The 256,001-nt window shown below is 51.7% G+C and overlaps 3 protein-coding genes across 16 annotated transcripts; 2 read left to right on the forward strand and 1 right to left on the reverse strand.

Moving 5' to 3' along the window:
- The first annotated feature begins 50,770 nt into the window (after positions 1–50,770).
- EMID1 (EMI domain containing 1) lies at positions 50,771–155,247 on the forward strand. 4 transcript variants are annotated; one of them, XM_030583146.1, is made up of 16 exons: positions 50,771–50,973; positions 51,169–51,568; positions 75,817–75,930; positions 77,041–77,144; positions 103,798–103,884; positions 110,396–110,457; positions 120,841–120,985; positions 125,473–125,523; positions 127,781–127,888; positions 133,554–133,691; positions 141,209–141,298; positions 142,771–142,823; positions 143,146–143,208; positions 144,849–144,893; positions 148,423–148,507; positions 152,078–155,247. In XM_030583146.1, exons 2-16 carry the CDS (start codon positions 51,450–51,452, stop codon positions 152,212–152,214), a joined length of 1,401 nt encoding a protein of 466 aa, XP_030439006.1. In that variant the 5' UTR covers positions 50,771–50,973; positions 51,169–51,449; the 3' UTR covers positions 152,215–155,247. The 4 variants fall into 4 exon arrangements, with proteins under 4 accessions (XP_030439006.1, XP_030439005.1, XP_030439009.1 ...); XM_030583145.1 differs by lacking the exon at positions 148,423–148,507 and adding an exon at positions 150,189–150,279; XM_030583149.1 differs by lacking the exon at positions 152,078–155,247 and adding an exon at positions 150,189–150,276.
- An 82-nt stretch (positions 155,248–155,329) lies between these two features.
- On the reverse strand, positions 155,330–162,141 carry RHBDD3 (rhomboid domain containing 3). Of its 4 annotated transcripts, none has more exons than XM_030583190.1 (6): positions 161,933–162,139; positions 160,271–160,545; positions 159,441–159,830; positions 157,423–157,593; positions 156,586–156,775; positions 155,330–155,811 (listed from the first exon to the last, which is right to left on the reverse strand). In XM_030583190.1, exons 2-6 carry the CDS (start codon positions 160,422–160,424, stop codon positions 155,604–155,606), a joined length of 1,113 nt encoding a protein of 370 aa, XP_030439050.1. In that variant the 5' UTR covers positions 160,425–160,545; positions 161,933–162,139; the 3' UTR covers positions 155,330–155,603. The 4 variants fall into 4 exon arrangements, 3 of the variants coding, with proteins under 3 accessions (XP_030439050.1, XP_030439051.1, XP_030439052.1); XM_030583191.1 differs by having other exon boundaries at positions 157,423–157,587; positions 161,933–162,137; XR_004003011.1 differs by having other exon boundaries at positions 155,724–155,811; positions 156,586–156,939; positions 161,933–162,140.
- An 8,732-nt stretch (positions 162,142–170,873) lies between these two features.
- On the forward strand, positions 170,874–211,733 carry EWSR1 (EWS RNA binding protein 1). 8 transcript variants are annotated; one of them, XM_030582327.1, is made up of 18 exons: positions 170,874–170,989; positions 178,561–178,597; positions 178,883–178,934; positions 185,353–185,479; positions 185,884–185,901; positions 192,394–192,580; positions 195,076–195,243; positions 196,319–196,530; positions 197,873–198,053; positions 200,908–200,945; positions 201,482–201,514; positions 202,527–202,645; positions 204,196–204,325; positions 204,801–204,923; positions 207,378–207,537; positions 208,455–208,552; positions 209,633–209,885; positions 210,977–211,733. In XM_030582327.1, the coding sequence occupies exons 1-18, from the start codon at positions 170,977–170,979 to the stop codon at positions 211,014–211,016; spliced, it is 1,989 nt and encodes a 662-aa protein (XP_030438187.1). In that variant the 5' UTR covers positions 170,874–170,976; the 3' UTR covers positions 211,017–211,733. The 8 variants fall into 8 exon arrangements, with proteins under 8 accessions (XP_030438187.1, XP_030438190.1, XP_030438189.1 ...); XM_030582330.1 differs by having other exon boundaries at positions 170,875–170,989; positions 200,911–200,945; XM_030582329.1 differs by having other exon boundaries at positions 170,878–170,989; positions 185,356–185,479.
- The last annotated feature ends 44,268 nt before the right edge of the window (positions 211,734–256,001 follow it).

Here is a 256,001-nt window from a genome sequence, read left to right on the forward strand (position 1 = left end):
TTTGTATCTCGATCGTCCAGGAGCCCCACTGTCTAGAAGGCTTCCTGCTTCTGATGTACTTTAAAAACATTTTGTTATTACCTTTGGAGTTTTTGACTAGCCGTTCTTCAAACTCCTCTTTGGCTTTTCTTATTACACTCTTGCACTTAAGTTGGCAGTGTTTATGCTCCTTTCTATTTACCTCACTAGGATTTGACTTCCACTTTTTAAAGGAAGTCTTTTTATCTCTCACTGCTTCTTTTACATGGTTGTTAAGCCACAGTGGCTCTTTTTTAGTTCTTTTACTGTGTTTCTTAATTTGGGATATACATTGAAGTTGGGCCTCTATTATGGTGTCTTTAAAAAGTGCCCATGCAGCTTGCAGGGATTTCACTTTAGTCACTGTACCTTTTAACTTTTGTTTAACTAACCCCCTAATTTTTGTATAGTTCCCCCTTTTGAAATTAAATGCCACAGTGTTGGGCTGTTGAGATGTTCTTCCCACCACAGGGATGCTGAATGCTATTGTATTATGGTCACTATTTCCAAGCGGTCCTGCTATAGTTACCTCTTGGACCAGCTCCTGCGCTCCCCTCAGGATTAAATCTAGAGTTGCCTCTCCCCTTTTGGGTTCCCGTACCAGCTGCTCCATGAAGCAGTCATTTAAAGTATCGAGAAATTTTATCTCTGTATTCGTCCTGAAGTGAAATGTTCCCAGTCAATATGGGGATAATTGAAATCTCCCACTATTATTGGGTTCTTAGTTTTGATAGCCTCTCTAATTTCCCTTAGCATTTCATCATCACTTTACTGTCCTGGTCAGGTGGTCGATAATAGATCCCTAATGTTATATTTTTATTAGAGCATGAAATTTCTATCCATAGAGATTCTATGGAACATGTGGATTCACTTAAGATTTTTACTTCATTTGAATCTACATTTTCTTTCACATATAGTGCCACTCCTCCCCTGCATGACCTGTTCTATCCTTCCGATATATTTTGTACCCCGGAATGATTGTGTCCCGTTGATTGCTCTCAGTCCACCAGGTTTCTGTGATGCCTGTTATATCAGTCTCCTCCTTTATCATGAGGCACTCTAGTTCACCCATCTTATTATTTAGACTTCTAGCATTTGTGTACAAGCACTTTAAAAACTTGTCCGTTTTTTGTCTGCCCTTTTCTGATGTGCCAGATTCTTTTTTATGTGACTGTTTATCATCTGATCTGGCCCTTACATTATCCTCTTCCGTCCCTCTGCTCCTGACTATAACCTGGAGATTCTCTATCATCAGACTCTCCCCTAAGAGAAGTCTGTGTCCGATCCATATGCTCCTCTGCAGCAGTCGGCTTTCCCCCATCTCCTAGTTTAAAAACTGCTCTACAACCTTTCTAATGTTTAGTGCCAGCAGTGTGGTTCCACTTTGGTTTAGGTGGAGCCCATCTCTCCTGTATAGGCGCCCCACATCCCAAAAGTTTCCCCAGTTCCTAATGAACATAAACCCCTCCTCTCTTCACCATCATCTCATCCACGCATCGAGACTCTGAAGCTCTGCCTGCCTACCTGGCCCTGCATGTGGAACTGGGAGCATTTCTGAGAATGCCACCATAGAGGTCCTGGATTTCAGTCTCTTTCCTAGCAGCCTAAATTTGGCTTCCAGGACATCTCTCCTACCCTTCCCTATGTCATTGGTACCTACATGTACCACGACCACTGGCTCCTCCCCAGCACTACACATAAGTCTGTCTAGAAGCCTCGAGACAGGTCAGGGTCTCAATGGCACCCATGAGTGAATCCTGCCAAGTCCTACCTGGGTCGCCCACAGGCTTGGGGCCTTTAGAGCTACAGCCCAGCCCTTTGGCATTTGAGCTGGTAGAGTAACTGATAACATTGGCAGGTTGTTATCCTCTATGGGCACCACCCACTAGAAGAAGATGAGATACACACATTGCTGGGGAGGTTCACCGATATCTGCAAACAGCAGAGGAATGGTGACTCAGGAATCCTGAAGTCAATTCCAGGCTCTGAAAGGGAATGTGCCCTAGTGGTCACAGGCCCTGCTGCTCCTTGCCCCCTTCCAACCCGTCCTAATCCCCCCGTGCCCCCTCCAATTCAGCTGCTCCCTGTCTACCCCCTCTCTCTTCCCCTGGCTCCTGTATTCTCCTGCCCCCTTTTCCTGGTTCTTGGCTCCTTGTCCCTCTGCATTCCAATCAAGCTACTTCCTTCTTGCCCATGCTGCTTGATGCTCAATCTGTGGGGCCCTGGGATGGAATGGCCCCAGGACATGCCCAGTCCGCTCAGCACTAGCAACTCCGAGGGGTTGGAGCATGCTCAGTGCAGATGGAATCTTTGGAGAATTTAGCTGCCAAAGTCTAAATAGCCTCCATTGATCACTTACAAACTGAGATTTTTTCAGAGGTTTATCACTTGGCTAAATTTGAGTAGATTATTACAGGGATGGAAAAAAAGCACATCCCTGACAGCAGGTCAATCTCATGCCCAAATTTCTAGTTTCTACCCCAAAGCATGTGAAATGGCTGTAAGGATGTCCTAACATGGGGAATCAGTGTATTTTCCCTAATGTCATGCTCGTAAATGGCTGGACCATTTTTGCTGAGACTTTCCAGAACAATTCAGCCTGAGGCAGACACCTAGCACAGGGCATTACAGCCAAGCAGTTCAAGTCTGGCAAAGATATAAGCAACTGAAAACAGGGTCTTACAGTGGGGGTAACCTTAACTGTAGGCAGTGATCCGAAACCCACCTACAACACCCCTGCAGGGGCTCCTGGGCATCTTTCTGCTCTGGGGCTGCCTACTGCCCCCTGGATTTAGTTGCTTGTAGTAGCAGCAGTAGCTGAAACCTTGTGCTCAGCTCCACTGTTTGTCTGCGTCTGTTTATTTCCACTGTCACAAACCAATCCATCAGAGAACCTTGCTTTGGAAATCTACCAGGAGACCCAGCAAAGAATCTGGGCAAGTTCTTTCCTGGTGTAACTGCCATGACTTCATTGGAGAGGCAGCTGAAGAGAATTTATCCCTCTGCTCCTACATCATCATCATGATGTGTTTTGTCCTCCAGCTCTATGAATATATTTTGCTTTTGTGATTCTTTGCAATCTGGACTGAGAATAACGAGGAGTCCAGTGGCACATTAAAGACCTACAGATTTATTTGGGCATAAATGTTTGTGGGTAAAAACCCCACTTTTTCTGTAGCATCATCTCCCAGACTGCTGCACTAGGCAACACAGTATGTGGGGAGCTGAGCAGCCCTCAGTGGTGAAAGAACAGGTTAAGGACTATTTAGAAAAGCTGGACGTGCACAAGTCCATGGGTCCAGATCTAATGCATCTGAGGGTGCTGAGGGAGCTGGCTGATGTGACTGCAGAGCCACTGGCCATTACCTTTGAAAATTCGTGGTGACTGGGGGAGGTCCCAGATGATTAGAAAAAGGCAAATATAGTGCCCGTATTTTAAAATGGAAAGAAAGAGAACCCAGGGAACCAGGGGCGGCTCCAGGCACCAGCACACCAAGTGCATGCCTGCGGTAGCAAGCCACGGGTGGCGCTCTGCCAGTCCTTGCAAAGGCGGCAGGCAGGCTGCCTTCGGTGGCATGCCTGCGGAAGGTCCACTGGTTCTGTGACTTTGGTGGACCTCCCACAGGCGTGCCGCTGAATCCATGGGACCGGGAACTTCCCGCAGGCAAGCCGCCAAAGGCTGCCGGCCTGCCGTGCTTGGGGCGGCAAAATACCTAGAGCTGCCCCTGCGGGGAACTACAAACTGGTCAGCCTCACTTCAGTCCTCAGCAAAATCATAGAGCAGGTCCTCAAGGAATCCATTTTGAAGCAGTTGGAGGAGAGGAGGTAATCAGGAACAGTCAACATGGATTCATCAAGGGCAAGTCATGTCTGACCAACCTGATTGCCTTCTATGATGAGATAACTGGCTCTGTGGATATGGGGAAGGTGGTGGATGTGATTTATCTTGACTTTAGCAAAGCTTTTGATACGGTCTCCCACAGGATTCTTGCCAGCAAGTTAAAAAGCATGGATTGGATGAATAAACTATAAGGTGGATAGAAAGCTGGTTAGATCGTCGGCTCAGTGGGAAGTGATCAATGGCTGGATGTCTAGTTGGCAACCGGTATCAAGTGCAGTGCCCCAGGGGTCGGTCCTGGGGCCGGTTTTGTTCAACATCTTTATTAATGATGTGGATGATGGGATGGATTGCACCCTCAGCAAGTTTGTGGATGACACTAAGCTAGGGGGAGAGGTAGATATGCTGGAGGGTAGGGATAGAGTCCAGAGTGACCTAGACAAATTGGAGGATTGGGCCAAAAGAAATTGGATGAGGTTCAACAAGGACAAGTGCAGAGTCCTGCACTTAAGAAGAAAGAATCCCATGCACTGCTACAGGCTGGGGACTGACTGGCTAAACAGCAGTTCTGCAGAAAAGGACCTACGGGTTACAGTGGATGAGAAGCTGCATATGAGTCGACAGTGCCCTTGTTGCCCAGAAGGCCAACGGCATATTTGGCTGTATTAGTAGGAGCATTTCCAGCAGATCAAGGCAAGTGATTATTCCCCTCTATTCAGTGCTGGTGAGGCCACATCTGGAGTACTGCGTCCAGTTTTGGTCCCCCCCCCCACTTCAGCAGGGATGTGGATAAATTGGAAAAAGTCCAGCGGAGGGCAATGAAAATGATCAGGGGACTTGGCCACATGACTTATGAGGAGAGACTGAGGGTACTGGGGTTATTTAGTCTGCAGAAGAGAAGAGTGAGGGGGGATTTGATAGCTGCTTTCAGCTTCCTTAAAGGGGGGTTCCAAAGAGGATGGAGTTCAGCTGTTTTCAGTGGTGGCATCTGACAGAACAAGGAGCAATGGTCTTAAGTTGCAGTGGGGGAGGTTTAGGTTGGATATTTGGAAACACTATTTCATTAGGAAGGTGGTGAAGCACTGGAATGGGATCCCTAGGGAGGTGGTGGAATCTCCTTTAGAGGTTTTTAAGGTCAGGCTTGACAAAGCCCTGGCTGGGATGATTTAGTTGGAGTTGGTCCTGCTTTAAGCAGGGGGTTGGACTAGATGACCTCCTGACATCCCTTCCAACCCTAATATTCTATTATTCTAAGTCTGTTTCTAACAGTAACGTTGCTTTGATCTGGTTACACTGCTCTACAGCCAAAATGCTTCTGAAATAAATGTAGTCCAACTTTACTAATTCTGGGTCACTGAGAATGAAAATGATGCTTAAAATTGTTGATTGGCTCTAGTTTTCAACATATGCTATTGGGTCAGTATATACGACCCTTGACTTGGGAATGGCGGAGGATAAGTGAGTTATAAAGGGAAGGGATCTCAATTTAAACCAGAAATGACTAAAATACATCTTTGACTGGATCTATGAATAAATCTATGACTGGATTTGAACAGTACTTGCTTTTTAGGCAAAACAATGAATGATGCAATCTGAAGCTGGTATTGCATCATACATGATATGAATTGCATCATGTTATTCCTAGAAGTCATGGATGATGCAATCATAACGAAGCTTACATCACTCTGCTGAACAAATTGCCCTATATCAGCTCTAGAAATCATACAGTGTCATGCTCTCTTATTTGTCAGTGTTTGATTTTGTAAAGGGACACATTTCTGTTTAGCCAAAGTGAGCAGAGATGCCTCGTACTTGTGTGAACAGTGCAGATAACTTCTGCTATGTTTGTGGTGAAGTGACTTTTGCATCACAAAAGTGCAGTATAGCCACTATGGTTAAGAAAGCCTATCACCTTTATTTTGGCTGCAAAATTGGAGATCAGGACAAGAGGTGGGCCCCACACATATGCTGCAACACTTATGCAACAAATCTTCGCCAGTGGTTGAACAGGAAAAGGAAATCTATGCCTTTTGCAGTGCCAATGATTTGGAGAGAGCCAACAGATCATACCAGCAATTGTTACATCTGCATGGTGCCTCCAGTTGGGAAAGGTGTGTCAAAGAAGAAAAAGTGGACTGTGTGTTATCCAAACATTCCATCAGCTATATGCCCAGTACCCCATGGAGGAGGACTGCCGGTTCCTGATGCACCAGAATCATTCTCACTTGAGTCAGATGAGGAAGAGGAAGAGGATGAAACTTCTGGTCCTGAACTATCAATGTCACAGGACCCACATTTTCTCCTATCCTCCTCCTCTGAACCACACCTCATAACACACGGTGAACTGAATGACCTTGTCAGGGATTTGGAACTACCCAAGAGTTAGGCAGAGCTGTTGGGCTCCAGACTACAGCAGTGGAATCTCCTGGCAGGCTATCAGGCCAAATGGAGCCCATCAATGCTTGCAGACTATTGCTGGACAGTGACAAGAGATGCTCCATTTAATGAATACAAGAGACAAGCCGAGTAGACACTGAATAGGACTAAACTATGTACATAATAGTTTTTTGCCTTTTGTTTCATAATAAATTTTATTTATATAACCCTTTTGCTGATTTTTAAAGTGTTACATAAGCAGGACAGGTGAAATATTATCATGTAAAGCAACCATAAACACATGAAAAGACCTAGGTTTACAATTTATGATTAAAACTCTACTATCTACACAATATACATAGACATAAAATGTAAAAGCTTAAATATCTTAGAAACAGTAGCCAATCAGTTGTTTTAATTGTCATATTTGAATTCAGCACATCAAAATACATAATAAAGAGCACATTTTATCTCTGAAGCAGACGACTTCTCAAAAATTGTAGACCAGTGTTATCAGTTGTACTGCAAATAACTTGTCTGATTAGTCTGTTCAAATTCACATGAGAGTTTGATTACGTAGCACATTAACGTAATGCTCAGTGGTCTCACTGGGCAGCGGCTTTCCTTTAAAGAAAATGTACCTTCCCTAACTGACATTCCTGCACAGCTCAAAGTGTCCTTAAAATCTGTACATGGCTCCATCAAGCCATTGAATGTATGACAGTTCCCTTTGGGCCTCCCGCGTGGAGCAGTGTGCAGGATTTCACCTCCCCCAATTTCTCTCCACTCCCATTTGCTTGCAGGAGAATTTGGAAGACCCGAGGCCCTGGATTGGGCCAGGATATTGTACTGGCACCACTTTCATGAGGCCGCCTTGTGCTCCAGAATCTAAGCTGTCATTTAAAACTAAAAGGCTGTTTCTATGTGCTGTGGTTGTTGAAGTAGATCCCATTTTCAAGGCTGTGGGTAACCATCTGCGCTGTCCCAAACCCAGACATCTGCACAATCTGCTGGGAGCAGCATCTTTGGAGAGTGGGGCTTATTTTGTGGGCAGAACTTGGGAGAGCACCATGGTCTTTTTTTGACCCCTAGGAAGGAAAGCGAGCCCCTCCCCCAATTCCTTTCCACACAGGCCTTCCCTAGCATTCCATTTATGCCAAAGATTTCATTATTACCTTGTTATTAGGCTGGCTCCTTCCTGGTATGAGCCCTGGCAGCTCACTGCTTGGGACAGTCCCAAGGGTCACAGCCTGTCACCTCCCCTCTGGCCTCTCCCAGAACAGCAAAGCAAGGGTCAGGCTCCCAGCTGTGTGTGTTTTGTGACCTCCCTGGGCAATGGCCAAGACATTCCCTTTTGCTGTTCGGGGTTGGCTCTTCTGCTCCGGGCACTGGTTCAGTCTGGACATGTGCCCCAGAACGTCCAAAGGAACCTCAACATCATGGGGGTGTGCTGAGTGCTTCAGTGAGGTCACAGAGCAAGCTGCTCTCTAGGGACCCCCATACACCACCAAACCCTCCAGGACCTGCAGGCCCCAGACAATCATGGGAGTGTGACCAAGTGGGACTGTCCTTAATGTTCCCTCTGAATACTGTAGGGGGGCCTCAGTTCCTGGCCGACACTCTGTCGCCCAGCAACTAATGACCAGGCCCTTCCCCCCCCTGCAAGGGGGTGCTAAAGGTGTGGGAGAACAAAGAGGTCAGGTGACCTCCTGGTGGGAAAGGAACTGAGCAGAGAAGAGGGGCTGGAGGGGGTTTTCAGTCTGGAGCTGGCTGGGGACGAGGAGTGAGGGCAGACATGGAGGTCTGCCTCACTGCCCCCCAGAATGGACCCGGCTGAGGGGTCCGGTGCTCTGTACCTACAAGCTCTGGTTTAGACCGTGTTCCTGTCATTGAATAAACCTCTGTGTTACTGGCTGGCTGAGAGTCACATCTGACTGCGAAGTGGGGGATGCAGGACCCTCTGGCTTCCCCAGGACCCCACTGGGGCAGGCTCGCTATGGGAAGCACACGGAGGGGCAGAGGATGCTGAATGCTCAAAGAAGAGACCCAGGAGGTGAAGCCATGTGAGCTTCTTGCCCTGAAGACAGTCTGCTCCGAGGGAGAGGAGGCTCCCCAAAGTCCTGACTGGCTTTGTGGGGAGCAGTTCCAGAGCATCGCCTGGGGACTCCATGACAGGGAGCATCTGCCAGCTGTTAGCAAAATGGTGCAGAAAGAGCAGCCCTTGAGAGCTCCCAGCTAAGACTCTCCCAGGAACAGTGCAGGAATGCTGCGGACTCTCTCTCTCTCCAGCCCCAGCTTCTCCCACGAAGAGGTGCTGTAGCCCAGAAGTTTACAGGTTTTTCACTGGGTGGGTCACATCTTTACAGAGAATTGGTGACGGGTGCGTCCCCTCCAGTCCTGCTCACCATGTCTAAACTCCGGTGGCCACCGCAGCAGTTGCTTCCAGGGAAAAGCTACACTGGGAACATCTTTGTATACGTTTTGCTTCCTGTAATGCTTCTGTAGCAGCTGGAAGCAAGGAGGAGAGCCAGCCCCATGTGACTGGCCAACTCTGCGCAGACCACCAGCGAGCACTTGACGGACCACCACTAAGGAGCCGCCCCTGCTGGGAGCAGTTATGTAGCAACAGCTGTGGGGAGAGTTCATGGCTGTTCAGATCCCAAACTCTGCCAGTAGGAATGGCAGGAGGGAATGGTGCAGGACTGGCAGCAAAGGGAGTTCAAAGATGCTCTAGTCTGGGCCCCTCTCAGCAGAGGGTGTGTAAGGAATCACACTGGAGTACTGGCGGAAGGGGAGCTCCCAGCTATTTCAGTCCCAGCCTCTCCCAGCAGGAGGCACTGTAGACATTGAGATAGGAGCGCTGGCGCTGTGGAAGCCTGCAGCTACTGCAGTCCCAGCCTGTGCTATCTCTCCCGTGCTGCTGACGTGCAGCCAGCCCTTTCCCTGGGGGGCAGCAAAATGAACGCAAGGTTGGGAGCGCGGCTGAGTTAGACACTGGTCTGTTGTAGCCAAAGGCACCAATAACCTTTTGTTTTGAAGGGCTGGCAAACCTTCCAGCCTAATGTCCCAGCGATGGCTCAGAACCGCTTTTTCCATGAGCTAGAGTGGAGTTCTCTGGCTGCAGAGAGCTTTTTCCCTCCGTCACTTTTCTCACTCATTAGTACTGTCCACAGATCTTAATTGCTATTGGATATCTGCTCCCCAATGGAAAAGCGATGCTTTCCATGCATCTGCCTGTGCTGCACGCAGGTTTTTTGGCTCAGATCACATTGATTTGAACATATGAGACGGTGAAGACACTCCTGTGATATTTCAAATACAGAATCTGGACACTATATTGGGCCAAACTCTCGTCTGGTGTAATTGGGGGGGATGCACCAATGTTCAGCAGCAGAGAACTTAGCTGTTATTTTTCAGTGGAGGTGTTAAACCAGATGGCTTCGTTGCTTGCAGTCATTAACGACCCCGCCACAATTTTCACAAGCATCACGCTGTTAACACCAGCTTGCTGGCCAAATCTCAGCTTATGCAATTAGATTCTGCCGCCTTTCAAATCCCCTGCCCCTGGAGTTTCACTTAGATATGGATTTTGTTTTCACTCCCTGCTGTAAACAGTTGTGTGGTGCTGCTAAAAGCTGCTAAACAACTGCAATGTTCCACCCCAGAAGTGGCTGCAATTTTAAATAACAAATTGCTCAGCACTGTGACCATCTCAAAGAAAACACCACAGACCATGTCCTCATGGTTAATTGGACTGTAATGCCTAGAGGCCTCAGGTATGATTCGGGCTCCACTGAACTCCAAATTGCAGCTAGCTGCAATAGCTCCTAAGAGGGTCTCCAGTAGCTGGGAATTGCTGGGCGGTAATGGTGCTCTGGTCATGCCCTGTCTCCTCCAGCTATGCCCCCTGCACTGGATGCCAGAGGAATGGTATAGAGCTGGCTATGCTGGTTCTATGCCATGCAGGAAACCCCAGAAATCTGAGCTAGAGCTATACAAAACAGCCTTCCTGGCAGCCAGGATCTGGATGAAAACAGGATTAAAAATGGGTGGATATCCTCGACTTGTCAATAGACTGTCTGTGGAGCACGGGGCTTCCCAATAGACATTGCACCATGGAGATGCCCGTGGGTTGGACTGGTGGAGTGGGGGAATGGAGCATGCCAGTCTGCAGTACCTTCTAGGCAAGCTGCCGGAGAGTTGGCTGAGTGGAAGGGACCCCAGCAGTCCCTGCTAGGTGGCTAGCAGCTTTAGGGGAATGAGGAGGAAGAAATAGAGGCCTGTCATGGGCTGAATTGGGGCCGGGGCCTGTGCCTAGAGGACATATGTCGGCATCCAAAAACCCAAAGCACCATTTAGTTTGACTGAAGCCTGCTCAAGAGTCTTGTTGCTGGAATAGCAGATCAGGCCGGGGGCTGAGCAGGGTGTGGGGAGCCAAGGCCCCAGGCTGCAGATCAGCACTGCAGAGCCCGGCTAGATCTCCAGGGGACACTAATCCTAGCTGCATTACGTTATCAGCACCACTTTTAGCAGGAGAAAAACTTTACTCATCCAGTTTTTAGTGCAAACCACTATATTTGGAACCCTCCTGAGGGCTAGTGGCAGGCAGAGGAAAACTGTGTCCTGCTCACAGGGCAGGATGATGGAGAGCAGCGATTCACTAGCATTGTACTGCGCTGTGCCATGACATCTGCAGCACCAGCTCCAGTGGGGCTGTGGGTGGCAGGACCCAGGACCCAGTCCCCAGGAAGGGGAGAAGAAGGTATTAGCAGAGGCAGCCTTAGGTGCTCAGCTCAGAGGAGTGTGGAACTCTGGTAATAGCATCCTCCACCTCCCTGTGGACTGGTGACGTGCCGCTCTCGAAATAAATATCTTTTCCCATTAAAAATCGATAGGGACAGCTCTCCAGGTGTTGTGCATTGGTGTCTTTCCATTGAAATCAACAGAAGCCGCTTCATGCCTGTAAAAGTTTCTCATCAGTTCTTTATGGCAGGGGTGGGGAACCTTTTTTCTATCAGTGGCCATTGACCCACAGAAAAAATAAATTGTGGGCCACACACAAGTAAAAAGCAACTTAATTTAGGGGGGTTTAAGAGAGAGAAATATAAAACATTCAACAGAGGCTCAGGGCTTCCCCCCACAGCAGGGCAAACCAACGCTTGTGGCTCCAGTCCAGTGGGGAGCGCCAAGATTCAGGGCTTCCTGCCCGTGATGGGGCAAGTCAGCACTTACAGGTCCAGCCCTGTGGGGGGGCCAAGATTTGCCACGGGGCGGATGAAATTAAGCAGTGGACTGGATCCGGCCCACAAGCCGTAGGTTCCCCACCCCTGCTTTACGGGATTGAGTCTGGAAGCCTGTTAGCACCATTGCTGTTTGTTACAAAGGTCAAGATGTGTCAGCTCAGACCATCCAGTCCCCTATCCCAGACAGAGCACCACTGGATCAGCCCCCTGGCCCAACAAGCTCCTTAGCCAGCCTCCTACCACACTGAGTCACAGCATTGGTCTGTTGGACAAGACTGGCCCCCATTGTCCTTAATCCCATTTTGGGCCCTGCCAGGGCACACCCTTGCTCCACCTGGCAGAGTTGCAGGAGAAGCATTAAGCTCCCTGCCCACTACACCCAGTGACCATCCCAGGGATGCCCCCCTAGATGGGCAGCAGGAGGTGACATCTTCTCCCACATATCTGCCAGATTCTCCAGCCTCGGTTCCAGGGCTCAGCATTGCCAAGGTTAAATGAGGGGGATCAGCTGGCCTAGGGGGGCACAGAGGGGAGGGCGGGTCTGGGGAGCATTGCCCCCTGGGGACTGAGGTACAGCAGGGAGGCACAAAGAAGAATTGTAAAGGGGCTGTGACACTGCACCCCATATTCTTCATAGTGATATTACGATATGATTATAGCATCATTATGATGTATTCTAAGCAAGATGGCTCATGTGAGGCGTCATTGGAAAGGTTATGATTTGCTGAATATGATTATCCTATTTGTATGTATCATTTCTGGATCTGAAGTTATGAATATTGACTATGTATCTGTACTTCAAATGTAGTTACAGCAGGTTAACGCCCACTAGACAAGATGCTTTCGGTCTAGATAGCAGATGGGGAATGGTCTATTCAGGGCAATGAGCCATTCCAAAAAAACAATAGGCCTTAGGAGAAGCTTATCCCCCACCTGGAGAGCCCTCCTGAGAACCTTAAGCCCTGTCTATACTGGCAAGTTTCTGCGCACTAAAGCAGCTTTCTGCGCTGTAACTCCTGAGGTTACACGCTGCCAAGGGCTAGTCTCCTCTGGCAATGCTAAAGTGCTGCTGCGTCAATGCTTTAACGTGCCTTGTGGGAGGGAGCTCTTCCAGCGCGCTAGAAAACCCACCTCCACGAGGCGCACAGCTCCCAGCACTGTTTACACTGGCACGTTACAGCGCGAAACTTGCTGTGCTGGCGCGGGGGGTTCACACCACTGACCGAGAAGGTTGCAGCGCTGTAAATTGCCAGTGTAGACAAGCCCTCGGCGCGCAGAAACTGCACAGTTGCAGCACTTTTAAAAAATCACCCCAGCAAAGGCGTACAGCTTTCTGCGCCAGGGCTACAGGCACCCTGGTCAATTACAGTGCTGTGACTGGCCTCCAGGAGGTGTGCCACAATGCCTGTTCTCACCTCTCTGGTCATCGGTTTCAATTCCACTGCCCTGCCCTCAGGTGACCAACCATCATCCCCATCCCTTATTTTCCTTGGGAATTTTGAAAGTCTCCGTCCTGTTTGCTTGGTGACGCGTGCAGTGGTCTCAGTGCATCTTTCCAGGTGACCATTCCTGCTCCACGCACCAGGCGATTCCCCACTTGGAGCAATGCTGAGCTGCTGGACCTCATCCGCATTTGAGGAGAGGAGCTGCCCAGTCCCAGCTGCGCTCTGGCTGTAGGAATTATGATGCATGGCAGAAAGAGGCCATGACCTGGACTCACTGCAGTGCAGGGTCAAAGTGAAGGAGCTGTGGAACACCTACCACAAGGCGCGGGAGACAAACCGCCACTCCGGTGCTGTGCCCACGAGCTGCCGGTTCCACAAATAGCTGGACGTGATACTTGGTGGCAACCCCACCTCCACTGCGAAGACCCCTCTGGATACTTCGTTGGCTCACATGCCAGTCGAGAGTGGACCGAGCCAGGAGGAGGAAATCTTGGACGAGGATGTGGAGGGGGAGAGGGACCCAGAGGCAGAGGATTCATAGGTCAGAGATGCATGCAGCCAGGAGCTCTTTTCTACTCCGGAGGAAGCTAGCCAGTCACAGCAGTCGGATCTTGGCAAAGCGCAAACAGGAGAGGAGGCCCCTGGTAAGTGGATCTGATTTGAGGAATTGCTGAAGCGAGTTGTTGGGGGCAGGAGGGTTGCAGAAAGCAGGCTTGTCTCCCACCACATGCCTAGTCTGAACGGCAGAACAGGGTGCTGATTGACTCCCCCACTTCATGGGAATCTACCTCAGAGATCTCCAGGAAACTCTCCTGGAGATACTGGGCAATCCGCTGCCGCAGGTTCTTCGGCAGAGCTGCTTTGTTTCTTGCCCCATTAATGGTAACTTTCCCGCGCCACTGTGCCATCACGGGGTGGGGTGGGGGACGGGCCATTGCTGCACACAGGTGAGCCGCATAGGGGCCAAGGTAGAAGCTGCAGTCTTGGAGAAGACCCTCCCTTGATTCCCTGCTCACCCTCAGCAGTGAGATCTTCCATAATGATCCGTCCTGTGCAAAGTGTGGGGACAGGAATGATTATCGGGTCCCCCCTACAGTTCTGGCTCTCCCCAAGAGCAACGTGCCCAGTGTACAGCAGGGTCCGGGAAGAGTAATTTACTCTGCCCCTGCGGCTACTCACCATTTTGGGGGGCTTGTGGCTCATGTGTGCTTCCCTGGGGCCAGCCAGTTAGTGACAGGTGTGTGAGCACTGGCTGTGTTTTAAAGCACTGAAACGGTATTGTCTGTGTTGCAAACAATCCTGCTACTGTAAAATGTTGCGTGTAAACTTCACAGAGATGCCCTTGGGAGCCCAGCCTCCCTCTTCGTTATCGGCAGCTGAACGGCTGCGCAGAATTAGAAAGCAGCCAAGAAAAACTAAGGAGGACTTTCTATGTGAGGTTATGATGCTCTCTGCCGCCGAGAAACAGGAATTGAAGGAGTGGCGGGAGAGCGAGAAGAGGGACCAAAAGGAGAACATGGCACACTAGAATGAAGCCATAGAGCAGCTCTTAAAAGTTATGGAGCACCAAGCAGACACGCTCCAGGCAATACTAGCTCTTCAAACCAAGCAGCTCCGTGCCCGGCCTCCTCTGCAGCTGCTGTCACAAAACTCTTTCCGATGCTCCCCCCACACACACCCAACACACTCTTATCAACCTCCTGGCTCCAGTCTATACCTGTAACAGTCCACTCCTCTCTCTTCACAGGTCAGCACTGCAGACTCCCACTACCCACTGCACTCAACACCCATCCCTCTGCAGCTTGGCCCTGCTGAAGTACAGTACTCTCTGCATTGTATTCCAGAGGAGAAGGCTGGATATGATCCCTGGACATACACAAATCTTTATCCATCCTGGGCCCCATCTCCTCCTGTGAATGAAACACCTGGGGATTCCAAGCTATAAGCAAGTGCAGCTTGCCCCTTAAGAATCTGCAGCCTGCTTGTATCATCTCTTAGAGTGAGAATCTGCTCATTCATATCCAATCTATCTAGTATATTAAGCTTAGTTTGTGTTTATTTGCTAGGTAATCTGCTTTGATCTGTTTGCGATCACTTATCATCACTGAAAATCTATCTTCTGTAGTAAATAAACTTGTTTTATTTTAATCTAAACTCGTGAGCTTTGACTGGAGAGCTTGGGGAGAATATTTGCTTGGTTACCGCACGTGTGCATTGCTCTCTTCACATTCAGGGAGAGGCAAACTGAGTATTAAGCCCATATACTAGCCAGACTTCAGCAGGGCAGGACAGTACTGCTCTGGGGTCCCAGGGAAGCTGGTGGTTAGAGAGCCTGTGTGTAACTGCAGCTGGGTGTGTCCCTACCTGTGTGAATGCTGGTGAAAGTGCAGGCTGGGGGGCGTTGCAGCTTGTCACAGCAGTGCAGTGTGAGAGGGAGCCCAGGGTGGTTCAAAAGGTCACTTTTCTCACCTTTGCCCTCGCGAACTGAAGCACAGCATCAGAGAGATCCAATGACTGGCCAGCGACATTTTCAAGCAAGAAAATAACAAGTGATATGAGTCTTTCGTTGGCCATCATCGATCGAAGAAATGTTTTAATGAGCCTCAGCTCCGAACATTCCCCATGTGTCAGCATCTATACAATTGTTCGAGCATTTTCCTGTCTGCCGGCAGCTTACTAAGGTCAATCAGAACCCCCCAGGTCTTTTCGTGGTGCTTCATTTGTCTGAACCTTTCTGCAACGGATGCCTGAGCAGTGTCAATGAGCAAACAAACAACCTCCCTCTTGAATTTTTCTTCTGAGCTTCCCATCACCTCATCTCTGCCTGGTAACCAAACTGTCGCTGCTTCCAGTGAATACGAGTTCCCTTGAAGACAGACTCAACTCCTACCTTTTCCACCATTTCTTTGGCAGCAATGATGGCATCTTCAAATCCATTGTCCCTGTCGGCCACAGCAAAATCAAGGCAGCTTCTCCTCACAGTAGCCGTGGTCATGATGGCCGTTGACTGAGTTTATAGTGCCTGGCTAACAACGTTTACTTGGAACAGGATATCGGGCCAAACCACAACTGACCCCAGGCATTGGAAGTCAGTGATCTGACTTGCCAGGCTTTGCGCCACGTGTCAGATTCTGGCCTCGGCTTTACTTGACTGCGCTGTAAACCTCAGTCACTTGCGTACCTCACCTCTGCCCCCCAAGCCCAGCACCCCAGGCAATCACCTGGGTCCCCTGCTTTAAACCCAGCCCTGCGTGTAACAATCCAGAATAGTACAGAACTGGTCCCAGTGACTGAGCCCAGCAATGAAGAAGCAGTGATGTGTGTCTCTTGTGTCTCAGTGTTGGGGATTCCCGGGTGCCATGTTCTGATATAGCAGAGGGGATATAGACATGTCTCAGTGCTAGAGGTTCCCGGATGCTGTGCTGTGATGTAGCAGAAGGGATGCGGTTGTGTTTCAGTGCTGGGGGTTTCCAGAGGTTGTGCTATGATATAGAAGAGGAGATGCAATCACGTCTCTGTGCAGGGGTTCCCATACGCTGGGATATAACAAAGGGGATGCTGTCCTGTCTCAGTGACAGGGGGTTCTGGGTGCCGTACTGTAATATAGCACAGCAGATGCAGTCGTCTCTCAATACTATGGTGTCTGGGTGCTGAGCTGTCATATAGCACAGGGGATGCAGTCATTCTCAGTGCTCGGGGTTCCCTGTGCCGTGCTGTGATATAGCACCAAGTCTCAGTGCTGGGGGTTTCATAAGAACGGCCATATTGGGTCAGACCAAAGTCCATCTAGCCCAGTATCCTGTCTGCCGACAGTGACCAATGCCAGGTGCCCCAGAGGGAATGATCAGAACAGGTAATTATCAAGTGATCCATCCCCTGTTGCCTATTCCTCGCTTCTGGCAAACAGAGGCTAGGGACACCATCCCTGCCCATCCTGGCTAATAGCCATTGATGGACCTATCCTCCATGAACTTATCTAGTTCTTTTTTGAACCTTCTTATAGTCTTGGCCTTCACAGCATCCTCTGGCAAGGAGTTGCACAGGTTGACTGTGCGTTGTGAGAAAAAATACTTCCTTTTGTTTGTTTAAACCTGCTGCTTGTTAATTTCATTTGGTGACCCCTAGTTCTTGTGTTATGAGAAGGAGTTGTTATTTACTCCTCCTCATAACCTCCTTCCTTATTTACTTTCTCCACACCAGTCATGATTTTATAGACCTCAATCATATCTCCCCTTAGTCATCTCTTTTCCAAGCTGACAAGTCCTAGTCTTACTAATACCTCCTGTCCTGACAAGGGCCTGACCTTCTCTCCCAGGAGATGTTCCTGTAGTGGTGGGTTGGGGGGAATCCGGGCCCGGCCTCTATTCCGGGTTCTGGCCCAGGGACCCTAATAGTAGCAGCTGTTGGCAGCTGATCTTTCACTGCCAGAGTTGCTACATTTCCCTTGGCCACTTCCCCACAGCTCTCCTGCTTCTCCCTTCTTCACCCTTACCTTAGGGCTCCCTTACCGATGGTTTGGGGGTGTCTTCATTAACCAGCCCTTCAGCCGCACTTCCTCTCCTCTGGTTCCCTGGCTCTCCCCTGCCTGATTGGAGTGAGCCCTTTTTATAGTGTCAGCGGGGCCTTAATTAGAGTCAGGTGATGACATTAGCTTAATGGCCTCCCCTGACTCTTTGCAGGTTAATTAGGGTCAGGTGTTCTCATTAGCCTGGGGCAGCCCCTGCTCTGGTCAGTCAGGGAACAGAAAACTGTTAATCCAGTGGCCAGTATATCTGCCTTCTGCTATTATTAACAATAGTAATAATAATTGGAGATATACCTATCTCCTCAAGCTGGAAGGGACCTCAAGGTCATTGAGTCCAGCCCTCTGCTTTCACTAGCAGGATTAAGTACAGATTTTGCCCCAGGTTCCTAAATAGCCCCTTCAAGAATTGAACTCACAACCCTTGCTTTAGCAGGCTAATAAGGCTCAAACCACTGAGCTATCTCCCCCCATTCTGCTGTACCTAACTGGCCTAGGTCTATCACATTATCTATCCCTTTCTTAATGAATCCCAGCATTCTGTTTGCTTTTTTGACTGCCGCTGCACATTGAGTGGATGTTTTCAGGGAACCATCCACAATGACTCCAGGATCTCTTTCTTGAGTGATAACAGCTAATTTAGACTCTGGCCGCAGCAGGTTCCTGGGCAGGTTCCCTGAGCACCTGCATGGTGCTAAATTGGCTGCTGCATGGCCGTGTAGCTTACAGGGAACTTAGGGGCTGGGGGTTCCCAGATGCCATGGTGTGAGTTAGCAGAAGGGATATAGTTGTGTTTCAGTGCTGGGGTTCTAGGTGCTGTGATATGATATAGCAGAGAGGACGCAGTGATTTCTCAGCACTGGATTCACACGTCCTATGAAAGAGCAGAGGGGATTCAGTCATATCTCAGTACTTGAGTTGCTGATTGCTTTGATTTAGCAGAGGGGATGCAGTTGTGTCTCAGTGAAGGGGGTTCCTGTTTTCTGTGATATTGCAGAGGGGACGCAGTCATGTCTCACTGGTGGGATTGATGATTGCTGTGATATAGCATTGAGGATGCAGTCATGTCTCTGTGCTGCAGGTTCCTCTGTGCTGTGATATAGGAGAGGGGATGCAGTTGTGTCTCAGTTATGGGGATTCCCGGGTGCCCATGCTGTGATATAGCACAGTGGCTGCAGTTGTATCTCTGTCTTGGTAATTCTCTGGTGCTGTACGGTGATTTAGCATGTGGGATGCAGATGTATGTCCCTGCTGGGGTTCCAGGGCACTGTGTTGCATTATAACAGAGGGGATCCAGTCATGTCTTGGTGTTGGGAGTGATATAGCAGAGGTACGGCTGAAGGGTGGGTGGATGGGTACAGAACTGGAATAGCGGAGGATGCTGTAAGTCAGGATAGAGGTGCCTTAGCAGAGTTTAGTGGGAGAGGAAGTGATCCACACATGAGCTGGTCTGTTTGCTGATGACATGGCATTGCTGAGCCTTTGCGAGATGAAAGTTTAGATTTTCAGGCAGCTTGCAAATTAAAGACCACTACCGCCTGCCCCAGAGAAGGAGCCCTGCATCCAAGTCACAACAAAGGAGGCTTTGGGATCCTGCTGCCAATGTCTGAGGCTTCCACACAGCACTCCTCATACCACCACACAGCCTTTATTCCTGCTGCTCGTGACAAGCAGCATGATGGGACCTGCCCTGACTGGGCTGCTGGGGCTGCACCTCACCCCATTCCAGCACAAATGGTGTTGGCATTTTGAAAGACAAAAACCATGGGGAATAATGTTGATTAAATCCTTCAAATTTGCAGAATGTCTGAACTCTCCCCTCCCCTGTCCCCTGTGTTTTTAGCTGGCAATCAAGCCAGCTGGCTGGTCACGTTTTTGACATTAAGGGGGAGAACATTTTTGTCCACCAATTTTTTCCTTTTGTTCAACCAACCGAAAATATATTTTGTTTCCTAAAAATAAAATTAAACAGACGAGTGGACAGTGAGAATAAAACTGGTGGGGGGGGAAAGGCTATTTCAGACTGACTCAGTTCTGAAAATCTGAGCCTAATTGTTAGGCTGCCATTCTTGGGCCTCCTCTTGCTACAAGCCCCCACCCCCTGCAGCCTGCTCTCTGGGCTGTGTAGGAGCTTGTTCAGATTCCCATATCTCAGGTTCCCCAAAAGAGGACACTGCCTGGGGTGGGGTGGGGGGGATCTGGAGCGGGGAGACAGAGTGGGAAGGGTGGTACAGTTGGGGTTGCTGGAAGGGGAGGGGGATCTGGGGGGTAAAGTTGGGGTTCTGGAGTGGGAAGAGGAGCTGGAGGGTGTGTGTGAACTGGGAGAGTCATTTGGGGGGTGCTGGAAGGGGTAACTGGGGCAGGGGAACTCCCTGGAAGTGGGGGGTAGTGTCACTCCCTGTCATGGTGGCAGGGCGGCTGGCACAAGCCTAGGCCCCAGTGCAACCCATCACTCAGTGCCTTGGCCTCCCTGCTGGATCCCCTCCCCAGTGCTGGGAGCTGGGGGCAGATGCAGGGGCGGGACCAATTGGGAAGCAGGCCAATCGGGCCTCTTTCTGAATTGCAGCATCTGCTCTGCAAAAATCCAGGACATTTCCTCTTCTTTGAAAAATCCACCTGGACAGAGGACACAGGGTCAAAAAGAGACAATGTCCAGGAAAACCGGGACGACTAGGCTTGTTCGAAGGGTAAAGCAAACCAACGAATCTGTAGCGGGAGGTGTCGGGTTGCCAATTTTGGTTGGACGTATTCCTGGAGATTTCAGCATATGACCTAACCTTTAATTCCTGGAGACTCCAGGGCAATCCTGGAGGGCAACCCAAGGGAGGTGGGGAAGTGTACACAGGGCTTCACTTGTAATGAAAAAGGTGCCAGGGCTCAAGCAATTTTGTACATTCATAACTGATGCAGCAAGCCCAGAGGTGCTGGGGCTCGGAACTGCCGGGCGCTGACACAAATTATGTACCGAGTACAAGGGTGTTCAGTTCACTTTGGGTGAGATTTTCAAATGCACCTAAGTCCATTAGGAGTACACTGGGACTTAGCTTGTTTGAAAAGTCCATCCTTGGTGACTCCCCAGGGCATATTTCTTGGTGACTTGAAGTGTAGGCATCCCCCAGTGTGGAAGAGAAGAGCCAGGAGTAGATTTTCAGATCCTACTGGGAATGACTCCATGCATACCACCCATCCTGCCAAGTCTCCTGTGATGTGAGCCACAAAAATGTGGTGTCCCCTTGCTCTTGGGGCTGAAAATGGCTTACATCAGAAGCAAAGACATGAGGCTCTGGGCTGAGTGATTCCCATGCAAGGAAGGGGTCCCTTTGCATCCCAGGGGCCTTGGCAGGATGGGCGGTATGCATGGAGTCATTCCCAGTAGGATCTGAAAATCTACTCCTGGCTCTTCTCTTCCACATTGGGGGATGCCTACACGGGCATTGGAGGTGCAATCTAGCAGAGAACGGTATGGCACGATCCAATGGCTGGAAGTTGAAGGTAGATAAATTCAGACTGGAAATGCACCGTACATTGTTAACATGTGGGTAATTAGCCGTTGGAGCAACTTGCCGGCAGTCATGGTGGATTCTCCATCACTGGCAAATTTTAAATCAAGGTTGGCTATTTTTAAAAAGGAATCTTTGTGCAGGTCTCTGGCTTATGTTACACAGGAGGTCAGACTGGATGATCTCAGTGGTCCCTTCTGGCCTTGGAATCTCTGATTTCCAACTCAAGTGGACATACCTACGCTAGCTCTGATCCAGTTAGGGTGCTAAAAATAGCAGTGTAACTGCCACGACATGAGTGATGAAAGGGGCTAGCTGCCCCACGCACATACACAGGGTCTCAGAAGGGATTGCACTCAGGGCTGCCAGCCCATTGCACCACACAGACCATCACGGCTACCCTGCTATTCTCAGTGTGCTAACTTGATCAGAGCTAGCATGGGTGTGTTTATGTGAGTCAGAAATTACACTTCCAGCTCCAGTGTAGACATGCCCTTAGACTCATAGACTCATAGACTCTAGGACTGGAAGGGACCTCGAGAGGTCATTGAGTCCAGTCCCCTGCCCTCATGGCAGGACCATATGCTGTCTAGACCATCCCTAATAGACATTTATCTAACCTACTCTTAAATATCTCCAGAGATGGAGATTCCACAACTTCCCTAGGCAATCTATTCCAGTGTTTAACTACCCTGACAGTTAGGAACTTTTTCCTTATGTCCAACTTAAATCTCCCTTGCTGCAGTTTAAGCCCATTGCTTCTTGTTCTATCATTGGAGGCTAAGGTGAACAAGTTTTCTCCCTCCTCCTGATGACACCCTTTTAGATACCTGAAAACTGCTATCATGTCCCCTCTCAGTCTTCTCTTTTCCAAACTAAACAAACCCACAGCACTGGTTGATGCTGATTCTGCAATGAGCTGAGCACCTTCTAGGAGCTGCTGAGCTGAGAGTACTTGGCATCAGATTTCAGCAGCCCCAGCTTCCCCTCTGGGACCCTTAGGCCTTCTGGGCAGCCCCTCTAACTGTGGGGAGCTGAGTATCAGAGGGGTAGCCGTGTTAGTCTGGATCTGTAAAAGCAGCAAAGAATCCTGTGACACCTTATAGACTAACAGACGTTTTGGAGCATGAGCTTTTGTGGGTGAATACCCACTTCCTCAGATGCATGTAGTGGAAATTTCCAGGGGCAGGCATATAGATGCAAGCAAGCTAGAGATAATGAGGTTAGTTCAATCAGGGAGGCTGAGGCCCTGTTCTAGCCCTGATTGAACTAACCTCATTATCTCTAGCTTGCTTGCATATATATGCCTCCCCCTGGAAATTTCCACTACATGCATCTGACGAAGTGGGTATTCACCCACGAAAGCTCATGCTCCAAAATGTCTGTTAGTCTATAAGGTGCCACAGGATTCTTTGCTGTGGGGAGCTGGTCGGTGTGTCCCCAGGCACACTGCCTTCCCCTGCATGGGACATATGCCAGACTGGCTTGGGAGCACGTCAGTTCCCCACTAGTGCCTGTTCTGGAGGACCTGACCTTGTCTCACCAGGCACTGGGTCTGTCTATTAGGACCACCCCCTCCCAGGGCCTCAGTTCCACTCACTGCTAGGTCTGGTGCCTCCTGCTGGTCATTCTGGGGAATAGCTCACCGGCTTGCACACCATCACTTCATTTCTCTTTGTTGGTCTGCGGCCCCTTTCTCACTCCAGGAGCTGCTGCTGCCTCATGGTGACTCAGCACTCTGGCCAGGTCACTGTACACATTTCCCCTTCTGGGGCACCAAAATCTTCCCTCAGCAGCCAGCCCTAGGCAGCCTTCCCCGGCCATCCCTGCCTCATAGTGCCACCACTCACCCAGTGGCTGGCAGCAGAGCACAGGCATCTCCTCTACTACGGATTCTGCTCAGCAGCCAAGGTCTGTACCCTCTAGACCTCACTGCCTTTCCCTGAGCCCCCTCCTACCTTCTAGGCCTCCCCCTTCTGGGTTTGCCAACCCAAATCCTGAGCCCCCTCCTCCTTCTCCCAGGCAGTAACTGCAAACTACCTCCCCACAGGCCCCTTCTACTGCCAATCTCCTGCCTTAACAGCCCCAACCCAGCTGCTTCCTCAACTGGGCTCCCTCACTGGCCAGGGGATTACGTAGCCACCAGTCCCCTCAGCTGCAGCCTGGCCCTGGTGGGTTAATTAGCCTCCTTCTTTGTCTTCATTAACCCTTTCAGAGCAAGTATGGAGTGAACATCCATCACAGGCCACTGAAATCCTACCAAAAAAAGAACAGGAGTACTTGTGGCACCTTAGAGACTAACAAATTTATTTCAGCATGAGCTTTTGTGGGCTACAGCTCACTTCTTCGGATGCATAGAATGGAACACACAGACAGGAGATATTTATACATTCAGAGAACATGAAAAGGTGGAAGTATGCATACCAGCAGGAAGAGTCTAATCAATTGAGATGTGCTATCATCAGCAGGAGAAAAAAAACTTTTGAAGTGATAATTAAGATGACCCATAGAAGGTGTGAGGAGAACTTAAACCTGAAATCCTACCACAAGTTGCCTACCTAGGGTTGGCTGACATCTGTAGTTTCTCTAATACATAGCCTGCCCCTAGAGATGTGGGAGCCCTGAGACTGGCAGGACACTGAGGCCTCCCCAGTTGTTGAGAACATTCATGGAGATACTTCTCAAGGCATTTTTGAACTTGATGTTCTTTTTGTGGAGTGGGGAAGGAGGGAAAACTGCTGGGTTGTTTCTCCCAGGGACAAGTAGTTGGAAAGTGCACACACATGCCCAATCAGAGATTGTTCGCTTGTTTATCTAAATCCCTAAATAGATGCATTTGCATTTCCCGGCATGAAGTCTATAAATGACTCCTGATCTGAAATGGAAATCAGTCTCTGGAGGTTTGAGCCCCCTAGAGCTGATCTCTGACCTCTTCAGAGGCTGCTACTGCTGTGTCCAGAGCTCTCTTCTGCCTACTCATCCTGGAAACCACTGACAATTATTATCATTGTCACCAGTCCTTGTGATTTTATCATAAGTCCCATGAAATTTGGTGTTTTTCTTGAAGCCCCAGCTCCTGGAATCCTGTGATTACATGAGAATCTCAGGTTTCAGAGTAGCAGCCATGTTAGTCTGTTACGCTGAAATAAATTTGTTAGTCTCTAAGGTGCCACAAGTACTCCTGTTCTATTTATGAGAATCTCAGTTCTTTCTCTCTCTCCCTCTCTCTTTCTAACTAAAGGAAATTTCTAACCCTTGTGGTTGCAGAGAAAAGCTTGGAAATGTGACCAGCTCGCAGAGGGTCAGTGAGAAGGGCTCTATGCCATATTTGTGCCCCACTGCTCCCAGTCCCGGATCTGGCCATGAGCCCTAGGGCTGCTCTAAAGTACCCCCAGTTTCAATAGCCCTTCTCAAGGGGCTCTCCAGGCAGCCAGGGACTGCTGGATCTTCCCACTCTTTTACATGCTCTGTTAAAGAGCAGCCTTGCCTGGTGCCAGCATGGAGCCTGCCTAGCTGATTGCAGTAAGGGTTTCCATTGGCAGAGACTGTCAGCCTGTCAGAGACTGTCCAAGAGCAGCAAAGAAAGAACTGAAGTGAAGTTTCCATGAGGGAGTGCAGTGTGTGTGCCTCCCGTGCCAGCCTGTGCGGCGATGAGCACAACCCAGCACATGCCTCCAGCATGGACCTGAGCCTAGAACATCAAAGGGGCAGCGCCACTGAAAGCCAAAGCATAACAGTCACATGGTGCCACACTAGCGTGGCCGACAGGCCCCCACCCCCCTTTTTCCTCACTTGGCACTCCTGCAGCGCAAAGTATCTTCTCACCCCTTATCTGGACTGTTCAGCTGAAGAACCTCGAAGTGCATCATTTCTCAGCTGGCCTGAAGGGGGTGTTGGTGGCTTGCCTGAAGAGCTGCACATGCTTGTGTGGTTTCCGTACTGCTCACTTTCCACTCCTTGCCCAAAGGGACCTGCAGGCTGTTCTTAACCCTTCAAGGCCCTTTAGTGGTTGTGGGTGTCTAACCAGTCGCAGTCACTGTCTGTCCCAGGGAAAGTCTCTGCTCCCAGAGAAGAGTCAAGGCACACCCCTCCTATTCTGGGTTTGAAACTCCTGCCCACAGCTGGGCTGGCTCCACAGCACTGTCATCCAGGAAGCATGTGCTGGGGGCCCTGGAAATGGAGCCTAGGGAAATGGTTCCTTTCTTCCTTACATGGACCTGGAATAGGGCTGTATAAATCAGAGACACCCTTGTTCCAAGCCATGTATGGAAATGCTGCTCTCCCCTCGCTCCTCATTTTCCTGCTCAGTGAGAGGAAGAGGTGAGTGTGCTGGGCAGGTCGCCCCATGCCCCATCCTGCAATGGGACAGCGTGTGGCTCAGATTATGCTCCCTCTTCCTGCCACCACAGCATGCAGCTCAGCTGAACATCCTCTGCTGCTTCCCAGGTCCCAGGCTCTAGTGGGGAGAGGTGGGAAGGGATCTGAACTAGGAGGGCTCAAGGGCGCCAGTTAGGTAGGGTGCCCCCCCCATGTTTCATACAGGAGGTGGGCTCCCAGGCAGAGCTCTTGGCTCAGCATTAGAGTGGAGTGTGAGTTCTGCAGAGAGGTGCTTCTCCCAGCCTGTGTCCCTGGGGCAGGGAGTCGGTGTTTTGTTTACAGACAGACGCAGGGCAATTGAGATAAGAAAAGCCTGGTAATTAAATTAAGGATCTGGAAGTCATTAGATGAACCTATAAAACAGGAATCCCTGGGGGGGAGGGGATTGAAACGATAATGCAGGGGACTCCGAAAAAATGCAGCCAAGCCTTCTGAGCCAAGATTACATTCAGAAGAGAGGAAGATATGAGGGGCATAAGTGAAAAGAAGGGGCCAAAATCCAGGGAAGGGATAGCAATGGTATAGAGAAGTTCCCACGCTACCTCTGTACTTATGTGGTCCCATCACTGTAGTATCAGAGCACCTCACATCACAGCCCCTCGGCGAGGCAGAGTAGTGCTGTTATCCCCATTGTACAGATGGGGCACTGAGGCACACGCAGACTAACAGCCAGATTTTTCAAAGGTATTTAGGCATCTACTGGGATTTTCAAAAGCGCCTCAAAGGTCAGGTGCTTTGCAAACCCCACTAGATGCCTAGCTGCATCTTTGGGTGCCTGAAAACCTTTGAGACTATGTCCCTCAGGCACTGACCTGAGATCATACAGGAAGTCGGGGGGAGGGTGTGAAACCTAGGGCCAGCTGTCTATCCATTGGACCAGCCTTTCTCTCTTAAAAAAGCCCGCCCCGAAAGACAAAAGTTTTGCCGGGGCAGGTGTCAGTATAAACGGCTCCTTGTCAGCAGGACCGCTCTCCTGTGGCCAATGCGAACCCCGCTCATAGGGGTGGAAGTATTTTGTTGAATACTATGCTGACAAACGGTGTTTACACCGCCCGACTTTCAGCGACATGGCTGTGTCAACGCAGCCATGTCGCTAAAAGCTATGTAGTGTAGACAAAGCCTTATTCCCTGTACCCAGAAGAAGTAACTGCTAACCTGGCTCAAGGAGGAGCTGACCTAGCCAGTGTGTTTATTTCTTGATCTAGTTGTTCTATTCAAACTCAGTTAAAGTAAATGAGTCTGACAGGGAATTCGTTGATTAAACTACTGCCCTAATGCAGGCTGTCAATGACAAGCACTTTTTCAAAAGGAGCAATTAGGCTTCAGGTTGCGGCAGGTAGCTTGGCTTTTCATCTCTCTCTATACAGCACACACCAAACTCCCCGCCATGCACAGGAGCATCTATCTGGCAATTCAGCGACACCTGCTTCGTGTTCAGTTCCCTTGGGGAATGTTATTAGTGCTTTAACGGGAAAAGGGAGAGGGTGTCACGGAGGTGTGGGAATGGCAGCAGCAGGGTGAGTGACTATAACGGGGTTCAAAAAAGAACTAGATAAATTCATGGAGGATCAATCTGTCAATGGCTATTAGCCAGGATGGGCAGGGATGGTGTCCCTAGCCTGTGTTTGCCAGAAGCTGGGAATGGGTGACAGGGGATGGATCCCTTGATGATTCCCTGCTCTGTTCATTCCCTCTGGGGCACCTGGCACTGGCCACTGTCAGAAGACAGGACACTGGGCTAGATGGATCTTTGGTCTGACCCAGTCTGTCTGTCCTTATGTTATGTTCTTATGTGAGGAGGCGAGCAGTGAGCCAGCTGCTCGATGTCCCGGTTGTTTCCAGCATAGGTGGGGGAGGAGAAAGGCCAAGATGTGATGCTGTTGCCCTTGCTTTATACCTGTGGCCCACATGCCTGGCAAACCCTAGCCCAGGCATGTCCTACTGTGCTTTGCTGTGTCCCAAGGATCACACAGTCCCCAAGTCACTGCATCAAGCAGTTCCCATTGTGTGGCGCTTACATAGTTGGGTCATACAGTCAACAGGGCAGGGATCCTTTGTATGTCACTAGCAAACACAGCTTATTTCAGTAACAACCATACAGCCCTATATTATAACTTTAACACACTAATAGTATACGTATTTGGACAGAACACCAGGGTTCACTAGATCATGGCCTTTCATATGACACTTTACATGGCATACTCTGTATGAAATACCACCCCCCATATGACTGTGGGGGTTACAAAGTGTCATTCTGAGGTATTGTGTGTCACACCTACATGGGGAACAAATATTTAACAATGGGCTCTTCAGTTTAACAGAGGAAGGTCTAACATGAGCCAATGGCTGGAATTTGAAGCTAGACAAATTCATACTGGAGATAAGGCATACTGTTTTAACAGGCAAGCAATTAACCCTTGGAACAATTTACCAAGGGTCATGGTGGATTCTCCGTCACCAGCAATTTGTAAATGAAGATTGGGTGTTTTTCTAAAAGCTCTGCTCTGGGAGTTATTGTGGGGCTGGTCTCTAGATGATCACAATGGGTCCTTCTGGCCTTGGAATCTGTGATTCTGTGACTCCAGGACACTTGGTAAGCAGAGTGAGAACAGCCTCCAAAGCCCCTTCTGAAGCTGAACAACATTATTACATTATCTTTATAGATGGGAAAGTCAGGCACAGATCAGGGAAGTGATCTGCCCAGGTCGCTGAGAAGGTCAGCGGAAGATGCAGTAATAACTCCCAGTCCCCTGCTGTCACCCTAGACACCTCTCCCTTCTGGATGGCTTTAAAATGTTTGGATGCATGAAAATTCCCATTTGGAAGGACCAAAAATGCCCCATGAGACAGGCTACTAAAGGGTGATTCTAAGGGGTGGGAGAAGGGAAGGTACCAGAAATCTCCCACAAAAGACAGTCCTTGCAAGGTTCTCAGCACAGTTTTGACAGGAGCTTCAGGGAGCGCAGATTATCAGTACTATTAAATGACTGTCCAGTCTTGGTCATGGCCCCATTGTACTGTGCTTGTTCCTGCTCTAAGGTGCTTACAATCTAAGCAGCATCCAAACTCATGGATTCTTATCCAACCCACACTCCTACACCAAAGCTGTAGAACCAGGGATGGGAGAATTCGGAAATCCCCAGCACTACAGGCCTGAGACCAATGGCAGTAGAAGGAAACCTGGTAAATTGCTAAATGCCTGAAAATCTGATAAATGTGCATGGGCAATTTAACTCAGTAGTGGGTTACAAAGCATCAGAGAGCTCACTTCTGCCTCCAGCTTTTAATTGACTTAGAAAAGGATGAGGGTAACTGAAGTGGATTCCTGTGCCCACCTGGAATGGCCTTGGCTGCATCCCCTGGGTGGAGAAGAACTTGGTCTGCATTTCTGTGCTAGCTGGAATGGGCTCTGGGTGCAGTCTCTAGTGCAGCCAGAAGGGGATGGTCATGTATATTGAACCTCACTCCAGACATGGCAGAATCCAGAGCTCCTGATGGCCGGTGTATGTGCTCCTCAGTGTAGACATGGGTAGGTTTAAGCTATTTTGGCAATGGAGAAAGAGCCACAGGAAATTGTGGGCTAGCAAGGCCAAGAGGTTTGTCCTGGGGGCCTGAGAGCCCTGTCCAAGCTGTGATCCCAATCCTGACCCCTCAATGGAGTAAGGCGAGCTTTCCATCTGAACACCGGGAGGAGTCCTTGGGCTTGCAGCAGCAAATTCTCCCCCATCTTTTCTTGCTAAAGCAACGCTGAGCCTTGCTTCAATCTGCAGCTCATAATCTGCTGGACACATTGCTTCCCCTATCTTCCTTCCCATTCCCATCTCTCTCCCAGAGCCATGGAGAGGATTCAAAGAAGTGAGAGAGCAATCACCCAGCATCCTGCCTGCCAGGGAGAGGCAAAGCTCTCTGGGAAGAGAGAGAGTAGTGATGCCCCAGTTCCATATTAAGTGGGATTGCAAGTCCAGTCCCCAGCATTTCCTTTTGATTGTGCTGTAAACAGGCTTAAAATAAAAGCATTTAGCACTGGGAGTAATTGCTCTGTTTGTGGTTTGAGGGGTGCATGTTATTTCCAGCATATTCCTGTAATGTTTCCCCCTGCAGTGCCACCTGGAACTGGGGTACCACTGAGCCCCCTGACCCACCAGCCTGGGCTCCTTCTCACACTGCACTGCTGTGACAAGCTGCAATACCCTCCAGCCTGCACTTTCACCAGCTTACATACAGGTAGAGACACATGCAGACTCTCTGACCAGCCCCTGCATAGGAAGGCTACAGTTAAGGCAACTCCCAGCTCCCCTGGCACGCACACCCTCTGGAGTATAAACCCAAAATCATATCATCTTGTGCTGCACAGGGAACTGTACAGTGTAAGCTGATAAAGTTTGCCTCCTCCCTCAATGTGGAGAGGAATATACAACAGACTTTGCCCCTGAGCTATAATTCCCAGACACCTCACTCCAATTCATTGGTTTAGATAAAACAAAAACAAGTTTATTAACTACAAAGGATAGATTTTAAGTGATTGTAAGTGATAGCCAACAGATCAAAGCAGATTACCTAGTAAATATACAAAAAACACGAACTAAACATAATATACCAGATAGATTGGATATGAATTAGCAGATTCTCACTCTAAGAAATGGTACAAGCAGGCTGCAGATTCTTAAGGGGCAAGCTGCACTTGCTTTACAGCTTGAAATCCCCAGGTTTCTCATTCACAGGCTAGAAATTCCTTTGGCCTGGGTCCAGCACTTCCCCCAGTTCAGTCTTTGTTCCTCAGGTGTTTCCAGGAGTCTTCTTGGATGGGGAGTGAAGAACACCAGATGATGTCATTCCCTCCCTTATTCAGCTTTTACATATGGCAGGAAACCTTTTGTTTCAAAGCTTGGTTCCCAGACCAGTCTGTGGAAAAATACTGACATTCCAAGATGGAATCCAGCATCATGTGATCTGATCACATGTACTTGTAGAGTCATAGAAGCCATTACTATTATCTTTGAAAACTCATGGCAAGTGGAGGAGGTCCCGGACGATTGGAAAAAGGCAAATAAAGTGCCCATTTTTAAAAAGGGGAAGAAGGAGAATCTGGGGAACTATGGACCGATCAGCCTCACCTCAGTCCCTGGAAAAATCATGGTGCAGGTCCTCAAGGAATTATTTTGAAACACTTGGAGGCGAGGAAGGTGATCAGGAACAGTCAGCATGGATTCACCAAGGGCAAGTCATGCCTGACCAACCTGATTGTCTTCTATGATGAGTTAACTGGCTGTGTGGATGAGGGGAAAGCAGTGGACATGATACATCTTGACTTTAGCAAAGCTTTTGATACAGTTTCTCACGATATTCTTGCCAACAAGTTAAAAAAGTATGGACTGGATGAATGGACTATAAGGTGGATAGAAATCTGGCTAGATCATTGGGCTCAACAGGTAGTGATCAAAGGCTCGATGTCTAGTTGGCAGCCGGTATCAAGCGGAGTGCTCCAGGTCCTGGGGCTGGTTTTGTTCAACATCTTTATTAATGATCTGTATGATGGGATGGATTGCACCCTCAGCAAGTTTGCGGATGACACTAAGATAAGGGGAGAGGTAGATACACTGGAGGGAGGGATAGAGTCCAGAGTGATTTAGACAAATTGCAGGATTGGGCCAAAAGAAATCTGATGAGATTCAACAAGGACCAGTGCAGAGTCCTGCACTTAGGATGGAAGAATCCCATGCACTGCTACAGGCTGGGGACCGACTGGTTAAGTGGCAGTTCTGCAGAAAAGGACCTGGAGATTACAGTGGATGAGAAGCTGGTTATGAGTCGACAGTGTGCCCTTGCTGCTAAGAAGGCTAATGGCACCTTGGGCTGCATTAATCGGAGCATTGCCAGCAGACCGAAGGAAGTGATTCTTCCCCTCTATTCAGCACTAGTGAGGCTACATCTGGAGTATTGCATCCAGTTTTGGGCCCCCCATTACAGAAAGGTTATGAACAAATTGGAGAGAGTCCAGCGGAGGGCAACAAAAAGGATTAGTAGGCTGGGGCACATGACTTATGAGGAGAGGTTGAGGAAACTGGGATTACTTAGTCTGAAGAAGAGAAGAGTGAGGAGGGATTTGATAACAGCCTTCAACTACCTGAAGAGGGGTCCAAAGATATGTTCCAAAGGCTGTTCTCAGTGGTACCAGATGACAGAACAAGGAGTAATGGTCTCAAGTTGCAGTGGGAGAGGTCTAGGTTGGATATTAGGAAACACTATTTCACTAGGAGGGTGGTGAAGCACTGGAATGGGTTACCTAGGGAGGTGGTGGAATCTCCTTCCTTAGAGGTTTTTAAGGTCAGGCTTTAGAAAGCCCTGACTGGGATGATTTAGTTGGGGTTGGTCCTGCTTTGAGCAGGGGGTTGGATTAGATACCTCTTGAGGTCTCTTCCAACCCTGATATTCTATGATTACTCACAGGCTGTTTGGAGTGTTCTCAGGAAGGCTCATCACAAGGTGGAAGATAAGCTTCTCCTAAGACCTATTATTTTTTCCTAATGGCCCCTATTCCCGAATAGGCCCTTGTCCACCCACTATCTAGGGTCCTCAAACTTCATTGCACCCCAACCCTCTTCTGACAACAAAAATTACTATACAACCCGAGGAGGGCCATATAGAACCCTGAATCCATCCAAGCCCCACCACCCTGAGCTGGGGGGGGGGGGGGAGAGAGGGAGAAGGAACCAAAGGACTTCAACTCCGGGAAGGGGAGAAGGTAGGGGGCCTGTAACCTGAGCCCTGCCACCCAGGGCTGATGGGCTTTGGCTTCAGCCCCGAGTAATGGGAATCCAGTCCTGAGCCCCAGCAAGTCAAACACCAGCCCTGGTGACCCCATTAAAATGGGGTCCCAACCACTTTGGAATCCCAACCCAGTTTGAGAACTGCTGATCTAGACTGAAAACATTTTGTCTAGTGGGCATGACCAAGGTGTAACTACATTTAAAATACAGATACATAGTCAATATTCAAAACTTCAGATACAAAAATGATATATGCATACAAATAGGATGATCATAATCAGCAAATTGTAACTTTTCCAATGACACCTATATGACTTATTTTGAATAAAATACATCATAATTATGTCATTATCATATCACAATAATATCATTATGAAGAATATGAGGATTACTGCCAGAGAGTTAGTCATGGATTAATGTGGAGGCAGTATGCCTAATGCTCTCTTTAGATTTTGGTTATACAACTCTAAATGTTACCAAACATTGTAGTGTCACCCACAGGAGTTTTTACAAAGTTCTGTGTTTCTTGGGTTGCCTGAAAACATTCTTGTGAGTAGCATTGTTAACATAATGCAGATATCAATATATTTTAGAGTGTAGGTGTCTTAGCATTTAGCCACCAATGCAATGAGGTGGTGTGCCTCAGTTTCCCCTTCCACACAGCAGACTAGGTTTGTTATGTTTTTTCTCCTGTGCCAAGCTCTAAGTCTGTTTACAGGTATTGGCTGAGAAGCAGTATCCTTATAGGACTTCCTTGATACCACTCCTAGCATGTTCAAATTTTTTTTCCAAAAATCCTGCATGTTACACCTTTTCAAAGAATTTACCATCAGCACCAAATTCTTTCTCATAACCAGCAAGTTGTGTATAATGATACTTAACAGTACCAGCAAATTCACAGGGAGGCGCTTCCAAGTATCTCTATCGCACCATGCCTCCTGTTTAAACAGTCTGCTTTGTTTAATATTCATGTGTTTTTAACTCCTCCGTGAACCATAGCATGTATTCAGATACTGCTCTTTCTTCCCCGTTAGTGTTTTTTCCAGTGTCCCCTTCAGTAAAAGTTCTCCGTTTATGTCGGTCTTTGGGGCTTTGGAGTGGAAAGGATGTGCGAGGACCTTGCCTGTTACAGCCCTGTGGAGCTGCATTTGCTCTCCAGGGTTATGCCATGCAAAAAAATCCACCACCATCCCTGCCCTCTTGGGTTTTCCGTGTGATTCGCACTGCCAGCATTGGGACTTTTCCCCACCCCCTTTTCTTAGATGGCTGTGATCCTCCATTAGCTTTTCCTTAGCTGTTTGCTGCTACTTAACCACCTGGGAAATTGCTTTCTTCTCCCATTTCTCAGGTGGGTCATTAGCACTTTCACCCACACTCAAATTTTTAGTAGGATTCCCATCCTGTCTTAAAGAGAAGCTAGTTTCCATAAGTACATCCACACTGAGCACTGTAGATTTGCCCCTCATGCCTTTCTGCACAAGGATGGGTTGCAGAAAGCTGGGGACTGACACACCCAGTACCAGCTTCCCTACCACACAGCCACACCAATGACACCCAGCCCTGATGCTGAGCTCAGTCTCCATGGCCCAGTCCTTCCTTGCTTCTAGGCCAAGACTGCCCATGGAGAGAGAGTGCCCTCTCTATAAGGGGAGCACCTCTCCATTACAAACTGGACAGAGGCCACCCAACTCATGTCCTATAAACAGCCACCAGATGGGAACAATGCTTGGGGCCTGCTCCCCCACTCCCTTGTGGGGCCATTAATGCCTGCGCGTAGGGAAGATCATACTTGGCTATTAAGATCTGTTAGCATTTTCACCCTCTTAGCGCAGGTGTGTAAGACTTCATGAAGGGCAAGGTAATGGGGGATCAGGCCTTGCTTTTTACTGACCTGTTGAATCTCTTGACCTAAAGTGAAAATCCTAGTAGCCTGTGACCCTGCTCATGAGAATCCCAGTCTGATGGAAGGAAGCAATCCCTAAAACAAACCTCCCATAATTTCCAGGAGCCTTTCCACTTGTTTGGGCCTGATTCACCATTGCCAGACACCTTGGGCCTGATTCGCACCTGCACAAATGCTCCTTTACACCACTTTGACTTTAATCACGATGATGATGTCATTTATATACACTTTCTGGCTCCACTGCACAGCCAGGGCCTCAGTGCAATTGAGAATCAAGCCCTGTGGGCTTTTACCCCTGGGCAAAGTGGCTATAGGTGTGAGTGAGTGGGGGTTGCAGTGATTGACACATGCTCTGCCCGGTGTAGATGATGAGGGCCTGAAGCAAAGCCCATTGAGGTCAATAGAAAGTCTCTCACTGATTCAGGCCCCGAGCCAGAAACTCTGGTCAGTGTACTGGGGGCATATGCCAAGGGGCCAATGCCAGCTTGCCTGGAGGTTCCAGGTGCTGGCTGGGATGTTCCAGCTAGGAGCACCAGGCCCCGCTACGAACCACAGCTGATCGCTGGCCCCAGCACACAGGGCTTAAAGCACAACTGGCCGAAAGGGGGTGTGATCCTGGCCAATCAAACCTCTGCAGCTCCAGCAGGGGCACTGAGTGCACATAACAGCCCTGCTGAGGAACCCCTGGGAATGGCTGCTTTCCCCACTGCCCTGCCTCCTGGGGTAGAGCAGCCAATCAGAGTTACCTCAGGCGCCTGCCCCCTCTGCCTCAGCTGCCCCCATGCCTCAGCCTCCTGCCTCCTCTGCCTCAACCCTGCCCCATCCCCTCTGCCTCAGCCTCCTCCCACTGTGCCTCAGCCTCCCACCTCCTCTGCCTCAGCCCCGCCCCAACCCCTCTGCCTCAGCCCCCCACTCTCTCTGCCTCAGCCCTGCCCCATCCCCTCTGCCTCAGCCTCCTCCCACTGTGCCTCAGCCCCTCACTCTCTCTGCCTCAGCCCTGCCCCATCCCCTCTGCCTCAGCCTCCTCCCACTGTGCCTCAGCCCCCCACCTCCTCTGCCTCAACACCCGCTCTGCACCTCAGCCCCCCACTCTGTGCCTCAGCCCCCCCCGCAACTCAGCCTCCACCTGCTCTGCTTCAGCCCCTGCCTCCTCTGCCTCAGCTGCCGCCGAGCCACAGCCTCCCGCCTCCTCTGCCTCAGCCCCCCACTCTGTGCCTCAGCCCCCCCCGCAACTCAGCCCCTGCCTCCTCTGCCTCAGCTGCCGCCGAGCCACAGCCTCCCGCCTCCTCTGCCTCAGCCCCCCACTCTGTGCCTCAGCCCTCCCGCCTCAGTCCCCCTTACACATCCCTGTGCCTCAGCCCCCCATCCCACATCCCCCCCACCTCTCTACCTCAGTCCCTGCCACACACACTGTCACTTCAGCCCCCCTCTACCCACACCCCTGCCTGAGAGCTACTCCCTCTGCCCTCCCAGCTGTTTGCCCAGCCCTAGGTGCCGTGCAGGGCATGTTCCCCGCTGACACTCAGCACAGCCTGTTTTCTGCCCCGAGTCCCCACTGCCCTGCACTGTGTCAGCACCCCTAGTACCCGGTGTCAGACACTGTCACGCCCACAGTGGCCCCACAGGCCCGGGCTCCCTTGGGTCCCTCCCAGAAACAAGGGCTGTGTTTTGTCCCACACAGGTGGGGTGGAATCTACACTGTCCTAGTGAGCTTGTCTCCTTGGAGGGGTCCTGGCGTCCCTTACATCTGCCGTACTCCCTGTGGAGTCACACAGCATCCATGGCTGCGAGCCAAGGACAAAGCTTGAAGACCAGGGCAGGTGAGTCTTGGACAGAAACACCAAGGGCCTCAGAGACAGGAATAAACCAGCACTGTCTAGCCAGCTTGGTTCTTGACACGGGATCTCCCCGTCCTCTCCTTTGAAGATCCCCATCCCTTCCATTACGCCCTGCCTCAGCCCAGGCAGCCCTGGCTGCGAACTTCTTCTGAGCCCAGCACCACTGCACCGAGGGTCCAGGGGCTCCCTCTCCAGAGGCACACGTGGCCTTGGTAGCACTCCCAGCCCCTCCAGAGCCCCATGACCCAGAACATGTCCGCCAGGACACACTTCGCCTCAAGGGGACAGATGCTATTTCCAGGGGAATTGTAGTTTCCATTTTTTGTCTCCCTAGAGGCTGGGCCACATAAGCAATTAATGACTGAGTCTGCCACAGCTCCCAGCCAGCGCAGGTCATGCTTTAGCTCTAGTGGTTATCACTCTTAGGATCAGAGCTGGTGCTAGCAATTGCTTAGGCCCTGAGCAGCTCAAGGGGGTCTCCTATTTGCTTTTCATTATGTGTTGGGGGCGGGGGCAGAAATATTCCTGCTTTAGGGCCTCCAATGGGCTAGCATCGGCACTGTATTAGGACAGATTGTCCTGGGTTCAAGCCAGGGGCGGCTCTAGACATTTCACCACCCCAAGCATGGCGGTATGCCGTGGGGGGTACTTTGCCGGTCGCTGGTCCCGCGGCTCCGGTGGACCTCCCTCAGACATGCCTGCGGAGGGTCCGCTGGTCCCGTGGCTCCGGTGGGCCTCCCGCAGAAGTGCCTGCGAATGCTCCACCGAAGTCGTGGGACCAGCAGACCCTCTGCAGACTGGCCTGCGGGAGGTCCACCAGAGTCACCTGCCGCCCTCCCGGCGACCAGCAGAGCGCCCCCCGTGACATGCCCCCTCAAGCATGTGCTTGGCATGCTGGGGCCTGGAGCTTCCCCTGGTTCAAGCAGGGTTGGAGGTATGAGAGCTTCAAACATCCCTGTGGGACTATACCGCCCAACTGCATGATGCCTCATTCATCTGCACAGCATCTGCATCGTGCTGGGGAGGAGACAACACCATGTGATCAGCCACATTTGCACATCACCGCTATGTTGTCCATGCGTCCGTGGGGGACTCTGAACATCAGCTTGGGAATTACTGTGCAAGGCCTCTGTGGATCTGAGAGAAGGCAGGGTCCCTGACATGAGTAGCTCTCAATCCAGAGGCCCAACATACAAGCCCAGCAAAGGGAGATGGGGGCCTTGTAAAGCTTTGGATTAAGACACTGTGTGCAGCCCTGTGATTTGCTTCCATTATTTACATGGAGAGGGGGACCAGTAGGTAGTGCCTTGCCCCAGACTCCTTGAATAGGCTATAGATACAGTAATTATTGCTCTTGCAGACAATGTGTGTAACAAGCCAAATGCCCCCAAATGAGCTACTGCTCCTGGGGAAGGGAAAAATATTGTAACGTACTGGCTAGTGCATATGGATCACCACTTCCCTCTACTGGATGGGATCAGAACAGCTCCCCTGGAAGTCATAGGCCCTATAGTGCTAACAGAGATTCTCCTTTAGCCCCAGGGGCAGGGCCTGAGCTTTAGGAGCAGTGGGAGCCAAGTTCCACCCCTGGTCTCGCTGTTAGGTTCTTGCTGGCCCTGGTGCACAGCACAGTGACAGCTGCGCCTCCTAAGTGCTCATAGGTTTGGTACAATACCCTACCCAGCTCACTTCATCCCACTAACACTTCCCATTGCAGCATTACCTGGGGCATCCTCCAGGCTCTTCAGTGCTAGCCCTGCCCCCACCATCTCATTGCATTTGCTTCAATCTGTTCACTGAGTTGCTCTCGGCTCAGATTTCCTCCAGATTCTGCATACACGTGGAGTTCATTGGTGCCACGCAGCAGCCTCGGTAGTGTCTGCACCAGGCAGCACCTTTCTCCTCCCTGGCATTTCACCAACCCCTGGAAGCCCATTTTGGATGAGGGAGGGCAACTTCCACAAACTGGGCACACCTGAATCCTTCCCACGACATCAAACAAACCCAGCTCTGCCACCCCTAGCAATCCTAGGCCAGTCTTTGCCTGTCTTCTCTGGTCTTAAGTCCCATGAGTTTTCCCTCTCTGAATACTGTTTGACAGAGAGTTTCTTTCAGACAGCCTCCTTTGTGCATTCCTGACATACATGCCTGAGCTGTATTTCCCAGCTGAGCCCCAAAGTACCAGTGCCACGTGCAGGCTGGCGGGGAGCCCACATCCACCCACTGCCAATGCCTTTGGATTAAGGCTTGGGCAAATAACCTCCACATCCTCCCTTCCAGTCTAAACTCCTTCCGTGAATTCATCATGGAGCAAAATGCCCATGGAATGGGACAAGTCAGCACAGAGCGGTGGCTGCAAGCCAGGGAAAGCCGCTGCCTCTTGGGGCCCCCTCTGTTCATGCTGCCTTTTTAAAAAAGACCAATGATCCAGGGCCCTGTGCATGAGGGGATGGCACAACCCTGCCTTTTGAACTCCTTCCTGCAAATGCTGAGCAACAGGGTGCTCCGTGATTCAGTTCATCCCCAGAAGCTAGCAGCAATGTCCATACACCAGCACCAGGATCTGTGATTCACTGTCCTCATCAGTAACTCCCTTGGCATGGTTGGTGCTGCCAGAGTTCATACAGCACGTATCAGTAACTGCCCTTGAGTCTCTTGTCACCACTACGGTATCTCCAGAGACATCAGCGCAGTTATTCCTGAATTACACCACTGGCAGAGAGGCGAAGCAGAATGGAGAGTCTACAGCTGTGACAGAGCTTTCTATAGCACATCCACATCTGATTCAGTCACAAATCATACTCATGTAATGAGCCCCTCTTCAGGATTTGAACCCCTGACCTTCAAATCCACAACAAAATCCTCTACTACTTGAGTTTGAGTAAATCTATTAGGTGGTCTCAGAAGTAGCTTCTTATCCTGAATGTGCACTGATCACTAGAGGAAGATGTGACCCACCTTCCAAGTGTGTTACATTCCCAATAGCTGATTCCGAGATGGAGCTACTCTAGTGGTAATCCAGGAACTCCCAGGAATATTGTCAGGTTGCAATGGGTTTCAATTGTGTGCAAAGTGTGGTGCAGTAGTGTTGTCATTTCACAACCTCGTTGCCGGTGAGCCCATGATTGTAGCTGCAGGCATGCATAGACCTATATGCATTTGCACCCAGGTGTATCTGTGGAGGCATGCAGTTTTTGATGCATTGTGCTGTAAATGCATGGGAAACTGCATGCGTGTCAGGCTAGCAGCCTACCTGTCTGCACTGCAAGGAGGTCTGACCTCCGCTGAGTGTAGGTGAACCATCTGCTGCACGCTGCCAGGTGTGCAGGTTCAGTGCTGGAGCCAGTGCTGCGTGCCATGGCACAGGCCCCAGCATGTCTGTGTTGAGAAGCAACCTGGATGCATAGCAAGCTGAGTCTCAGAGTCCTGGAATGGACCCAGCCAGGTGTGTACATCCCTTGTCCCCTGACATGCTGCCTTTTCTGCATCTCCAGCAGGGAAAGGAGTGCACAAGGAAAGGTGAAGGCTGGAGAGAAGCCGCTAGGGATGGTGGAGGGGAAAGCTGGGGGTATAGAATCTGCACAGAGCTATCTGCCACTGTGACAAGCTTCCTGCAACTTCGGCCGAGGCTCCCAGGGGGCGCTCTGCTCTCTGTGGTTCCCCTGGCAGGGTTGCTGCCTCCAGGGTTCCCAGTTCTAGGCTCGGTGAGGATAATGCGCATGCTGGGGAACTCTGCACACAAACGCAGCCCAGAGTCTGTGAGTTTCAGGAGACTGGAACCTGGGCAGGCTGATGGCTGTGGGCTGAAATGTGGGATGTGGACACCTCACTGATTTCCAGTGCGATTGTGCTAAGCAAAAAACCAGCAAGTGACCCCGGTGGGTTGGAGTGAAGAAGACAGGGCTGGCTCCAGGCACCAGCGGAGGAAGCACGTGCCTGGGGTGGCACATGCTAAGGGGCGGCATTCCGGCCATTCTTGAGGTGGCACAATCCAGGCAGCCTTTTTTTTTTTTTTGCTTGGGGTGGCAAAAATGGTAGAGCCAGCCCTGGAAGGAGAGGTTCATCCGGCCCCTGCCGGGATCTAGCCTGTGCAGGCAGAGAGACAGACCAGCAAGGGGAGAATACAATCTGTGTGGGGGGCATGTGTCCCAGAGGAGAGCAAATGTCGTTCTTGGGCAGAGACCAGTTGTGAATCCAGCTGGATCTGAACAGTGTGCGAAAGATACTGTCACGTGCTAGCTCTGGCATTTGCTAGTGGCTTCCCTGTCTAGTGGATTAAGCAGGGCAGGGACATTTGAATCCCAGCTGGGTGACTGATTTGCTGTGTGATGTTGTGCAAGGCACTCCCCACTCTGTTCTCATCTATAGCATGGGCGTGATCCCCAGCCTGCAGGGTGCCCTGACAATTAATTGTGATGCACTAGGCAAGCTGCATGCTGCAATGACAGAACTCCCCATTGCCGGGGCTGGGATGGAGGAAGCTACCACATGGGACACCTGGGACCAAGCTGCTGTGAAGAAAGGGCAAGGGGGTGGTCTAGTACCAAGGCCTCGGGGCTTTAGGCAACCCCAGGACCCCTGAACGGAAATGCAGCTCAAGGCACATCTAACTCAGCATGGGACTCCCTGCAGCACAAGGGAACTGCACCCCTCAGCCAGGCATGTGGCAGGAGATGTGGCGCATTGCCCATAGAGTGAAGGTGCTGACAGCCCAGATCCCCCCAGATTTCCCCATGAGACGTCACCATGGGGCCTCTAGCACCCACTGCGACTGGAGCCAGCCCAGGGGAGCATGTATGTGAGAGGGGCGTGAAGCCCACTCTGCCAGAAGAAAGGGTCTGGCTCACGGGCAGCACGTGAACTACCCATTGTGGGAGGCTGGTCCCTGGCCACTCCCCTTTTGCCCAAGGCCCTTCCTCTTCCCCGCATGGTCTGCCCCCTCCCCTGCTGGAGCCCAGAGCACCCCAATCGCGGCCACCCCCGCCCCCAGCCCCAGGCCGCCCCAGCATCTCCAGTGCCCCCAGCCCCAGAGCTCCAGGTGGCACAAGCACTAGCTGCAAACACTCTCCAAGTCCCTGCCACAGGCCGGCCAGCACCAGCCTGGGTCATGGGGGAAGAGTGAGAACTGGAAGCAGACAAGAGGGGGACAGAGGGTGGAGTGTGGGTGGGGCCACGCTGGGCTGTTTGGGGAGGTGCAGCTTCCCCCGGTCTGTGATACCCACCACCCATGGGCTGGTTTCATCCACCCTCCCCAGGTGGGAAGACTCCCCCCTGCCCAATTCCAGCTTGAGGGTCGGGGAACCATCCTTTGATGAGGAACATGATTGCAAGCTGTTTGGAGGAGGGAGTCTCCTTCTGCTCTGTGTCTGTACAATGCCTAATGCAGGGGTCCATGGCTGGAACTCGTAGGCTGTACTGCAATACAGATAATGCATACACTCCAGGCAGTGCTGGAGCCAGGACCAGTGTTTGCTGTGGGACAGCTGGGGGTGTGGCACTGGCAGGGGAAAGGGAGTGGCTGCAGGCCAAGGCATGTCCCAAGGGAGCTGGGGAGCAGGAGTGAGCTGGGAGCTGAGCCCCGGGTGACTCGCTGCTTGGGAAAGGGCTGGACCAGCACAGAGATTCGCTCTGGGGACTGGGAGAAGAAGGATCCCAGTGGCCCCTGGCTTCACAATCACGGTTTTCCTAAGGAGTCTAGAGGTGAACTCCTGCTGTTCTGTGTTCGACCAGAGAGCCTTGCCCTAGAGCACTGCATGGCTGTTGCCTCTGCCCTGGGGGCTCCAGGGAGCAAGATCTGACAGGCTGGGAATGTAACAAGCCACTAACCCCAGGCAGGTAGAGCTGGGACCAGCATGCTGATCTTTCAGCTCTAACTATACAGGGCTTTTCCATGTGGCTAGAGGAGGAGAGCGCCTGCAGCTGACACATACGCACCCCACCGTCTCTCTACCCCTACGCCCCCTCTCCCCCACCACATCTATTTTCTCCACTGGGTGTGGTTGTGCAGACAGTGCAGGTTGTTTTTCAATTCAATTCCATGTGGTTTAATTTGCCTGCTGTCAGGGATGGGGAAGGACCCCCCTTCTTCCCCTAGGGATTGCACACCGCTCACCCTTCCAAGGCCCAGACATAGGAGACAGGCCCTCAGCCAGGAGGCACACACGGAAGCCATTAGCACAGGGAGCTTAGAACAACATGCAATGAGCAGCAAAGAATCCTGTGGCACCTTATAGACTAACAGACGTTTTGGAGCATGAGCTTTCGTGGGTGAATACCCACTTCGTCAGATGCATCTGACGAAGTGGGTATTCACCCACGAAAGCTCATACTCCAAAACGTCTGTTAGTCTATAAGGTGCCACAGGATTTTTTGCTGCTTTTACAGATCCAGACTAACATGGCTACCGCTCTGATACTTAACATGCAATGAGTTTCTCTAGCATAAACAGCGCTGTTTCTTACCCTAGCCTCATGATTCAGTCTCCCTGGGGTGGAAGAACAAACAGGGCGATAAGGAGCAGGGCTGCAAGGGGTGGATTGAAGCTGAGTCTCAATGCAGGACAGGCATCAGGAGGGGAGGGGGAGCCAGGTGTTCTGTGTAGCTGTTAAACTGCAGGCTTGGGCTCCTGCTTCCACTGCTGAGGCACAGAGCGGACAGGGGAAAAGGCATGTCTGAAATAATATTGCATCGTGGCTTTCCAAATTCCTCCATTGGTGTCTCTCTGATCATCTTCTGACTTGGCCTGGGCCTCCTTAGCACATCAGAACCCCTCCTCTCCATCTCCAGTCTAAATGGAGCAGAAAATGACAAGGCTCCTTTGGTTTAGCAACAACAGCAGTCTAGCAGTGCCTACCTGGGGAGCAGATTTCTAACTGCAGAGCAGCCTTTAATCGAATGGGCAGAGATAGAGCAAGATCCAAAGACTGGCAGACAATTTCACAGGGAAGTACGGCTCACGTGTTTATCAGAGAGGGCGATTATTCACTGAAACAGCTGATCCGGGCGGGTTGGTGGATTCTCCATTGCTTGGAATCTATTGATCAATGTTAGATGTCTCCTTCTACAACATATGCTGTAGCCTAGCCAGGAATTATGGGTTGGATGACTGGGGGAAATGTTATGGGCTATGCTACGCAGGAGGTCAGATGAAATTATCAGAATCACAGGAACATAAAATCCAGCCTCTATGGGCCCTTGTTATGCTGCAATCTGTGCACTGGGATCTGGAGAGCAAGTCAGTGTTGTTTATAAGTGGATTAAATGTTGCTGATTTTATCTATAAGAACAGAAGAGCGGCAATACTGGGTCAGACCCTGGTCCATCTAGCCCAGTATCCTGTCTCCCACAGAGGCCTGTACCAGGGGGAGGGCGGGGGGGATATACAGAACATGACAATTGTGGAGGGAGCTACCCCTGTCTTCCACACCTGCAGTCAGAGATGTAGGGTCACTTGACGCATAGGGTTGCATCCCTGACCATCTTGCCCAATAGCCGTTTAAGTGTTGTCATGCATCTCTTTTTAAATAGACTGGCCTAGTACAAGGCTTGGAGTGGCAGACCATGACCTGGATTCCTGGTCTCTCCTGAAGTAAACTCTGGGGGGCAGCAGAGGAACTGGAATTTAATTTTTAATCTAAGCCTGTCTGGAATAGACTCTGATACAACAGCTGTTTTGCCACGGTGGCATAGGTAGCACTGAAACTGAGATGCCTTTGTTTTCCATACTCAGGGCCGGTGCAAGGATATTTTGCGCCCTAGGCGAAACTTCCACCTTGTGCCCTCTGCCCCCACCCCTCCCCCCCAGAGCACAAATGAATACTGCATAATGTGGCATTGTTCATTAGAATTAATACATATTCGGCTTGAAAATTTATTAATTTCATTATTTAGCCTACATAGTTAATGAAAATAATTGAATAATCTGACAGGGTGTGGGGCTGGCTGGCTCTGGGCAGGGCAGGGGATGCGAAGCTGGTTGGAGATGGGGTGTGGGGTTGGCTGGAGACGGGGTGTGGGACTGGCTGCGTGCAGGGCAGGGGGTGTGGGGCTGGCTGCAGGCAGGGCCGGGGCTGCAGCAGGGGCTGGATGGAGACAGGTGATGTGGGGCTGGCTATGGACAGGGCAAGGAGTGCAGCAGGGACTGGCTGCATGCAGGGCAGGGAGTGAGGGGTTGGCTGTGGGCAGGGCAGGGGGTGTGGCGTGGCTGGAGACAGGAGGTATGGGGCTGGCTGTGGGCAGGGCAGGAAGTGTGGGGCTGGCTGCAGGCAGGGTAGGGGGTGCAGCAGGGGCTGGCTGCGGGCAGGGCAGGGGCTGTGGGTCTGGTTGAGGCAGGGAAGGGGGTGCGGGGCTGGCTGCGGGCAAGGGGTGAGGGGCTGGCTGGATACAGGGGTGTGGGGCTGGCTAGAGACAGGGCAGGCGGTGTGAGGCTGGCTGTGGGCAGGGCAAGGGGTATGGGGCTGACTGGAGGCAGGGCAGGGGATGAGGGGTTGGCTGCAGTCAGGACAGGGGGTTCAGCTGCCATGGATGGAGCTGGAGCACAAAGAGGAGCTGCAGAAGGAAGAGCTGTTGGACAGAAGCTTCTGTGAGGAACCAGCTCTGTCCCATGGAGAGGTACCGCTGCGGGATCTGCATTTTAAATAGCAGTGGGGATGCCCCTGCAGCCCCTTGCCCTCTCAGCCTTCTGGGCACTGGATCTCTGCGGCTCACTCCCTAGGGACTCAGCCATGCTCCTCTTGCCCCCAGTCCCTCATTAGGCCTGCGTGCATGGAAAGCATGCAGCATATCTTTGTACTGTGTTAATGACTCCTGAACTGGTGGGGGCTATGCCTAATTGTTGCCACTATCTCTTTCTTTGCTGGGCAATTAGATGACAATTAACTTGGAATAGCCCAGAGGGGTCAGAGTAGAGAAGGAGGGAGGAGAGACCTTTAGGTTTCAGTTCTGTGCAAAGCCAGTTAACTTTTCTTTTCAGCTGCCTATAAACAAACCTAGTAGAGAAAAGAGTTTCTTCCCCACATCCCCTCCCCCAAAAAATTGGTTATGATTTTAATGGATCCAGAAGCAAAATAATTCTGTAATCAAAAAGACAAGTTTCCTGCTTTCCCTTCCACAAAGATCTATTTCCAACCCAGGTAACATTATTATGTATTATCTGTAGTAACTATGTTCTCACGTTTGAATGATACACTGTAGTGGTGTCGGAGTTCTTTGGAAATCCCTCAGCTCTTTTGCGGTGTTGGAAGTGAATGCTAGACCCTCGGTTAATTACTTTTACCTTACTTCACATGCCTATCTTTTGGTCATTAATTTTTGAAGTTAAATTAGATTTCCAAAACCCAGCTTTAAAATGATGTTCATGTCGACAATTGCAATTTAATTGTCTAAACGGGGAAATCGATGCCTTGAAATTATGGGATCTAATTTTAAAATTGTATTAAAAATGTGGCATTATAAAGGGGAAATATTTTAAAAGGTTTATCCAGCATCCCCATTACTGTTACCCAGGATTCTGCTTCAAGCAGTAACACAGGAGGGAGGGGGCAATGGACAGATTAGTGTTCAGTGGTACTTCAAACAAAAAGACATTTACTCTTAAATTATCTCGTTGACGCCTAATTGACGATCTAATACCATGCATCAAGTACATCAAAACTTTGCTGAATAAGCTTGTTAGCATTTCTAAGGGGTCAAGTATCAGAGGGGTAGCCGTGTTAGTCTGGATCTGTAAAAGCAGCAAAGAAACCTGTGGCACCTTATAGACTAACAGACGTTTTGGAGCATGAGCTTTCGTGGGTGAATACCCACTTCTTCAGATGCATGCACGAAAGCTCATGCTCCAAAACGTCTGTTAGTCTATAAGGTGCCACAGGATTCTTTGCTGCTTATTTCTAAGGGGGACACTGAACATTCCAAACAGTGATAAGTGGTGCCTGCGGGCGCTCGTGCAGGCATGACTGCAGCAGCTCAGACTCCCTCTCTGTCCCAGCAGCAACGGCTGCTCTCAGCACCCTAGGCAACCGCCTAGTCTGTCTAAATGGTTGCACCGGCCCTGCACATACTGTACCTTTAAATGGATAAGGACTCTTGCCATCTGCCAAGAAAGCAGCCATGTTGTTTCCAGAATTGCTGCAGGATGCTACTTGGGAGACATGCATGCTGTGCTCACTTGTGGACAGACTATAGTCGGTTCATATACGTCCTGTATTTACTGTAACCGAAGCTAAACATAATTCAGACTAAAGGTGTATGGTTGATCCAGGTGTCTGGAAGGATATGTGTCTCAGGAACTTTTGCCATGATGAGGGAGGTTGGATGACAAAATATATTTCTGTGTGATCTTGGACACTGATCTATAACCCATGGGAGGGAGGGTTATAACTTTGTCAGGAGCTATTATACCACCACAATGGGTAGGAACTGATAGATCATAACACCTCACTCTTATCAGTAGATCTCAGAGCACTTTGGGAGGGGAGGGGGATATCATTATTCCCATTGTACAGGTAGGAAAACTGAGGCACATTACTTGCTCATGGTCACCTAGCAGGCCAATACTGGGAATAGAACCCAGCTCTTCTAGGCCAGTGCTCTGTCCACTAGGCCACACTTGCCTAGATAGATAGAGAAGAACCAAACTGCATTCCAAGAGTGCATAGCAGTCCAGAGCATGTGGGCTTGGATGCCACTACCTGTCTGGTATCGCAGCAGCCATTCCTAGGAACTCTGGGACTGTTCAGCTTAGAAAAAAGATGACTGAGGGGGGATATGATAGAGGTCTATAAAATCGTGGATGGTGTGGAGAACGTGAATAGGGAAGTGTTATTTACCCCTTCAAGTAACACAAGAGCCAAGGGTCACCCGATAAAATGAATAGGCAGCAGATTTAAAACAAACAAAAGGAAGTACTTCTTCACACAGTGCTCCATCAACCTGTGGAACTTGCTGCCAGGAGATGCTGTGAAGGCCAAAAGCGTAACTGGGTTCAGTAAAAAAGTATACAGTTCATGGAAGATAGGTCGATTGCTGACTATAAGCCAAGACGGTCAGGGATGTAATTCCATGTTCTGCGTGTCCCAAGGCCTCTGACTGCCTGATGCTGGGACTGGACAACAGGGGATGGATCATGCGATAATTGACCTATTCTGTTCATTCACTCTGAAGCACCTGGCATTGGCCACTGTCAGAAGACAGGATACTGGGCTAGGTGGACCTTTGGTATGACTCAGTATGGCTGTTCTTATGTTCTTATTTTCACCTGCCAGGAGTAAGGTCCTCAATGAATTTTGAATGCCACTTGAAGTGGATGCTTTTATTGTTGTCATTACACTTTATTTCCGTTGTGGAGCATGACAGAGCTGGGCATGTTGGATCCAGTTATGAACATCATATTGTTCTGTGTGCTGAACATATGTCTCAGTTGGGGTTTCCTGCCTCACAGACAGCTGCCCTAGCCGGGAAGGAGCTCGACACCTCACAGAAGGACTATCCCAAGGAAGCCATCAAGACAGGACTCTAGGGCCATTGCCTTTGTATGACTCTCAATTGTTAGCCCAGCCCATGGACCAATGGGCTTCCAACCATGTTGCCTGCAGTCTGGGGGAGCACAAGATCCCCATCTCCACACGTAAGGACGACTTGCAGGAAAGTGAGAGCAGCCAGGACTCTGCCCAGCCTGGGATGCTGACATACCTCGGACTGGCCGGGAGGTGGGAGATCAGACGTGGATGGGGTGTCTCAGGACTTCTCTTTCCAAAGCTCTGTAACGGGGATGCTTTCAGAGTAAGGTCACTGTGGCCCTTTGCTAAGTATGTGGGCCTTGCTTTCCTGCCACATTGTCCCTGAAGGAGTTCAACTTGCAGCCTGTTGCGCTCCCAGCCCAGGTGGAGCTCTGAAGGGTTGTAACATCTTTGACCATAGATGCTGGAACGAGGGGTGCTGGAGGTGCTGCCACACCCCCCGACCTGGAGTGATTTCCATCATATACAGGGTTTGCAGTTTGGCTCAGTGGTTCTCAGCACTATACAAACTGTTCCAGCCCCCCTGTCTCTGACACTGATTTAAGGATCTAGGGCGGCTAGGCAGCAGCAGGACGGGTGTCAGACAAGAGGACTGAGTCTGGGAGCGTGCTAGGAACAGTGACTAGATTCTGGCCTGCCCCAAAAGGCCTGGAAGCGCATGGGACCCCGACTGGTGACTGTACAGAGTGGTACAGGCCAGGTTGTAACAGGCAGCACCTGGAGGACCCCGTTTGACATAGAACAAAAAGACAGTCCCTGCTCCAGAAAGCTGACAGTCTAAACAACCTGCTGTCCACAGAAAAAGCCCCATAGCTCCCAGGCCTGTGGGAATCCATGTAGAAATGTCAGTCTTTCCCCACGCTCCCTTAGGCTGGCTCCTGATTCTCGAGGAACTGCTGCCCTCTAGGGATACAGCTACACAGCAAAGAAAAACCTGTGGCTGGCCTGTTCCAGCCAGCTTAGGCTGTTTCATTGCTTTGTGGGTGCCTGGGCTCAAGCTGGAGCCGGGCTCTAGGACCCTGCCCACACCTGGAAGTCTACACAGAAATGAACAGCCCTACAGCATGAGCCCATGAGCCCATGTCCGTCTGGCATGGCCAGCTACGGATTTTGCTTTGCTGTGTAGACGTAATCCTAGGAAAAAAGCAGCATAGGTGTAGTTTGACTTTAATATTTATGGGAGGCAGCTCCAGTCAGTCCAACGAGGCCGCGCGTGTGGGGGTGGGGAGCAAGTTCCACACCTGCCTGAGGCTTGTAGTTGGGGGGGGGCAATGGCTCACCACCCATCCCCATCCCTTTCCTCCCAATCTACATCCATAGGGAGGGGAGGATTTTTTGAAAGCTCCTGTGAACCATTTGGAGGAGCTGTGAGCAAGGGAGCAGCTGTGGAGGAGCTTTTGCAGGAATCCCTCTCCCTGGAGGGGCAGGTTCCCACTATAGAGGCCAGGAGCCATGTGCACTGGCTGAGACTGGGGCACAGAGATATTTGATGGAGATTCAAGCATCCCACTCTCCAGGTCTTACCCCCTCGCTTGTTGTTCTTTCTTTGACTCCACTGCTCACAGAATTATAGCAGTTTGAGTTTCCTTTTGCAGCGAGCACAGTGGATTTGCCATGAAAGCACAGAACTCTGGGGCTGAGCAAATATAGAAAGCAAGCAAGGAAGAGTCACTTTCAAACGCAGTTAAGGGTTCACATCTCTCTGACTTAAACCTTGATTCGTTTACCTGGCACATCATGTTTCTTTCAGCCACTCCTCCAGTCTTTGGTGCAATAGAAGTAGATCCACATTGCCTTTGCTAATTGCTGAGGTGAGGATGTTTGTGTGGGAACTAGAGCTATCGCTGACTCCCTCTCAAAATGTTCTCTCCCCCCGCTGCATCTGGCAGGTTAACTCATCGGAAGCCTGCATGGTACAGGCGGATATTAGTTTCCCTGTCATCTTCCTGCCATGGCAGGTGTGCAGTGTTGTGCTGATGATTTTGCAGTAGGAGAATCCAGGAAGAGAGAAAGCAAGACCCTGATTGTGTTAAACCCAGGCCACCACGCTCAGATCCACTTCTGGGGCTCTGGCTACTCTACACCTTAAAACAACATAACGTATGTCACCCAGTGTGTGAATTAGCCGCTCCTCTGAAAGACATTCCTTATGCCAGTTCAAGCGCTGGTGTAGAAAGCGCTATGTGGGTGGGAGAGCTTCTCCCATCGACATAGCTACTGCCGCTCACAGTGACCAGAGGAATTAAGCCGACAGAAGAGCTTTCTCCCGTCGGCTCAGAATGGCTACGCTGGAGAGCTTGCAGTTTGCAGCCACCACTGTAAGCTCTCTAGTGTGGCCATAGCCTGGGTCTGAAGTCCAGTGGTGTTTGCATGGGGTGGGGGTGGGTGTGATTTGGACCATGCTCGAAATGGAGGTGAGGCACAATTTGGATGCAGGTCAGGATCTGGGGATGTGTGGCTCTGGAGCCAGCTCCAGCACTGCAGAGAGTTTAAATCAGGGGAGTTTTGATCCAGGTTCTTCTTTACCTCCAGTAACAGTGAAGGGACCAGCACAGAAAATGGCTGGCTTGAGATCATGTCCTGAAGGATAAAGATCCTTTTGTTTCCAGTGATCTGGCAGCTGAGAATGGGAGCAAATGAAAAGGGGTTCAGCCTGGCCAGAAACACACATCCTCACAGCACCTCCCCTGCTAATGTTCCCTGGACCCAGTTAACACCCCTGCTTGTCCTGCAGTGACAGCCCCAAGGCCCTGACCTTGAGCACACGGCACCTCTCCTTCATGTGACTGGTTTGAAACTGGGAGGCAGGGTCTGTTCTCACCTGAGGAGCTGTTTTTCCTGGGCTGCACATTTCCAGCAACAAAGTGATTCCTGCCTGGGAAAGGAAAGAAAAGAAAGTCCCCAGGCCAAGCAGTCATTTGGTGAAGTCTATTGAAAACAAAAGGCCGGATTCTGCTCGCATGCTGGTACCACCCCATTCATTCCTCCTGATTTACACCAGCCAGATCCAGCCAAAAGGGAGCCAGACCCCAGCTGGTGTAAATTTGGGGACAACCATCAAAGTAAGTGGAGCACTATGGAACTACACAGACTGGGGATTTAGCCCAGATTGTGCCCCCTCCCCCTTCACCTTTCCAAGTTTAGCAGCTGGTTCCTGTTGGGCCTCTCTCCTTTACAGGAGTAAAGCCATTGCAGCCAGCTGTGGAAGAGGAGAATTGGATCCTTTCCGAGCAATCCCAGGAAGTGGTTCTCTGTGGGGGGCTGGATCTGGGAAGCAGAAAGAAGTGAGCTCTGTATATGATCTAAGTGGCTTCCCCCTCCCCTTGCTGCTTAGCGAGGCTGGGAATATGAAATCAGTCCACGTCTTGAACATGAAGGAGAGGGGGTGGGGGGTGGGAAGGAGGAGAGAGCAATGCTCGTCTTTTGAAAAGCCTCTGGGATTGTTTGGGTTCCTTAATCCAGTCGAAAGAAGGGGGCAGGACTTTGAGCTGCCCTTAATCGCTTTTCCCTTTGCCAAACATCCCAGCGGTAAGAGCAACGCTGGGCAGAGTGCGAGAGGAGAAAAAGCTGGCTTGCAATAGCCCCCAGCCCCTCTGCCTGTGCCCTGAGGAAGTGCCAGAGTGCTGGAAGGTGAGAGAAGCTGGCGCTCCCTCTCTGTGGCCCATCTTTTCTCCTGCAAGTTTGCAGCACAGAGAGGCGATCTCTCCTCTGGTGATTTTGCTGTCTCTCTAAGCTTAGCTGGAGCCTCCCCCCAGCTGCTGCAGGAGCTCCAGCCAAGTTAATGCAGAGAGCGACTTCACTCCAGTTATTATTTTTGTTTTGCAGGGCCGTGCAGGAAGGATTGGCAGAGCTGATCTGAGTTCTCTCCCCCCGTCCCTGCAAGCTCAGCCTCCTCCTTCTTGATCCCAGCTAAACCTGGGCTTTATTCTGACCAGGCCTGGCACTGGGCCACTACACTTCTCACAAGTCCCTGTGCCAAGGGGGCTTCTCTTTTTTTCTCAATGAGAGATCCTTGAGCGTCGAGCACGTCGGGGGGATCGGCTGAGTTCCAGAAGGATCAAGGGCTCTGCGTGAGCTCAGAAGCTCTGGCCCCACAGACGGACACGATGAGCACGCAGCAGCTCAGCTGGATGAGATGCCTGCCAGCTGCCCTGTGGCTGTGCTGCCTGCTGCCTGAGGGGAGTTGCACCTGGAGCCTGGCAGGACTCCAGTACGCCAACCGAAGGTAAAGAGCATCTCGGCAAGGGCAAGCTATGCACATGCTGCTGTGGTCTAGTGGGTAGGGCACAGGGCTGGGCATCAGGAGACCCAGCTTCCATTCTTGGCTCTGCTGCTGGGAACCTTGGCCAAGGCTGGGTGGCTTGAATGCCCCCTCTGTAGAACAGCTTCGTCCTCCTTTGTACAACTTCTGGAGCTCTACAGGGGCGATGTTCTTGTCCTCGCCATTCTGCAGCATGCCATCAACCCAGCGGAGGGCCTGGCTCTCGGTGGGCATGTGAAAATGCCCATAGATAGGGATAATGGTGGGAAGAGACCTGATCTGTGAATGTCTGTTGAGAGTAACAGGTGAGTGGCAGTTGGGCGTATAGGGGGCCTTTTGGCCCTGCATGCTGGCTTGGGTTGGCCTGTGGTGGGGCTCAGCTCAGTTAGTACTTCCCAGCTTGTCTCTGCAGAAAGGCTTGGAGGGAACAATCTGCATAAGCTGAATTTCCTTTGGACGAGCCAGCAGGTTTGGGGTTGAGGTACCTTGGCTGAGGAGCCTGGGGCTCACAGCTCACAGCTCCAGGCTGCTGTCTGTGATCTACTTGGTCTGTGGACAGACCAGGTCTGTTAACCAGCAGCCCAGTCAGTGTGGGGAGCGCTTACTGAGGTCTGGGGAACCCTGGAGGAGTTGCTGGTTCTGAGCAGCATCCAGCTTTTGTGATGTTTATGGGAAACGTTTTGCTTTGGAAATATCTCCATCACTGGATCTGTATGGCCTTCCGATGTTGGCTGGATCAGTGACACTGTGTGCAGAAGTGTTCTCTTTTCCCCTTCCTGTCCCAAGCAAACCCAGGAAGCATGGAGCAGTGCAAGCCTTGGTAAACATCCCAAGTTAGAAGTAGCTTTTCCCAGCCCCGCTGAGTAGCTCAAGGCACAGCTTGGGCTGAGGGTGCAGGGCAGCTGTTGGCTTATTCCATGCAGGAATGGTCAGAAAAGCAACACTTGGCTCTGATTCCAAACTTCTGGAGAATAATCCGGGGGGATTCAGAGCTGGGGTTTGGTTCAGGCCCTTCACTAGTCTGATTCAACTGACTGTACAGCAAGAGGGTGGTAGGGAAACCTTACATACACACCCTCCTTAGCCCTAGCAGAGAGCTGGCCCTGGGAACACCCTGGCCCACTGGGTGCTGTGGAAGTCGTGCTGTTGCTGTGGATGAACAATGCTGATGCTGGATTGAAGCAGGACTCAGGGACAAGGGGCCTTTCAAGGTCTCTGCTGGGAACATCTGCAGAGAAAACTGGGTTGGGGTGAAGCAGCTCCAAACTGCCCCAGCCAGCAGATGCTTTCCCAGCCCAGTCAGAGGCCAGGGAGCTGTGGGGAGAGTGACTGAATAAGCCACAGATGCTATCTGCCAATGGCATGTGGGGGAAGGAGACAGCAGTAAAGGAAATGCACTGGATTCCCGCCTTTTGTGGGATCAGGCCAGCAGTGAGTGATGGTCTCTCCCCAGCCATGCCTTACCCAGCCATGGTCCCTGGCTTCCTTTGCTTGCTAGTGCTGGGATCTTGCTCTTCAGCAAGTTTGAACATTGGGCTGCTCTAGCCATGGGGCGTAGCTGTGTGGTGAGCTGTGCCTTAGCCATCCCATAGAGAGATCAGATGGCTAGATCCAGACCATGATGGAGATCCACTTGGGGAGACTCATGATCCCTAGGATCACACCTGCCCCCAATGGCTACTCTTGGGATAGAACAGGGTCTCCAGACAGACCTGTGCAGCTTCCCCTCCTACCCATCCCCTGCCCTGCTCTTTGCTGGCTGCCTTTGCCACATACCAAGGGGAGCGCCTGCTCTTTGGCCTCGCCCACCCTGGGGAAGTTGTCTCCACAGCTTCTGGTCACTGAGCTATTTAGGGCTGAACTGTTTAGCTGTTCCGCAGTGGATGGTTTAGTTTTCAGGTCCCATGGGTTTGCCATGACATGGCCTCCCTGCCACATCCCCGATGGGGTTCATAGCTACAAAAAGGATATGAGCCCTGCCAAATGCTGCCTTGCCCTCCCCTGGGGGACCCACAAACTTAGCTTGCTTGCAGGCTTCCTGTTTAATGGTTAACCCCTGATGCCTAGCCATCTGACCTCATTCTCTGGGATGAGGAACCTGTGTATAGAGGGGGAGGGAGTGCAGTCTAATGAATAGAGCAAGAGATTGGGAGCCAGAACATGTGGGGTCTACTCTCATTTCTGAATGAATCATTTCCTCAGCTTCCCCATTTGTTAAAGAGGTGTAACAAGAGTGACAAGGTAGGTGAGGTAATAACTTATTGTTTATAGAATGTCAGGGTTGGAAGGGACCTCAGGAGCTATCTAGTCTAACCCCTTGGTCAAAGCAGGACCCATCCCCAGACAGATTTTTGCCCTAGATCCCTAAATGGCCCTCTCAAGGATTGAGATCACAACCTTGGGGTTAGCAGGCCAATGCACAAACCACTGAGCTATCCATCCTCTGCCTGTGGGTGGAAGAGACAAGCTTTTGAGCTGCACAGAGCTCGTCTTCGAGTCTGGAGAAAGTAGCCGGAGTATCTGAGCTAAGTACAAGGAGGGACAGATTGTTAAGCATATGGGTTCACACAAGTAAGAGATCATTTAAAATAAAATGAGTAATGAACACCTCTGTGGTGATCAGAGAACCAGAGTTAGCAGGCAGCAAGATGTGCTACACATTGTTATAATGGGCCATAAAGCCAGCATACATCTCTGTTAAGTCCCTGGTTTAGTTATGAATTTAAGTTCCACTTCCCAAGCTTGTCTCTTGAGGGTGTTGTGCAGGTTTCAGGCAGAGGGAGCTGAGATGCTCTGATGAAAGGTACAATATAGGTGTTACTTATCCCCCCAAACCCACCGTCAAAAGCAGTAACTGTGGGAAACCCTGGAAGGCAGAGCTTCATTCCAGCAGTGGGCTAATCCTGGTGACAGGGCTGTGTTATAAGCAGGACAGAAAGTTCTAGGCTTTCCAAGGTGCTCTGAGACGCTCCAGCTGGAATGGCAGTGTGTGCATAATGGCTGGGGGGGGACGGGCAAGGGCAGAGAGGCTGTGTGGGGTGCATGTGTGTAATGTCAGAGGGGTATGTGTGTGTAAGGGTAGTTGGGGGGTGTAAGGGTAGTGGGGGGTGTGAGTGTAAGGGTAGTGGGCGGTGTGTAAGGGCAGGTGTGTGTGTGTGTGTGTAAGGTAGTGGGGGTGTGAGTGTAAGGGCAGACAGGTGTGTGTGTAAGGGAAGAAGGGTAGTGGAGGTGTGTGCAAGGGCAGACAGGTATGTGTTTGTAAGAGCAGAGGGGTGTGTGTGTGTAAGGGTAGTGAGGATGTGTGTGTGTAAGGGCAGCGTGGTATGTGTGTGTAAGGGTAGTCGGGGTGTGTGTGTGTAAGGGCAGATGAGTTGTGTGAAGAAATTTGACTCAGCCGGACTTTCACCCCCTGGGGCCCTTGGATTGCTGGTCAGACACTTTCCTGCATTGTGGGTCGCTCTCAGTGATGCCTGCTCCTCAGACTGCGCTGATTCTCTTGTGTCCCCCGACACTGGCTGTGGGAGCACTGTTATGGCAAGGGACCCTCTGCCTCCTGCTGCAGCAGGCAGGGTTTAGGTGACTTTGCCTCCTCTCCCTTTCCCGCTGTGTGCCCTCCGGTGAGGTACTGGTGCCAGCTGTGCTGCCTGCTCCCCTGGCACAGAGACTGGACCTCCTGTACCTTCTACCGCCCCAGTGTTTTCCTTGCCCCCAGAATCTGTAAATACTTGGAATGGAATTTCCTATCCTACCTCTTCTATTCTCTGTGCTGCCCCCTATTGGTCAGGATAGAAGGTGATTCCCAGCCACCCAACCTGCATTCCCTGTGTGCAGGATAGAGCGTGATCCGCCCTCTGCCCCATTGCCCACTGTCATTCTACCATGGCAGGGCGCCCAGGGAGACATGCACCCTGCCCTGAAGAGCGCTCAGTCTGACTAGTGGAGGAGGCAGATGAAGGGTGGGGGGGAAACAGGTGTATAAAGGGGAAGTGACTTGCCTACGGTCAGCTTTTTTACGTGTCTTTCAGGCCTTTTGTACTGACATCCCTGCTGTTATACCCAGGATGGATTTGGCCCCGTCCCTCTGGAAAATCACCCCTCTTGCTGATCCTTTCCACCCTCCACAAGCCCCCCAGAGCTTGCCAGACAATGAGCTCCCCTCCCGCTCTTTTTTCTTGATGAGTCCCCTATTTAAAAAGTAAGCAGTGCCCCTCCCCCCGGCAAATTCTTTATTCTCCTTGCACGGCAGCTCCTTTTCAAAGGCCTTTCTCCTCGGAGAGCAGACAGGCATCTCACAGGTCACAAGGCAGCAAGATGAATCATCCGGCCCGTAGCTCTGCAGCCAGGGCACCCCACCCTCCTGCGGGTCCCCCGCTCAGGCCTGCTTGGGTTGTTTAATATTGACTCCAGCTGGTTGGGAATTGGAATTGCCGTCCGTGGGAAATTGTGAAATGATTTTTCATTCCGCATTGGAATGAAATTTCCCACAAAACAGATCATCTCTCTCCCACTCCCCCACATTGAATTTGGGATCATTGCAATGCTTCATTTTAATATAAATGTGCCCTTCCAATAATGTTGAATCATATAATTTTGACTTTGATATTACATTCAACTATTCACTGTCATACAGAGGATAAATATGATCTATCGAAATATACAATGGAAATAAAGATTCAAGTATAAAGTCAGTCAAAGTTAATTGAATTGAAATGAGACAATTGAAGAGACTCATTTTTACCTTGTGAAAGTGAAATGAACATTATCCAAAGGAGAAAGTTGAACAATTTGTTTCAAGTTTTTCCTGTCAAAAATTCCTGCAACGTGTTTTGATTTTGACAAAACTGCAGTTTTCAATGGAAAACTCTTCTGATGGGTATTGTCCGGCCAGCTCCAATATCTATAGGGTGAAAGCACTCAGGGGCCCTGTCAGGATCAGGGCCTTGTGCTGGGTGCTCTGCAAATATGCATCAAGGCGTGGACCCTGCCCTGAAGAGCCTCGTGTAGCTCCCAAGATTGGCAGGAGGCATGGGTGCAGGTGGACATGGTACTTGGACCTGGGTAGGCATGAGACAAGGGTGCAGGCAGGCAGGATGTAGAGCAGCCTGGGCCCTGGCTGTAGGTGGGCATGGGCACAGGCAGGCCTGAAGGGGGTGCGGGCTGGCATGCTGTAGTGCTCAGCTCCCAGCAGAGGTGTGTGATGGCAGCAGTGCCAGGGTTTAAGAGTGGTGCGGGGCAGCAGCCTGCTGTGGTTAGAGCCCAGGGGTCATTCAAGCAGCATGCCTGGCTAGAGCATAGCCTAGGTCAGCAACCCGAAGCCTGCCCCACACTGGACGTAGGGTGTCGCAGTTCTTTGTGGGTCAGCCTGTAACTCAGCGAGGGGTTGCTGGCTGGCTGGAATCTGAAGGGCATAGCACTTTGGGTGCTGATCTTTTACAAATCTGAACCCAACTGTGGGTGCTGAGCCCTAGAGAACCTGGCCCCCTGGGAAAACTCCGGCCTCGCTAAACCCCAGAGACAGCCCCAGCACTCAGTGTGCCCCCCACACCGCCTTCCTTCCCCCCATTCCAGCCCCCAGGGCACTGCTGGGGCAGGGATGGGGAGCTCCCAGCTGTTCCAGTGCTTGGATCTCCTGCAGGAGCTGTTGCTGTCAGAGGAGCAACGCTGATGTCAGTGTCAGCCAGCAGGAGTCGCTGTGGGGCTGGTTCCCACACCCTCTCCCAGCACAGCAGCGGTGGCTGTTGGGAAGAACGTGAGAGTGCCAGCTAGTGAGGGTGCTGCCAGGCAGGGGGTCGGGGAGGTCTGCCAGCTGCAGCCGGTTTGTGCAGGAGACATAGTTTGCAATAGATTAACCCCCAGGCAGAGCGCTGAGTGAGACAAACTGCAGCATTCCCCAGTGTGGGCATGGGAGCCAGCATGCCAGTGTCTTTGTTCTGCTCGGCCTCAGGGCATCTTCTCCCTCCCTTTGTGGGGAGCCGTGATAGGGAGGAATCCCAGCCAGGGCCCTGCAGCTGCCCACGAGCTGAGTTCTGACATTCCAGCGCCCAGCTGGGAGCATGCCCTCCCTCACCACAGAGAAGGCCCCTTAAAGCCAGACTCACCCAGGCCTTCCCTTGCACCTGGGGCTTAGCTGGGCAGTAAGGGAGTCACAGCTGCGGGGGCAGGGGCTTGAGCCTACCATGCAGGCCCAGGATCTCCACTGCTGAGAGCCCACTTTCCACCTAGTCAGAGAGGCATCACCTAAAGAGCCTTTGTGGTGGGGAGGGCCCCCGGCCCCACTGCAAGAGGGATGGAGAGTCCAAACTGTGACAGACAACTCTGGCTGGGAATGCGCAAGGAATGTAAGAGCCAGTGAGAGGGAGGGAGCTCATGGCCTTTGCCAGCTAGTGATGCCACAGCCAGGCCAGTCCCAGAGTCAGGGCTGGGCTGAGCGCCTGCCCAGGGCACCCCCAGCACAGTGCACCCTCCCACACCACGGCCCCTCTGCCCCAGCTGGGAGGAGGAAGGGAGCCCAGGGCCGAAGTCTTCATTTAGGAGGGCGGGATTCTTTCCTGGGTGCAGGCTGGTGAGTCTTGCCCACATGCTCAGGATTTAGCTGATCACCATATTTGGGGTCGGGAAGGAATTTTCCTCCAGAGTAGATTGGCAGAGGCCCTGGAGGTGTTTCGCCTTCCTCTGCAGCGTGGGGCATGGGTCACTTGCTGGTGGATTCTCTGCAGCTTGAGGTCTTTAAACCATGATTTTAGGACTTCAATAACTCAGACATAGGTTAGGGGTTTGTTACAGGAGTGGGTGGGTGAGATTCTGTAGCCTGCTTTGTGCAGGAGGTCAGACTAGATGATCATAATGGTCCCTTCTGACCTTTAGTCTATGAGTCTATGAATCCCTTAGAACACATGGCAATGTCTTCCAGAGACTAGCTCCCCAGGATGGACTGGAGCCTGGCCCTCTCCCGTGAGGGGCTTGAGCCCCTTCCCATAAATCCCAGCCACTGATTATCCCTCAGCTTTCCTGTGAGAGTGACAGGAACCACTGCACAAGGTCTACATGCTCTGACCTGCCCCCCCACAGCGCTGAACAAGGGGCTCACCACTCTAACCCCCCTCTCCTCATAACACTGAACAAGGGGCTCAGTGCTCTGACCCACCTCCATAGCCCCCAAACAAGGGGCTGGGTGCTCTGACACCCCCCATTATCCCCTACAAGATGCTGGGTGCTCTGACATACCCCCTGACTCCCTACAAGGGGCTGGGTGCTCTGACACCCCCTATGGCCCCCAAACAAGGGGCTGGGTGCTCTGACACCCCCTATGGCCCCCAAACAAGGGGCTGGGTGCTCTGACACCCCCTATGGCCCCCAAACAAGAGGCTGGGTGCTCTGACACCCCCCATGGCCCTCAAACAAGGGGCTGGGTGCTCTAACACCCCCTATGGCCCCCAAACAAGAGACTGGGTGCTCTGACCCCCCCCCCAGCCCTGAACAAAGGACTGGGTGCTTTGATTTCCGCTGTGGCCCCTGAACAAGGGGCTTGGTGCTCTGACCCCACCCCATGTTCCCAGAGCAAGTGGCTAGATGTTCTGATCCCCCCAGCCCCAGAGCAGAGGGCTGGTGCTCTGATCCCTCTACAGTCTCTCTGCCACTTTAGCTGTCTGCCCGTGGGGGAGGCACTAGCTGGGAATGGCTGAGGGGGCAGATTTGGGCCCATGCAGTGGAGCCGAAGGGCTTGATCTCCCCATGTCCTGTCCCCATCCCTCTGAGCCCACTGGGAGGAGCTGCAAGTGGGGGATGCCCTGGTGCTGCCTTAGGGAAAGGTGGCAGGATTGGGGACATGCAAGCTGGGAGGGGATCGGAGGAGGGGGCAGTGTCATCCCCTGCCTCACATCCCCAGCTTTTCTGCAGGCCCAGGCAGGGCCTGGCTGCTTTCAAAGCTAAACGGGATGCTCTATTGTGAGCATTTGGGGCATGGAGTGGGGAAACCAATGGGTCTGTGTGGCACCAGCCACTTCCACACCACTGCAGGGGGCATGTGGGCTGCAGTGCTGGCCTCTCCCAGCAGGATGCGCTGTTGCAAATGGTGCAGGAGCTTTAGCTCTGGGGCACTCCCAGACTCTTTCAGCAGGAGGTGCAATAAAATTTGCCCCAGTGTAACCCAGTGGTCGCCCTCCGTTTCCAACCCACAACACAGAGGATATGGGTCTTACAGCCCCGGCTTGGAAGCCTGGCTCCTTAGTTCACACTGTAGCAGCTCCTGCTTTGTGGCTTTGGAGGTCCCCGGTGTCGGCCAGCGTAGCAGCTGTTGGGGGAGCTAGCTAGCTACTGCACTCCCAGCTTGTCTCCAGCGTGGGGAGCTCTTGGGAAAGGTGCAGAAGGCCTGTCAGAGGGCAGAGGACAGCTCCGAGGCCAGGAGGCGCTGCAGGGAGTACGTCGATTATACACGGTAGTAGCTGGTTCTGCCCAGCCTGGCTGTGTTTCCCCCTGGAGCAGGTGAGCTCAGGCAGAGGTGAAAGCAAGCCAGTGTGCCGTACCAGGGCAGCCCAGCTGCTCCAGGCGGCAATTTAAAGGGCCTGGGGCTCCCAGGAGCGGCTGAAGCCCCAGGCCCTTTAAACTGCCACGAGGGCCCTGCTGCTGGAGCCCTAGGGTAGTGGCAGTGGGGCTCTGGGGGTTATTTAAAGGGCAGGGGCTCCCACAGCCTCTACCGCCCCAGCCCTTTAAATAGCCGCTGGAGCCCCACTGCTGCTACCCTAGGGCCACGGGGGCTATTTAAAGGGCCGGGGCGGTAGAAGCAGGAGAGTCCTGGGCCCTTTAAATAGCCCCTGGAGCCCTGCTGCCGGAGCTCTAGGGTAGCAGTGGCAGCCGGGGGCTCCGGCTGCGGTTTAAAGGGCCTGGGGTGGTAGCGGTGGCCGAGCCCTGGGCCCTTTAAATAGCCGCCGGAGCCACCGGCTGCCACTGCTACCCAGGGGGGAGGGGAGGGCACTTACCCATACAGGCGGGCCAGGGCTGGCTCTGACCCCCTATCCCTGCCCCTTCCACCCAAGGCACCGCCCCTTCCAGGGGCCAGAGCTGGCCCCAACCCAGCCCCATACCGGTAAGTCCCTAGTTCTACTTTCACCCCTGGGGCAGACGTTCTCTCTGTCTTTCCCCCTTGTTTTCTCAATGGCCTATTGTGGGTGGGCGGGCAGCCAGGGCCAGTACTTGGTCCCCGTGCAATCTGGGCTGGGTGGCTCCGTCTCTGTGTGAGCTCAGCTCTCAGGGTTTTTCCCTTCGTAACATGTGGGTTTGGTCCCTCGCCATCCTGGCTCTGTGCTGCACTTAGCTCATCTTGGGATCCTGGCTCCAGATGGAAGGTGGGTTATTTTTTGTTGCTCTCCTTTGATCTCTCCACTCTGTCTGCCTACAGGCCTGAACAGGACTATTGAATCCTGTTCCCATCCCACCCCACAACACCCACTCCCGCTAATATGGCAGCGGATCCTGTGGGCCTCGTGGGATCCTGGTCCCGCTGCAGGGCCCTACGCTAGTCCCGCCCAGGGCTCTAGTGCTGCCTTTCCAACCTGCCCTGCTCCCTTTGATTTCAGCATGCTAAGAGGAAAGGCCAAGAGAAAGGGCTTGGCCATGCCAAGGCCAGTAGCTAGCAGCCTGCAGAAGAAGCCATCATGCTGGCTGCCCCAGCTTCCGCGGGCAAGAGAGGAGGCGCTGCCTTTGGTGCCATAGTCTCGAGTTTTCACAGCACTTCGGCACCTGGTTCCCAGGTCAGGTGTCTTTGTAATGGTGATACCCTGGGAAAATTCCTCGTGTGCACTGGAGCTCACAGCACTACTTCCCCCTGTGCATTCTGCGCTGCAGGCTAGGAGCTCTCCTCTGTTCCTAGCACAGCCCCTGCCAGCCTCCTGTGCTCCTGTGGCACTTCACCCTGAAAGGGGCTGAGCATCACAATAAGAGGAATACCTAGTTCCTACAGAGTGCTTCACAAAGGAGGTCAGTGTCCTGACCCCCATCTCACAGAGGGGAAACTGAGGCTTGGGAGGGCAATGACTTGCCTATTGTCACACAGCAAAGCAGTAGCAGAGTGAGAATTTTGCCTAGCTTGCCTAGTCTGGTGCTATCCACTAGGCCACACTGCCTCCCCTGCCTCACTGAAGCCAAGAAGAGCCCAACAGCTTCCCAGCATCTCTCAGGAGGTGGCCCCGGTGTGGTCTTGTGAACGGTCGTTGACTACCCCATTGCACCTACCTCCCCAGGGCCTCCAAACTAGTCCTTCCATAGCAATGGCCAGCCACTGGGTACATACGGTCCCCATAAGAGCCAATGGGAGGGGAGCCATAGAAATATAGGACTGGAAAGGACCTCGAGAGGTCATCAAGTCCAGCCCCTGCAGTGAGGCAGGACTATCCCTGAGAGGTGTTCATCCAGCCTGTTGTTAAAATCATCCAGTGATGGGGATTCCACAATCTCCCTTGGGAGCCTGGTCCAGAGCTGAACTCCTTTACTTAGGAAAGTTATTCCTAATATTCAATCTACATCTCCTTTCCTGCAAACTAGTCCGATTCCTTCTTGTCCAACCTCCAGGGGCCTGGCAAACAATTAACTACTGTCCTCTTTATAGCAGGAATTACAAGCAAAGAGAGCAGACTGTGTCACTTAACATAGCCTTAAGTCTACACTACAGAGTTAAGTTGACACAAGTAACACCAACAATTATAAATCGCTATAATTACATCACTTGTGCATGTTCTCACAACGCTTCTTCTGTTGGTAGAGTGCGTCCACACATGGTGCCCTAACATTGGCAGTGAGAGCAGTGCACTGTGGGTAGCTAGCTATCCCAGTGTGTTACTCACCACCTTCTGCAGCTAGGAGTTGTGGGAAGGCAAAGTGGATCGCAGTGCATCACGGATGCAGGCTCAATGTCCTGTGATGCAGATTTTTCTGTCGCATCATTCTATGGTCTTCCGACTACATTTTGCGCCATTTTTCAACAACTTGTTTACTGTGTGCCTGCCCTCTCTGCCTGAAAGGATGGATCCTGCACTGCTGCCTACTGTTGTGGTCACTGTTCTGAGCACATCACGGCTGGTCATGCAGTACATCATCATGAGCACCCAATCTGAACAGGAATCCGAGGGGCCTGCCCTGCTGAGTGCCATGGAAAGAAGCAACACCAGATTACTTTTGGCATTCATGGAGCAGCTGCACATAGTGGACTGTCACTACTGGGCTCAGGAAACAAGCACTGAGTGGTGGGGTCAGATTGTGATGCAGCTCGAGGATGACGAGCAGTGGCTGCAGAACTTTCGGACGTGCAAAGCCACTTCCTAGAACTGTGTGTGGAGCTTGCCTCAGCACTGCAGCACAAGGACACCAGAATGAGAGTAGCCCTCTTGGTGTGTGGTGATCGCTGTGTAGAAGCTGGTAAGTTGTGAATCATTTTGGAGTTGGGAAGTCTACCACGGGGATTGCATTCCCGCAAGTGTGCAGGGCCATTAATTGCATCCTGCTGTGAAAGACTGTGACTCTTGGAAATGTGTATGAAATAGTAGATGGCTTTGCAGCAATGGAATTCCTTTACTGCGGCGGAGCAATAGATGGCACGCATATCCCAATTTTGGCCCCCACCATCTTGTGACGGAGTACATCAGCAGAAAGGGGTACTTCTCTATGGTATTGGAGGCGCTTGTGGATCGCCGGGGTCGTTTCACTGATATCAGCACAGGGTAGTCAGGGAAGGTGCCTGATGTGTGCATCTTCAGGAACACTGGCCTGTACAGAAAGTTACAGGCAGGAACGTTGTTTTCAGATCAGAAGGTTCCAAGGGGAGATGTTGAAACGCCCATTGTGATCCTGGGAGACCTGGCATACCCCTTGCTTCCATTGCTCGTGAAGCTTTACACCGGAAACCTGGACAGCAGCAAGGAGCACGGACTTCAACAATAGGCTTTGTTAGGTGCAGAATGACCGCTGAACGTGCATTTGGCAGATTAAAAATTCGCTGGCGCTGTCTTTATGGCAGGTTAGATCTAAATGAGGAAAACATTCCCATGGTCACAGCAGCCTGCTCTGTGCGGCATAATATTTGTGAGGCTAAGGGTGAAAAGTTTTCCCCACGGTGGAGCACGGAGGCGGATTGCTTGGCTGCTGATTTTGAGCAGTCAGATGCCAGGGCTATTAAAGTGACACAACAGGGAGCTATTCGAGTCAGGAAGACTTTGAGGCACCATTTTGACTATGAGCACCACTAATGTGTCTTTCTATAAAACATTCTGCCATGCTTTGTTGACTTGCCACCTTGCATGAAAATGTTGATGATTGCTTCCTGACTGTGATTTGTAGTCTGCAAATGTGCCAATTGCCACTATGTATTAATTCCATCAGCAATAACTGTATGTAGGAGACAAATAAAGATTAATCAAAAGCACTATCTGAAAGATAATCAATTACCAATAAACAGCACACAGAAAATGCTTTGTTGAAAGGGACATAATACTGAGAAGGGCACTCTCCTGATGGAGGTTCTCATAGCTGTGTGTAAGCCCAGCTCTCATTTAGGAAGCTGTCCGAAGGGGTGGAGTGAATGGGGTACTGCAATGGAGTAGGAAGATGCAAGAAATGTGTAGGAGGAATTTTGGGAGGGCATGGTGAGCAGTTCTGTATGGGCTGCAGGGGCTGGCAAGTATTCATATGTTCTGCCATCAGCGCTATTAGAGATATCAGCATCTCCATTTGCCCTTCCATCACCTTTATCATCTGTTCCTGGCCCACCAAAATTCACTCGTGGCCCTGCTTCCTCTCCTGCTTATCTATTTATAAATTTTCATTAACTGTGTCCCTCCACACTCTGTGTTCTTGTTCTGTGGCATGAGAGGATTAGAGCACCCCAAAACATGTCCTCCTTGGTCAAGTCCTTATCTGGCCAAGGTGCTCTGCCGGTGTGTTGGGGGTTCCCTTGAAGGCCACATCTGCAGAAGCACAACAAACAATAAACAGAAGCATGATTGTTAGTGCACTCAGAGCATCGAATCATAACGGTAAAATACACCTCTTTCTCACTGTCCCTTGACAAGCACACAGCTCAGTGAATGCCCTAAATATGGTGAGTTTGGCCTGCGGGGGCTGCGTTCAAGATGGGGCAAGAGTCTTGGTGGTTTTTTAAGGGGATCACTGCAAGTAACTAGGGACAATATTGTAAATTCTGCCACCATTTTCTACAGGCCAGGCCCTATGCTGTCTGCCTGTGTGCCGCTTTGGTCCCTGCACAAGTGGTTGCTGATTGGCGCAGGAAAGTTTCCTACAATGGGGGAAGGAACAAAGCAAATCTGCCACAGAACCTTTGGCAGAGGATTGGCAAGTATCTCCAGGAAAGTTTCCTAGAGATCTCTCTGGAGGATTCCCATGAAATCTTGGTGCGCATTAACACATTGTTCTGCCATACTACTTAGCTGGAATTAGCCCAAACACTCCAGGGTCGAGAAGAGGTCCTGGCTCACCATGGTACCAGGTGACTGTGTTGCCTGTACCATCTCATCCTCCAACTCCACTTCCTCGTCCACCACTTCATCCTCGTGGTAGAGTCCACTGGCTGCTGTCTCCAGCCCCACCGAAGTATCCAGAAGGCTCATGGTGGTGGAGGTAGGGTCACCTCTGAGGATGGCATCCAGCTCCTTACAGAAGCAGCAGGTCTTTGATGCAGCACCAGAGCAATGGTCTGAGTCCCTCGCCTTTTGGTATGCCTGCCTCAGCTCCTTTATCTTGGCACTGCCCTGATGTGTGTCCCATTCTTAGCCCTTCTCCAATATGCCATGAGAAATCTGACTATAGGTATCAAAATTCCTATGGCTGGAGCAGAGCTGGGACAGCACAGCCTCATCTCCCCACAGACCCAGCAGATCCAACAACTCAGATGTGCTCCAAGCAGGAGAGCGTTTGCTGTGTGGAGCCACTATGGCCAGCTCTGCATCTAGCAAACAAGAAGTGGAATTTCAAAAATTCCTGGGCCTTTAAAGGGCCAGGGGCAGGTGTCTGTGTACTTGGTGCAGGGCAGCGAAGTTCAAACTGCTGACCAGAACAATCAGGATTGGCATTGTGGGACATCTCCTGGAGGCCGTTTATGGCAACATAACCAAGCACAGTGTCTACATTGACACTGCATCGATTTAACTTTGCCGCAGAAAGCTTTATGCCTCTCATTGAGGTGGGTTTTGTCAGCAAAGCAGGAGAGTTTGTTGGTGGGAGGGGCATGGCAGTGTGTACACCTCCACCGTTTTGTCAACAAAAGCTGATGTTTGTGGACAGAACTGTAGTGTAGACAAGGCTTAGGGAGAGGTCACTGCAAAGGGTATGAGAAGCAAAGGGCTGAGGCATTCAGTGGGGTGACGTGGTGCCATGAGTGAGCGTTGCAGGAATCCTGGGGCCACATCCTGATCTCTGTCACTCTGCAGTCACACTGATGTAACTCCATGGACTACAAGAGGGTGACTTCAGCTTTGCCCCACCATCAGTAAGATCAGAATCTGGCCCTCTGAGCTCATTAACTCGGGGTGAGACTGTCCTATCTTGAAAGATCCCTGTCAGAGGGAGGGAGAGGTCTGAAACCAGACACCCAAAGTGCATGTCTTGGCTGCACCATGTGGCTCATGTTACCTGCCTATTCACTGGCAGGGCCGCCCAGAGGATTCTGGGGGCCTGGGGTCTTCGGCGGTGGGGTCCCCCGCTTCGGAGGTAATTCAGTAGCAGGGGATCCTTCTGTTCCAGGACCTGCCGCCAAAGTGCCCCGAAGACCCATGGCAGGGGCCCCCCGCCTCCGAATTACCGCCGAACAATGAGTGAGGACCATTATTTGCAAATGTGATAGCATGTACTGGCTCTGAGTCTTTTTGCTGATTTGTCTTTTTAAGATGCCCGTCTCTTGCAGCAAGTCACCTGCCCATTTGATTTTTGCCACCAGGTCATTCCAGGTGAGGTGTTCTATGTCCACAGCCCCCATGGTCAGTTTTGTCTGAGAATTTAGTCCTGCATAAGTGCTCAGGGTCCCTGATACTGGAAAGTGACAATCCCATTCTCTTCTGTCTGGGGTCATGAATCAGAGAGAGCTGCCAGCATCTTCTTTCTAATTAGGTAAGCTTCAGTGGCCTCTTCTGGTTTCTACTCTTCCTTTATGTATAGTTTCTCAAGGGAAGAATCAGGCAGTAATATTTTAAGAGCATTTATCATCCATTCCCAGGGTCCAGCGACAGTCCACTCCCAGAGCATCTGCATCACAAGGAGAGGCGCATAACTGAGCCAATTGGTTAAGTCCATGCCATCAGCAGAGGGGTACATTTGCCAAATGTGAGCCAGTCACACAACAGCAGTGTCATGGCTCAGTGGCCCCAGTCTCCCAGCAATAGCCTTGGCTTGACTAGGAGACTATCCTACTACGTCCATGGCCAGCTCTGTTGTGCAACTATGTGTTTAACCTCCCTTGTGGAAACAGGGGCAACATTATGCACGTGTGGCCAATCAGGGTTGAATGGGCTTTTGGGGCCAGCATCAGGGGGTATCTCTATTTTCCCAGGGGGCTCCAAATCGCAATCCTCTCTCAACCTTACAGCTGCTGCCACCCCCTTATGGGCGCTAAGTTGGACACGCAATTTACTAATCTCTGCCTTACACTTCTGATGGCCTGCTGCTGCCTTGGCTGCCTGAGTCTCATCTGCCAGGAAGCGAGTTGCTGCTCTTGCGTCTTCTAACAATATCTCTGTGTGTGTTAACTTTTTCCTATACAGTTCTGCATTCCTGCTGGCCTTGTCTCTCTCCACGTGCATATTTCTAAGTACAGTCGCCATTTTAAACTTTTCTGCTCTAAATTCCCACCCATCTGTCTCACATTTGTTTGAACGCTGTTGTAACTGCTTTTTCTCCAGTTCCAGTTCCTGCCTCCCCTTTATCATTTCAGCCATGTCCAGACATGCATAAAATAACGTCCATGCAGCAGCTGCATCCTTTGCACTCCCCCATGGCTTTCAGGTTGTGCAATAGTATTCAAAGCTCAGACTCGCTTCAGTCAGGGGATTCTCACCGTTAAAGCACCTCCTTTCCCAGGGGCACTTCCCCTTCTTCATTACCCGTCTCTCTGACCTGTTGGTTTTCTCCTGTCTCAAGCAAGCAGCCAAGGGTTTTGTTTCAGCCATCTCTAATTCTCTTATCTCACTAATGATCCTTACCAAAAGGCCTTTCACACACTCACAGTACTGCTCTAAAATGTTTACTTTTAAGGTACAACTCTTAACTCCTTATTGCATGGTCCTATAGTTACTGTAAGCACAATTCTTAACTTAAAAGTTATAGGACATTACCAAATATTCTATGAGAGAGGCACCTCATTAAAGGAGCTTAGTCTGAAAAAGTAAGAGACAGTTTGTGCAGGTCTGTGCCTCAGTTTCCCCACTCCTCAGCAACTACTCAACAATTATCACGTGATTATCGTCATATGCTGCTCGCATTCTCCACCAATTTGTTACCAGATTTGACCGTTACTTTGGGGTACACTCATATATTAGGGTTACTCTTGGGGGGGGGGGTAATCTTCTATCAATGTTCTGCTTGTGTCACTTGTGTTCTCATGTGGAACTCTACTTCTCCCTGCTGCAAGTTCCCTCCCACTGGAGCTGTCCTGCAGGACCTAGGTTCCCCCAGGCTGGGTTCCTCCACCCCAGAATCACATGAACACATAAATTAACAGAGCACATCTGAGCCAACCAGATCAATCGGCACTCCCAAGCTGACCCCTTATATATCCCTGGACTCAGTGGGCTGGGTCAAGCAGCACTTCCATGCTGCCACCCTCCTATGCCACAGGTTCAGCACGTCCCTATCCCCATGTTCACATTACAGGTGTTTTGGTAGCAACCCACTTGGTGAACAAACCCCACAGGATTTTTGGGTGCTGCAGGGATCTTTAGCCTAGGTACGAGGAGCGTTGCTGCAGAGCAAATGAGGAAGCCAAGAACACAAAAGAGAGAGCGGGAGGGAGGGAGGGAAGCAACCAAGGTCAGGGCCGGCTCCAGGCCCCAGTGCACCAAGGGTGTGCTTGGGGTGGCATGTCGCAGGGGGCCTCTGCAGGTTGCCGGAAGGGCGGCAGGTGGCTCTGGTGGACCTCCCACAGGCGTCCTTGCGTAGGGTCCGTTGCTCCCACGGCTCTAGTGGAGCATCCACAGGCACTCCTGCGGGAGGTCCACCGGAGCCGCTGGACCGGCGAGCGGCAGAGCGCTCCCTGCGGCGTGCTGCCCTGCTTGGGGCGCGAAATGGCTAGAGCTGGCCCTGGCCAGCATAACCATAAAAGTTATTTATTGCCAGGTAATAACCATAGGGGAGCAAACAACCAGAACAGATACAATATTAAATCTAGCTTAAAGCTGATTACAGAATCAGGTTTAGAAAACCGTCACTGATCTCACAAGTCAGGGTCAGAAGGCTGTACTGAGAGCAGAAAAAAATCAGAGAGCGAGCTGGGTTCTCAGCGCTCTGTGACGCTTGAACTGGTTGGGGGTCCCAAATGGTGGTGGTAGCTGAGGGTCTGGAGTGCTGGAGACAGGCAGATCTCCCAGCATGAACAGTCAGGGGAAGATGAAGTCTCAGTGGAACTGACGCTGTTTGGATCCAGGCATCAGAACACACTTGAGCCTGGGTAGGGGTTTTTGTAGGGAAACAACAATGGTTCAAGGGAGAACCCTAGATTTGTTTATGGGTAAACAAGGGAGATACCAAAGCTGTTTTGTTCAAGCTAGTCCATGGGAGTTGCTCATTCCTGGCTGTGGGTGATGTTCCTTCAAGGGAGCTCACAATGCAATTGGACAGCTTCACTATTTTGGATACCAGTCAAGGATTTATTACTAGAATTGGTCTGATAACTGCTGAGCTGGGGGTGTGCAGGCGGGTTCATTAATGTCTGGGGCAGAGATCCCCCACCATGCACTGCTTCCCTGGTCCCCAAGTTCTGTGCGGTTTTTGCCTTGGAATCTGTTCTCCATTCTGTATGGAGATGCCTTCCTGTCCCATCTTCATAAGAACATAAGAATGGCCCTACTCGATCAGACCAAGGGTCCATCTAGCCCAGTATCCTGTCTTCCAACAGTGCCAGGTGCCCCAGAGGGAATAAACAGAAAAGGTAACCATCAAATGATCCATTCCCTGTCGCTTATTCCCAGCTTCTGGCAAACAAAGGCTAGGGACACCATCCCTGCCCATCCTGGCTAATAGCCATTGATGGACCTAGCCTCCGTGAACTTATCTAGTTCTTTTTGAAACCCTTTTATGGTCTTGGCCTTCACAACATCCTCTGGCAAGGAGTTCCACAGGTTGATGCATTCGATGTGAATGAAGCTAGAGGAGTTGCCTTAATCCTTGTCCAGAGAGGTTTAGGTGTGTCTCCCACTACCTTTCCATTGCTTTTCCAAACCTTTCTTTTGATCGGTTTGCCTGGGGGCCGGGGTCGGGTTCCTTCGTGAGTCAGACAGGCTGGATACTGCCCTCTGGTTCCCCAAGAACACAGAGCTGACAGGTAACAGCATCTAGAGGGTCATCTTGCTGCTTTAGGAATCTGCATGCCTGAGAAGAGCAGTGATCCATCTAATCCAGTGATCATTGTCAGGTGCCTTAAAAAAGGGCTGATCCCAATCAGCACTCAAGGGCAAAAGGTCTCAGAGCCAGTTCCCAAGCTCCTGAGCCTCCCAGTCTACCTAATGTCCCTTAGCTATTTCTTTGCAAACATGTACATTTCTTGCTTACACCGGTTTTCCTGCCAAAGAATGGCCGCTTAACTAGGTGATGGGCCATTTGATTATTCTGCCACTTGGCTGAGATGGTGACTAGCCTTTTATCTCTGAGGAACTGGTTTGTGTCTTGTCACAGGGGCTCTGCATGTCCATTAAGGGGAGGGGCACCCCCCTGCTTGCCCAGTGCAGGGTTAATACACCCTGCCACACAGTTGTGACTCTCAGCTGGGCCAGACAAACAGAGTCAGGGACTCTGGCCCTCTGGACAGAGCAGAGCAAACAAATAGTCCAGCTTTTCGACAAACCTGAGTTTCAGCCCCTAGGGCAGGGTGGAGCAAATGAACAGGCTGTAGCCCCTTGGCCTCTTGGCTGGGGCACACACTGGCAACCAGCAGATTCAGTCCCCTGTTTGGGGGGAACAAACAAACAGTCTATAGCCCCTGAGACTCGTGGCTGGGGCAACCAATCACAAATAGGGCTCTGGCCCCCTGGGGGGGACACAGGGCCGGCACTTCCATTTAGGCGACCTAGGCGGTGGCCCAGGGCGCCAGGATTTGGGAGGGCGGCAGACTGCTCTGGTGGACCTCCCACAGGCGTGCCTGCGGAGGGTCCGCCGGTCCTGTGGCTCCGGTGGAGCATCTGCAGGCACACCTGTGGCAAGTCCACCGGAGCCGCGGGACCGGCGGACCGTCCGCAGGCATGCCTATGGGAGGTCCACCGGAGCCACGAGACCGGCGGACCGGCCCTGCGCCTAAGGTGCCAAAAACCCTGGAGCTGCTCCTGGGGGGACAGAACAAACAAACAGTGGCCAGGGTCTCTGGCATTACTGGGATGGAGGGCGGGGGAACCCGGGCCCACCCTACTCTACCAGGTTCCGACCCAGGGCCCTGTGAAGCTGGTAACTCCCCAGTTCAGGATTCAAGTATCGGCATCCAGTGCATTCTCTGGGTCACTGCCTACCCTTAAGTCCAATGCGGGCCTGTCTTCCACTAGCAGCAGTTTGGTGTCCCTGTCAGTTTGGTGTCAGTGTCTACTGCCGGTGTGCTCTCCACAGTGTAATCCAGGATACCCAGCTGTCTAGGGGTTTGACTGATCTTTGGTAGGAGCCAGCAGCACACATCCATTCTCCCCTCAGCCAGCCCCACATGAGCTGGCCAGCTTCCTTTTATCTGCTCTCTCCATCTGGAGCATAGGTGAGAGGGAGTGGCCTCTTGTGCCCAAAGTGACTGGTTAACCCCCATGTGGTTGCCCGTCACATGCCTGCTTTTCTAAACTTGGAGCATGTCTCAGTAAGGTCATACAGTAGAATCTTATAACTTTACATACAATTTTGCCACACATTTTTTACCAGGACAATAATGTCCAGCAGATTATGAATTTTCAAGTGATGCCTCACAAAGCATATGTGATAAATGACAGAGAGGATAGCTCCCTTTTGTGGACACCCAGCTAGCCAGTTGACTATGGAATCCCTCTTGATGGTTGTTCTCTACTTACTTTACCTGTAAAGCAATGTTTCCCAAACTTGGGACACTGCTTGTTTAGGGAAAGCCCCTGGTGGGCCGGGCTGGTTTGTTTACCTGCCGCGTCTGCAGATTTGGTTCTCTGCTTCAGGCCAATGGGAGCTGCTGGAAGCAGCGGCCAGTATGTCCTTTGGCCCACGTCACTTCCAGCAGCTCCCATTGGCCTGGAGCAGTGAACTGAGGCCAGTGGGAGCCGCTATCAGCTGAACCTGTGGACGAGGCAGGTAAACAAACTGGCCCGCCAGGGGCTTTCCCTAAACAAGCGGCGTCCCAAGTTTGGGAAACACTGCTGTAAAGGGTTAACAAGCCCACAGGTAAAAGGACAGAAGTGGGCACCTGACCAAAAGAGCCAATAGGAAGGCTAGAACTTTTTAAAATTGGGAAAAAACTTTCCCTTTGTGTCTATTGTTGTTTTCTGGAGAGCGGAGACACGGAGCAGCAATGCTGTAAGCAGCTTTAAAACCAGGTATGAAAAAGCATCAACTCATATCTCGAACCTACTTATCTGAAACCCCAGATGTGTAAGTAGAGGAGGAATGTCTAGAAAGATGTGATTAGGTTTATTTCTTGTATTTTGTAAGGCTTGTGGACTAACCCCAGATGCTCTGTGCTAATCCTGGATGCTTTTGTTTTGCTTGTAACCTTTAAGCTGAACCTCAAGAAAGATATCTTGATGCTTAATTTTTGTAATTGTTTCTTTTAAGCTCTAGCAAAAAGCCTAAGTTCCAAATGTATTTGGGTTTAATAAAATTTACCTTTTTCAAGAACAGGATTGGGTTTTTGTGTCCCTAAAAGGTTTGTGCACATGTTGTTTAATTAGCTGGTGGCAACAGCTGATTTCCTTAATTTTTTTCTCAGCTCTTCCCCAGGGGGTGGTGAAAGGGCCTGAGGGTACCCCACAGGAAGGGATTCCCAAGTGCGCCTTCCTGCGTTCTCAAAAGAGGTGTGTGGGGGGGAAGAGGAGGGGTTGCACTTGCGTAGTGGGAGCATCTACTCATCCAAGGTCAGAGAGAAGCTGTAACTTTGGAAGTTTAATACCAGCCTGAAGTCACCAGTATTAATTTTTAGAATCCTTGCACCCTGCCCCCTCTTCTGCACTCAAGGTGGCAGAGTGGGAAATCAGCCTTGATAGCATACTTTGTACCAAATTTATCATAGTCCTGTAGAAAGGGAGAACCTAGGGATACAGACTGTCACACCATGTGCCGTCCAGTCTTATCCAGAGTAAAGCAACTCACATCTGTGCGGTGCGGTTCTCTCTCTCCCAGGGGGAGGACTGTGTGTGCAGAGCCATGCCTTGTTTTGGCAGAGCTGGATTTTGGGTTCAAATGCCCACCCAGCTTGGTGTGTGTGAGAGAGGAGGCCAGTGAGATACTGGCACTAGGCACTTGGAGCAGGAGGCAGGGAAGTCTAGGATGGGCCTTAGCTCCTGCAGAGGTTCGTTCCACAGTCTGGGACTGTTTGCCCACTTGCTGGTGGCCTCAGCAACAAGGCCAAGAACTGAGCATGCCTCAGAACCTGAACTGCCTTATCCCAGGTTCATGCATACGGCAGTGTCAGTGCAGGGGAAGGTGGCAGAGAGGAAGCTAGCCATGCTCTCATACCACTTTAGACTGCAAGCTCTTTGGGGCAGGGACAGTCTCTGGCCTGGCCTATATTTAAAATATAGGTTGACACAGCTACAGCTGAGTGCCTGCCACCCCGAGTGCCATAGCACTGCTGCCCTAAGGCCCAGCATAGACGCAACTAGATTGATGGAACAATGCTTCCATTGACCTCATGGCTGTCACTCAGGGAGGTGGTGTTCCTGCTCCTCTTCTGTCACTATAGAATCATAGAATATCAGGGTTGGAGGAGACCTCAGGAGGTCATCTAGTCCAATCTCCTGCTCAAAGCAGGACCAACCCCAACTAAATCATCCCAGCCAGGGCTTTGTCAAGCCGGGCCTTAAAAACCTCTAACAATGGAGATTCCACCACCTCCCTGGGTAATCCATCCCAGTGCTTCACCACCCTCTTAGCGAAAAGTTTTTCCTAATATCCAACCTAGACCTCCCGCTACTGCAACTTGAGACCATTGCTCCTTGTTCTGTCATCTGCCACCACTGAGAACAGCCAAGCTCAATCCGTCTTCTTTGGAACCTTCCTTCAGGTAGTTGAAGGCAGCTATCAAATCCCCCCTCATTCTTCTCTTCTGCAGACTAAACAAGCCCAGTTCCCTCAGCCTCTCCTCAGAACTCATTTGCCCCAGCCCCCTAATCCTTTTCATTGCCCTCTGCTGGACTCTCTCCAATTTGTCCACATCCTTTCTATAGTGGGGGCCCAAAACTGGCCACAATACTCCAGGTGTGGCCTCACCAGTGCCAAATAGAGGGGAATAATCACTTCCCTCGATCTGCTGGCAACGCTCCTACTAATGCAGCCCAATATGCCGTTGGCCCTCTTGGCAACGAGGGCACACTGTTGACTCATATCAAGCTTCTCGTCCACTGTAATCCCCAGGTCCTTTTCTGCAGAACTGCTGCTTAGCCAGTTGGTCCCCAGCCTGTAGCAGTGCATGGGATTCTTCTGTCCTAAGTGCAGGACTCTGCACTTGTCCTTGTTGAATCTCATCAGATTTCTTTTGGTCCAATCCTTCAATTTGTCTAGATCACTCTGGACCCTATCCTTCCCTCCAGCATATCTATCTCTCCCCTCAGTTTAGTGTCATCTGCAAACTTGCTGAGGGTGCAATCCATCCCATCAACCAGCTCATTAATGAAGATGTTGAACAAAACCAGCCCCAGGATCGACCCCTGGGGTACTCCGCTTGATACTGGCTGCCAACTAGACATTGAGCTATTGATCACTATCCGTTGAGCCCAACGATCTAGCCAGCTTTCTATCCACCTTATAGTCCACTCATCCAATCCAGACTTTTTTAACTTGCTGGCAAGAATATTGTGGGAGACTGTATCAAAAGCTTTGCTAAAGTCGAGATATATCACATCCACCACTTTCTCCATATCCACAGAGCCACTTATCTTATCATAGCTGGCAATCAGGTTACTCAGGCATGACTTGCTCTTGGTGAATCCATGTTGACTGTTCCTGATCACCTTCCTCTCCTCCAAGTGCTTCAAAATGGATTCCTTGTGGACCTGCTCTATGATTTTTCCAGGGACTGAGGTGAGGCTGACTGGTCTGTAGTTTCCTGGATTCTCCTTCCTCCCTTTTGTAAAGATGGGCACTACATTAGCCTTTTTCCAGTCGTCTAGGACCTCCCCTGATTGCCTGTAGGATGTGTCTGCACTGCGGAATTGTGCTGGCACAGGTACAGCCCTGGAGCTCTGCTGTTCTAGTCCCTGTCCTGGAGGCCTGGCCTTTCACCATGTCTTTGTACAGCACCAATCACAACTGGTCTCTGATTTTGGTTGGGGCCTTGAATGGATGAAGGGGCCAGGAGTGGGAAAAGGCTCAGTGCTTTCTGCTTCTGCGTGAAACACTCCCAAGGTGCCAGCATTTAACTGGGAATACCGGCCAGAGGAAACTTGCATGGTTGGTGGTGGGAGCATTTACACACTCAGGCTGGGGAGTAGGGAAGCCTGGACCTGATTCAGAGGCAGAGCAGCACCTTGGAGGGAGAGACACTGGCACGACAGTCAGAATGGGGAGCCCTGGAGAATCAGCCAAGCTCTTGGGGGATGTGGCATTTGCTCCGAGACAGCAGGGCTGATGCATCCAAAGGGGGGCTGGTTTAAGCAGCTGGGCCCAGCCTGGCATCTCTGTGCTTCTCTGTGACTGGCTGGGCCCTGTGGGGGTCCCAATGATCATTGGACACCAGTACATTTTGGCCCAGCAGCCAGCGCTACTAGGGCTGGTGAATGGCATCTGCCCCCGGAGCGGGAGCAGGGGCAGGGGCAGGAGCAGGAGCAGGGTGTGATGCAGCCTATGTTGGTCTCTTTCAGGAACTGGTGCTCGTACATAGTCACAAGGACAGTTTCCTGCCATGTCCAGAATGGCACCTTCCTGCAGAGGGTGTTCCAAGGCTGCCGCTGGCCTGGGGGCTGCAACGGAGGCAGGTGAGAGAGACGCTGCTGCATCTTTAACCTCCCCTTCCACCACCCCCACTCCCTGCCACGTGCTGCTTGTCTGCTGTGCCGCACGTGGGCTGAGCTGGGCATGGAAGGCACATGCTGCAAGGTGGGGAGGCTTTGCTTCCTCGTAGGGCCCCTCACGCTCGAACTGCTGCAGCCCTGTCACAGCACCTGGGCTGCTCCTCCTTCTCCCACCGCAGAGACCCACTCAGTCTCCACTGGCCAGGTAGCCACATGCTGCTGGTTACTATGTTCCCTCAACCTGTGCAGCAATACTATGGACAACATCCCTGCTATCCCCAGCCCCAAGAGGAACAGAGGTTTCCCTTCCTGGAGATCTCACTGATTCTGGACCCCACTAGCTCTGCTCCTCTCCTGGCACATCCTTCCTGTGCCTTTGGCTCAGGCCTCAGCTGATGGGCTAATTAGTCCTTTAGCTCTCCCAGCTGTGATCCTGATGAAGGAATTACATTTTTGCCCCAGCCAGGCCTCTCTGGGGGAGCTAGAGTCATCGGGGTGCTGTGGCTGGTGAGCTGCTCTCTGTCCCAGGCCCCATGTTACTGGGAGGGGAATGAAGAACTAAGCTGTGGGGCCCATCCAGTCCCAGATTCCTCTCACTGCCCCAGTCCAGAGGGACCATCTGCTCCTGGGGCTGCTAGGCCACTCAGCCTCTGTTTCATGAAGACTCGGGCTCCCCTCCACCAGCCTACAGCCAGATGCTCCACCCCTTGTCAAGGGAGTGCTCCATCCATCCTGGATCCTTCCACAGCAGCCCCCACCTGGAATGGCTTCCCCACTCATTCCTGCTCCATGTTGCTCCTGCACCATGGGAGGCTCCGGCCCATCAGCTGATCCCAGCAGGGGCCAGGCAGGAATCCACTCCCTCCCCTTGCAATGCTGAAAGGAGGACAGCAAGGGGCAAACTTCCACCCCCAGAAGCATCACGCCTGGGTGCCTGCTGGAGGTGGGGACAGGTTACCCACCTGGGCTGCTCTGTAGCCACAGGCCCCTTGTGGTGACAAATGTTAGGGATGCTGGAGGGCGCTGAGAACAGATCAAGCTCCTGACGCCCGGGGGGCCCTTTCTGTCTCGCAGCTACAGAGCCATCGTGAGACCAGCGTACAAGGTGGCCTACAAGACGGTCACGGCTCTGGAGTGGAAGTGCTGTCCAGGCCACTCGGGGGTCAGCTGCGAAGAAGGTAGGAAAAGCTGGATGAACAGGGCTCCTGGGGGATGTTCTGAGCTGAGTGAGCCACAGGGCAGCTGCTGGGAGCACTGGGGCACTGCAGGCCGAAGAGCTGGCCTGGATCAGAACAGTCCCCTCCTACCACAGGATTGAAGAGGCCTGGATTTAGATCCCTTCCACTGTGGGGCAGAGGGGAAAGTGAGGCTCAACTCCCTCTCTGTGTGGGGCAGAGGGAGCTCTAGGGGCAGCTCCCTCTCTGTGTGGGGCAGAGCGGGCTCTGGGGGGCAGCTCCCTCTCCATGTGGGGCCGAGGGGGCTCTGGGGGCCGCTCCCTCTCCGTGTGGGGCAGAGGAGGCCCGGGGGGACAGCTCCCTTTCCGTGTGGGGCAGAGGAGGCTCTGGGGGGCAACTCCCTCTCCGTGTGGGGCAGAGGAGGCTCTGGGGTGCAGCTCCCTCTCTGTGTGAGGCAGAGGAGGCTCTGAGAGGCAGCTCCCTCTCTGTGTGGGGCAGAGGAGAATCTGGGGGGCAGCTCCCTCTCCGTGTGGGGCAGAGAGGGCTCTGGGGGTAAATATACAGGGTAGTTTGTGTGGGGCAGATGATACTCTGGAGCATGAGAGTCGGATGGGGTGTGAGTAGTCGGAGGAGGTACAGTGTGAATGCTGCTGACATCAGCATCAGCCCCATGCATCAGCGTCAGACACTGGATGGCAGAGATCAGTCACGGCATCCTCTAGAACGCCCCATGGCACCTTATGCTGCCAACCTAGAGGTCAAGCGATCCAGGGCACCTCCCAGGGAATCTGAGGAGACAGGTACAGAATCAGACCATGTGGGGCAGAGGGATCTCTGCGGGTAGTTGTATGGGGCAGCCCCCCTCAGTGTGGGGCAGGTATGGGGGTTCTCATCATTGGTCATCCCCGAGATGATACTAGGGTGACTGGGCAGCCGGGATGGGAGCAGATTCTTCCCCTGATGTCAGCGATTTCAGTGTGTTGTAGCCCATTAGCCCTGGACTGCCTCTTCTAATTAGTTACTGTAGGGCTGCTTGTAAACAGTGATGCTGTGGAGCGGGGCTGTTGTTATGGTAGGGCCACACATGGCTGCACAGCGTATCTCATTCCTCCTGCACTGCTCATCCATGAAAGTCGCATGAACTGGTGCCCGTTGCTAGAGTCCTGCACGGATACACAAATATATATCCGCATCCGATCCGCGATCCGCAAAAACAATCTGTGGGTGTCTGCAGATATCCTTGGATTTGCAGGGCTCTACACTGGGGCCTGGGCTGAGACTCCAAAGCTTCCCCCCGCCAGAGCCAATCGGGGAGAGCCACGGACAGCTGTGGGGAACCCATGCGGAGTCGAGGACCCTCCACCTGCCCTCAGCTGCCAGGGGCTGCTCTCAGGCCCCCTCCCCCATACCATGGGCAGGTGGAGAGTCTGCCACTGCTCCCCACAGCTCCTTGGCCAGGGGGACACATGTGGTACTGCCCGGGAGCTGCTCGGGCCCCCCGCCCAGGGCAGGTGGAAGGTCTGCCGTGGCTCCCCACAGCTGCCTGCCCGGCTCTTTCTGTGGCTGGGCTGTGGCTCCAACCTGCCCCCCTGGCCGAGGCCAGGTCAGGGAGCTGGGTGGGCAGCTGTGGGGAGCTGTGGCGGACCCTCCACCTGCCCTAGGCGTGGGGCCCAAGCAGCCCCCCACCCGGTTCCCCTGCCCCCCAGGCCTCCCACCCATGACAGGTGGAGGATTGGTGAGAGGTTCTGCACAGCTGCCCACCATCTCTTACCATCAGAAGCCTGCACCAATACAAAATTTGTATCCACATCCACATTGCTAGCCACAGAACTGGGCCACAGATATGTAGCGGATACCCTTGGATTTGCAGGGCTCTACCCGTTGCAGCATCGCTGGGCACTGCCAGGCCTGCCTGCCAGGGAGCTGCTACTTACTCGCATACCAGCATCTCCCAGCAGGAGGTGCTACAGGGGATGGCCCAGAAGCCCTGGCCTCTGCTAGTTGTATAGATGGAAGAGGATGTTTGAATGTTCTCTGTGAAGGCAGTTCCCAGCAGGGCGAGTCTGAGTTTACGATACCAGCTCGTCTGGATTTAAAACTGTCCTGTGAAAGGCAATTCACCCCTCCCCTTGGGAAATCGGTCCAAGGATTAATTGCCCTCATTGTAAAAAAGGGGCATTTTATTTCCCATCTGAATTTGCTTAGCTTCAGCTTCCAGCCCTTGGGTGTGTGAGGCCTTTGTCTGCTAGAGCAAAGGTCAACGTTTTCTTCCCCAGCTAGGTATTTATCAGCTGTCCTCAAGTCACCCCTTAGCCTCTTTGTTAACCCAAATTGACTGAGCTCCGAGTCTCTCACTGGAAAGCAAGTTTCCAATCCTCTATTCATTCTTGTGGCTCTTCTCCAATTTCTCCCCACACCTCGTTAATTGGGGCCACCAGCACTGGACACGGTGTTCCAGCCGTGGTGGCACCAGTGCCAAACACAGGGGGAAAGTCACCTCTCCACTCCTACCCGAGATCCCTGGGCATCAGGGAGCTCCTTTGGGTCTCAGCTCCAGCTGATGCTCAGGGGGAAGGAGGTTGACTCAGAGGCTGTCAGCTTGGTGGGGGCCTCCTGGATCACCCCAGAACCAGCTTGGGGGGAGAGCAGGGCTGCCATGCTCTTCTGAAAGCAGGGGGCTCATTTCTGATGCAGATGGAGCAGAGTGATTTGAACTGTGCCCAGGAATTGCTCCTCCTTGTGCCAAGAAAGGACAGACAAACTTAACTGTGACCCCACCATGCTGAGGCAGGCGGGACTCACAACCATTGTGGAGGGGCCAGAGCAGGGGGCAGGTAAGCCGATCTCCCCCATCCGCAGGGTGGGGGCAGGAGGAGCGGGAGAGGGGAGGCTGAAGGGCTGCTGCAGTGATTTTTTCCCAGCTGCAGTCGAGGAAGGCCCAGGCCTGGCTACCCGCCAGCTCCTCTCCACTCTGCCAAGCTATCAGCCTTGGGGTGCCTCCACCCATCCTGCTGTTGAACCGGTCGGGGGGGTGGGGTTGGGGGAACGACACCTGTGGATGGAAGAGGCAGGCTCAATGTCTTGGAGGTGCTCTAACTGGGGGACCCCCCCCATAATACACACAGCTCCCCTCAGCCCCCATCCCCCAGTTAGCTCCCATTGGCATCTCCCATCCAGCCCCCCATTTCCCCATCCAGCCCCTTCAGTAGACCCCAGTCCCCAGCTGGCCCCCCTTGGGCATCCCCCATCCAATCCACCTCACATTCTCTTTTCTGCATCTCCTGGAGTTGTTCTCAGGTTTTGGTGCAAGTTGACCCAGCCCTGGTCCCCTCGTTGTCTCTGGGCAGGGGCGGCTCCAGACATTTCGCCACCCCAAGCACAGCGGCATGCCGCAGGGGGCGCTCTGCCAGTCGCCGGTCTTGTGGCTCCAGTGGACCTCCCGCGGCTCCACCAAAGCCTGCGGGAGGTCCATCGGAGCCCTGCCTGCTGCCCTTCTGGCGACCGGCAGAGCGCCCCCCGCAGCATGCCGCCCCAAGCATGTGCTTGGTGTGCTGGGGCCTGGAGCCGCCCCTATCTCTGGGGACCAGCAGGCTGCTTTGAAATGTGCTCCAGAGGAAGAGGTGAGTGATGACGGCTGGATGAAGAGGGGGATGAAGGGGCAGCGATATGGGGAGCAGAGGGGCTGGGCGGGTGACCTGAATGGGGCCAAAGCTGAACTAGGCCAGGGAGGGGACACTTGGCTCCTGGAAGACGGCATTCTTGCTGTCCAGGTGGGGGATCAGAAGGCGAGGGATCCGGGCACCCAGCCATGGGTTAGGGGGATTCTCCCTGTGTGTGCCCTTCCCCTGACCCTGCAGACAGCCCTAGCTGGGCCTGCACCCTGCAGCCCACCCCCAGGCCTGCTCGCTCCCCGAGTCCAGAGGTGGCTCTAGGCATTTCGCAGCCCCAAGCACGACAGGCAGGCTGCGTTCGGCAGCTTGCCTGCGGGAGGTCCGCTGGTTCCGCGGCTTTGGCGGACCTCCCGCAGCCATGCTTGCGGGAGGTCCATAAGCCATGGGACCAGCAGACCTCCAGCAGGCAAGCTGCCGAAGGCACCCTGCCTGCCGCCCCCGCGGCACCAGCAGAGCGCCCCCCGTGGCTTGCCGCCCCCAGCACATGCTTGGCGTGCTGGGGCCTGGAGCTGCCCCTGCCCGAGTCCTATTGCATTGACCGCAGCAATGCTGACTCAGGGACTGAGGTTAAGGAAGCTGCTGAGCCCTGCTTGTTTTGCTGCTTCCTGGCCAGCTGCGGCTGGGAACTGGGAGCCTGTGAGTGCTCTGCTTGTCCCTCTGCCTCCAGGCCTTGGCAGGCGGCTTCCAAGAGCTAGAGCAGGAGCTGGTGGGGCCTGCTCCATCGGAGCTATTCTGAGGCTGCTCAGCTGCTGCACAGTGGGGTTGCCAATTTTGGTTGGACATATTCCTGGAGGTTTCATCACATGACATCACCTATAATTAAAGATTCCTCTTTAATTCCTGTAAAAGCAGCAAAGAATCCTGTGGCACCTTATAGACTAACAGACGTTTTGGAGCATGAGCTTTCGTGAGTGAATACCCACTTCGTCGGATGCGTGACTTTAATTCCTGGAGACTCCAGGCCAGTCCTGGAGGTTGGCAACCCCACTGTCCACTGGGCCTGCCACTAATTCACACCCTGCATTTCTCCCCCAGTGTCTCGGTGCTGAGGAGGTGGGATCTCAGCAGAAAAGCCGAGTGATTGAAACTCCATCTCCCCAGCGCTGCTGAGAAGAGCATGTTCCATCTGTCTCCAGGGGGAGTGAGCAGTGGCCTTGCCACACCAGAACAGTTCTCACTGGCTGACAGAGAGACACAGCCACCTAGTAACCTCTGCGAGCCAGGGACCCCTTTGTGAGTACCCGGTCCCCCACAGCACCGGGTGCTAACCCGCTGTGCCCCAGGCGTGCATCATAGGGACAGTTCACACCTCTGGAATTCTGCCAGCGCTGTCTGGGGAATGCAGTGCTCTGGAGGCTCCGGGACCCAGCACTGTCTCTGGGATGCCTCCTTCAGAGCTTTTCTCCCCCTGACTGTGGGTCTGGAGCTGGGCCGGGCTCCATCTTCCTAGTGCCTTAAATCCCCTTTCTTCACGGCTCCTGCTGATGGAAACTATGGTCTTCTCAGTGGCGCCAGTGGAAACCCTTCACACACGAGTCCCAGCAGCAGATTCTTGCCCTGACTGTTCCCAGCAGTCGGACCACGCTGCTGAGGCTGTGCCCAGCTCCGGGCTGTCGAGTTTGTGAAAAGTGGTCTATCGACTCCATGGTACCTGGGTCAGTGCTGTTCATCCTCCCCTGGCTGGAACACCTCAGGCAATGCTGGTAAAGACACCCAGCTCCTAGCTCACGGGACTGGCTATAGAGCAGGGGTGGGCAAATTACGGCCCGTGGGCTGTATCCGACCTGTCAGGGCTTTGGATCCGGCCCACGGGATTGCCACCCCCATGCCGGAAATGGCCAGCACCACATCCCTGCGGCCCCTGGGAGGGGTGAGGATAGAGGGCTCCGTGCGCTGCCCTCGCCAGCAGGCACTGCTCCCTGCAGCTCCCATTGGCCGGGAATGGGGAACTGCGGCCAATGGGAGTGTAGTGAGGTGGTCTGGCTCCCCTCCGCCCCAGAGGAGGAAGAGCCCAGACGGAGGCCAGAGTGGGCAGAGCTAGGGAGCTCTGAGCCCGCCCCCCAAAGGCTCCCGGACCCATCGGGGTGTAGTGAGCCAGCATGGCTCCCTTCCGCCCCGGAGAGGGTCGAGCCCCAGTGAACTCTTGTATACGTGGTACCAGAAGTGGGGATCTGATTCCTTGAGCCCTGTGAGAAGGGGCCGGAGTGGGAGATCCAACCCCAGAGAACCATGGAGATGGAGCAATTGTTTAAGCTGCTGACGGAGAGTCAGGAGTGGCAGCAGGCCACTCAGCTACAGCAGCAGCAGGCGGCCGCCCAGCTCCAACATCAACAACAGCGGGACGCTGCCCAACTCCAGCAGCAGCAGCAGCTTATTCAGCAGCTGGGAGCCCAGCTGCAACAGATGGTGACAGCGTTACCGCACCCCATAGACCCGCAGCCAGGGGACAGGGCTGGGGCACCACACCCTGCTGCCCCAGTGCGACTGACCAAGATGGGCCCCGACGATGACCCCGAGGCATTCTTGGTTACATTCGAATGGGTGGCACTGGTCACTGGGTCAATGGGCCACCCTTTTGGCCCCATACCTAACAGGGACTGCCCAGACAGCCTACCGAGGGTTGGCAATGGAAGAGGCAAGGGATTATACCCGGGTAAAGGCCGCGATCTTGGATACCTTAGATGTCAGCCCAGAGACTTTTCGGCAGCGGTTCCAGAGCCAGACCTACCCCTAGAGCACCCAACCCTGGCTGGTGGCCCAAGCCCTGAAGGAGGTGTGTAGGCGATGGCTACAGCCAGAGATGAGGACAGCAGAGGAGGTTACGGAACAAGTCGTCCTGGAACAGTTTGTGCACACCCTACCGGCCTGAGGACAGGCCTGGGTGCTCTGCCATCAGCCGGCGACATTAGCCGCAGCTGTCTCACTGATGGAGGACTTTCTCGTGGCCGAAACACCTGTGGGGCCCAAACGCTCTAACGCTGAAAAGAAAGGGGACGCCCTGACCGGGCCGCGGAGCCTTGGCTGCGGGCAGGAGGCCCACCCAGGGTCTTGGTTCAGACGTCCGGATCCTTCGCCTCGGCCTGGACCAGCGCCCCCCGTGCCGAGTGTCGCGAGGGTCCACCGGAGTCCCCCCAGAGGTCCGAGAAGAGCCTCCTCCCGGGGCGGTCACCCTGAACTCAGACCCTGTTTCCATTGTGGGAAGTCCGGACACTTGCAGCGAGACAGCATGGAAATGGACTGCAGCTTCGGGCAGGTCTGTGCAGGGGACACCAGGGCTCAGCTACCACAAGCTCCCAAGATCACAGTCCCGGTAATTGTCAGGGACCAGGCCACTCAGGCTTTGATCGACTCTGGCTGCAGTCAGACGCTCATTTGCCAGGCTCTGGGACCCCAGGCAGACCCCTGCCTGGGAACGATTCACCTGCAATGCATCCATGGGGCTGTCCGGCCTTACCCTAGTGCTTGGGTCCCGTTGACAGTAGCTGGCGTCACCCGATGAATCGTTGTCAGCTTAGCCCCTCGACTGGCGTACCTGGTAATCCTGGGGTGGCCTGGCCCGCCTTTGAGGAAGTCCTCTGGTCGACCCCAGCGCTGGAGGGGGAGCGTCATGAGGCTCTACTGGAAGAGGTGTGCAGGACCCTGGGAACTGAACCAGGGACCGAAGAAACCGACAATCCCCTGCTGGAGCCCACGGCTGAACCCCTCCTCCATACTGATTTTTGCCATGACCAGAGAGCTGATCCTACCCTTAGCCAGGCCTATGAACAGTTCGCGGCAGTTGACGGGACAATCATCGACCCCCAGCATGCAACCCAGTGGCCACACTTCGAACTACGCCGGGACCGTCTTTACCGGATCGACCGGGACTCCTGCACAAAGGAACCCCAAACACAGCTGCTGGTACTGCGGTGTCACCGGCGAGCCGTGATGAAGCTGGCACATGACATCCCGGCTGCTGGGCATCTGGGCCATGAGAAGACCCTCGCCCGGATCTTGACGTGGTTCTTCTGGCCTGGTATTCACCAGGAGGTGAGGAACTATTGCAGCTCCTGCCCAGAATGCCAGTTAGCCACTCCCCAGCGAGTGCCCAAGGCACCCCTGGTCCCCCCTATAACAGAGACTCCTTTTGAATGAGTGGCCATGGACCTGGTGGACCTACTCCCAAAAAGCGTTGCCAGGTTCCAGTATGTCCTGGTCATCGTTGACTACGCCACTCGTTTCCCCGAGGCCATCCCATTGTGGAGCACCACCACCCGGACCATCGCCGGGGAACTGGTGAAGGTCTTTGCTCGGGTGGGCCTGCCCTGAGAAATCTTAACCGATCGAGGCACCAATTTCACCTCCAGGTTGTTACATCAGGTCTGCGAGCTCCTGGGGGTAAAACAATTACGCACCTCCATCTACCACCCGCAGACGGACGGGCTGGCGGAACGGTTCAACCGGACCCTCAAGGATACGTTGCTGAAGTTCTCCCCGGAGGAGCTACGTCAGTGGGACCAGTTGCTCCCTCCCCTGCTGCTAGCCATTCGGGAGGTGCCCCAGTCTTCAACCAAGTTTTCCCCATTTGAGTTATTGTATGGGCGCCGTCCACGGGGCCTGTTGGACTTAATGCGGGAAAATTGGGAGCAGTCCCCCTCTCCAACCCAAGGACTCCTGAAGTATGTCCTCCAGCTGCAGGAATACTTTGCTCAGGCTGGGGCCCTGGCCCGTGAAAACTTAAAGACTGCAAAGGACAGGCAGGAACAGACATAACCAGAGGCGCAGGTGCATGACTTTGAACCTAGGGATTGGGTCCTGCTCCTCCTGCCCTCAAGCGAGTCAAAGCTACTGGCCCGTTGGCAGGGACCCTACAAAGTAGCTTGGAAGGTGGGGCCCGTCACTTACGAGATCCACCAACCCGACCGGCATAAGAAGACCCAGTGATACCACGTGAATCTGTTGAAGCCGTGGCAAGACCGGGAGGGCCTGCTGATTAACCCTTACCCGCCAGAGCCTGAACTGGGTCCCTGCACGCCCCAGACAGAGCACCTCGCTGCTCCCCTGCTCGGCGACACCCTGACGGAAGAGCAGCACAAGCAGGCCAAATGTCTCCTGCGGGTTTTTCAGGGAACCTTCACGGCCCTACCTGGATACACGACCCTGGTCTATCACTTCATCCAGACCAAGCTGGGGAAGGTAATCCAGGAAACGACCAGGTCACTGCCGTACCGGATTCGCCAAGAGGTGGAGGAAGAGATGCAGGCCATGCTGGCCTTAGGAGTCATCGAGCCATCTCAGAGTGAGTGGCGTAGCCCAGTGGTCTTGGTACCCAAGCCCGATGGCACCCGCGGTTTTGTATAGACTTCTGGCGGGTGAATGCCATCTCATGGTTCAATGCCTACCCTATGCTCCGCGTGGACGAGCTGCTGGGCCACCTCGGGAAGGCCCAGTTCATCACCACCCTCGACCTCAGTAAAGGGTACTGGCAGATCCCACTCAATGACACCTCTAAGGAAAAGACGGCGTTCGCCACTCCAGGACTCTATCAGTTTACACAAATTCCTTTCAACCTCCATGAGGCCCCAGCGACATTCCAGCGGTTAATGGATCGCCTACTACGGTCCCATCGAGACTATGCGGCGGTTTATCTGGACGATGTCATGGTCTATAGCTGCCATGGGGAAGACCACCTGGAACGGGTAGCAGCGGTCCTGAGGTCCCTGCGACAGGCGGGACTGACGGCCAACCCAAAAAAATGCCGCATCGGATGGCAGGAGACCACGTATCTAGGGTACAGTATCGGGGGAGGATGAGTGAAGCCCCTCATCGGGAAAGTGCAAGCCCTGGCAGCCTGCCCAATGCCTACCACGAAACACCACGTCCAACAGTTCCTGGGGCTTGTCAGGTACTATTGGCAGTTCATCCTCCAGTTTGCTTCCATCGCAGTGCCCTTAACAGGACTGTTGACAAAGAACAGCCCCCGGCAGGTATGGCGGTCCCCAGAATGTGAAGATGCCTTCCAGACACTCCAGACGTGTCTCTGCCAAAAGCCGGTCCTAAATAGTCCGTACTTTCACCGGAGGTTCATCCTCCAGACAGATGCCTCAGAGGTGGGGCTGGGGGCCATCCTGTCCCAAGAAGTTGATGGAGAGGACCACCCAGTTTTATATCTCAGCCGAAAATTATTTCCCCAGGAGAAGAACTACGCCGTGGTTGAGAAAGAAGCACTGGCCATAATGTGGGCCTGTGACGCCCTAGGCTACTACCTTCTTGGGGCCCCGTTCACGTTAGTCACAGACCATGCCCCCCTCCGATGGTTGATGAAAATGAAAAATAATAATGACCGACTATTGCAATGGTATCTGGCCTTACAGCCCTGCGTGTTCACCATCCAGCATAGGGCTGGTAAGGAACATGCGAACATAGACTTCATGTCGCTCCTCGGAGGGATGGAAAAGCCTGGCCTCGACGAATGGGAGCCAAACTTGAGGGCAGGGAGTGTAGTGAGGTGGTGTGGCTCCCCTCTGCCCCAGAGGAGGAAGAGCCCAGCCGGATGCCAGAGTGGGTGGAGCTAGGGAGCTCTGAGCCCGCCCCCCAAAGGGTCAGGCGGTGACCCGGAACTATAAAGGTCGGTCCTCAGAGCTCAGTAGGAGCCCAGCCGCCGGAGAGAGCAGACGTCCCTAGGGGAGTCCGAGACTGGGAAGCTCCTGCGGCCCAAGGCAGCCGCCCAGACTGTCCAGAGCTACCCCGTGCCCGCCGCCCAGAGGAGCTGCCGGAGCTACCCCGTGCCCACCACCCGGAGGAGCTGCTGGAGCTACCCCGTGCCCGCTGCCTGGAGGAGCTGTTGGAGCTACCCTGTGCCTGCTACCCGGAGGAGCTGTGGAGCTACCCCGCGCCCGCTACCCGGAGGAGCTGCTGGAGCTACCCCGCGCCCGCTACCTGGAGGAGCTGTGGAGCTACCCCGTGCCCGACACCTGGAGGAGCTTCCAGAGCTACCCCGTGCCCACCACCCAGAGGAGTTTCCAGAGCTACCCCGTGCCCACCACCCGGAGGAGTTTCCAGAGCTACCCCGTGCCCACCACCCGGAGGAGCTGTGGAGCTACCCCCTGCCCGCCACCCGAAGGAGCTACCGGAGCTGCTGTCCAACCCCTGCTGTGACGAACCCATGCTCCTGGACCCCACAGAGACCAACGCCAGGACCCAGGTAGGGCCCGAGGGGGAATGTGGAAGTGGCCCGGGGGCAGCCGACCCCAGTCTGGCTGCAGCACTGCCAGAGCCTATGTCGACGTGTTGTGGCCAGGATCCCCACTGACTGAGCAGCGGATCGTCGGCCGCTGCTAGGGCCCTGGGCTGGGACGCAGTGGAGTGGGAGGGCCTGCGTCCCCCCTGCCACCCATCTCCGGGGTGTCAGACTACCCCTTCCCCTGGCCTGAGGAGGCTGAAGCCTGTCGTGACTGTTCAGCCCTGCCTGAGGGCCTGAGCTCCCTGACTCAGTGTTTGGTGCCCCACCCTGACCTAGGGCCGAGCTTGTACTGTCATTATAGCTCAGCCCTGCCTGAGGGCCTGAGCCCCCTGACCCAGCATTTGCTGCCCCACCCTGACTTAGGGCCGGGCTTGTACTGTCATTATAGCTCAGCCCTGCCTGAGGGCCTGAGCCTCCTGACTCAGTGGCTGTTGCCCTGCCGGAGCCAGGCCCAGACTAACCACAGTTCAGCCAACTCCTGCAAGGGCTACCGAGGGAGACCCCGGGCCGGACTAATCCCCCGGACCCATCGGGGTGTAGTGAGCCAGCATGGCTCCCCTCCGCCCCGCAGAGGGTCGAGCCCTGGTGAACTCTTGTACACGGAGCTTCGAGGGTAGTGCCAACAGATGAGGGCAGTGCACAGAACCCTCTGCCCCCTCTCTCCGAGGGGCCGCAGGGACGGCCCCTTCCAGGAGCAGCATGGGGCCGCTACCACCCCGGAGCTGCTCCAGGTAAGCGGCTCCAGGCCAGAGCCCACACCCTGAACCCTCCTGCGCCCCCTGCACTCCAATCCCCCTGCCCTGAGCCCCCTCATACACTCCGCACCCTCCTCCACCCCAGCCCCTTGCCATGAGCCCCTTCTTGCACACTGCACCCCCTCCCACACCCCACACTCCCTCCCATACCCCATACCCCTACCCCAGCCCTACATTCATGGCCCTGCATGCAATTTCCCCACCCAGATATGGCGCTTGGGCCAAAAAGTTTGCCCATCCCTGCTCTAGAAGTTAAGGCCAGATTGGACCAGCTAGTATGACATCCTGCATATCACAGACCATTAAACCTCACCCACACCAAGCCCAACAATCAGAATTAGATCTAAGTATCACAGCCCTCAGAAGATGTGCCCCAGGCAGAGAACAGGAGGGACCGAGGTACACCAGTGCTCAAGGCCACTGCAGTGGCAGGGAAAGGATTAAGTGAGATACACCCCAGATGATCCTGGCAAGCGACCAGTAACCACCTGGTGTGCAAGAAGGTGAAAGCCGCCCAGGGTCTCTGCCAGTCTGAGCTGGGGAAAATTCCTTCCCGACCCCAAACCTAGCCATGAGTGTGACTCTGAGCATGTGAGGAGGACTTACCAGCCAAGCACCTGAGAAAGCAAATTCTCTGCTTCACATCGGAGCACTGGCCCACCTGTCCAGTGTCCCATCTCCTGCCATGGCTATCTCTGATGCTTCAGAGGAAGGAGAGAAGAAAACCTTTGGAATACACTGGGAGGGGAAATGTTCCCTTCCTGACCCTTGCAAGTGACCAGAAAAAGGTCTGAAGCATGAGGTTTTAGGGACATAAGACATGAACCAGATGGGACCCTGCAGCACCTCAGCCCCAGGTCTGAGCAACATCAGCCTCCAGGTCCAGCCCATGGAGGACACTCACAATGAAGCAGGTTGTCTGGACACAGGGGCTGGATGTTTGGGTGAGCTCGGCACGGCCGGAAACTCGGCCCCAATTCTGGGTGTTGAGCACTTGAAATGTGGCTCTTGGGCCTTTCGAAAACTCTTTGTTACTTGTTTGCAGGAGCACCTAGGAGCACTAGCCATAGTGCAGGACCCCAGGTGCTAGGCACTGTACAAAGAGCAAACAGGTGGTCCTGGCTCCCAAAAGCTTACAGACTAAGTATTTGCCGCACATGAAACTCTGCAAGGAAAGCCCACTCCTGGCTGCATTAGTACAAGCCAGCTGGCAAGCAGTCCCTTCTTGGAACCAGCTCACTAGCCAAGGGCTCACTGCAGTGCCGTGCACCCAGGGTAAGTGGCTGCTTGCCAAATCTCAAATCAGCAATCCCAGACTGGACATAGGAGTCAGAAGGTCCAGTGGAAACCTAAGGAGGACTGGCTGGGTAATGAACAGAGTTGGTTAGAAAATGAGGAGTAGGGAGGGGTACAGCAGACATTTTCAAACCTTTTTTCCCTATTGGAACATATTTTGGTTGAAAAATGGCTGATCAACAGAGATGATGAAACTGACGTGCTTTGCACAGCACTGTGCACAAAGGAGCAAGGAGGCAGTACCCTCCGGGGTCATCCCCTCATGCTTCATCCACAAGCCTTAGCCAAAGGCTACACAGCAAAGATGCAAACTGGGCACAACTCTGTGAGGAAGGAAAGATAAGGCCTCCTAATCCATGGCAGCCTGCCAGTGAGTCAGAAATGAACTGCAGTAAAACATGGGAGACCTGGTATGAGGTCCCATTACTGTGAAACTCTATCCTGCATGCAGCTATTTGATGTATTGAGCTTGGCAACACTCAGATGACTTGACATGGCAATAGCTGTTGGGATTCAAGGGAAGGAAGAAAGAAAGAAAGAAATGGAAAAGGATTGGAAAAGAGCTGGCTAGAGAAAGAGAGTGATGGAGAAAAGAAAGAGAAGCAGTGCTAGAGTGGTCGGGAGATTTGGAGAGGAGGGTTGGGCCCAGTCCCCCTCTGTCTCGGCAGTGGACTGTCTGTCCCCTCCTGGCCTGCCTTGGAACTAGTTCCGCGGGTGTATTGCGCCTCCCCTCCCAGCGACCTGTGAAGGGTTGACAAAGGGAAGTGATCAGTTCTTCCTGTTTGTTGAATCCTTCCTCCCTGGGTCAGTGCATTGCCCTCCCCAGCTGCTTTCAAAGGCAGTGGGGAGATCTATCCCCGCAGGGGTCTGCCATTCACTCCACCAGCCTCAGCCCATTAGCAGCCAAACAGGTGCCAAAATGTGACATGGGACTGCAGCAGTCTGGGAAGGCAGCGACCCCTGTCGCTCAGGCTTTAGCTAGAGGCTCCGGAAGGACTAGTCAGGGCAGGATTTATTTATTCAACTGGTCTTAATTTGGGCGGGGAGAGAGGGAGCAGGAGGGAGCCTCCTTCCTCACTCCCTCCTCCCAAGGTAGGAGAAATGAGCTCCCCCCACCCCCTGCACATCTCTGACAGGAACCAGATTGTGTTGCAGGCCAGAGCCCTGCTGTGCAGTACACTGCAAGCCACGTGGAAGCCTAGCCATGGATTTCAGGAGGGGCAGGCCTGGCTCCGAAGAGGCATGCGCAGCCTTGCGGCTGGGGCAGCCAAAGGGGCGTGCTCCGCAGGGGCGGCTCTGTGTTTTTTGCCACCCCAAGCACGGCAGTCAGGGAGCCTTCGGCGGCGTTTCTGCGGGAGGTCTGCTAGTAACGCAGATTCAGCGACGGTTCTAAGTGTGATCTGCCGGTCCCGTGCCTTAAGCGTAGCTGCCGCCGAATTGCTGCCGAAGCTGCAGGACTGGTGGACCTCCCACAGAAATGCCACTGAAGGCTCCCTGACTGCCGCCCTCACGACGACAGGCACCCCCCGCCCCGGTGCTCCGAGTGCTCAGACTCCCAGCTTGTCAAATCCCTGCCAGCCAATGAGGGCTGGAGCCACTCTGGAGCCCCAGCCGGGAGCCAAAGGACATCAAGGCCCAGGCCATGGATGTGCAGGGTCAGAGTGGCAGTGGGCACTCTAGTGGCAGCCACAGGTCCCTGTGCCAAGGGGAGCGTGTTTGGGAGGGGTCTGGGCAATGACCAGGTTTGGTCTGGCCAGTGTCCAGTGGCAGCAAAGGCGGAATCTGTGCAATGCCCAATGAGAGGGGAGGTGTGGTCTGTGCAGTGACCAATGAGAGGGGAGGTGTGGTCTGTGCAGTGACCAATGGGAGAGGAGATGGGGGTCTGTGCAGCATCAGTGGGAATGAAGGTGGAGTCTGTGCAGTGGGGTCAGTGCAGTGTAGGCGTGCCAGAACAGCGGAAGGTCCCGCCCCCGAAATACTGCCCCCAACAGAGGCGGCGGAAGATCCTGCCCCCAAAATACCAATGACAACTAGGGTGGCCAAAGATCCGGGCGCCGCGGTTGCCATCCCCCAAATGTTAGCGCTCTAGGCAACCACCTAGGTCGCCTAATGGGTTGTGCTGGCCCTGGTCCAATGGGAGGGGAGGTGGGGTCTGGGCAGTGTCCAATGGGAAGGGAGGTGTCCAGAGAGGCTCTCTCTATTAAGAGGTAGCCCAGGGTATGGAAAAAAATAATTAAAACGGGACAAATGGGGGGGCTGTATCTCAGGAACCTGTCACCCAAGGACCTCAGATTTGCACTGCAAACTCCGCCCTGGCCCATGGCCTGGCATGCCAGTTTTCAAGCCGAGTTGGTGATGCATATGGATTTTAGAGACAATAAAAATTCAGCTGTAAACGGAAACCATGTTGCCAATGTAGCTGTGGCAGGCCATGGCACTAGCTCAGACCTGCTCCACCCTGTGGAGACCTGCAAGGGGCCTGGACAGTTGGGACCACCTAGGGCCAGGGACCTTGGCTCTGCTCCTCTATTGTCTTTTTCCAGCACTGGCTCTGAACAAAACAGCCCCACCCGGCGCTGCCCCTTCCCTTCACTGTCTGAAAATATTTACACTGGGCTTGTGAACTGCTTCTGGGGCTGGAGGTGGATCACCCTGGGGGGCAGCACAGCTGCATGTGTGTCCAACCCTGGGAACCTCAGGGAGGAGAGGAGATGCCTTGACCTGAGGACCCCAGCGTAGGGGGAGGGGAAAGGTGGTTATCAGCACCTCCTTCCAGCTCCCTGCTCACCCGCTCCCCAGCCAGGTGGCTAGTAGTGAACAGGAAGTTGAGTCCTGGGGCACCACCCAACTCTACCTGCTCCTGGATTCAGGGGCTGGGGTTTTTTTAAGCCCTTGGATGCTGGAATTCAGAGCTGTTGTACATGGAGAGCAGTTGGGAGGGAGGGGAGTCTGGAGGCAGCAGACATTTGGGGAGGGGAGCAGGGCACCTCTTAGGGCTCAGAGCGCTTTGTCTCAGCCCCAATGTCCTTTCAAAGGAGTGGGCCGGTGCCTGGAGCTCAGGAGGGGACACAAGCCCCATAGCTGGGGGACAGCAGGCCAGGGCCGGTGTGCTAGTGAGGGATGGCAGACCTTGCTGAGAACCTCACCGGCACCTTCAACTGGCAGCCTGGGACCCAGCAATGGAAGGGGGAGGTTAGAACCTAATTGGCTCAGCCTGCAGCTTCCCTTCCTGCTCAGGCCTCACCCCTCCCCTCCCTGGGCCGGGGCCGAGGGACATACATACTGGCTGAGACCTGGCCCTGGCCCTAATTCCCCAGCCAAGACTGTTGCCACATCAGTGCAGGGCGAAGGGGGATGAGGCCTAGGCTTCCCAGGTGTCTGGTTTTTGACCTGAATGCCCAGTCGAAAACGCCGGTTAAAAGTCCGGTCGGCAGCACGGTGGGGCTGGCAGACTCCCAGCCCCGCTCTGCACAGCTCCCAGGAAGCAGCCAGAATGTCCCTCCCGTGGAGGGGTGGCCCAGAGCGCTGGCTCCATAGCTCCCATTGTCCTGGAACCATGGCCAATGGGAGCTGCAGGGGTAGCGCACAAAGTCCCCTGCCCCTCTGCCTAGGAGACGGACATGCCAGCTGCTTCAGTGAGCAGCCTGAGGTAAGCGCCACCAGCTGGAGCCTGCACCCTGCACTCCAGCTCCCTGCCCCAGCCTAGTGAAAATGAGTGAGTGAGAGTGGGGGATCGTGAGCCATGGAGGGAGGGGGGATGGAGTGAGTGAGGGCGGAGCCTCAGAGAAGGGGCGGTGCATGGGTGTGGCCTCAGGGCAGGGGCAGGGCAAGGTTGGCAACCCTAGGAGGCCTGGCCCCCCTCCCATCCTTGGGGCAGACAGGAGCAGGAGTGAGGAGCACCACCATTAGTTCCAGGGGGAGATTCACGTGCCTCTTTCCTGCTTGGGACTCCAGGGACTCCATAGCACCCCCACAGAGAGGCCAGCTGCAGTCCCTCACCCCCAAGCTTCAGGCAGCACTCAAATACCAGAGAGGAGTGTGGGGTGACAGAGAGATGGGGGTGGGGGAGACAGGTAGAAAGAAGGAGCCTCAGCAGAGTATCCATCAGTTTCCATCTCTCCCACTCTCCCCACTGTCTCTCCCTCCCCCATCTAGGGCACTCATACCAGGGCCCATGCCGGCTTTCCTAACTTGTGTGCCTCTGCCCCTGCCTGTGAGGGAGGGACAGGCAAGCGGCCCTGGAATGGGGCATGCAACTTGGGGGCCAGGCTGGGGTCTGCAGGAAGCTGCCATTCCTTGGTTTGAAAGGAGAGTGTGTGGGTCAGTTTCTACAGACGGGAGGAGGGTGGGGTAGGGGCCCCTGGGAATGACCAGCCTCTCCTTATCTGACTGGGCTCACATCATGCTTGTGCTCTACAGCAGTTTGCAGCCTTGTCCAGATGCAAGAATGCCCCTTCCCCCACTTGGAAATAGCTCTGCTCCCCCCACTGCTTCAGGATCTGAACCCAGAGCCAGTCTCCGTGAAGCAACAGCTTCCACAGGGTGGAGGACAGAGGCAGGAGTTCTCTGCATGGCCTCTGGTAGCCCCACGGTGAGACAGTTGCTGCCGCAGTTCCTGGAACACCAGGGCTCAAGGCAGGCAAAGTGAGATTGCAGAGTAGTTTTCAGCCTGAAACCGCCCATCATTTTGCTGCCAGGGGAGGGATAGTTCAGTGGTTTGAGCATTGGCCTCCTAAACCCTGGGTTGTGAGTTTAATCCTTAAGGGGACCATTTAGGGATCTGGGGCAAAAATCCATCTAGGGATTGGTCCTGCTTTGAGCAGGGGTTTGGGCTATGTGACTTCCTGAGGTCCCTTTCAACCCTGATATTCTGCAATTATTTTTTTAGGGATGCAGCAGCTGCTGACATCTGGGGGACTGGGGACCCCACAATGGTACTGGTTAATATTAATCCTTTAGGTAAGGCGGGGATCTGCAGGGTAGGGGTTAGAGATGGTGGCTCCTGCGTTCTAAGCCAGCTCTGTCACTGAACTGACGTGCCACTTAATAGGCAGCAGGCTTAAAACTAACAAAAGGAAGTATTTTTTCTCACAACGCACTGTCAACCTGTGGAACTCCTTTCCAGAGGATGTTGTGAAGGCCAAGACTATATAACAGGGTTCAAGAAAGAACTAGATAAGTTCATGGAGGATCGGTCCATCAATGGCTATTAGCCAGGATGGGCAGGGATGGTGTCCCTAGCCTCTGTTTGCCAGAAACTGGGAATGGGTGACAGGGGATAGATCACTTGATGATTACCTGCTCTGTTCATTCCCTCTGGGGCACCTGGCATTGGCCACTGTCAGAGGACAGGATACTGGGCTAGATGGACCTTTGGTCTGACCCAGTATGGCCATTCTTATAGACTCATAGACTTTAAGGTCAGAAGGGACCATTATGATCATCTAGTCTGACCTCCTGCGCAATGCAGGCCACAGAATCTCACCCACCCACTCCTGTAACAACCCCCTGGCCTACGTCTGAATTACTGAAGTCCTCAAATTGTGGTTTGAAGACCTCAAGCTGCAGAGAATCCTCCAGCAAGTGACCCAAGCCCCATGCTGCAGAGAAAGGCGAAAAACTTCCAGGGCCTCTGCCAATCTGCCCTGGAGGAAAATTCCTTCCCGACCCCAGATATGGTGATCAGCTAAATCCTGAGCATGTGTGGGCAAGACTCACCAACCAGCACCCAGGAAAGAATTCTCTGTAGTAACTCAGATCCCAACCCATCTAACATCCCATCACAGACCACTGGGCATACTTATCTGCTGATAATCAAAGATCAGTTGCCAAATTAATAGCCAAAATTAGGCTATCCCATCGTACCATCCCCTCCATAAACTTATCAAGCTTAGTCTTGAAGCCAGATATGTCTTTTGCCCCCACTACTCCCCTTGGAAGGCTGTTCCAGAACCTCACTCCTCTAATGGTTAGAAACCTTTGTCTAATTTCAAGTCTAAACTTCCTAGTGTCCAGTTTATACCCATTTGTTCTTGTGTCCACATTGGTACTAAGCTTAAATAATTCCTCTCCCTCCCTGATATTTATCCCTCTGATATATTTATAAAGAGCAATCATATCCCCCCATTACCTTCTTTTGGTAAGGCTAAACAAGCCAAGCTCTTTGAGTCTCCTTTCATAAGACAGGTTTCCATTCCTCGGATCATCCTAGTAGCCCTTCTCTGTACCTGTTCCAGTTTGAATTCATCCTTCTTAAACATGGGAGACCAGAACTGCACACAGTATTCCAGATGAGGTCTCACCAGTAACTTATATAACGGTACTTATGTCTTATGTTCTTATGTATGACCTTGGGTGTGGCCCCGAGGCCAGAAGTTGCCAATCTGATGGTGACCAATACGAAAGAGCTTGGCTCTGATTTTTAGAGGTGCTTAGCACCTGCAGCTCTAGTCAAATCAGGGGGAGCTGCAGGTACTCAGCACTTCTGAAAATAGGCCTCAAGGTGTCTTCGTGTTGGGCATCCAAAAACAGCACTAGTCACAATCTGTGGCCACATTCAAATGTGTTAGCTGTAATTCCTCTGTGCCTCAGTTTCCCCATCTGCAGAGTGGGATCCTGCTGATCCTGAGCTGCCCATTGGAAAGGTGACGTAGTTAATGTCTGCAGGGCCTCGGCAGCCCCTGGCAGAGCAGTGGAAGGTCACAGTATTATTGTTCCTGCTGCCATCAGTTGCATTCCGTATCCCAGCTGTGTAGTTTACTAACCACAGCAGAGCCATCCTCTCACCAGGCCAGGAACTGAGGCAGCAAAGCCGCATGCTGTTCGGGCCCCAGGGCCATTGCCAGCTGACTTCTCCTCGCTGATCCCTCCGTCCTCACCCACCTGGGGAGGCATGTGGAGGAGAAGGAGCCCAGTTCAGCTATCAGGACACCTGGCTTTTGTACCTAGCTCTGTCCCTCATTAGGTCTCAAAGCACCCTACAGAGGAAGTCAGATGGGGAAAATGAGGCACAGAGCGAGGAAGGGTCTTGCCGAGTGACACCCAGTGGGTCCATGGCAGAGCTGGGAATAAAAACCAGGTGGCCTGAGTTCCAGTCCCCAAGACTGAGACACCAAACTCTCCTCCACCTGTGATCAGACTAGGATTTGAACTGAGACCCACAAAGGAGCAATTAGCGCTTTGTACCACCAAGCCCCTGCCCCGGAGCCTCTGTGCCCCTGCCCAACACTCTGTTACCTGCTGTACCCATCAGCCTCCCGAGGGATCCTTCCTTGGCTGGTAGCAACCAAGTTAATTCCCAGCCCTGTGTGTCTGTGCAGGGCTCTGAGCCCAGCCCTGGTCAGCATGTCCGTCTAGGACTTGGAACTCTGGGTGCAGCAAGATGGGAACGGGGGGCTGGTGAGGAGGGAGGGGTGGCAGGGCCTGTGTCTTGTTGCCCTTGGTGATGAGCATGGTGGTGGATTTTGGCTTGTAATGTGAGTGGTTCTTTCCCATTGAGGAAACAGCATGCTGCCTAGAGATGGGGTGCAGGGTATGACCTGCTGGGTAGCAGTGGCACGATCAGTGCTGAGCTTCGGAGAGAATTGCACACAGGAGGGGGTTAAACCACAGGTTACATAGTGCTCAGGCTGCTGTCAGGCCATCCCGCAGCCGGGGGCACTCTCAGTGTCTGAGCCACAGCAGAAAGGCTGTCTGTGTGTGCCTGGACAGATGCCATGGGCTGCTCTGGGAACGTGGGCAAAAGCGATTAGCCAGCTGCAGGGATCAGCACTGGGATACGGGCCTTTCCCCTCCAGACCTTGGGGCTGAGTTGAGTTAATAACATGTGATGGATCTGGGCAAGAACTCAGTTCAGCCTCACTAGACAAGGGCAGTTTTGTCAGCCACAGATGTTCAACAATCACCAGTCTGGGGCCAGCTCCCAAAATTGTGAGAGTGGGTTAAAACTCACGAGACTTTAGGTCTGGGTTCTGCATAGGTGCCTTCTGGTTTGTGAGCCTTTAGGGATCATGTTTTCTGCATAACCAGCAGGGCTAGAATGTTCCCTTTATTTCAGAAAATGAAAGCTGGGATTCTCCCCATGCCAGAAGTCTGGGAGCTGGGGCTTGCAGACATACACCAATATCACAAGCCTTGCACCACAACCCAAAATACCATCACAGCTGGGAACTCACCCCCTTGTTGGCAAGGAGAGAAGCCAAGGGCTGATTGGGGAATGGAGACTCAGCCACACAGGGGGTGCTATCAGGGCGGGGGCAAGGCATGTGGGGCCCTTGCCCAGTTGCTGCCCATGCTGTACCCACTCGGGCGTTAAACAGAGGTTTTCAGTCTAGGCTGTGAAGCTGGTGCCATTTGCATGGGCACTGCAATTGCTTTTTAAAACCTGGTGAGTAGTTTTTAGTTTTGTTTATGTTATTGTAGCGTGGGAGGTTGGGAGGTTTAATGGCCAGAGCAAGGCTCTGAGACCCAGGACTCCTGGGTTCTCCTCATGACTCTGGGTGGGAAATGTGGTATACTAGCAAGAGCAGGGGCTAGAGAGTCAGGGCTCTGGGTTCTGTCTCTGGCTCTGTGAAGTAGTGTTATCTAAGGCCTCTTGGCTTTTGTCCCTAGCACTGTTATTGACTCGCTGCGTCACCTGGGGCATGTCAGAGCCGGTGCCTCGGTTTCCCCATCTCTGCATCGTGGGGGCATTGTCTCTGTCTTGCAGGGACACTGTGAAGTTAAACTCACGGGTGTGGGTGAAGCACCTTTGGAGGGAAGGAGCTGGAGAAGAACAAAGCCTCGGTAGCCAGCGGGGCCTGTCCATCACATTCGCCATGGAGCTCAGAGCTGAAGGGGAGGCAGGACCCCTCTGCTGGGGGCTGTTTCTCACACGTGACTGAGTCCCCAAACCCAGGAAGACCCTCTGCCTAGTGGGGACCTGGCCTGCAAGTTCTGCTGGGTGACACCTGGAGCTGGGATGCACGGGGACCAGGAAGAGGCGGGACCCTTTCACTGTGGGTCCAACCTGACATCCCTCCCTACCCCCGAGTGCTCCCAGAGGATGTGGGTGGCTGAGGAAATCCTTTTTGTCTCTGTGTATATCTCAGTTGGGGTCATTTCCTCCAGCTGGTCCCAGATGGAGCCTGGCTTTGGGATGTGAGCTCAGCTCTGATCTTCGGGAGGGGGAATTCAGCTTTGTTTTTCTCAAGTAACTATACACCCCCCCCCCCGGTGCCTGAGCTACCCTCGCTCCTCCACTGCTCCCTGCCCAGAGCCAGACTGGGCCAGAGCCCATTTGCAGTGACACTAGGGGAAATGTGCAGTGCTCCTTGTGGAGTCAGAGGAGCGATCACTGGAGTCACACCAGATTCACTCGTCTAACTGAATGCCGGGGCTGGCCCCTATATTTCTGCCTTAGAAAAAACATACAAGCTTTATTTAGCCATTTACCTAGATAATGTCCAAAGCCCATGAGCTCCCTGATCCTCTCTCTGGAAATGTCACAGTGTCAGCAGAGCTCGAACGCAGCTGCCCCTGCTCTGGAAACCCTCACTGGAGTTCACCTTGGGTCAGAATTAACGCTGACCAGCCGAGCGCCTGCCAACATGGGGAGCAGTTCTCATTGCAGCCAGTGGAGGGCAGGGCTCGCACACAGCAACCGGTTTGTTAGGATCGGGGCGGCTCTAGGCATTTTGCCGCCCCAAGCACAGCAGGCAGGCTGCCTCCGGCGGTTTGCCTGCGGAGGGTCTGCCGAAGCCGCAGGACCAGCGGACCCTCAGCAGGCAAGCCGCCGAAGGCAGCCTGCCTGCCGCCCTTGCGGCACCAGCAGAGCGCCCCTCGTGGCTTGCCACCCCAAGCCTGCACTTGGCGTGCTGGGGCCTGGAGCCGTCCCTGGTTCGGATACTAGCCTGCAGCAGTGACTCCCCCAGGTGAGTCCCATGCTAACTCACTCTCATGGGCTCTGCCTACCTCAGCAGCACCAGTGCAGGCCCTGAGCTCAAAGCAAATCAAACAGCCGTGCTCGAAAGGTGTTTGCAAAAGTTTGGCCTCTTTCTGCAAATGCAAACTCCCAGCTCCTCCAAATGCACTAAGGGGAGGCAGGACCAGGACATGTGCCTGAGTGTGGGGCGAACTCAGCTGTGCTCCTGTCACGTGGCCTCAGGACTAATCCCACCCACCTGTCTGCACATACTGCTGTAGGGCAGCCCCACGCAATGCAGTGTGGAACACTCCAGGCCTTGCCCCCCAGTGTCTGCTCACTATGCCTTGCATATGTTGCCTACCACACCACACTCCCCCATTCGCCAATGTCACTATACCTCCTCTTTCCCCCGGGCCATCCCCACTGGGTGCTGCACATGTCCCATCCACCATTCCTGCTAAACTGTGGCCTGCCCCCCAGATGCCCTCCTCATTGTTCCACTGCCAACCCTGATGCCCATGTCTTCCTGCCCCTACAGATGTTCTCTGCCCCCTAATGCCCACACCCACAAGTGTCCACTGCACTGTCCCTCCCCTGATTCCCACCGTGTTGTTTCCCCCTCCACTGACTGACACCTCCTGTTGCCTGCTGTGCCCTTCTCCAGTGCCAACTGCAGGGTGCACATTGATCTAGGAGCAGATTTGATCTTAGATCTGGGCATATGTCAGTGTACAATGGAAACAAGGGCCCTACCAGCAGACCTTTTCCTGCTGGTGCCTGGAGCTGTACTTGGAAGGGGCACTTCCTGGCATTCATCAGACATCCTGAAACATGAGGTTTGATCAACCTCAGCTTGCAGAGCGGCCAGAATTATTACAGCAAGGAATCCTGTGGCACCTTATAGACTAACAGATGTTTTGGAGCATGAGCTTTCACAGGTGAATTCGTATTCACCCACGAAAGCTCATGCTCCAAAATGTCTGTTAGTCTATAAGGTGCCACAGGATTCCTTGCTGCTTTTACAGATCCAGACTAACACTGCTACCCCTCTGATACCAGAGTTATTACAACAGCCATAATGTCACTCAGCCCTTTGTCAAATCCAGCAACCGGTTTTGTCTCAAGGGCCTCCTGCAGCAGGGAGTTCCACAGCACATGGTGCAGAGTAGCATATATGGCACTGAGGTGCAAAGCTGAGGCATGTGCGCAATGCAGGGTGCTCATGCACTACTGTTGGGTCAAAGTGAGGCTGTGATGCAAAGAGAGGTAGTGTGACTCGGAGGTGGAATGCATGGAACAGTGCAGTGTAATTTGGAGGCACAGTCCAGAGGTGTAGTGCAGTGCCACGAGCTAGTGCAATGCAGTGGTGTAATGCAGTGCAGAGTTTCACTGAAGAGTTGCAATGTAGCTTTCAAGTGCATTGCAGTGCAGGGATGCAGTGCATGGCTAGGTAGAAAGCAGTGACTAATTGCAGTATAGTACAGAGATGCACTACATGGCGAGTTGCAGAGTAGGTTGTAGGTGCAGTGCAGCGCACAAGTGTAATTCAGTGCAAAGGGGCAGTGTATGGAGGGATGGAAAGCAGTGCAGAATTGCAGCATAGCTCAGAGGGCCATGCACATAGGCTGTCACATATTCACCATTTCTGGTGCTAGGTCAGCCCTGTTGCTGGCCCTAGCTATTGCCCCTCACACCCCCTAGTGTTCGTCTATAACATCTTCTGATTCATTCCAACAGGGATTTTCTAGCTGGGAGCTTGGCCTAACGTTCAGTGCCATCCTTCCAAGAAAGGCAGTTCTGAGAATGGGAATTTATTGCTGTTTCCTTGGGGCTCCAAGGACATTGACCCCGAATAGAGGGATGAAGCAACACTTCTTAGCTCCTCCTCTGCCACTGCAGGAAGTCATCAGCTTACCCCAACCCCCTCCATCTCTCTGCTTGGGAAGAGAACGTGACTGTGACCCCGTGTGCCCGAGATGGGGAGCAGCAGAGAAAGAGGGCCCTGACAAATGTAGTTGGCTCCCATTTTCCAAGTCAGAGGACCCGCGGGTGAGGCCACCCTGGGTGCTCAGTGCCCGATTCTACGCTGGGGTCTGAGTTCAGATGTTGGCTTGGGCCTTATCGAGTGGCCATCAGGACAGAGATGGATTCATCTGCCCCCTCTCCCTGCTGCGGTTCTCCGGCTGTTCCCAACAGCCAGGGTCCACCCCGTCTGAGCTACTGGGAGCTTGGAATTCTGTCCCCACTGCCCAGGGAAAGTGTGTGTTGTCCTTGTTTCCTTCCACACCCCAAAAGGCCTGTGGGTTGAATTTGGGGCACCCCTCCCTTACAGCCCCAGCCCTGTGGGGGCAGGGACTGGGGAACTGAGCTGTGGGCAGGCGGGAGCTCTGCCTGGAGACAGAGGGGAACGTTAGATCAGATTGCTTAGTTGGGGGGAGAGGTCAAAAGGCACCGGCTTTCCCTCCCCCCCCCACCCCTCGATTCACCAGGGTCTCCTTGGCTGGACAGCTGTAAGCAAGGGGCCATACCTGCCTACACACCCCAGCGACGAGGGAAGTTGGGGGCAGGGCTTCCTCATTAGCCGGGGAGCTGGAGCGGAAGAGGCAGCTCCTGGACAGACTGGGAGACCTGAAGGGTAGGGTGACCAGATCACAACACTCAAATATCGGGACACTGATCGCCTCCTCACCCCCCCCCCGCCCACCCGCTGCCACTCGCTAACTCACCGCTTGCCTCTTCGCCCCCCCGCCCACCACTCACAGGGAAAAATTGCAGCCAAGCTCCCCCCTCCTCGCCTCCTTCTCCCCCCAGTGCGCCACAACCCCGCTCCTCCCCCTCCCTCCCAGTGCTTCCCGCCGCCTAACAGCTGTTTGGTGGCACTTAGCGCTTTCTGGGAGGGAGGAGGGAGGAGCGGGGACGCAGCGCGCTCAGGGGAGGAGGTGGAGAAGAGGCAGGGGAGGGCTGGGGACTTGAGGGAAGGGGGCTGAATGGGGGTGGAGCGAGGGTGGTGCAGGGGCGGGAAGAGGCGGAGGTGGGCGAGCACCCACCCTACAGAGGGGAAGTCGGCACCGTAGGTCAAGCAGCACCAGCCTGCAGGGGGCCTGTGGCAAAGCAGACAGCCAGCTCGGGGCTAGCCATTAATTCTGTGTGCCGGCCTGTGGGAGACCCAGGCTGGTCCCCACACTGGCCCAGCAGCATCTCCAATCAACTGTCCAGGCTTGTAGGGTCTGACCCAGACCCAGGGAAACAAAGAGGTTCCCCGAGATGGGCACAGCTCAACATGCTCTCCTCTGGTCCCCCTCTCCCACCCCTCCAGCCGTCTGCTCAGTGTCCCTCTGGCTGTCCATCGCACTGCCTGGCATCTGCACTGGCGTGGGCCCTGCATTCCCATGAACTGGTCTCTGCACCCAGGCTTGCAGCTGGGGCCCTCAGTCCTTTGCAGTGCTGCAGTAGACACGGCTGGCCCTGGCGAAGTGTGTCCGATCCTGGACCTCCACCAGTTTGTCTCCCTCAATGTTATTGAATGTTACTGACTCTCTCAAGAGCCAGCCCCTGGAAGGGCCTTGTACCCCCTGGGAGCAGCAGGAGAGGAATGGGAATAAGCATCTGCCCCACTGAGCTCAGCTCCCTTCACGGGGGCAATACCCGAGCTGAGAGGTCCCGAGAGCCCCCAAGACAGGGACTAGGGGTCAGTTTCCCCTGGACAGCCTCCTTGGGGGTTGGCGTTCCAGCCCGGGGAGCAGCATGGAGACCACAGACCCTATGAGCCAGTCCACTGAGTGACTAATGCCATCTGTTTCCTTTGCAGAGACCATCAGCTATGTTGCCCCACAGGAAGCCGGCCGTCCCAGTGCCCCCCTGCGCAGGCTCCCCCTCCGACCAGCATCCTACTCAGGTGGGTCTGGAGGGAAGATGTCACCTTCCTTTGGCTGGAGATTGTGCTGTGCTAGAAACCCTGCGTCTCTCCTCCCCTCAAACCCGTACTGCCCTTGCCCCTGCTCCGACATGTCTCAGGGGCAGCAAGGGGGCAGAGAGAGTGGCAGTGAGAAAAGAGAACAATAGACAGATAGGGAAAGAGGGAGAGGATGAGGGAAGCCAGGCATTAGCAGGGCCGGATTAACACAGGGGCTTTAGAGACTGCAACCCAGGGCCCGCGGATAAGCGGGGGCTTCGGTGCAGTAGAGCTCAGGCAGGCTGCCTGAATGCCGTGGTCCCACACCGCTCCCGGAATTGGATGGCTGCTGGCACATCTCTGCAGCCCCAGGAGTGGCAAAGGTGGCTCCCAGCACTGTCCCTGGAGCTCCCATTGGCTGGGAACTGGCCAATGGGAGCTGCGGTGGCAGTGCTTGTGGGCACAGGCAGTGCATGGAGACAGGCTGTCCCCCTCCCACCAGGGATGCACAGAGACGTGCCAGCAGCCGGCCGCTTCCTGAAGCGGCGTGGGACCATGGCATGCAGGCAGCCTGCCTAAGCCTTGCTGCGCTGCTGGCTGGGAGCCACCTGTGGTAAGCTCCTCCAGGACGAAACCTGCACTTCAACCCCCCTCCCCTATTAAAGGTGCAGTACGCAGACTATTCAGAGCAAGTCAACACACAGGGGGACAGCTTGCTTGCCCAGCTCTTGCTCCTGGGCTGAGGTTCGACTCAGTGGTGAAATCCTGGTTGCCCTGAAGTCTATAGGAGTTTTACCACCAAGTGCAGTGGGGCCAGGTTATTTCCTGCTGGTTTGCGCCTTTGTCCCTCAGTTCAGGGCATGTTTGGGATCTCAGCAGGGCATAAGGTGTGAGCATCTGGCTTTTCCTGGGGCTGTCTTCAGCAGAGGGATGGGGCTTGTTGTGCCTGCCCCCACCAAGGGGCCAATCGGAATGGTTCTGCACTGTCAGATGCTAACTCCCATTGTGTGGGAACAGCCCTGTGTGTGAGCATGGATGATTTGCTATTGGCTGCATGCCGAGGATGGATACCCAGGCCCCATTGCATCACTCTGGCAGTGTAGAGGAGATGCCAGATGGGTGTTCAAGGCGCCTTTTGCTCTGCCCCAAAGAAGACTCCGGCTCACCATTTCCATATCCCACAGCCGGGCTAGGAGATAGCGCTGCTGCATGTAACCGTTTGGCTCTCTTCCCGCAACCCTCCCCATGCAACAGAACAGGAACCAACCCCACGTGCATTGCCTCCTTCCCAAGCCAGCTGCGAACATGGCCCTTTGGCCAGGGAGTGTCAAGCCAGGCGACTGTATCCCTGCCTTCCGAGCATGTCACGGGCAGGAATTCCATCTATCCGGCACGACCGGGGCTGCTCTGGGGAGGGAGGTGGACATGGGAGTGCAGGAAGGAGAAGTGTCTGTGGACAGGACAGCAGTGCCAAGTATCCTTCCTCCTCATCATTTCTGAGGTTTACATGGTTTTTTAAACTTGGCCTTCTCTTCTCTTCAGACTCCGCTGCCTGGCATGGCTTGCTGAGTCCAGCAGTTGAGGGTTGGGGGCAGAGGTACCTCGCTTCCCATATGTTATCCTTTTGTTCTAGCTTCTGACTGGCATCCACTGGGACTTTCTCCAGCCTTGTGCTTTCTGAGCATACACCCCAGGGGAGTCTCGAGGGCAGGCTGGTGGGGGAATGTCCAGAGTGGGGGGGGACTCAGCTCTCACAAAGGGTACATTCCTCCAGGCATGGGAGCACATGTTCTAGCCACACGGCCCTGCCCCTTGTGCCCAAGGCCCCACCCCTACCTGAATGCTCCTTCCCCCTACAGCCAGAGGACCTCCAGCCAAACCTCTTTCCCTACATTCCCCAGTGCCCCAGGTGACACCCAGGGGAGGCCGGCAGAAGAGAGGGTGCGCCCTCTCCCTGCTTTCTGCTCTGGGTCATACCATGGAAGGATGGCAGGAGACAGCCCTAGGACTGGGCCAGCAGACCGCCCCAGCGCCGGCCACCAGTGCCAGGCCACCCACAGTGCCAGCCTGCTGGCCTCCAGCCAGCGATGGAGCTGAGCTCCTGCCAGCTTGGGCACCAGCATGGCCAAGGCCAGGGCTTGGCTTAGGGTTATACCTGTTATACCCGCCACCCATGCCACCAGGTGATCAACAACCAACCACATCCTTCCAGTCCAGTTCAACATTAGCAACTGGTCTTCATAGATACCCTCGGAACATGAAGAGGGGACGTTGGAAGGGATCCTCGGAACACAGCCCCTGGGTACTCTGTGAAACTCTTTGGACGTTCAGGTTCAGCCACCTGCCATCATTCCCAGGGTAATACAGGGTGCTCATTCTCTCTCCATGTACTTGGCCTCCAATGGAGAGGGTCCACTGGGGTAGTGGTTTCTGGGACCATGATAGGTCAGCCTCTGGGACCCAACGGCTTATTCTACCCAGGCCACCGAATGACAGCAATGTTCATAAGAACATAAGAAGGACCATGTCCAACCAATGGTCTATCCAGCCCAGTGTCCTGTCCTCTGACAGTGGCCAATGCCAGGTGCTTCAAAGAGAATGAATAGAACAGGGCCATTATCGAGTGATCCATCCCCTGTCATCCCGTCCCAGCTTCTGGCAGTCAGAGGCTTAGGGACACCCAGAGCATGGGGTTGCACCCTGACCATCTGGGCTAATAGCCAGTGACTGACCAATCCTCCGTGAACTTATTGAATTATTTACTGAACCCAGTTAGAGTTTTGCCCTTCATAACACCCCCGGCAGCGCGCTGCACAGGTTGACCGTGCGTTGTGCGCAGAAGTCCTTCCTTGAGTTTGTTTTACAAAGAGGAGAGGAAAGGGAGGAAGAGCAAGAGAGCTGTGCTCCCCCATTCCATTCCATCTGCCCCCCACATCTGCTTCTCACTGCAAGATCCCTCAGCTCCAATATTCAGCAGGCTGCAGACGAAAGGGCCTGATCCTGGTTACTCAGCCCCTTGTGCAGCCATTTGCACCAGTGGTCCACTCACACTACATCAGAACAAGAGCACTGTAAACCCACTTTGCACTGAGCGACCACATATGATGCCAGACAGAGGAGAATCTGCCCCCCACCCCCGCCAGGGCGGCTCTAGACATTTTGCCACCCCAAGCATGGTGGCATGCTGCAGGGGGCGCTCTGCCAGTCGCCAGTCCCGTGGCTCTGGTGGACCTCCCGTAGGCATTGCAGAGGGTCCGCTGGTCGTGCGGATCCACCGAAGCCACGGGACCAGCGGACCCTCCGCAGCCATGTCGCCGAAGGCTGCCTGCCTGCTGCCCTCGCGGCACCGGCAGAGCACCCCCCGCAGCATGCCGCCCCAAGCACACGCTTGGCGTGCTGGGGCCTGGAGCTGCCCCTGCCCCCCGTCCTCCAACACACACACACTCTGGAGAAGATTCCTCCAGGGCAAGGGTGGGCAAGCCCAGAAATGGGACATGAAACCTGGAGGGGCCAATCCTGCCCTGGATGGACTGGTTGGGTCGTTAATGTCCGGGACTGAGGGGGGCTATGGCCTTGGGGACCTCTCCAGCTGACTCGCGGGGCTGTGTCCATGGGATCTGCACAGAGCCCTTATCTACTCTCATCTGGGAACAGCGTCTTGAGCCATAGGGTGCGTCGATTTTTCGGGGATCGATATATCGCGCCTCATCTAGACGTGATATATCGATCCCCCAACGCGCTCCCCGTCGACTCTGGAACTCCACCGGAGTGAGTGGCGGTAGCGGAGTTGACGGGGGAGCCGCGGCCGTCGATCCTGCGCCGTGGGGACCCGAGGTAAATCAATCTAAGACACTTCGACTTCAGCTATGCTATTCACATAGCTGAAGTGGCGTATCTTAAATCGACACACACACTCCCCCCCCACAGTGTAGACCAGCCCTTAGAGACTTGGGCTGAGGAGATATTGCAGAGGAGGACATTCCTAGGACTCAGACCATCCCCCGGTGAGCAGGCGGGGAAGAGATCTTGAAATGGCAGATGCCAAAAAAAGAGATGCTGCCCCTTTAAAAGTCAGAGCCAGGCCATGAGTAACCATGGAGATGGCTTTGACTGTTGACAGGGAGGACTGAAGGCTCCTTGTTGGGGCTAGTAGCAATTAACCACAATTATCCTGGCTCCCTGTGACACTGGAAAATGAGAATGAGCCTTTCCTCAGGGGCGAGGGCCGAGAGCTCTTCTCCTTCTGCCTCTTTCACACTCAGGGCTTGTCTACATCAGAAAGTTGCAGCGCTGGTGAGGGAGTTACAGCGCTGCAACTTTGAAGGTGTACACATCTGCAGGGCACCACCAGCGCTGCAACTCCCTGTTTGCAGCGCTGGCCGTACTCCCGTTTTGTCTCGGGTGTAGAGGATCCAGCGCTGGTGATCCAGCGCTGGTAATCCAATGTAAACACTTACCAGCGCTTTTCTTGACCTCCGTGGAAGGAGGAAGCCTCTGGTAATCAAGCTGGTCTCCTTCCCCAGCTTGCTCTCGCGTTCCCGGAACCCCGAGCAAGCAGGTCTCCTTCCCTGCGGTTTGCAGAGGGGTTCGGGAACGCGAGAGCAAACCGGGAAAGGAGACCAGCTTCGCCGCGGTTTGCTCTCCCGTTCCCCGAGCAAGCAGGTCTCCTTCCCTGCGGTTTGCAGGAGGTTCGGGAACGCGAGAGCAAACCGCGGCGAAGCTGGTCTCCTTTCCCGGTTTGCTCTCTCGTTCTCCGAACCCCGAACAAGCAGGTCTCCTTCCCTGCGGTTTGCAGGGGGGTTCGGGAACGCGAGAGCAAACCGGGAAAGGAGACCAGCTTCGCTGCGGTTTGCTCTTCCGTTCCCCGAACAAGCAGGTCTCCTTCCCTGCGGTTTGCAGAGGGGTTCGGGGAACGCGAGAGCAAACCGCGGCGAAGCTGGTCTCCTTTCCCGGTTTGCTCTCTCGTTCCCCGAACCCCGAGCAAGCTGGTCTCCTTCCCTGCGGTTTGCAGAGGGGTTCGGGGAACGCGAGAGCAAACCGCGGCGAAGCTGGTCTCCTTTCCCAGTTTGCTCTCGCGTTCCCCGAACCCCCCCTTGAAGCCGCCCAACAGCGCTGCAGTGTGGCCACATCTAACACCACTTGCAGCACTGGTTGCTGTAAGTGTGGCCACTCTGCAGCGCTGGCCCTATACAGCTGTACTAATACAGCTGTAACAACCAGCGCTGCAAAATTTTAGATGTAGACATGGCCTCAGAAGAGACTCTTCCGCCTTGGCATATGCTGTTGGTGAAGCTAAGGGGTGTCTGACTTGTCTTCAGGTCTATTCGCTACAGAGCCAGGAGCAAAACTAGTTGAAGAGACAGGCCAGATTCATTCCAGGGATGTGGCCGGTTAGTTTAGATCAGAGTAGATAAAATGCCATTTCACCTCCTGCTGAAATGCAGCTGCCTCTGGGCTCCAGCACTCCACCTGTTATAACACCTCACAATAGTTCAGGGCAGCCTTCCTCACGGTTCCTGAGCACTTTCCGATCCCGACGGCATCCAGGGGAAATAAAGGGCCGTGCGTGGGAAATGATCTGACTGTGTCGAGGCTTGAAGAAAGGCCTGGTGCAGGTCTGGCTGCGAAGGCCCAGGGGTCGGTTGTTATCTGCCCAGCCCTGGTCCAGAACCAGCTTTAGATCATAATGTCTCTATTGCTCACCATTTCCATGAAATCGGGTAAAGGACCACTCCCAAGGCCCTGCTGCGTGATCCTTGGAAGTCCTTCTAACCCGGGCTCACGTCCCCAAGACCCAGAGCCTGAGGCCTTTCTCGCACTGCCCGTTTGCTCCAATGACAGCCACTGGGGTAGCTGTGCAGGTGCAGATCGAGGCTGAGCTGTGTGCCCCAATGGCTGGAACTGGGGCAGGCCCCAGGGTAGGCATCGTCTCTGCTGTGGGAGTGCTGTGCTGGCACCCTGTCTGACCCCACAGTAGAGTTCTTACTCTTCAAGGGGAGCCCCAGGGAACAAGTCCTGCCTGGAAGCGAGTTCTGGTCTCCACCAGCAGGTGAGGTCTCCTGGGATCAGGGTTAGGACCCCCTGGGGGAGCAGAACGGGGATGACAAAGAGTGACTGGGCCTGACTTGTCTGGTGCTTCCCTGTCCTGGAGCCAGCGTGTGGGTCCCACCTTGGCTCACATCACCAAGATTGAACTGGGACCTCCAGAGCGAAAAGCATGAGCTGCTGAAGCTCTGTGAGTGGGGCTGTACAGACTCCTGGCCTCTGCAGGCTGGGCACAGAGTGGACCTAGCACACGTGTGCCAGTGGGTTACGCCAGCACCTGGCATGCAGCGTACAGTCGGCTCCCCAGGGAACGTTTGGCGCAGAATGTTATGAGCCCACATCCATACTCCCTGCCCCACACTCTTCCCCTCACTTTGTTTCCTCCTCCCTCCCTCTCTCCACCCTTCCATCCTGGCCTCAGATTTCCCCCCAGTCCCTTTACTCTCCATTCTGTCGGTTGATTTCCCAGGGTGTTTGAATTGCAGCAAAGTGGTGGAACTGACGACGCGTCTCAACAGCTTGGAAGCCCAGGTCAGTGTCTACGTGGCAGGGGTTGGAGGCGGGATGTGGGTAAAGGATCAGGGAGCACAGAGTGTGGTAGGGGAACCAGCGTGACCTTCTCACCTCAGAACTTTGTATCTCACGGAGGTTGGGATCAATGGTGAGTCTGCCATTGACCCCTGGATCCCAGTGAAATCTCTTGGAAATGTTGGAAGAGGTCGGCTATTCCAGCCCCCGATGTTGTGTGTCACATGTGGAGCGGGGCTGCCAGCTTGTTCATTTTAAACAATTGTCTTTCTTTTTTCATCTACATTTTGTGCTGTCATTTCTTTAAGTACTTTTGTTTATTATTCTTCATTTCTCTCTTTTCTTTTTGCCTTGTTCCTGCTGGAGAGGTTCTTCTTTCTTTTTCTGCCCAGAAATGCAGTTCCTGGGCACCTTCCTTTGTCTTGCAATTTCTGTTTTACCCTTTGAAATGAAAAGAACTTCAACATTTCAAAATCTTGGGGCAAAATTGCATTTGTTTTGTTTTCAGGCAGCTGTGCCAGCCCCAGGAGCAGACAGCTGTCTCTCTGTGGTACTGACAAAACTCCCATTACAGAGAGCACCTCAGTGTATTTATCCTCATGACCCCCGAGGAGGGAGGGCAGCGCTATTATCCCCATTTTTACAGAGAAGCTAAGTGACTTGCCCAAGGTCACACATGAAGTCTGTGGCAGAGGGGAATTGTACCTGGGTCGTCTGAGTCCTAGACTTAGCCACTGGACGACCCAGCCTTTCTCTATAGATATGCACCGCGTGTAGGAGGTCAGTCCCCAACAGATCATCCATCTCCCTCCCACAGGAATTGCAATTCCAAAGCACTCGAGAAGTTGCATAGGATAAGATAGAGCATAGCTAGGGTGTGGCATGGCTGTTCAGAGCCTGAGTGCTTTCTGAACCAGGTGGGATTTTAACGGTTGACGTTTCAGGTTGCTATAAGCATTTCCGGGAGGACAGATGGTCTTGTGGTTATTAAACAATGGGACACCAAACTCCTGGGTTCTGTTCACAGCTCTGCCACTCAGGCATATGTGGGTGAGTTACCTGTGCCAATGCTGTGAAGCCCCAACACCTGAGACACACACAACTAACAGGCCCTGCAAACCAGACTGTAGGAGACTGGCCTGGCAGTGGAGGAGATGAGAGATGGATCTGGTGCTTGTTTTCTATCCCTGTGTGATATGAATGGTCTCCAGCTGGGGTGACACCAGGCCATATGGTGTGTTCTCTAGGAGATGACATTCCGTAGGATGGACTGTCTGAGGTCTCCAGAAGTGTCACTAAGACCAGTTGGCTTGTGGCTCTGAGGAATGTGCTGGTGAGGTTCTGTTGTGATCCTCTAACCCATTGGGGCTCAATGTCACAGGGAGGCCAGTGTATTAATGATCTGGAGAATGGCGTGGATTGCACCGTCAGCAAGTTTGCAGATGACACTAAACTGGGAAGAGTGGTAGATATGCTGGAGGGTAGGGATAGGATACAGAAGGACCTACACAAATTAGAGGATTGGGCCAAAAGGAACCTGAGGAGATTCAACAAGGACAAGTGCAGAGTCCTGCACTTAGGACGGAAGAATCCCATGCACTGTTACAGACTAGAGTCCAAGTGGCTAGGCAGCAGTTCTTCTTCGAGTGATTGCTCATATCCATTCCAGTTAGGTGTGCGCGCCGCGCGTGCACGTTCGTCGGAAGATTTTTACCATAGCAACTCCAGTGGGCCGGCAGGTCGCCCCCTAGAGTGGCGCCGGCATGGCGCCCGATATATACCCCTGCCGGCCCACCCGCTCCTCAGTTCCTTCTTACCGCCGTGTCGGTCGTTGGAACTGTGGAGCGTGGCATAGCTGTCCTCCATGTCCCTAGCTCTCCTTTGTTTCATTGTTCTCATAGTTGTAGATAGTTGTAAATTGTAGTTGGACTTTTAGTTATTGTTAACTTTTAGCATAGCTGTATATACTTAGTTAGCGGGCTTGGGCTTTGGCCCTTCCCCGCACCCGGCACTGGGCCCGTGCCTGGTTCGCCGGGATTCAAACAGTGCTCGGCCTGCAAGAAGCCGATGCCAACTAGCGATCCCCACGACGCCTGTGTGAAGTGCCTGGGGGAATCGCACATTTCAGATAAGTGCCGCATCTGTAAGGCTTTTAAGCCTAGGACAAAGAAGGAGAGGGACCAGAGGTTAAGGACTCCCCTGATGGAAGCGGCACTTAACCCTGTGGCCCCGACGCAGGGCGCCGGCACCGGACCGCGCCGGCACCGGAAAGACGCCCCGGCACCGACCTTCCCCGGCACTGGGACTCAATGCAAGGCCCTTGACGTCTGCCACTCCATCCTCGCAGACTCGAGCAGAGCGCCCGGCACCTACCTCTGCCGCTGGACCACTAACAGGGATTCCGTCGACTCCAGGCCCCGGAGGTCCGTCGAGTCCGGTCCCTCATAGCTCCCCTATAAGATCTGGGGTTGAGCTGTTGGTCCCTTCGACGCCACAGACATTCGCTTCGGCGCGGGACCTAATTGCTCTTACTGACCCCACCCAGCCTCAACCCCCGGTGCCCCTGGTGCGGGTTTTATCTAGAGGCAAGCCTGCGGCAATTCGAGCGCCGTCTCCTGACTCGCCCAGCCGGCACCGATCCCCTTCGAGGTCCCGGCACCGTGGACGTTCTCACTCCAGGCGCCGCTCGCAGTCCCGGCACCGCTCCCCTCGGCAGTACCGGTCATACTCGCGGCACCGGTCATCTTCCAGACGGTCTCGCTACTCCCAGCACCGGTCTGGATCGAATTGCCGCTTCCGGCACGGAGACTCCAGGAGCCGTTCTTGTCGGCAGTCAGCACCCCGGTCGACCTCCCGGCACCGCGCTGGTGGCAGGTCCTGGTCCCGATCGACCTCCCAGCACTGCGCCAGCGGCAGGTCCCGGTCAACCGCCCGGCACTGTACTGGTGGCAGGTCCCGGTCCCGATCCCGGCACAGGTACAGTTCCTGGTACCGGTCCCCGGCACTGAGGACGTCTTCGACGTCGAGGCCGAGGGAGCCCTATCAGTCACGTTCGGCCCCACCATGGCCGTCCCGGCCGCCGTCTGTCTCATCGCAGGCAGACAGCATGTACGCCCCGGATGCAGACAGACCCACGGCCCTCTTCCAAGACCCCCTTCTGCAGGATCAGGGACCGCAACAATGGGGCTTCTGGACACCCTGGGCGTACCATCAAGCCCAGGGCCCTCAGCACATTCCACTGCAACCAGCGACATCTGAGCGCCGGGCTCCGGAGGCCTTGTTGTCTCGCCCTCCCCCTTCTCCAATGGGGGAAGATCGGTCTAACCAGCAGGACCCTGAGCTCCCTCCAGGATCAGAGGCATTGGTACAGACGGAGCCCCCCGTGGACCCGCTCCTACCGGGGTTCTCCTCATCGTCCTCCCCCGATGAGGCAGTGGCGGGAACGGCATCCTCCATTCCCCCCCCGCTCGACCTCAGGGCGCACCAGGACCTTCTCAGGCGTGTAGCGCAAAACATGAACTTGCAGGCTGAGAAGGTCTCGGAAATCGAAGATCCTGTGGTGAGCCTTCTCTCAGCGGATGCTCCCACCAGAGTCGCCCTTCCCTTCATTAGGATTATTCAAGCCAATGCTAATACCATCTGGCAGTCACCAGCCTCCATCCCTCCTGCTGCACGCGGGGTGGAGCGCAAATATATGGCACCCTCCGAAGGGTATGAGTACCTGCATGTCCACCCAACCCCGTGCTCCCTCGTCGTGCAGTCTGTGAACGAGAGGGAGCGCCACGGGCAGCAGGCCCCAGCACCGAAGTCCAAGGAGGCGAGGCGCATGGACCTGCTAGGCCGGAAGGTCTGCTCAGCGGGCGCCCTCCAACTCAGGGTCTCTAACCAACAGGCACTCCTTAGCTGCTATGCCTATAACTCCTAGGTAGCGGCGGATAAGTTCAAGGAGTTGTTGCCTCAGGATGCGCGTCAAGAATTCGCGGCGATTCTTGATGAAGGCAAGAAAGTCGCGAGAACGTCATTGCAGGCATCCTTGGACGCGGCGGACTCGGCCACCAGAACTCTGGCTTCTGGGGTTACCATGCGCCGCATCTCTTGGCTACAGGTTTCTGGCCTTCCTCCGGAGCTCCAACACACCATCCAGGACCTCCCGTTTGAAGGTCAGGGCCTGTTTTCAGAGAAGACTGACCCCAGGCTAAAAAGCCTGAAAGACAATAGGGTCATCATGCGCTCTCTAGGGATGCACACGCCCGGGACGCAGCGCAGACCCTTCCGGCCTCAGCAGCAGCAGCGCCGGCCCTATCCCCAGTACCACCAGCGTCAAGACTTTAGTAGGTGCCGAAGCAGAAATGGCCGGCGCCGACAATCGGGCAACCAAGGGGGACAGAATCAGAGCTCCTCCAAAGCCCCACCGGGCCCAAAACCTTCGTTTTGAAGGTGCGCCCGAGGACGCTGTACCAGTTTCCTCCATGGATCCGTCCCCCCGTTTTCCAACCGCCTTTCGTTCTTCCTACTGGCATGGACCCAAATAACATCCGACCGTTAGGTCTTACGCACGGTGCAAACGGGATACCATCTGCAATTTATTTCGCACCCTCCCTCCCACCCCCCACCCTCGTCCATCTTCAAGGACCCCTCTCACGAGCAATTCCTCCTTCAGGAGGTGCGGATGCTCCTCGACAAAGGAGCCATAGAGGCGGTTCCAGAGAACGAAAAGGGCAAGGGGTTTTATCCCCGCTACTTTCTGATCCCCAAAGCCAAGGGAGGCCTCAGACCCATCCTCGACCTGCGGGAACTCAACAAATATATGGTGAAGTTGAAGTTCCGCATGGTATCCTTGGGGACCATTATCCCATCTCTGGATCCTGGAGACTGGTACATCGCCCTCGACATGCAGGACGCTTATTTTCATATAGCCATTTTCCCACAACACAGACGTTTCCTTCGGTTCGTGATCGACCACCACCATTATCAATATGCGGTCCTCCCGTTTGGCCTCTCCACGGCCCCGAGGGTATTCACGAAATGCATGGCTGTCGTCATCGCCCATCTTCGACACACTCGCATACACGTATTCCCCTACCTCGACGACTGGCTGATTCAAGGCACGTCAGAGTCGCAAGTCCTCAACCACGTCCGCACGGTCAGCAGACTCTTTGGACATTTGGGCCTTATTCTCAATGTGGACAAGTCCACTCTGCTTCCCATGCAGAGGATAGAGTTCATCGGGGCCATTCTGGACTCCATCTTGGCCAGGGCCGTTCTGCCGCTGTCCAGGTTCCAGGCGCTGTCGGCCATCATTCGGCATCTACAGGTGGCTCCCTTGACCTCTATAAGGACATGCCTAACCCTCTTAGGCCACATGGCGGCCTGCACCTTCGTTACGGGTTATGCGCGGCTTCGCATGAGGCCCCTCCAGTCCCGGCTTATCAGCCAATACCGTCCGGCCAGGCATCTGCTGGATGCGGTTATCACCGTCCCCCAGGAGGTATTGGATTCCCTCCGGTGGTGGCTGGACCAATCCGTAGTGTGTGCAGGGCTCCCGTTTCATCCGCCCCAGCCCTCGGTATCCCTAACAACAGATGCCTTAGAGCTGGGTTGGGGGGCCCACCTCGGAACCCTGAGGACACAGGGCCAGTGGTCTCCTCAGGAGGTGGCCCTCCACATCAACATAAGGGAGTTGAGAGCGGTCCGCCTTGCTTGCCAAGCATTCTCCCATCAGCTTCAAGGTCGCTGTGTCTCGGTATTCACCGACAACACGATGACCATGTACTATATCAACAAGCAGGGTGGCACGAGATCCTCTCCCCTATGTCAGGAGGCGATGCGGCTCTGGGACTTTTGTATAGCCCACTCCATTCACCTCATGGCATCCTTTCTTCCCAGTGTACGGAACACGCTGGCAGACCATCTGAGCAGATCCTTCCTTTCGCACGAATGGTCCCTTCGCCCGGACGTCACCCAATCACTCTTCCAGAGGTGGGGTTGTCCCCGGATGGACCTCTTCGCATCCAGAGGGAACAGGAAATGCTAGATGTTCTGCTCCTTTCAAGGCCGGGAACCAGGGTCGGTAGCGGATGCCTTTCTTATTCCGTGGATGACGCACCTTTTCTACGCATTCTCTCTGTTCCCGCTTATCCACAAGGTCCTTCTGAAGGTGCGCAGGGACAGGGCCCACTTGATTATGATAGCTCCAGCGTGGCCCAGGCAACATTGGTATCCGATGTTGCTGGACCTGTCTCTAGCCGACCCAGTCCCCCTGACCTTTCACCTGGACCTGATCACCCAGGACCACAGCAGGCTTCGTCACCCGGACCTCAAGTCTCTGCATCTCACAGCGTGGCTCCTGTGTGGCTGACCAGGTCAGAACTACGGTGCTCTACCCCAGTACGTCAAGTACTCGGGCAGCAGGAAACCTTCCACTAGAGCGACGTACTCGGCCAAGTGGAAGCATTTCTCCTGTTGGTGCATGGAGAGGGGTTTCCTCCCTATGTAGGTTTCTATCGCCAATATTCTAGATTACATCTGGTCCCTCAAGCAGCAGGGCCTGGTGATATCGTCCCTTCGGGTTCACCTGGCAGCTATCTCCATCTTTCATCCGGGGGGAGATGGCCGTTCGGTTTTCTCTCACCCTATGGTGACCAGATTCCCAAAAGGATTAGAACGTCTCTATCCCCAGGTTCGACCCCCTGCCCCTACCTGGGATCTCAACCTGGTTCTTACTCGGCTCATGGGCTCTCCATTTGTGTCGTTAGCGACTTGCTCCCTGCTCTATCTCTCCTGGAAGACTGCTTTCCTGGTGGCCATCACCTCAGCCAGACGGATATCAGAACTCCGGGCCCTCACGGTAGATCCCCCATATACAGTCTTCCATAAAGACAAGGTGCAGCTGAGGCCACACCCAGCCTTTCTCCCCAAGGTGGTCTCAGCCTTTCATGTCAACCAGGAGCTCTTTCTCCCCATCTTTTTTCCAAAGCCCCATTCGTCCCGCAGGGAGCAACAGCTTCACTCGCTTGATGTCCGCCGGGCACACGCGTTTTATGTGGAGAGGACCAAACCGTTCCACAAATCCCCCCAGCTCTTCGTGGCAGTAGCGGACCGAATCAAAGGACTACCCATTTCCTCACAGAGGATCTCCTCGTGGGTGACGTCCTGTATCAGGACCTGTTATGACTTGGCTCACACCCCTACGGGCCATGTGACTGCGCACTCCACCAGGGCACAAGCATCATCGCTGGCTTTCCTCGCCCGCGTGCCCATCCAGGAGATTTGTAGGGCGGCGACCTGGTCCTCCGTCCACACCTTTGCTTCCCATTACGCCCTGGTCCAGCAGTCCAGAGATGACGCGGCCTTTGGCTCTGCAGTGCCCCATGCCGCGACTTCTCACTCCGACCCCACCGCCTAGGTAAGGCTTGGGATTCACCTAACTGGAATGGATATGAGCAATCACTCGAAGAAGAAAAGACGGTTACTCACCTTTGTAACTGTTGTTCTTCGAGATGTGTTGCTCATATCCATTCCACACCCACCCTCCTTCCCCACTGTTGGAGTAGCTGGCAAGAAGGAACTGAGGAGTGGGCGGGCCGGCAGGGGTATATATCGGGCGCCATGCCGGCGCCACTCTAGGGGGCGACCTGCCGGCCCACCGGAGTTGCTATGGTAAAAGTCTTCCGATGAACGTGCACGCGCGGCGCGCACACCTAACTGGAATGGATATGAGCAACACATCTCGAAGAACAACAGTTACAAAGGTGAGTAACCGTCTTTTCTGCAGAAAAGGACCTAGGGGTTTCAGTGGATGAGAAGCTGGATATGAGTCAATAATGTGCCCTTGTCAAGAAGGCTAACGGCATTTTGGGCTGTATAAGTAGGGGCATTGCCAGCAGATCGAGGGACATGATCATTCCCCTCTATTTGACATTGGTGAGGCCTCATCTGGAGTCCAGTTTGGGGCCCCACACTACAAGAAGGATGTGGAAAAATTGGAAAAAGTCTAGCGGAGGGCAACAAAAATGATTAGGGGGCTGGAGCCCATAACTTAAGAGGAGAGGCTGAGGGAACTGGGATTGTTTAGTCTGCAGAAGAGAAGAATGAGGGGGGATTTGATAGCTGCTTTCAACTGTCTGAAAGGGGGCTCCAAAGAGGATGGATCTAGACTGTTCTCAGTGGTACCAGATGACAGAACAAGGAGTAATGGTCTCAAGTTGCAGTGGGGGGAGGTCTAGGTTGGAGGTTAGGAAACACTATTTCACTAGGAGGGTGGTGAAGCACTGGAATGGGTTACCTAGGGAGGTGGTGGAATCTCCTTCCTTAGCGGTTTTTAAGGTCAGGCTTGACAAAGCCCTGGCTGGGATGATTTAGTTGGGGTTGGTCCTGCTTTGAGCAGGGGATTGGACTAGATGACCTCCTGAGGTCCCTTCCAACCCTGAGATTCTATGATTCTATGATTAGGGGTTTGGGCTACCAGGTTAACCCTCTGTGTCCTTTAACCTTTGGTCTGCTTTAGACCTGGCATCAGAAATAGCCCCACAACAGGGGGTCTCTCCCTCCAGCCCCTCCCAGAGATTAGTGCTTGAGCTCAGCAGGTTCGCCGGGCCATGGAAGTTGGGCACCTACCGCCTAAAGGCCCAAGTCACTATGTCCTAGAAAGAGTCCCCATGACTCTGACCAGGCCTTTGGCACAAGGAAATAGAAACTGTTCCCAAGAACCCAGCCCAGGTTTTCCATATGACCCTTTGCACACCAGGGGCTTGTCTCCATGCAGAGTAGCACCAATGTAAGGTGCAGGAGGCTGTGTGGACACTCTGACCTGGGTTAACCCTGCTTCTCGAGTGCAGTTGTTCCATGAATAGCTGCAGCAGCACAGCCCAAGCATTCACTGGCCAGCTAGGTGCATCTGAGCACTGCGGTCTTGCAAAGGCAATAGGACCATACGCCCTGTCCTTACCATGGAGAACGGTGCTGTGCTCCCCTGGACCCTGTCCACAGGTGCAGGGACAAGCTCCTAAATGGGCCCAGAACAGTCAGCTATGGGTAGGGCCCTACAAAATTCATGGCCATGAAAAATGTATCACAGACTATGAAATATGGTCTTTTATGTGCTTTTACCCTATACTCTACCGATTTCTTAGGGGAGATCAGCATTTCTCAAACTGGGGGTCCTGACCCAAAAGGGAGTTGTAGAGGGGAGGGGGGGCGCATGGTTATTTTAGTGGGGAATCGTGGTATTGCCACTCTTACTTCCGTACTGTCTTCAGGGCTAGGCGGCCAGAGAGTGGCAGCTGCTGACTGAGGGCCCAGCTCTGCAGGAAGCAGTGCAGAAGTAAGGGTGGCAATACCACACCATCCCATCCTTACTTCTGTGCTGCTGCTGGCAGCGGCTCTGCCTTCAGATCTGGGCTCCCAGCCAGCAGCTGCTGCTCTCCAGCTGCCCAGCTCTGAAGGCAGCGCCACCACCTGCAGCAATAAGGGTAAAAGTACCGCACCCGCCCTACAATAACCTTGTGAAACCTCCCCAGCTCTCTTTTGGGTCAGGACCCTACAATTACAATACTGTGAAATTTCAGATTCAAATAGCTGAAATCATGAAATTTACTATTTTTAAAATCCCATAACCGTGAAATTGACCAAAATGGATCAGGAATATGGTAGGGCTGTAGTCCTGGGATAGAACAGAGGGAATGGTGGGCTTTGACCCCCTAATGCCCACAGTTCCGTGAGAGGTACCTGGGTATCTCACAATACGCAGCAACAGTTTCCTACAAGGCAGCGTGCCTGAAGGTGGCTTGGAGATGCTGGGATGCTTACCCACAGTGCAACGTGCTTTTGCCAAATCAGCATGATGCACCACCCCTACCAGCTGAGTGTGAGCGCATCCTGCTGAACAGCTGGTGGCACTAGGCCGACAGAACTTTGACCAGTTCACATTTCCAGTGTAGACAAGGCCTTAGGAAGTGGTTTAAGCTAAATCAACATAAGCTGCTTTTAAACTGAAATAGGGGTGTCCACACAAGGGCTAACTAAACCAGTTTAATTCAGCTGGTGCAAGTTTGTGCAGAGACAAGGGCTACCAAGTCAGAACACCAAGGTCCTCAAGCCCCACTCCGTGCATTCAGCAAAGCTTCAAGTTCCTCCCCTCAACCCCAAAGCTCTGAATGTCCAGGACAATGCAAAGCTTCCTCCATAGAAGTGCAACACCAGACCCTTGGGTGGGACATCAGGGGAGATTGAACCTATGACCAGGCTCACTAACCTCGGAAGGGCATGCTCAGTGGCTGTGGGTGACAGCCGTAAGTGCAGAACCGTAGTGGGGAGAGGAGATAGGCCCCAAGTCTGGCTAGCGCAGTATGTCTGGGCACACTGCTGGGAACTCTTTCTTGCTCATAGGTGGCATTGCTGTCAGCAGCCGAGTCTGCAACCTCCTCAGTACCCAACAGACACCTCGTAACCAAGGGGGCTGCCCCCTCAGATTCCTACCAGCTCTGGAGGTCTCCATCCACCCATGGGAGTCCTGGGGATGAAGGTGTGAAAGGTAAGTAAGAGCAGGGGCTGCTAGAGGAGCTGAGACAGCTGGAGGCTGCAGGCAGGCAGGACCCATCTTGAGAGCCGGATGTGTGTTTCCTGTGTAGATCGAGTTCCTTCCTGCCCCTGCAGAAATCCACATGCCCCAGGTCCCCTCCATGCCTGGCCCTGGAGATGGACCAAGCAGGACTCTGTTGGCGCTAAACATGGGGGCTGGGCCTTTCCATCAGTTCAGAGCCCAGTCCTGCCCAGTGCACTCAAGCAAAGCTCCCAGTCTGGGCTGAGTGAGGATAGCCCCTTGATGCTGCAGAGCGTTCTGTGTCCTGGCTCGAGTGGGATGGCAGAGGGTCTCTGTTGCCCCAAATCTCAGCCTGATGTCCAGGGCTGCATTAACACATAGGGCTTAAAATCCTAGGCCAGCATCCTCCTCCTTTGCTTTTCCTCCTTGCTATGCCAAGGGGGCAGCTTCACCCTCCACCATGGTAGCTGCCACTCTAATCTCAGCCTGATGCAGAGGGGAGACTAGAGGGTGAGGGGGTTGGAGAGTGCACCCATCTTGCACTCACCTCACAGTGGCAGGTCCTGTCCCATGAGGCTGGGAGAAGAGTGTTTGCCTAGGGCCCAGTGATGGGTGAATCCAGCTGGGCTGATATCCCCACTAGCACACCTTTCCCTGGGTTCCTCCACCTCCACCCTGTTATCTTTTACTTGTAACTTTCTTAAGGCTTAAAATCCTCCAGACTCTTCAGCTGCAAAGCTCTCTCATCAGGAGTTGCCACCCCAAAGCTCTGCCCCAATCCCAGCTTGGGTCAACATATTACACCTCCCAAACACTCACTCCCTTGGGGTTTCAGTTGCACATGGGATTCTTCTTGGCTGTTGCAGTGCACTATTAAACAGCTGCTGTGTTCACAGAATCACAAATTATTAGGGTTGGGAGGGACCTCAGGAGATCATCTAGTCCAACCCCCTGCTCAAAGCAGGACCAATCCCCACTTTGCTAAATGGCCCCCCTCAAGGATTGAGCTCACAACCCTGGGTTTAGCAGGCCAATGCTCAAACCACTGAGCTATCCCTCCACCCCCCAGAGGTGCAGCAATTCAGCAGTGCTGCAGTTACAGAGGTATTCTGCAGTTAAAAAGTCACTAGAGGCAAAAGCAAAGTAACTTTTAAAAGCAATTCTTATTTGCACTTGCAGAAGTCAGAGGTCAGGAATCCCATTGTGCGAGGTGCTGTTTACATGTGGTGAAGAGACAGGGGCTGGGGCACATGACTCATGGCAGAGATTCTCAACCCCCAACAAGTTATAAAAACTCCACAGCCCCCTTGTGCCACAGTAACTGATTTTCTGCATATAAAAGCCAGGACCAATGTTACGGGGTAGCAAGCAGGGCAATTGTCTGGAGCCTCACACCACTGGGGGCCCTGCAAAGCTACATTGCTCAGGCTTTGGCTTTAGCCCCAGGTGGCAGGGCTCAAGGCCCCAGACTTCAGACCTAGGCAGTGGGGCTTTGGCTTTCTACCCTGGGCCCCAGTGAGTCCAACACTAGCCCTACTTGGAGGACACCCTGAAACATGCTTCCAGCCCCCCAGGGAGCCCCGGACCCCTGGTTGAGAACCCCTGACTTACGAGGAGAGGCTGAGGGAACTGGGATTGTTTAGTCTGCAGAAGAGAAGAATGAGGGGGGAACTGATACCTGCTTTCAACTACCTGAAAGGGGGTTCCAAAGAGGATGGATCTAGACTGTTCTCAGTGGTACCAGATGACAGAACAAGGAGTAATGGTCGCAAGTTGCAGTGGGGGAGGTCTAGGTTGGATATTAGGAAACACTGTTTCACTAGGAGGGTGGTGAAGCACTGGAATAGGTTACCTAGGGAGGTGGTGGAATCTCCATCCTTAGAGGTTTTTAAGGTGAGGCTTGACAAAGCCCTGGCTGGGATGATTTAGTTGGGGATTGGTCCTGCTTTGAGCAGGGGGTTGGACTAGATACCTCCTGAAGTCTCTTCCAACCCTAATCTTCATGATTCTATAACAGCCCTTACCCCAGGTGCCTGCAGTCTATCATATGAACATGCAGAAAAACGTAGCAACAAGGGAGAATCAAATCCACTCCCGATGTGCAGAGCTATCTCCAGTGGAGAACAGCCTCCTCCGTCACTGGCGTAGGGACATGAGTCTTTGGAGGACAAGAGAAAGGCTTGCTGTCCCGCTCCAGCCCAGCCCAAAGGAAGGGGCTCAAGGTGGAGCCTCTGCCATGTCCCATCCCCCACTGACCAGGGACTGCACGGGAGTTAAACTGAGTGCAGCTGAGGACCAGGCTGATCTGGCTTTGGCTCCAGCTCCGTGCAGCGGAAAGATTTCTCAGGCCTCCTCTGCTCTGACAGGCCGTGTGTTCATGCTTTAGGGGCAGAGCAGCAGCAGGAGGGTGGGGTGATAAATGTATAGCTGTGTGGCAGGATTCCCTTCTCGAGCACCCCACCCTTCCCCCAAGGGAACTAAATGGTAGCCAGGCTAGGATGGGCTCTTGGGCGGCTCTGTTAATGAGACAGGAGGAGAAGGGGGCTGCCCAGGTGGCGCCAACTCCAGCTCCCAGACAGTCACTGGAAAGGCTCCCATTAGCACTGCTGGGCCTCTGGAAGGGGCTGTGCTGTTAATGAACCCTTGGCTGGAGCTGGTCTGGGAGTTGCTCCGTCACCCCCAGGTGGGTGTAGGCTGCCCTGCCATTGCAGTGCTGAGCAGAAGGGCAGTGGTGAGGGCCAGGACTCCACTTGGAGGACAGGACCCATCACCAGCTCGGGAGGGTATGGTCAGCTGCCATGCCCTGAGTTAGACCAGCCCTAGGTGACTGGGTGTGGTCAGTCCTAGGCAAGAGCAGAGGGGCTTACGCCTGCTGCTCCATCTCGCCCCAGGTGTGCAGGTGAAATGGCAGAGGGAGAGAGCCCTCAACCTCACAGGGCTACTGCGTGCAACAGGCCCTTAGAGCCCCAGTGAATATTGTCCCGAGATCAGCTGGCAACTGGGCTTTAGAACCAGGCAGTAAATCTGCTGGGCTCCTGGCACCTGGGGCTCCTGCTTCCCAAGTAGGCACCTTCAGAGATCAACTGAATGACTAGAGGAATTTCCCCTGGTTGCCATCGTCACAGTCTGGCTGGGATTCTAACAACAAGCAGATCCCAGCTAAATGAGCCACCAGGACCTACCCAACGCGCCCGAGACTGAAGAGATGGGGCAGGTCGGATGGCTTCCCTGCCTCCTGCCACTCGGGGCCGGGACTGGCTGGAAGAGAGGCGCTTGTGTGGGTTCAAGGAGCAGGGCAGATGCCAGCCCTATCTCTGGGTGCGGCTCCTGCTTTCCGTGCCCTGTCTCCTGTGAAGACCAAAGACAATCCGGGCACAGGGAGGGCAACCAGAGAGCTGGGCAGACACAAGGGCGAAATGAAACCAAAGCAGGCAGCAAATGGGTTAGCAGAGCCCTGTGCATGAGACGAGAGACTGGTTTATTCCCTGGTGGGAATCAGGGCCCCCTTTAGAAGGAGAGGGGACGTTCATAATGCCCTGGTGGCTGGGGAGATGAATGGAGTCTCCTTTTGCAGTGGGAACTGGATAAATCATCTGCTACTGGTAAAGCGAAGTGCTTGGAGCACCACAGACAGCGCTGCAGGTGGAATCAGTGTCGCTGTGACTCCCTAGCAGGAGGCTGGAGGCGCTGGCTTTCCCACGAGCCACACAACTCACACTGTCCAGCTGGAGTCGCTAACGATTCGAGGCCACTTTCCCCAATGCTTGGGAGTTAGCCCCAGGGTCCCAGCCATGTCCCAACATGGCCAGTCCCATTCTGCCTCCCTAAACTCAGCTGGACAAGGTATTCTGCACTCTGCCCCAGAGGTGGCTGCAATTCAGCACTGGGCAGAGCGATGCCCTTTGTGGCTGTGTATCAGTCTAAGTCCTGGGTGGTCTCACTGCCTGAGAGATGTTCTCGCCATTATCAAAGGAAAGAAAGCAAAGGCAGAGACCCGATTGCCCTTTGCTCCCAGTGGCACCGGTTTAAGGAAACCCTCTGACCCTCATGTGCACTGTTCGTTTTGCAGCAGTGCCCAGGTGGGCGCGCCAGTCGATGAGCAGAACCCGCAGGGCCAGTTGCTGTCTAAACATAGCACTGAAAGATGGCCCCACCCCCGGGAGCTTGACGTCCCAGTGGAGCACCCCTGGGGGTGGATCCCAGCAGAGCAGGGCTGAGGCCTGGGGCTGTGGGGGGCGGAGAGGAGGGGGGCTGTGGATGGATTCTTGCCCTTGCTGGATAGTCGGGGGTGTTGCTCTCCAGGACTGGCCTGGCCTTTCCCCAGCCTGGCTCGGAAGTGAAGTGGCTTCCCAGTGCCAGGTAACACCACTGCCCCCAGGAGAAGTGGGTGCCAGGGTGAGCTGACTCTGCCAGGCTGAAGGCAGAAGAGACCGTTGGCTCCGGGGAGCAGATTGATGCCCCATTCTCTCCTTTCCCAGGGAACACAGGAGTGGGAGAGACGCTGCAGGGTGCCGGTCCCGGACGGGATGGTATGTAGCATTTTCTTTCTAAGGCACAAGAGAGTTCCCAGCCCAAGAGCCCTGTGAAATACCTGGGTCTGGGAGGAAGCCACAGGGGCAGAGACCAGAAAGGCTAATGGGAGAGGCTCATGGATGCCCTGGGGGCAGTAGGGAGGGAAAGAGCTGGGGGCAGAGGAGGAAGTGGGAAGCAATGGAAGGGAAGGAGGGCGAGTCTCCACTGCAGGCTCTGCCCCTGCCTCACAGGGCTCCCTCCGGCTTCTCTTCCCTTTCCCTTGATCCCTCGGAAGGACACAGAAGCCAATGCTGAACTATTGCTTCAGTCACCAGCTCCTTCAAGAGTGGAGTGCTTGGCCCCAGCGCAGGCAGGCGGGGTGAGGGCTGACCCCAGTGCAGGCGGGAGCGGTGTGAGCCGGGCCACAGTGCAGGTGGGCAGGGTGCGGGATGACGCCAGCGCAGACTGGCAGGGTGCGGGATGATCCCAGTGCAGGTGGGCAGGGTGCGGGATGATGCCAGCGCAGGCTGGCAGGGTGCGGGATGATCCCAGTGCAGGTGGGCAGGGTGCGGGATGACGCCAGCGCAGGCTGGCGGGCTGCGGGATAACCCCAGTGCAGGCCGGTGGGGTGCAGGCCAGGCCCCAGCGCAGGCGGGCAAGGTGCGGGCCAGGCCCCAGCGCAGGCGGCCGGGTGCAGGCCAGGCCCCAGCGCAGGCAACTGGGGTGAGGGCCGAGCCCCAGCGCAGGCTGGCGGAGTGTGAGATGACCCCAGTGCAGGCCGATGGGATGTGGGCCAGGCCCCAGCGCAGGCTGGCGCGGTGAGGGCTGACCCCAGTGCAGGCGGGCGGGGTGTGAGCCAGGCCACAGTGCAGGTGGGCAGGGTGTGGGATGACGCCAGCGCAGGCCGGTGGGATGCGGGCCGGGGCCCAGCACAGGCGGGCGGAGTGCGAGATGACCCCAGTGCAGGCTGGTGGGATGCGGGCCGGGGCCCAGCACAGGCGGCCAAAGTGCGGGCTGACCCCAGTGCAGGCGGGCGGAGTGCGAGATGACCCCAGTGCAGGCCGGTGGGATGTGGGCCAGGCCCCAGCGCAGGCGGGCGAAGTGCGGGCTGACCCCAGTGCAGGCGGGCGGAGTGCGAGATGACCCCAGTGCAGGCCGGTGGGATGCGGGCCGGGGCCCAGCGCAGGCAGGCGAAGTGCGGGCTGACCCCAGTGCAGGCGGGAGGGGTGCGGGCCGGGCCCCAGTGCAGGCGGGGGGGGGGCAGGCCGGGCCACAGTGCAGGCAGGCACAAGCACAGGCCAGCCACAGTGCAGCCATCATGACCAGGGGGTCATGATTCCCGGCATGGTAATGCCTGTGGCTGCTGCCGGGCTCCAGCCCCACTTCATCCTCTGGGAGAGAGGAACAGAGAGCAGCCCAGGGCTCGGGGGGCAGCTGGAGTGCGGCCAATGGTGAGTAGGAGCATTCCCAAGCCAGCAGGCTGGAGCAAGGAGAGGTACAGTGCCTGGATGGGGGTTTTCCCCAGGCGATCGTCCTGCCCCTAAATATGGAGTCTCTAGGGCACCGCAGGGTGTGAGGCCTCTGGCCTGGCATTGAGCTGACCAGATCCTGTCTAGAACGTTTCACTAAGTGAGATGTGGGCATCCCGGGTTGGGCGTGGGCACTGGATGGCTTGGGGTAATGAGACACAGCCCTTCGCTGCCAGGTCACGGGTTCCGGTGCCCCCGGCTGAGTTCCAGCTGAGAGCCGTTACCTTAAAGCGCCCATAGGCACTGAGTTCTTGGGGTACAGCCCCATCCCTCTCTGGTGGGCAAGTGTGCCCCTCAGAATGCCAGCCCGGCATGGCCTGGGCAGGTGTGGCTCCGGGGCAAGGGGAGCCTCAGGCCCCCCATCAGCTGTCTCAGGACGGAGGCTGTGGATACTAAACATCACGGGGTGAGGCCCATTGGCAGGGACCAGCATGGGGGGAGGCTTGTCCCACCACAGACCGGGGCTGTGGATAGAGGACTTCCCCACTTGGACTTCTCAGCCCAGCCCCTTACAGCACCTCCAACCTCCACTCCCGTTGGTTTCTGACTGTGGCTGCCGCACCGCAATCCATTGCCCTGGGATGCGGCCACCCTCCTCCCTGGGGGTTCGGATTGGGGGTTAGGATCCCTGGGGTTGCCTGAAGAGGTACCTTGCTCTCCTTCTGTCCTTCCAGGGAGGCACAGCCCCTGGCAAATGCTGCACTGGCACCTAACTGGGTATTTCTTTCTGCTCTTTCTGTTGCAGGGAAACCAGGGCCCCAAGGACCCCCAGGCCCATCGGGTCCCAAGGGAGATGCTGGGAGCCAGGGGCCATCAGGAGTCCCTGGAGCCAAGGGTCCCGCTGGACCACCAGGTGAGTCTTGGACACAGGGCACTGCTCCAGGAGCTGGGGGCCACCATGGATCCCTGTACCTTGATGCCAGCTTTGGACAACCAAACAGGCATAGGGGCATCACAACTGCCACCCCGATCCCTGCAGAGCCCAGACACCTGGCATTGTCTGGCATTTATTTGCAAGCTGTACCAGTGCTCAGTGCTTCTTGGCTGGCAGCCTGACCCGCAGAGCGGTGTGCGTCGGGGTGGTGGAGAGGGAGGGGAAGACAATCCCTGCTGCACCCTTTGGCCCTGATCCAAAACTCTGAACTTTGCAGGCAGGATCCCACCAACACCATAGAATCATAGAATATCAGAGTTGGAAGGGACCTCAGGAGGTATCTAGTCCAACCCTCTGCTCAAAGCAGGACCAATCCCCAACTAAATCATCCCAGCCAGGGCTTTGTCAAGCCTGACCTTAAAAACCTCTAAGGAAGGAGATTCCACCACCTCCCTAGGTAACCCATTCCAGTGCTTCACCACTCTCTGAGTGAAAAAGTTTTTCCTAATATTCAACCTAAACCTCCCCCACTGCAACTTGAGACCATTACTCCTTGTTCTGTTATCTGCTACCACTGAGAACAGTCTAGATCCATCCTCTTTGCAACCCCCTTTCAGGTAGTTGAAAGCAGCTATCAAATCCCCCCTCATTCTTCTCTTCTGCAGACTAAACAATCCCAGTTCCCTCAGCCTCTCCTCATAAGTCATGTGCTCCAGCCCCCTAATCATTTTTGTTGCCCTCGCTGGACTCTTTCCAATTTTTCCACAGTCCAGCAGAGGGCAACAAAAATGATTTGGGGCCCAAAACTGGACATAATACTCCAGATGAGGCATCACCAATGTCCAATAGAGGGGAATGATCATGTCCCTCAATCTGCTGGCAATGCCCCAACTTATACAGCCCCAAATGCCGTTAGCCTTCTTGGCAACAAGGGCACACTGTTGAGTCATATCCAGCTTCTCGTCCACTGTAACCCCTAGGTCCTTTTCTGCAGAACTGCTGCCTAGCCATTCGGTCCCTAGTCTGTAACAGTGAATGGGATTCTTCTGTCCTAAGTGCAGGACTCTGCACTTATCCTTGTTGAACCTCATCAGGTTCTTTTGGCCCAATCCTCTAATTTGTCTAGGTCCCTCTGTATCCTATCCCTACCTCCAGCGTATCTACCACTCCCCCCAGTTTAGTGTCATCTGCAAACTTGCTGAGGGTGCAGTCCACACCATCCTCCAGATCATTAATGACGATATTGAACAAAACCAGCCCCAGGACCGACCCTTGGGGCACTCCACTTGAAATCGGCTGCCAACTATACATGGAGCCATTGATCACTACCTGTTGAGCCAATCTAGCCAGCTTTCTATCCACCTTATAGTCCATTCATCCAGCCCATACTTCTTTAACTTGCTGGCAAGAATACTGTGGGAGACCGTATCAGAAGCTTTGCTAAAATCAAGGAATAACACATCCACTGCTTTCCCCTCATCCACAGAGCCTCATAGAAGGCAATTAGGTTACTCGGACATGACTTGCCCTTGGTGAATCCATGCTGACTGTTCCTGATCACTTTCCTCTCCTCTAAGTGCTTCAGAATTGATCCCTTGAGGACCTGCTCCATGATTTTTCCAGGGACTGAGGTGAGGCTGACAGGCTTGTAGTTCCCCGGATCCTCCTCCTTCCCTTTTTTAAAGATAGGCACTACGGTAGCCTGCTTCCAGTCATCCAGGACCTCACCCAATCACGATGAGTTTTCAAAGATAATGGCCAATGGCTCTGCAATCACATCCGCCAACTCCTTTAGCACCCTCGGATGCAGCGCATCCGGCCCCATGGACTTGCGCTCATCTAGCTTTTCTAAATAGTCACAAACAACTTCTTTCTCCTCAGAGAGCTGCTCACCTCCTCCCCATGCTGTGCTGCCCAGTGCAGCAGTCTGGGAGCTGACCCTGTTCATCAAGACAGAAGCAAAGAAAGCATTGAGTACATTAGCTTTTTCCACATCCTCTGTCACTAGGTTACCTCCCTCATTCAGTGGGCTCTGGATCAGGCTTAGCCCAGCAAAGGATTTTGCCCCGTGGATGATGTTGGCTGGCTAGTCCATCGGAGAAGTTCCTTTTCTTGACAGTTTTTTTAGAGCTGGGATGTAGGAATCAGGGCAGGGATCTGCCCCATCCATCCTCCTCTCTCCAGCTGCTTCAGAAGAAGATACTGGAACTCACCCAGTGGAACACCCCTTCCATGGGGGAAGAACCTGGAGCCATCAGTTAGAGGTTGGCTCATGCCCTGAAACAGGAGGATTTGTATCCCCTTAAAATAAACACCCCTCTCTAGTGTAACTGTGGACATTCTTCTCATCCAGAGTCACATCTAACCCTTTCTTACTGCTGCTCAGCTCTGAACCTCAGTGTCACCCTTGATATCTTGTGGCAATGAGTTCCGCCAGCTACACATCCATTCCTAGATGAGTATTTCCACGGTCGGTCTTAATTCAGCTCCCTTTCAGTGCCATCGAACGCCCATTTGTCCTTGTGTGCCAAGGGAGGGAGGCTAGGAATGCCTGACTGACCTTTTGTAGCCTATTTGTTTCCTTGTACCCCTCTGTCATAGCCCCTCTTCTTTGTCTCCTCTCAGCAGCCCCAAGCCTTTCAGTCTCCCCTCAGTGAGAATTCTCCAACCATTCACATTACCAGTCTCTTACCCCCACCCCCCCCGTCTGTATTTCTGCTGTCCCTTTTGGAAGCAAGGCAGCCAGTATGCAGTATCTGAGCTGAGGCCAGCACATTGATTTAGATAAAGGCATTATAACAGTTCCCCTCTTTTTCTCCATCCCATTCCTTTTGCATCCTCATGTCTTGGTTGCTTTTCGGACCCCAGCTGTGCATTGAGCAGAGGTCTCTATGGAACTGCCTGTTGTACTTCCCAGGCCTTTCTCCTGAGATGCCCCAGTTCATTTGGAACTCAGTTAAATGTGAGTCGTTCAGATCATCCCTCCCAATCTGCATTGCTTTGTGTTTGTCAGCACGGCATTTCCTCTGCTGCCCAATGCCCTCGCGCAGTTTAGGCCCTCTGAATTTCCTCCCAGACCACTCTAGTCTTCTTCCTCTTGGGTCATCTGCAAAGTGCTGCTGCCTCATTGCTCGACTCCTTTTTCAGGTTATTATTTATTTATATTACGGTAGCATCCACACAGCCCAGTGTGCTAGGTGCTGTACAACCACAGAACACAAAGGCAGTCCCTGTATGTAAGACATTAAACATATTTGTCAGTGTGGCCTAGTGAATAGGGCACTGGGCTGGTCTCAGAAGATTTGGGTTCAATTCCCATTTCTGCCATTGGCCTGCTGGGTGACTTTGGGGTCCCATCCCCACTCAGTTCCTCAGTTTCCCCACCTATGAAATGGGGATGAGGACACTGACCCTCAATGAAAAGCGCTAGCTAAGAGCTAGGTATTATTATTGTAGCAGAATGCTCTGGCCCTAGCACAGAGCCACTTCGCACCCTGCGATGAACCTTTACCCATGTTGGAACTAGCCCATTTAATCCTGCTCAGTCTCTTTGCCACTTTCAGACCCAGGACGGCGTTTTACCTCTTTCCCTGTCAATTCCTTAATAGGCTTAGGGGGTGAGGTCTGACAAAGGATTTGGAAAGTCCAAATAAATGACATCAGCCTAGTCCATGGCGTGCTAATCCTTCCTTGAGGGAGTGCTGCGCCTCCAGGTCAGGGCTGGGGATGCACACCCAGGGAACCCCCTGCTCCCAGGGCATCTTTGGGGGAAGCTCATGACTGCATGGACCCTCCACCTCCCAGGTTAGCGCTGCTGGGAGTGGGGCAGGTTTACATTGCCATGGAGATGGGATCCCCCGAGCATGTATGGGACGGCGGAGGGGAAGATCGGCTCCCTCCCTACAAGGCTGAGCCGGGAGCCAGCTGGGGCAAGGAGTTAATGCTGGGAGCTGCAGTTGCTCTTGGCAGCATGTCTCGGAGTCCCAGTGCTCTGTGTAATGTTTATTAGGTTTGGAAGGTGTCCAGTGCCATGTCGCCTCCAGCCATTTGGAGTTAAACATTAACAGCCATCCTCCCGTAGGCCCCCACCAGGTCCCTATGCAGCGCTCCTGCCCTGCTCCCTTCAGCCTTGGCATCCCTCTTGCATCTCCTTTCCTTTGTTCTCCACCTCCCTGCATCCTCAGGGAGGCCTGCGCAGGTCCAGGCCAGCTCCTGCCCCCTCTTGCTGCATGCTCCCTGTCTTCTAATGCCTGGGGGGAGCTGGATCTCCAGGGATCACCGGAGCCATTGAGTCAGCAGAGCTGATCTCTGCCCTGCACCTGGGAGATGATGGGGCTCACTCCAGAGGCTGTGGCTGGAAACCCGCCTGGCACTGAGCAGCCTGCTCCCCATGGAAGTAGAAGCAGCTGAGCATGGCAAGGCAGGTGGGGGGAGCGGAACAGAAATTGGATGGGGTTGCTGAGCCTCCCAGGAAGGAAGGAGACCTGCGTGTTGTCTAAGCCCTCTTTGTCTCTCACTCACTGTGATTCCTCCTCCCTGCGATTCATAATGGGGCGTATGACTTGTCACAAACATGCCAGGCTAGGTTTCCCCACCCTGGCAGTGCCGGGGAAGTGACCGGGACATAGGTGGTCTAACCTAGAGGTTACAGCCAGAGCCCAGCCTAGTGGTTGGAGCCAGGAACAGAACCAGGCCTGTGGCACTGCCAGGGCTAGAGCCCGCTGCGCACTGACCCCACTGGCTCCAGTCAGAGCAGGCTCGAGTGGGTGAGGGGCTGAGGGCAGTGGGCACCCCATGCAGAGCAGGGTTTGGCTCCCACTCCTGCAAGCAGCCCAGGGAGCATTTCCTCCCCACGCCAGGAAATCAGCTGGTCAGCAGCTGGGGTTAGGAGGAAGCCAGTGCTAGCTAAGCATTTGGGGGGCACTGGTGGCTTTTACACCTTCCTGTGAAGCATCCAGTGCTGGATACTGCTGGAAAGGGGCGAGGGGCCTTTGGTACCAGGCTGCAAGAGGGCCAGGGGAGGGAAACAGAGGGGCACATCAGGAGGAAGCGGAAGAGCCATTTCCACCCCTCGCCTTGCCCCGGTTTGCAGCCTCTCTGGCCATATATAAGGGCAAAGTGAAGCACAGTTTGGGCCTCTGGCGGCAGAGCCGGCATTCGGAGAACTGCCTCATCCCCTGCTCATGCAGGTAGGTCCCGTGGGGCGGGGGTGGGATAAGTCACGCATCCAGATCCGGGGTATTGAGGACAGTTCGGGGCTCTACCATTGTGCAGCTTTCTCCAGCCAGGGCTGAGAGAAGGGGGTGGCACCCCAATCCCCAAGGCAACACACGGCAGCTTGGGGTCTGCCCCACACAGCACTGGAGCCTGGGAGATGAGCACCCTGCTAGCACGGGCTGCCAGGCTGGTGGGGCAGGACTGCCTGGAGCCCGCTGCAGATCTGGCCTCGTCCTCCCACCCAGGCTAAGGAAATATCCACAATGCCTTTCACTCAGGGCCGCTGTGCCCACAAGCATGGCAGCTGTGCTGTGCAGGAAGGGTCCCCCGCGTGGCAGCCCTGCCCAGGTGATGCCAGCAACTGTAAAGCAAGAGTTGCTTTCGCTCAGCCCTCAAGATCTTTCCTGCCTTTATTCTTCCTTTCTAGGCCCCCCAGGTCTGCCAGGGCGGGATGGTGCAGGGGGCATCCCCGGAGAGAAGGGATTTCCGGGCCTTCCAGGGCCCCCGGGACCCCCAGGACCCCCTGCCCCAGTGGGGCCTACAATATCCCGCATCGCTGACCCAAGTAAGTAGCTGGGAGGGAGTGGGGAAGGTACCTGGTTGGAGACAGAGCATGTGCTGGGGGCACTGGGCTGCAGTGAGGGAGTCAGTAGGGGATGGTCCCAGTGTGGCACTTGGGGGTGATGTGCCCTGGAGGGGCTGTTTTCCAGAGGAAAGATGAAAGGCCCTTCCCTCCTGTGCTCATTAAAGGCCCTGGCACTTTACCAGCGAGTCAGTATGAACATGGCCTTCTGGCTGTAAAGTGCTGATGGGCAGGGGCTGGGAGCCGGGCAAGCTGGGCTCGATTCCTGGCACCGCTGGCTTTGGCCAAGTGACTGTCCGAGGAGACACCCAGTGGGGCTGGAGATGCATCAGCCTGTCCCTGCCCCGCCCGCCCCGTCCCAGGTGCTTGGGCTGGTGCTAATGCTAACCAGAGGTGGTGCTGGAAGGCAGGTTGAGCCCGCGGGTGCTGGGAGGGAGTGGGGTCAGATTTCACTCCCTCAGAGCTTTCTCTCCAGCAAATTGGCAGAGAGGGCTCAGTGTAAGGGCCCAACCCCCACATGCCAGCCTTCGTTTACAGGCAGGCCAGTCGGTACCATTGCTCATCCAGGCACCAACACTCTACACCCTGCAAGACTCGCATGCAGCTCCCCCCACTCAGACTCGCACTGCACCCCTGCCCTCCAGTGCCCACATGTGCAGGGACCCAAGGCAGACAGCGAGACAGGATGGCTGCAGCTCAGGCAGCAGGGCACTGGGACCGGCAGCCCAGGAGAGACTGGCTAGTGGAAATGATCACCGTAGTGTAATACAATGGTTTAGATCATGGATTCTCAAGCGGGGAGTTACCAGCACACATCCTCAGGGGGCGCGAACACACTACAGGGGTTTGCAATCACCTAACACCTTCCTTAATAATTTTGTGGGGTGGGATCCCAACCCCCTTTTCTGTTGTGATACAATGAGTCACTGTTGAACTGGGGGGACGTGTCTAGTGAGGTTCCACAGGAGTCAGTCTGGGTTCACTACTATTCTATATTTTTATTAATGACTTGGATAGTGGAGTGGAGAGGAAGCTTATATCATTTGCAGATAACACCAAGATGGGAGGGGTTGCGAGCACTTTGGAGGTCACGATTAGACGTCAAAGCGACCTTGACATACTAGAGAACCAGTCTGAAATCAAAAAGATGAAGATCAATAAAGACAAGTGCAAAGTGCTTCACTTAGGAAGGAAAAATCAAATGCACAGCTACAAAATGGGGAATAACTGGTGCTGCAGCAGTACTGCTGGGAAGGATCGAGGGGTTACAGTGGATCACAAATTGATTGTGAGTCCCCGGTGTGATGCAGTTGTGAAAAAGACTATTATTATTATGGGCTGTATTAACAGGAGTGTCGTATGTAGAAGAGGAGAGGTGATTGTCCTGTTCTACCCTGCACTGGTGAGGCCTCAGCTGGAGCACTGCGCTCAGTTCTGGGGGCCCCCTTTAGGAAAGATGTGAAGAGAGTCCAGAGAAGAACAACAAAGATGATTATTCTGAGCTATGAGAAAAGATTAGAAAAACTGGGCATGTTTAGTCTTGAGAAAAAAGGGCTGGGGTGGGGACCTGATAAGAGTCTTCAAATATATGATGGGCTGTTATAAAGAGGATGGTGATCACTTGTTCTCCATGTCCCATGAAGGTAGAATCATAGACTATTAGGGTTAGAAGGGACCTCAGGAGGTCATCTAGTCCAACCCCCTGCTCCAAGCAGGACCATCCCCAGATTTTTACCCCAGTTCCCTTAATGGCCTCCTCAGGGATTGAACTCACAACCCTGGGTTTAGTAGGCCAATGCTCAAACCCCTGAGCTATCCCTCCCCCCCAAAGCCATACAACAAGGTACCACTGGGAGTTGAACCCAGGATCTCCCGTTTACTAGACAGGGGCTTTAGCCAGCTAAGCCATGCTGCCTGCCTTGGACAAGAAGTAGGACAAGAAGTAATGGGCTTCATCTGCAGTAAGGGAGATTTAGGTTAGATATTAGGAAAATCTTTGTAACTCACGGTTCAGCTCTGGAACAAGCTCGCAAGGGAGGTTGTGGAATCCCCACCATGGAAGGTTTAAGAACAGGCTGGACAAACACCTGTCAGGGATGGTCTAGGTCAGTGGTCCCCAATGTGGTGCCGCGGGTGCCATGGCCAGCAGGGGAGAGAAGCCGTGGCCCCGCGCCTGCCGGAGACAGAGAACTCCAGTGTGCAGGCTGCGGGCACTGGTGTTCTCTGTCCCTGGCAGGCGCGGGGCGGCGGTTTCTCTCCGGCTTCTCCTGGGCTCTGGGCTGCGGGTGCTGGTGTTCTCTGTCCCTGGAAGATGCAGGGCTGTGGCTTCTCTCCGGCTTCTCCAGGGCTGCAGACTGTGGGCACCGGTGTTCTCGATCCCTGGCAGGTGCAGGGCTGCCGCTTCTCTCTGACTACTCCGGGGCTGCAGGCTGCGGGCGCCAGTGTTCTCTGTCCCTGGCAGGCACGGGGCCATGGCTTCTCTCCGACTTCTCCTGGGCTGTGGGCTGCGGGCGCCGGTGTTCTCGATCCCTGGAAGGCGCGGGGCCGTGGCTTCTCTCCAGCTTCTCCTGGGCTGCAGGCTGCGGGCACCGGTGTTCTCAGTCCCTGGCAGGCGCGGGGCCGTGGCTTCTCTCCGGCTTCTCCTGGGCTGTGGGCTGCGGGCGCCGGTGTTCTCAGTCCCTGGCAGGCGCGGGGCCGTGGCTTCTCTCCGGCTTCTCCTGGGCTGCAGGCTGCAGGTGCCGGTGTTCTCTGTCCCCGGCAGGCGCGGGGCCGTGGCTTCTCTCCGGCTTCTCCTGGGCTCTGGGCTGCGGGTGCTGGTGTTCTCTGTCCCTGGAAGATGCAGGGCTGTGGCTTCTCTCCGGCTTCTCCAGGGCTGCTGACTGTGGGCACCGGTGTTCTCGATCCCTGGCAGGTGCAGGGCTGCCACTTCTCTCTGACTACTCCGGGGCTGCAGGCTGCGGGCGCCAGTGTTCTCTGTCCCTGGCAGGCACGGGGCCATGGCTTCTCTCCGACTTCTCCTGGGCTGTGGGCTGCGGGCGCCGGTGTTCTCGATCCCTGGAAGGCGCGGGGCCGTGGCTTCTCTCCGGCTTCTCCTGGGCTGTGGGCTGCGGGCGCCGGTGTTCTCAGTCCCTGGCAGGCGCGGGGCCGTGGCTTCTCTCTGGCTTCTCCTGGGCTGCAGGCTGCGGGTGCCGGTGTTCTCTGTCCCCGGCAGGCGCGGGGCCGTGGCTTCTCTCCGGCTTCTCCTGGGCTCTGGGCTGCAGGTGCCGGTGTTCTCTGTCCCCGGCAGGCGCAGGGCCGTGGCTTCTCTCCGGCTTCTCCTGGGCTGCAGGCTGCGGGTGCCGGTGTTCTCTGTCCCTGGCAGGCGCGGGGCCTGCCTTTGGCCCAGCAGGGGAGAGAAGCCAGGGCCCCACGCCTGCCGGGGTCAGAGAACTCCGGGGCTGCAGGCTGCTGGCGCCAGTGTTCTCTATCCTCCCGGCTTCTCTCCAGCTTCTCTCTGCCCTGCCCAGAACTGGCACCAAAAAAACCAAGAAAAAAAACAAAACAAAACAAAACAAAAAAAAACCGCTCTGACTCTGCAGAATGGCCAGAGTGCAGCCCCGTAGCATGTGCTGCCCCAGGCACGTGCCTGCTCCACTGGTGCCTGGAGCCGGCCCTGCATTATGTGAGTAATTGTTGGCGCCCGCCACACTGTCTGAAAACATGACTGTGCTACTGGCCACAAAAAGCTTGGGGACCACGGGTCTAGGTTGACTTGGTCCTGCCTCGGCGCAGGGGCTGCACTTGATGACCTCTCGAGGTCCCTTCCAGCCCGACATTTCTGTGATTCTATGGGAGCGTCACTATATGGCAAAAGTTGAGAACTGCTGGTTTAGATCACTGGGCATCAGGGCTCCTGGGTTCTCTTTCTGGCTCAGTGTGTGATCTGGGGCAAGTGGTTTTCTCTCCCTCTGTGAAGTGCACATTTAACCCTCACTATTCCTAGTATCTGTGTCGCTACACACCACTTTGGGACAGGAAGTGAAGGAGAGTGCTGTCTCCGTTTGGAACGGAGGGCAGGAGCTAGCTCCTTACAATAAAGCCCAGCATTGATAACCTTGTGTGGCTAGGATCTCAACTTGTGTCTGATGTGACTGAGACACTGTAGTGGGACATGGCCTTGGGACTGACTCAGGGCACCACCTCCTGAGTCCCCAGCTGCTCTTCCCACAGCGCCTGGGTTTCCCTTGGTGTGGGATCTCTTAGCCAAGCACCGAGCAGGCACCGGCCTACCCAGACAGTGAGTGTTACTGTGTCCTTGAAGAACCCCGTACCTGGAAGCCCTTGACAGTCACTATGTCGGGCTCTCTGGTGCTGAGGCGGGCGGGAGCTGATTCCTGCACTCAGTCAGATGCAGCTAAAACAGCCCCGTTGGACTCGCTCAGTGTCTCATGCCAGTCTCCTAATTGTCCTTTGCCTGATGCTGTAGTTACCCTGCGCTTGCACTAGGTAGCAGCACGCTGACAGCACCACGAGTCTTCACAGTGACAGGAAGGAGAAAAAAATGATGTGTTTGTGGCCGCGTGGCTGGCTTCTGAGGGAGAAAGGCAGCTGGGGAGGCGCTGGCGTTGGAGGATTTTAAAGGGTTTTTCTTCTTAGAAACGGGTGAAAGTAACTTACAGGACTTAACCAGTACTGCTGGAGTCCAGAAGAGGCGTGGCCTCTCAAGATTTAAAGGCCCTGGGGCACCAGCTGTGGCTGGGAGACCCAGGGCCTTTAAATCAACCAGCGGCTCCCAGCTGAAGAGGTGGCTGGGAGCTCCCCGGGCTCAGGGGCAAATTAAAGAGCCCGGGGCTCCGGTCGCAGGGGGAACCCCGAGCTTTGCGGGACTGGGGCAGGTATTTAAAGGGCCCAGAGCTCCTGCTGCTGAGGAGAGCCCCACGCCCTTTAAATCCTGGCCCCAGCCCAGCAGCCAGAGCTGCGGCCAGGATTCAAAGGGCTCTGGGCTGCCCGCAGCAGCAGGGAGCTCTGAGCCCTTTAAATCTCTGTCGCGGCGGGGATTGAAAGGGCTCTGGGCTGCCCGCAGCCACGGGCAGCCCAAAGTCCTTTCAATCCCCGCCGTGGAAGCCGGTGCGGTCCAGCACAGTGTGCTGGCTCTTGCTGGTACGCCGGCCCGGCCCGGCCTGGACCGGCTTACTTTCACCTCTGCTTAGAAATATCAGAAACGGCAAGTCTGGTCTCCTTGGGCTTTGCTGGAGGACTCCTTGGTGGCGTGGCAGGAGATATATGCTGGGAGCTGTCACGTTTTCATTAAAGGGGCGGGAGATCCTTAACAAAGGCCCCTTTCTCCCCTTGTTGGTTGGCTGTTGGAGTTTGATGAACTGAGTGGGCGTTGGCACACTAGCGGAACGCTCCTGCATGGAGCATGGGGCAGGCCCTCAGGTTCAGATCCTGGCCCAGCTGCTCAGAAGCTACGGGCTCGAGGTGGGAGTCACTGCGTGAGGGTCTCTGGCCTGTCAGACCAGCGGATGAAATCCCTCCCCCTCTCCAGTGCCCAGCTTTTACTGCCATGAGATGCCCCAGTTCTCCAATCAGCCACAGAGTCTCCCCGATTAGATGAGACTTGATATTTGAATGTAAAATATTTCTTTTTAAATAAAACCATTCTAGGGTGTCTTTCTCCATCATAGAAAAGCAAAAAAAAAAAAAAAAAAAAGGGGGAGGGGGCTGAGCCCAACTGTGTGTTTCCTTTGAGGCTCACCTTTGCCTTTCTCATTCACACGCTGGGAGCCGGGGTCCCTAGCCCTAAGCTTCTGGCACCCACAGTCCTCATCAGACCCTTGGAGTGTGGCCTTGTGGACTGAGCACTGGACTGGGCCTCAAGAAACACAGCTTCTATTCCCAGCTCTGTTTGGCCTGCTGAGTGCCCTTGGGTGCCTCCCTATGCCTCAGTTTCCCCTCTGTGAACTGGGGATGATGACGCTGGCCTCCTTTGTCAAGCACTTTGAGACTTCCTGATGACAAGTGCTGTGTGTGAGCTAGGTGTTGTTATTACATTTCAGCCTGTACCAGGTGGACTGCCACCCAGCGCGCAGTGCACAGCCCTCAGGGAGCTGAGCTGTGCCAGCGAGGTGACCCGGCCCCAGTAACCCCTGCAGCAGCAGCAGCACTGTACGCTGATGTGACTTCACTGGGCAGGTGCAGTGTCTGAAGCCATGACTCAGGGCTGCTGACAAGGAGCAGGAGCCTTAGCTGTACCTCAGCTAGAGGTGTTAACCCCTTCACTGCTGCAGGGTTCAGTATGTGAGCGGTCACTGTAGCGGGGCCTGCCTGGGCTGTCCCGAGGGAATGTCAGCAGGAAGAGACCAGGAGTCATCTCCAGTTGGGTCCCTCCATGTGACAAAGGACACAATGCAAGGCAAGGACTCTGATGCTGGGAGTCTCCTCTGTGCTGGGTCCCAGATCAGTGGCCTTGTCTGGCTGGGAGGGAGGCAGAGCAAGGGGCCAGGCTGTCCCTCAACTGAGACTTGTGTAGAGCACCCCCAGCAGAGGCTCACCTTCCATGGCTGCAGGTTCCAGTGGGTACATTTAATATTGGCCCTTGTCCTCTATTGGATTGGCCTACTCTGCCCCCTAGTGGCCAGATTTAGCAGCCCACCTCCATGGGTTAAAGTGCAGCTTCTGGACACATGCTAAACTAAAACCAAACTTGGCTTGGGCATGGATCAAACCATTTCTGGGCAAGGCTTCCAGCTGCACGCACACAGATGCCTCTCACTGTGTCCGTGCTATGGGTCTGTTCGTGTGCCTCTGCAGACAAGAGTACCCTGCTCTTGTATAGCTCTTTTTAGTGGTTGAGTTCAAAGTGTATTACAGGGGAACGCAATAGCATTATCCCCATTTTATAGATGGGTAAACTGAGGCACAGAGCAAGTGACTTTTTCAAGGTCACCCAGAAGGTTAGTGGCAGATCAGGGAACAGAATCCAGATCTCCTGAGTCCCCATCCAGTGCCCTCGCCACATGGCCACATGTATGGATCTGGGCATGCATGTCTGAATGTGCAGGGACGGGTATATGTATCTGAACGAGGCCTGCCATGCATGGCAGTCAGTGCCTATGGACTACACAGGCAAAGTGTGTGTGATTCAGATAGCGGCTGGAGTATTGAGAAGAGCCTGCCGCTCAGTCAGTGGGAGAAGCTTGTGTTGAAGGACCGTGCCTGACCCCTGCTGGTAACCGTGGTGGCCTGTGCATGCTGGCATGTGCAGGCGTGAGTCTGATCAGCTGTGTCTCCGAGTGGCTGGCTGGCTGCTATGTCCCTGCTGTGCCATACCCAGCAGATCTGGCCCTCTGCCCAGATCTCGCTGAGCGAGCAGCTGGACTTGTGTGCAGTTGACCCACGCTCAGGGATGTTGGGCACATTTCACTGTGGCCCCAGGAGGAAAAGGGGGCTACCCAGAGTCCTTATAAGCCAGCACCACCTGGCAGTCTCCTTTAATCTCTTCTCCTTCCATGTCCCAGGGGACCCGCTTCTGTCAAACACCTTCACCGAATCTGGCAGCGTTGGCACCATGGGGCCTGCAGGACCCCCAGGGCCTTCAGGGCCAATGGGTAAGTTCCCCTCCTCCCCATTCCTCACTGGAGCCATGATATTCAGGTCGCTGGCTACCCCATCCAGTGGAGGTCTCCCTCCAGTTCCCCACAGTCTCCATGGGGCTTTATGGGATGGACTTTGCCCAGGGCAAGGCTGGCACAAGGGATACACATCTCATGGGAATGTGCCGCCAACTGATGAGTGTAACAGCAGAGATATGAGCCTGGTGCCAGCTGAGGGTGTGCCACCCTGGGGTGCCACTTGGAACTGGGGTACCACTGAGCCCACCTGACCCACCATCCTGTGCCCCCTTTACACTGTACTGCTATGCAGCCTGTCAAGCCCGTCCCCGGGCTTCAGACTGCACTTTACCAGCACACATGCAAGTAGGAGGACACACAGATGCTGAGATCAGCTCTGCATGGGAAGGCTCAGCTAAGGACCTGCCCAGTACTCAAGTGCACACCCCCCTCTGGAGTGTAAACCCCAAATTGCACCATCTTGTGCTGCACAGAGAACTGTACAGTGTAAGCTCGTGAAATTCGCCCCTTCCTTCAATGTGGAGAGAGATATGCAACAGCTTTCTGTCCCAAGTAATGATTTCCACAAACGGGTCTTAAACAAAACAAAACAAGTTTATTAACTACAAAAGATAGATTTTAAGTGATTATAAGGGGATAGCAAACAGATCAAAGCAGATTACCTAGCAAATAACACAAATACGCAATCTAAGCTTAATATACTAAAGAAATTGGATATGTGTAACAAATTCTTGCCCTAAATATTGTTTTAGGCAGATTGCAGAGATTCTTGAAGGCAAACTGCACTTGCTTGCAGCTTAAAACTCCAGGTATTCCTTTCACAGGCCAGACAATTCTCTAGCCTGGGTTCAGCCCTTCTCCCCTAGTTCTGTCTTTTTTTTTCTTAGGTGTTTCCAGCAGTCCTCTTTCTTGGGTGGGGAGTCAGTGAAGAACAAACCACGCTCATGTCACTTCCCTGCCTTAATTAGTTTTTGCATATGGTGGGAATCCTTCGTCTCCCAGTTTGAGTCCCACGCCCGGTCAGTGGAAAAACACTAGCATTATGATGGAGTCCAGTACCAGTCACATGTCCCTGTAGGGCGACCGCAGCCATGACTCAGACGTCCCCAGGAAGGCTTCCCAGTGGAAGATTAGCATCTTCTAAGACCTGTTGGTCTCCCTAATGGCCTCTCCTAGCCAGCCTTCTAGACTGATTGCATGCTGCCTAGTGGGCATTCCCCAGTGTAAACACATTTGTAATAGATACATAGACAATATTCCTAACTTCAGATACCAAAATGATATATGCATACAAATAAGATAATCATATTCAGTAAATCAGAACCTTTTCAATGATATGTCACATGCCTTATCTGGCACAAAAACATAATTATGTCATACTTATAATAATATTATTATGAAGAATATGGGGCATAATGACACAGTGTGTTCTGCTGCTCTTGTCCCAGGTCCTCTGGGCCCCCCGGGGCCAGTCGGGCTGCCAGGCCCTCCGGGGCACGATGTAAGTGCTGTATCTGGGGGAGAAGAGGCAGGGGGCACGGGGAGCTGCCCATGGGCGGGGGACAGGGCCTGAGTATCTCATCTCTCCTGTTGGGGTGGGTACATGATCTGCTGCCCCAGGTCATCCCTTCCCTGAATACACGAGACCCCTTCTCCCCTCCCCATGGCACTCAAGAACTGCCCTCCCTCTCCTGCATACACAAGAATCCCCCATCACCTGGGCATCTGGAGCCAGCCCCTTCCAATGGTTCCAGCTAGGCTGTGGCCAGGCTGGGGAGAGCGGCCCCTGAAACAAGGATACTGATCCTTTCATTGTTGTGCAGGGTTTACCCGGAGCGCCAGGTGCTGACGGAGCCACTGGTCCCCCAGGGGAGAAAGGAGACAGAGTGAGTGACCCCCAGCCCTTGCCACGTGGCTAGTAGCCGGGGCTGTGCTTGAGGGGACAGGGCTGCAGAGGAGTGCACAGGGCAAGGCTGAGGGCAGGGGCAGTGGTGGAGCAGGGACATCCTACCTTTGAAATACCAGGTGCAGACTCCGGCGTTGCTCTGGACCGGGCCAGCAGGCACTGCCTATGTCCTGCAGGGCCTGGGACCAGCCAGCCCCCTGCCACCTGAAGGCTTCCCGGGCCATTGCCAGAGGCTTGAGCTCAGCCCTGGTGGGTGGAGGGGTTACCACTCGCAGGAACAGCTCCCTGGCTCTGTGGCCATCAAGTGGGGCAGAGAGCAGACCCTTTGCTCTCAGACTGAGGTCCTGTCTGTCTGAGACAAGGTGGGTTGCTGGACACATGCCTCTGTCTCTGCCACAACGACTGGCTTCTTCAGTGGCAGCTTGGGCAGAGAGGCCATGGAGACAACATTCCCCTCCTGGGGCAGGCTTGGGCACGGAAGCAGGGACAGTGTTGGGACTCCATAGGGGACCCCTTCCACCTCCAAGGCCGGCAGTGCCGCTTCCACCAGCAGAGGGAGAAAAATGGCTCTCCCCATCCATCCATTCCCAGGCTGTGCCCTCCACCCTGGGGATGGCAGAGACCATTCTCGGGCTCATGGGGCCTGTAGCTGCTCCCCAAGTGGGCGATGCTGTGCCAGATGAACAGGCACACGAGGGGCTGGGGTCTGCCCAACGGCCATGTGCCGTCCCACTGCTCCTTACTCTGAGGCCTGGCTGTCTCTGAGATGCTGGAGGGGCTGGGGCAGCGTGCCAGGCCACAGCCAGGCACTCGCCTTCTCCTCCTCTCTCTAGGGCCCTCCTCGCTCTCCTGGGAGCAGAGGCCTGGATGGGGAATATGTATGTTGTGGGGCTTGATCCCTCAAATCCATTCCAGTGCTCTGTGTGCTAGGGGGAGCCCCTGATCCAAGGTTCCAGAGCCCCACGGCCTACATGGGGAGGGGCCTCTTCTCATGCCCTTCACCCCAGAGCCCCACGCAGGGAGTGGGCTGTCTGTGCCCCCTCCCCCCAGAGCCTCCGTGCCCCACACTGAGAGACAGCTGTCTGTGCCCCTTCCTCCCAGATCCCCCGCACCCCACGCTTGGAGACAGCTATCTGTGCCTCAGAGCCCCCTGCCCCATGGTGGGAGAGGGCTGTCTGTGCCTTTCACCCCAGAGCCCCCGCCCCACACTGGGAGAGGGCTGTGTGTTCCCCATCTCCCCCAGTGCCCCCTGCCCCATGCTGGGAAGGGGTCAGTTGGCCTCTGTGGGTCTGTTACACATCGGAGGGAGGATGGGGGCCAAGGCCAGAATCCCAGCTTGAGCAGGAGTTGGTGCCAACTGATTGCTCATCCCAGGGTGTCCCCTGTTCTGTGGAAAAGGACCTGCCTGGGGGTGGAGGAAGGAAAGATGTCCCTCCTCATGCTGCGGGGTGCCCTGTGCTCTCCACTCTGGGGAAGGGGGGATCCTTCCCATATGCCCCTCCCAGCAGGCCTCTTTTGTCCCTCCCCCACCCCCAGGCTTCTCAGCCTCGGGTGCCCCTTGTGTCAGCCACCCTGGGCTGGCTCCGGCTCACGCTGGCATCTCTCTTGTCTCTGTTTCAGGGGAAGCCAGGTCCAAAAGGAGAACAGGGGGAGAAGGGCACCTGGGTAAGCACAGGGCACCAGCCGCTCCCTCATCCACTGCTGTTCTGCACACTGCACCCAGTCCTGGCACTAGCCTCCCGGGGGGAGGGGCGCTTTGCATTGCAGCATCCTGCCACGACCCTTCAGCCCCATAGACAGAGCCTGCTCCGCCAGGCTCCAGGGGCCTGGTGCGGCCCCAGCTCCAGAGAGCAGGGCACAAAGCCAGAGAGGCAGTGCTGGGGTCTCCCTTTGGCATCCCTGGTTAACGCGGTGTCCCATGTGGAGGGGATGGGCCCACAGAGCCCCTTCTCTCCCCTCATGGCACAGAAGCTGCTTGGAACCCCCCTGCCCTGCCCTTGAGTGCCACCTCCTAGGAGAGCAGAAACCTTGCCCAGCATGAAGCCCGGGGCTCCCTAGAGCCTGCAGGGCACAGACCCCCTGCCATGGCGCTGTGGCGCTGCGCGTTCCATCCCCCCTCACAATGGAAGTGCCCCCGGCAGGGCCATGGCCAGGAGCTCCCTCCTCCAGTCTGCTGGAGGCCCAGCTGGCCCGCTAGTCTCTGGACCTGGCCCCTTCCAGGGGGCACCCAGCATGACACCCAGCTAATTCTGGGCCTTTGCACTGCCATCGCTGCCACGCGGGGCATGGTGGGGGAAAGCTTTGGGCCCATTCCAGCCTGACCTCCCTCCGCCTGAGCCTCCCCAAGACCGGTGCTAGCGGTGCTGCCCGTCGCCTCTTGTACACAGACACAGCCGCAGCTGGCCACGCCTTGGCTGCTGCAGGGGGGCTTGCCCTGGGGTGAAAGGTCAGCGGTGCCGGTCCGAGCTGCCTGGTGGGGCAGGGCTTGGCATAGGTGCAAGGAGAGCGAAGTGGCTGCCGGGCTGGATATTGGTGGTGTAACTCCAAAGAGGGGACGGGCTGCTGGGATCTGCCAGACTGCCACCGGGATGGCACTGTGGAGGGGAATTAATGGCACTGGCAGGTTGTGGTTTGTGGCATGGAGCCAAAGGCCATGGCTTGTTTCCCCTCACCTGCTCCAGCTAGGTGGGATCTGGGGGCCCTGAACATGGTGGCAGCCCACACTGAGCACTCTGGTCCCTCTGGAGCTCAGCCCACGTCCCATCCATCTTTCTCTCTTTCTGTGTCTCTCGTGCTCCATTTCTCCCTCCCCCCCACCCTGGGATCTTTCCCATCATCACCCCCCATCCCTGGGGCCCACTCCTCAGCCTTCCACTCTTTGGGCCATGTCTGGCTGGAGGCGCTGGCACCTCCCACTTTCATCCCTTTGCCCAAAGCTGGAAAGGCCTCTCTGGGGATGCGGGCAGGGGCCAGCACCGGGGCCCGGCTCATAGTACGGGACCTCACCAGGCCAGTGTGAATATTAGTGCCTATGGTGAAGCTGGGTCTGTCCCCGCGGTGCCTGGAGCGTGTGGAGCTGCAGGGCAGGCCTGGCCCAGAGAAGTGGGTGGTGCCAGGGCTTCTGATCCCCCTCGTCCTGGTTGTGGGGTTAGCGATTGATACAGCTGTGGGAACCTCTCTTTACATTTCTCGCCATCTGCCTGCTGGCTGCAGTGAGTCCTGCTACTAACCCGCAGTATGTGCCCTCTCCACTCCCTGCGTGACCCCCGCTCCGCCCCGGCACAAGGCTAGCAGCTGTCCTGTGCTGCTGGGACAGCTCTGCCTCCCCCCCCCCCACCTCCCAACCACTGTCTGACAGGCACCAGCTAGCTCCTCCTTGTTTCCTTAATGGCCCCAGACTGCATGTCCCCCATCCTCCTGTCTCTCACCACCCTCTCCCTGCACTTGGCTAGCCCCGCACATGGCCCTGGCTGGCGCCTGACCCCCATGCTTTGTTGCACCCTGGCAGTGAATCTCTGTGGGCGGAGGAAGAAGAAGGGTGGTTGGTTTGGGGAGCAGGAACAGAGGAGATCTGCTCTGGGTGTCTCCCCTGCCCCGTCCCAGGGATATTCTCTGGGCACTTGGATGCTAAGGAAGCCAGGAGGGATTGCAGGGGCTGCAGCAGCATCCAACCCTCCAAAGCCCAGAACCAGCTTGGCCCTGAGGGGAACTGAAGTCACCAGGGGTGGAGGGAGCGTCTGGCTTGGGGGTGCTGCCCTGGGCTGTGGGAGCCCTAAAGCCAGTTGGGAGAGAACTCCCCCAGCAGGCCCTGCCGAGGCCAGCCCTGGAGTAGGATTGAGGGGAGACCTCCAGGGTGCGTGCTGGGCTTATGCTGCAGTGCTGGCCCGGGCACACTGTAGAACAGCTCCTGGCTGCCCTTGTTCCTGGCAGGGCCACACCAGCCCCTGGGGCAGCCCAGAACAGGAGGTGTGGAGAGGTGCCCCCATTCCCACCCCCAAAGCTGCACCACTGCCAGAGGCCCCACTAGGGAGTGGAGTCAGCAGCATGTTTCAGGAGTGCTTGGGCCAGGCCAGGCCACCTGCAGCTCCCATTGGCCTCACTGGCAGCTGTGGGTGCCCAGTGCCTTGGAGATCCAAGCCCTGGCAGTGACCTGGGCAGCGCAGGCTGGGAGCTGGGAAGCCAGAGAGCCCCAAGGTCTCTCTGTGTGTGGCAGTCTCAGCACAGACCCCCTTTTATATACCAGGCTCCCGTTTGTGTCATACTGCTGCAGCTCACGCTAGAGGCAGGGGCCTGAGCCCTGGGGCAGGCCAGCATCTGAGGGGTGGGAGGAGACTTGTCCCAGCTTGAACCCCACCAGCTGACTCAGCCAGGAGATAAAATGGGGGTCTTGCCCCCTGAAGGCAGCCCCAGGGTGAGAATCCTGGTGTGGCCCAACAGCAGCCCCTGCGGGCCAACACGAGCACTGCGGCTCCCCGTTATTCCCACCTGGGAACTAACAATGGGCGCAATGGATGAGGGCACTCAGCAGTGCAGGGCCCCCAGGAGTAAAGCACCCCACTCCTCGTGGCAGGGCTTTGCCAGGGTCCTTGTGGGACAGTGGAGGGTCGTGCTTTGGAGCCAGAACAGGCAGCAGTTCCAAAGGCTACTGCATTTCCTGAGTCCCCCAAAGCCCTGGCAGGCTGCACACTCAGCAGCCACTTCCCCCAGGCTCTGAAATGCAGCCAGCCCTGGGCTGGGCATGGCAGCCATGCTGCACAATGGGCCCCTGGGGCTAGCTGGATGGGATAGATTAGCACCTGCAGGGGTGGAGGGAAGGGGCAGGGGATAGTGGGCAGCGATGGGGTTCAGCCAGGGCACTGCTGCTCAGTCTGGCACTCATGCTCTTTCTGTGTCCCCCATGGGCTGACCCAGCTCTTCCCTCCCCAGAGGCATCTGTTTGTCATGAGCTGTGCCAGGTGAATGCTGCATAATGGTCACCCAGCCCAGCCTGCTCCCTGAGGCACAGCGTGTGCATGCCTGTTACGTCAGTGCCCAGCTGGGCGGGATGGGCTTTTTAACCAGCTGCCCACCCCCTCGAGAGAGGGCGGCTGGGCTGTTCATCCCTCTTCTCCCCACCCTTTGCCTGAGGTCCCGGGGGTCAGAGGGTACCCACAGGCATTCCCTTCACGGCTGGATCTGTCTGTTTCGTCCACAGGGGGAGGGGTTACACCAGCTCCGAGAGGCTTTGAAGATTTTAGCTGAGAGGGTTTTAATCTTGGAAACAATGATTGGGCTTTATGGTGAGTAGAGACAGACAGAAGGACAGGATTCCAGGCTGCTGGTGTGGGGCTGGGCTCCCAGCGAGGGGCAGAGCAGGACGCGGAAGGCCCACACCCGCTGCCACCAAACAAACAGTGCTCCCTGCTTCCGGCCCATGGCCCTGCTCATCCCATGGTGCGAGCAGGGCCAGTGAGTCAGGTTGTGGGGGGGACTGGGGCTGGGGCTCGCTGGCCCCACACCTCCCTGACCTGGGAGCTTTGCCTGTTTGTTTATGGCAGCCGCCTGCCATGTGGGTCGGCGGTGTTGGCTGCGATGACATCATCCCACTTGAACAGGGCTTAGGGCGACTGTGGAAACCCACGCTTTGATGACATCACAGTGGCCTCCCACCTGCTGATGTAATGGAGCCGCTGGAGGAGGAAAATCCCAGACCTCCCCACCCTGCTCCGCACTGGGGGAGGGTCCTGGGAACCAGGACAACAGCATACCCCCAAACCCCAACACACTCACCCAGGCCCTGACATCGCCAGGGAGTGCAGCTAAACCAGCGCTGTGGGGAACGGGCCACTTGGATTCATCTGAACTCAGTGGGAAGAGGGCAGCTTCCAGTGCGGAGAATGGACCTGCTGTGCATGCCGCAGACCAGCTAGGGTCTGAGTGCCGGGTTGCTCCCCAGGGATCTGCCTGCAGTTGGAGCACACCCCCTAGTGGCAGCAGGCAGATGGGATTGTTAACTACAGCTTTCCCTTTCTGTTATGGTGAGATAATATTTGTATTAGGGCTCCATTGTGCTGGGTGCTGTTCAGGTTCCCAGGGAAAAGCTGGCCCCTGCCCCTGAGCCCCTGGCAGAGGCTCTCCTGGGCAGAGGAGAAGCACCTTTAAAATGACATTGAAATATTTTTAAGGATGAACTAAAAACAGCCACTCAGTCCCAGTGGCATCCAGGTTGGTGCCCTTTAATGGTGAAAGGGCTGGGGGCGTTGTATGCGGCTGCCACTTCAGAATCCCTTGATTTTATGCTGGTCCTTTCCCTGCCACTGCATCCCGCTGTGCGTGGAGTAATGATCAGGGCCGAGGGAGGTGAGGAGGCAGGAGAGGAGTTATAGGAAAGGAGTGCAGGGGTCCCTGGGGGTGTTCCACCCACAGATGCAGAGGGGAAGCCTCCCACACCAGCAAGACATTCTGGGAGGGCTTGAAAGAGGAGGCGAATGCTGGCTGAGCAGAGAGAGCCAGGAGAGGTAGGGAACCCCAGTTCCGGGGGATGGCTCTGAGTTTAGGAGTAAAGGATTCCTTCTATTCCCACCTGGACTCTGATTTCAATGGGAGCTAGAGGTCTGACTCTGCTTGCTCCTGGTGAGCCTTGCAGTCTTCTCCCCTGGAGCCTGGTGGTATGCATCTAACAGCCTGGAACCTGCCTCCTGCTCCTCAGAACAGCCTGCTGGCCCTGACACCAGGGAGAGAGGGGAGAGTGTTTAACCTGTGCAAAGCACCCATCCTCCGCAGGGAGCCCAGGAGCAATCGCCTGGCTGGGGCCGGCTAAGATCCCTTGAGGCTCCCTTCTCCTTGCAGAGGAAGTTCTTCTCCCAGCCCTCCAAGCTGCTGTCCTGGTTCCCTGACTCAGCCCTCAGTGACGGATCCCCCTCCCTTCCCCCGTCGAGGGTGAATGAATTCGCACTCTGTGCTCTTCTCGATCTCCACTAGGCCATTAGCTTACAATCCTTCCTACAGCAGCAGGCCCAGCTGGAGCTCCTGGCTAGAAGGGTCACCTTGCTGGAAGCCATCATCTGGCCAGGTAACAAGAGGCTCAACTTTTCCTACTCTGTTCTTCCTCAGCATGATTTCTGAACCGTGTGCGCTGGACTCCTTGAATGGCTGGGCCGCTGGGAGCCAGCCCTTTGTCGGGGACTCCATTGTATCCATGGGCTCCCCTTTGCATGCCGAGTTTGTGGATGACAACTCCTCTGTGTGTTTGGAGCCAGATGGTTGGGATTCCAGTTAGGTGCTGATACAACCCTTCCTGTCTCGTAACTGCCAGCTGGGGAGGGGGAAGAGGTGCTAGTACTTGAAGCCGCAAGTGGGACTTCCCTAACTCAGACTGCAAGGCAAGTCTGCATGGGTCTGTCCTGCAGGTCTCGTCCTCTCGTGGCACCACTGGAAATTAGCAGCATGAGCTATGGCACAACAGTGCCCTGGGTGTCTGCACTGGGTATCACTCAGGCGCACTGACCATTCCTGGTTTAGCTTGAAGGAGAGTTTCCTTTGCTCTGCCCTGTGGGAGAGAAGGCACGACAGACGGCTCTGTACAGGGCTAGATGCTGCCTTGATCATGGTCCTGCGCAATGTGTGTTACCTGCCTGTGGCCAGGGATGCTGGAAAATCGCAGGAGCAGATGGTCCATGAAATGGGCTGGAAGTGCTGAGCCCATCACAGCAGGGTCTTCTGGCCATTTCCTGCAGTCTAAAACCTGGCTTCAGTGGGAGCAGAATCCCGCCTCCCGTTGTCATTAACAGCCCCTGACCACTCCTCTGAGCTGCCACTGCACAGGCTGTAGACTGAATGCCATCAAACCGGGCAGCCCCAGAGCGCTGAGCCCAGCTGAGCCATTTCACCGGAGCCTGGCTGAGTCCAAGAGGTGCTGTATTAACATGCTGCATTATTCTGGGCTCTGTGGTCACCCACTATCCCCAGCCAACTGCTTAGATTGGAGCCTTCCCCCGTTCACTCACCCTCTCTAGTAGCTGCAATGGAGAGGGAGCACTTGGACCCAGAGCCATGAAGGTCTTTAGATGCCTCCACAGGAGTTAGGCACCTACAGATCTTGGAGGAGCTGGACCTTGACTCCTTTGTCCATATGCCACATACATCACCTGGCTGGAGAGCAGGGACGTGAAGTGACAACCAACCTCTCCCAGACCTGGAGGGGGAAGCCAGAGCCCCGAGCTGAACCTGACACTCCCACTTTGCAGCCCATTGTTGCCTCATGTGGCTGCATTGTTGCTGATCACGTACTCCTTCACGGGAAGGGCAGGCTCCAAAGGGGGCCAGGCAGTGGCAGTATAATGCACAGGCCATGCCCAGGGCCCCAGCCATTTTAGGGGCCATCAGGCGCACCAGAACTGTGCCCCCCCCCTTCCCTGGGAAAAAAACCTTCTGGATCCAACATATGGATTCAAATAAGGGCGTCAGTCTCTCCTTGGCAGCTCTTCTGAAACAGCCACATCTGGTGTGTCGGGCTCATGCCTGGACACAATGCGACTGTCCTTGGAGATGGCGCAACCGAACCCTGGGCTCTGGGGAGATTAGAGGCTGAACTCTGCAGTTTTATCGCTGCCGCTGCCCACAAAGGCAGGGAGACCGACAGAACATGGCTAATCTCTGAGACTAGCCAATGCCCAGAGTTTTGGCCTGCAGCACCAGGGCAAACACATGGCTGCTGGGTGCTCTGCCTAGGCCACTGGTACGCTAAGGAATAGCCAGACACTGACGCTGTTCAACAGAGCCAATGCCCTGCGATCGGCCAAGCTCCCTGGTTGGGTCTTGATGGAGAATCGTTTGGAGTTGACTCTGCTTTTCTTCCCTCCCCCTGCTAGAGCCAGAGCCGGGTTCAGGTGCCGAACCCTTCCCCACTAGTGCCCCCAGCTTCCACCGGGGCAAGCGCAACAGGCTGGCAGTCTACAGAATCAGCCCACACCAGCTGGCACAGAAGGCAGAGGACGAGAACAAGTGAAGAAGGGGCAGCCCACCCTGAGCGGGGGGCATCTCCCAAAGCATGAAGGCCCCTTTGGGTACGCCCCCCCCCCACGTCGTTCTGGACTGTGGCATGAAGAAACGCTCGAGGCGCCTTCCCAGGCCGTGGCGCTGGCTGGCGTGATGTCGTATTTATTTGTGCTCTCATTCTAAAGAGGCCTGTACCCAGAGCTATGTGTGTACTAACTGACCCCCTGCTGGCTCCAGGACACCCCCCTCCCCGTGCTCCCCTCATTGTACTGCAGGGGGCACTCGTAATCTCTTGGTGCTATTGTGTGGGATGTCTTCTAGATGACCTTGGCCTGTAGCTCCCGGCCTGGCAAGGATGGCACAGGGGGCTCCGTTCCCCCTCCTGCCCCCAAACTGCAGAGGGTTTATCCTGGGCACATGCCAGGAATTCAGTCTTTGGCTCCCCCACTGAGGGGGTGCAGAGGATGCTACCTTGGTCTTTCCTAGTCCCCAGGGATTGGCTCAGCCCCATAGAGCCAAGTTCTTGCCTTTTCACTTGTGAATCCAGCCCCCGAGCAGGGGCAGCTGGCACCTGTAGCGCTGCCCAGCACTAGGCTCTCCACCAGTCCGTTACCTCATTATGGGTTTGGGCCCCGGCAGCCCCTGAGCAGCTCTGCCCGTACCACTGGACACTAGCACTAATGTGGGGTGGCTCCAGCTGAACACTGAAAACCAGGCTGAGCCTGGGTGCAGCATACACCTGCTCGAACCCTGCCGGGCTGGGCTCTGGCTGCCTGCTCTTGGCCACCCTGCTTATCTCTGATGGTCCAGACCTCTCTCAGGCCCAGGGGCTTCCACCATCCAGCCCATTCTTCCCCCAACCCATGTGGAGAGCAGCCCATAACCCAACAGCCAGGCCCCCACACCGGCTGCTGTGCTGGGAAGGTGTCTGCACACAGACGGGGATGATGCTAGAACCCACTGTGGCAGGGGCACCCTGCAGCTCAGGCAGTCTTGCTCCCATGTGCCGGCTTCTTCCACCCCAAAGGCTTTACCTGGAGAACAGTTCTTCTGGGGCAGGCTCCAGCTGAGCCTCAGGCATATCCCCTTCCAGCATCCCCAGCCCCACCCTGGACACCTTCCCCCAGGGAGGAGGGATCTTCCACCTGGAGGCCAAAGTGTCATCAAGGGCAGTCACCATGGGCATGGCTGAACACAGGCAGAGGCCAGGCCTCAGCTCCCTGCTCCATCTCCTTGATCAGCATTCCCTCAGCTAACCATGGCTGGGGAGGGCTCCAGGGGACACATAACCAAAACCTACCTAGCAGCAGCACAGCCTTGCCCCACCTCCCACCATCCTTCCCTGTGGGCCCTGAGACCCACTAACAACTGGGAGAGCTGCTGTAAAATAGGAAGAAAGGAAAGGAGCAGGGAAGTCTGGGGCCATTAGGGCGGAGGCCTGTCTGAAACCAGCAACCAGTGCAATCCTGCCACCAACTGCACAAACGGCTGGGGAGGGAACCTGCCTTTGTATTGTGTATGCTCATGATCCCGGCCAAGTGGGGGACAAATGGTCTAAAGGTCATTAAAACGTGTCCCTAAGCTCCAGCGCCATGGCAGTCTGGCTGTGCTTACAGAGCTGGGGGGAGAGCAGCGAGGCTGTGGGACTAGCACCACTGACAGGCATCAGCTGCAGCCAGGAAGGATGCTGGCTAGGGGCCTGGCGCTCCCAGTGCTCTGCAGCTCTGCCCTCACCCAGAGGCTGCACCAAGGGGAAGGACCTGAGGGAAACAAATGACTGGCTGAGCCCAGCCACAGGCAATGAGAGCAGCCAGCAGCCTCCCCAGGGTTTGGTGAAACTTTATTTCTCTAGCAAAGAACAGTGACAGGTCACTTCCACGGGTCCACAGGTCAGCTCCCCAGGCAGGCACATCCGGCTGGCCAGGCAGCAGGCACTTCTGCAGGGGCCCCTAGCAATGGTGGCAGGGCTCGCTGGCTCAGAGCCTGTGGCAAGCCAGAGCAAGGCTGGAAAGTAGCTGCAGGGCCATGATGCTGGCAGTCTCCAGATGGATCCCATGTAGCATGGGAGCTGGTGGGTCCAGGAGCCAACCCTTGGTAAAGCCAGCCAGAGGGCAGGCAGAGAAAGCAGGTACCACCTTCAGGCAATAAGATGGGAGCTGGCAGGCACCTTTCCCTGGCTAGCCCTCCCCTCTGCTTTCCAGGGCAGTCGGCCTTTGGGGAGATGTCACGGTTACGGACTGTGTACAATTCCCAGACTGCTGGTGACATAACTCCATACCCCGAGGCCATGGGACTGCCTGGGATGACACAATGTGTAGCAGAGTTTAGGCTCCAGAGAACACAAGCATGGATCTGGCCTGTTTTCTAGCATCCCCTGCACCCAGCAGCAGCATTAAATCTGGAGTTCCCTGGGCTGTGTTCATCTGTGCTGTCCCCAATACTGGCCTCACCCCCCGCCCCAGCTAGTGACGATCTGTCTACACTGGTGCTTTCTAACACCAGTCACTCAGTCACCAATTAGCAAATATATTTGCCCATGCTAGCATGGACGCTCCCTAAATGTCAGTTCCAGGACAGCCTGAATCCCAGCCTCAATCATAGAGGCTTGTGCCCTGGAATATTTGGGAGGCCCAGAATGGCCAGTACTAACCTGGCTGCTAACTCAAGTTAAAATTTAGCATAGCCTTACCAAGAAAGGGATGGATCAGGCAGAAAACAAGAGGCCAGAGCCCGTGGGGGCTGGTACGAGGGGAGGGATGGAGAAGGTAGGAGACACCATGCTGCAAGTGACTCCTCTGCACAGCCCAAGCCATGCCTCAGTCATGCAACTGCTCTTCCTCCCTGCAGCACTCAGCTCAGCACCTGCCTCACCTGCTCCTGCTTCCTCATCCCCAGGTGCTGGCTGGTGAGTCTTGCCCATGCTCAGGGTTTAACTGATTGCCATACTTGGGGTCGGGAAGGCATTTTACTCCAGGACAGATTGGCAGAGGCCCTAGAGGTTTTTCACCTTCCTCTGCAGCATGGGGCACGAGTCACTTGCAGCTTGAAGTCTTCAAACCACAATTTGAGGGCTCCAATAACTCAGACATAGGTTAGGAGTTTGTTATAGAAGTGGATGGGTGAGATTGTATGGCCTGCATAGTGCAGGAGGTCAGACTAGATGATCATAATGGTCCCTTCTGAACTTAAAGTCTATGAGCCTAACCATTCCCCATGGAGCCCAGGCCTGGAGCTGAGCCCTACAGGACTCCCCCATCTTGGGATAGAGGGTGCATGCCCCCAAGCTCATGGTGTTTCCGGTAATGGGCTTTGCTCTCTTCCTTCCCTCAGGGCCTGGTGATCTTAAACCCAGTGGTTCAGCCTGGGGCCGTTATTTCCACTGTTAATTACTGGGGCCCTTTATTCTGCGGTGGGAAAGCACGGTACGGCTTGCTCTGTGGGAAGCAGATGCTCACGGCAGGCTGGCCTGCTCTCCGACATTACCACGGCTTCGTCCCCGACCTGGCCTCCAATAAGCAGTGAGACGGCCCCCTCCACTCGGCCCGTGGCTGCCAGTGCCACCACCGCCTGCTCCGTGGGAAAGCCCATCCTCTCAAGCTGCTGCAGCCTGGGGAGCAAGAGGGAGACAGGCATAAGAACGGCCAGACTGGGTCAGACCAAAGCTCCATCAAGCCCAGTATCCTGTCTTCCAACAGTGGCCAGTGCCAGGTGCCCCACAGGGAATGAACAGAACAGGGAATCATCAAGTGATTCTGTCGCCCATTCCCAGCTTCTGGAAACCAGAGGCTAGGGACACCATCCCTGCCCAATCGCCACTGCTGGACCGATCCTCCATGAACTTATCTAGTTCTTTTTTGAAGAAACCTTTGGACTGTGGGTGGAGACACAGGGTCAGGCAGGGAAAGCAGGGGCAGGTGGGGAGAACTTGGGCCTGTTTGATACAGATGGCTGTATGGTTGCTGGTGGGCTGCCCACACTCCTGCACGGTCCATCCCCAGCAAACGCACAAGCAATGGCGCAGACAGCAGCCTCCCTGCCCATCAGGTGGCTCGTAGACTCCACAGTTCCTAGTGTGCAATGCTCCGCCTGTCCGTATCACTCAACAGGGCTGAGCTAGCCCAATCTGTCCAGGTCGGCATGACAGGACCTTGGCGGCAGGAGCCATGGAACATGAACAAGTTGTACCAAGACCTGCAGCCCAGCAGAGATGGGAGGGAGCCAGAGGGCAGCCCACACTATGCTCTCAGGCTTGGTGGGTGCTGCCCAAACAGCCCCCCAATCTGGTTCTGAGTTAGAAGCCAAGTGGCCTCTGGTCCACACTGGTCACCAAGGGGTTGCCTCCCCCTCCATCCCCTTGCCCCCATGCTGCCATGCCCCTTACCGCAGAGAGGAGACAGAGGATTTGGAAAGCTGCACTCCGCTCACGGCAGCCTCCAGGCTGGCGTCCCTCAGGGAGGCCTGGATCCCGGCCAGCAGCAGCTGCTCATCCAGCAGGACCTCTCCCAAACCCAAGAGTGATGCCCCAGAGTGCAGGCTGGGGCTGTCCCAGGGGGGAGGACTCCCATGGAGATCTGGGAAGTGAGCCAGAGGGACAGACAGGTATGGCATCCCAGAGCTCTGCCAGCACCCCGGTCTTTCAGCAGCCCAAGAAGAGGCAGGTGCCATGGCCAAGGACTGGTCTGAAAGGCCCCCTGAGAAGCACTGCTGGGCTGGGGGGGCAGAGAGTCTTGGAGACCTGGGAATCAAGGAAGGAATTAGAGGGGGGTCCAAACAAACAGCGGGAGGGAGCAGCCTCCCAGCCCATCACAGAGGGCAATCAGGGTGGCCCCCAATTGAATGGGGCTGGGGGGGGAGTGCCTTTCCTTCACTGGGAGGGAGAGTGCCCCGTGACTCTAGCAGGGACGTGATTCTCATGCTGGCAATGCCAGACCCTAAAGCAGTGATTCTGGAGACTCCCTGTGTCTGGGGGAGGAGGTTCTGGGTCAGTCCCCACCCCACATCCCATTCCTAGGACTCCTTGCTATGCAGCACTAGACCAGAGGGGTCGCTAGTGGGTGACCCACACCACGGCCTCCCTCCTTGCCCTCTCCAGCCAGGTCTCTGCCAGGCAGTCAGGGAGGGAGATGAATGGCGGTAACCAGTGGGTCACCAGGCCTGCCTGGGGGCACAGGGGGAGAGCCAGGGGCCATGAGCTGATGGTGTCTCTCGCCTCATGTACCTGCCCCTGGTGCTGGCCGCATGGCTAGTGGGAAGGATCCCCGCTCTTGGACACAGGATAAAGCGGACGAAGCCACTTCTCGCCAGTGTCCTGCAGACAGCCCCATCATGTAGCACTTCCAGGCGCCTCTCCGATAGCTCCAGCCACGACAAGACCGGGACCAATCTGCCACCAGTTCCTCTGGTCAAGGAAAACATCTGCTGGCCCCAGCAGGAGACGCTTCCTGGGCCCCAGCCTGGCTAGCTAGGAGCCAAATAACCAAGGGTCTGCAAGGCATGTTGGGATCTGTAGTCTCCATAAAGATGATGGCAGCTGTGACTGGCTCTTGTTATAACCACATCAGAGGCAGAGCTCAGGTGCCTAATAATGCTCCCTTCAGCTGGGCAAAATCCCCTGGAGTAACCACAAACCCCGGGATGGTTAGTTTACGATCAGTGTGTACATCTGTTGTGCCAAGGTCTGCGAGCATGAGCCAGAGACGGGCACCTGGAGAAAGCTCGCGGGAAGGAGAGTGTCTGAGGCCGTGCAATGGATGCCAGGCACTCTGTGCTAAAGAGGCATGGGATAGCACACAGGCCCCCAGATCACCAAGCTTCTGGGGGCTGTGAGATATTACGGCGTGATTAGTGCTGGTGGAACACCAACCTTGGAGACAAACCCCTAAGCTAATAAAAAGATACCAGCAGTGCCAGCTTCCTACCCAGCAATGTGCCTCTGCCCTGGCTTGAGAGATGGGAAGGAAAAATCCAGCCTCTACAGCCCAGACAAGAGGTCAATTAGTGGTTGCTGGCATGGTGGTTTCTGTAATGTGGGGACACCTATCCCCTAAGAGCTGGACTGAGACCCATCAAACGTCTTTCACATGGGCCACTGAAAAGCTACCAGATGGAAAGGACTTTCACTCCCTCCCAGCCGGGGCAGCATCCAAACTAGGTTCCATATCCCATATCCCATCTCCAGAGTGGGCAATCTGGGACATTAGCTATTTTCCTGTGGAGTGGACTGTTTTCTCCACAATCTTAGCTTTCATTTAAAAGAATTAATGGCTGAATTGTGACCCCAGGCACTCCCCCACCACTGACTTCCGTGGAGTCACATCTGGGGGAAGCTGGGTGGAACATTCTCCTGTTTCTTGCCTTTCTGTTTGTGAAGACTCCTTCTGAATGCAACCAGTGTCACTCTTCTGAGTCTGCAGCCAGGCTTGGGGGGCAGGGGGGCTGCTTTAGTGGACACTGCTCTGCTACTTGCTGTCCCTGCTGCCATCATGGCACCTAAAATACATGTGCTCTTCAAACCTCCTGGATGCCAGCTCCATGTGTGTGATACTTGCCTTGTCCCCACTGACTTTGGCATAGTTGCTACAGGCTGCACCCACTGGCTCCATTGGCCCTGTGATGGGGCATATAAACCCCCCTCAGCCACTGTCACTAGGGACAGTCACTACCTCCCCAGCTGTGGCTAATTAGCTGACCTGCAACAGTGGGGCTAGGAGGCTGCAGCCCAGGCAGGGGGCTGGCTGCCGATGAGGCTGGGACACAGATTGATAGGAAGCTGCCTAGCAAGCAGGCCCTGGCACCCCTGAGGAGTGAGGTGAGGCTGCTGGTGGAGGAAGCAGAGGCCCTTAGTTAGGATCCCTTCTCCTACCAGCTGGAGCAGAAGTGGACTCACTTGGGGCGCTGACAGCGGGCCTGGGAGGGCCATGACACACCGATCTGATGATGGCTGGGGTTGAACTATGATCAGGAGAGCAGGGGCTTTAAGGGCTGGTGCACTTCCAGGGACTGAGGCCCCTAATATCTAGGGGTGTCAAAGCCCTGTGGAGTCCCAGGGCAGGATTGTTCACTGGAGCTCTATCCAGGGGCACCCTCCCCTTCCCTGGGGACCCCATTCCACAGGCCAACTGATCACACCGGCTTGCAGCATCTGTGGGGACACCAGTGCCCCTCTTCAGGGCCCAGTCGATACCTTGCCAGGCTGGCAAGGCCCCGGGAACACCCTGCCCATCACACAGAGGATACAGGCCAGCCCTGTGAGCGCACCACTCAGGTGGAGGAGGAAGGGGCACCCGGGGGAGAGAAGCTGGCTGAACGCGAGGAGAAGCCAGGGCAGGGCCCCAGCCCCAACCTGCCCCGAGGCCCCAGCCCTGCTCCTCAGTACCAGATGGCGCCCCAGCATGGCCAGGTGGACCGGAGTGTAGCCGCTGGCAGCATCAGGGGCAGGCGCCCAGAGCCCAGCCAGGATGAGGTAGAGCAGAGCCGAGATCACCGCGCTGAGCAGGGAGGCGTGGAGGTAGCGCAGGGTCCCCTGCTGGCGCTCCTGGCGCCAGCCCAGCACAGGAAAGAGCAGCAAGTTGAGGAGCAGGAGGGAGGGGTCCGTGTGGCACAGGCAGTAGGTTGCCAGACGATACACTGGGGAGAAGAGCAAGGGATGACCTGTTAACATGGGACTCCCTGGATTCACCATCCTTCTAAGGGAGCCCAGGGCTGGGGAAAGACTCAGCACAGGCCTGGGCCTGCCCACGTCTGGTCCGGTCCTACGCGACAGCTGCTGCCCTACCATTGGTATCATGTCACAGCACGCTGACAGCCCCTCCTGGCCTCCGCCTGCCCACTGAGCCCCTCGGAAGACATGCCTACGCTGGAGCTGCCCATGTCACGCCCAGCCCCACGCAGCCAACACGCTAGAAATAGCCAGGGAACCTCTTCTGCCAGCGGGAGGCTCCAGTCTCCCACCAGTGGCCTGTTAAACCTCCAGGCATCAGGAGTGAGAGCCCTGCAGCAAGGCTGCATCCTGAGGGGTGGGCGAGAGGAGGGGGCGGCAGCAGAGGCAGGGGCAGGACAGTACCCACCTTGGAAGTTTCTGAACAGCAGTGCCGGCGCTAAGGACAGATTCTCGCAACCCCCCAGCAGCCAAACGACGCCAAGAAGCAGCATTAGGGTAACGGAAGCAAGTGGGGGGCCCTCCAGTCCCCACAACCATGTTAGGCGCCTCCTGGACAACATCACCTTGAGAGGGGAGAGCCAGCTACACCATGGCTCTTGGAGGGACCCTGGATTTCAGGGGACTCAGCAAGGCAGGCAGAAGCAACCAGGGCCTGGGAAGTTCGCAGCACTCGGGGACTGTCTGTGGGGAGAAGTGGGGACTGAGTCTCCCAAATATACAAGCAAACCGTATGAGGGCAATGAGGGTGTCCCCAGGTGAGGGCAGCCCACCAGGACCCGTTTTATGGGGAAGCAGAGAGCTCTGACCAGGACATCCCAGTGTGTCTCCCGAGGCCCAATACATGAGCTGCCCTCTCAGAGCCCTGTGTCTGGCAGGCTGCACCCTGGCACCCAGTGCTGGTACAGGAGGGGAGCAGGGTGCCCTGCCCCTTTGATCCCCATACCCAGCACCCATGGGAGCTGCAGGCAGATGAGAGTTCTGTGCAGCCGTGTGACTCTGTACAGAGCTGAGGTTCAGGATCAGGGCTACTGGTTTCCTGTGGGGCCCTGCAGCGAGGTGTGAACTGTGATCGCTCACAGCACTTACCAGCCTGCAAGGTGCTTGGAGCTGTGCGGGACAAAAGCACAGACACGAGCCACTCATGCTACATAACAGGGACCCCAAGACAGCCAACCCACAGCCAGCTTGGCCTCCCGCTGTGCACACTGCCCCAGGGGGCAGGAGAACTGCACAGCTGGCCTCAAACACAAGACAGCGGGTGGCAGCTGTTTCTGAAGCCTTGTGTTGCAAACCCTGCCGCTCATGAGCTGGTCTGTGCCCTGTGACCAGGGAGATCAGTCAAAAACAGACCTAAAAGTGGCAATTCTTCAACAACAAACTTCAAAAACAGATTTCAACATGAAACTGCTGAACTGGAACTAATTTGCAAACTGGACACCATCACATTAGGCCTGAATAAAGACTGGGAGTGGTTGGGTCATTACAAAACCTAAACTTAATTTCCCCTACTGTTACTCACACCTTCTTGTCAACTGTCTGAAAGGGCCACTCTCTTACCACTTCAAAAGTTATTTTTCCTCCCTTGGTATCCTGCTGTTAATTGAATTGTCTTGTTAGACTGACCTCACACTTGGCAAGGCAACTCCCATCTTTTCATGTATTTATACCTGCTCCTGTATTTTCCACTCCATGCATCTGATGAAGTGGGCTTTTTTACCCACGAAAGCTGATGCCCAAATAAAGTCTCTAAGGTGCCACAAGGACTCCTCCTTGGTTTTGCTGATACTAACTAACACAGCTACCTCTGAAACCTTCCCCAAACAGTAACTCCTGGCTTCGGTTCCCCAGCCCTGGCTGTTGCTGCAAGGGGCATATGGGAGGCACTCAAGTCTGGGTCCGTGGATTCTCGGCCTGCAGGATGGTGACCCTGAGGGCCCGTGCACCCAGCAGGGACATAAAGAGAACAGCTGTATTTGGGCCTGGGGGGAGGGATGCCCCCATTTCCGCGTGCTGCTCTTCGCTCTGCACCTAGGTTAGCGCTGGTGCAGCAAAGCAAAGCTCTTCCTACCTCTCCAGGCTGCTCTGAAAACTTGGTTGGGGACGTGGCTCATCTCCTTCCAGCAGGCCAGCTTTCCCTGCGGCTCCGGGGCAGGGGAGGAGGCGGTGTGGCCTTACCCTGGCCAAGAGGGGAGAGAAGGACATCACACAGCCATTTTGCCATGCTCCTCTGCTAGGCACTTCCATCCCTGCACAGAGCTTGGGCCAGCCAGGGAGCGTCAAGAAAGTTGAACCCTTGAGATGAAAAGGAGCATCTCAGCTAGATGTGCTCTCGGAGTTACTGGGGGCAGGCTGTGGCCTGGGCTGAACAGGAGGTCAGGCTGGATGATCGCAATGAGCCCCTCTGGCCTGGGACTCTGGAGGTGTGCTCTAGGCCGGCTGGTTAAACAATCAGAGCGTTGCCCATGGCAAATCTCCCTCCCCAGGCGGCTGAGAGCTGGAAGGGTTTGTAAAGGAACTCGCCTGCTCTGGTCTCTGCTGCTTGTTCCCTGTTTGCATCTGACACAGAAAAGTTCTCTTTCGAGTCCCTTTTGCTTCCAGGTTTGGGCTGCAGACACTGCAGGGGAGGATCTAACCCACAACGCTATGGAAGAGATAGCAAAACTCATGCTTCAGAGCTCAATGCCTCACTGCCACAGACCAGAGTGGGGGCAGATTGCCCCACCTCTGCTACCCCCAGGTTCTTACACCCTCCTCTAAAGCAGCACTGGATCCTAGCTCTTGTCAGGCACGATCCGGGGCAAGCAGGACCTTGGTTCTGAGCTGGGCTTACAACGTGCCATTTTCTTCATTTATTTTTAATTGAATAAAATATTTCTGTTGCCACTGGATTTTGTGACACAAAACACAACCGTGGGGCCCAACAGACTTGGATGTTGCAGGCCCATGATGCATAATACTAGGGGTCCGAGACGCAGAGGTGCTTAGTCGCCTCATTGAAATCAATGGGAGATGTGGGTGCTCAGCACCTCTGAATTTCATCAGCAGGGGCAGCTCCTTTAAAGGGCTCAGCACCGGCAGCTCCCAGGCATGTGCGGACGTGCGACAAGCTGTTTGCGTGGGTTCAAATGGGACACAAGGGGAATGAGGCCCAGCAATTCAGCATGGTTGTTGCTGGTGCCATCTGAAAGCTCTGCCTGCAAGCCATGCCCCACCCCGCTGAGCTGCCAAAAGGAGTCAGTGGGCTGTGGGGATGGTCATAGCTGCCGAGTTTTGTGCAGCTGCATGTAAGAACATAGGAAAGGCCACACAAGGTCAGCCCAGTGGTCCAGTAGCCTGGTTTCTTGTCTTCTGACAGCAGCCGGTGGCAGATGCTTCAGAGGGAATGAACAGAACAGGGCAATTAGTGAGTGATCCATCCCATCAGCCAGTCCCAGCATCTGAGGGACGCCCAAAGCTTGTAACTCTTCCCAATCAGCTTTGGACTAAAACTATCTTGAGTAGTTTCGTATCATCTACAGTGGTCCACCTCACTATTCACCCCTTTTCCAGCTCATTTATCAGTATGTTGAACAGCACTGGTCCCTGTACAGGTCCTTGGGGTACCCCACTATTTAACTCTCTCTATTCTGAAAACTGACCGTTTATTCCTACCCTTTGTTTCCTGTCTTTCAGTTAGTTACTGATCCAGAGGACCTTTCTTCTTATCCCATGGCTGCTTACTTTGCTTAAGAGCCTTTGGCCTTGTCTACGATACAAAATTAAGTTGATCTAATCAATATACAGCCACTTCAGTTCATGTCCACACTCTGCTTTCTGTTGGCAGTGAGCATCGTCACCAGGACAGGTGTGGGGCACTGGGAGGCGCCAGGAGGGAGCCCTGCGTGAGGCTGACAGACAACGGGTGATGTAAGTAATGCTGAATCTACACATACACTGAGCCGCCCAGATACACTGACCTAAGCACTATGCCTCCTGCACAGCTGGTGTTATTAGGTTAGCGTAGTGGGTGACTTACATCACCGGGAGCGATGCTGAAGTGTAGACAGTGGCATAGTTAGGTTGATGGAAGCTGCATTATGTCAACCTAATTCTGCAGTGTAGACCAAACTTTCGGGGAGGGACTTTGCCGAAGGCTTTCTGACAGTCCTAGTACACTGGATCACCCTTGACAACATGCTTGTTGATCCCCTGAAAGAATTCTAATAGATTGGTGGTGCACAATTTCCCTTTACAAATGACATGCTGACTCTCCCCCAACAAATGGGTTCATCTATGCGTCTGACAATTTTGTTCTTAGTTTCAACCAATTTGCCGGTACTCAAATTATGCTTATTGGTCTGTGATTGCCATGTTCACCTCTGGAGCCTTTTTAAAAAGTGGTGTCACATTAGCTATCCTCCAGTCATCTGGTACAGAAGCTGATTTAAATGCTAGGTTACACAGCACAGTTAGAATGGTAGTTCTGCTATTTCACAGTTGAGTTCCTTCAGAACTCTTGGGTGATACCGTCAGGTCCTGGTGACTTATTACTGTGTAATTTATCAATGTGTTCCAAACCCTCCTCTAATGACCCCTCAGACTGGGACAGTCCCTCAGATTTGTCACCTAAAACGAATGGCTCAGGTTTGGGAATCTCCTTCACATCCTCTGCATTGAAGAGGAATGCAAAGAATTAATTGAGCTTCTTCACAATGGCCTTGACTTCCATGAGCGCTCCTTTAGCACCTCAGTTGTCGAGTGGCCCGACTGATTGTTTCACAGGCTTCCTCTTTCTGATGTACTTAAACTGAATTTTGCTGTTAGTTTGAAGAGCAACTAGCAAAGGAGACTGAAACTCTTTTTTTTTAGCCTGACTAATTATACATTTAAACGTGATTTGCCTGAGTTTATGCTCCTTTCTATGTTCCTCAGTAGCATTTGACTTCCAGTTTTCAAAGGATGCCTTTTTGCCTCTCGCTGCTTCTTTTACTCTGTTGTTTAGCCACGGTGGCATTTTTGGTCCTGTTTACTATTCTTTTTAATTTAGGAAATACATTTAATTTGAGCCTTTATTATGGAGTTTTACATTTTTTCCCCATGCAGTTTGTAGGCATTTCACTCTTGTGACTCTTCCTTTTAATTTCCGTTTTACTTGCTTCCTCATTTTTGTGCAATTCCCCGTTCTGAACTGAAATGCTACCATGGTGGGCTTCATTAGTATTTCCTCCTCACAGGAATGTTAAATTTAATTACATTATGGTCACTATTACCAAGCAGTTCAGCTACATTCATCTCTTGAACCAGATCCTGTGCTCCACTTAGGACTAAATCATGAATTGCCTCTCCTCCTGTGGGTTCCAGGACTATTCTCCAAGAAGCAGTCATTGATGATGTCTCTGCATCCCATCCTGAGGTGACAGGAGCCCAATTAATATGGGGATAGAAAACACAATAATAATGGGGGATTTCAACTACTTTCATACCCTCTCTAACCTGCCTGACATTTCACAGTCACCATCACCAGCCCGGTCAGGTGGTCAGTAGTATATTCCTATGGCTGTACTCTTGTGACATTGTAATGGGGTGCACGCCGTGCCCCATTGGATTCGGATCCTTGGCACTGTTCCTTAAAGACTCAGGGACATTGCAACCTGGTGCAACACCCGTGCTTTTTATTTGGTATCTGTTCCCACCACCAGTTTCCCACTATTTACATGGCTTGGCCTCACACAGGCCTGACCAGCAACAGACTGGTGGGCAATTTCCTCCCTCTGAGCCTGACCTTTCCCTCCAGGTTTCTGCCCCCTTCTCTTACACTTCCTCACACCTTTAGCGTCTGCTAATGAGGCTGGCAGGTGCAGGCGCTTCCCAGGCAAGGGCTGGCTATATAGCAAGGGCTGGCGATTGAGGCTTGGGTGGCAGGAGCTGATTAAAGGCTTTCCTAGCAGTGTCCTGCCACACATCTCCCCTCTTAAGTGACTGCCAGAGTGGGGGCTGGTTCAGCCCCTCCTCCCTCTGCCCTGGAGGTTGCTTCAGGGGGGCCCATCAGCCACTGCTGGGAGGTCCCCGGGGTCTTCCTCACGAGGTTTATCCATCCCCCAGCCACAAAAGGCACATTGGGAAGGGGGTGGATTGCTCCACAGATCTACAGCTACCCACTGGTCCTCGCACCAATTGCAGCCTTTCAGTTGCTCTATCAGCTGCTCCCTCTTGTCTGGCAGCGAAGCCAGGTGGGTCTGGATGTAGGGGTTTCCCCTTCCTTCAATGGGGTCTCCCCCCTCTTTCTCCCAGAGGGTCCCCTCCCATGGCCTCCATTCCCTTTTGCGACTGGGCCCTAATCTGTCCTCAGGACCATGGGGTGCAGCAACCGCTCTACCACCTCCACCCATTGCCAAGAAAACCAGCCCCCACCTCCTGGGACATCTTGGCCACGGCCTCCAGTCGCCCTGGGTGCACTCAAGCATCATTCACATCCCTGCAATAAACCACTGTGGCTTCCCCAGTCCTCTTTGAATGAGGGTGTGGGCTGAGGCCATATCTACTAAGCCCCTCCGGGGCTTCCTCCCCACCCGCATGGGGATGGTGCCCAGTCCTTTCCCCCACTTCTTCCCACCACCATTCATCCAACTGCAAAACTTGGCTAGCCCACATTCCATTTCCGGGCAGTCCCGGCACTCATGTCCCTGCCACCCACATCGCCAGCAGATCAAATGCCCCGGGCGTGGTGACTAGGGCCCCCCTTAATCTCCTCTCTTTTTCTCAGGACCTCTCCTGAGGAGAAGTTCTTGGGGTTTCTTCCCCCATTCCAGGTCCTAGCCCATCCACTCCTCTTTTCGAGGAAAGGCCGCCTCTGCATATGCCTCCGTCAGTTTGACAGCGGCCTCTACCATATTTGGCTGGTGCCGCTGGACTCAAACTTGCACGTTTTCCAGGAGGCTCCGCACAAATTGTTCTAGGATCACCTGGTCCATTATCTCTCCCACCATCCAGGTGTCCGGCCTTAACCACCATGTGGCCCAATCCATGAGCTTCTGGGCAAAAGTGTGGGGCTGCAAACCTCCTGTCCACCACGCTGCCCAAAACTTCTGCCAATACTTTTGATCAGACAGTCCCATCCAGTCCAGGACTTCCACCTTCACCGCCTCATAATCTTTGGCTTGTTCATTAGTTAGGGCCATGTAGGCAGCCTGCGCCTCTCCAGCCAGATATAGAGCTAGTCTTAGGGCCCAGGTCACCTTGTCCCATCTGGCACCTGTGGCTACCCATTCAAAAGTCCACAGGAAGACATCGTGGTCTTCAGTGGGGCCCATCTTACAAAGCCCCACCTGCCACCTGCCATCACCTCCCAGGGGACTCACCAACCAGTGCAGGAGCTGCTGCTGTACACTGGCCAGCTCCCTGATGAAGTCCTAGAGGGTCTTTCATTGCTTGGCCTGTCAAGTGAGTAAGGCCTGTCTCTTGCCCTGGTGGGACTGCTGAAAGGTCTGCAGGATTTTCTGCAACTCCTCCTCTTGCTATTTCACAAGCCACTGCATGGTTCCCTCCATGCTCGGGTTGCCACTCCCTGGTGCTGGCTTCAAATCCCAGACAAGCCCCAGACAACAGGGTACACACTGAATCCCTTCAGAGTCAGCTCCTTGGCCCCATTCCCTAAAGACTCAAGGACACTCCAAGCTGGTGCAACACCCATGCTCTTTATTTGGTGTCCATTCCCAAATCCCACCACCAGTTTCCTGCTATTTACATGGCTTGGCCTCACACTGTCCTGTCCAGCAACAGACTAGTGGGCTCTTTCCTCCCTCTGAGCCTGACTTTTCCGTCCTGGTCTTTCCCACTCAAGCCTTTTAGCTCTTGCTAATGAGGCTGGCAGGTGTAAGCTGTTCCAAGCACTGGCTATTTACCCAGCCCCAATCCATTCCCCCCAATTAGGGCTGGGGTGGCAAGAAGTGATTAAGGGCTTTCCTAGCAGTGCCCTGCCACAGAGATGTTGTGCAAATTTGCACACATATCACTTAGCTCATTACATGATTTTCATATAATTTGGGCATGACCATTAGCTTTGGTGTAAGGTCAATATATCCCATTCTGAGCAGGAGCAGGGAATAGGGTACAGAGCTGCACAAAACTTGGGTGACATGGCAACTGAATGGGTGCTGAAGTGTCTGGGGTGTATCTGAGTGGTAAGAATCTTGGGAGCTGAATTTGGGGTGTATCGGGGTGGAAGATGACAGTGGCTGTCAGAGGATTGGCTGGCTGGAGGAACTGGATTTGTAGGGAAAGCTTGTGGTAGAGATACAGGAAGAGGGGATTGCTGGGTGGTGTGCAAGGAAAGCAGTAGGGGATCTGGCTGAGAAGAGCTGGCAGGACTAGGTTTGTGGCATGCTAGAGGCGGGAGGAGCTGGATAGCTTGGGGAAGAAGCTAGAGACAGCTTGGTGTGTGGAGGAGATAGCTGTGGAGGTGGCTTTGGGAGACATCTGAAGAAGATGGGGGCTTTATGAGAGCTGAGAGTTTGTGTCTGAGTGTTGGGGGCAGCTGGGAGGGATGGTAGGCTGTGGAGCTGGTTGGTGAGGAGAGGCTGGCTGGCAGCTGGGGGGAGGAGCTGGGGCCAGCACTGAGCCTCCCACCTTCTCTTCTTGCCTCTTCCCTGCTCAGATCCGCAGGGGGTGCAGTAAGAAAGAGGCCACTGAGCTGCAGTTGCAGGTCATTCCTGCAGCCCAGCCCATGCAACCTGGCTGCGGGCATGCCAACGGAGGGTGTGGGGGTGCATATGTGACTATCACATGAAATGCCTCACGCTTGACTGAGTCCGATTGTTCAGCGTGTGACTATGCACACTCTGCTGGCCTCCGCAGCGCTTCTCAAGCCAGGCTTCTGATGAGTGGGGTCCAGCTACACCCATGGACAGGCTCCCCTGCAGTGAGGCTCAGCTGGGCTCCTTGAGCGTGGTTCTTTCTCCACTGGAAGAAAAATAAATGCCAAGCGCCCCCTTTCCCTGTGCCAAACTGAGCTGTCACTCAAAGGAGATTGTGCAGTTCCTCCGTCTCCTTTCTCTGATCAGCAGTGAAACAGCTAACAGCCTTGGAATAGGTAACCTGTAATCCTCCGCGCTAACATGCCATTGAGAGGAACACGGCAGTTCACGCCTCGCACAGCTCTGGTTTCAGGCTCTCTACAGCACCAGGCAGATATCACTGTGTCCATCCGGTACCCTCCAGGCACCACTGAGGGGTTTCTTTACAACTATAAAGGACACAGACTTGCTTTTTCTTTTTGAGTGAAAGCTGAGGCTTTGAAGCACAAGATGGCAACTCATGCGAAATGGAGATAAAGCACATGCTCACGTCCACCCCCAGTTCAGTTCTTGCTGCTCTCACCTGCTATGCTGTGCTGGTTCTAGTTTTCATTTTCCTAGGAGAGGCTGCTTGTGTTATTCTGTGTTTACCCATGTGGGAAGCTAGATAACTGGGGGGCAAATGACAAGGAGTGGGGAAAGCTAGTTATGGGACTCAATTAGAGCTGGGTGAACATTTTCAGACAAATGCATGTTTCCTTATAACCTTTCCTCTGGGGGGGAATTCTGTGCCAAAAAGTAAAAATTCTGCATATTTTGTCAAAATAACACAATATAATCATGCCAGTTTCAATTATTTTGGTAAATTATTTCAAAATACCTGTGAGCAAGTACAGTATGTCTGTAACAATACAGACAACAAAAAAGATTCAGGACATGTCTTTTGACAAATAGATACCTTACTAGGCATATTAATGCAGAACATGGAGTAATAATTCATTTAAACTACAATAGAGAACTGTATTTCCTGCACCCCTCAGAAGCAGTGCAAAGGCTTGGGGGAGTCAGGGGTAATGAAGGAGCTCAGGCAGAGGGAATCCGGGGAGTGAATCTGGAGAGTTGTTGGGTATGGGTGGAAGGTATGGAACAGGGTTTTTTTTTATGGGGGCGGAGGATGGTTAGGGAGTTGGGGAGCCTCCCCCATGCAGACCCTGGCTGACTCTAGCATCTCCCATTCTGTCAGTCTCATCTGCCCCATCCCTATGTGTCCTTGCACCCCCACTCAGTCACCCCTTCTCCCTCATCTCCATGTTTACCTGCACTCTCTTCCCCATCCCCATGTGTCCCTACACCCCCACTCAGTCACCCCTTCTCCCTCATCTCCATGTTTACCTGCACTCTCTCCCCCAGCCCCATGTGTCTCTGCACCCTCACTCAGCCACTCACCTCCCCCTGTCCCCACGTGGCCCTGCTCCAACTGCCATTCAGCTCCTGCCCCAGTCTGTCCCTTCCACTAGCCCTTCTGAACCCAGCTCTGCTACAGAGTTTGGGCCTGCTGCGTCACAGCTCCCCAAATCACTTTCAAAGCCTATGAAACACTATAACCTGTGATGATGTTGCATCGCACAGAAGGCCACCACGAAGATGCTGTGTCAAAACATCACTGCACAGGTCTATGGATTAACCTTGTGCTAACTCACTCAGTGAGTTACCCTGCGGCTCTGCGCATTGACATCACAGCTACCTGCTCTGACTGCATGAGATGACATCACACCAGCACCCCACTGCTCCAAGCGTTGACCTCATACCAACTCCCCACAATGACATCACACAGCGCACTGCAGGCTGTGTCATGGGACTTTAAGCCGAGATATGACTCGTGTATGTGGGTCATTTCAATAAGGACAATCTGTGATGGCAGCTCTCCCCCGTCCCCGCATTCCCCCCCATGTGCGGCACAGCCCCGCGAGTCTGGCCTCCCCGTCCCTCCCCCAACCTCGGAGGCCCATTCTGCGTTTCCCTAGAGTGTCTCTTGAACGACGGTCCCTAACTGGGTGGACTGAACCATTCTCCACCCCAAAGGGGAGACATGCCTAGAAATAAATCTCCGTGGTCCCTGTCTCCTCCCTTGCCAGGCTCCCGACTGGTATTTGCTCCCTGCCGGGGGGAGAGTCTCCGTGCGGAGGGGAGTTGGGATCAGGCGAGGCGGTGGGGAGGGGAAATGGAGTTAGCCCCCCCTCCCGTTCGGAGTGGTAGGAGCCGAGGTTGGAAAGGCTGCGCATGAGCGCGCGGCAGAGCGACCAGACGGACGTTGAGAGAACGAGGAGGAACAAGCGAGAAAATGGCGTCGACGGGTGAGGCGGGGGGCGGCGATAGAGAGACTCGGCCCGGCCGGCCCCCAGCCGGGGGAGCGGCCCCTCGGCGCGGGGCGCATGGGGCAGGCCGAGGCCCGGCCCCGCCGGGCGCTTCCCGGGAAGGGGGGGGGCGGTTCTGGAAGCTTCTCCGGGCCGCGTGTGACGGGAGGGTCGGTTGGGGCGGGCCCGGCCCCGCTCCCGCTCCCGTTGTGTCCCGTTCAGGCGGGCGGCGCGGGGGGCTCCGCTCCCCGGCCCGAGCCGCCCGCCAGCGCCGGGCCCGGGTTGGCCTCCCGCAGCCGCCTCCGTCTCCCCAGCGGGCTGGCCGGAGCCGCGCTCGCACAATGGAGCCGCCCGAGGGCCGGGCCGGGCCGCGGGGGGCCAATGGCGGAGACGGAAGGCGGGAGCCAGGGCGTGGGGCCGCGGCACCCACTCGTCCAGCTCCGCCGTGGGGCCTCTGCCCTGGCAGCGCCACTGGCTTCAGCGCCCTGTGGGGCCGAGCCCGCGGGGAGCTCTGGGCTGCGCCGGCCCGCGGCTTTGGGGCCAGGTTGACACACACGCGTAGGCCGCTGGCATCTAAATGCCTCTGAAAAGCTGGGTCCGTCCCAGCGAAACACGGGCAGTTACCTTCCTGCGGGGGAAGCGGCTCCTTTTCATGAGCCGAGAAGCTGATGAGAAGTTCAGTGTTCAGTGCGCTGATTGTAACGAGAGCCGCTCTCCTGCTGAGGCTGGGCTTGTAAAATGGGTGTTATGTTAAAAGGCATTTACCATTGAAGGTTTGCACTGTGGTGTGGCAGTGAAGGTTGGGGCTCACTAGACAGTTAGTTTCCTAGAAAATCTTTACTCATCATGAAATGTCTTTTCTCTTAACTCTTTCAGATTTAAGTGCTCTGCATGCTTATTGCCAAAAATGAGAACACCTGTATGCTTCAACATCTGTTACCTAATCTGTATATCCCATTTTGCACCAAAACACACACCACCTCTAGTACTTTAAAGCAGTTTTAACACATTATTTTTGAAGAATGTCTTTAAAATATTTTTTTAATTATTATTTAAATTTCCACTGCATGTTTCCGATGAAGTGGGTATTCACCCACCAAAGCTCATGCTCCAAAACGTCTGTTAGTCTGTAAGGTGCCACAGGATTCTTTGCTGCTTTTAAAATATAGAAAACTGGCTAAGGAATGAGAGTGTGCTTTTGTTGGTACAAAACTTACAAGGCATTAGATTATTCGTTACAAATCCCATCTTGTATTCTTGTCACAGTCAAAGTGCATTCTTAAGTAACCTTTACATTAATATTCTCTTGTGTATTGTTCAAAATTTACTGCTCCTCACTCCACTTTGGCAACTGTCCTCTCTAGGATCCAGCTTCACTAACTATTGCTAACTGCTTTGCAAACGTGGAAGTACAGAATGGCTGGCTCTGCATGAGTCAGAGCAGCTGCTGGTTTAAGAGATGATCTGAAAGGGTGGGAGAACAGTTCTCCCATTATTGCCCCTCTAAAATCACTAATTATTCTGTACACTTCTCAGTTTTTGATGGCAAATGCCCCACCTGCATAGATGTTCTTAAAGCATATATTCATACTTGATAGTAGATCATGAAAATTATCTTAAATTAGGGGTTGACGGTTAGTGCTGATATAGTGCTTTCTCTTTCTGGCTTAACATCAGATTAATTGCCCTGGAGAGAGACTGATCTTTACCCATCTTTCAGACCAAGGAGTAAGAGATTACACCAAAGCATTAAAATTCCAAGATCTAGAAACAGTCATCTTGAGTTTTAGGATGTATATCTACAAGTATTTACATCTCCATGTAAGCAAAAAGAGGGGCTGAATAACAGTTTTGTTAATATAATTACATGACTAAAGATCTTTTGCAAAGTACACATTTGAATATAGAGTTAGCATATCAGCAGCTTTTCATCAGCATGTGTTGTTGCTGGGATCACAGAACAACTAGGATTAAGTATTTGGTTAGAGTAAAAGCAAGAGTGCCTCTATTGAAAATTGTGTATCAAAATGGAGGAACTGTAGTTTTGTTCTACTTGTTAATCATGTAATACATTCAGTAATTGTGTAATGCAAAATGCCTAGGATTTCTTAAGGAACTACAACTTTAATTACCGAAACTCAAGTTTTCTATAGGAGTAGAGCGGGAAATAAGATGGATAGGGCCATTACAATCCCTCTCCACATTAGGACTCAGTACTTGAAGTTTATTTTAAAATATGCTTTGGGCTAATATTGTTTCTAAAGCATTTTTTTTTAATGTGGATTAAACATTTACATCTTGTCCACATAGGCAGGCTAAACTGCAAAAATTGTCTTTGGTAAATGTTTGTTGAGCCTCATTGTGGATGTGGTTTATATAGCAGTGAAAAGATAAACAGACTAATATTTGGCCAACAGATATGTCATGAGATCCTGTGATGAATATATCTGGTTACATTATGTTTCAGTTGTATAGGATTGATAGTAGATTAACTTTTTCTGGGACTGTGATAGAGCCTGGTACAGACAAAGGTGTTTTTGCTGTTTGGGAGTGTGGTTAAGAGTCCATCTATGCTAAACAGTGGAATTGTGGTGTAACTAAGGACCTGTTATATTATACTGTGGTTTGTTTGGTAGCCTTTCTGGCACCAGAGCAGCACCATAGTATTTATATACACAACTTGGACAGTATTTCTTTACACACCAAGGGTCCTCTTTGTCTTAGGAAAGGACACATCAGAGAAGCCTAAATCTGCTCCAGTATGCCTTTAATTTGAACACAGTGATTCTTGCAGCTTATCTTTAAAAATCAGTACAGTGAAGGTATTTAAACAGATTTCTAGAACTTTAGCACCAGAAAACAGGGTGGATAAAAATTCATGCTGCTTTAAAAAAAAAAAATAAAAAATTAAGTATGAGTTTGGTTTTTTAAATAAACATTTAAAATTATATTTGAAATTGACAACCTATGTTGTCTTAGATTTATTATAATCTATTAAAATAATTTCAACTAAAAAAATTAAGCAGTACATGTTTAATCTGAATAAAAAGTATGTAATAGGGTGTGATCTTCTTGTTCTAAAATTTTGAAGAAGGTGGTAATCAAATAATCAGTTCACTAACCAGTTTTAAACGTAAACCGTGTTTTGAATTATTTATTTACTTATCCAGCACATTTAAGGTAATTTTATTTAACAACAAGTGCTGGATTTGTGCACTCCTGATTTAATTTTAATTTCATTCAAATACCACTTGACACAAATCATAAGCAAACAATCATCTGATTAAAAATTAATCTAGATAATTGGTTAAATAAATGTGTATAGCTGTAATGTAGCCTCCTTGCTAGCAAAAAAGCGCCACTTGTAGTGTAAGTTAGTTGCAAATCTACGTATTTTAGTGATTACCAATCAATGGGAATCAACCCGGAAACTAACTAAAGTGCAAATGCAAAACATGACAAAAACACCCCACATTGATTTAAATCAAGGGTTCCTGACTTTTGTTTAATTGGTGCACTCTGCTAGAAAACTTGCAGTACTGAAAAGTTAGTTTGATTCATGTTTTTTATTTTTAAATTTAGTGTTTAATGATTTACTTTCCTTCATGTGTACTAAGTTCTTTTATGGGTGCTTTTCACTTAGTTTCTGACAGATAACTTTTTTTCTTTGGAGAAAACCAATGAAGCATTTCTTTGGAAGAAAACGCAATCGTACATGAGCGTTGCAAAAAATTATAAATAGGTCAAACTTTGGGCTTATCAACCTAAAGATCTAATGACTAAAGAAACATGTAAGAGTGAAATTGTCAAAATGGTTTTAAAAAAATGTGCCTGTCTTGCCATTCCCTAAAGGAGGATGTTTTTTCTTCAGGAGCTGCTGTATTAGTGCTGCACCATTGCATTGTCGGGTCTCGTGAAACAGAAGAGGGCTGAAGATTCAAGTCCCATTGAAATGAGTTTTTGAAATGTTATAACCAGGGATCCTAGAAATCCATTTGCCATGGAAAAATGTGGAATTTGCACTTTTATGGCAAATTTTTATTTTTTACATTTTATGAAAAAAATGCAGTTGTATATTAACTATGGTGGAACCCCATTTATCTGATCTAATTGGGACGGGCTACACTGGATAAGCAAAAATCTGGATAATCTGGAGAATGGGCAAAAAGCTTCAGGCCCAGGCAGCAGGGCTTGAGCTGTCAGTGGGAGACCTTGGTGGCTGAGGCTGAAGCTTTTTGTCCATTTTCCAGATTATCTGAATTTTTGTTATCTGATTGGGCCTCAGTCCCAATTAGATCGGACAAACGGGGTTCCACTGTATAATATGGCTAAAAAACACTGGATTTTTTACTTGAGAATTTTTTTTATATAATGGAAAGCTAGGATCCCTTGTTATAACAATTAACCAAAATATTTCTTATTTAAAATGTTCACTAGTCCATTCAAGCACATTAGAAAAGGGAAGTTAAAGACAGATTTCATAATGTATTTAATTAAACTGATTAGAGTCCTAATAGTAAAAACACTATCTTAGGTTGTTTAAAGGACATAAAAGGGGAGATGAGGGGAAAAATAAGTGTTACAAGTAACTGAAGATTGCGTAGTAAAGATTCTCAAATTTGGGGCTGTTTCTGAGGCTCAGCTCATTGTTGTGGGTGTAGTAATTTGCTTGCCAGTGTCCTTCCACTGAACAGCAAGAGCAGTGGGTTTCAAACTGTTTTACTGGTGACCCCTTTCACACAGCAAGCCTCTAAGTGCAACCCCCTAATAAATTAAGCACACTTTTAAATATATTTAACACCATTATAAATGCTGAAGGCAAGCAGGGTTTGAGGTGGAGGTTGACAGCTTGCAACCCCCTGATGTAATAACCTTGCGACCTCTTGAGGGGCCCAACTCCCGGTTTGAGAACCCCTGAGCAAGAGGAAGCAGAGCTGGGGACTCACCTGTCTCATCTCAGCACATAAGTGGTGGCCATATGTACATATTCTCCCCAGCTACAAGAAATAATCTCAGAAGTGTTGAGTGTGTTCAGTGAAAATGGATGGGGGAGTTGATAGATACTGTATATAGAAAATAAGGGGAATGAGGAACGAGGGGGAGGGAGAGTTGGTTAGGAATAAGATAAGGTGGAGCAAACCTGGAAGGAAAGGAGGGAAGTTAAGACGTAAACACGCCTCTACCCCGATATAACGCTGTCCTCAGGAGCCAAAAAATCTTACTGCATTATAGGTGAAACTGCTTTATATTGAACTTGCTTTGATCCACCTGAGTGCGCAGGCCCCCCCCCCGCCCCCCCGGGCGAGCACTGCTTTACTGCGTTATATCCGAATTCTGTTATATCGAGGTAGAGGTGTAGCATGATGAACAGTGAGGTGAAGGAAAGCAATACAAAGTGTGAAAGAAACAAATGGCATTGCTCATTTTAGGTCAACTTTAACTATTTTGTTAAATGAATGTTTTAAAGACTGAAATGATAATGCATCTGAGCTGGGAATGGGCACACATTTTAAACGTCTATAAAAGGCAGAGTCAAAGAATTGGATGTAGCAAGTTGTACACTTTAAAAAATGTTTAATTTTAAAAAATTTAGAAAAAACAAGTAATGCTAGAATATAGTCTAATTTGTGTGAGGGATTTTAGGAGCTTGGATTTTTCAGAAGAGCAGTTTAACACATTTGGTTCTGAATGGCATCAAATGGCAGGTGTTTAATCTAAAAATAAATTTGCGAAGACTTTCTACCCCATGACCTTCCATTCCCAATACAATAACTTTATTTCTTCCTACTGCAAAGTTCAAAATAGTGTGCAGTCTGGTCAGTAGTTATCATCCAAGCCACTGCAACTTCCTTACTAATGCACTCCCCCTCAAAATCCCAACCAGTGCATGAATCCCCCAACAGCAACACCAAGATTGAAATGGGAGGGGAAAAACCCATATGATTAATTTTAATCAGCATTATATGTGAATGGGGTGAAGGGGTGGGAAGCAGAGATCTGAAAATTGTGTTGCTGAGGAGTCCTCGGCTTTAAGAAATGTGAGCCACTGATATACAATAAAAATACTCTTTTCAAAGAGAAACTGCTGAGCTTCAGTTCATCTGCAAATTTGACACCATAAACTCAGGATTAAACAAAGACTGTGAATGGCTAGCCAGCTACAAAAGCAGTTTCTCCTCCCTTGGTGTTCACACCTCAACTGCTAGAAGAAGGCCTCATCCTCCCTGATTGAACTAACCTTGTTATCTCTAGCCTGATTCTTGCTTGCATATTTATACCTGCCTCTGGAAATTTCCCCTGCATGCATCTGACGAAGTGGGTATTCACCCACGAAAGCTCATGATCCAATATGTCTGTTAGTCTATAAGGTGCCACAGGATTCTTTGCTACTTTTAATAAAAATACTACGTTTTTATATTGAACCATTGTTTATTCAGTGCCACACACATTTCAGTTACAAGAAGCTAGAAAGATAAATGAAAGAATTAAAGCAGATCCTTGAATTCTGCAGTCAGACTCCTCAGGTTTTTTTACTTCAGTTTTCTTGCCTATACTAGCTAACTCTGAGGTATTGTCAAAATAAAAATATATACATCTGTTCCCATTTGGGACTACTTGACTTTTTGCAAGAAAAGTGTAGCAATATCTGGTCCCAAACTGCTTTCAACTAAATTAGATGCCTTAGCCTGAGCTAGTAGCAGTGTTTCTCAACATTTTTGATACCAGAGACCAGCTTGCTGCCTTCCTGATTGTGTCTGGGAGATCTCAGGGATCAGTTGTTGAGAAACACTAATTTAGAGAATGCATAGATACAGAGAGTTCGAACAATGTCCGATCTTTCCATACTCTGTTAATCACACTTCCCTTACCCTGGAAGCTTTCAAAAGTAGTGATTTGTTTGGCAACTAAGGCCTTGACCTGTTGAGGAACTTCTGCTACCACTTGTTCTAGATGTCTGAAATGCAGCTAAAAACACTTCATAACTTTCAGTGAAGCTTTGCATTTATGATCTGTAATAATCTGAAATATAGCATTGTCTTTGACCAAGGCGATGGGGTGGGTGGGAATATAAAAACTCATTGCCAACTGAATATCTTGGATTTTGACACAAACTTTTAAGCAATCTTCCAGTGATTCACTTTTGGCCTTTTAAAGTCAAAATACAAGGAGCAGGGCCTTATTTTAGGTTCTTCAATTTTAAATAGTTTGGAGCAAAGCCTCCTGAAACTGACCTTGTCTTAAAGGGGCCAGGCATAGTGTTTCTTTAAAAAACAAAAACAAAAAAAACCCTGCTGCTTCTGTAGCTGGGTGCCATCCAAGGTGACACATTAAAATGGGGTAACCCAAGATAGCTGGAAGCAGCAGGTAACAAAGGGAAAGTTTTTGCTTCCAAACCAAAATGCCTAATAAATGTGTTTATTTTTAGCACCTTTGAAACACTGGTTTCTGATTGTTTGTAATGGTTTCTCCTCTTCCAAGCAGCTGGAAGAGATTCTGGCAACTACACTCTTATACCATTAATTTTATTAGCTGTCTTTGTCAACGTTCTTACTCTTCTTTCTTTCCTGCAGACTATAGTACCTATAGCCAAGCTGCAGCCCAGCAAGGGTAAGTAACATTATAGTCTCCGTTTGTGTTTTTAAAAGGCATACAATAGTTTCCTCTTTAGTGAAGATTAGGTATATAGTGTATTTCTTAACGTGTGTGTGTGTGTAGATTTCTAAATAAAAAATGGATTCTACTGTTTTCTTTAAATTAGACCTTTTATATTCTGTTACCAAGAACTACAACAAAAATAGTTTGGGAACATTGAAAATGTTTATGTAAAGTATATATTACACAATTCAATAGTGTATATCTGCATTTTAAAATTTCATTACATTCTTTTTATAGCTACAGTGCTTATGCAGCTCAGCCAGCTCAAGGATATGCACAGACGACCCAGGTAAAACATGGGGTATTTTCATAACAGCTACTGAGTCACATGTCTACCAGTAAACTAAGCCAGACTTGACCAGCCATTAAGTAACCAAAGAAAAAGACTGAGCTTTAATGTGAAATATGTTGGAAAGTTTTCTGATAACATTTTAGAGTGCGTAGAAGTCTTCCTTAAAGGGACATCAACCATAAAATCTGGAACTGTTCACTTACTGTTAAGAATTTCTTAGCCTACTGCTGTAACTGAGAGAATTGAGAGAAAATAATTCTTGGCGTGTATTTAACAGTTTCCCTGTTTGTGAATATTTAATTCAGCAGTGCAGGAGAGAGAAACCTGTTAAAGTAGGGAAATGTAATTTGCAAAGTTGCAGCAGTCATTTGATGGAATGGGAAGAGAATAGACTTTAAGTACAGGTATTATACCAGAAACAATTGTTAACACTTGAAATTGACTAGATTTCAGGCTGATGGCCATCAAAAGGAAACTAAAATGTTTGGGTTTAAAAAAAAATCTTAAGGATCCAGATTATGCAGACACAAACATCAAATGCATTTTAAAGGAATACTGAGTTTCCTTCTAAAACTCTAGTTTAGGTTTCTGTGTTTCTGCTAGCATCATTTGATAGTTTCACTTTCCAGGGAGCTGCATGCCTTACACTACAGCTGTAAGGTACCAACTGTTGCCAGAGAGATATAATCTTTGCATTTGGGCCTCCTTAATCAGTGACCTACACACTAATTTAAGTTTTGTTTACATAATTGTATTGATGAAAAATGACTTTAGAACTAAATATAGCAGTTCTCAAACTGGGGGTTGGGACCCCAATGTGGGTTGTGACACCATTTTAATAGGGTCGCTAGGGCTGGCATTAGACTTGCTGGAGCCAAAGCCAGAGCCCCTCCTCCTGGGGCCAAAGCCCGAGCCCCACTGCCCAGGGCTGAAGCCGAAGCACAAGGGCTTCCGCCCTGTATGGTGCGACTGAGGTTATAAGCCCCCTCACCTGGGGCTGAAGCCCTTTGGCCTTGGTCCCCCTGCCCGGGGTGGTGGGGCTTTGTCTTTGGCAGGGATCGGCCTCCTGGGGTCATGTAGTAATTTTTGTTCTCAGAAGGGGGTTGCAGTGCAATGAAGTTTGAGAATCCCTGAGGTAGAGTAATAGGCATCCTTCAGTCTCAAGAGACCATGGGTATGCACCCGTGAAAGGTAAAGAATTTACTCAGTTGGTTTTATGTCAGCCACGAGGGTGGCTGAAGAGACCCACTCGAGAAACAATCTCTGCCACATCTGTCACATTTTAAGCCCTTTGGGCTCTGCCTTCTGCAAGCTCTTTCCTCCTCTGTTAAGCTGGACTGCTTCCTCTCGCAACTCTGGAGACCTTTGTTAAGCTCTTGTTTCCAAAGGCTGCAGTCTTGACTGTGATCTTCCCATTTGTCCACATCCATGTCCATTTCTTTGAGGTCTCACTTGCACACATCCTTGAAATGCAATTTTGGATGTCCTTTGGGTCTTTTTCCTAATGCCAATTCGCTGTAGAGAGTGCCCTTTGGGATGTGCCCATCATTAATTCAGCACACCTGCCCAAGCCAACGGAAGTGTCTGTCTGTTTGGGAAGTGTTTGCATGCTGTTATGCTGGCCCGTTTGAGCACCTCAGTGTTGGTGACGGTCCCTCCAGAAGATTCCAAAGATTTGATGAAGGCAACACGTATGAAAGCTGTTCAGCCTCTTTTCCTGAAGAGAGTACAAGGTCCATGTCTCGCTTATGTACAAAAATGTGCTGATAGCACACACATGATACACACATCTTTGTGTGTTCTGTGAGTTTGTTGTTTTGCCATACCCTCTTGTTCAGTCTAGACATTGTTGTGGCAGCTTTTCCAATCTGGATGTTGAGTTCTGTTTCAAGTGAAAGGTTGACTGTGAGAGTGGACCCCAGGTATGTGAACTCCTTCACTGCTCAAGTTCATAGTTGTTTATCTTAATGGAGGCTGCTTCCTCAACTTCTTGGCACATTTAGTCTTTTTTAGGCTTATAGTAAGCCTGAAGTCAGGCAGGCTGTGGAAAAACTGTCCATTAGGCTTTGAAGATGCGCTTCTGTGTACGCTGTCACTGCTGCATCATTAGCAAAGAGAAAGTGTTGGATAAGGGCCTCCCGAGTCTTGGTTTTAGATCTGAGTCTTGCAAGATTGAACAACTTTCCATCAGATCTTGTGTGCAAGTAGATTCCCTCAGTTGATGAGCCAAAAGCTAGTTTCAGTAGCAGAGAGAAGATGATCTCAAACAGAGTGGGGCAAGTACATAGTCTAGCTTAACTCCGCTATGCATCTGGAAAGCCTCAAACACTGAGCCATCATATTGGACCGTGCCTTACATATTTTCATGGAAGGATTGAATCATGCTTAAGAGTTTAGAGGGACATCCAATCTTCTGGACGTCCAATATTCTGAGATAGAGTATCCATACAGATAACTCCTTTTTCCCCCAAATAACTAAATAATAACAGATTCACATTAGTCAAGCCACCAGTATGCTGTAGTGCAGGGGTAGGCAACCTATGGCACGCGAGCTGATTTTCAGTGGCACTCATACTGCCTGGGTCCTGGCCACCGGTCCGGGGGGGCTCTTCATTTTAATTTAATTTTAAATGAAACTTCTTAAACATTTTTTAAAATGTTTGTTTATTTTACATACAACAATAGTTTGTTTATATATTATAGACTTCTAGAAGGAGACCTTCTAAAAACATTAAAATGTATTACTGGCACACGAAACTTTAATTAGAGCGAATAAATGAAGACTCGGCACATTGCTTCTGAAAGGTTGCTGACCCCTGCGATAGTGGATGTTTTATACTTTTCTTTAGTTTTTCTAATTGTTAGAATTTCAGATTTTATGTAGATTTTTTTCTTCTGAGAAGTTTCACACTTAAAATGTTCATCTGTGTTGAAAAAGAGAAGACCAAGGGCTCACTAGGGGCTTGTCTACATCAGAAAGTTGCAGCGCTGGTGAGGGAGTTACAGCGCTGCAACTTTGAGAGTGTCCACATCTGCAGGGCATCACCAGCGCTGCAACTCCCTCTTTGCAGCGCTGGCCGTACTCCCGTTTTGTCTCGGGTGTAGAGGATCCAGCGCTGGTGATCCAGCGCTGGTAATCCAATGTAGACACTCACCAGCGCTTTTCTTGACCTCCGTGGAAGGAGGAAGCCTCTGGTAATCAAGCTGGTTTCCTTTCCCGGTTTGCTCTCTCGGTCCCGGAGCCAGCCAGCAAACCGCGGGGAAGGAGACCTGCTTGCTCGGGGTTCCGGGACCGAGAGAGCAAACCGGGAACGCCGCGGTTTGCTCTCTCGGTCCCGGAGCCAGCCAGCAAACCGCGGGGAAGGAGACCTGCTTGCTCGGGGTTCCGGGACCGAGAGAGCAAACCGGGAACGCCGCGGTTTGCTCTCTCGGTCCCGGAGCCAGCCAGCAAACCGCGGGGAAGGAGACCTGCTTGCTCGGGGTTCCGGGACCGAGAGAGCAAACCGGGAACGCCGCGGTTTGCTCTCTCGGTCCCGGAGCCAGCCAGCAAACCGCGGGGAAGGAGACCTGCTTGCTCGGGGTTCCGGGACCGAGAGAGCAAACCGGGAAAGGAAACCAGCTTCGCCGCGGTTTGCTCTCTCGGTCCCGGAACCCCGAGCAAGCAGGTCTCCTTCCCCGCGGTTTGCTGGCTGGCTCCGGGACCGAGAGAGCAAACCGCGGCGTTCCCGGTTTGCTCTCTCGGTCCCGGAACCCCGAGCAAGCAGGTCTCCTTCCCCGCGGTTTGCTGGCTGGCTCCGGGACCGAGAGAGCAAACCGCGGCGTTCCCGGTTTGCTCTCTCGGTCCCGGAACCCCGAGCAAGCAGGTCTCCTTCCCCGCGGTTTGCTGGCTGGCTCCGGGACCGAGAGAGCAAACCGCGGCGTTCCCGGTTTGCTCTCTCGGTCCCGGAACCCCGAGCAAGCAGGTCTCCTTCCCTGCGGTTTGCTGGCTGGCTCCGGGACCGAGAGAGCAAACCGCGGCGAAGCTGGTTTCCTTTCCCGGTTTGCTCTCTCGGTCCCGGAACCCCCCTTGAAGCCGCCCAACAGCGCTGCAGTGTGGCCACATCTAACACCACTTGCAGCGCTGGTTGCTGTAAGTGTGGCCACTCTGCAGCGCTGGCCCTATACAGCTGTACTAATACAGCTGTAACAACCAGCGCTGCAAAATTTTAGATGTAGACATGGCCTAAGACCCTGTCTGTGAGAACAACACAACTCATATTTATAGGCAAATAGTGCATGTTACACTTGCAGCCTTTCCTCAACTTCTGACCTACTGAACTTTCCACAAGTCAAGAAAGCTTGAAATGCTTTCATGTGAATAGGCTATCCTCCTTTAGGATTTGCAATTTGAAGTCAATGAGACATGTGGTCCTAAGTCACATCAGGCTTGTCTTCACTGCAGTTTTAGCTCGAGATATAACTTGAGCTTTGCTCCTCACCCACACGCAGATCTTGTTCACACACAAATCTCTAGCACGAGAGATGTGGTGCTTTAAGCTTAGGTAGGTGAAGGAAAGTGTTTGAAGCTCCAGCTTGTAATTCAGTGGGGGTGCAGCAGCTCCAGTTACAGCAACTCAACTGCTAATCTAATCAGTGTACTAGAACAATTACTCTGTGGGTATCTACACTACAGCTCCCAGCCCAAGTAGACAAACTCACTTGAACTAGCATGCCTAAAATAGCAGTGTGTCTGTTGCAGCATTGTCAGTGACTCAGACTAGTTACCTGACCTCAGACCCATAGGTCAGCCAGGCTTGGGCTTGGGTTGCTAGCAGCAGCCTGAGTTGCCACCCATGCTGCAGTGTCCATACTGCTATTTGTAGCATGCTAGTTTAAGTGGAGCTAGCCTGAGTCTGGCTACCCAGGCTCAGAGGCACAAACCCAGCTGCAGTGTAGACATATCATGTGCTGCTAATCACTTTGTAGTTTGTGTGTTTCTCAGGATGATACTGGAGGTAGGCTAGCTCAGCTGGTGTAATAAACCTCCTTAGGTGCTTTTGAAAATCATGCCCTCAAGTACCTAAATATGGGTTTAGGTTCCTGCTTTGGAAAATGTTCACAACAATTTTGTTAATGCTTTGAAAGCCTAAGTAACATTTCACAGTTAACACTGAAGGAATTTTGTTTTGAAGGGTCAAAGATTTTATTCCACTAAGAAAAGTTTTAATAAAAAGTATGTTTTTTAGCTCCTCAGGCTGCATACACATATATTCATATGATTAACTTTAAACATGTGAGTACACCTGTCAAAGTCTGTAGGAAGCCTGGGATTATGCATGTGGATAAAGTTATGTATTTGTGTTTGCAGGATCAAAGGCTTAGTTTTCAATATTTTGTTTGGCTGTGGGGTTCGTAAAATTCTAATAAAGATACCAGTAGTGACATTTAGAAACTGCACTTATAATTTACTTGAATATAAATTTATAATCTAAAGATACAGTATCTTAAATTAGCTTTACAAAGCCTCAATCTACTGTATATACTCGTTCATAAGCCGAATTATTTTAATAAAAAGGGAAGCACCAGAGAAGGGGGTAGGCTTATGAATGGATATAGAGAGGGAGAGGTGGGACACCACCCTTCCCCCCCCAACAAAGAGAGCAAGGAGAGGCAGCACAGCCAGCAGAGACAGAAGGGAAGAGGCAGGGCCAGTGTGTGTCTGCTTCTGGCCATGCTGCTCTCCCCCCAGCCTCTGAAGCAGCTGCAGCTCCAAGACTGGCATGCTGCTCGGCCCCGCCCCCAGAGCAGGCTGTGGCCACCTAGGCAGCCGGAGCAGCTCTAGCCAGGTCAGAGACATCCTCCCCAGATAAGGTGGGATGGGAGGGGAGAGTGTGGGGAACTGGGGCTAGGGGTGGGGTCATGTGGGGGATGGTCACAGGGCTTACTCCCCTGACTCCCAGCTTCCCCCCCCCCCGCCAAAAAAAAAAAAATTCCCCACTAGTTGCTGTCCTGACTATCAGGGTAAGCAACTGGCGTGCTGGGACACTTTGTTTACTTAGGTTTACCTCCATTCCTGTGGACGCTTGAGGTAGACAAACCATCTCGGCCCACCAGCGGCTTATCCTGATGGCCCAGGAGCCAAAGTTTGCTGACCCCTGAATTATAGGGTCAGCTTTTGAACAGGTTATAAAATTTTTCCATTTTTACTTATCCATCTTGGGGGCGGGGGGGAGGGGGTTGGCTTATAAACAAACTGGCTTATGATCGAATATATATGGTCATTTAGCTCTGTTATTAAAACAAAAATAAATCGATTTAAATTGCTCCACACTGCTGCCTTTTTACTCCGTGTCCCCAAAATGACTGTTTATATGCCTCTGTGTAATGAAATACAACTCATCTCAGTGCTTGAATTAAATATATATTTTCTTTGGAGCAGGCCTATGGGCAACAGAGTTATGGAACTTATGGACAACCCACTGATGTCAGCTACACACAGGCTCAGACAACTGCAACATATGGGCAAACTGCATATGCAACTTCATATGGGCAGCCTCCAACGGGTAAGAGCCTCAACACTGTTGCATGACTTTGTTTTTACTGGGGAAAGAGCTTAGTTAAAATCTTCTACCTAAATATGAACCTAAACCATATTGAATTGATCAGGGCAGCTTTGACGTAGAAAAGGTTTTAGTCTTCCTATAGCTTTTCTTGTAGGGAATGCTGATTTAAAACGATGCTGAGATGTGGGTGGGGTGAATGCCAGGAGTAAACATACCCGTTTAATCTACAGAATGTACTTTGTTTAAAAAAAACAAACACACACACACAAAAGCTATGTAACAATGCTCATTGGGAATGTGTACTCAGGGCATCTCTTCAGTTGCTTGAAAATCAAATTGGTTAAAGTAACTGTTTGCCTGTTCTGATAGTGTACCCTCTACTTTTTGTCTTGTGCTTTCCACAGTAGAAGGGACCAGTACAGGTTTGAATATCCTGCTCACTCTTGCATGGGAAATGCTGTTTCATTCTGTCTAAACTTGTGATGTTAACCCTTTAGGTGTTTCATTTGCTTTAGCCCTAATAACATCACATTAAACATATAGTACTATTTAAAATTTGGTAGTATTTAGTGCCATTTATAAGTTCCATGTCTGTATAATAAGTACCATTGACAAACTCTTGAGTGCCATGCTCTATGAATAAAACTTTCCAAGCAATCTAGTGACAGCTGTACCAAGATGTTCCAGATGAATATAACCCAGCTGTCTTTACCATTTCCTAAAGGGTAAACAGCATGATTAGACATGTTCAGATTGTTCTTATCACCACCTTTGCATGTTCCATGTTATGTCTATGGGTTTCCAGTTCAGACATATACTTGACATCTTCATAAATGCTCTGTAAATTACTTAACTTTTGCTTTTTAAACTGGAGTCTTGTTCATAAAAATACCTTAATATTTTTACTTTTAAAAAAACAACTGATCTGGAGAGACTTGATACATCATTTGAAGACTATATTCTGGTACACTCAGTTTGAACCAGGAGTCCATGCAAAAACATAGTCTCTAGTGGTTCCTAAAGGTTCCCTAGAAATATCCAGGGCATACAAGTAGTGCTTCTATTATATCTGGGCATGGATGGATGGTAAGGTGGATGCCTTGCAATGGAAAATGTGGAGAAAAAATTTCCCCATAATGTATTTAATTGTGCAGTTCTTTAAGTGGGGGAGGGTTTCTTTCTGGCAGTAATCTTATGCCTTGAAGAATTAGAACTGATAGCTTTTAGTGATTAACAGAATATATTTGTAGACTTAAACTTTAAAAATATCTCTGAAAAAATCTCTGCTGATGCTAAGGCCTTGTCTACACTAACAAGGTAAGTTGATCCAAGTTACGCTAGTTAAGCTACATAAATTGTGTTATTTAATTGGGCGTAGCTTAGATCGATTTACAACGATGTCTGCGTTGATGGGAGAGTGCTTCCCCCATTAACTTGCGGCATCTTCTCCAGACCTGCTAAATCGATGCTGCTGCTTCTGTTGCAGCACTGCTGATTTAGCCTTTAGTGAATACATGCCCTTAATGTGCAGGGGTTATAGGAACAGTAGTCCATAATGGATTATGTTTTTTGCATGCACCATGTTTAGCTCAAGGTACATTTACTGGGCTATATAACAATATTAGATATTTTTCCTATGCTGCTTCCTCTCGCATCCAATAAAAAATGCCACTTAAAAAAAAATATGGTCAGATGGAAGACCACATTGGCGTAGGTCCTTAGAATATGATTTGCGTGCCTTCCTGTCCATCAGTTTGCCTCCCTGTCTTTAACTTTGGCAGAACTGCTTATATACGCTACTTATATGCACCTAGTGCCGAATGCTAAAGTCACTACACCATCCTCTCCTAGAAGATTCAGAACCATCCAAAGGTGAACTGATAGTAGTACTGTTTTAAACAACCTGAAACCTCCTAGGGGCCTAATCCAAAATCCATCAAAGATACTGTTCAGTATGCAGTTTCTGTGTTTTCGTGCTTTATAAAACATGTAGTGCTGTAAGGCACACACAGATTAACACCTTAAAAAGGATCACATTTAGACTTCCAGTCAAATTGCAACTAATTTTCTCTAAAAGCTGACTTCGTATTGCATAAGACAATTATTTAAATAGTGCTTTTTTATCTATTTTCATAATTAATTAAAAGGCTTTATGTTGTCTCAGAGCTTTACGTTGCTCTGTGAAGCTCCTTAGAATCATAGCATCATAGAATATCAGGGTTGGAAGGGACCTCAGGTGGTCATCTAGTCCAACCCGCTGCTCAAAGCAGGTCCAATCCCCAGACAGATTTTTGTCCCGGATCCCTCAATGACCCCCTCAAGGATTGAACTCACAACTGTAAGTTTAGCAGGCCAGTGCTCAAATTCCCCATTCCCCTTGAAATACCACTGAAGCGGGTTCTGACTGCATGAGTAGTAGAGCTGGTTCTTCTGCACCATGATAATGGTCCAGGCTAAGGTTGTCTCTGCCTGCATAGGGGCATATTTTAGTCCCACATGAGAGGCTCAATCAGTCTCCCCTTAGTCCCAGCCTATTTGGTCCTGTGTGGCTGGCACTGATTTGCACTTGGTGTGAGTTAATCCAAAGGTTATCAATATCTTCTATATTGTTACCCCAATGAAGCAGTTTTTTGGGACTCCCTTTCCCCTCTAGGCGTAAAGGTTGGGAGGAAGGGTCATAACCCTGGTGACCTCTTTGTGATCTCTAGATTGAGAGTTATCTTGTTCAAATAACCAAACCCATTCTTTCTTTTTGCCCCTGTATCTTAGTATTATGTATTTAAAATGTCAGTACTTGAAGTTGATGGCCCACCATCATGAAGAATAATTTATTATGGATGGTGAACATAATTTCCTGTGTCTTGGTTCTCACTTATAGTAAGTTTACCTATCCCGTATGTATTAGGATTCTGCAGGAACCTATTAAACACCATAGTAGTTTATGATGCTGGCTGTTTAAATTAGAGAGAACTTTGAAAACTGCCACCACCTGAAGAGAAGCCAGCCATTTCAGAATAAATCCTTTTCAATCCAATATTTTAGCTGAGTATTCTTTTACGATTGAATCCTTCCCTTCTAATGCAGAAAGAAGAGCTGTTTACATAAATGGGAGGGTTGTGTGCAAAAGGCTTGCTGGGTTAGATCCTGTGAGAGGAACTGGAGCTGACTAAGGAATATCTTTACTGGGCTGCTTAAAGCAGATTATGAAGTTCTTAAACTTTTTTTTTTAGTCTGTTTTGGAGACTCCCAAATTGTTCAGTAAGTGGGTGGTTACATTGTCTAAATCAGGGGTTCTCAAACGTTAGCAACCAGAGGACTCTCAATTTGATTTAAAAAGTTTTGCAGACCCCCAAAGCCCTTGCTGAGCCCCAGGCCCTGCCCCCACTCCACCACTCCTCCAAGGCCCCACTTCTTCCTGCTCCCACTCTACCCCTGCCCCTCCTCTTCCCACCTCCTGCCCTAAGCATACCCTATCCACATTCCTCCCCCTCCCTCCCAGTGCCTCCCAGTTGTGTAGGAGGCACTGGGAGGGAGGGGGAGGAGTTAGTGGGCCCTATGGACTCCAGTTTGAGAGGTGCTGGTCTAAATGTTCCCCCAAAATGGAATCTAATACATCAAAAGATACAGCTCTAAGTGTTTTATATTAAACTATGCTGATGTGCAGCTGAAATTAGAATTTACAGTAAGGAGTTCCTAAATCACTAACTATTTACATATTGAGGCTTAAATATTAAAAGCACTTTTACAAATGATGTGCCAAGACTAGAGTTCACATGTGCTTAAAATTCAAGGTTCCTTTTAGTAGGAGAGTTAACAGCCTTTGTGACATCTGGCAGTGTGCACACTCTACTACCTGCTTTGCATTTGGTTTTAATAATACCATCAAATGTGTCAGGGAAAAGGGTCCACAGTTGGAAAGATCTAGGTAAGGCCTTGATCCTGCAACAAATTCTCTCTGAGTGCAGGATTGGGACCCAAGTGCATTAGTTTGCTGTGAAGTTTACCTCTGACCACTCGGAACTGACTTACTGCAAAAACCTGATGTTGTCAGTGAGCGCTCAGGGCTTAGTTTTTTGGAACTGGGGTTCATCTAACTTTAGGTTGATCAGCTAGTCTTTGTGGAATGCTTTTGTGGCTCATGTTTGGTTTTTTTTGAGTGTTTGAACTGTTTCAATTTGCTGAACACAAAAAACTGTGCTCATTTTACACCATTCAGCATCATCCCATTCACCTTTCTTCCTCACTAGCACGCTTAGGCTTCAGAACAGGGATTTGCACTCTAGACAGAAATGAGTACCCAGAATATTATGAAAAGCAAATATTGTTGATCTAGCCTTCCTATAGGAAGGGAGAATAAATACCTACTTGCACTTTGGCTTTTGTAGCTTGGCTGAATTGTAACAAGTGCAATTTAAAATGCTGGGATTCATGAAGAACACTTGAATTATTACACGTGTGCTGGGTTACTACTCAGAATGTTGAACTGAAGTTGGTTTTATAGTTTACCAGTGTAGCTGTTTTGGCATGTGCTATGAGGTAGTTTCCTCTGCTCAGTTTAAACACTGCTTCATTAACCAATTAGGAAAAGGCTGGATTTTGTTGACAGGTCACCTACATAGCACAATGATTAGTGAAAGCAGCCTTGTGCATTTTGAAGACACTGAGGATGAAAGGAAAAGATGCTGACTAATAAACACTACAGTACTGGAGATTCTCTTTTGAAAATCAGGCAGTGGAAAGGAAAACTCCAGTGTAGTTAGTCTGAACACTACATGTGATGTATTCATCTTTGTGATTACAAGTTTATTAATTATAATAAAATTAACAAGTAAAAAGGAAGCTGTTATCTTAACTGATGAAAAATAGGACTGAGATGGTGTTTTCCTCTTACTGTCCTCAATGCTAGCTATCAGTGCCCTTTTGCAAAATCAAGCTGAGCTGCTGGAAAATACCAGTAAAGAACATCTCCTACTCGCTAACTGGAGATAGGAGCAATGATCGATATTTCTAAAAAGTGTCAACGATTTGTTTATATGAACTACTGTATATTTTGCCTGTGGCATATTAAATTGCTATGGTCTTCCTTTAACCAATGACATATTAAAACAGCAGAAACAATTTGACTTCTTGGTATGTTTCTTTATTGAAATACCTCTTCTCTAACTTACTAGAGTATGCTGTTCAACATATTCATAAGTGATCCAGAAAAAGAGGTAAACAGTGAGATGACAAGTTTTGCAAATAGTAAATTTCTCAAGATAGTCAAGTCCAAAGCAGACTGTGAAGCGTTACAAAAGAATCTCACGAAACTGGGTTACTGGACAACAAAATGGCAGATGAAATTCAGTGTCGATAAATGCAAAGTAATGCGCAGTGGAAGACAAAAGCCCAACTATACATACAAAATGATGGTGTCTAAATTAGCTGTTACTACTCAAGAAAGAGATCTTGGAGTCATTGTGGATAGTTCTCTGAAAATATCTTCTTACTGTACACCGGCAGTCAAAGAAGCTAACAATGTTAGGAACCATTAGGAAAGGGATAAATAAGAAGACAGTAAATATCATAATGCCATGATATAAATCCTGGTACCCCATACCTTGAGTACTGCATACAATTCAACTTATCTCAAAAAAGATATATTAGAATTGGAGAAGGTATGAGAAGGACAACACAAATGACTAGGGGCATGGAACAGTTTCCGTGTGAGGAGAGATTAAAAAGACAGACTCTTCAACTTGGAAAAGAGATGGCTGAGGGGGGATATGATAGAAGGTTATAAAATCATGAATGGTATGGAGAAAGTGAACAAGGAAGTGTTATCTCCTTCACATAACTCAAGAACCAGGGTCACCCATTGAAATTAATAGGCAGCAGGTTTAAATCACGCAAAAGGAAGTACTTCTCCACACAATGCAGTCAGCCTGTGAAATTCCTTGCTGTGAAGGCCAAAAATATAACTGGGTTCAAAAATGAGTTAGATAAGGTCATGTAGGATAGGTCCATCAATAGCTATTAGCCAAGATGGTCAGCGTGCAACTTCATGCTCTGGGTGTCCCTAAGCCTCTGGCTGCCAGATGCTGGGACTGAATGACAGGGGATGGATCACTCGATAATTGCCCTGTTCTGTTCATTCCCTCTGAAGCATCTGGCATTGGCCACTGTTGGAAGTCAGGATACTGGGCTAGATGGACCATTGGTCTGACCCAGTATGGCCGTTCTTATGTAAGTGCAAAATTAAAGTTCATTCTTTACATTTCAAGAATTACTAATGATTGCAAGTACATAGTGCTTTTATGGTAACCTGTAAAGATCATCTTAAAAATTAGCCTTATGCCTTTTCTTTGTGCTGTATTAAGGCCTAATATGGGTGTGACTTAGCTAAAAGTTTCTGTAATTGTTTGGGTTTTTTTATGTTAGAAATAACAAGAATGTTCTCTGACTCTTCCCTGTTTTGGAGTATTTTCTACAGGTCTCTGCCTGTATTGTACTTTTTTTTAAATTAGATTTTGAAGTTAAATAGTAGTAAACAATCAATCTTTAGTCTGACTGAGAAGGAACTCACCCTTGGTCAATCAGCTTTTTTGTTCTCAGTGATGTAATTATTTCTCTAGTCATTAGTTGGACCTGGAAGACTAGCCTGGAATTTCTAATGTTTAAAGCAAAAACACTGTTTGGGGGAAACAAATTTCCAGGCCTTCATGTACCATGAATAAGCAGAAAAGGGGCATAAGTCAATTTTTATGTTTTCGGATTACCTATATTGCATAGTAAAAGTAAAATTGGTAACATTTATAACCTCTGGGTAAAAGTCTTTGAAGAAGAATAAAAGTAGTCTGAAATAGGAAATCTAGATTGAACATCAATGAAATCTAGATTGAACATCAATCTGACAAAGCTTTTGTTTGTTCTAGGTTATACCACCCCAACTGCCCCCCCAGCTTATAGTCAGCCCGTCCAGGGGTACGGCACAGCAGCCTACGATACCACCACACCCACAGTTACTACCACTCAGGCTTCTTATGCAGCACAGTCCGCTTATGGCACCCAGCCTGCCTACCCAACCTATGGGCAGCAGCCTGCAACATCTGCACCTGCAAGGTAATACAGAACAATTTCATTTAATTTTTTTCTTTTTAAATGAGGGTCTTTCTGCTCTCCTATCAGTTAGAAAGGTGGGCCATTGACAGATCCAAAAGCAACACCGAACATGCTTGGGCCTCCTCCTCTCTCTCTCTGCATATGCCTCTCCTTTTGCATTTTTGGTTTCAGCTTTGCTGCTGTATCTCATAGCTCTTTCAGTGCCTGGGAAAAGTGTGTACATGACTTGCTCCCTCTGTGTCCAGCACAGGGTGCCAGCAATGTTACCAAGCGATTGCCTAACACAGGAAATTCTACTGATCATCGAAACAGTGCGTCTGACTGTAGATGCAGTGCTATCAAACTGTAAGATAGGAAAAATAGTGGAAAATTAACACTTGTCTATCTTTTAGTTATGGGGTTACTTAAAGCAATAGTATTGCCTAGCATGTCGTTTGGGAATGGGTGTACGTGGATAACTTGATACAAAATATCTTCAATGTGTTTGGCCCCTGTTGACAATAGACCTCTTAGCTTAATTGTGTGTTCAGCAAATGTAAGATAGTCTTTAACTAAAAAGAGGTTTAGAACAGTTATCTCTAAATCAGATTGAATGTTAAACAAAACAAGCTGATGCCATCAGGTGGCAAAGCTGTTTACAAGCATAGTGCAGGAAAACCTTGAGTGAATGTCTGAGTTAATTGGCTCTAGAATGTGATCTGTCTGGTGTTACCAGATTTGCCCATTTGTTTGGGGTATGCTTATTTATTCGGGTTACTCTTCAGGGGGCGGGCGACATGTTCTGTAATTCTATCAATGTTCTGCTTGTGTCACATGTGTTTTCATGTGGAGCTCTACTTCGCCCTTAAGCAAGTCGCCTCCTGATGGAGCTATCCTGCAGGACCTAGGTTCACTAGGGCTGGGTTCCTCCAGAACCAGATGAGTGCACGCGCGCGTGCGCGCACACACACACACACTCTAACAGAGCAAGTCTGAACGGACCGGGTCAGTCGGCACTTTCAAGCTGACCCCTTATGTGCCCCTGGGCTCAATGGACTGGGTCAAGCAGCACTTTCAAGCTGCCACCTTTATCTTTAGCTTAGGTAAAAGAAGTGTTTCTGTAGAGTAAATGGGGGAAGCTAAAAACACAAAAGAGTAAAGTTCAGCAAGAGAGAGAGAGACGCAACCAGCTTAACCATAAAAGTTATTTATTGAATAACAGTGGTAACTACACAAGGAGGGCTAAACCAACATAACATACATTATTAAAGGTTAATACCTAAGGTAGAAAGGAAAACAGAGAGAAAGAAGGGGATCTCACCCACTGCAAGAGGCTTGAACTGGTCAGGGTTCCTGGATGATGGTGGTAGCTCAGGGTCCTGAGTGCTGGAGACAGGCAGAGACTCCAGCATGAACAGTCAGGAGAAGATGGAGTCCCAGCAGAACTGATGCATAGTTTGAATCTAAGCATCAGAACACTTACTTGAACATAGGTAGGGGTTTTTTGTAGAGAAACAACAATGGTTCAAGGGAGAACACTAGATTTGTTTATGGGTAAACTGATGACTCAAGGATTTTCTTTAGGCTAGACAATAGGAGCTGATCGCTCTTAGCTATGGGTGGTGTTTTCTTCCAGGGAGCTCACATTGCAGCTAGGCTGCTTCAGTATTTTGGATATCAGTCAAGGATTCATTACTAGAATTGGTCTGATAACTGCTGAGCTGGGTGGGGGCAGGGGAGGTTCATTAACATCTGGAGCAGAGATTCCCATGATGCAGTGCTTCCCTGCTTTTCTGGTCCCAGAGTTCAGTGCGGTTCTCTGTTCTTCATTCTATATGCTAATCCTGTCCCATCTTCCATGCAGGTGAGGCTAGGTTCTCTGCTCTCTATTCTGTATGCAAATGGAGATGTCTTAATCTTTATCACCCTTGTCAGGAGGGGTCTAGGTGTGTCTCCCAACGCCTTTTCTCTGATTGGTCTTGGTTCAAGCAGAGACCTGCGGGGGGGGGTGTGTGTGTGTGTGTGTATGTGTGTCCGTCCCTCATGAGTCAGATAGGCCAGGCACTGTGCCCTGCTTCCCCCAAAACACAGAGCTGACTGGTATCACTGGGGCCATGCTGGAGTTGGTATAATTCTAAATTATGTGCTTTAGATTTGAGATTGCACCTGATTAATAAGGTAAATGGAAGCTGTAGCAAAATTGTATTTTTAATTATTGTTAATGAGGTAGCCAATGATTTCTCTAGTAGTGGAAGAATGTATAAATTGTCAGTCAGAATATAAAGTCTTGAATTTATCTAATGAATTCTATCCTTCCATAGTGATGAAACGGATCTTGATTTGAAATTAAAATGCATTGGACTACCTAATTGCAATTTTAGGTCATAAATTCCATAAACTAATATATCCTGGTCTTCTGCTGGTATACTTTGGGTATCATTACCTGTTGTAAGGAGAATTGGGGGAGAGGGGAGTTTGGTACAAGGTAACTCCTCATTGCTGAACTTTGCTTTTAGACCCCAGGATAGCAGCAAGCCAGCGGAGACTAGCCAGCCTCAGTCAAGTACCACAGGTTACAGCCAGCCGAGCTTAGGATATGGACAAAGTAACTACAGTTATCCTCAGGTGCCTGGAAGTTACCCTATGCAGCCTGTCACTGCTCCTCCATCCTATCCTCCAACGAGGTAATTCTTTCAGAAAATTTCAGTTGGCGAAGGTGGTGGTGGAGAATTAAAATTTGTTTGCTTGGATAAAAGTGTTGTTGCCTTTTTAAAATGGACTTTCCTAGTGTGTGAAAACTTTAAATATTTTGGATTTTAAGCATTTGTTCTTTATAAGGCTTCTAGCCATGCTTGCAGATTATCAGATATTTTCATAAACAAGCTTACTTGCATCTAACCAGTCTTCTGTTCACTGCAGGGTCAAAGAGGAAAGAATACAGGGTTGTGATTAAATAAGTTCTAATCAAATGATAGAGATCTATAATAACAAAAGGCAAAAGTGACTACTCAAGAAAAATGTTTATATAAAGATATTCACTTAACTTTTAAGTGTGAAAGCCACTTTTTAATTACATGTCATTGCCTCCTAAAACTTTGGGTCCTAAAGAGAGGATGTGTTTCAGGCACTCTTAGTGTTAACTTATACAAATACTGTTTCCACACACGTCATGAATCTGAGGTGAGTTGTTCGTCCTGAAACGTAGGACAGATGTTGCTTTTGAACTTCTCAAGCATGTCTGAAAAGCCTACACATGCCAAGCAGAATTAAATAAAGTGGATTGGCAATAAAGTGAATTAGATTGCTTTTTATTTATAAGAAGCCAGGGAAACAAGTTACAAACAAACCATATTACCAGCTGGTATTTTATAGTCTTCAGTGGCATTGAAATTCTAGATGACATATATCAATCATTCACTGAATCTGTTTGTTTTAAAGTATTTATTTAAAGTGCAGTGTCCCAAGGGGTGCAGATTTCCCACTTGGAAACTAGTGGTGATTTCCATGGCATAGTTATCTCTTTTTAGAGCTATGAAGAATTTGATCATTGTTTTGTTTTGAGCAACCCTTCTTATTTTGTTTCTGTTCTTGCAAATCATCCTCCATAGGATGACCTCACATTTTAAATGACTTTTGTTAATACACGTTGTCTGACTTGCATTACTGTCTAGTTAAATACCACTGCAACCTAATGTGTATTTCCAGGTGGCTTGATTTATCTTCCATCGAGAAACGCTTCTTAATTCTTATGTCTTTCAGCTATTCTTCTACACAGCCAAGTAGTTATGATCAGAGCAGTTATTCTCAGCAAAGCACCTATGGGCAGCCAAGTACCTATGGACAACAGACTAGCTATGGCCAGCAAAGCAGCTATGGCCAGCAGCCACCTACTAGTTATCCTCCCCCGACTGGATCCTACAGCCAGGCCCCAAGCCAGTACAGCCAGCAGAGCAGCAGTTACAGCCAGCAGAGTGAGTTTGCGTAATGAAGCTCATCTAAGGAGGTGAACTGTAATGATTGTACTATCTCAGTAGTGTTTATCAAACAAGATATACTAGTAAATCTCTGAAGAAGGCTTTAGCTCGTTTAGCATTTTGCGTCTTTTCCAGCCAGCAGGCAATCTGCCAACTAGTAGTTCTGTAGACTTTTCCTGACTGTGGGTATAGTTTTAAGTTTGACTGCAAGTCGAATGCTATGCATCCTGCTTTTAGTAGAGCCATTGTATTAAGACTCATGTTAAACGTTTAATTCACAGTATTGCTACAGTTCATGGTACTGAAGGTAGGTGCAAAGAGGTACAGTAACTCCTCGTTTAACATTGTAGTTATGTACCTGAAAAATGCTACTTTAAACAAAACTATGTAGGCGAATCCAATTTCTCCATAAGAATTAATGTAAATGGTAGGGGTCAGGTTCCAGGGAAAATTGTTTTAAACAATTTAATACTGTACACAGCAATGATGATTGTGGAGCTTGGTTGAGGTGATGAAGTCAGAGAGTGGAAGAGGGAGAGAGATTTCGCAGGGAATGCCTTATTGCTAAATGATGAACTAGCACTCAGCTCAGCCCTCAAGGGTTACCACATTCTTGTTAATATAGCCTCTCATTCTACAAGGCAGCAGGAATGGAGGGAGGGGAGAAAGAGACGTGCATTGCCGCTTTAAGTGCGCTGACGCCACTATAAGTACATTGCCTTTTTAAGTAGATCAACAAGTTGAGACAGCAGCTGCTGCTAGCAAGCTCCCTCTATCCTGAGCCCTGTAGTGTCTCTCCCTCTCTCTCTCCTCTTCCCCCCCCTCCCCCACATACTGTGGAAATGGGGTAAAGTAGGAAGGGGCAGGAGTGAGGGGAGCGGAACACCCTGACATTAGCATTCCTCTCCCCTCCCTCCCCACTGCAGAGCAAGCAGGCTGCTCCTGAGAGCAGCTCCAAGGCAGAGGGCAGGATCTGCACTCAGGAGTCGGGGGAGGGACAGCTGAACTGCCTGGCAATTGATAGCCTGCTGGCTGGCTGCCCCACAGGGAACTTAGGGGAGCGGGGAGCTGACAGTCCACCCTGCTTCCAAGCCCCCACCACTAGATCCAATGGCCTGCTCTTTCTGTAAGCAATGGACAAAGCACGTGTCTGCCAAATAACGTTAGAAGGGAGCATTGCGTAACTTTAAACCAGCATGTTCTCTAATTGATCAGCAATGTAACAACGTTAATTGGGATGACTTTAAGTGGAGAGTTACTGTAATCGGAAAAGGCACTTCAGAATGAGTCTGACTTTATCTGCTTCTGCTTTAATATCTACAATACAAATTCTCCTCAGGTTCATTTCGTCAGGACCATACCAGCAACATGGGTGGATATGGACAGGAATCTGGAGGCTTTTCTGGCCCAGGAGAAAGTCGGAGCATGAGTGGCCCTGATAACCGGGGAAGAGGAAGAGGAGGATTTGATCGTGGAGGCATGAGCAGAGGTGGGCGGGGAGGAGGACGCGGAGGAATGGGGTAAGAGCAAATCTTTTCTTCTTTTACCTAATTCTGTTTTACCCATAGGATTTGAAATGGAAGGAACGGCTGAAAGATGACATTTCAAACCACACTTCCATGGAGAATATTTATTAATAGGGAGATTGTTTCTAGTCCATGGAAATGTTGTCCTAGGGGAAGTAGGGGCAGGATCTGGTTTTTTTTCCTGCAGTTTGTTGGGTTTGGGGGAATTAAGGGTTTTATGAAATACAGAACTTTCAGCTCCCTTCATGGTTATTCAGAGGTGAAATCCTCTGTGGGATTTAACAATAACTTAGGATAGAACACACACAAACCTTCCAGGAAATCCAGGTTTCACTTCCTTTGCCTCACTACTGGGGGTCTTGATGTTTCAGGTATGTACATGGCAGAAGCCTAATGTCAGCTGTTTTATACAATGTTTCCCCTCAGCCTCTGTTTGCACTAGAAGTAGCACTTGGAGCTACTGTCATAAGTGAATGTATGGGTCAGTTTATTGTTGAAGCCACAGCTCTAGAGTGGCTTGGTTAGGAGTGTGAAGAAAAGCCCCAAGAACACCCAGAGATCTGACTCGACTTCCAGAACTGCTCCCCATTGGAGCTTTCAGGTGGTCTAAATCAGTTTGGTCATTTTAACTGATGGCATAATCTGGTTTAGTAAACCTATTTGTTCAGATCAGTAGTTTATAGGTCCCTGTCTTTGGTGTCTGTTTTAATAAAGGTGAGGATGATGGACTAATTATGAAGACTAATATAAGGTGCCACAGGATTCTTTGCTGCTTTTACAATATAAGGAAGGTTTAGCTTTGTGTGTGTTCAGTCCCTGTGAAACTTAGTTTAAAGCTATGCAGAGTGTTTGTTTCATGTGGATTAGAAATGCAGGTATTGATGTGCAAAACATCGGAACAACCTCAGTAAAATGTTACCCCATATATTTGTATGGCTGGGCTAGTGAGTCAACAGCCTTAAATAAATGTGCAGCATTTATTGGCAACTTGTTTTAGAACCCCGTTTCACCTAGAAATTGGGAAGTTACTCTGTCATTCTGCATAGCTCTGCTAAAATGAATCCAAATGGCCTGAAATCTTTATTGGAGAAATACAACTATCTGGAACTTATATTTTAAAGGTAAACACTTGTTCACATGGAAACATTACTGATTTAATAAATTGGCTTGAATGGAACAGGGTTCCATTGTTCTATATAAAGATTTCATCCATAATGTATTTATTTCTAATGTTTTTAAAGTAGATGTAGACACTTGAAATTACTATCATCACGTCTTAAAACTTCTAGCCATTTTGGTGCTGTTCACTGCAAAAGTTTCACAATTTTTTTCTCTAATTTCACACCTGTAATCAAAAAATAAATTACTTCTGTAGTGATTTCCAGCTGACAGTCTATTAAAGAGGCTGCCAGCTTTTTGGATGTAGTTTTTCTACTGTCCATAGAAAAGGTGGCCTTCCCATGAAGCAGTAGGTTGAACACCCGGGGACAGGGTAGGGGAACTCGGCCCTTTTATCATGGTGTGGTGATGGATTTCAGTGTCTCCTGCAGGTAAGGAGCTCAATGTTATTAACATGCCCTTTTTCATTGACTCAATTATTTTATATTTTCATTGGCTGTTAAACATGGAAACTTTTTAACATGCTTTGTCGCATTTATATGCTACAGGTTACAAAGTGAGAGCCTTGTATACACTTCAATACTTAAAAAGTACCCGTACTCAGTACTCAGCCGGCAGCATAATGAAAAGTGGGACTAGACACGGTGTCCATATGGAGAGGAAAAATATACATAGAATATTTTTAACCAAATGTATTCATTGTATAAATGGAATCCTTCTGTAACTTTGGTAACTGCATACTGGTATAATACTTTAGAATTGTGTAACATTAAAAAGTGTAAACGTATGTGTTTTAAAAAGAGAGACATTACATATATGGTGTGTACTTTTTAAAAAAAAAAGGGAAGCAAAGCTGCATGCAACAGCTTGGAATTGTGTATTTAAAACCTTTTTAGAGATTAAAGGTGCAATACTGGCTAGCAAGTAGATGGCTCTCTCCCTCCTCTCTTCCCTCCCTCAAAACAACCTCCCCCCAAATAAAACCCTTTTCAGGTGGCATTTTCCTAATTAACCAGCACTTGGAAGCAATTGAAAACTAATTGCCTAGCCTGTGCTTTTGTATTAAAAGCTAGAGGCTGTGATTTTTGGATTGGCACACAGTAAAATCTTAATTTCTGGTTTGTGTCCACAAAGCTGCACCCCCAGGCCTTTGAGCCCTGATATATTCTGTAGGTTCTCCTTCCACAGAGACTGTTAAATCCAGTAGTGTCCTGAATGTATGGCGTTATACTACGGTTTTAGTGGAAATGTCATCTGAATTGTGTTCTAGGTATTACATATGGTTGTCTCCTGCCTTTATAACTGTTAATGTTAGGGACCCAGGAACTCATTTTGCTCTCCTGCTGCAAGAGGCTGAGGGTGCACCTTTATGTACACATAAAGGGGAGGGAGTTGACCTATAGGTGACTTCTTTTTTTTTTTTAAATCAAACACAATTTGAAATTCTCTAAATGTTTTTGCCAAGTATTGTACTGTTAATACCAATACAAGTAATGAAAGGGTACAGCAGCAAAAGTGGTGTCTAAACCAGACAAGCAAGGTTGTGCGTAAAGGAAATTTGAGCAAGCTGCCCTGAAGAAAGGCATAGTGACGAGATGAGAGAGAGACAGACAGATGCATTGTTTGGAGATGTTTAGCCAGTGCCATTCTTCCCAGTGAGCCCCAGAGGCTCAGAGCGGTACTGGCTTTTTAAAGGGAAAGGCCTTCATTTCTTCGTTTATCCCCCCAGCAGCGCTGGAGAGCGAGGTGGCTTCAATAAGCCTGGTGGTAAGTTTTTGAGCATTACAATGGATAGTGTTAAAAAAAAAATCAGTCAGTTTTTAGAAAAAAAATATATAATTTTTATTAGTTTCATAAGTGGTTAAAAATGACATATACAACAAGACTTTAATGGGTACTGCCGGCAATGCCTAGGGGTATAAGGTTAACCTATGGTTACAAAACAAAGGGTAACTTGAAGTATTGAGAAACTACTTTTGTAATTTGGGGAGAATAAATTTAATTTTGTTTGGATTTAATAAAGAAAAAAGTAACTTTTCTTATAAATATACACTGATTGGCCCAATAAAGCTAAAGAAGTGTAATAATGGTTAATGGTTTTAAAGGCTGCTAAAAGTAGCAAACTGATCACAAAAAAACCATAAAAAGGTGCATTGCTAAAAATTTTTGCAATGCAGGTCAATTTGAGTTTAAACAACACCATCATATGGTGGTTGTAAGTAGATAGATTTGTGTGTGTCGGTTTTCAGCCTGCAAGACGTGCACTAACAAAACTTTATATGATTTTTTTCCCTGACTGTCAGGACCCATGGAAGAAGGACCAGATCTTGATTTAGGTAATTTTGAATACCGTTCAGAATATTACCTGGGCATGATGAAAAGAAGGATTTCTCACTTGTTCTTTCTCCGCAAGTGAAGGCAGTCATTCACATTGCTTGTCCGCAAAGGATTCTCTCTGCCTTATTTCTTTCCTGCCTGTATAAAAAGTTCTGGGGCATTCACTCACTGTATTTCAGAGTCTTGATTCATTCCTTCTGCTTTCTTAATTAATCAAATAGTTGGCTGACTTATTTAAATTTGGAAAGATTCATTTGGATGCTTATCCTTCTCTTCATGAAAGAGGAGGGTATTTAAGCAGCATGTCCATGGCTATTCAAATATACCAGGCATCTAACTTCAAGCAGTATTGAAATAACTACCATAGAGGCGCATACTATCTTTACTTTTCTCTTCCTTTCCTCTACTCCATCACCCATAGCCTGTGAATTTGTAATTTTTGCCTTTCTAGTCCTGTACAAATGTGCATTTTGTGTGTCTAGCTGTTTCCAGGATCAGCTTTCATCATTGCCTATATAATTGCACAAAAGATATAAAATCTAATGTGCACCTGCAGTTGGATATCTATTTTTGCACAGATGATCTCAAATTATTCCCCAGAAATACTTCTGTTACATCAGCCACCCAATTTTGACTACAGTTTCTCATGGCACTTGAATGGTATACATCCAGCCATGGCAAGAGACCAGACCAAATTTCCCTGTCTGGGAAATAAATCAGCTGGTTATTTGTAAAGGATGAGCCTTTTTACAGATACTTTGCTTAGTGATCAGTATGCGGTATGGCTCTTCCTTATGTATAGAAAAGGTGCCACTGTATCCCCGTGTTGTATGGCTGGATTTTCTTCTGACATTTCCATAAATATACAAGTATTTACCCTCACTGAAAGAGATGTAGCAATCCATTTAGGAGATTGTCACTAAAGTTGACCAGACAAAACTGAACTCTGTCCTTCATTATCTTTTGTGATCACATGGTATAATGAGACTTCTGTGAATCTGATCTCCTTAGGCCCACCCGTAGACCCAGATGACGACTCAGACAACAGTTCAGTTTATGTACAGGGACTGAGTGACAATGTGACCCTGGAGGAGCTGGCAGACTTCTTCAAACAATGTGGTGTTGTCAAGGTGGGTGACAACATGGATATGCATGGGAAATGCAACCTAGGGGGAGCTACTGTAAGGTGAGTGCATAACAGGTTGGAAAATTGTTCCCAGAGAGGAGTTATCAGTTGTTCACAGTCAAGGTGGAAGGACCTATCGAGTGGGGTCCCGGAGGGATCAGTTCTGGGTCTGGTTCTGTTCATTATCCTCATCAATGATTTACATAATGGCATAAAAGAGTACACTTGTAAAGTTTGCGGACGATACCAAACTGGGAGGGTTTGCAATTGCTTTGGAAGATATGATTTAGACTAACTGGAGAAATGGTCTGAAGTAAATAGGATGAAATTTAATAAAGACAAATGTAAAATACTCCATTTATGAAGGAGTTGTCAGTTGCACACATACAAAATGGGAAATGACTGCCTAGGAAGGAGTACTGCAGAAAGGGATCACAAGCTAACTTGTGTAAGACTATTGCAAAAAAAAATGCGAACATCATTCTGGAATGTATAGCAAAAGTGTTGTAAGCAAGACATGAGAAATTATTCTTTTGCTCTACTCAGCATTGATTAGGCCTCAACTGGAGTATGGGGTTCAGTTCTGGGTGCTGTATTTCAGAAAGTTGTGGACAAATTGGAGGAAGTCCAGAGAAAAGCAGCAAAGATGATTAATGGTCTAGAAAACATGACCTATGATCGAAGACTGAAAAAAATGGTTTTGTTTAGTTGAAGAAGAGAAGACTGAGGGGAGACAACAGTTTTCAAGTATATAAAAGTTGTTACAAGGAGAAGGGAAAAATTATACTCCTTAACCTCTGAGGGTAGGACGAGAAGCAGTGGGCTTAAATTGAAGCAGGGGTGGTTTAGGATGGACATCAGGAAAAACTTCCTAACTGTCAGGGTGGCCCAGCACTGGAATAAATTATCTAGGAAGGTTGTGGAGTCTCCATAATTGGAAATTTTTAAGAGCAAGTTAGACAAACACCTGTCAGGGATGGTCTAGATAATACTTAGTCCTGCCATGAGTTCAGGGGACTTAGATGACCACAACGAGGTCCCTTCCAAACCTGAGATTCTATACAGGACTGCTGGAGTGTGGAGCAGTAACTATCTCACCAGCTAGTAGAGTGGGATGGAAATAGAGCTGTGATTCTCAGCCTTTTCCGTACTGGGACACCCCCACCCAGTGTATTCTAGGCCGGTCCTTCTCCCATATAGTAGCATGGTCCCCAACCCGGCAGGCTGAGAACCCCTGAAGTAACCTGCAGAGTTGTATTCCAAAAAAGCCTTTTAGGACTTGTCCTTAAATGTCTGTATCAGGTTTCTGAATTCTACTGTAGTTGTGCCCCTCTAGGTGGGATAGGGGATTAGTCACATCCGCTAAGTGGGATTGGGGGAGATCTGTGTGAATTTGCTTCTTCCTGATACGTCTAACTGTATAATTGAAATGGAGTATTTGACCTCTAACTCAGAGGAATTGGGGATGATTTTAAGAATAGTGGAGAAGGATATATTGGGAATCTTTGTTTAAATTGCAGTGCAATGAATTGTAAAGTGATTTTATTCTCCTAGATGAACAAGAGGACTGGGCAACCTATGATAAACTTCTATCTTGACAAAGAAACTGGAAAGCCAAAAGGAGATGCCACAGTGTTCTATGATGACCCATCAACTGCCAAAGCAGCAGTAGAGTGGTTTGATGGCAAGTGACTGAAATTAACTCATGACTCTGAGCATAGTTTTGACTGGGGGTTATTTCATAGCTAAGTATTTGGCTAATTCAGAGGATAGAAAAGTGGGGTTTTATGTCCTCCACACAGGCAGGTCATACATACATACATGGTAAAGCAGATCTTACTTGGAAAGACTATACCTGGGAAACTTTCTGGTCTTAGTCAAATCAGATGAGATGAGCCCGCTCCCTAGTGCGTTAACTTCCAACTGGTCTGGGCAATTCTGTGTAGAGTTTCTTTGGCTCTACAGGTCAGAAGTGGAATTCCCACCCACCCCCCAGCACTTGATATAAGGACACCTTTCTCTTTGATCAGTGACTACAAAGAGATGTATCCTGTAGGATGCATGTACATGGGTACCCAAGCCCTATTTCCCCTCCAGTAGTGGAAGTTTGTGACCATGTAAGCAAGCCACACTTCTGTTTTTTTTTTTTTTTTTTCCAGGAAAAGATTTCCAGGGGAGCAAACTCAAAGTTTCTCTCACTCGGAAGAAGGCGCCAATGAACAGCATGAGGGGTGGGATGCCCCCACGTGAATCACGTGGATTGCCTCCCCCGCTGCGTGGAGGTAATGTTGGCCAGAGTCTGTATGAATGAGCTGAATTCCCCGAGAACCTTATTGTGCAGAGCAGCAGGGGTGTCATGTACACCAAACAGCATAGTTCCTTCTAAGGTGCACACCTGAGGGAATGAAGGGCCGCGCCCCTAATTAGTGGCATTGCGCAGGCATGGCTCCACTAATTAGTGCTTCCTGACCCTGCAGAGAGAGAACATGGAGAAGGTGAGCTGGTGGGGGTAGATGGGGGGAATAAGTGAGGTGGAGGGGAGACTTGAGTCTCAACTCTGGTCCAACTCTCTCCCAGGCAGCCCCAGCTGGGCTGTGGACGAGAGATGGGAAAGACAAATAAAACCCCACAATACCAATAAGAAAGATTTAACTAAATGTCACTTTTTAAAAACCATATTTGTTGCACTGTGTTAAAGATTACCCCATGTCATGTGTGCCATTTACAAATATATGCATTTTGCTTCTGCCTTTTTAATGTAAAAAACTAGTGCATAGATACAATCATCAAATGTATTTAGCTTCATTTTCATTATTTTACCATTGATTATACCTGAATTTTGTACACAAGTCAAGCCAACTGAATAGAAAAAGTAGAAACAGGATTTGAGATGTGCTTTATATATGACAAGTGCTTTTATTCCTCCAAAAAGGAGATCCCCATAGATGATTAGTTCTGGCTGGAGAATAACTGCAGTAACTGTGGTTTGTTTTTTAAAAAGAATCCAAACAAATCATCTTCTCCCCAAAACTGTCATTAAAAATCACATTCAATAACTATTTCTGTAATCACAAAAGTGACAGTGTATTATTTATACCTAGCTTTTGCATTGATTGGCATTTAGGAATTGCTTGTTTGGTACATAGGTTAATTACTCTAATTCCTAAAATTAACAGTACCTCCACTAGCAGCTTAAAATGTTTGGATTTAGCTTTGTCTGGGAACATGTACTATCGAAATAGCTTTAAAGATTGATTTGCAGTATTGCTCTTGTATTTTCTAACCTGTCATGTCCCAGCCTCAGCTTTGGGGCTGCAGTGTCCAGAGGAGAGGCCCCCAGGCAAGTTTTAGAATTCGTTTGGTGAGAGAGATTTGGAAACCATTAAGGCCATATCTGTGCTATCTGGTATAGTTCTGGCTCTTCAGAGTACTCTCTTTGACTCATAAGTAGCAAGCACTTGGTGCTAGGTGTTTTGTAGGATAAAGACTTTATTTGCAAATTATTTGAAGCAGAGATCTGTCTGCAAACTCTGAAGCTATGTGTTAATGTGCTCCATTTACTTAAGGCTAGGCTTGTAAAAACTTAATGAGCCTACTCTGAGTTTTTGAGTTGGTGACATTGACAAATTACGGGAGAATTTTGCCTGTTTCTACAGGGCTCTGTTTCACTTACACAGCGTGGGCCCTGCTAAACACCGCTAACAGCCAACCACTTGATGTTTTATTTCCCATTGTATTTTCAGTGTTGTCACTTGTTTGTGGCTTGTTGACTGTCTGTGTTGCTGCTTTATTGCTTATTTTTACTGTTCTATGTGTGTGAAGTATTAATCAAATTAAGAGTTGACATCCTATAGAAATTGTATAAGCCTGAGTGAATGCCTTTCACTCTCCTTTCCAGTATCAGAAAATACTGTATTAATATTTGCAAGGCGAGCGTGACTATTTCTAGTTGACACATAGATTTGTTTAGCATCTTAAAGCTGAGCTATGTGTGCAGATAATATGCATGCAAGAGGTATGGTTTTGTGGACTGCAAAAGTCCGTAGCATGCTAGTGTTTTGGCAGATGCTTTATTTTTTGAGACCAGCTTTTCCTGAAGATTTAGTGGTCTATGGGAGTAGGTTATTAAATTGGGCCCCTGGCACACTTTTTTTTATGCTTTCACTTAATGACTGTGTCTTTGTTTTATCTATATAGCTGTTTTCAATATGCCACATTTTGGTGTGTTTACTAGCTTGAGTTGTTAGAAAGGATGATAAAATGCATGTACTCCACTCCAAGGAATACTTAATCAGCTCCTATCCTAAGATAGCATGGGCTATAACTGAGCCTGGGTGGGTCCACAGCAGTGGTGCCCCACATGGTGAGAACACAATCAGTCACATAGTCTACTGTCTTCTCTGTCCTATTTCAGTGTAATACAGCCATCCATGTCAATTTTCTTTATCTGATTTCATACTAAATAAACATCTTAAGCAGTGCACCTTGTTAATTATGCCTTGTTTTAATAATCTTTCTCCTTCCATACCTATAACTTTAAAAAAAAAATATCTAGGCTTTTTGTTTGTACTAGTGGGCGCTGGCACACATCCACACATTACCTTGATATTGGTGCTGCACATAACAACTCATTCTGCACATGGATGTAAAAAATTAGAGGGAACGTTGCTGAGCAACACCCTAAGTTGTGGAGGTGACCAGTGTCTGCACTGGAATTAACTGACTTCTTCCTTTAGGCCCAGGGGGTCCTGGTGGTTCTGGTGGTCCAATGGGTCGTATGGGAGGCAGAGGTGGAGACAGGGGAGGCTTCCCCCCAAGAGGACCACGGGGTTCTAGAGGAAACCCTTCTGGAGGGAATGTCCAGCACCGAGCTGGAGACTGGCAATGCCCCAACCCGTAAGTGTTTGCTTTACCAACTATGCTGATCTTTGTGCCCTGTAGTCCTGCTTCTAAACCCAGGTGCCGTCTTCCTTACATGATACCTGGCACTGTAGCCCACTCAGCTTTCATCTCCTGCAGAATGTCGCAGCTCAATGCCCGGGTACTTGTCAGTTAGGAAATGGCTCATTTGGGGCCAGAACTTCTGGTAATAAAGTACAGTTCAAATTATGAAAAATAAGCTGTTGAATTTACTGCAGTTGAGAACTTGGACTAAGCACAGATACATTAGTGATTACATACAATCCTTGCCAATTTAACACCTCTGCCATATTAGCGATAGTGGTATTATTTATATGTATTGCAGTAGTGCCGTTGTGCTAGGTGCTGTACAAGCACAAAAAAACAACAACCAGTCCCTCCCCCAAAGAGAAGCATACTTGGAGCAGCCACATCATTTGGTATAATGATACATTGCCATTCTTTTGTACTGGCAAGGTAGACCAGGAGATAAAAAGGGTGCTGTTACCCAGAAGTGTGGTGCAGATACTAACTAGTTAGTCATCACAAACCCTGAAGATGGAGAAAGATGGGCTTGCTCACTTACAGACTCTGTATCAAAGTTGAGAATAAAATCCTTACATTTGTCTCCCATTCTGTACTAGGACCAGCCTCCTCTCCTAGATCAGTTACATAGCCATTAAAAGTTAAGGTCATCTTTGAACCTTGTCTCTCAGATTTACTGTGCCTGATAAAAATAACTGTTTTTTTTAAAAAGTGACAGAGTCCAGTGGCACTTTATAGACTAACAGACTATAGTCTATAAGGTGCCACAGGACTCTGTCGCTTTTTACACTTCCAGAGTAACATGGCCACCCCTCTGATACTGTGTTGGTTTTTTTTTTAAGTCTTCACTAACTGATGGTTTTGTCTAGGGGATGTGGAAACCAGAACTTTGCCTGGCGAACAGAGTGTAATCAATGCAAGGCTCCTAAACCAGAAGGCTTTCTTCCACCTCCCTTCCCACCTCCAGGTATGTATGTGACACAGCTTTTAGGAAAGAGCTCAAGTTATTCCCAGAGCATGGGAGATGAGTACTCAAGATGAACCACCTCCTTTGTGTATGTGATTGACATTGCTTATATAGTGTTCTCTGTGACTGATCGCTAGACATGGATAATTACTGGGGAAATAATACCCTCTTGGAGCTGTAGAGGAAGCAGTTTATGGTTCTGCTCTGCCTGAGATGATGTGCCCTCACTTACCCCTATAACTGTGACTCTTTCCTTGCATCTATCTGCAGCAATCCAGTTCCTTACAGGCAGGTCTACACTACCGCTTGAGTTGATCTAATTTGCGTTGCTGAGGGGTGTGAAAGACTTGACGCAAGTTACAGTGACCTAAACGCTGTCCACGCTGGCACTGTGTTGACAGGAGACGCTCGCCCGCCAACATAGCTTCCGCCTCTCGTGGAGGGTGGAGTAATGCCAAAGGAAGAGCGCTCTCCCTTCAGCGTAGAGCGACTTCACTAGACATGCTGTAGCGGCGCAAGTGCACCAATGTAGCATTTCTACAGTAGACCTGCCCTATCACACTGTCACTGGATGTGGCTCCAAGCCAGAATGGTCTCTAAATCAGCCATTTGCCTCTCGGGCTTCCCCAATGGATTTCAGGGTAGCACATTTTCAGTGGCACTTCTGGAAACATGCAGTTCATGCAGTGTGGCATTAGCCACCAGTGGCTAGCCGAGAAAGCGGCCTCATGTTGCTTCCTGGGCATCTCTGCTTTGTTCCTCCAGCTTGTGCAGTGTTGCCAGCATTCATGTTTGTGACAAGGGCCAGCAATTTTGGTTAGAGTGAAAAGTTGGGTTTCCTGTGATTGGGGTGGCTGCCCTCTGCATGGTTCCATTGCCAGGCTGTTAGACACCCTCTGTCTCAAAGCTCCATGCACACATCTTTTACTGCTTCCTCTTGCGTCAGGTCTGGAGGAAGGTTAGAGATGATTTAATGTGAAAAGGCTAAGTTTTCAGTCCTGAAAGTCCGTTTAGAGCAGGCATGTTTTCACCTTAGAGAGCCTGGTTTCAAATGTACATGGTGACGTTTTTCTTTACCAGGTGGAGATCGTGGCAGAGGTGGCCCTGGTGGCATGAGAGGAGGCAGAGGAGGCCTCATGGATCGTGGCGGCCCTGGTGGAATGTTCAGAGGTGGACGAGGTGGAGACAGAGGCGGATTCAGAGGAGGCCGGGGTATGGATCGAGGTGGATTTGGAGGAGGAAGACGAGGAGGACCTGGGGGCCCACCTGGGCCTCTCATGGAACAAATGGGAGGCAGAGGCGGCAGGCGTGGAGGACCAGGAAAAATGGACAAGTATGTAGAAGAGAAAACTAAAGAACCTGGCAGTGGGCTAGGACAGAGGTCCCTGAACTGTGGGGTGCACCCCTCTAGGAGGGCAGGGAGGAATATTTGCAGGGGGCAGGAGGGCTACTGGGGCCACGACCAGTCCCCATGGGGGGCCAGGAGGGAGCACCACCCAGCCTCGCTTCTGCTTCTGGTTCCCAGCCCTGTGCTCGGGGACCCAGCTGCCAACCTCATGCCCAGGGCTCATGGCTGCTGGCCTTGGCTCTGCTCCCAGCTGTGGCCCCACCCTGAACCACCTTACCACTGTCCGCATCCCCCTTCCTGGAGATGCAGCCCTCCTCCCAGCCCCAGCTTTGGGGGGAGGAGGAGGGAGAGGTAAAAAGTTTGGGGACCACTGGGCTAGGATGATTTTACAACTTCAAATAGGTTTTGGGGTGGAGGTGGGGAATGAAACAAGATCTGATGTGATCAAAGGTAAGTGGAGAAATAAAGCTTAGAAAACCAGTAACCCTTGATCAGAAACTTGATGGGGACAGGAACAAACACTGAATAATGAAAATTGTGATAGCCTCCTCTTGTGCTAGGAGCGTGTGCATAGAATCCTAGAAATGTCAGGCTGGAAGGGACCTGAAGAGCTTATCTAGTCCAACCTCCTGTGCTGAGGCAGGACCAAGTAAACCCTAGACCATCTCCGAGAGATGTTTGTCTAATCCAATGGTGGGGATTGCACAAAAACCTCCAGTGGTGGGGATGCACAGCCTCCTTTTGGAATCCTATTCTAGTGCTTGAGTTAAAAAGTTTTTCCTAATATCTAATCTAAATCTTCCTGTGCTGCAGATGAAGCCCATTACTTCTTGTCCTACCTTCTTGTACTTGGAGAACAATTGATCACAGGCCTCTTTATAACTGCCCTTAACATTTTTGAAGACTGTCCCCTTAGCCTTTATTTCCAAAGACTAAACGTGCCCAGTTTTTTTAATTTTTCCTTGTAAATCAGATTTTCTAAACCTTTTATCATTTTCCTCTTCCGTCTGATGGAACAGCAAGATTGTGGGTGTGTCCTATGAGCTATAACCAACCAAGCTTTTTCCTTTTTGTAGGGGTGAACATCGTCAGGAACGGAGAGACCGGCCCTACTAGAGGCAGAAACCTGCAGAGCTGCATTTACTACCAGATTTATTTTTTAAACCAGAAAATGTTTTAAATTTATAATTCCATATTTATAATGTTGGCCACAACATTATGATTATTCCTTGTCTGTACTTTAGTATTTTTCACCATTTGTGGAGAAACATTAAAACCAAGTTAAATGGTAGTGTGCTGAGTTATTTTTTTCCTTTTAAACAAAATGGTTGTTTAACTAAAATTAAACCAATGAGAAAACATTGTTGTGAGCATGCTCAGTATCATTGTTTGCAAAACCAGGAGGAGAACTAACTGTAACAATGTTAATGGTTGTGATGTTTTTTTAAAATAAAATTCCAAATGTTTATAAACTTAATACTTCTCAGCCTCTATGCGACAGCACGCTGATCATCTCCACCTAGAGTTGGCATCGCAACCTCCAGCTCTGTGGGCTCTGCAGAAGAGGCAGTGAGTTTCACTCATGACTTGTATGTATTATATGGCTTGTAATCCTTTAACATTGAATGTTGCATTGTATGGAGGGTGCAGGGGTTGAAATCTATCATGAACCAATCCTGAAGTGTATTTGGCAAGGCAGAGCAGGCACCTTAATCTTAAACTGTAAAGTGTGGCTTAGTGCATTCAGAGGGTGGAATTGAACACACCATTTCAAATGAGACGTTGGACTTCAGAATTGCGTCCTGGCTGTAAATAAAGACATATTGCTGGGTACATTCATGACTAGACTTTTTGTAAATAGCAGATGAACATTTAAGTTCTCTCTGGTAGTGTTTTTATTTCATGCATACCATGCTCACCATCTTGGTATCTGAGTGCAGCTGAGGAGCCAGTGCGCTGTTGAAAACATCCAGGGCAAGGTAGCCCAGTAAGTAGAAACGTAGGACTATGAACTTGAAGGGTAAATGAAATCATCTTGAGTAATAAATCTTCCTCTGAAAGTAATACCGGCAGTGTGGTTTGAAAGTTCAAGCAAGGTTATCACACGGAAACAGCAGATGCCCTGTGAATACAGGCTCTGAACAGGAAACACTATTCCCTCTCCATTGTAACTAATTTATAACACAACCAATTGAATAATTTCAAGGGTTTGAGCCTGGTCTTCTGTACCCTGTGCCTGTGACATCAATAAAAGAAAAAATGCAGGCACAAATGTCACAATAGGCTAGAAGCAAAACAACCACCAACTTACACTCCTAGGGATTCTTCAGTGTACACACTACCCATTGCCAGAATGCCATTTCTGGTGTGAAATGCAGTGCAGGAAAGTAGGAGTCAGTGCTGGCGGAGACATCAAAGAGCATGTTGCATAGCACAAGCACCCGATTAGTGCCAGGCCCTGTATGTGTTCCTATGTGCCCTGCAAGCATCTCAGGGAGAATACAGGTGCTCTAACAAGTTTGTGTAAGGGACACTTTCTTCTAACTGCTCCAGAGTCCAGCCTGGGGATAGTTGGGTTCTTTGCTGCTGGACAGAGCTGCTTCTATTAGAGCTAGAGCTGAGACCACAGCTATTTATGGTGACTAAAAATTCCATCTCAGTTTGCAGAGGGGGAGTTTTAATTGAGGTGACTTAACTAAAATCAGGATTTACCAGTTGTCCGATGAGATTTCCTTACCTCAATCCCTACATAAACCTTATAACTGTGATAAAGTAACCGAGCTAGTCTTGCTGTTATACCATCGCCAGGTGAGCTTAAACATAGAGTTGTGAAAGTGCTATAGTGTGCCCGTGTAATCTTCCTGCTTGAGGGGCAAAAGACAGTGAGCAGTTTTCTTCAGGGAGGGAAACATGCTGGTTCTGGGGCATTCAAAACTTCACTCAGATAAAGAACTACAGCGCCTCCATGAGCACTTACTGCACAGCAAGATGGATTACGAATCTCTACTGCTCTGCTGTGCCCTGCCCTAGCTGTGGACCCTGAGCTGCGCATTAATGTTCAAACTACAGTATGTCTGCACACTAGGGAGCTTTTAGTGTGAAGGAGCAGGATTGACATGGACAGTGCACAGCGTGTCGGAGCGCGGCAGGTTTACATCCAAGCTGGCTGTAGATGCGCCTGTAGAGGTGTCCAAGTGTTTTATGCTCCAAAAGAGGTGAAATCAGACCTCTTAATGCTTGAAAACCTCTTAAAAAGTTTTTGCAACAATTTAACTCAGTTTCTTCGAAGTATGTCCCTGGGGGTGCTCCACTTTAGGAGCCTCTAGGCAGTGCGCCTCCAGTCAGAGAATTTCGACAGCAGTTCCTAGCTGGGCCGCACATGCGCTTTCTCCAGTTCTCAACTGCGGTAGCAGTTAACTAGCATTGTGCGGCTGACCTTCAGCCCCATGTTCTTTCTCAACTGCCCTTGGTCCAACTCGGCTTCAGCAGTGATTCCACATATTTAACCTCAGAGTTCAAGTTAGGAGTATCGGTATATAATAGATTCGTTTCACTCCCTTTCTCTTTTTTTTTTTTTTTAATCTTTCTTTACAATTTCACCCCTTTAGATCAGGGGTGGGCAACCTATGGCACATGTGCCTGAGGGGCACGCGAGCTGATTTCAGTGGCACTCACGCTGCCCAGGTCCTGGCCACCAGTCTGAGGGCTCTGCATTTTAATTTAATTTTAAATGAAGCTTCTTAAACATTTAAAAAACCTTATTTACTTGACATACAACAATAGTTTAGTGATATATTATAGACTTATAGAAAGAGATCTTCTAAAAACGTTAAAATGTGTGACTGGCATGTGAAGCCTTAAATCAGAGTGAATAAATGAAGATGTGGCACACCACTTCTGAAAGGTTGCTGACACCTGCTCTAGGGGATAGTTTCCTTTAGAATGCCTGGATCTCCTGGCTTGAAATGTTGCCCCTCCTGTTGTGAGGCAATCCCAATTTTAGATGGACATTCTCAATATGCCCAGTGCCTGGGGGCAACGCACATACCCCAACAGTGCACTCACTGCCATAACCTTAAAGAAAAACAAGGCCTTAAAATAATTCTCAATTCTCATGGAGAAGTATTTCCTCCCAGCCTCAGACCTGGGATTGCAAATGTCTCCTGGCGACTGATAGCTGAATGGGGCTTCTGACAGACCTTCCTCCTGAACTCTGCACAGGAGGGGCCCATCTCCTAAAAGATGTGCAAAGAAGAAAGCTACTACTCCTGCAAAGACCAGCTTGAAAAAGAAGCCATTCCCCAATTCAATCTACAGCATTGGTACTGACTGCGCTACTGCTAAGTACCTACGAGTTGGCAGAGACTTCTGGTACCGCCAGTACTGTTAAGGCCAAAGACCATAAGCAGGCAGGTTCTGAAATGGAAGGCAGAGAAGAAACTACCCTTTCCACAATGGCACCGGCTGCACCAATGAAATACTACCGAGTGCCTCTGCAACATCCCAGGCACTGGCGCCCACTTTCTGGCTCTCTGGTCCATAACATATGGTATGGCACTGAAGCCTATGATGTCTTCCTTGGTGCAGTTGACATTGACACCAATTCTGACACTGCACCAGTTCTCAGCACTGCAACAAATGCAGTTCTTCACACATAAGGACCTAACAATGACCCTGGCATTGGAGTCCCCTCTCCTCAGTACCAATACTCTTGCTACCAACTAGATCTGCCCCTCTTTTCTCCAGCGAGTAGGACAAGGGGAAGTTTTTTCATCCCAACACACTGCCCCTATGCCAGGCAGTATCGGGTCTGAACTACGAGAGCATCCTAGACACCCATGTTAGTCAATAGGTGGACTATGTGCAAAATCTGTACCACCAGATGCTTTTTAAATTACCACAGTTTTTTTTATTATTTTGGTATTTTCTCTGGGGTCTGGAACTTGACTATATTTTGACCAAGAAATTTGGACCTTGACAAAAAATAATTATTCCTGCTAGACCATCCCAGACCTGATATCCAGGGGGTGGCAAGGACCCATGACTACTACCACCAGTGCCTTTCCCACCACAATGGCTGTACTGGGACCCATGGACAGTATACAGGCAATGCTATCTCAAATCCCCAAGTGTTCCCAGGGAAATGTGTAGGCACTCCCCACCACCATCAGCAATGGTATCTGACATCTCCCATGCACAGACTTTTGAGGAAGCTTTAGATCAGGAAGGTACTCCTGCAACGAACACCTTTTTCTCACCCAATAAGACCATCATGCCTCTGCTGCCTACTACCAGAAATTATTTCAAACAGTTCCAAGAACTGTTCAAAAGAGTAGCTGACAAACTCTAAATACCTCTCGAGGAGGTTGCTAAATCACAACACAAGCTGTTGAACATACGCCAAATATCAACAACCTCCAAGATCACTCTTCCTATAGTCTGGAGCTTGCCACAACCATCTGGCAGACGCAGACCCCGACCACAATCCCACCTGCATGTAAAAGGGTAGATGTGCCTTTGAAAGAATAGGAATTTTTACTCACACCCCCAGCCAAATTCTCTGGTGGTAGACATAGTTAACGAATGGGTAGGCAACATTACTCCAGGGCCACCTCTTATAAGGAGTGGAAGAGATTGGATTTACCTGGTTGCAAGGCCTGTTCATCTGTGACATTACAGTTTAGAATCACCAATTATGAAGCTCTGATGGTGAAATATGACCACACAAATTATTCAAAATTATCCAAATCAATCACTCATCTCTGAAGGACACTTCCTGGCTCGAACAGCCCTTCAGGCATGTTTAGACTCTGCAGACATGGTGGTGAGGTCTATGCAACCGCCACTGTAATGCCCCAAGCCTCTTGGATCCACTTGTAGGGGTTTCCATGGGAGGTGCAATCCACAGTAAAGAGCTTTCATTTGAAGGTCCCAAATTGTTTGTGGATAAGACTAACGAATCCCTTCATACATTAAAAAATGCAAGAGCCACTCTCAGATCTTTAGGCATCTATTCATCTACAATAAAATGGCAACAAGGCAGATATTACACCACAACATTCAAGACAGGCGCCCTACACGCAGAACCAGAGACCACATGATCCTCAGACACGCAGACAAAGACCATCCAAATGTAGATCAAATTCTTCTCAACCCACTGCGTCACAGGAACTGACATCAAATTAGAAGGTTTGGGGGGAGGGGGGGCTTGACAGACCTCCCCCAATTACCGTTGCTAAAACCATTATCCATCAAGCATTGATTTACAGACCACCTAATACCATTCTACCCAACATGGTGAACTATCACTTCTGACAAATGGGTACTGGAAATCATTAAGACCAGCTACTCCGTTCAGTTCATCTCCATCTCCTCTACCCACCCTCTCTCCCCATCCCTCTTCTGGGACCCCTCTCATGAGCACCTCCTGAGACAGGAAGTAGACCACCTTCTACAGCTGGATGCAGTAGAATCAGTGCCAGTACAACATCTCTTCCTATTATTTTTTAACCCAGACAAATTTAGGGGGATGGAGACCCATCCTGGATCTCAGAAAGCTAAACAAATTTGTCAAAACACAGTTCAGGATGGTTATTTTAGCAACAATAATTCCAGCACTAGAACCAGGGGATTGGTTTGTAGCCTTTGATGTGCAAGACACATTTTCACATCCATACACCCAGCACACAGGCAATTTCTCTGATTCGTCTTGGGGCAGGATCACTATCAATACATGGTACTGACCTTTGGCCTCTCCAGGGCTCCCTGAGTGTTTTCCAAAGTTCTAGCGGTGGTGGTGGCCCACCTATGCAAGCAAGGGGTCATGATATGCCCTTATTTAGGCAATTGACTACTCAAGGCACCCATTCTAGAAGAAGCTGTCGAAGCCACACAAAAGATGTCACTCTTCACAAACCTTGGCCTACAAATAAACTTTCAGGAGCTGGAATTCATTGGGGGCCCACCTAAATTCACTGGAAATTGAAAGCCTCATTACCACGACACAGGTTCATTGCCCTAGTGAACCTGGTCAATACTACGGTGAACAGTCCACGAATCTCCACAAGGACCTGCCTTCAATTACTGTGTCGTAAAACAAACTAGACTATGGCTCAGGACAGTGTACATCCCACACAGTATAGTCTGAACAAACCTCTAAGCATGCCACGAAAGGGCAAGGACTCACTACAATGTATGCCCTGGCATCTCTTTTCTACAGATTCTACAGATTCATTGATAACAGACAGTTAATGATAATAGACACTTCCCTACTGGGCTGGGGTGCCCACTTAGACCATCTGCCCTGTACTGAGAGATTGTTTATTTCGGAATCAACCCTGCACATAAACATTTTGGAATTGTGAGCAGTTCGCAGTGCTTGTGCACACTTCCTGCCTCTGATCGAAAACAAAACCATACAAATTATGACTGACAATGGGGCCTCGATATTCCACATAAACAAGGAGGAACGAGGTCACTCCCTATGTACCACAGCTATGAAACTGTAGAAAAGGTGCATTCAACAGATCACCATATCAGCTGCCTACCCTACTGGGATCTCAGAACATCTGGCAGACATATAAAGCAGAAATTTCTCCCATGACCACAAGTGATCCGGAGCATATTTCAACAATGAGGTTTTCCTACAATAGATTTATTTGCCATGAGTCAGAACAGCAAATGCCCAACATTTTTCTCCAGAGCAGGCCTGGGACCAGGATCCAGAGGTGACGCCTTTTTCATCTGATGGGATGCACCTCTCATGTACATCTTCCCTCCTACCACATTGCTGTCCAGGGTCATACAGAAGCAGGGCCAGCTCTAGGTTTTTTGCCGTCCCAAGCAAAAAAAATTTTGGCTGCCCCCCCATCCCAGCCTTGGGCGCCCTCCCCGCCCCACCACACTCCCCTGCTGCCCCAGCCCTGGGCTCTCCCCCGCAACCTGCACCCTCCTACTGTCCCAGCCCTGGGTCACTGGTAACTCACTCCCAGGGCAGGTCATTCAGCAGGAATTTTAGATGTGCACAGAGCACAGACAGGATTGGTTCCCATATGGTTGCAGAACTGCAGTAAAGTGGAACAATTTTCAGCTTGTGTGATTGGAGGATATCTGGATGCATATTATAAGACTGTCCTCCATAAATGAGGAAAAATTGAGGTGCCTATATTATTCTTTTGTTCCACTCTTCCTTTCTCTGGGGAATTTGCCAATGTAATATCACCGTCTTCCTTTTAAACAAATAAAACTTAAAAAAAAAAAAGGCAATAGCTGTTGAAAATCACAATTCCAGCCCTAAAAGCCACTGGGAAGCATTTCTTGCTTCTTCATTTCTTATCCTACTTTTTCTACAGCAAGTTACAGTGGATCAGGATATTTGATTTGGGAGAAATGAAGTAACAGCTGCCCAAACTGAGCTTGAGCACTCCTGAATTTTGAGGTGTTCAAATCTGGAAGGCAGGTGCTAGATTCCCTTTCTGAATATTAGCTACATCTGGAAAGGAAAAGTCAATTTCGGCTTCCATGGCTCAGAAATGGAAATCCTCCTACGTGCCTGGCACGGTATGTAAAGCTGTCGAAGTCCCCTAGCAGAGCCTCCCCTCCCTTACTTTTCATTTTAAATTCTAGTGGGATCCACATACCTCCCCTGCTAGGCTTCAGATAGAGAGGGGCACTGTCCATTTAGTACACCCAATTCCTTCTTTGAGGGCTGCATGGTGAGGTCACATCAGTATCTCTAATGCAGTCTAGGGAAGTCTTCTGAAAGGGATATCTGGGCCAAAGACTTCTACTCCTTGGGCACACTTGTTCCCCATTCACAGTGCCACCCCTTTCGACTCGCAGCATGGCTTAGCTACCTCACTCCCTACCCCTCCCTTTCCTGTTGATAGCTGCTAAGGGATTGCTGGGAAATGTAGTTCTTTCCCTGCTCCAGGGCTGGGTCTATAGGCAGGGAGCTAGGCAAGGAATTACAGCTCCCAGGGTCCCATGGGTTCTCAGCTCCCATGCTGGATCCCCAGCTGCTCCGTGGCTCCGCTTCTGCAGGGTTGTGAGAGGGGAGGAAGTGAGTTTAAAAAAAAAAAAGGATGGCCAGAATGCCGCGCCCTGGAAATGTGCCACCCCAAGCACCTGCTTGTTTTGCTGGTGCCTAGAGCCGGCCTTGTCCAGAAGATCAGGATCAACCAAGCCAACATCATCTTGATAACCCCTGCATGGCCCAGGCAAACCTGGTATCCATACCTACAGCGGATGTCAGAATGCCCACTGCACATCCTCCCACTTCTTCCAAATCTCCTGTCATAGGACGCAGGCCAGACCTTGCACCCAAACCTGGAAACACTCCACCTAAGAGCTTGGCTCCTCAGTGGCTCTAAGGCGAGATGATCTGCTCTGAGGAAGTCAAAGACATCTTGTAAACAGCATACTGTCAACTACATGCTCAACATACCTCCACAAATGGAAGAGATTCCACACATGGTGTTTAAACAAACAAATCGAAGCCACCACCTCTATCCTATTGATACTCCTGGACTACATACTGCAGTCTAAGAAATCAAATCTATCAATGAGCTCACTCAGAGTACACCAGGCAGCAATCACAGCCTCCCACCATAAAGTGGATGGAGTTTCAGTCTTTGCACATCCAATTACCAAATGATTCCTATAGGGTGTATGTAACCTCTACCCCAACTCCTCCATGGGACCTCAATTTAGTCCTTCAATCTCTCGTAAGTGCTCCATTCAAACCTTTGGCTACGTGCTTGCTACTACACATTTCCATGAAAGTAGCATTTCTCATCGCCATCACATCCACAAGACATGTAGAACTCGGGACCCTCATGGCATACCCATCATATACAACCCTTTTCAAGAATAAGGTCACCCTAAGACTGCTTTCTAAATTTTTACCTAAAGTCCCTTCTTCATTCCACCTCAACCAACCCATCCATCTTCCCACATTCTTCCCTAAACCTCACAAGAACAGACAGGAGGCAGCATTCCACATCCTGGATGTCAGAAGGGTGATAGCATTTTATCTAGAAAGGACCAAACCATTCAGAAAAACTTCTAAATTATTTCTCTCACTATGGAGCAGTCTAAAGGCAGACCCATATCTAAGCAGACACTTTCCAAATGGATTTCAGGTTGCATCCAACTTTGCTATTGTCAACATGAGCTACAGTCCCTATCACAGGTCAGAACACACTCCACCAGATCAATAGCCACCTAAGTAGCCCTCTTGAATAACATGCCTATCATTGTCATATGTAAAGCAGATACTTGGACATCATCTCACACATTCATTTAACACTGTCATTGACCAGGACTCAGCATCACGACACTGGGCTGGGACGCACGGTCTTATAGTCAATTACAGATCTAACTCAGAAGCCTCTCCTTCCCCCTGAGGGGCAGTGCTCTGCCGTCACCTAAAGCAGAGCCACCCACAGGGACATCACTTAAAGAAGAGAGGGTTATTCACCTTGTGCAGTAACAGGTTCTTTGAGATGTGTCCTTGGGGGTGCTCCATTAGCCACCTTCCTCACCTCTACTTCAGCATTCTGTCTAAGGCTCTGCAGTAGAGAAGGAACTTTGGGGGTGGTGAGGCAACCCAGTGCTAGTTAACTGCAGTTGCAGGCATGAGATGGGGAGAGTTCATGTGTGGCACAGCCAGGTACTGCTTTTGGGAGGTGCAGGAGCACCCAGTCACCTAAAATGGAGCCCCTACAGGGGGACACAGGTCAAAGAACCTCAGTTACTGCACAAGGTGAGTAACCCTCTCTTGGGCCCACTGCCAGATCCCCCTGCAGTAGGTCAGGTGAGTCCCACCCGTGCCACAACAGTCCATCTGGAAGTTGGAGAGAACTCGAGTTGAATTAACGCTTCCGGACAGGTATGACTTGCAGATGACCTAGTGTGCTAAGTTGAGTGTTAGTCATTTCTGGGAACCATCGAGGCCACACTCCTACCTTGTGTAATTCCCATTTCTGTACACATGCGTGCACAAGTCTAGTGTAGCTGGGGTAGCACGAATAACGGAGGCACAGCTGAGCCACGCCGAGTACAAACCCACCTGGGGTATGTACTTGTGTCTTGGCTACACTGCTGTTTGTACTCATGCTAGCTCAATGACAGCTCTCATGAGCGTGCATACATGAGCTAGGAAATCACACCCCTAGCTCGTACTGTAGATGTAGCCATAGTTGGGGCCAAAATGTCTACTCTCTACAACTGATTGAAAAGGTAGCAGGAGCATAGCCAGCATGCCATCTCGGCAGCACTTAATCTGGGAAAGAGCACTTGTCCTATGCTATTACACAGAAGTACTTTATATCTGAAACTCTCTAAGGGTGGAGTGGGGTCTGAATAAACTGGTGTGATGAAGAGTAGGGTGGCTGGGCCGTAGCAGTTTTATTTCTTTAATCACACTCAATTCTGCCATCTACTTTTGTGTACGTGTGGAACCCCAAAATCAGGACTTCACAAGCTGCTGCTTTCATTACAAGCGCTAGGTGGCAAAGTTACACGGGTAGAACATTCTGGTTCTAAATTCTGAACTTTAAACAGCCAGACGTGAGAACTTCGGTGCTCAGACACATGTTCCAATTCATTTCTTCTCCCTTATGGCTTCAGTCACGCTTTTCCACATCTGTTTCAGTGCATGGAAGACACTTCCCTGCTCTTTCTTCAACTCTGTATTGCCTAAGACAACTTGATGAGAGTTAAATGTGATGTACATTTGACCTAGCCCATAGTCTGGTCTACACTTTAAAATGAGCTCAACCTATCTATATCACTTGGATTGATTGTGCAAAATTTCACGTCCTGAGCATAGTTAGCTCAACTTAACCCCTGCTGTAGATAGAGCGAGGTCAATGGAAAAATCCCATCAACCTCAGGGCTGCCTCTCTGAGAGGTGGATTAACCACATCAATGCAAAAACCCTTCCGTCAGTGTAGGAAGCATCTGTGTGTGCAGTTTTCATACTGTGGGGCGGGATGTCATTTTAATGGGATCACAGGGCTGGCTTAGACTTCCTGGGGCCAAAGCTGAAGCCCGAGCCCCACTGTCCAGGGCCAAAGCCAAACCCAAGGGCTTCATCCTTAGGCAGTGGGGCTCAGGTTATAGGCCCCCTGCCTGGGCCTGAAGCCCTTTGGCCTTGGTCCCCTCGCCTGGGACAGCAGGGCTTGGGTGGGCTCAGGCTTCGGTCCCCCATCCTGGGGTCGTGTAGTAATTTTTGTTGTCAGAAAGAGGTTGCGGTGCAATGAAGTTTGAGAACCCCTGGTCTATGCTATGGTGCCACAGCTGCAGTACCCTAACCATGCCACCGTAGTGTAGGCATAGTGAAGTCCAAAGCAAGCTGCGAAGAGCTACAAAAGAATCTCTCAAAACTGCGTGATTGGGCAACAACAGGGTGTTGATAATGCAAAGTAATGCACATTGGAAAACATAATCTCAACTATACGTATAAAATGATGGGGTCTAAATTAGCTGTTACCTCTCAAGAAAGAACACTTGAATACTATGTGCAGATGTGGTTGTCCCATCTCAAAAAAGATATATTGGAATTGGAAAAGGTTCAGAAGAGGGCAACAAAAATAATTAGGAATATGGAATGGCTTTCATCTGTGAAGAGATTAATAAGACTGGGACTTTTCAGCTTGGAAAAGAGATGACTTAGGGTATGTCTACACTACGAAATTAGGTCGAATTTATAGAAGTCTTTTTTTAGAAATCATTTTTTATACAGTCAATTGTGTGTGTCCCCACACAAAATGTGTAAGTGCATTAAGTCGGCAGACTGCATCCACAGTACCGAGGCTAGTGTCGACTTCTGGAGCATTGCACTGTGGGTAGCTATCCCACAGGTCCCGCAGTCTCTGCCACCCACAGGAATTCTGGGTTGAGATCCCAATGCCTGATGGGGCAAAAACAGTGTCTCGGGTGGTTCTGGGCACATGTCATCAGGCCCCTCTCCCTCCTTCCCTCTGTGAAAGCAAAGGCAGACAATCCTTTCATGCCTTTTTTCCTGGGTTCATAGAATCATAGAATCTCAGGGTTGGAAGGGACATCAGGAGGTATTTAGTCCAACACCCTGATCAAAGCAGGACCAACTCCAACTAAATCATCCCAGCCAGGGCTTTGTCAAGCCTGACCTTAAAAACCTCTAAGGAAGTAGATTCCACCACCTCTCTAGGGAACCCATTCCAGTGCTTCACCATCCTCCTAATGAAATAGTGTTTCCTAATATCCAACCTACACCTCCCCCACTGCAACTTGAGACCATTACTCCATGTTCTGTCATTTGCTACCACTGAGAACAGTCTAGATCCATCCTCTTTGGAACCCCCTTTCAGGTAGTTGAAAGCAGCTATCAAATCCCCCCTCATTCTTCTCTTCTGCAGACTAAACAATCCCAGTTCCCTCAGCCTCTCCTCATAAGTCATGTGCTCCAGCCCCCTAAACATTTTTGTTGCCCTCGCTGGACTCTTTCCAATTTTTCCACATCCTTCTTGTAGTGTGGGGCCCAAAACTGGACGCAGTACTCCAGATGAGGCCTCACCAATGTTGAATAGAGGGGAATGATCACTTCCCTCGATCTGCTGGCAGTGCTCCTACTTATACAGCCCAAAATGCGTTAGCCTTCTTGGCAACAAGGGCATGCTGCTGACTCATATCCAGCTTCTCGTCCACTGTAACCCCTAGGTCCTTTTCTGCAGAACTGCTTCCTAGCCATTCGGTCCCTAGTCTGTAACAGTGAATGGGATTCTTCTATCCTAAGTGCAGGACTCTGCACTTGTCCTTGTTGAACCTCATCAGGTTTCTTTTGGCCCAGTCCTCCAATTTGTCTAGGTCCCTCTGTTTCCTATCCCTACCCTCCAGCGTATCTACCACTCCTCCAAGTTTAGTGTCATCTGCAAATTTGCTGAGGGTGCAGTCCACGTGTGATGAACTAGGAATGTTCTTAATGTTTTCTCTGAATACTGTGTTGGTGCCTCAGTGTCCCAATAGCAGTTCTTAAGTATCTGTCAGAGCAAAGGGCCAGTGCACCTAAATGCCTGACACTCTGACTCCTAGCAACTGATGGCCTGGGCCCCTCCTCTGCAAAGGTGCCAGCTGAAGGTGTTGAAGACAAAGAGATCAGGTGACCTCCTGGCCCGGGAAAGGGGCTGAGCAGAGAGGAGGGGCTGGGGGGGGGTTAGTCTGGAGCTGGCTGGGGTCAGAGTGAAGTGCAGACATGGGGGGTCTGGTTCACTGCCCCCCAGAATGGACCCGGCTGAGGGGTCCGGTTCGCTGTATCTACAAGCTCTGTTTTAGACCCTGTTCCTGTCATTGAATAAATCTGTTTTACTGGTTGGCTGAGAGTCACGTCTGACTGCAAAGTGGGGGTGCAGAACCCTGTGGCTTCCCCAGGACCCCACCGAGGCGGGCTCGCTGTGGGAAGTGCACGGAGGGGCAGAGGATGCTGAATGCTCCAAGGAGAGACCCAGGAGATAAAGCCATGTGAGCTGCTTGCCCTGAACAAGTCTGCTCCAAGGAAGAGGAGGCTCCCCAAAGTCCTGACTGGCTTGGTGGGGAGCAGTTCCAGAGCATCGACCGGGGACTCCGTGACACCACGCCATCCTCCAGATCATTAATGAAGATAATGAACAAAACTGGCCCCAGGACTGATCCTTGGGGCACTCCATTTGAAACCGGCTGTCAGCTAGACATGGAGCCGTTGATCACTACCCGTTGAGCCCGATGATCTAGCCAGCTTTCTATCCACCTTATAGTCCATTCATCCAGCCCATACTTCTTTAACTTGCCGGCAAGAATACTGTGGGAGACCGTAACAAAAGCTTTGCTAAAGTCAAGGAATAACACGTCCACTGCTTTCCCCTCATCCACAGAGCCAGTTATCTCCTCATAGAAGGCAATTAGGTTAGTCAGGCATGACTTGCCCTTGGTGAATCCATGCTGACTGTTCCTAATCACTTTCCTCTCCTTTAAATGCTTCAGAATTGATTCCTTGAGGACCTGCTCCATGATTTTTCCAGGGACTGAGGTGAGGCTGACTGGCCTGTAGTTCCCCGAATCCTCCTTCTTCCCTTTTTTAAAGAAAGGCACTATAGTAGCCTTTTTCCAGTCATCCAGGACCTCCCCCGTTTGCCATGAGTTTTCAAAGATAATGGTCAATGGCTCTGCAATCACATCCGCCAACTCCTTTAGCACCCTCGGATGCAGCGCATCCGGATCCATGGATTTGTGCTCGTCCAGCTTTTCTAAATAGTCCCGAATCACTTCTTTCTCCACAGAGGGCTGGTCACCTCCTCCCCATGCTGTGCTGCCCAGTGCAGCAGTCTGGGAGCTGACCTTGTTCTCGAAGATAGAGGCAAAAAAAGCATTGAGTACATTAGCTTTTTCCACATCCTCTGTCACTAGGTCGCCTCCTGTAGTAAGTGAAGGCCCTGATAAAGGCCCAGTATGAGGCCTGAGGCCTGAACTAAAGTAATGGTCAAGACTTTGCTAACATAAAGCAAAGTGAAGCTGTGAGCCAGAGGCAGGCCCTGCTCGCAGAAGCTGGCAAGGAAAGGGCTGATGCTGTGAAAAGAGATGTACCTAAAAGGTACTGAACACTAGAGGTCAGAACATTCACATACTTGCACATTCCACACAGATAACAAGGAACAGACTGACCCATCCCAATGACAGGGGCAAAAGGGTAATATGATGGATAGAGTTGTTTTGATCGAGCCAACATGTACAAGGTGAGAGGCGGCACCTTACTATGTAGAGGGATTGTACCTTGCTGCGTAGAGGGGTTGCACCTCAATACGTCAGGAGTGATGTGTAACTTGTTTGTACCTGTGTATAAAAATGTATCCCTGGGGCAATGTCTTTGTCCGGCTGAGGGGGCAGTGGAAAGTCCCGCCACTGACTGAGCCGAGTCCATTGCCAAGAGGCACTTTCTCGTAGTATGCCCTGTAGAGTAACAATCTCAGAGGAACTGCAATTGTGTCCGAGCGCAATAAACCTGGCCGACGTGCCTTTGTATCTTACTAGACTCTGTGGTCATTGGGGGTTCTCTTCGGGTCTGCTGTGTCAGCTATCTGCGCAGAGCTGGGGCAGCACACAGAGGGAACACACGCACGCAGCCGAGTGATACCAACAAGGAGAGAGCAGAGCAGAGCACCACACCGGTAGCATCTGACAACACACATCTGACAACACCTCCCTCATTCAGTAAGGGGCCCACACTTTCCTTGACTTTCTTATTGTTACTAATATACATGAAGAAACCCTTCTTGTTACTCTTAACATCTCTTGCCAGCTGCAGCTCCCCAGGGTTACCTGTGCAGACACCATACCACAGCAAACATGGAGCCCACTCAGCTCACCATCACCAAACGACTGCATTGCTACACAGCAGCAGCTCATTGCCTTTTGGCAGCAGATGGTGCATTATGACGGGTATCTGATGTCGTCATACTCCTGGGTGCTCTTTTAGTCGACCTCAGTGAAGTCGGTCAAGGGCACCTTGGCAGACATGGGAGTGACTCAGCCAGGTCATTCCCATCTTCTGCTAAGCAGCCAGGAGATGACGATGGCTAGCAGTCGTAATGCAGCATCTTCTGCTGAGCAGCCAGAAGATGATGATAGCCAGCAGTCATACTGCACAGTCAGCTGCCAGCCTAAGATGTAAAAGATAGATGGAGTGGATCAAAACAAGAAATTGACCTGATTTGTTTTATATTCATTTGCTCCCCCCTCCCTCCCTCCCTGCTGTGAATTCAACAGCCTGCTAAACCCAGGGTTTTGAGTTCAATCCTTGAGAGGGCCATTCTGTGTGACAGTTGTTTGTGTTTCTCCTTGATGCAAAGCCACCCCCTTTGTTGATCTGAATTCCTTGTAAGCCATGTCGTCAGTAGCCCCTCCCTCCGTCAGAGCAACGGCAGACAATCATCTTGCAGCTTTTTTCAGTGCAGAAGCCTAGCACTGGGAATATTGAGCCTGCTCAGATCACCGTGGCAATTATGAGCACTGTAAACACCACGCGCATTATCCTGCAGTTTGTCAGAACCAGAACCTGCCAAAGCAAAACCAGGCGAGGAGGTGACGTCAGTGCGGTGATGTAAGTGATGAGAACACAGACATGGACATAGACTTCTCACAAAGTATAGGCACTGGCAATGTGCACATCATGGTGTTAATGGGGCAGGTTCATGCCATGGAACACCAATTCTGGGCCCGGGAAACAAGCACAGAGTGGTGGGACCGCATAGTGTTGCATGTGTGGGATGATTCCCAGTGGCTGCGAAATTTTCGCATGCGTAAGCGCACTTTCATGGAACTTTGTGGCTTGCTTTCCCCTGCTCTGAAGTGCCGGAATGCCAAGATGAGAGCAGCCCTCACAGTTGAGAAGCGAGTGGCGATAGCCCTGTGGAAGCTTGCAACACCAGACAGCTACCGGTCAGTCAGGCATCAATTTGGAGTGGGCAAATCTACTGTGGGGGCTGCTGTGATCCAAGTAGCCAACACAATCAAAAAGCTGCTGATAGCAAGGGTAGTGACTCTGGGAAATGTGCAGGCCATAGTGGATGGCTTTGCTGCAATGGGATTCCCTAACTGTAGTGGAGCAATAGACGGAACCCATACCCCTATCTTGGGTACCAAGCCAGCCAGTACATAAACCGCAAGGGTTACTTTTCAATGGTGCTGCAAGCACTGGTGGATCACAAGGGACGTTTCACCAACATCCACGTGGGATGGCCAGAAAAGGTACATGACACTCACATCTTCAGGAACTTTGGTCTGTTTCAAAAGCTACAGGAAGGGACTTTCTTCCCAGACCAGAAAATAACCATTGGGGATGTTGAAATGCCTATAGTTATCCCTGGGGACCCTTGATGCCATGGCTTACGAAGCCATACACAGACAGCCTGGACAGTAGTCAGGAGCTGTTCAACTATAGGCAGAGCAAGTGCAGAATGGTGGTAGAATGTGCATTTGGACATTTAAAAGCGTGCTGGTGCAGTTTGCTGACTCGGATAGACCTCAGTGAAACCAATATTCCCATTGTTATTACTGCTTGCTGTGCACTCCACAATATCTGTGAGCGGAAGGGGGAGATGTTTATGGCAGGGTGGGAGGTTGAGGCAAATCGCCTAGCCGCTAATTACACACAGCCAGACACCAGGGTGGTTAGAAGAGTACAGGAGGGTGCGGAGTGCATCAGAGAAGCTTTGAAAACCAGTTTCATGACTGGCCAGGCTACGGTGTGACTGTTCTGTTTGTTTCTCCTTGATGACCCCTCCCCCCCTTGGTTCACTCTACTTCCCTGTAAGCTAACAGCCACCCTTCCCCCCACCATGTGGCTAACAGCGGGGATGATTTCTGTTCAACCATAGGCAAACAGCCCAACAGGAACGGCCACCTCTGAATGTCCCCTTAATAAAATTCCCCTATTTCAACCAGGTGACCCATGAATGATATCACTCTCCTGAGGCTAACACAAAGAAATAAAGAACGGATGTTGTTTGAATGACAGCAAACACCAGGACCATACACTGCCATGCTTTGTTCTGCAATGATTCCCGACTATGTGCTGCTGGCCTGGCATGGTAAAGTGCCCTACCATGGGGGACAGAATAAGACTGCCCTCCTCAGAAACCTTTTGCAAAGGCTTTGGCAGTACATTCAGGAGAGCTTTATGGAGAAGTCCCTGGAGGATTTCCGCTCCATCTCCAGACATGTTAACAGATTTTTCCAGTAGCTGTACTGGCTGTGAATGCCAGGGCAAATTATTCATTAAACATGCCTGCCTTTAAACCATGTCTAATATTTACAAAGGTACACTCACCAGAGGTCCCTTCTCCGCTGGGCGGGTCCAGGAGGCTGCCTTGGGTGGGTTCGAGGGTTACTGGCTCCAGGTCCAGGGTGAGAAACAGATCCTGGCTGTTGGAGAAGCTGGTTTCTCCGCTTCCTTGCTGTGAGCTAACTTCAATCTCCTCATCATTATCTTCCTCATCCCCAAAACCCACTTCCATGTTGCATCCTACTCCATCGATGGAGTCAAAGCACAGGGTTAGGGTACTGGTGGCTGCACCCCTTAGAATGGCATGCAGCTCATCATAGAAGCAGCATGTTCGGGGCTCTGATCCAGAGCAGCTGTTTGCCTCTCTTTTTTTTTGGTAGGCTTGCCCGAGCTCCTTAATTTTCATGCGGCACTGCAGCGAGTCCCTGTTATAGCCTCTGTCCTTCATACCCTTGGAGACTTTTTCAAATGTTTTGGCATTTTGTTTACCGGAATGGAGTTCAGCTAGCACGGATTCGTCTCCTCATACAGTGATCAGATCTCGTACCTCCCGTTCGGTCCATGCTGGAGCTCTTCTGCGATTCTGGGACTCCATGGTCACCTCTGCTGATGAGCTCTGCATGGTCACCTGTGCTGATCAGCTCACCACACTGGCCAAACAGGAAATGAAATTCAAAAGTTCATGGGACTTTTCCTGTCTACCTGGCCAGTGCATCTGAGTTGAGAGTGCTGTCCAGAGCAGTCACAATGGAGCACTCTGGGATAGCTCCTGGAGGCCAATACCATCGAATTGCATCCACGCTACCTCAAATTCGAACTGGCAAGGCCAATTTCAGCGCTAATCCCCTCGTCAGAGGTGGAATAAAGAAATCGATGTAAAGAACCCTTTAAGTCGAAAAAAAGGTCTTCATCATCTGAACGGGTCCAGGCTTAAATTGAGGTAATGCTGCTAAATTCGACCTAAAATCTTAGCGTAGACCATGTCTAAGGGGTGTTATGATAAAGGTCTAGAAAATCATGACTGGTCTGGAGAAAGTAAATAAGGAAGTGTTATTTACTCCTTCTCATAACTCATGAACTAGGGGTCACCCAATTAAATTAATAGGCAGCAGGTTGAAAACAAACTGAATTATTTCTTCACACGACACATGGTCAACCTGTGGAACTCTTTTTCAACGGATGTTGTGAAGACCAAGACTTTAACAAGGTTCAAAAAAGAACTAAATAAATTCATGGAGGATAGGTCCATCAATGGCTATTAGCCACGATGGGCAGGGATGGCATCCCTAACCTCTGTTTGCCAGAAGCTGGGAATGGGCGACAGGGGATGGATCCCTTGATGATTACCTGCTCTGTTCATTCCCTCTGAGGCACCTGGCATTGGCCACTGTTGGCAGACAGGATACTGGGCTGGATGGACCATTTGTCTGACCCAGTCTGGCCATTATTATGTTCATACCCTTAGAAACATTAATATCTCTGTTCAGTCACAGAAGGATTAAGGCTTTGGTTTTCAAAGGAGTCAGGTCCCAGCTCCCTCTGAATTTCAATGAGAGGTGGATGCCTACTGCCCACAGGCTCCTTTGAAAAGTACCAGCCTAAACTGCTATCTAAATAGGAATCTACTATAAAACCAATGCGCTGTGCTACAAAGAGGTTCCTAATAAGGGGGCATTGTGTAGGCAAAACAGTGAAATGGAGAGAATTTTCCTGGCCTGGCTCCTGCGGATGCCAGCCTGTGCAGGAAAGGGTTTGCTGCTGCTGGTTAACAACTGAAAAGCTGTGTCATAAACAGATTGTTAAGGGTTAATGTCTCTTGTACCTGTAAAGGGTTACAAGCAGGGAACGGGACACCTGACCAGAAGACCAATCAGAAGACAAGATACTTTTAAATTTGGGCGGAGGGAAGCTTTTGTGTGTGTTCTTTGTCCGTTGTGTGTTCTTCTCTCGGAGGGTCTGAGAGAGACTAGACATTACTACAGGCTCTCTAAGTTCTTCTTCGAGTGATTGCTCATATGCATTCCAGTTAGGTGTGTGCGCGCCGCGTGCACGTTCGTCGGAGAAACTTTTACCCTAGCAACCCAGGCGGGTCGGCTGGACGCCCCCTGGAGTGGTGCCGCTATGGCGCCCCATATATATCCCAGCCGACCCGGCCACCCTTCAGTTCCTTCTTACCGCCCGTGTCGGTAGTTGGGACTGTGGAGCATGGCTTCGCTGACCTCCACACTCCCTAGCAGCTCGTTTTGCTATCATTGTATATAGTAGTTATAGTTGTTATTGTACATATATAGATATATAGTTGTTAGTTAGTCAGTTATCTAGTGTTGTTAGTCTAGTTATTAGTAGTAGTGAGGGGATCGGGGGTACCCCCCCCCGCACCGGGAGCCGGAGCTCATGCCCGGCTCATCGGGCTTCAAGCAGTGCTCGGCTTGTCACAAGCCTATGCCAGTTGGAGACCCGCATGACTCCTGCTTGAAGTGCCTCGGGGAGTCGCACTTATCTGCCAAGTGCCCGATCTGTAAGTCCTTCAAGCCGAGGACCAAGAAGGAGCGGGACATTAGATTGAGACAGCTCCTGATGGAAGCGGCCCTGACACCTCCACCCTCGGCACTGAGCACAAGCCAACCGGTGAGCAAGGGCACCGCGGCACCGAGTGCTACCACCAAGAAGCCGGCACTGAAACCGGCCCAGAGCCGCTCCCTCTCCCCGAGGCCGAAGGCGGCGAAGGCACAGATCATCTCGCCACCAGCTGCCCCACAATCAGATCCTGCGCAAAAGGCGGATCGCCCGGCACCGATACCTGCCGCGGCACCGTCTAAGCCGGTACCGTTAACTCCAAACCTGCAGGGGCCGTCGAGTCCGGCACCTGGCAGCTCCCCGGTACGCACCATGGTAGAGCTTGCTTCACCCTCTACCCCGGAGATGTTCGCCGCGGCAAGAGAGCTAATAGCCATCACCGAGGCACCGATGCCCTTGCCCCCGGCACCGCCGGTGTGGGTACTATGCTCTATGGGCAAACCGACCCTGACCAGACCAGCTTCGGTCAGTGTAGCAGACCGGCACCGCTCCAGATCGCGGTCCCGCGGACGCTCGGCATCGAGGCGCCACTCAGACTTGCGATGTCAATCCCGATCCCGGCACCGGTCGGACTCCCGGCACTGATCGCCTCGCCACCGCTCAGGCTCCCGGCACCGATCACCACGGTTCCGATCGCGCTCTCGGCACCGGTCGGGCTCCCGGCACCGGTCGATGTCCCGAGCGTCAACTAGGTACTCCCAGCACCGCTCCAGCTCATGGCACCGCGGTGGACACCGCACCTCCAGGAGCAGATCTAGACAACGACACTCGTGATCCCGGTCGACCTCCCGGCACCGAGCCGGTCGCAGGTCCCGGTCTCGCTCTCAACACCGATACAGACACCGGTCACTGCTATCCAGAGGTGTGAGGTCGGTCGGTACCACGGCACCGGCTTTCACCGTTCCACCGTGGCCATCCAGGAGCACGTCGGCATCCTCCCAGGCGGGTAGCTATTATGAACGGGACCAGGACCCCGAAGCACCGCTGGGAGTGTTCCAAGACCCCCACCCGCAGGACACAGGGGCCCAACAGTGGGGCTTTTGGACACCCTGGGCTTACCATCAGGCCCAGGGTGCCCCCATGCCTCAGGCACTTTCTACCGCCTCAGAGCATCGGGGGCCAGAGGCCACTGTTTCCCGCCCCCCCGTGGTCGAGTCAGACAAACAGCCTCCAGACTCCCGGGGCAACACGAACAGGAACCAGGCCAAGAACAAGAGACCGCGCAGGATACCCTCATCCCTGGAGTATCCTCCTCGCCGGATGAGGCAGTGGCTGGGTCGTCAGCGTCGGGACCCCCACCTATAGATCTCAGGGCCCACCAGGACCTCCTCCATAGAGTGGCCCTTAACATCAACCTCCCGGTGGAGGAGGTCTCAGAGGTTGAGGACCCAGTAGTGAGCATCCTCTCGGCCGATGCTCCTACCCGGGTAGCCCTCTCATTCATAAAGACTATCCAGTCTACCGCCGACAACCTCTGGCAGTCACCAGCCTCCATCCCGCCGACAGCTAAGGGAGTGGAAAGGAAGTACATGGTACCCTCTCGGGGGTACGAGTACCTGTATGTCCACACTCCTCCTTCCTCCCTAGTGGTGCAGTCAGTCAACGACAGGGAGCGGCATGGCCAGCAGGCACCGGCCCCCAAATCCAAGGAGGCAAAACGGATGGACCTCATGTGTCACAAGGTGTACTCAGCTGGGGCCTTGCAACTCCATGTGGCCAACCAGCAGGCCCTACTGGGGTGCTATAACTACAACATATGGGCGGAGGTGGGTAAGTTCGCCGAACTGCTACCCCAGGACTCGCGCACGGAATTTAACGCGTTCATGGAGGAGGGTAAGAAGGTGGCCAGGACCTCCCTCCAGGCCTCCCTCGACGCTGCAGACTCGGCAGCCAGAACCCTGGCGTCCAGCATGACCATGAGGCGCATTTCATGGCTTCAAGCCTCTACACTACCCCCGGAATTACAATATACAGTCCAGGACCTACCCTTTGACGGGAAAGGGTTGTTCTCGGACAAGACAGACTCCAAATTACAAAACCTGAAGGACAATCGAGTCATCATTCGCTCGCTGGGGATGCATACACCTTCCACCCAGCGTAGACCCTTCACGCCCCAAGCACGGCACCCATACTTCCCACCCCATCAGAGGCAGGATCTCAACAGACAGCGTGGCCGGGGGGGATGCAGACGCCAACCCAGCTCCCAGGGAGCCAAAACCAAGGGCCTTCCAAGGCACAGCCGGGCCCCAAGTCCGGCTTTTGAAGGTGCGCCCAGGGACGACATACCAGACTCAAGACAGGATTCTTCCCCTTCCTTCTCCAACCGCCTCTCCCACTTTCTCCCGGCGTGGTCCCGGTTAACATCAGACCGTTGGGTGCTACGCACAGTGAAGCACGGATACCATCTACAATTTGCTTCCTCACCCCCTTCCCGGTCCCTCTTCAGGGACCCCTCTCACGAGCAAACCCTCCTGCAGGAGGTTCGTTCCCTCCTGGCGGCGGGAGCTATAGAGGAAGTACCTCTAGGCGAGAGAGGCAAGGGATGATACTCCCGATATTTTCTGAACCCCAAATCCAAGGGAGGTCTCAGACCCATCCTAGACCTGCGGGGCCTCAACAAGTGGATGCTAAAGTTAAAGTTCCGCATGATCTCCCTGGGAACCATTATCCCATCCCTGGATCCTGGAGACTGGTATGCCGCCCTCGACATGAAGGACGCGTACTTCCATATTGCCATCTTTCCACCGCACAGGAAGTACCTCCGCTTCACAGTCAGACATCAGCACTTCCAGTCTGCAGTTCTGCCCTTCGGCCTCTCTACAGCCCCGAGGGTGTTCACCAAGTGCATGGCCGTCGTGGCTGCCCACCTCCGTCGGCGGAAAATCCACGTCTTCCCGTACCTCGACGACTGGCTCCTGAAGGGGTCCTCCCAGTCGCAGGTGCGACGACATGTCGAGGCCGTCACGGACCTCTTCTCCCGGCTAGGCCTGCTTATCAATGCCGAGAAATCCAGCCTGATCCCCACACAGAGGTTAAACTTCATAGGCGCGACCCTGGACTCTACTCAGGCCAGGGCCTACTTACCTCAACCTCGCTTCCAGACGATCGGTGTGATCATTCGGAGCTTGCAGGCATCCCCAATCACCTCGGCTCTCACCTGCCTCACACTTCTAGGGCATATAGCCGCATGCACTTACGTGACAAAGCATGCCAGACTCCGAATGAGGCCCTTCCAGACGTGGCTTCATTCCGTATTCCGCCCGAGCAGGGACCACCTAGATGTATTGGTGACGGTCCCCCCTGACCCTCTCCGCTCCCTCGACTGGTGGCTGACCCCATCCCTAGTATGTGCGGGGATGCCCTTCCATTCTCAGCAACCATCAGTGACTCTAACAACCGATGCATCATCACTGGGGTGGGGGGCCCACTTAGGGGACCTGCGCACCCAGGGTCTCTGGTCGTCCCAAGAGCTGTCCCTCCACATAAATGTCCGGGAGCTGAGGGCAGTCCGCCTCGCCTGCCAGGCGTTTCAACGACACCTACACGGCCGTTGTGTTTCTGTACTCACGGACAACACAACGGCCATGTATTATATCAACAAACAGGGGGGAACCCGTTCGTCTCCCCTATGTCAGGAAGCCATTCGACTCTGGGACTTCTGCATAGCCCAGTCGATAGACCTGGTGGCATCCTTCCTCCCAGGGGTCAAGAACACGCTGGCAGACAGACTCAGCCCATCCTTCCTCTGCCACGAATGGTCGATCAGACCGGATGTCATCCATTCCATCTTCCAGAGGTGGGGTTTCCCCACATAGACCTCTTCGCAACCAAGTCCAACAGGAAGTGCCAGAAGTTTTGCTCCTTTCAGGGTCTCTCTCCCGGGTCGATCACGGACGCATTTCTCCTGCCATGGACCCGCCACCTCCTGTATGCCTTCCCTCCATTCCCTCTGGTGCACAAGGTCCTGTTAAAGCTGCGCAGGGACAAAGCGCGTCTAATCCTGATCGCACCTGCGTGGCCCAGACAGCACTGGTTCACCGCCTTGCTGGACCTGTCTGTGGACCCCCCAATTCCCCTTCCTCTCCACCTGGACCTGATTACGCAGGATCACGGCACACTTCGTCACCCGGACCTACGAGCCCTGCACCTCACGGCGTGGCTCCTGCATGGCTGAACACGGCGGAGCTCAGCTGCTCCACACCGGTCCAACATATACTCCTTAACAGCAGGAAGCCTTCCACTCGCTCAACATACAGGGCAAAGTGGAAACGTTTCTCTTGCTGGTGCGCTTCTCAAGGGGTGAACCCTACGCAGGCCCCAATTCCCATGGTCCTAGACTACCTCTGGTACCTTAAGCAGCAGGGCCTGGCGACATCCTCCTTAAAGGTACACTTAGCGGCCATATCCACTTTTCGGCCAGGAGAGGGTGGCCGCTCCGTATTCTCCCACCCCTTAGTCGCTAGGTTTGTTAAAGGCCTGGAGCGTCTCTACCCCCCCGTACGCCGTCCTGCTCCTACCTGGAACCTTAACCTGGTCCTGAACAGGCTCACGCTCCTGCCATTCGAGCCACTGGCGACTTGCTCGCTCACGTACCTGTCGTGGAAGACGGCCTTCTTGGTGGCCATTACATCGGCCAGATGGGTCTCAGAGCTGAGAGCTCTCACAGTGGATCCACCCTACACCATCTTCCATAAGGACAAAGTGCACCTGCGACCCCACCTGACGTTCCTCCCTAAGGTTGTTTCCACCTTCCATACCAACCAGGACATCTTCCTCCCTGTCTTCTTTCCGAAACCACACTCTTCTCGGCGGGAACAGCAACTGCACTCCTTAGATGTACGCAGAGCACTCGCTTTCTACATCGAGCGAACAAAGCCATTTCGGAAGTCCCCTCAGCTGTTTGTGGCGATCGCAGAACGGATGAGAGGTCAACCAATCTCCTCTCAGAGGATTTCCTCCTGGGTAACCGCATGCATTCGCGCATGCTACGACTTAGCTCGTGCCCCCTCTAGCCACTTCACGGCACATTCCACGAGAGCTCAGGCGATGTTGGCAGCCTTCCTGGCGCACGTGCCTATCCAGGAGATATGCCGTGCAGCGACCTGGTCATCGGTCCACACATTCACTGCACACTATGCGCTAGTCAGACAATCAAGAGATGATGCGGCCTTCGGCGTAGCAGTTTTAAATACCGCCACATCTCACTCCAACCCCACCGCCTAGGTAAGGCTTGGGAATCACCTAACTGGAATGCATATGAGCAATCACTCGAAGAAGAAAAGACGGTTACTCACCTTTGTAACTGTTGTTCTTCGAGATGTGTTGCTCATATCCATTCCAAACCCACCCTCCTTCCCCACTGTCGGAGTAGCCGGCAAGAAGGAACTGAAGGGTGGCCGGGTCGGCTGGGATATATATTGGGCGCCATAGCGGTGCCACTCCAGGGAGCGCAGCCGACCCGCCTGGGTTGCTAGGGTAAAAGTTTCTCCGACGAATGTGCACGCGGCGCGCACACACCTAACTGGAATGGATATGAGCAACACATCTCAAAGAACAACAGTTACAAAGGTAAGTAACCGTCTTTTTCTTTTCAGATAGTAAGTAAAAACAGGCGGTTTAAGCTTTTTGATTGTTTTACTCTATTTGCAATTGTGGATCTGGCTGGTTAACTTTTATATGTGTAGTTGCTGGGAATATTTTGATTTGTATTGGTACTGGGGGGAAAGTCTCCTTCTGGTGTCTGTAAACTATAGGACCCTGTAATAATTACATCTTGAAGTTACAGAGATAAATTCTTTACTTTTTCCTTTCTTTTATTAAAAGATTTCTTTTTTTAGAGAACCTGATTGATTTTTTTCCCCTTGTTTCCCTTGTGTTATTCCAGGGGATTGGGATAACTCACCAGGACGGGTGGGGGGGAGACGGGAGGGGGAGAGATAGAATCTCTCTTTGTTTTCCTTGATCTGTTTGCCTCTTTGTGGAAGGGAAGGAAGATGCTTCTCCATATGGTGATTTAAGAGGTTGGATCAGTATCTCTCAGGATAGCCCAGGGAGGCAAATTCTGGGAGGGGGAAAGGTGGGGGAATGGTTTATTTCTCCTTGTTTTAAGAATCCAAGGGATCTGGGTTCTTGGGGTCCCCAGGGAAGGTTGGGGAGGTCAGAGTGCCCCAAAACACTATATTTTTGGGTGGTGGCAGCACTATCAGATCTAAGCTGGTAATTAAGGTTAGAGGATTAAGGTGCTAGTATCTCATTTTCTGACCTCTAAGGTTCAGATCTGAGAAGGAATGCTATGACAAGCTGTGTCTGCTTGTTGTAAACAAAACTAGCATGTGAACACGGGCTGAGATGAATGGCAGCAAGCAGGGCCATGCTGTGTGTTTTCCTGCAGGGGCTGGCTTTAACATCATGTCATTAATGTGCATCTGCTGGTGCTGCAACAGAGAGGAAGATCAAAGCTCTCGGCTCTGCACAATCATTGAGAGTTTTCATGTTTATTCATTGACTCTCTCTTGAACTCTTCTCCAGCCCACCACTGCTCACTTAGGAACCCCAGGCCAACCCCGTTTGGTCTCAGTGCTCTTTGTACCAGCATTCCTTGTTCTGGCACGGCTTGCAATGGCACCTCTAGCCTGGAGCAGTGACACTGCAACGTGCTGTGATGAACCAGTAGCTTGATATTGCAAGGCGCTGCTCTGTAGCTAGCCTGGAAGCAGAGCGACAGGTTAGATTGAGGTGGGGCCCCTGGGACGTAGCTAGAGATCTAAACATGGGACAAACAGGCTGATCTGCTGGCCCTTTGCCTGCAGCACCTCTGCTCTTCAAAAACAAAGGGTCTGATTCTCCCCTGCCTTCTGCACCCATTTAGAGCTGCAAAGTGAGTGTGTAAGGAAGTGTAGAATGAACTGTTCAAAAAATGTGCATTAGGTAAAGTTAGATAAGCAGATGTGGATTGTTATAAGAAAATGTAAAAGGAAATGTTCTTGCTTTCTGTATGTGTCTTGCCAGCTTTCAAAGTTTGTCTTATCTACAGTGGATTCTTGGTTTGTGTAGATACTGGGATGAAGCAAACAGACAAACGGTTGATTTGCTAGCCAGACATAGAGCTTTCAAGGGTGGATAAAGACTGGCCAAAACTAGTCAATAACTCCAAGGCCAGAAGAAGCAGATCAGTAACAATATGGCAGCTGTTCTAAGAAATAATGAAGACATAGTTTAAGGAAATAAACCAGGAGGTATCAATGTTGGTGTTAGCAGAGTAAGTAAAATGTATTAGAAAATATATTTAGAACGGAATGTTTCTAGATGAGTTATATCCCCAGTATAGCAGCATGTTCCTGCATGGGACCTTAATTTGGTCCTCTCCAAATTAATGGGGTCCCCCTTCGAGCTGCTGGTGAATTGCTCCCTTCTCCACCTATTGTGGAAGGTAGCCGTCCTAATTACAATCATATAAGCATGAAGGGTGTCTGAGTTAAAGGCTCTAGGTTGTTACCTCCAACCCATCTTATGCAGTTTTCCACCAGGTGCAGCTTGGACCTCACCTGGTCTTTCTACCTGAGTTGGTATCTCATTTCCATACCAGCCAAGACACATTCCTGCCTGCTTTTTATCCAAAGCCTCATACCACTAGCTGTGAGCAGAGGCTGCACTCCTTGGATGTTCGGTGAGCATTGGCCTTCTATATCAAATGCACCAAGCTATTCAGGGAATCAAAGCAGTTGTTCATAGCTGTGGCTGATCGCATGAAAAGCCTAGCAGTCTCATCTCAAAGAATATCTTCTTGGATCACATCCTGCACCCGCACGTGCTACGAGCTGGCCAAGACACCAGCCCCGACACTTACAGCACACTCCACAAGGGCACAGGCCTCATCCTGGCCCAGGTCCCGATACAAGAAATCTGCAGGGCAGCAACTTGGCCCCAGTTCATATGTTCACCTCTGATTACTGCATTGCCCAGCATGCCAGAGATGATGCAGCCTTCAACAGAGCGGTGCTCTGATCTGTGATTCCATAACCACAGAGGTAAGGCTTGGGAGTCACCTCACTGGAATTGATATGAGCAATTACTCGAAGAAGAAAAAATAGTTACTCATCTCTCGTAACTGTTTTTCTTCAAGATGCGTTGCTCATGTCCATTCCAAACCCACCCGCCTTCCCCTCTGTTGGAGTAGCCGTCAAGAAGGAACTGATGAGGCACCAGGTTGGCAGGGTCATATATTGAGCACCATGATGGTGCCATTCCAAGGGGCTCCACAGCGGACCTGACGGGTGCTGCTAAAGGAAAAACTTTCCAACGACTCTGCACACCTAATTGGAATGGACGTGAGCAACACATCTCAAAGAACAACAGTTACAAGAAGGCGAGTAACCGTTTTTTGCTGCAATTTTCATAGTCCTGAGTGGGACTCAGCCAGGGGACAGGGCATGCCCTGGTCCCCAGGCTTTAAGCCCTGTGATTGCTGCAAATGGTCTATCCCCATCAGCAATCCACATACCAGCTACCTAAGATGCTTAGGCAAGGGGCACATAAGCAGCAAGTGTTGTATCTGCAAGTCCTTCAAACCTAGGACAAAGAAGGAGTGCAATATCCATCTAAGAGCACTCCTAATGGAGTCGGCTTTCACTCTGGCATGGAGCAGTGGCCTGACTCCTAACTGGGCACCGCCGCCTCTGTGAGCAGTGCTCCGCTGGTGCCATCCATGAGCCGGCACTGGTCTCCCTCCACAGCTCCAGTCGAGAAGCTGAAAAAGACTGTGACGGGAAGATCTCCTACCTCCCGTAAGGGAAAGGAGAGGGCTGGAGACAAACCAAGACCCATGCTGGGCAGCTCAACGCCCACTTCAGGAAGTCGGGCCCCAGCTCAAATCAAGCAGTGCAGCCCATCCTGTACTTCGCCTCTGACTCCACATAGCGGTGCAGACCCAAGCCAGCTTCAGGTGCCATCAAAGCCCTTCAAGCAGCTCAGGAGAGCCTGATGCTCCCAGTGCCTCTCATACCGGCTCCTGCAGTACCCTGGTCTCAGGGAAAACCCACGTTGGGACCTATGCATGTGTCCTCGCCTCAGCAGCACCTTTCCCCATCAAGAGGGATGTCATGCCATCACTCGCCCACTCAAAGCCATCATGCCTCAGGACTAGAGCAGCAGGCTCACCAGAGCCCTCTTCGGTCCCGGCACCGGGGGCACCGCTCGAGGGACTTGAGGCATAAAGCGATGGTAGATTGGCGCAGACCCTCTGAGGAACGTGCCACCCAGCAAGAACTCCGGGACTGGCCCCAACCGTCTCCAAGGGCCCGGTACCTATCACTGGACCGATCGGGGATCAGAGACCACCGATCGCCCGGCTGTCATCGCCCGTCTCCAAGCAGTAGGTCGCTCTACTCAGGAAGCAAGTATCAGGTGTAACCATGTGTCGTAAACAGATCAGTAAGAGTTAATAGAACAAAAGAACTTCATGTCTCTTTTGCCTGTACAGGGTTAACAAGATCAGTGAGCTGGCTGTCACCTGACCAGAGGACCAATCAGGAGACAGGATACTTTCAAATCTTGAGGGAGGGAAGTTTCTGTGTGTGCTGTTAGATTTTGGTGGTTGTTTTCTCTGGGTTCTGAGAGTGACCAGACATGCAACCACGTTTCTCTCCAATCTCTCCGATACAGGCTCTTATAAGTTCACAATAGTAAGTACTAGGTAGATAAGGTGAGTTAGGCTTATGGTTGTTTTCTTTATTTGCAAATGTGTATTTGGCTGGAAGGAGTTCAAATTTGTATTTTGCTGAAAGGATTTTAATTTGTACTAGTATACTTAGGCTGGGAGGGTATTCCCAGTGTCTATAGCTGAAAGACCCTGTAACATATTCCATCTTAAATTTACAAAGATAATTTTTACTGTTTTTTCTTTCTTTAATTAAAAGCTTTTCTTGTTTAAGAACCTGATTCTTTTTTTATTCTGGTGAGACCCCAGGGGACTGGGTCTGGATCCAGCAGGGAATTGGTGGGGAGAAAGGAGGGAAGGGGAAGAGAAAGGTTAATTTTCTCTCTGTGTTAGGATTACTTTCTCTCCGAGGGAGAGTCTGGGAGGAGGAGAGAGAAGGAGGGGGGAAGGTGAATTTTCCTCTCTGTTTTAAGATTCAAGGAGTTTGAATCACAGTGATCTTCCAGGGTAACCCAGGGAGGGGAAGCCTGGGAGAGCCAATGGTGAGGGAAAGGGTTTACTTTCCTTGTGTTAAGATCCAGAGGGTCTGGGTCTTGGGGGTCCCCGGGCAAGGTTTTGCGGGGACCGGAGTGTACCAGGCACTGGAATTCCTGGTTGGTGGCAGCGCTACAGGATCTAAGCTGGTAATTGAGCTTAGAGGAATTCATGCTGGTACCCCATCTTTTGGACGCTAAGGTTCAGAGTGGGGAATTATACCATGACACCATGTTAGTCTGTATCCACAAAAACAATGAGGAGTCTGGTGGCACCTTAAAGACTAACAGATTTATTTGTGCATAAGCTTTTGTGGAGAAAAAAGAAGTGGGGTTTTTAACCCACAAAAGCTTATGCCCAAATAAATCTGTTAGTCTTTAAGGTGCCACCGGACTCCTTGTTGTTTCTACTCAGGAAGTTCTTCCCAGCAACCAGCCTGTAGTAGCTCCAGGTCCCGTTTGACATCCTGGTACAGGTCGAGTAGTGTGAGGTGTGGATCGCTGGGTATCTGATGCAGATCCGCCGAAGGCTGTCGGTTCCTGAGACCCCGACCAACACACCAGTCTTGCTTGGACAGGTTGGCTTTGGGATGCAGCGATGGGCACTGGTTGGACAAGAACTACCACTCTGCTTGATCTGGTCTCCCAGTACTGATCACTCTGCTTATAGCTCCGGCACGAAGCGAGGTTCCCTGACTATGGGACAAGCCCCGGTACCTGCAGTGGCACCTACATCATCAGCATTGAAATCTGTCCCATGGCCCCAGACGCAGTGGCCGGCACCATGGTACTCGTGGAACCCTTTGGGGTTCACTCAACCTTCCCAGGCTGCCTGGTTGGCATTAGGAGCCTCGGAGAGGCCAGCGACCTCGGTATCCCGTCTCCCTCCGATGCCTGAGGCTTTGGGGGGTAAGACCCCACAGGTCCAGGAGGACCAAGGGGAGGAAACTGCTGGACCACCAATGGAAGTGCCACTAGCATCATCTTCGTCATCACCAGATGACGCTGTCACAGGTTCCCCACACCCAGTTCCTTAGGATGACACCAAAGCGCACCAGGAACTTTTGAAGAGGGTCCCTTCTAACCTGGGGCTTCAGGCAGAGGAACTGGAAGAGACCTCAGACTCTCTCTTTGTCGTCCTCTGTTCCTCAACTGCTGCCAAGGTTCATGAAGGGGTTTCCAAAATCACTAACAACCTGTGGCAGACCCCCTCCTCCCTGGCCCCTATCTCTAAGAGGGCCAAACCAAGTACTTTGTGCCCACCAGAGTGCATGAGTACTTATACTCCCACCCTGCCCCCAATTCCCTTGTGGTAGAGGCAGTTAACCACAAAGAAAGGCAGGGACAACCTGGGACCACCCCCAAAAATAAAGACTCGAGGAGGCTGGATCTCTTTGGATGTAAGATTTATTCAACTTCCAGCCTTCAGCTGAGAGTGGCCAACCACCAAGCCCTCCTTGGCTGATATGACTTCAATATGCGGCAAGCCATGGCCAAGTTTGAAGGGTTGCTCCCTGAGGATTCCAATAAGAAGTTCTGAGCGATCCTCGATGAGGGCACGACTGAGACCAGGCCAGCCCTCCAGGCAGCGTTGGATGCCACTGATGCGGCTGCCTGTACCATGGTTTCCGCTGTCTCCATGCGGCGAGCCTCCTGGCTGCTCCTCTCTGGGTTGTCCAAGAAGGCCTAGCAGTCATTGCAGGACCTGCCTTTCAACGGCTGAGCCCTGTTTGCAGAGCAAATGGACAGCAAGTTGCATGGCCTCAAGGACTCCTGCACAGCCCTGAAAAGACCTGGGTCTCTGCGTCCCAGCCCTGGCACATAAGCAGTTCAAACCAGAGCAGCCTCAGGGCCAGGGGAGAAGCCTCAGCATGATCAGCCCCACAAATGAGCCAAGGGCTACAAGTGCCACCTGCCTCCACCCTTTGGTACAGGTCGAGCCCAGCTGGGCAGGACTGTACCAAACAAGGGGCCAAACGGTCATTTTGAGGTTGTGCCTGTGGGCAGCCTACCAGATTATTCCCCGAATCCATCTTCCCCAGTGTTCTCCAACTAACTGCCTTTCCCTCTTCCTCCTTGCTTGGACCACTATGATCTCAGACCGCTGGGTCCTCAGCACAGTGGAGCAGGATTATACCCTCCAGTTCTTTTCTACACCCCTTCCCCATCCCTCTTCAGGGACCCCTCTCATGAGAGTCTCCTTGTGCAGGAGGTAAAGGGGTTGTTACAGCTGGGCATGGTGGAGGAAGTTCCTCTCGAGCAGCAGAACAAGGGGTTCTATTCACAGTATTTTTTAATCCCAAAGGCAGTCTACGGCCCATCCTGGACCTGCGAGACCTCAAGTATCCACATGGTCTGTCTGGCTTCCATTATCCCCTCGCTGCATCCAGGAGACTGGTATGCCGCCCTCGACCTCAGGGACTCATACTTCCACATAGCAATCTTTCCAGGGCACAGATGCTTCCTCTGGTTTACAGAGGGGCCCCACCACTAGCAGTCTGCAGTCCTCCTGTTTGGCCTGGTGACAGCACTGAGAGTGTTTACCAAGTGCATGTCGATGGTAGTGGCTTGCCTCAGGTGCCAGGAGGACAGTCCTGGAGTGGGTTCTGTTCAATAACCCCCCTCACTCCATCAAGTTGGTGTCAGACGCCTCGGACCTCGGCTGGGAGGTGCATCTTGGCAACCTCCAGACACAGGTGATGCGGTCCCCAGAGGAGGCGAAGTTTCACATAAATGTCAAAGAGCTCAGACCAATCCGGCAAGGTGGAATGAGTCCTGACAGACAACACAGCCTCGATGTTCTACATCAACAGGCAAGGGAGAGCGTGCTCGTTGGCTCTCTGACAGGCAGCACTCCATCTGTGGGACTTCTGCATCAGCCATGTAATCCACCTGGAAGCTTGTCACCTTTCCAGCATCAATAATATGCTGGTGGACCAGCTCAGAAGGGACTTCTCTCACATGAGTGGTCGCTCCACCCAGAGGTAGCCTGCATGATCTTCCAAGGGTGAGGAACTCCTCAAGCGGATCTGTTCGCCACCAGACAGAACAGGAAGTGCCATCGGTTCTGTTCTCAATGTCTGAGCAGGGGATCCCTTTCCGACACCTTCCTCCTGTTGTGGTCAGGGAGCCCGATGTACATGTTCTCACCAATTCCGCTCACCAGCAAGGTACTGATCAAGAGGGACAAAGCACAGGTAATCATGATCGCGCTGGCGTGGCCTCGCCAGTACTGGTTCGGCACACTCATGAGCTGGGCACACGGCCCCTCTCTGGGCCTTTCCCAACTGTCCGGACCTGCTGTCACAGGACCCTGGTCAGCTATTGCATTCCAACCTCGTGTTCCTCCACCTCTCTGCATGGATGCTGCGTGGCTGAACCCTGAGGAATGGACTGTTTGGATGTGGTACAACAGGTCCTCCTAGAGAGTAGGAAGCCCTCAACCAGACTGACTTACCAAGCGGATGAGGTTTTCCCACTGGGCTTCTGAGTGGGGCATCTCTCCCTTGCCTTCTTCCGTTCAGTCCATCTTGGACTACCTGCTTCACCTGAGGAACCAGGGCCTGCTACACTCCTCCAGAAGAGTGCACCTCAAGGTCATCTCCTCCTTCCATCCTCCAATCCAGGGCCAGATGGTGTTTTCTCGTGACATGATGGTCAGATTCTTGAGAGGCCTTGAGAGACTCTTCCCGCAGGTGCAGACCTCTGTCTCATAGTGGGGTCTTAACTTGGTCCTCTACAGGCTAATGGGCCTGCCCTTCGAGTCTCTGGCCTCCTGCTCTCTTTCCCATCTGTCATGGAAAGTTGCATTCCTGGGGGCGGTGACATCGGCGAGACAAGTTTCTGAGATTAAAGCCTTGACCTCAGAACCGCCATACACGGTCTTTTACAAGGACAAGGTTCAGTTGCGGCCACACCCGGCCTTCCTGCCAAAGATGGTATCTACTTTCCATATGAACCAGGACATCTTCCTTCCAGTACTCTGGCGTAAACCACACAAGACCAGTGAAGAGAGGCATCTGCATGTGCTGGACGTCAAAAGGGCGTTGGCCTTCTATCTAAAGCATATCAACCCCTTATAACAAAGCGGCCTTTGGCGGGACACTACTGAGAGTATCATTTCAGGAGAAATTGTTTGGAGCAGGGCAGTTACAGCCCAAGCTCTGGGTCCTTCACTACTAAGGCATCAAACCAGCCAAACAGAGGACTTCGGTTTTACCCCACTGGCTAACCAGAAGTCACACTAGCAATTCCCTCAGGGTATGGCTACACTTGCAGCTGTACAGCGCTGGGAGTTAAACCTGTCTTCGTACACCTGAGTAGGGAAAGTGCTGCAGTCTGTCCACACTGACAGCTACCAGAGCACTGTCGTGGCCACATTTGCAGCATTTGCAGCATCTGCAGCGGCTTTGGGAGCGGTGCATTACGGGCAGCTATCCCAGCATTCAAGTGGCTGCAACGTGCTTTTCAAAAGGGGGGGTGGAGTGGAGTGTGACAGGGAGCATGGCGGGGAGAGAGAGTGGATTTTTGGAGTTGACACCGTGTCAGCAGCTGCCTTGCAAGTTCCGACTCCCTCCCCCACCCCTCACTCATTGAAAGCAAATAGCCCTTTTTGTTTTTTTTCTCACAGACCAGATAAGCAGCCGATCTGAAACGGACCCCCACTTCCTGCCCACCACGCTGCTTCTCTCCTCAAGCCCCCTCCCTCCCCCTCTCTTCAAGCAAACACTAGCTGTGGGCGTTCCAAAGGGAGCTCATTCACAGCAAACAGGAGCTGTGTTTGTTTTTTTGATAAGCAACTCTGGGAGCCCCGAGTTCACAACAAAACGAACAGAGGCATCACAACAAAACAAAGAGAGTTATCTTTACTTAAAAGCATTATGGGAAGGTTCCGGAGGTCAGTTACAGCGTTCTAAGATTATTCCCTGTTTACACTGGCACCCCAGCGCTGCAGCAGCAGCGTTATTCTCTTTATTCCTCTCGTCAAGGTGGAGTACAGCCAGCGCTGTAGCCAGTGAGACACAGCGCTGTATGTGCCTTGCCAGTGTGGACAGGGAATGAGTTACAGCACTGTAAAGCCACCACCAGCGCCGTAACTCTCAAGTGTAGCCAAGGCCTCAAACACTCCAGTTTCCCAGTATCATCACCAGCACCGCTCCTTATGGGGATGAATGGTTATGAAAACCACTACCCCAGTAAAAGAAAAAAGGTTCTCCCGATCTCAAAGGACCAAGCCCCAGACCCAGGTCAATATACAAGTCAGATCTTACCCACAAAGCATGCTGTTGCCAATCCTTTAGAATCTAAAGGTTTATTCATAAACAAAAGAAATATAGATGAGAGTTAAAATTGGTTAAATGGAATCAAATACATACAATTGCAAAGTTCTTAGTTCTGGCTTGTTTCAGGCTTGATGGGATTACTGCTGATTTAAACCAATCAAGTCTCTGGATTACAAACATCCCAGCTTGGATGGGTTGTTCAGTTCTTTGTTCAGAGCTACAGTTTCAAGCACAGTTCCTCCAGAGGTCAGAAGCAGGATTGAGGACAAAATGGAGGGGTTTCCAGGGTCTTTTATATCCTTTGCCACGTGGAAGGACCCCTTTGTTCTTACTGTGGAAAATCACAGCAGCAAGATGGAGCTTGAAGTCACATGGTCAAGTCACATGTCCATGCATGACTCAGTTTGCAGGCGGCAGCCATTGCTCACGTGGTACCTTTAACATTCCCAGGAAGGCTCCTCAGATGTGGATTGGAGTCTCCCAAGGTCCACTGTCAGTTAAGTGTTTCTTGACTGGGCACTTACTTGGAATAGTCCTTTCTCAAGAAGCTGACCAAATGCTTCACTGATGCTATTTAGAATCAAACGCATTGAGATATAAGTATCTGGCCAATATTCATAACTTCAAATACAAAAAGGATACACGCATACAGACAGTATAATCATCACCAGCAAATTACAACCTTTCCATAGACACTTCACTTGACCTCCTTTGTACAAGATTTAGTGCAACTATAGGACCTTGGTTGCAATAATGATCTATATGGTCACAGTTCATGTCAATAACATCACACCCCTTCTGGAAATCAACTCAGCTCTTCACTGCCACAGCAGAAAGGATGAAGGGTCCTCCGAGGGAAGAGCAAAGGGAGCCTCCCGGGGCCTGGGCTGCAGCGGCAGCACCTGAAGACAGTTCCTGGGAGCAGTGTCCTCCCAGTGTCCTCACAGAGGATTTCCAGCTGGATCACCTCTTGCATACACACCTGTTAGGAGCTGGTGGGGGTACCGCCTTTGCCAATAGAGCCCACTCAACTGGAGCTCGGGGTCCTCGGCTGCCTTCCTGGCACACGTCCCCATCCAGGACATTTGCAAGGCCACAACATGGTCCTCTGGTCACACATTCACGGCACATTATGCCATCACACAGCAAGCCTGGGACGACACTGGGTTCGGCAGAGCTGTGTTGCAAGCTGCACATCTGTGAACTCCTACCTGTCTCCGTTGGTACTGCTTGCGAGTCACTTAATATGGAATGGAATGAGCAGTCACTCGAAGAAGAAAAGACAGTTACCGTTTCCATAACTGGTGTTCTTCAAGATGTGTCCTCATGTCCGTTCCATGACCCGCCCTCCTTCCCCACTGTCAGAGTTTCCAGCAAGAAGGAACTGAAGGGAGAGGAGCTGGTGGCGCCCCTTATACCGTGGCATGTGTGTGCCACTCCAGGTAGCGCCAGAGCTGGTCCCCTACAGATACTGCTGAGGGAAAGCTTCCAGCACCGGTGCATGTGGCGAGCACACACACCTAATATGGGCTGGACATGAGCAACACATCTCAAACACCAGTTACAGAACAGGTAACTGTCTTTTCCTCATGGTTCCAGACAGTTAGCTTTTTTTGACTGCCACTGCACATGCAGATGTTTTCAGAGTCATGAAAACAGAGTCCACAATGACTCCAAGATCTCTTTCTTGAGTTGTTAACAGCTAATTTAGATCTCATCCTTTTGTGTGTACAGTTGGGATCACATTTTCCACTGTGCATTACTTTGCACTTATCAACATTGAATTTCATCTGCTATTTTGTTGCCAGTCACCCAGTTTTGTGAGATCCCTTTGTAACTCACAGTCTTGGAATGGCGAGCAGGAGATGGTTTGCTATTAACTCTTCAGAAAGGACAAAGTGCTTCTCTCACTAAAGACAGCTAAAAAGGCACACACATACTTTTCCATGGACCAAGTTATTTTAGCTGCTGCAGGGGTCTGATGCAATTAGGAATGGGGAAGGGAGGTACCCAATGTATCTCTGTTAAGAAGTGGTCCTCATTAGGAAAATGTTTGAGACCCTCTAAACTTAAAATAGATAGGTTGTACCAGCCATGCTCTAAGTCCTTGGCCAAGTCACCCAATTTCTCTGTGCTTGTTTTCTCACCTGTAAAATGGCAATATAAGGCGTGTACCTTGCAGAGGGGCTGCAGTACTGAATTCATGAACGTAAACTATTTAGGAGTCTTAGGCTACGTCTGGACTACACACCACTGGCAGCGGCATGTGGAGTACATGTAGCTACATGTCACAGTGAAAAGCTCCGGCAGCAACGAAAGGCTTCAGCAGGCCCCTGTTGCAGGACCCTTTCACCGGCAAGGAAAGGCGCTGGCAGGAGGGAGGCAGCAGGACCCTAGACTGGTAAAATTAGCAGTGTAGACAGAGAACCTGGTTTGGGTGAGTGGAGAACTGTGTAGGATACGTTCCCTCAACCTTCAGGTGTGTCTTTACTTGCCTGAGCCATGCCTCATGGGCCACATTGCTCTTTATACCCCTACTATGGGGGCTACCCATACCTGTACTCTACCCACGGCCGAAAGAAGCATGCAGTGGAGCCGAACCCTTTGACGAAAGATGCTCTAGAGAAGCAAAGAAAGCAAATGGTGAGCTGAGACTCCTGCTAAACGCTATTTTATTGTTACCTTATTCCCCCCCACCCTCCATTGTGTCCTGACTCCAAACTGGGAGCGCCTTCCCTGGGGTTGGGACTGCTTTCTTTGATACCTCTCTGTACAATGCCTAACACTTAGGGCCCTGATGCTTGATTGGAGGGAGGCAGTGTGGTCTATTGGTTACAGCACATGACTGGGGCTCACTACACCTGGGTTCCAGTTCTGGCTCTGCCACTGGCCTGCTCAATGACCTTGAGCAAGTCACTTCCTGTTCTAGGCCGCAGATTCCTCATCTGTAAAATGGGTATAATAATCTTGACCTCCTTTGTGAAGTGCCTTGAGATCAATTGATGAAACGTGCTAGATGAGAACTAGGCATTATTATTAGATGCTGCTGTAATAACACTGAATAGGTAATAATATTAAGTATTATATTTCAAAGCTGATTAGCACTAGGGTGACTAATGGATCATTCATCTGATTTCATCACTTGGGCAGCTCTTCATTTCCTGCTATCACAGGTTTCTCCCAATAGACCATGATTTTCTCTGGTGCATTTGTGATTCTAAATTTATTCACTGAACGGTTTCAGCTCATCATCCTCCCTCAGTAGCTTATTCGCCAGCAGCTTGTTTTGGGGATTCGACAGTCACAATCCGAGCTGTTTGGATTGGACGCTGGTGTCTCTGGCTAGGTTCCTGTTCCCTCCTGGATGCACATAATGAACTCTTTGAATCAGGTTTCTGGGGCAAATAGTCTGACAGTTTCAAAAGCGTGATGTGCTGGCTGGACAAAATACAATTCTATGCAGGGGGCCAGTGGAGGCAGATGCACTAGGGTAGGGCAGTATGGACTAGTGGCTGGGCCACTAATCTAGGACTTGAGAGATCTGGGTTCTAGTCCCCACTCTACCATTGGCTTGCTGGGTGACCTTGGGCAAGCCACTTCTCTACTCCATGCTTCAGTTTCCTCATCTGTGCAATGGGAATAATAAGACTGTCCATTGTGAGCTCTACCTATAAGGTATTATTATTATCTAAGACTTGGCCTCCTTTTGCACAGGAGGAAATCCATCTCCAGGAATAGTCCCCAATATTGGCTCAAACCCAATGGTTTTGGTTAATGCTCTTCACGGTAAACTCACTTGCTAGGCTATTAATGAAAGTGAGTCCTGGCCCAGCAGAATCAAATTAAATACAAATGTGTATGGATGTTGGCTGGTTGTTTTGGGTCAGTCTTGGCCCAGCTCTGACGCTGACTCTGCATCAACTTTCCAACTATTACTTAAAATACAGAACCCCAACCATTTCTCCTCCTCCAAGCACAAAAAAGATGAAATGAAGCAGATGGGTGAGACCCAGTCATTGATTCCACGACCAATCCTTCAGCCCTGATTCTGCAGCTGGATCCACTTGGGTAGACCCTCAGGCCTGCTCTGAGTCAGTCGGGGGCCTTGGTTGTGTGCGTGTGCATGAGAGAGCCAGAGAGCGAGACTGACTCCATTAGAGTTCCCCCCCCACACCATTTCCCAGTTGCTGTCACCAGTTCAGCAGCATGTAGGAATGCTGGCGCGCAGAACACACCTATACATAGGCTTGGCAGAATTTGATGTTTTTCAATATAATTTTGATGGTGTTAAAGTTAGACTCAGGACTTACAGTTTGTCAGACCACTCTGTTTTATTAGCACAGCGCTCTGCTAATAACATCCAGATAGTTTGTGTCTTGCATGATGCTCACATTATCTTATTTATACAGATAAAAGAGCGGGAATTAGACAAAGGGACAAAGAAAGCAAAACAGTAAAATTCACCTGGGGCACAGCATGCATATCCTATTTCCTTACTAACTGTTATCGATCTAAGGCTAATACTTCACCAATTGCCCTTAAACGGCGCAATTGTTCTATGTTAATGTCTGTATTCCTGACACCTGGATTGCAGCATTCCAACAATTTTGCTGAAAGGTACAGACAGCATTTCTTTAATCCTTTCTATTTTCACAATATAATTCATTCTACTTTCACAATGGATAATATCACTGTTTATTTCAAGCAATTTTTTAGATTTGTGTCACTTTAAATGTTCATAATTGTGCAAAATTATAGTCCCCCCCATTTTTTTCTTGATTTAAATTTTCACAGTTGTGGGAAATGATGGAGGGTCAAACAATTATTTAATGACAGCAGACGTTCAGGTTCAAAAAGTTAAAACTTTGTAACCATTAAGACCTGAATTGTCTACATCACATAGCTAAATATACAAAGTAAATAATCATAAATCAACCTCTAATCTCAAGCAGCATTTTTTTTTACTTTGCTTATGTGTAAATTTCATTTATTATTGATGGAAATGTTTTTGCGTGGGTGAAACTGATGTTCACCATCATTCATGGAGAAAAATCAAATCCTTCCAACCTATCTATACAATGTGGTGGCTACAATGCTGCTAGTGCCTGTGATGGCAGGGGTGGGACATTTTAGAGCAAATATCATCCAAGGATGTTGTGTACGGGCAGCGGGAAATCAGGGCACTCAAGCATCAGCTCTGGCAAAGGTCCCCTCCACCTCACATTTATTTACATCTCACATAAACAGGTGTGTACGTGTGTGGGTGGGTGGGGGCGTTCCTGAAGCTATGACTGGTTGGAAGTGATCTCCTATAAGCAGTAAAAGAAGAAATGCATGTTTTTGTAAAGTGAATCCCCCTAGATTTGCTTTATGGGTTTGATCTAGAAGCTCAGTGTCATGGCCTAGCGATGCCTGCCAAGTGACACGCAGGCCAGAATCCTGAGGGTTTTATTTTTCGGTCGAGGAGATTCACTCCTGTTTTTAAGGTAGAAGGTTGAAGTTCACATCCCTAACGCTGAGCATCCCCTGGCCCCCAGGCACAGGGACTAATTACCTGCTAATACTGGAAGGATCTTCAACAAAAAGACAACCCCGTTCAGCACCACCTCAGCACTGCTCTACTGGGTCACTCCAGCATGGAAAACGCCTTCCCTCTGCCTGTACGTACCTGTCTGCCTGGCAGGTGCTTGCCCAGAAGGGAGCCTCCGTTGACCATCTCTCGGACAGACCACTGAAAGCTTGAGATCTGCGCTCCCCCTGCCCCTAACCACCAGGGGGTGGCAGCATTTCCCAGCCTATCCTCCCTTCCTCCTCCTGGCTGACAGTAAACCTGCTTTAACTCTGGGCTCTGCAGAAGTGCGGACCAGAGCTGTCTTTCTCTGTGGATTTCTAGCCTGGCCTTTGTTTCCAGCTGTACTGTCATCCTACCCTGCACCCACAGGGGAACAGGGCTGGCAACAGAGCACAGAGATCTGGGAAGCAGTGGTGCTGACACCTGTCATTCTGACACCAGGCCTGTCATTCCCCCAGTTGCTGGTGGTGGGACCCCAGAGCGTGACCTTCCTCATAGCGGTGCCCTACTGCTGGAAGGGAGAATGGTCTCGTGGACAGGATCCTGGGCTGGCACACTGGAGATGCAGCTTCAGTTCCTGGCTAAGCTACAGACTCCTTGGGCGAGTCACCTAATTAAAGGAACTGGGAAAACAGATAATAATAACCCTTGGCACCTCCCATTATGTTCTCTGTAAAGCTGTGAGGTTGGTATTATCCCCCTTTGAAAATGGTGAAACTGAGGACCCAAGAGGGATTGTTTTTGGCATCTCCATTCTGGGTGCTCAGTTTGGGTCTGAGTTTCAGGGATGCCGCTGGGCATAGGCTTCCCCTAGTCTCACGTGCAGTTTGAGGGCACTAGGAGCTTCTGAGAATTGGGCCCCAGGTTTCTCACCCCACCCCAACTACCAGTGCTTTTTGGGAGTTTTAGCCTGAGATTGCTCAGCCAGTGGGAGAGCTCGGACTAGAACCCAGGAATCCTTAGGCTGGGCCCTGCTCCATCCACTAGACAAGACAACCTCTCCTAGAAGCTACTTACCATAACCCAGTGCTGCTGCTTCGAATGCTGGTCCCTGTGTGGATTCCAAACGCAGGTGCGTATGCGTGCCATGCACCGGAGCCAGCCATTGACCCGCACATGTGTTGTGCATTGACTGCGTGGCACGCCTGAGGCTTTAAGAGGCTGCGCAGGTCGACGCCCCTCCAGTGCCCTCTTACCGCCGCATGGCCAGAGTTGGAATCTCTGTTCCTCGGTGCTCTTCGCTCACTAAGAGAGCTGCTCTCCGTTCACTGCTTATAGTTTTCCTCTAGTTCTTAGCTGTCCGTTAGTTAGTTGTAGCTCTTAGTTCTTAGGTTTGCGTTGGGCTTTCCATTTCCCTCTCTCCTCTGGGGCTCTTTCCCCAGCCCAGGGACCATGCCCTGGCAAGCCAGTTTTAAATACTGTGCTTCCTGCCTGCGCTCCTTTGCTGTGACAGGCACCAGCACTGTCTCTACTGTCTCGGTGAGACTCGTATCGCCACCTGCTGCTCCATCTGTCACTTTTTCCTACCTCGTACCTGGGAAGCCAGAGAACTTTGCTTCTGCAAATTCCTTATGGAGGCGTCTATGCGCCCACATGCGCAATCAGATCCGGTGACCACGGATCCATTAGAGTGACTCCCAACACCGGCAGCCAGTGCCTCCTCGGGCCCTTCCTGTCTAGCACCAACCCCTCCGGCCAAAGCCCACTGTGCACACACGAATCGTGCTCATGGGCATAAAGGGGGCTCCCCAGCAGGGACAGCCTCCAAGCAAAGTGTTGCCTCCCCGAGCCGTGCCAGGTCAGATGAGAAGTCACACATTGATCCAGACACTCCTGATCTGAAGAAGCCTTGCATGGAGGACAAGTCCAAGCACTGCACCCCACTGGTGCCACCACCACCCCTGGTGACTGATCTGCCACCATCACTTCCAGCTCCACCCACTCATCCAGAGCTATCAGAACTTGCAGCTCCGTGTACACCTGGTTGTCTCCTGCCTCTTATGCCCATGGCTGAACTCATGTGGGTTCACCTCCACGCCTTCAGGCACCTTTTGTCTGCTGTCTCCCACCAACGAGCTGTTCCTGCTCCAGCCTTCTGCTCCGCTCCATCTTTCTCCACTGATGCCCTCAGATGCACCTTGCCTCTCTCAGATTGTCCATCCTTCACTGCACCACCAGTACCGCTGGCTCTGATAGCCCCACCCTTACCGGACCTGTCTTCAGACTCTGAGTGGTCTCAGAACTGGACATGCCTTCTTCCCTGCCCGATCGTACAGCCCAGATCCCCAGCACCAACTGTGCCATCCGACGTATGTTCCGCCAGCTGATCCTGGTTCTGCCACCCACAAGCTCTGCTGTTGCCTGGCGACCCCTATGTTTGGCCTACTGGACCGCTTGGAACCCCGACTGAGGCATGCCACTCCACCTGTCTCATTGCCTTTCTCCAGCGCATACTACTCCCCCTTCTGTGCATGAGGAGCCTCCGACATTCCCACTCCTGCTGCACCAGCAGCACCGACAGTGCCATCACCCCTCTGGTCCATACAGGCACCTTTTCATCCCCTGATGATGTTCTTATCCCGCCCACTCTCTGCCATCCTGATGACCACGTGCAGTACCAGGACTTGCTTCGACTCATGGCTACAGCCCTCAACCTGCCTGTCAGAGATGTCCAGGTTCCACAAAACCAATTCCTGGACATCCTGCAACCCCCTGGATCTTCCTGTATCATCCTCCTTATTCATGACCTCCTCATGCAGCCAGCCCAAGCTGGTTGGCTGACCCTGGCCTCTTATGCCCCTACCCTGAAATGGGTGTGTGCCATTATTTTGTTCCCTCTAAACAGGGTTGGATTAAACTTTTGTGGGCCCGGTGCCAAATTATTTGTGAGTCCCCATCGGAGCAATGACACATGATGCAGGAAGATCGGTCCTCGGAGCAAGGGGCCGGCCAGGGGCATGGTATGGCAGGGGCGGCCCTGTTCTGCCCAGCCCAGTGCAAGGGCACTATTTGCAAATTGGCAGTTGCCAGACGCAGTGTGTCCTGCCTGGCCCTGTGCTGCCAACATGCCCCTTCCTGTTGGGGGTGGGCCCATGCCGTGCCACACAGCCCCCCCCCCCACTCAACATCCTCCCGACTCACTATGGCCAGAGGCTCCCCTGGACTCACTATGCCCAGCACCCCCGCCAAATCCTTCCACAAATGCACAGCACTCCCCTGCCCACAGCCCCACCACAACTGCCCAGCACCTCACACAGAACCCCCACTGCCTAGTACCCCAACACACACATCTTCCCTGCCCCCTCACAGCCCAGCACACACACCCCCAGACCCCTCAAGAGACCCACTCCCCCATGCCCTGCCTCCCAGCCACACTCACCCGCCCAGCTGGGAGGTGACTGTGTCTGCCAGGTTGAGCCAGCAGCCTGGTCCCGGGGTGGGGAATCACTCCGGCCCCTCTGGAGTGGTGCAATCAGCCAGGCCAGGGCCTGCCCTGTCTGGGTTCCCTCAGGACCCACTTTCCCGGAGGGGCCCAGCCAAGCCCCACAACACTGTACCCCCACCCCACCGCTAGCAGTTTCTTCTTAATTGGCTCCAGGTGTCCTAATTAGCCTGCCTGCCTTAATTGGTTCCAGCAAGTTCCTGCTTGTTCTGGAACTCCCCCTGTTACCTTACCCAGGGAAAAG

The sequence above is a fragment of the Gopherus evgoodei genome, chromosome 13 (genome assembly GCF_007399415.2).
Source record: "Gopherus evgoodei ecotype Sinaloan lineage chromosome 13, rGopEvg1_v1.p, whole genome shotgun sequence".
Lineage (NCBI taxonomy): Eukaryota > Metazoa > Chordata > Testudines > Testudinidae > Gopherus > Gopherus evgoodei.

Bases quoted from the DNA above. Each gene is read 5' to 3' on its own strand.
- EMID1 (XM_030583145.1), top strand. From the start codon at position 51,450: ATGAGCACGCAGCAGCTCAGCTGGATGAGATGCCTGCCAGCTGCCCTG. The intron at 110,458-120,840 runs GTCAGTGTCTAC...TCTTGCTCATAG, and splicing joins TCAACAGCTTGGAAGCCCAG to GTGGCATTGCTGTCAGCAGC. The intron at 127,889-133,553 runs GTGAGTCTTGGA...CTTCCTTTCTAG, and splicing joins GGGTCCCGCTGGACCACCAG to GCCCCCCAGGTCTGCCAGGG.
- EWSR1 (XM_030582327.1), top strand. The intron at 192,581-195,075 runs GTAATACAGAAC...CTTTGCTTTTAG, and splicing joins GCAACATCTGCACCTGCAAG to ACCCCAGGATAGCAGCAAGC. The intron at 209,886-210,976 runs GTATGTAGAAGA...TCCTTTTTGTAG, and splicing joins GGACCAGGAAAAATGGACAA to GGGTGAACATCGTCAGGAAC.
- RHBDD3 (XM_030583190.1), bottom strand. From the start codon at position 160,424: ATGTTGTCCAGGAGGCGCCTAACATGGTTGTGGGGACTGGAGGGCCCC. The intron at 159,831-160,270 runs GTGGGTACTGTC...TCTTCTCCCCAG, and splicing joins GCTGTTCAGAAACTTCCAAG to TGTATCGTCTGGCAACCTAC. The intron at 156,776-157,422 runs GTACATGAGGCG...CTCACTTCCCAG, and splicing joins GCGGCCAGCACCAGGGGCAG to ATCTCCATGGGAGTCCTCCC.